Raw genomic sequence first — 236047 nt, forward strand, 5'->3', positions numbered from 1 at the left:
AGTAATGATTGTGTAGAAAACTAGAACACATGTTAGACTCAAAGTGTTACGGACCTATGTGCGACGTAGGAAGCGTGGGCAGGAAGCAGCGAACACATAGCAAAGGCCTCGCAAGGGTTCAGGGAGAGGATACAAGTGGCGGCTGAGGCAGAGAAGACTAAGAATGGGAAAGTCGGTGCTCTTCCAGCAGGACTTTTCGGTAGGAAAGAAATCATCTTGTAAGGAAAGTATTTCCTAAGAATAAGGAACACTGATTTCCACTAGAATAGGGTATTGATAAATAAGAGAATTCCTTTATAGAAAGAATTCCTAGGAATAAGGGATTTGATGTAATTCCACAACTTCTATTCTGCTTTGTAATCTCTATATATAGAGATCTTGATTCATAATAAAGTATGATCAATTTACCCTAGAATTCTCAACTCTTGAGGTTGAATTAGGAGGCAAAGGTACCTCGAATAACTCGTATCCATTCATTGCCCTTCACCATAGGTAAATCCAAGAGGTTCAATCCTGCCGGTTTGCCCACCCATAGGCCAATAACCCGATCACAAACCCAAACACACAACAACTTGATATCAGAGCCAAGTTCCGGAGCAATGGAGCAATGACTAGAGCGCGTGGAGAAGGATATGGAGAAGTTAGCCGAGGGCCAGAAGCGCTTAGAGGAGATGCTGAGCGCTTTTCTCTTTAAAAATCCGAGTCATCGGGAGGAAGAACAGAGCAACGCAGCAAGTTCCTCAAGGGGCCGAACTGGAGGATTCAATCGGACCGAATCCAGCAACTCTTTTCCTAAGGTGGCCAAGTTAAATTTTCCAAAATTTGACGGCTCAGAAGACCCAACAAGTTGGGTGTGCCAGGCAGAACAGTTCTTTGAGTTTCAAGGGACTGCCGAGGAGGACAAGGTGGGGTTGGCAGCCTATCACCTGGCAGGAGAGGCACAACTATGGTATCAACTGTTTAAGGAAAGTGAGGAGCAAGTTTTGTGGGAAACCCTGAAGAACGGACTGCATGTGCAGTATGGGCCGACCCAATTTGACGATTTTTTTGGTGATCTCACCAAGCTGTGTCAAACGGGGACGGTGCGGGAATACCAGGGGGAATACGAGCGTTTGCTGAGCAGGACTGGACGTCTCTCGTTAACACAGCAGGTTAGCGGTTTCATTAGTGGGCTAAAGGAGAGCATAAGGCCGGAAGTTCAAGCTTCTCGGCCCCCCACTCTCACGGCTGCAGCGGGACTGGCACGGTTGTATGAGGCAAGGTTGACAGCGCAACGACGGCCCTCTTATTCCTACGACACCCAGAGAACCATGGGCCAGGCGAATACACCGCCCTTACCATCCGCAAGCCTTATGCGGAACCGATCCCTGGTGATCAAAAAGTTGAGTCCGGCTGAATTGAAGGAACGGAGGGACAAAGACCTCTGTTTTAATTGTGACGACAAGTTCTCCCCGGGGCACAGGTGTAAGAAGCTGTTTCTGATCGAAGGAATTTATGAGGAAGACAATGAACTCCCGAGCGAGGAAGGGGCACAGGAAACTTGGGAGGACGACGAGCTCGAGATTTCGGAAATATCCCTCCATGCAACTCGCATGAAAGGATCAGATCATTTACTTGTCTTCTTTTCTACTTTTGTATATATTTCAACATTGTTTTGGTTTGTTCTGGATCTATTGTTGGGGAGTCCATCTCTTTTTCTTTTATAGGATCAGCCACTTCTTCTTCCTTTGGGATCAAGAGTGGTAAGGATCATTTTGTAACATTTTCCTTAAATCAATTAGATTAAAAAATAAAAAATAAAAAAATAAAAAAATAAAAAAATAAAAGAAAAGAAGAAGAAGAAGAAGAAAGAAAAGGGTAAGGAACAACTTCAATAGGATCACCTTAAAAAAAATATATTATTGAATCTATGAGCAACCACATATCTAATTAGGTGCTAACTTCATCCTAAAGTTAGCAACTATAAGGATCTATTGAGGTCAACACTTTTTTTTTTCTTTTTTTTTTAGATGGGGTCAACACTTGATTACATACTCTTGGCTCATTTTTTTTTTTTTTTTTTTTAAATTTGAAAAAATTTTGGCGAGTTTACTACAAATGCTCTAAGTCGGCATCTTTAGTGGTTAGTTGTTGAATATTCATATAAAAATAGATACAATTGGAACACAAAATTCTCATGAAAATTCAAATGTAATAACGTGTGTAGAATTACTCTGACATGGATTGCAATAATTCAGGGGATTTAATTCTTGTACAACACCAATACAACAACTGCACAACAATCCCTCACATGAGGGTGGGCCCCAGTATATATGTGGGACCCACCCTCATGTGAGGGATTGTTGTACAGTTGTTGTATTGGTGTTGTAAATCTAAAATTTTCCATAATTCAGTGCAACTTTCCACGGTGGAATTACGTGGATTCTATCCCATCTAGCTTGATTACATATCTAGCGGACCTTATTCAATTTTCAATTTTCAAAATTAGGACTGACCAATTGTATGATTGGCTTTTAAGTAGGGGTAACAATTTTGCTTATCAGATTTGTGTCGTATTGAAATTTGAAATGGAGTTAAATTGACTTAAAAGTCAGAATCTTTGTGCAAGCCTTTAGATTAGGCATTTGAATTCTCTCCGGTTCATTTGAACTGAAAATGAGCTAGTTAGATGAAATGTAAGGACAAATTTGTTCAAAAAAATGTAAAATGACAAATTTACCCTTCAACTTAAACTAACCGGCTCCGGTCCAAATCCAGATTATCCCAAAAACCAATAGTCTTCAAATTCCAATGTACAACTGGAAGTGTACATTAGGAAGTACCCCAGCATTTCTTATTTAATATTGTAATATGTTAAGGACACCGAAAAGAAAATGCTACACTTACATTCAAACTTCCACACCCATTTTTTTACGGGATTTGATTCTTGTACAATACCAATATAACAACTACACAACAACCCCTCACATAAGAGTGAGCTCCAGTATGTGGGACCCACTCTCATGTGAGGAATTGTTGTACAATTATTGTATTGGTGTTGTAAATCTAACATTTTTCTTTTTTTACAGCATGACGTGGCAGGAGCTACAACACATTTTTCACCTTTTTTGTTTCTTTTTTTTTAAAAAAAAAAAGAAAAAGAAAAAGAGGCACATCACATTAACAGAAGGAAAAAAAAAGAAAAAAAGAAAAAAGAAAAAAAAGAAAAAGAAAACAAGAGGGGATCGCCGAGCTCCAGAGAGAGAATGTTGGAAGCTCAGGACGGCCGGAGACAGTTTCACCGGCGAAGCGCGAGGTCGGGGTAGGGGTACCACGTCCGGCAGGTGAATCTGCCGAAGATGGCGAAGAGAACAAGAGGGAGGGAGGCGGGGATGCTTGGGATGGCCGGAGAGATCTGGGACGGAGGGAGACGGGTCGCCGGCGACGGTCGGGACGGCCGAAGAGATCTATTGGAGAGAGAGAGTGACGGAGTGAGGCGGGTCGGGCCGATATTCCATGTAGGCTGCGAGGGGGACACTCGGGTTTCCGGCAGAGGTACCACGTCGGGGTCGAGGTGGTCGGCCGGTGTGAGCGGTTTCCGGCCTCTCCTCCCACCGCCAGCGCCATCCCATCTTCTAGGCTGCCGCTCTCCCCTCACCACCCTCTTCTTCCTCTTTCTTGTTTTCTTTTCTTTTTGTTTTTTTTTGTTTTTTTTCCTCCGGTGATGTGCCCCTTTTTCTTTAAAAAAAAAAAAACAGTAAAAGTATGTGATGTATCTGCTGCCACGTCAAGGTGTAAAAAATGGGTGTGGGACTTTGGCTGTAAGTGTAGCAGCCCTCCACCTGAAATGAGGCCTATATCTTCCATCCACCGAACAAAGTTGTGGATTATCAATGAAAACAAGAAAATGAACAATCAAAAAGGTCATGTCATTGTGCTCACATATCCTGCCCAAGGCCACATAAACCCACTCCTCCAGTTTGCCAAACGGCTGGCCTCCAAAGGGCTCAAGGCCACTCTAGCCACCACCCATTACACAGTCAATTCCATTCATTCAGCCACAGTAGGCGTCGAGCCCATCTCAGATGGCTATGATGAAAGTGGGTTAAGCAAGCTCCTAGCGTGGAAGCCTACTTGGAGTCATTTATATCAGTCGGTTCAAAAACTTTAGCAGAGCTCATATCAAAGTTCAGCGACTCAGCCTCACCAGTAAACTGTGTCGTTTATGACTCTTTGCTTCCGTGGGCTCTTGATGTGGCTAGGAAATTTGGCATTTATGCAGCAGTATTCTTAACTAATGCTGCTTCTGTATGCTCCATGTACAGGCATATCCATCTTGGTCGTCTGACTTTGCCTGTGGAGCAAGAAACTGAGCCCCTCTTGTTGCCTGGCATTCCTTCACTTGCCATTTCTGACTTGCCAGGTTTTCTTGCGCAGCCTGCAAGTCACTCTGCTTATTTGGCAGTGATCATGGAGCAAATTGGCCGTTTGGAAGAAAATGATTGGGTATTCTGTAACAGTTCTGAAGTGTTGGAAAGTGAGGTTAGTCTGCTGTATCTCATCTTGAGGTAAATTATCCTATTATAGAGAATAGATGCTATATAGGTGATCAAAAGGAGGAAACATATTAAGGAAATCGAGAAAACAAAGGATGTTGAGAGGGAAAATGAAGAAGATGAAAATTGTAACATGGCAAGTCTCTGTCTGTGACTCTATCTGCGTTGTACCCCTCTCCCTCTCTCTCTCTCTCTCTCTCTGTGGTTAAATTTTGGCCATCATTTTTCTTTTTCAGCTTATCTTTATCTTTATTTTTATTTTTATTGTGAGATAGATATATGTGCATTTCATGTACATCTCTTTTTTAAACTAAAGCTATTAATTTATAAAAGAGATGTACATAAAATATATAAAAGATATAAAAAGATTATTTCTCGTTAGCAAATAAGACTCATAGGGATGGAGTCAAGGGGATTGGGAGGTGGGAGCGGCCATCCCTCTTCCATTTTTATTTTTTAAACATATTTATGGTTTTTTTTAACCTTATTATGACGCTCCCTTAAAATAAATAAATAATCAATACAATTCGACCCTTTAAAGTTAAGTTCCTAATTTAGTGCCTGGGGTACTCTACTAATGAAAGGCCCAACTGACTTAACAGTGTAGTATTGTGGAGAGTGGAGAGTGGAGTGATGAAGATTGAGAGATCCATATATGCTTACTAAAAATGCTAGTCGGTCATGCAAAATTCCAACACAAAATGGCCCATTCTTTTCAAGATTGAGACACCCATTGGCCATTTAGGCCTATCTTTCCATGCATGGCTCATCTGAATCCCCCATCTGGACTAATCCCCATGCCCAAAAACCTTTTCCTCAACCGATCCTTGCTCTTACAACTTTCGGGGGGACCATGTGTCCCGTCCTTTGTGAGCATGAGAAATCTTGGAAAACATACTAGTGTTCCAAATGTTAAGTATACGGAGGATTGATAATTTTTTACACGACCCGCGAATTTGATACAAACTCAACACAAGATTAATGGATTATAATTGAAGAGTCTAACTTGTTTAATTAAATGGGTCGGTTAGATTTGACCTATATAATCTCATACTCATGTCTCGATATGACTTGAACCCGATACATGACATTTAGGACTTGCAATATTTTATACAACCTGCAAGTCCGAAACGAACCTAACACGAAATAAGAGTGTTATGGTTTAAGAGTTTGACCCGTTTAATTATGTAGGTTGAGTTAGAATTAACCTATATAGTTTTATATTAATATCTTAATACGACTTGAATTCAACATACACGAATACAAATTGTCATATAATCCAAGAGCCTTAACGTGATTTATGTCGCTTCTTTCAGTTTTTTTGGTCTAAAACTCAAAGTTTGAACCCCTCCCCCTTAAACTCATTTTGTGTACACGAGCCTAGTAATTATAGAAAACATTTATTGCAATTTCTACCGACCCCGGACTTGGACTCAACCAATATCCCCATTGGCAGCTTATGCAATAGCTTTTTTCGGCCCACCTATGATTTTTACTTTTTGGATTTCTATACTTCTCAAATTATTTCTATAAGAGCATTCACGTAGACTTATAGAAATTTTTAGCTAAAATAGATAATCGAAAATCTCTTTTTGCTATTTTAGCTAACCAATTTTTAAAACTCCATCCAACGACTTACCTAAAATTTTCTCATACTTTTTTGAAGTAATCATTTTTGAAGTTTTTTATTCAGTCAAAAACCAAAAAAGTAACGTTCTTTTTCTTCACCTAAATAAAAACCTTTCAAACGAAAACCATAGCAAATATAGCTAGAATTCCTCTTCTTCTTCAAAGTTTTTCTAGTTTCCATTTCTTTCCAGACAACCAAAGAGCAAATCACCGAAAATTTGTAGAACAATTAACCAAAACTCAATAAATTAACCCAAACCAAAAAGCCCCAACTCAAAAACATCAACCAAACCACCTTCTTACTGTACAATCCCATCAACTATCTATCAAACCTCAACCAAATCTGAAGAAAGAAAAACCTTAAACAAATTTGACCCAAAAGAAGGAAGAAGAGCATTTGCTCAACAATTAACCAAAACTAAAGAAATTAACCTAGTGCAGTTGCTTCTCTTTAGTGTCTAAAGTTTTGAAGCAAACACCCAAGAGAAGCGAAACACGGAAACCCGGTTGAGATTCCACCCCTGAAGTCTCATCTTCGACCCCAAACCAGGGTCAGCTGCAGCAAGGGGAAACTGAGGTGGCTCGGGGTCAACGACCCTTGGTCGTGGAGCAAGCAGGGTTGGACGAGCAGTCTTCTCTGTTGGTTAGTACCATAAAGGAGAAGTTTAAGACCTCTCGATTTTTAGTCCGACGATTAGGAATTGCTGCTCGTCAGCGAGGCGTCGAGCTTCTAGCGCTTCAATTGCCTTTCATGGGGGAGGGTCACGGCAGGATCCGCCTTTGACGACACACATAGAGAGAGAGAGAGAGAGAGAGAGAGAGAGAGAGAGATGCAGAGAAATTCCACTACAAAAAAAAAAAAAAAAAAAAAAAAGAAGCAAATTCCGAACAATTTTAAACCGTCTAAAAATGCAAAAAAAAAACCGTCTGGAATCAATTCCAAACGATTTAAAACCGTCTAGAATATAGTGTTGCTAAATTAATTTCTGGACGGTTTGAGCAAAACCATCCGGAATTCCAGACGGTTTGGTCCAAACCGTCCATATATACTCTTTTTTTTTCTTCTCCTGCTTTCAATTCCCTTTTTCTTTATATTAATATAATTAATTAATTAATTATGTAATGAAAAACTAAACTTGGCGTCAACAACGGATCAACAGGAGATGTAACATGGTGTGTTTTATCCGGCAATTTCACGTTGATCAAACGGCCACGGCGGCTCGAATCCGACGCCTCAGGCTTGCTTGGGTTTGAGCGGGACCGCTCTACCTCTAGCGGGATAGGCCCCAAGGAAGGGAGGATAGATCCAGTCGTGGTCGTTGGCGTTGTTAGGGTAGGGCCAAGAGGGACTATCGCCGTTGATGACAAAGACGCAGAGGTCGAACGGGCTTGGAGGGGTGTGGGAGTTGGGGAGGGTGGAGATGCGGTGGATGGTCGGGAAGAATGGGCTAGGGAAGTGCGGCGTGGACCGTGGGCCGTGTAGCCGGTGGATCCGAATCGAGGGACAGAGTCGTCGCCGTCGATCTCTCCCTCAACACCCAATCAGATCAATCTCCTCCCTATGATTCCTTCCCTCTTCTCCCGATTCGCAATGCTGTCACCACTCTCACCCTGAAATGCGACCGCAGATTCATTTGAAACCGTTTGGAATTGAAATGTTATGGACAGTTTTTAACAAACCGTCCATAAAATTCTCTGGGAATAACGTTTATAGATAGTTTTGGATGACACCGTCTATAAATTTCTAGACGGTTTAGTTCAAGCCGTCTAGAATTTTATGGACGGTTTAATCAAACCATTCATAATAAATTTTTTACAAACGGTTTCAAAAAAACCGTTTACAATTTTTTTTTTAGACGGTTTTAAAAATTGTCTAAAAAAAACCATCCATAAATGCTTTTTTTATTTTTTTTGTAGTGTTTTGAAGAAGGAAGACCCATCCGTCCTTTTTCGCGGTGAAGAAACAATTTTTTATTTTTTATTTTTTTTTTAAAAAAAAAACCATCTGTGAACGGTGCAAAGCCTCATGAGGGTTGCACTGTTCACAAATGGAGGAAAATTCCATTTTAGATTTAGGATAGATCAACCGATAGAGTGTGATTTTTCTGTGTTGTTTATCTAAACTAGCCAAAAGTAGGAAATACATAACTCATTGTGAGTGTTTTAAATGTTAGTTTTGAAGTGATGTGTTACTATTCCATGAGTTATATTGTTTTGGAAAATGTGTTACTATCTTATAAAATCACCATTAAATTTATGATAGACTACTATTAGATTTTGATCTAATTGTGATTTTAAAAGCCACATCAATTTTAGGAGGACAAAAGAGATATGTAGCATTACTCGGGGTTATGATACATTACTTGAAAACCAACTTTTAGAGAAATTTTTTGAAAAGTATAACATTTCTCTTTAATTTAATTTGTTAAATTAACATGTATCTGAAATAAATATGATTTTTACCTGCATTTTTAAAAATCAATGTGTACATTTTTTGAAGAAAACTTTATCCGTAGAGAAAAACATTGAATCAAACTTCGGACTTTTAACTAAAGAAAAACAGGAAAACTCAATTTATATTATCTAATATCTATATTATGTGTAAAATCATGATTTTGAACACAGCTTGCTATTTAACAAAATTAAAACGGTAATATTTGGGGTATTTGATTGTCAAGTAGTATTTTTTGTTCGAATTACATCTAACAAATATATAAGTTCTTTCATTTTGTTAGACGTTTGTTAGGGTTTTATGTTTTTTAAGATCTATGACTATTACTTGCTAGCATTTGTTTATCTACCAATGGTTTTTTTTTTTTAAAAATGATACTTCACTCATTTGTAGTGCTTATAAGTTTGGGTTAAAAAATTACATAGGTTTTTTTTTTTTTCCATAACTTTACAGGGGACAGGCGCCCCTGCCCGCCCCCCTTTATCTCCGCCACTAAACTTGGGACATCATAGTGACGCTCTGTGGGTTAATTACCTTTAATAGACCTCGAGGATGTTACAGGGCCGAGGAATAGTCCTTTACCTTTCTTTACTCTTATGTCAAAGCATGACAAACAGCAACCTTTTGTTGATAAGTCTTTTACTCATATGTTGTACGAGTTGCCGATGGAGGAGTTGAGAGTTTCCTCTAAATGCTATAAAAGTAAGACTCTTCTTGATGCTCTTTACCAAATGTTTGACATTAACACAGGTAATATTACTTATCCCTCATTTAAACTCTTTAATGTCGATCGTTGATGATATCAACCTACGTATTACACAACGCAATGAGTAAGGTTATGTACTGAACATCTTATATTTAATTTTGTATCATATCAACATCTTTCACCATCATATTGTTCATTTGTGTCCAAATTATTGTATGTATCTATTCCTAAAAATTTACATGAAGCACTGTGTGATCCAAAGTGGAGGGAAGCTGTTAGGCTTTTGATTGGCCTATACATTGTCCAAAATAAGTGCATTTGTATTTTGTGGCATTGAAGATTGGGTAGATCTGTACTTAGGATTGTTATAAAATTATTTGGATGATGCAAAAATTCTTGTTGACACTAAATAATATTAACTCAAAAATTAACAATAAAATAAAGTAGAGTACAAGAAATTAAAATAAAATAAGGAAAGATCTCACAATGCTATAGAATCACGCAAAGAGCGTTGTCCTTAAAGGTTGATTTCGTGCCCCTCGGAGTATTTAACTCGGTGCGACTAGGTCTCTTGACACGCAACCTCCCAGGATTAGACTATAGTGTCTACCTTCGTCAAAGACGCACTTCCAAGTGCGAAGGCAAGATGAACAACCCTTTGATGAAAGATGATACAAGACACATAATTGTCTAACTAAAATATAGTTTTAATCAAAAAGAAATTTGGACAATAGTGTACGACATTATGAGCCAAAGAAGTTAGTTCTCGCAAATGCTCATTGGATCTCAATTTATAGAATACAGAGTACCAGTTTTTTTTTTTTTTTTTCTCTTAATGACCAAGGCAGCAACTTTAAAAGCCAACGGTCAAAACGTAAGATATTGTAATCAAATGATCAAAATAGCAAGTTAATAATCAAGACAGCAAGTTAATAATTTTCTTTAAGGCTGCCAACGGTAAAAAACGTAAAATGATTTTTTTCATAAAACCTCTTAATGTCAAACGGTAAAAAAATCTTACGAAAATTATTTTCAAACGGTAAAGAAAGAAAAAAATTAAGGAAGATATTTGTAACAGTACAACAATCCCCCACATGTTACAAATAATAGAATAAGAAGAACTTTGAGAAAGAATGCATCAGTGTGGTACCGAAAGGTTTTAACCGCACTTAGGATAAATAAGTAGAAACTTAATAAATTATGGTAGAGTTAGACTCATTTAACCAAATTCATAAGTTAATCAAACTTATCATCCACATAGCTTCCTCTTAATAGGGTTGTTCATCAACAGATTGGCGCCTTATACAGGCCATGCGCCCCTGGGTTTCATGAGTGCTCTAGAGACCTACCCTAGTCTCATAGGAGGCGGCACCACCTCCACACCCACACACCCACATAGGTGGCATCCATCAAGAGTGTGTGCAGAGTACACCCCATCCCAACATGTAGGGACTATGGATCCATTAAGAGTTTTAAACTCATCCTTAATCCTTCTGCATCTTGTACTGTCTTACATCATAGGGATTGACTCATCACTATCTTCTCAAGAAGATAATGGATAAATATAAAATTACAGTATCTTAATATGATCACTTGTGACTTCGTTTCCCATTAAACCTCATTCATGGGATCTCCAATCACATAGGTTGGGTATCAATCATAATGTCATAATTTGGGTATCAGTCCTATCCCCCTCGATGTTTCATTCACCAGCCTTCTTACTAGTGGCTTGGTCAAAGGATCTGCTAGATTCCTTTCTGACCTTACAAATTCCATGGAAATTATACCACTCTCAATGAGATGCCTTACAATATTGTGCCTTAGTCAGATATGTCGACTTTTTCCATTATAGATCTTACTCTTAGCTTGAGCTATGGCAGCCTGACAATCACAATGAATACAAACAGTTGGAACTGGGTTAGCATATAAAGGCAAATCAATCAATAAGCTTCTTAATCATTCAGCTTCAGTTTCAGCCTTCTCCAAGGCAACTAATTCTGCCTCCATGGTTGATCTTGCTATGCAAGTTTGTTTTGAGGACTTCCAAGAGATAGCCCCTCCTGCTAGAGTAAACACATAGCCACTGGTAGGCTTTAATTCATCTGAATCAGAAATCCAATTAGCATCACAATACCCTTCTAATATAGCAGGAAAGCCAGAATATGACAGACTAAGATTAATTGTGCCCTTTAGGTATCTCAACAATCTAGAAATAGCATCCCAATGTTCAACACTAGGATTATGGGTATATCTACTCAATCTCCCAACAGCGTATGCAATGTCAGGGCGTGTACAATTTGTCAAAAACATTAAACTACCAATGATTTGTGCATATTTTACTTGTGAGATACTATTGCCTCGATTCTTAACCAAATGTATCTTTGAATCATATGGAGTAGACATAGGTGAATGATCAAAGTGCTCAAATCTCTTAAGCCTTTTTTCAACATAATGCGATTGCGATAGTGTAATACCTTCATTATCTCTAAGAATTTTAATTCCTAGAATGACATTAACTTCACCCATGTCTTTCATGTCAAATATAGAGCTAAGAAATCTCTTGGTATCAAGCACAACCTCAAGGCTAGTTCCAAAAATTAGTAAATCATCAACATACAAACAAATAATGACTCCTTCATTATTAAAAAATTTACTATAAATGCATTTATCCACACCATTAATCAAATATGCATTAGACAACATCACTTTATCAAATTTTTCATGCCATTGTTTTGGTGCTTGCTTTAAGCCATACAAAGATTTCACTAATTTACAAACTTTGTGTTCTTGACCTGGGACCACATGTCCTTCAGGTTGTTTCATATAAATTTCTTCTTCTAGATCACCATTTAGAAAGGCAGTTTTAACGTCCATGTGATGCACAACAAGTTTATAAATAGAAGCAATTGCAAACAATATTCTAATAGATGCAATTCGAGTAACCGGAGAATAAGTATCAAAATAATCAACATTTTGCTTTTACTTGTAACCTTTAGCTACCAAACGTGCCTTATATTTATCTATTGTTCCATCCGGTTTAAGTTTCTTTTTAAACTCCCACTTACAACCAATTGGTTTGGTTTTAGGGGGTAACTCAACAAGTTCCCAAGTATGATTAGACATAATTGAATCTAATTCATTATTTATCGCTTCTAACCAAAAAGGTGCATCTATAGATTTGATTGCTTCATCATAACAAGTTGGGTCATCATCAACAATATAAGCAATAAAATCATTACCGAAATTCTTTTCCTTTATAGCTCGTTTGCTTCTTCTCAATTCTTGCACATCATCAACAATTTCATTAGAAACAATAGAAGGTTCATACAATATTTTTTCCTTGTTTTTCAAAGGAAATACATGTTCAAAGAAAATAGCATTTTCAGATTCAATTATAATATTGCAATCTAAAACGTCACTTTTAATAACTATAAATCTATAACATGAGCTATTGCAAGCATAACCAATAAAAACACAATCACAAGTTCTAGAACCAAGTTTTCTCTTTTTAGACTCAGGTAACATAACTTTTGCCAAACACCCCCACACTTTGAGGTATTCCAAATTAGGCTTATGACTTTCCCAAAGTTCGTAAGGAGTTTTACCAATTTTCTTATGAGGTATTTTATTTTGGATGTAACAAGCGGAAAGAATCGCTTCCCCCCACATATCAGCGGGTATCCCAGAGCTTACAAGCATAGCATTCATCATTTCTTTCAAAGTTCTATTCTTTCTTTCGGCTACTCCATTAGATTCCGGTGAATAAGGAGGTGTAACTTCATGTATTATGCCATTTTGTTCACAAAATTCTTTAAAAGAATTAGACTCATATTCACCACCTCTATCGGTTCTTAGTCTTTTAATTCTTTTATTCTTTTGATTCTCAACTTCAATTTTGTATTTTATGAACATTTCCAATGCTTCATCTTTGGTTCTTAATAAATAAAGTTTAGTAAATCTAGAGTAGTCATCAACAAATATCACATAATATTTTTTACCACCTCTAGTCATTGTGTGCTTTAGATCACCTAAATCACTATGTATTAATCCAAGAAGTTCAGTTTCTCTTGTAATAGATTTACAAGGTTTCTTAATAATTTTGGTCTCAGCACATACTTCACATTTATCCATATTGGTTTCAATTAGTGAATTTATAATCCTAGTTTCTTTCATTTTCTTGATGTAGCCAAGATTTACATGTCCAAGTCTACCATGCCAAATATTAATGGAATCAATCAAGTAAGCACAAGAAGATGAATTTTCATTAATGGTATTAGCTACATTTAATACAAAAAGACCTTGATCTTCATATCCTTTACCAACAAAGACATCATGCTTAGTTAAGGTAACAATACCACCATCAAATAAAACTTTAAGTTCGGCCTTACCAAGCAAGTGTATCGAAATGAGATTGTGTCGAAAATGAGGAACATGTAGAACATCAGAGTAGGGCTGGCAATTTTGACACGACAAGACAACCCGACACGAACACGACACGAAATTAGCGGGTTTGGGTCTACCTTAAACGGGTTTGGGTCATAAACGGGTCTACCCGTTTATCTCAGTTAAACGGGTCGCGGGTGACCCGCCAGACACGATTACCTTTTTTTTTTTTTTTTTTTTTTTTAATATATATATATATTGATAAAAATAACTTATTTAATATATCAGTTATTAATTAACAATAATTAATTAATGTTATACAATATATAATTATTAGTTATATCTATAAGTATCTATATAATATATAATTTAATTATAAAAGATAATTAATATGATTATATCTTATATGATCTAAGAGACTAAGACTTTAAGTTTAATAATTAAATATCTAATGATTGTTGAATTAACAATAAATTGTTAATCATATGATTTAATGAAAATCTTGATACTTAATCGTGTTATTCAAATAATTATATCATATAAAATGACAATGTAATTGGTATAATTCCAAATCAATTGATTAGCATTAAAATCAACAATGTGTTTCTTATAATCACAAATTAAGTATAATTATTATAATTCATATTATATATATATAAGATTGTTATAAAATTATTTGGATGAAGCAATAATTCTTGTTGACACTAAATAATATTAACTCAAAAATTAACAATAAAATAAAGTAGAGTACAAGAAATTAAAATAAAACAAGGAAAGATCTCACAATGCTATAGAATCACGCAAAGAGCGTTGTCCTTAAAGGTTGATTTCGTGCCCCTCGGAGTATTTAACTCGGTGCGACTAGGTCTCTTGACACGCAACCTCCCAGGATTAGACTATAGCGTCTACCTTCGTCAAAGACGCACTTCCAAGTACGAAGGCAAGATGAACAACCCTTTGATGAAAGATGATACAAGACACACAATTGTCTAACTAAAATATAGTTTTAATAAAAAAGAAATTTGGACAGTATTGTACGAGATTATGAGCCAAAGAAGTTAGTTCTCGCAAATGCTCATTGGATCTCAATTTATAGAATACAGAGTACCAGTTTTTTTTTTCTCTTAATGACCAAGGCAGCAACTTTAAAAGCCAACGGTCAAAACGTAAGATATTGTAATCAAATGATCAAAACAACAAGTTAATAATCAAGACAGCAAGTTAATAATTTTCTTTAAGGCTGCCAACGGTAAAAAACGTAAAATGATTTTTTTCATAAAACCTCTTAATGTCAAACGGTAAAAAAAATCTTACGAAAATTATTTTCAAACGGTAAAGAAAGAAAAAAAAATTAAGGAAGATATTTGTCACAGTACAACAAGGATTTGGATTGAAGATTACTCAAGAAAATCAAGTACAAAAAGCCATGTTTGAATGTCGTATGCTAATGTTCAGGGGGTCCTTGGCAGAGAGTTTTGTGCCTTGGACCATTTGCACATGTTCGAATGGGATTTTGAAACATAGAGTTTCGAGCGCTAACTTGTGGGCTTATGTCTGAAAATGATGTTGAATTAGAGAGTTTCATGCACCGGCTTGTCCGCACACGTTTGGATGGATTAGAGAACCCCTAAGTCTCATACGCTATGATCTGTATTGGTGTTTGGATATGGAGTTGTTTAAGGACCGAAACCCTAAGGATGCACGAATGACTCGTTAACTTATTCGGACGCTGCCGCAACAAACTTGATGCAACTTAAGGTTTTAAGGCTGATTTTTACAAGTATATAAAAGGACTTTGAAGGCACGATTTTTAATGAGTTAAGCAGTTCAATTTGTTATTGACATTGAGTGTTTCTATACAAGAAGGGCTTAGCATTGATTAGTTTGCCGAGAGATACTAATGGCGTTGCTTGGAAGATTAATTCACTCAAACTACGTGTTGTGCTACGTCAATAAGCCATATGAAGTCTATTGATGAGTTGGTTTTTTTTTTTGTCATTTTAAAAATGACGTGACTTTTAAAATTATTATTGACTTTATAATTAATTACTATTAAATTTTACCCAGATAATAATTTAAAAGCTCTCGCTATTTAAAGAGATAAAAAAAAAAACACAGGTTCTAAAATTATACCCGACTTTCCATGGAAACGAAAATATCAACAAAGTCTAAGGTGTTAAATATAATTTCCGTAGTATCAAAAAAAGTTAAAAAACCATCCCCTCCCCCTCGCGCGCTCTCTCTCTCTCTCTCTGCTTCTCTAAAACCTAAAAGCTAACTCTGTAGTCCATTTAACTCCCACTCTCGCTGACTCGCTCTATCTCTCTCTCTCATGGCGATTCCCGAAGCCGCTGAGAATGGGTCCACCACTGCCTCGGACTCCGACCCGCAAAAAATCCCATCGGAAGACCCCGCCACAACCACAACAACGGAACCCTCTTCAACAACTACCAAAACCCCGGCCGCCGCCCCGACCGAGCCCGACCCATCAGCTCATAACACCGAGTCCGAGTCAGCTCCTGCGTCCGAGTGGAACAGACCTGTTCACTGTGACTAGTTGTTAAGGGAAAATGGAGCTTAGCGGAAATGGGAATTCCGAGATGATAATGGAAATTAGGAAATTGTATTTAATGGAAATGGAAAATACTGATACGGCAGATTCGAGGATGCCAACCTCCAGACAATTCACTGTTTCATTCAAAAGATAACCTAGACAACCCGTCCCTGGGACTTATATATGTCCCTTACAAAACGCATCCCATTAAACATAAAACGACTATACTGCAGACAGCATAAAACGACAATAAGAAGCATAAAACGGCTATCTGAGGAAAGCACCAAACGACACTAACATAAGCAAAACATAGCTACTCAAAACGCACCGCATGGCCCATCCAGCTGGACCGCACCCCACAACAACCCACTCACAAACTGCCACGCACTGGCACTTCCCAATCCACTCTACTATCTTCTCCCTTCCTTCTCTCAAGGTCGCACCTTTTCTCCCTTCCTTCTCCGTAGAATTGCTGTGTGACAATATCCCCTCCGATTAAAACACCTTGCCCACAAGGTGTGGGTAAGCATCTTTGAGGCTGTGGAACGCCTCCCAGGTAGCATCAGCAGCGGATTGTCCCTCCCAGCGGACCAAAATCTCGGTGAAGGCTCGGTTATTTCTTGGGCTGGAGCGGCGGCCCAGTATCTCCGCTGGTTCCGGTCGAAGGACGCCATGGGAGTCGACTGGCGGAAGCTTGGGTAGGGCGGTGGAAGCCGATCCGAGCTTGGGTTTCAACTGGGAAACATGGAAAACCGGGTGGATGCGGGCTTCCGGCGGTAGATCGAGCTCATAAGCCACCAGGCCCACACGGCGGAGGATTCGGAAAGGCCCATAGAACCGGGGCGACAGCTTGAGCGACCGGCGGTGCGCGACAGACGCCTGCCGATAGGGCTGCAGTCGCAGGTAAACATACTGCCCGACTTCAAATTCCCTTTCTGTTCGCCGTAAATCTGCAAACTTTTTCATGCGTTGTTGGGCCTGTTTGATGTTCTGCTGGAGGAGGTTGAGAATCTGCTCGCGGTTGCGAAGCACTTCATCAACCGCCTCAACCCTAGTGGTCCCCGGGATATAGCTTAGGAGTCTGGGAGGGGGAACCCCGTAGACAGCTTCATAGGGTGTCATCTTGATGGAGGAATGCCAGGTAGTATTGTACCAATACTCAGCCCATGGCAACCACAGGGTCCATTGGGTAGGCCGATCTGCTGCAAAGCAGCGGAGATAATTCTCCAGGCATTTATTCACCACCTCCGTTTGACCATCGGTCTGCGGATGGTAGCTCGTACTGAGCTTCAGTGAGGTTCCTTGTAGCCTGAACAGCTCCTGCCAGAATAGATTGGTGAAGATGGGGTCCCTGTCTGAGATAATGGACTGGGGCATTCCATGGAGCTTGAATATGTTCTGTATGAAGAGTTGGGCTACTTTGGTGGCGGTATAGGGGTGGGAGAGGGAGGTGAAATGGCAATATTTGGACAACCTATCCACTACTACAAGAACCACCGAATGTCCATGGGATGGAGGCAGCCCCTCCACAAAGTCCATGGTAATATCTGTCCAGATCCGATTAGGGACAGGTAAAGGCTGTAGCAAGCCAGCCGGATAGGTATTCTCATATTTAGTCTGTTGACAAATGTCACATTCACGAATGAATTTCTTAATCTCCTTCCTCATCCCCTTCCAATAAAAATCTCTCTTGGCTCGTTGGAGGGTCTTGTCATACCCGGAGTGCCCTGCCATGGGGTCACTATGCACAAAATTAAGCACCTGGGCCTTGAGTTCTGGGGACTGGCCAATGAGGATTTTTTGCTTATAGAGCAGGAGTCCATCTCTGACAGAATACCTTCGGGTGTCCAACTCATTCTTGTTCCACCTCTCCAACAGTTGCTGAAGGATCTCATCCTTTCCATACTGGTGCTTTAGTTGCTCCACCCAGCCAGCGATGGGAATAGTTAATAAGGATAGGGTAATCCCTTCTTCCCATCCTTCCTTGCGGGATAGGGCGTCAGCCACCCTATTTTCTACACCCTTCTTGTACTCAACCACAAAGTCATACCCCAGTAGTTTGGTAATCCACTTCTGCTGGAATGGAGTTCCCACCTTCTGTTCCAGCAGAAATTTAAGACTCTGCTGGTCAGTTCGAACCACAAAGGACTGTCCCAATAGGTAGGGTCTCCATTTTTGTACAGCTGTGACTAAGGCGAATAACTCTTTCTCGTAAGTAGACATGTGAAGAGCCTTCCCTTTAAGTGCCTTACTAAGGAAGGCAATAGGCCGGTTGTTCTGCATGAGGACAGCACCAATACCATGACCACTGGCGTCACATTCTATGAGGAAGGGTTGAGAGAAATTAGGTCAAGCGAGGACTGGGGCTTGGGTGACAGCCACCTTGAGGGCTTGGAAAGCTTCCTGTGCCGAGGCTCTCCAGGAGAAGGCATTTTTCCTAAGCATTGCTGTGAGTGGCGCAGCTATAGATCCATAGCCCTTAATGAACTTCCGATAGTAGCCGGTTAACCCAAGGAAGCCCCTCAAGGCCTTGATGGTCTTAGGGAAGGGCCAGTCTACCATCGCTTGTATTTTCCCGGGGTCAGCACAAACTCCTTGTGGTGTAACCACATGCCCCAAGTATTCCACTTCCGAACAGCCAAAAGTACACTTGGACATCTTAGCATAGAGTTGGTGGTGCCTTAGGAGTTCGAGGGTTTTGGTAAGATGGGTGAGGTGAGTCTCCATATCCCTGCTGTAGATTAATATATCGTCAAAGAACACCAGAATAAATTTCCTCAAGTAAGGCTGGAATATGTGGTTCATGAGGCATTGGAAGGTGGAAGGAGCATTGGTTAGCCCAAAGGGCATCACCAAGAACTCGTAGTGGCCAGCATGCGTTCGGAAGGCTGTTTTAGGGATGTCAGCCCCCACTACCCGAATTTGGTGGTATCCAGATCGTAAATCCAGTTTAGAAAACACTTGTGCCCCCCACAATTCATCTAGTAACTCGTCCACAACAGGAATTGAAAATTTGTCTTTAATAGTCACCTTGTTCAACGCTCGGTAGTCGATGCACATCCGCCAAGTGCCATCCGCCTTGCGCACCAATAGAACCGAGGAGGAGAAGGAAGGGAGAAAAGGTGCGACCTTGAGAGAAGGAAGGGAGAAGATAGTAGAGTGGATTGGGAAGTGCCAGTGCGTGGCAGTTTGTGAGTGGGTTGCTGTGGGGTGCGGTCCAGCTGGATGGGCCATGCGGTGCGTTTTGAGTAGCTATGTTTTGCTTATGTTAGTGTCGTTTGGTGCTTTTCTCAGATAGCCGTTTTATGCTTCTTATTGTCGTTTTATGCTGTCTGCAGTATGGTCGTTTTATGTTTAATGGGATGCATTTTGTAAGGGACATATATAAGTCCCAGGGACGGGTTGTCTAGGTTATCTTTTGAATGAAACAGTGAATTGTCCGGAGGTTGGCATCCTCGAATCTGCCGTATCAGTATTTTCCATTTCCATTAAATACAATTTCCTAATTTCCATTATCATCTCGGAATTCCCATTTCCGCTAAGCTCCATTTTCCCTTAACAACTAGTCACAGTGAACAGGTCTGTTCCACCGAGCCTCCGGCTCCAGCCACCCCGGCCGAGAAAAAGTGGCCGGGATGGCCCGGGGACTGCGTGTTTCGGCTCATCGTGCCGGTCCTCAAGGTTGGTAGCATCATCGGCCGTAGGGGAGATCTCATCAAGAAGATGTGCGAGGAGACCCGTCCCCGCATTCGCGTCCTCGACGGCGCCGTCGGCACTCCGGATCGCGTTGTGAGTTCCTGTTCTCTGTCTCGCTCTAGGGTTTTCTCTTATTCCGTGTTTGGTTGCTCAGAAAATCTACTAATAGTATAAGAATTGAAAACATTTTACTTGTTTAAGTAGCTGAGTAGAGAGTGTGGAAAAGAAAAAGCTCCTCTGGTTGAGTCTAGCGAATAACTAGCATTTGATTCTCATGTCCTCACTTGTTTTCCGTTTAATTACTGAGAAAATTTTAGAAGCCAAAGCAATTTGAACTGGTTGTTCAGTTTTCCAACCCTTTAGTTAGATCGTTCTCTCTGGAGCCAAATTTTCCAATGTACAGATACCCAAAACAACTAAAAATCTGATGAATAGAAGTTTGCTTTTATTTTTTTTTCTTATTTTTCCTTAGGGAAAAGTTGGGATGGTTAAGATTAATATTAAGGAGCTTGGCTAGGGACACACCCCATGAAGTGGAGGACACTAGTTTGGCCAATTACTTATAAAACAGAATAAGGAAAATGGCTTACCTCTTCTTGTTATAGCTAAAACCAAACACCAACTTCTGAAAAGGAAATATTATCTGAAACTTATGTTATTACTTGTTCTGGTTTAAAAATAGTGAAATCTGAAAAAATAAAGCTTGTAGTTGTATCTGGCTCGAATTAGCAAATATACTTCATTTGAGATAAGTTCATGTTTTCTTGGGTCCTTTTGAAAAATAAAAATGATCAGATTTGAGATTCTATTGTTTCCCTTTATACATTTGTCAATTAGAAGATGTCTAAGTGTCTAACAAATTATCATGAAGTAAGTGAGAATATATGTGTGCACTGGCATGTCTCAGTTGCAAGGACTTGCATGTACAATAAATCTTTGGTTTGCATACATTGAACGTAAGTTGCAGCAATATGAGTGTAGAATATAAATTAGGTAGGGGGAAACTTTACCAAACCCCTTGAACTTCCACTCGATTTGAAACTACCCCTTCAAAATTTAAAAATTCTCATTCATCCCTCAATCTTTGAAATTGTTGCAATGTCCCCCCTCCGTTAGGATTTTCTGTTAATTCCTAATGGCACCATTGGAAATGACGAAAATACCCTCATTTTTTTTTTTCTCTATTTAATTAAAAAAAAGACCTGTGGGTCACCCGTGACCCGTGCGGGGTCACAAGGTGACCCAGCCGGACCCACGGCAGGGTCACCAGGTGACTCACCCTGGGTCACGCCATGACCCAGCGTGGATCTCAGGAATATATATATTTAAAAATTTGAAATTAAGGGTAAATTAGGAATTTTATAAAAGTTTTAGGGGCATAAAGGCCATTTCACCCATTTTGATGTTGGATTTAACGCCAAATCCTAACGGAAGGGGTACATTGCAACAAATTCAAAGATTGAAGGTGAAATTGAGAATTTTTGAACTTTGAGGGGTAGTTTCAAATTGAGTCGAAGTTCAGGGGGTTTTGTGAAGTTTTCCCAAGTAGGTAACCAGGGTAACCTTCAATTTTTTGTCAAACTAATTCTTCGTTTAGTTTACTATCTAATAGTTATTATAGCAACGGTGAATTATCTCTCACCATAACTATGCTCAGCATTAGCACCATGCCACTATATTACACTTTCACCTGTAGCTTTGTCTCATTTGCTGTTGCAACTAACATCGTTTTATGTAAATTATTTGTGTGCTACCGACTGTGTATTTATTCTCTAAGAAGACTACAGATGTCCAACTTTTTGAATTTTTTTAATAAGCAATAATTTCATTAGTGAAAAACATAAGTACAGAAGCCGTGTACAAGCAGATATTCATAATATAAAATTTAGAAGAGAAAGAAAATATAAAACAGAAGAACATTGGATACTGCCAAATACAGTTATCCAGTGATGCAAAGCTTTTAAGGGCACAAGTTAAAGAGTATTCATTTTGATATCATCACTATTGAGCGTCTGATTGTTTTTCCTCGCTAGATTATCCACAATAGGCAAAGTGGAACTACAACCCCCCCCACCCCCCCTCCCGAAAAAAAGAGAAGAGAACACCAGAGGCCACAGTTCCGTTGCTGCTATACAATGTAGAAGAAATGATGTACTGTGTTACTACGATAACTCTATTTGTAGTCCATTATTTTGATGCTTTGAATGCTTACTCCAAATAGATTGGGATTTGGAGTTTGCATTTTTCAAAGTAACAATTGATCTTACTGCAAATATTAGCCTTATGGTAATGACATGTATATTATATACTGGTGGTAGTAGTGGCGAGAAGACAGTGGATATGGGTAGCGCGTGAGTGTGGGGGTGGCGCGTGAGGGTCTCCGTGGAGGAGTACAATCAGAATTCTGAAGCATTGCATCAAGAGAGATGGGTTACTTAGGTTTCTGTTATGTGGACTCTAAGTCCTTTGAATTTCGGTCGGATGTTAGCGGTGGAGTGCGTTTGGCTGAGAGGAGTAGAAGCATATTCCGGGCGGTCATCCTTGGGTGGTCAAGCATAGTATGGTTGATGAAAGCAATGGAGGGATTCACTAAGGGGGATGAGTCCAGTGAGAATTGGCGTACTTTTCGTCTAGGAAGTACCGTTTATGTGGTGCTGAAACGGACAAACAAGTATGGTCGGTATATTGAGTTGTCGGAGTATGGAGGGGGAGGAAGACGTAGCTTTGTTGTTATTCCAGGATGCAGCGATGGGAAGGGCTGGATGGATTGTTGGGTTCAGTTGCAGAGGTTGAGAACATACTATGAGAAAATTCAGATAGGAAAACCTTCTGATAGGATGAAACTGGCCGTTGCTCCAATGGCGACTGGAATACGAAGAGAAGGGCACTCGTACTTGGCGGCAGTGGAAGGTAAACCGTCTGGCGACGTGCGTACAGTTGATGGCAGGGGTAGTCTGGGCAATACGGTGACTCGACATGAACCGAAGATGGTAATCCCTCAATTACAGGCCGACGATCATGCTACAGCTGTGGGTGAATCTTCGTTCAAATTAGAAGACGTTATGCAGTGTAATCTGGAAGGTGCGGAAAATCTGGAAGAGTTGAAGAGTTTCCTTAGGCGTTTTAAGGTGGAAGCTGAACGCTGGTTGGGCTTGTTGGAGTTGGGCCTAGAGCATAAAGGTGAGGAGAAAGCAAATGGTTTGCATGTTGGGGCGGTGGGTGGGGTCAAGGCCCAATGTGAAGCTCGGTTGAAACTAAAAGACCCAATGATCAAAGACACACGTGTAGCAGAGCCCATGAATAATTGGCAAGTTTACCATCGGCGATCTCCTCGCAAGGTGATGACACAGTGGCAAGCTAAACCGGAAGTGCCACGGAAGGCTTCGGCTCCAAATCTTCAGCTGGTTTTGGAGGTGTTGCAGTCAGAGAAGGCCGACCTATCCACTGGATGTAGGACCGAAGTGGTTGCTGGAGGGATGATGCTAGCAGGTTCGAGTGTCACCGAGAAGCCGGCAAATATTACTGAGAAGGGGACAGAGGTTGTCGAAGAGCTGATTGAGGGAAATATACGAGCCGAGGAGTTAACTTTTGATTTGTCAACATGTGAAGGGGGTACGATGGTGGGGACGGAGATCGCAGGTTGTGGGCTGGGACTACAGAGCACTGATACAGAGGTGGAACAGAATGGGTTCCTCTCAGAACTTGCCGTAGGGACGCTGAGGAGCTTTGGGGGAGATACTGACAGAGCCGAGGACTTTGGTGGAGGAGTTCTGGCTTTGGTGCCAGATAACGTGGGCTTGATTTCTACTGAAACAGGGATAGGGCAGGCTGATGAAAGGAATGAGGAAGTTGGTGGAGGAGTATTGACTTTGGTGCCAGATAATGTGGGCTTGTATACTACTGAAACAGGGACAGAGCAGGTTCGGGTGGTTTTGGAAAAGACTATAGGAGAGCTGGGGAATATTGGAGGTGTTACAGAAGCCCTCGAGGGGGAGAAGGAAGAATTTTTTCCTAAAGTTTCTGACCCGGTGATTCAGCTAGAGCCTTGTCAGGGTTTTGAGCGTCAGTATGTTAAAAAGAAGGAAGTTGGATGTATTGGGGGGGAGGGATTCTCTTCTGCGGGCTTTTCTAGAAAGCTGGAGGGCTCTCTGGAGCTGTCCTCTTATGTTGTTCAATCTGAATTCAGGTCTGAAATTGTGGAGGGTGGAGTAGGAGAAGAGGTGGAGGGTTTTGGCCCGTTTTCGATTATGCCTTTGGCAGTGGAGTTGGACAAGGATTCAAGTTCGGAGGTGTCTCCTAGATGGGTGTTGGAGAGGGTGAAGGGTTACTACAAACGAGTAGGAGTGTCTTGTGACCAATACGAAGATAAATTGTTGGCATTATTTGAAAAAATTGAATCCAGGAGGGCCCAATCCTTGGCTGATTCTTTGGATATGGTTACCACAGCTTCAGGGGTAAAAGGCCAGAGGGAGATTAAGCGGCTAGATTGTTCCATTAACTATGATAAGAAGGGGGAGCAATCTAATAGAAGGAGAGGAAAGGGTAGGGGTATGTCATGTGTTAATGAAGCCTAAAATACTATCCTGGAATGTAAGGGGGATGAATGAGCTGGATAAAAGATTGCGTATTAAAGGGCTCATTCGAGAGTGGAAGGTTGACTTGGTGTGTTTGATGGAGACAAAAATGGAAGTCATTACTAGAGAGGTGGTTCGAAGTTTATGGGGCTGTCAACATGTGGATTGGTGTTATATGGGGGCTAGTGGGGCGTCAGGTGGGATTCTGATTATGTGGGATAGGAGGGCTATGGAGAAGGTGGATGAATGTGTGGGACGGTATACTTTAGCTGTTTCGTTGTGTAACGCTGATGATAGTTTTATGTGGGCATTTGGGGGTGTGTATGGGCCTAATGATGATGGGGAGAGGAGGGTGCTGTGGGATAAGATGGCTGGATTGATGTTACATTCGTCCCCGAGCTAAAGGTCTGGACAGTTCAATCGATACCTTCACCCGTAAATATTCACCTCACCCAGCTGCATCCTCACACACGTCCTCCTCTTCCACCAAACCAACTGATGCACCGATCTTTTCTCCAGTTGTTTTGCCCATGCACGCTAGTGGGAGATTGTACATCCGGATCCAAAAAGATGCACGCTCAAACTTCAATTCTGTCGACAGTGTTAGCCCATCAAAGTCGGCCAAAGAAACCAAATATCCGTAAAAAATCCACGGTCTTCCTTCTAGGATCCAAGTTTTGTCCTCTCCATATTTGAATTCTGCAATGAATAAATTCTCACCAATGACATTGAACAGTATCTCCCCCATCGGACGCCAAATCCGAGTCAAGGGAGCCTTGTGGTATTCCTTCGGAATAATCCGATCCGCAACCAGTTTCCCCACAATGCACGTTCCTCCCCCGCTTCACCAAAGACTCGATCTCAGGTGCTTCCAAAGAGACTCCCACGTTTTCTTCCTCCCGTAGTGAAAATTTTCCCCAAATGGAAGACAACTCTATCAATAATACAAACTGGAGCCTCCAAAAACAACATTAGTATTTTATATTTTGTTATCCTTATAGTTGTCGATATGCATTGATTATCTTTATTACGATTATTTGTAATCCTCTATAAATCCCCTAGTTTGATGAATAAAATAAGTAATTAATTATCTCAACCCTTGTAGATGTTTTAGAGTTGTAGGGTTTATCGAAATACCTTAAAATTATCCCTCACGTATTTGACAAATTAGGCACATAAGAGCATCACATCAAGCTCTTTATTTTGAAAATTTTCTAAATATTAGAGAAATCCTCCATTTCCATCTTGCATCAAGCCCTTTAATTTATTTATTTATTTTTTTCAAAATAATTCTAGTAAGAAAGTCTCTCTAAATTTGATGCCCCTTTTCCTTTCGCCATTCACTTTTTTATCATTTTTTTCTCTTCTCCCGCTTCTTCGCTTTCCTCCTTCGCTTCTCACTCTCTTTATTTTTCCTTTTTCTCTCACTCTCTAATGGGTGTCATAACTCATAAGTTTAATCGCTGATTTGCACTTCTGTTGGTTGAGCAATCTCTCACTCTCTCTAGTGGGTTCGTCGGGCACGGCCGGAGGCGCAAGCAAGTCTACAGAAGGAGCCCCCATAGCTTGCGATCACCGAGTTCCTTGCCTTAAACGATCGATCAAGGGGCTTACCTTTCTCAAAGCAAAGGGCATCCTAATATCAGCGGGTATTACTGCCTTAGCCCTGTTCGAACATCTGAATTTGTTTTGTTTGCTTCCCCCCCCCCAGATTTTTCAATTTGTTGCGAAATGTTGGGTGCTTCACTGCCACGCTGTTCACTCCACACTAACCGCGCCGGCACGCTCAGTGTCCTTCATTTACGAGTTTGCTCATTTCATCTTGAATTAAAGCCACAGACCCCACATCAGTTGGTTTCGACTTTGAACCCAAAGTTATGCTGAAAAGAAAACCATCTAAGTATTAAACTCTTTGTTTATGCTTCATGTTTTCCGTAATTTTTTAGTTGTGCTTTCGAGATATATGATGGAGAATTTTAAGTGGGTTTGCTTCAGAATTTTTTGACAAGAATTGGGTTGCTGATAAAATATTGTTTGGTATTGCTTGTTTTATAATTTTGTGACGAAACGTACATTACTGTAGTTTATCTTGTATTCGATACTAATCTTTTGTTTGGATCACATATCTATTTAAAAGATGGAAATGAAGAAGAAAACGGAACAAGATGATTCAGCATTCATTGCGAGTTTTGCTGAATTATCTGTACTGTTTTGCTGATTGTCATATAGATCAACTACTATGAATAGGAGAAGTTTTTTATTTTACAATTGGTAAGCCTTTTAGCTGATTTCGACTTAAAGATTTGATGTACATGATGTTTGACTGTTTTTTCCCATTATTATGACCAAACCTTCTGCATATTTGTTCTGGTTTTCATTTGTTTTTAGTTTTTGGGTTAGATGGCATCTCCTGGGGAAGAGTGCTCTCCTGATACCCTTGCATTTATGGAACTTGCAATGCAACAGGTAATGCACAGGCCCTCTCATTTATGCTTGGACTTATTGCATCTGTGTTGAGGACTTGGAACTAATTTAATACGATGAGAGGAATACTTCAACAAAACAGGTTGTTAGGTAGCGAGCAAACAAAACCATCATTAAATACCTGTTTTTGCATTTGTGTGTTTGTTGTTCGCCAAGTGAGAGCATTCAAACCCAGCTCAGCAAATTTGGTTTCCATTTTAGCTAAAAAATCACATTTTTCTATTTTAGCTGGTCACTTTTCCAAAGAACCTACATCTGATTCTCTATTTTAGTTATCTACTTTTACTATTTCATTTAAATATTATTTCTCAATAATTTCTTTATTTTTATTGAGAGGAGAGAGAATATTAGAGATTAAAGAATGTTTTGTTTTTACATTTAGTGAGTGATGTGCTCATCACTCACTAAATGTTTTTCTAAATTGTTAAGCTGGATGCAACTCATTTTGCTCTCATTTAAACATCTCGGGTAGCCAAAATGTTTTGGCTAGCTAGATGAGAATGCTCCGAGCAACTAAAAACAAGTTTAGTTATGTGTCCGTGTGATTGTCAAAAAAATTTTATTTGATTTTTTTTTTCTTGATTATGATATTATTAGAGGTTTTATTTTCCAACACAAGCATATAATGTTATGTTCTTTTCAAAGAGAAGAAAAAAATAAACAAAGAAAAGTAGAGGGTTACAGAGTCATTACCTAGTTCTTATCTAACCTACACAACATGAGAAAAATAATGGAAAACATGTTTATTTATAGTAGTTTCCTGTGAAAGTCACATAAAAGTTGGATACGCAATGCATTATAGATAGAGATGGCTAGTTTAAGTGAAGAGTTGCTTGATCAAATAAATTGCCTTATTATATTTCTGTAGTTTTCTTTGAATTCACTCTTCGTCTTGAAACTTCATCAAACTTTTAAACAATTATCAAAAGTCAAACCTGAAATTTTAATATGTATCTTAAGTAAAAGCTGGAATTTTAACTTGGAGGAACATTTTGGAATTAGGTTCCCAAAATCCATTTTCCTAATGCTTCTCTCTTTGTATGGATAAAGGCGTCATATTTGTGCGCGAAATTTTTGTTAGCAACTTGTGTTGTATAGTTAGGCGTTTTCTATTATATACTCTCAGTGTGCTAAGGGGTTCCTTACGCTTTTAATGAGATTGACTTACTATAAAAAAAATCAATTTTTTTTTTTTAAGTAAATTTAGTCTTTGTGAAAGCGTAAAGCGCCCCTAAGAACACCAGAAATATACAAAAGGAAACACTGAACTAGGAAGAGAAAAACGACCAATGAAATTGACAAATCTAAGCGATAGAGGGGACAAAAAAGCCACCGTCCAAAGATACAAAGTACGAAAGAACGAAACTAAAATATCCTCCATGGAACTTTCCAAATCCTCGAACCACCTACGATTTCTTTCATTCCAAATACACCAAAAAAATGCAGATTAGCACCATCTTCAAATCGCAGCACTCCTCGGCCTTCCAGAACTCCACCAATAGGCAAACAAGTCAATAACTCTTCTAAGTATAACTCAAGACATACCAAATCGAGTAAAGAGAGAATTCCACAAAGCGGAAGCCACATCGCAGTGAAGAAGAAAGTGGTCTACTGATTCCCCATTTTTCTTGCATGAGCAACATCTATGCACTATGATAATATGTCTCTTCTTGAGACTATCCACTGTAAGGATCTTGCCTAGCAAAAGGAAACACTAAACTAGGAAGAGAAAAACGACCAATGAAATTGACAAATCTAAGCGATAGATGGGCAAAAAAGCCACCGTCCAAAGATACAAAGTATGAAAGAACGAAGCTAAAATATCCTCCATGGAACTTTCCAAATCCTCGAAACACCTACGATTTCTTTCATTCCAAACACACCAAAAAAATGCAGATTAGCACCATCTTCAAATCGCAGTACTCCTTGGCCTTCTAGAACTCCACCAACAGGCAAACAAGTCGATAACTCTTCTAAGCATAACCCAAGACATACCAAATCGAGTAAAGAGAGAATTCCACAAAGCGAAAGCCACATCGCAGTGAAGAAGAAAGTGGTCCACTGATTCCCTATTTTTCTTGCACGAGCAACATCTATGCACTATGATAATATGTCTCTTCTTGAGACTATCCACTGTAAGGATCTTGCCTAGGGCCGCCGACCATACAAAAAAAGCCGCCCTCAAAGGAGCCTGAGTTTGCCACACACACTTTTAAAGGAAGCGACTACCTTTAGAGCAAGCCAAGGAGTTAAAGAAAGACTTGACCTTGAACATGCCTCTCTTGGAAAAGACCCACCAAAGCCTATCTACACAACCTCTACTCACAATGGCTGAGTGCAACACCTGGAAGAAGGAAGCAAAGACATCCACTTTCCAATCATGCGCTTCTTTAACAAAGCTCACGTTCAACTGAGTAGAACCGCTCAAAATCTCCATAGTATTTGCAACTGATGCATCCTTCGCACGAGCAATACCAAAGAAAACAGGAAACACTTCCTTCAGAACCGTATCCCTGCACTATAGATTATGCCAAAATTTTGTCCTAACCCCATCCCCCACCTCAAACCTAACAAAACCAGAGAAAGTTTCCCAGCCTTTCCTAATCTTCTTCCACAATCCCACTCCTAATGCACCTACAGGCTCAAGGGAGCACCACCCACCCCACAAAGTGCCAAACTTGGAGTCTACCGCAATTTTCCACTAAGCATCTCTCTCAATCCCAAACCACCACAACCATTTACCTAACAAAGCGCGGTTGAATATCACCAAATTCCTGATACCCTGCCCTCCCTCTGAAATTGGGGTACAAACCTTATACCAATTCATCAAGTGATATTTTAACTCTTCTTCAATCCCACCCCACAGAAAATCCAGTTGTAACTTCTTAATGCGAGCAGTAACACTCCCCGGGAGAGGGAATAAAGACAAGTAATACGTAGCTAAATTGACGAGGGTACTCTTAATAAGGGTGATTCTACCACCCTTGGAGAGGTATAACCTTTTCCAATTGGCCAATCAATGCTATCTTCTTGATTACACCATCCCAAATATGAGTAGACTTCTAGGAAGCCCCCAAAGGAAGACCAAGATACTTCACCGGCATGGTTGCAACCCCACACCCTAGGATTCCGTCTAACCTTCCCACTTGATCTACATTCCCCATAGGAATTAAATTTGACTTAGCCAAATTAACCTTCAAACAGAAAGAAGAGACTATGCAAATAACGCATTTGAGAAGAGCAAGAACTACAGAAAATCAGAGTATCATCGGCAAACAGAAGATGAGAAAAAGTAGCATTACCAACTTTGAAACCTTCCAGCAAATCGCCACTAACTGCTGCAGAAATCATATGGCTAAAAGCAACTTGTGTTGTATAGGCTTGGATATGCATTTGTAGTTAGGGATGGCAATTTGGCCAACTTAACCGAGGCCTGCCCTGTCCCACCTTGGAGTCGTTGCCCTGCTTAAGGGATGGAGCGGGGCGGGTTGTTCCCTATTAAAAAACCCTACAAGCTGACTCGGATTTGGGGCTGAGATAGGTTTTGGTTGCCCTGACTCGCCCCATCCTATCCTGCCATGTGTGTGTGTCACTCTGCCGCACCTCCCCTTTTCTACCTCTCTTCTTTCCCCCTTGTGTTCAAATGGGTTTATGAATTGTTTTGGTTGCTTTTTTTTTTTTTTTGATAAGTAATAAAATCTCAATAAAAAGCGCAGAGGGGCGCAACTCTAGTACACAGGAAGTATACAAGAATGCCCATAATCAGAGAAAACAAAAGAACATGAATGTAAAAACTCAGCAAACATAATACGACTCGGGCTATGATCCGAGACCTAGACATATAACATATTAAACACATGCTTGGAACATGTTATTGTTTCTATATTTGTTAGTTTGTCTATTTTGCTAATATTTTACCTGGGATTTATTGTGATTGCTAATATATGCAAAAGAGGTAGTCGGGCAGCAGGGCTAGGGAAGGCTTTCAGCTGTGTACGTGGGGTGGGGACGAGAAGTTCTTTTAACCGGAGATGGGTTTGGGGTAGGGCTAGGCAGGGATATTTCTAGGTGAGGTGGTATGAGGAGTGGGTGCCCCGTAAAAGACCTGTCTTCTTCCATCCCTAATTACTCTTGCCAAAACCATCATAAAATGGTGGTAAAGGTATTTGGAAGTTGAAATGGGTTGGGGTTTATTTTTAATATCGACCATAAAGAGCAATTCATTGCAATTCTTTGCTTTAAGTGGTTGTCTAATCCTTTCTACTATATTTGCTTTGTCTTTGATTAGCTCATATTTCTCAATTTTAAGATGGTTCTTTCTTTGTCTGGATATAATCTTCTATAAAATGTGAGGGAATATATTCCACGTGGATTTCTGGATGATTGTTGTGGCCATTGAATGTAGGGCAGCTTACTATCACTATCTTTTAGATATTGTATATTTGAAATGGCCTTATTATTGTTAATCTCTGTAAAAGATACGCATTGGATGAGTATTTTCTCTTTAATTTTTTGGAAGTTTGATGGGTTTTGTTATTGAAAATGGAGTTATTAGCGAGAGGATCATCTTTAGTTACATTTGATAGTAATCACAGAAAGAGCCCTTTGGCTTTCTCTTGTCATTTAGCACGTCATGTTCTAGAGAACTTTTGCCATTGAAAGCATGCACCCATAGTTTTTTTTTTTTTTTTTTTTTTTTTTTTTTTTTTTTTTTTTTTTTTTCAGACTTATTAAGATCGTGCAATAGTTGTTTGGTAGTTATGAATATCAGAGTGTGCCGTTACCTCGGCAATTGAGCCAAGTAGAGCCGAGCTTTGATTGTTCAAACACTGCTTATATTGTTCTAGTTCAATTCAAGGTTGAGCTGAGCTTAGCCATTTGAGCTCTCACTTGGCTAACCATTTATTTAGTAAAGCTTGGGCTTGGATTGGCTTTAGTCATTGACGTAAACACGCCCAATATTGAGTTTGAGCTTAACTCATTTTTCAACTATTTGTTAAATATTCAGTTAGATATGGTTAATAACCACAAAAAGCGAAGCATTTTGGCGTTTGGTTGTGGAAGCAAAATATGGTTGTTTGAATGGAGGTTGGCCTACTAAGGAAGTTGAAGAGTCTTTTGGTGTTGGAGTGTGGAAACATATTAGGCGGGGGTGGGGAGTTTTCTCGAGATTTATTAGATTTGAAGTAGGAGATGGCATGATGTTTGCTGTGGGGATCATTATCTGAAGGACACCTTTTTGGGGTTATTTTGTATTGCGCGATGTAAGGAGGCGAGGGTCATGGATAATTTGCAGGTTTCCAATGGTGTTATACATTGGAACATTCATTTTTTACAAGTTGTACAAGATTGAGAGGTAGAGGTGGTGCTTACTTTTTCTGGGATGTATTATCTCAAATTAAGACAAGGTGGGGAGGATTGTATTAGGTGGATTCCTTCAAAGAGGAAGAAGTTTGAGGTGTGGTCGTGTTTTCATGAGTTATCTATTTTGGGGGTTTCTTTTTTTTCCTTGGAGGAGTATCTGGGAAGTTAAAGTACCACTGCGTGTGAGTTTTTGTGTGGACAACAACTCTTGGGAAGATTCTGACCTTAGATAATCTGCTAAAGAGAGGAGTTATAGTGGTGGGATGGTGTTACATGTGTAAGACGAGTGAAGAATCTATAGATCATCTTATTCTTCATTGCGCTTGTTACTCTTTTTGATGTTACATGGGTTATGCCTGAAAGGGTGATTGACTTGTTAGCATGTTGGAGAGGTTAGGTGGGCACTCGTTTAGTTCTAGCTATGTGGAGAATAGCCCCATTGTGCTTAATGTGGACCATATGGGGAGAGCGGAATGCCAGATATTTTGAAGATCGTGAAAAGTTGGAGGATGAGGTCAAGAACATTTTGGTCAATTCCCTTTTTAATTGGATAGGGGCTTTTAATATTTCTTGGATTTCTAACTTCTCTCTCTCTCTCTCTCTCTCTCTCTCTCTCTCTCTCTCTCTCTCTCTTTCCTGAAGTTTTGTTCTTCTTTTCGCCTTTAGTGGGACTTTATCTTTGTATACATCCTGTGTATGGTTGCATTCCTCTGCGCTTTTTAATGAAATAAATTATTTATATATGTATAAAAAAAATTAACCACAAAAAAATTAGAAGGTATTCGCATAAAAATTTCAAGAAAAATATGAATAAAATCAAATAAATAGATCGAAGATTGTGAAAATAATTCTAAACTACTAACTGTTGTATAATTTTATTATGAGTTTGATAGTCAAGCTGCTCGCAAGCATGTCAAAGAGAGCTATCCTATGTTCATATTTGGCATGCCTTGTTGTTAATAAGGTTACGGTTGCAGAGCCTCCATCGAAGAAGGTTGTAGAGCCTCCAGTGAAGCAAGATCTTTTTAGGAAGGGGTTTCTCAACCCTCGCCCGACTGTGTTTGTCCCTCCCGCTTCACCTCGGGAGCTCAATGATGTTGGGGTGGTAGGACCTTCGTCCCCTCTGAATGGTTGCATCATTACTTCATCCGTAAAGGGAAATGGATTCTCCCAATCTCGGGATTGGCCTGTCGGCTTTGATCATAACGGGGAGATTGTGGTTTGGGAGGATGACGTTGATTTTTGGGATGGATTGCCCTTCGATTTGGTGTTGAATAGTGTTTTTGGAGAGGAAGCTTTGGCAATTCAGGATGCCATGGAAGCAGAGTTTCAGCGGGACAAGATTATAGCGCGCTAGAAGTCCAAAGGCAAGAGGGTGCTCCTGAATTTGCAAAGTTCTATCAATTATGGTGACGTTAAAGCTTCCTCTAGGCGTAGAAAGAGCAAGGCTCACATGACGTAGGGTTGTGTGCCTGTGGGTTGTTTTTGGGTGTTTTTTGTTTTTTTTTTGGTTTCTATGGTTTAGGTTCTGTGGGTTTTTTTGGATTTTGCGGCTTAGCTTTGGTTATTCCTGTGTACTTAGGGGCGCCTTACGTTTTGTTTAATAAATTTTTGCTTGCTTATTAAAAAAAAAAATGTTTATAAAATGAGCATAAGAATGCTTGAACTTGGACCAAGTCTGAGTAGAGTTCTGGAGCTAAGCCTGAGCTGTTCACAAGTGGCTTGCTTCATTTGCTGCCCTATGTGCTATTTTATGACAATGGACTAGCTTGATTGTCTTGTGGCTTTATTATGTGCTTCATGATGCTTGGATTTGTTGGGCTTTTTAGTTCCTTAGTTTTGTGTTTTTTTTTTTTTTTTGGCTTTTATTAAGGTTGGGATGCTGGAAATTTGAATCAGTTTGTACAAACTCTTGAGGGGACAACTGGATTAGGTATTGAGGTTCATATAAAATGAATCACCAATGAAGTCAAGAGAGATTAAGTTTGACTCAATTTTAACTTATGAAAAAAAGAAGTTTGGCTCATATTTAGCAGTGAGCTTTAGTTTTTTTGATAGGTAAGCAGAGTAATTAGCCCTTCACATTCCTTGCATGGGAGACCTCCAACTTTTGAAAATAGAAAGCAGCAACCCCTTTAAAATCACATCTCTTCAAAGATTCACCCACTTCTATGGACAGAGGAGGGCAGCCGACACCACAAGGCGGAGGCTAGCCGGCTGAAGGATTGCATGGGAGAAGAAACCCACGTTGGAAAAGATTGATCAGAGGCTTCCTGACCGCCACAGTCTCAATCGACATCGAAGAATGGAGACCCAATGGAGAATGAGAGGCGGTGGTCGCTGCCACAGACTTTGCTAACAAATCCTTGTATTGCTGCGCATCCTTCCGCTTCCGAGAAAACTTCAGCACCGACTTGGATTCCAGCATATATGTTGGTGCCCCAGAGTCTAACATCACGGGGAGCGAGAGGCGAAGACGTTCACTCAAGGCAGCCAACCCTCAAAGAGTGGCATCAAACTTTACAGGCCCATCAATAGCGACCTTAGAACCCGACAGAGCAACACCAGGCGAAGACGAATCTCCCAATGAGGAGTTATCGTGCTTTGAGGAGAGGAAGGAGTTATCGTGCTCAGATGGTAACGAAACAGCACCTGACGAGCAACCCAGATCTTTCGGTGACTGAACCAACCCCTTTGACTGAAAAAAGTCTTCCCTAGCCGGCACAGACTTCAACTTCGATGGGAAGAGAAAATTCACGTGCACAAAAGGCATCGGATCGCACCCCAAAGTACAATCTTGGGCTTCCAGTGAAGGAATCGGCCCCTCAGATCAGAAAGGATCCTCCAAAACAACCGAAGACGAAACCTCTGGAGAGGGGCAACCACAAGATTCGTAGCCGAACTAACCCTCTTGACATTGGGCTTAACAAACAGCCCAGCCCAGCCCAGCCCAGCCCGAATTCGGAACCTTTTACAAACATACTTAAATTTCTTAAGCGCCTGGCCTGCGCCAATACTGCCCACCTTACGCTTAAGCACAAAAGTGGACCTAAGGCCCAAACTACAAGCATGACCACAAGCCCAATCCAGAACCTTAGAGAAATGGTCAAGCACGCTAACCCACTCCCCAAAATGCTCGAGAAACTTCCTAATAACACCAAACTTAACCTACACACCCACTGCGTCACCCATTGCTTCCCTAGTCATGCAGCATGCTGAGCAACTCAATTTGAAATCTCAAGAATTGCAGCCATCAACAACATGGAGGTTCTTAACTAGAGGATCATGCGTAGCGTCACGAAGGTTCTTGTCCAGGGGATCAAGCGGATGTGTCTCCTGGATGAAATAGTCCACTGCCTGCCGACCCACTTCCAACGGTGGTTCCAAACCCATTTGACCCATCAGACGAATCAACTCCAGCTCATAACCAAGATTAGAATCCTTGCCAAACTGGATATTTGCCCAAAAATCATCACGGGACTGAGCAATACCTAGCAGACCACCCACAAATTGCTGCCTTGGAAGCTTCAGGAGCGGGATTCCTGATCTCCGCTTGCAGCACTGCCGCATACGACGGCCTACCCACACCCACATCATGCCTGTCCTTCACCCCCATCTTCTTCCCCACCGAAAGAGAACTACCATTAAGCAGTTGAGAGCACCCGAGGCTTCGAGGAAATCCACAGCCTTACACAGCTCCCCACCGAGCCAGCTCCATCCCTGCCCTTTGCGTCCCTTCGGCAGTAAAATAAGCCCTTGCTCGCCTTCTCGGAATGATTTGACAAAGTCCTTCAACCCATTGTTTTTTTTTTTTATAAGTAAAAATTTATTAAAAAGCGCAAAGGGGCGCAACCCTAGTACACAGGAAGTATACAAAAAGAGCTTCTAATTAGAGGAAATGAACGAACAAGAAAGTAAAAAATCAGCAAATGACATACTACCCGGGCTATGCACCAACACCCAAAGATATAACATATGAAGCACATTTCTACAAAGAGCCCCCACCGGAACCTCCACATCCTCAAAAAGCCTAGAATTTCTCTCACGCCACAAGCCCCACAAAACACATAAAGGAACCTGCTTCCAAATCCGATTAATAGTACCATGACCCAACAAAGTACCCCACCCACTCAACAAATCCAAGACACTACTAGGCATAACCCACTCCACCCCAAACAAGCTATAAAAAGAACTCCAAACAACCCGAGCCACGTCACAATGAAGAAGAAGGTGATCAACGGATTCCCCATGCTTCTTACACATAACACACCACTCTACCACCACAATACCACGCCTATGTAAATTGTCATGAGTTAAAATCTTTCCTAAAGCCGCAGTCCAAACAAAGAACGCCACCCGCTTCGGAGCTTTAACACGCCATATACCCTTCCACGGAAAAGAAGCCGCCTCGTGACAAACTAAAGCTCTATAGAAAGTCTTCACTTCAAAATTCCTCCTCTTAGAAAGAGTCCACACCACCCTATCAACCTCCCCATGCCAAACCCGAATAGAGTATGAATGTTCATAGAAGGACATCACCATCTCCACCTCCCAATCCTGAGCATAGCGCGTAAAGAGAACATTCCAATGAGTCACACCTCCTACCACCGACAAGTTATCCACCACCCAAGCATCAGGAGAACGCGCGATAGTAAACAAAGCTGGATAATAGAGCTTGAGAGGCCTATCCCCACACCATACATCATGCCAAAAACGAATATGAGACCCATCACCCACCTCAAAACGCAAATACTTGGCAAAATTATCCCACCCCCTTCGAATAAACTTCCAAACACTGACACCATAGGGTCCCGTCACCGGTAGTGAACACTAACCTCCCCTCACACTCCCATACTTCACCTCAATCACCGATCTCCACAACGCATCGCGTTCCTGAGAAAACCTCCAAACCCATTTCCCCAATAAGGCATGATTGAACTTAATAACATTACGAATGCCCAATCCACCAGCCTTGATTGGAGCACAGACACGATGCCAATTTACTAAATGAAATTTAGACTCATCCCCCATACCACTCCACAGAAACTCCCTTTGGAGCCACTCCAACTTCTTAGCTACACTCACAGGAATAGGGAACAGAGATAAATAATATGTAGGAATGCTAGAGAGAGTACTGTGAATCAACGTCACCCTACCACCCTTGGATAAATAAAGTTTCTTCCAGCCGGCCAACCTTCGTTCCACCTTCTCAATAACCTCATTCCAAATAGAAATAGATTTGAACGGCGCCCCCAACGGCATACCCAAATAGGTCATCGGCAGAGACCCAATTCTACAACCCAAAATATGTGCCAAAGACTCCACATCTTCCACCTCGCCAATAGGGACCATTTCAGATTTGCCTAAATTGATCCTCAACCCTGACACCGCTTCGAAACAAAGGAAGGTACATCTCAAATTTCGAACATGTTCGGCCTGTGCTCCACAAAAGATTAAGGTATCATCCGCAAACAACAAATGATTCACCACTAAAGCTTCACTATCCCTGATGCCCACCGAGAAACCCGACAGCAAACCTTGGATCATAGACGCATTCAAAATCCTGCTAAGCGCTTTCATAACCACCACAAATAGCAAAGGAGAAAGAGGATCACCTTGCCTAATCCCCCGCGAGCTCTTAAAGAACCCTGTAGGGGAGCCATTAACCAAAATGGAAAATTTTACCGTAGAAACGCAAAAATAAATCCATTCCCTCCACTTCTCCCCAAACCCACACCTCTGAAGCATGTAAAGTAAGAAATCCCAATTCACGTGATCATATGCTTTTTCCAAATCCAGTTTGCACAATAACCCGGCCTCCCCTGACCGCATTTGGCTATCCAGGCATTCATTAGCAATAAGAACAGAATCCAAAATTTGCCGTCCACCAATGAAAGCATTCTGAGAGCTCGAAATAATTTTCCCCAACACTGATTTGAGCCTGTTAGCAAGAACCTTAGAAATAATTTTGTAGACCCCTCCCACCAAACTGATAGGCCTAAAGTCCTTAACCTCCACCGCATCCGTCTTCTTAGGAATAAGGGAAACAAAAGTTGCATTCAAACTCCTCTCAAACTGGCTACTATTATGAAATTCTGAAAAAACCGCCATAATATCTTTTTTGAGAATCCCCCAACATTTCTGAAAGAAGGCCATAGAAAAACCATCTGGACCCGGTGCCTTATCCCCGTTCATGTCCCTCACCACCTCCCACACCTCCTGCAACGCAACCATTGTCGCAATCAGCCAGACTGAACAGTGAGGGCCCTGGGACACCGCAACGGCAAAACCCTTCCATCTCTTTTCCAGTCGCACCACCGCCTCATTCTCCTTCATTGAGAAGAGAAAGGACTTCGCTTCAACGAAAAAGCGCTGCTCCATACACCCTCATACAGGGTCAAGTATGGTGTGTGTTCATACATATCAAAAAAAGAAGAAGAAGAAGTCTGGTGTGTCCATTGTAGCTATTATTAGTTGGTGGCTCGCTCTGCAGATGCTTTTGGTTGCTCCCGCTCTGCTGAGGGATTGGCTATGTAGCTGAAAGCAACTTAGAGCATCATGTTGATTCTGTTATTGTGTAGTCTTAGTTTATTCTAGTGTTCTGGTTTTATCTTTAGTTGTTTTATCTAGCGTTCTGCTTGCTGGAAGTTTACTTGTTTCTCTATTGCTCATTCATGCCTTTTCATGTGGCAGGCAAAGCTTGCTTTGGACAGCCTTGAAGTACCTGTTGGGTAAGCTGTTGTCAGTTTTATTTAATATTTCCTGTCATGCTACGTTTTGATTTTTCAGAGGAATTTTAGAATTGGGGGTTTAACATTCCAAGTTTGCATATCCTTGCTTTCTTTTTGTATGAATGGTTCTACAATAAGCATTATTAGAAATATTTTTGTCTTTTGCTCTATAATAGATATTGCTAACCCTGTGAACTATACTCCCCAAAATTGCATGCATGCCTGTTATCAATTATACTCTGTAATATTTCAGGCTGCTATGGCCTTATAAGTCTCTTATATGAAAACACTTCCTATCACATTTGGTGAGTTGGACTTTGAGTTATGAGTTTTAAGAATGTTTAGTATATGGTTTCAGGTTCCTTTTTTTCTGCTGACAACATCCATGAGATTATTTATAGCTGAGCCAAGCCAAGGTTTGACAAATGTTGAGTAAATTGTGCCAGACTGGGGCTATTTATGTTGTTAGGAGCACGAGTTGAGTTCAAGATTAACTTCACATTGTGTCCCAGAAAAAAAAGAAAAGAAAATAAATGAATAAATTTCACATATTGCATTGCAGGTGGCTATTCAAACTTTGCTTTACTTGCATTTTTTTGCCTATAACCTTGCTTAAGAGAGAGGCTTATGTTAATCTGATCTTAGGTCATTTACTCCTTCACATATGAAGGGGTTGGTGGTATGACGCTGTAAACTGTGTTGCAAAGATGGACATTTTTTTTTTATGTGAGGACTGGAAATTGAGAAAAAAAAACTCTTACCTTACAATATCAGCTTTAGGAATCTTTTCGTGTCCTGAAGTTGTTAAAATGGGTCTATGTTAAGTTATTAATCATATATTTCAGATAGTTACTGTTGCTTATTTTGCTATCTGGAGTTTCATTTTTTAAATACTTTATTCCTCATTCAAGCTATTGATATCATGACCAGGTGTGTGATTGTGGAGGACGGGAAAGTTATTGCCTCAGGAAGAAATCGAACTACTGAGACACGAAATGTGAGATCAATTCCTTTCTTTTTCCTTTCCTATTTTTCCCCCATGTATTCTATACTTAGTTTCATCTTTTGGGAGCTGCTTTGATCTCTTTTCTGTTTTGCTGTCCTCTTGTGTGTTTCTGTAGAATTTTGATTCAAAAACATTTTTTTTTTCCATCAATTTTAGTTGTAGTTTTGGAGCTAATACCTGTTAATTTAGGAGAAATTTCTAGTACATCTTTGAGAAACCTCAACTCTTTTTGTGGTGAAACAATCGCTAGTTCTTGGAGATGTACACCATTTTCATATATAGTTTGAGCACTCGACCAAAATTTTTATGTCACTTAAACATGTGTATCATATCTTGATCAAATTGGTGATATTATTTGTTTATTTTCAAATGTTTTTGCCCACCATCATGCTGAATCAAGTGATCTAGGAAAATAAAAAAGAATATTTAGTGTTGCATTCCAAAATGGTTATGCGTTACATGTGGAAAGGTTGGCTAGAATTCTAGGTTGTGGGGTTTCCTCTTTGGCGGTAAAGTATCTTAGCCTATGGTTGGGGGCTTCCTACAAGGCCAAGCATATTTGAGACTGTGTTATTGAGAAGATAGAGCGTTAATTGGTTAGTTGGAAAATGATATATTTGTCAAAGGGTGGTTGGGTTACCCTTATTAATAATACCTTTGCCAATTTGCTTATGTATTTCATGTCCTTCTTTCCTCTCCCGGTGAGTGTTGCTAATTGTATTCTCTTTTATGTCTTGCTTTCCTTGCGCGTTTTTGTAGAATTTTGATTCGAAAACATTTTTTTTTCATCAATTTATGTTGTAGTTTTGAAGCTAATACCGTTAATTTAGGAGAAATTTCTTGTACATTTTCGAGAAACCTCATCTCTTTTCGTGGTGAAACAACCGCTAGTTCTTGAAGATGTACACCATTTTCATATATAATTTGAGCACTCAACCAAAATTTTTATATCACTTAAACATGTGTATCAAATCTTGATCAAATTGGTGATACTATCTGTTTATTTTCAAATGTTTTTGCCAACCATCATGCTGAATCAAGTGATCTAGGAAAATAAAAAAGAATATTTAGTGTTGCATTCCAAAATGGTCCTGCCTTACATGTGGAAAGGTTGGTTAGAATTCTAGGTTGTGGGGTTTCCTGTTTGCCCGTAAAGTACCTCAGCCTACTGCTAGGGGCTTCCTACAAGTTCAATCATATTTGAAGCTGTGTTATTGAGAAGATAGAGCGTCGGTTGGTTAGTTGGAAAATGATGTATTTGTCAAAGGGTGGTTGGGTTACCCTTATTAAGAGCACCTTTGCCAATTTGCCAATGTATTTCATGTCCTTCTTTCCTCTCCTGACGAGTGTTGCTAATTGTATTGAGAACTTCAACGTTATTTCTTATGGGGTGGGTTAGGTGAAGAGTTCAAATATCACTTGGTTAGTTGGTCGAAGGTTTGTTCGCCGCTCTCTAAGGGAGTGTTGGGGGTTCGGAAATTGCTGGTGTTCAATTGTGATCTTAGGTAAATGGTTGTGGCGCTATAGGTTGAGAGAGAGGTTTGGTGGACTCTAATTTGAGAGTTCATGTGGGGGTGGGGGTTGGGGTTGGGGGGGGGGGGGGGGGGGGGGGGTTGGGGTTGGGGGGGGGGGGGGGGGGGGTTGGTGTTCTCTTGAGTCTTCTGGAGCGTTTGAGGTGGGATTATGGAAGAATATTAGGAAAGGATGGGAGAAAAATTTTCGTGTCGTACTAAATTTGAGGTGGGAGATGGCTCCAATATTAGATTTTGGCATGATTAGTGGTGTGGGGATGTGGCTTTAAAGGAGGCTTTTTCAGATTTATTTGATATTGCTCGTGCAAAGGGTGCCTCTGTTGTGACTCACTTGGAGTTCTATGATGGTTCTAACCAATAGAATGCGAACTTTGCTAGAGCGGCTTATGATTGAGATGTGGATGTCTTTGTCTCATTTTTTTAGGTGTTGTACTCAGCTAGAGTGAGACGAAGAAGTGAAGATAAGCTGTGGTGGGTCCTCATTTGGGACGGCCAAAGGGTGGTGCCCCCATCTGGGGTGGCCAAGAGATTGGTGCCTATCACGAGAGAGGTGACATTTGGTGGCTAAGGGATGGCCGCTCCTCATAGGAGAGGGTCGACCATTCCTTGGCCACCCTAAGCGAGGGGCAGCCACCCCTCATCTGGTGTGGCCAAGAGATGATCGCCCTAGATGAGGGGTGGCTAACCTTATAGGAGACGGGTGGCCGACAACCCCTTTGTGAGGGGAGGCCAATTGCCACCCTCCCTTTGTTTTCTTTTTAATTTTTAAGGTTAAATAGGGTATTGGAACATGTGGTTTAAAGTTTTTATTTTTTGTCCCCTGTGCTTCAATTCGTATTACAGATGGTACCAATGTTATGGGAAAAGACAGAGATAGTACATCCGTCCAAAAACTAACGGTACTGATAGATATTGACACGTGTCTACTCTCAGGTATTGACACGTGTCCTATGCATTAAAAAAAAAGAAAAAGAAATTAAAAGCTTTAAAAAAAAAATGAAAAAAGAGCAAGAGAAAAGAGAAAAAAAGTAAGGGGGTTTGACCCTTGGGGGTTGCCGAACCACCCCTAAGGGCAAACGAAAAAGAAAAAAAAGAAAAAAAAGGTTAGGGGATTTGGCCCTTGGGGGTGGCTGAACGACCCCCAAGGGCCAAACCCCCTTACTTTTTTTTTTTCTTTTTTTTTTTTTTTCAATTTTTAATGCTTTTATTTTTTTAAAAGTTTTTTAATTTTTAAAGCTTTTTATTTTTAGTTTTTTAATGGATAAGACACATGTCAACACCTAAGAGCAGACACGTGGATAACTGTTAGTTTTTGGACGGAAATTTGGATGGTACCATCTCCGTCTTTTCTCATCACATAGGTACTATCTGTGATAAGAATTAAAGCACGAGGCAAAAAAATAAAAACTTTAAACTACATGTACCAAAAAAGTGTTTAACCTTAATTTTTATTTAATTTTGTAATTAATTTTTTAGTTTTTATTTAGGATAGATTCATCATTTAGGTTAGATTGCTACGTGTCAATATATCATTAGTGATGATGTGTTTAAGGGGCCACGTGGCATTAACTCCGGTTAGCAAGGCCCATTTTTATATAGAAGCAAACCACAATAATCTATTGTATAAAATTAATTATTATTATTTTGGTCAAATAATGTATGTATATTTATTCAAAGCGCAAAGGGGCGCAACCCAAGTACACAAGATGTAAGATACCCTTAATCCATAGAGAAATAAGAACATAAATCTTAAAATTCAGAAAAAGTAGAAACAAACAAAGTATTCCACGTCACTCTCCACATATACAAGGTTTGTAGCACTAACTTCTTCAAATTGAGCAAGCCATTCTCACTATCGTTAAAGCTGCATGCATTCTGCTACTTCAAAGACACCACATCCAACACAGTGGAGCCCTCCCCCATAAGTGCAACGCCATACGGTTGCCCATTTTCCCCTTCCAACTTCCCAACAACTCGTTTACCTTTCGAGGCATAACCCACACAACACCAAAAAGCTGAAAAAAAGGCACTCCACATCTCTGTTTCAACTTCACAATGAAGGAATAAGTGATAGATGGACTCTTTATAAGTCTTACACAGACAACACCACTCTATCACAATAAGATTCCTCTTACATAAGTTATCCAAGGTTAAGATTTTCCCCAGAGTTGCCGTCCACACAAAGAATGCCACTCTCAAGGGAACCTTAGCTTTCCAAAAACTCTTCCACGAAAAAGTGGACCGTACAGGAGTACACAAAACCTGATAGAAAGACTTCACTTCAAATGACTTCCTCTTTGGTGGGATCCAATAAATTTTATCCTCGCCTTTATACCTTACTTTTTGAGAATACAACAACTCAAAAAATTGAGAGACCACTTCCACCTCCCAATCATGCACAGGTCGAGTAAACAGAATACCCCAAAGAATGTTACCTTTTTGGGTCTGCATATTCTCCTCCACCCATGCATCCTTACCACATGCAATAGTGAACAATTATGGTAAAAGGATCTTCAAAGGTAGTTCCTCACACCACACATCATGCCAAAACAACACTTTAGAACCATCACCTACCTCATATCGCACATGATGTGCAAAACCATTCCACCCTCTCCTTATTCATTTCCACACTCCCACTCCAAGTGTCCCCCTACCTCTTTAGAACACCAACCACCCATCATACCACCATATTTGATGTCCACGACCCTCCTCCACAATGCATCCCTTTCCATAGCAAACCTCCATAACCACTTACCCAGCAATGCTTGATTAAACTGAAGCATGTTTCTCACCCCTAACCCACTTGACTCCTTTGGAGTACATACCTTTGACTAATTCACTTGATAGAACTTAAATTCATCACCAATACCTCTCCAAAGAAAATCCCTCTGAAGTTTTTTCAAATGATTAGCCACTTTTATTGGAATGGGGAAAATGGACAAATAATATGTGGGCAAGTTAGAAAGAGTACTTTTGATGAACATTAACTGACCACCCTTTGATAAATACAACCTCATCCACCCCTCCAATCTATTCTACATCTTCTCAATAATGCTACTCCAAATATTGGATGCCTTATACTGAGCACCCAAAGGAAGCCCAAATACTTTACTGGCAACAATGCCACACCACACCAAAGAATGCCAGCCAAGCCCTCTACATCCCCTACATCGCCTACTGGAACAATCTTAGACTTGGACAAGTTAATTTTCAACCCTGATACCGCTTCAAAACTAAGCAACAAGCATCTCAAGTTTCATAATTGTTCGACACTAGGCTCACAAAAAAAGCAAAGTGTCGTCTGCAAATAACAAATGAGATACTATCATTCCCTTCTAATTTCTTGAGCCCACAGAGAACCCAGAAAGGAGTCCGCTCTCTATTGTTGCAGACAACATCCTACTTAAAGCTTCCATCACCACTAGAAATAATAAAGGAGACAAAGGATCCCCTCGTCTTAGTCTTCGTGAACTACTAAAACCCCCCCAAATGGTGACCCATTAATGATAATGGAAAAACGGATTGTAGAAATACAATGAGCTATCCAACCTCGTCATCTCTCCCTAAAGCCACATTTCTCCAACAAATAAAGCAGAAACTCCCAATTTATGCGATCATATGTCTTTTCCATGTCCAGTTTACATAACATACCCGGTGCCCAAGAGCGAAGCCGACGATCCAAAAATTCAAATCATAGGGATTGATTCTATAAAGATGCAAACCATAAGGATTGCTTTTGCATTTTTTTTTTCCTTTAAATTTTTTTTTTTTTTTTTCTTTTGATAAGTTTATTAAAAAGCGTAAGGTGCCTGTAAGTACACTGGGGGTATACACAGGAGCAGCCAAAGCCAGCTCACAAAAGAAAAATCCCAAAAAAAAACCCCAAAAGAAAAACCCTAGAACCCGGAAAAACACCCAAAACAGCCCACAAAAGAAACCTAGAGACAACCCAAAGGCCCACTTAAGACCTTAACCCTACGCTTGGAGAAAAAAATGCCACATCAAAGGGGAAAAAAAGGCCAGGAAAAAAAAAATGAAAAGACAAAAAAAAAAGGAGGTTGTTGGGGTGGTCGAACCATCTCGAAAGGCCAATTTGGGGGTGGTTCAGTCACCTCAACCAACTTTTTTTTTTTTTAATTTTTCATTTTATTTCTTGACATCCTATTTTTGTTTGTTTGTTTGTTTTTTAATGATATGACATTTAAATGATGTGGCAAAGTTAATTAGTGGTGACTCATCAATATGTACATGTCAAAATTTTATTAGATATGAGATGGTCCTACGTGCTGTTGTTCTTGGTTAAAAGAGCTAACGGAAGGAGTACAGAGGGAGTGAGTTGATAACAGAGCATACGTCAAGGAGTGATTTGATAAACTTTAAGTCCTAGGGAGCGATTTGATAAAAGGTTAAAGTCCAGGGAACTCTATAGTATTTTTGCCTTAATATATTTCCAAAAATTCACTTTCTTTTTAGTTGATTTTACTCATGTAATTACATTTTTTTTTTAATTTTTAATTTTTATAAGTCATATAAAATCATTAAAAGTGCATAGGGGCACAACCGTAGTACACATGAAGTATACAAGAGCACCCCTAAAATATAGAAAAAGAAGAACAAAAATTCCAAAAACTAAAAAAAATTAGAAATAGGCAAACTATTCCATGCTACTCTCTATGTATTAAGGGATTGTATCATCATCTTCTTCAGCTCTAATATTCCATTCTCTTGAACGTCAAAACTCCTTGCATTCTACTCTCTCCAAAGACACCGCATTAAACACAAAGGAGTCAATCTTCATATTTTCAAAGTAGTATGGTTTCCCAATTGTCCCCTCCAACTTGCTCACACTTCGAGGCATAACCCAAGCCACACCAAACAACTGAAAAAATGCACTCCACAATTTTGTTGCCACCACACAATGAAGGAGAAGATGATGAATAGACTCCTCACATTTCTTACACATACAATGCCACTCAACCACAATAACATTCCTCTTTCGTAAATTATCCAAACTTTAGATTTTTCCTATAGCTGCCGTCGACACAAAGAACGCTACTCTTGAGGGAGCTTTAACTTTTCAAATACTCTTTCAAGGAAAATGGGAACTTACCGGAGTAGGTAACACCCGGTAGTAAGACTTAACTTCAAATGATTTCCTTTTAGAAGGAATCCAACAAATTTTATCCTTACCTCCATGCCTTACTCTTTGAGAATACAACAACTCAAATAAACCAGAGACCACTTCCACCTTCCAATCATGCACAAGTCTTGTAAATAAAATATTCCAATGAATGTTTCCATTCCCGAATTGCGTATGATCCGCCACCCATGCATCCTTACCACGAGCAATAGTGAATAATTCCGTAAATGAGAACTTCAAAGATTGCTCCCCACACCAAACATCATTCTAAAAACGCACCTTAGATCCATCTCCTACCTCCTTATAAAATTATACACTCCCACACCATAGGGCCCCCCAACCTCCTTAGAACACCAACATCCCCGCAAACTATCATATGTGGAGACCAAAGGTGGATGGCCTCTCATTCCTTTCCATTGACAAAAGTTAACAATTTCTTGTAGATGATTTTAATGGGTAGCATAAGGGGTATTAGTAGCACATTTGCAAATTGAGGGGGTGTCAATTGAAAGGGAAATGCTACACATCCCAAATTTTTTTTCCAAAATTTAGTTTCCAATTGATGTATCACAATCTCATATGATCTATCATTTTGGAAAATGTGTCACAATTTTATGGGATTGTGACACATTATTTGGAAGAAAATTTTGGGAAGTCTAGCATTTCTCCAATTGAAATAGGCCTAACTACAAGGGGTATTTGATACGATATTCTAAATTTCATTTATTTGATGCCAATCCAAGTATAGCTCAAATAGCACCTCTTACCCCAATAAGAATGGGATAAACGGTGAGGCTGTGCAAGACCCATTGGATGTTTGTATAACTTACCAATTACTTTTGTTTTCACCAAGTACTTTATTGATATTATAGCTTTTGACTTTTCAAAACAAAAATTATAGAATAAAGTATGTTTGTCACCATAAGTTATTACCTTCATCTCTAACCATAATTTATATACAAGTTGAGGGCCTTCCACTTTTTAAGGCATGTTTGGGTGGGTGTTTGATTTTTTGAAATCTGAATTCAACTATAATTTAATGCGCAATTCCGAGGCAAATAAAGTTGAAAAAGATGTTTGCATAGTTTGACTTTCTGACATAAGATTAGGAAAAATGAGATAAAATCTGATTTGTTTTTTGAAAAAGTGAGATAAAATCTTATTTTGTTCTTGTTCCCAAACACACCTTTAATTTTTTTCAGCTGCGACTTCTACTTCGAACTAATTTTGCGGGGTTTTATGATTTTAAAGTAAAATTTTACTTGTTATATGTGTTCAGGCAACGAGGCATGCGGAGATGGAAGCTATTGATATTCTTCTTGAGGGCTGGCAAAGAAACGGACTTTCTAAGTTAGAAGTTGCTAAAAAAATTTCAAAGTGCTACCTTTATGTTACTTGTGAACCATGCATAATGTGTGCAGCTGCTTTATCAACTCTTGGTATGCTTTTATAATCTTACTGCCCAATCAAAGATAATTTATATAATTTTTTAAGTTATGCTCTGATCAACGCATTAACTTGGTTTTTCTTGTTCTCTCTTTAGGTATAAAGGAAGTATTTTATGGTTGTGCAAACGATAAGTTTGGAGGTTGTGGATCAATATTGTCTTTGCATTTAGGTAGCTCTGAGCCATGTAAAAGGTTTATTGCTGAACTCAACCTCCCAGTGAAGTCTTTGTTGATTGGTTCAATTTATTGTTTTATTGCTTGGAGACTTGTTTGTTATTGTTCAACTAAAATGTACTTTTGGTCCCTAAAATTTGACTTAGTTTGAATTTTTCCCTATTAGCAATTACTAAGCAAATATTTATTTTTCAATCATTGCTTTTTATTAAAAAGATTATTCTTTCTTCCTCTCTTGGTCTCCCTATCCTCCACTCAAAATTCACTAGAGCTGCCGACATCATCAGCTCTCTTTGGATGCCATCTGCACTCATGGCCTTTCTTCTTTTGTTTTTGTTTTTCTTCTATTCTATTCGAAACGCTCTCTCCTCTCTCCTCTTCCCAATGGTGGAGCTTGTAGGCGTGTCCCGTTAGTCTTCATCCTCAGATATCTCCCTTCCTCCTTTCTTTCTCTCTGACTTATCTAGGAGTGCTAAGTAGAGAGTGGTTCTACACTCCATAGAGTTTGTTGGATCTGATCAGCTTGTGTCTCTTGATTTTCAGTCATGTGAGCACCACGTGGCAACTGCAAACCCCTCGGGGGTTGTCCTGTACGGTTGGGTATGGAGAATTGATTCTTTGTGGAGGCGAAATCTTTCACCTTCTCTGTGGTGAAAGGGTCTGTTGAGTTGAGTTGAGGGTGGTGGAAAAGAGGAACGGGTTCTCAGGGTGGGTTCTGCTGGGCGAGTGTTGCGTAGTTTGGTTGCTGTTGATGGTGGAAGAGATGCTGCGAGATCGTGGTTCTAAGTTGTTTGTGAAATCTTTCAGGGAGGGTTTGAAGGTGACCATCGTTCGGTTAGGTGGTAATAGCTCTGGCCGGTTCTTAGAGGTGGTGGTTTACGATGTGGGTGGCCGGAGAGGGATGGTAGTGTTCCCTAAAGGCCTTGACAGGCGGGGGTGGGGTCGTGTTTCTGGGGAGTTGAGCAAAGTGTTGGTTTTTTTGGTTCCAAGATGTTGTCGTCATCTTCTAGTGGCGCTCCAGCGAGGAAGCTATTGGGTAAGGTCGCAGGCGTTTTGTCGTTTGCTGAGGTGGTACACTCGTCGGCTTCTGTTGTAGTTGACGGGCCTCAGGTTTCGTCGGTGCTTGTTGTTTGGTGTGAGATGGAGAAGCTTATTCTGATGGGTTGGGAGCAGGAGATGATCCAGCAGGCAGTGGATTGCTACGCAATGGAGTGTTTTTCTTTTGATCCTCTGGGTAAAGACCCTCTTGTTGGTGGCTCCAAGATTCGAGGTTCTTGTGGGTGCAGTCTAGCATGTTCCATGCAGAGAGCTGCAGTGGGTGAAGGTGGCGCTTCAGAGGGTTTCGTGTCTAGTAGGTGGCAGTTTGGCATGCTCGAAGAAGTGTGATGGTGACGCCTCAGAGGAGTTTGGGGTTCTCAGGAAGCTTCTTGGTCTTTTTGAAGCGTGGCTTGGTTGGGCTTGTGAGCACAGGCTTTTTTGGGGCTTGCACTCCTCTGTTGGGCTAAAGTGGAGAATGGGCAGATTTGGGTTGGGTCAGTTGCTTAAGAGGGGTTTTGGGTTGGGCTGGAGGCGTTTTAGGGATAGGTCCAGTAGAGTGGGCTGTAAGTCTAAGAAGTCTTCCATGTTGGGTTTTGATTAGGTTCGGGATTCCAATGCTTTTTCTGTGGGTTTGAGAGCGATTCCGGGTTCGACCTTGGGCCCGGCGGCTTCTCCGGCGCCGATTGCTTCAGGCTATTCGTCAGGTGAGTACTTGGTGTCTGCTGTGCACTCTCCTTCTCTGAAGGTCTCGTCTCCGGCGGCTTTTGTGGAGGTGTTTGCCGTTGCTCTAGAGCAGTCAGCCATGGGTTGCATCCCAATGCTTTCTGTTGCTGAGCTGTCTTCTACGTCCTTGGTGAGATCTGCTCTGGGTGAGGGTCCTCTGTTGCCATCTTCGTCTGAGGCTTATTTTGATTTGCTGGCTCCTTCTCTGGCTCTAGATGGGTTTGGTCCACCCTCTGACGTTTGCTTATCAGAAGCGGCAACTCTTGGTGAAAGGCTGCGTTATTCTCTCCCTGTGATGTCGGAGTCTGGAGTGCCTATTTACCTGTTGGAATCCAAGTCTGTGCTTAAATACTCTCGGAAGAATAAGGTTGGCAAATCGGATAAGCATCTGCTTGAGGAGGCTCTTGAGACTTTCGGTGTTCCCAAGTCTTCTTCCCTACTGTCATTTGGGGTTGCTATCAAGCCCTTGTTAGAACTAACAAAGGACGGGATTGTTAGCCTATTCTTCGGCGTGGCTTTCTTCTCCCTAGGGGCACCGCCCCTTCTCCTTCAAAAGTGGGCGAATCTCTCGGGGCAGCCTTTGTTGATGATTCTTCGCGGGGAGGTGGTCTTAAAGAGCTTGGTGGTCCTCCTGGGGTAGCAATTGATCTTAGCCTCTGTTTTCAAACTTTGGGGGTCTCACATGAAGGGAATGAGAAGGACTTTTTAGACTTCATGGCTCTATTTAATGTGGAGCATCATCTAGGGGCTCCAGTCTCCACTCCTAAGTTTAAAAGGTGTCGTGAAGTGAAGAATCTAGAGTGCACAATTAATTATGATGCCAGGGGTTTTGGTTCTAGTCAGGGCAGGGCAAGAGGGCCTCTGATGTGATGTTTTAGTCTCTGGGTTATGTGGGCTGGTTTTGTAGGGGTCTTTGGGTTTCCTCCTGTTTTTGGGTTTTTCGGGTGTTTTTCCTCTCTTCTCTCTCTCTCCTGTTTTGGTTTCCTCTTTGTATACTTCCTGTATGCTTAGGGACGCCTTTTACGATTTTTATAAAATTTTCTACTTATCAAAAAAAAAAAAAAAAATCCACATAATTATTTTTTAGACTTTGATTTTGGAGAGGAAGAGAGTTGGATTTGACAGGAGAAAACACTCTAAACCACCCACCAAATAATCATCTCCCATCTCCCATCTCCCATCCCCCCCCCCCCCCCCCCCCCCCCCAAGCAAACACCATCAATTATCAGCATCTGGCAATTCAGGGTCATGTAAGCATCACCACCACCCATGTCATTGATAGCTTCTGCAAATGATTTCATTTATTTGTTTGGTTGTGTTGTTTGTGGTCAAAGTTGATTTAAAAACTCTCCCTCCATCCCAAAATAGATGCGACGCTATCCTTTTTAGTTTCCCAAAATATATACAGTCTATGTGTTCATTTATCAATAGAACTGTGTATATTATCTTTATATTTGAACCTACCTTTTACTTCAAATTTGAATCCACCTTTCTTTGTCCGCTTAATGGCTTTTTAGGAAGTTTGTTAGATTTATTTGGTTCCACTGTGAAATTCATTAATAAGCGCAAAAAGGGGTGCAACCGTAGGACGCAGGATGTATACAAGAGATGACCCCCACTAATGATGGAAAGAAGAACAAAAATACACAAACTTAGAAAAGTTAGAAAAAAGTGAGAAATTTAACGCCCCTGTCCATTTATAAATTGTTTTGACCAAGATGTAACCCGGATGGGTCTGAGCCGAAAGAGTTGCCGGAGCTTTTAGATCAGGTTTCGAGAACACTGGAGACGTCGACAGAGGATCTGCCGAAGATGTCTCTGATGGTAGTTGTAGCTCCAGTAAATCTGGAGGGAACTTTGAATGGGTCTAGTCCTTTGAGGTTCGATGGAGCCACCTCGTCGGGTTTTTTTTTTTTTTTTTCCAAGACAACGCCGGAATCTCAGAACTCAGTCTTTCCTTCCACACTGACGGCGAGATTCAATGGCGGGGGATACACAAACCGGCTGTAAGTACTCTCTGGGGAGGCTTTCTTAATACTCGACAGCCAGTAGTTATGGGTAAAGCTCCAGGTACGGCTTATTCCCCCTTACTCAAATGTTTTTGGGTTGGTTTCGGAAGATACGGACCTAGGCAAGACTATTGATATGGGTTCCTCCCATCCGTAGCTGGGACTTTTAACACAGTGTAGGCAGAGGTTGTGTGTACCCCCTGGGAGCTAAAGGGTAAATGGGAGATTCAAAACTTGGACTGCTCCATCGACTATGATACAATGGGTGCATCCAATAGGTGGGGGAAAGGCAAATTTCAAGTTGTTTAGCATTGAGGGCTTTGGGGCCATTTTTTGGGGCTTTGCTGTTTCATGGGGTTTGGGTTTGAGGGTTTGGGTTTTCCGCTTGTTTTGGAGCCTCCTGTGTATACTGCTTGTGTATTCAAAAGCGTTTTTCACTTTTAATAAATTTTTATTCATCAATTTTTTTTTTTTCTTGAAAAACTAAGTTGAAACTTTTGAAATTCTGGGACAAAATTTGAACTTGTCTCAAATTTTAGGGACCAAAAGTTTATTTCAACCTTATTTCTTCTATTTTAGATTTTTGCAGATATCTGAGATTATGCCTTATGTTCTTTTATTCTCTTTTTATTTTCCTTATATATATATAAGGAAAAATATTCAGAGAAAAGACATGACATTGGTGATATTCAAAAATATTCAGAGAAAATCCTTACAAAAGTTTCCAAAGAATATAATATAATTCTGACAGTTCCAAGAATTCTGCAGGTTATTGATATTTTGTTTTTAAATAGCTATGGATCATCAACTTCTTTATAATATTTATTGTGAATTGTTGCATTGTGTTACTTGTGTTGATCACTCCATGCCTCAAGTTTTCATTTTTATTTTTTATTTTTTTATTTATCTTTTTATGAATAATAATTTTTATTTAGAGGAGAAGCAAAGCTCGTGTACATGAAAAGTATACAAGAGAAGCCACCACCCTAATGCGATCGAAAATCTAATAAGTTAACAAGATCCTAGTTAACTCTTCAAACATTACAACCCAATCTAAAAGAAATCTCAAGAAAGAGGATTTTCATTGTAACACATTAGACATCGATTTCTTTCTCTCGAAAAACATGGTGCCATATAGATTTTGCAAATGAATGGTATGCATGGTGACGATCCTGTCATCAATGTCCTTGATATCCCATCAAGGATGCATCTTTTTTCTCTTTGGCATTACAAAGCTATTGAACATGAGATGAGAATGAAAGTCTTATAAAAAGCTACTATCCGTCCAAAATAAATCATCTTAAATGGAAAAAGAAATCACAATGAATTCAATGGAAAAACTATGACCTTGGATCCACCTTGCTAAAGGTTGGATGGATAACACTCTTTACTTCATCTTTTGTTGCATACTCTTGTGGGTGCATTAGAATATTATTATTTTCTCATTCAATAGACTCAGATCGATTATAGACTCTAAAGGTGAGACTGCAAGAAAAAAAAAAAAAAAAAAAAGAACTCCCCAGACTTCTATATCCACAGCTTTTTGGGGCAGGGGTGCTTGGGAGAAGGGGCACTTTTTATTACCTTTCATTGACTTGAGCGTCAAAAGTTCTTTTGAGGTAATCTCGTATTCAGGTTGAATTGATGTCAGTTTTTGAGGTAGCAGATATGAATGATCTAACCATAATCTCATGGCTAGGCGTGGAAGTGTTTATAGTGGAGTGTCGATTGGTATGCTGATATTAGTTTGAAGAGTTAACTAGGATCACCTCCTTAGGCAGTCATAGAAATGGATCAGGGCCTGCCTTCCCTTGAAAACTTAAATGTTTAAAAGAAAGTGATCTTAGTTGGAACTGCTGTATCTTAGTTGTGGGCCAACATTTATTACGAGCCCACCATTTATTGTTGGCTAGTATCTGATATAAATACCAAAAAGTTTAACGATTTATTAGAATGAAAAACTTGTGTTTACTTGGAGAAAAATAGTTCAGAAAGCTATAAACTTTTAACTGTTGGGAGAAAGGAATCTCAGAAACTTCTGCCGCTCTGCCTTGTATATGTGGTGTGGGCTTACAAACAGTCAGCGCCTAATAATGACTAGGAATCAAAGAATTTTGTGGCTGGTTTAGGGTGTCGGTTGTGTTTGGGCTGGGATAGTAGTGTTTTTGTTTGGAATAATCTTAGCAAAGGTGATGGAACACAGCAAACTGGAAATAAAGAAAGAAATAGGGAAAGAAGAAAGATCAACCCAACATCACACTAGGGTTCTTAGGCATCACACATCAAACAAACAGCTATGGGTATGGTAATGGGGTTCACTTAAAAAAAATGTTTGGTTGTGTTATCAAATAAAGAAATACTGAACATGCTTATTTTGAGAAAACACAAGCAGGTGTAGAGCTAACTTCTTATAAAAATATAAGAATTTTTTTTTTTAAAAAAAAAGGAGAAATTTGGTTAAAACTCCTTGAGTTTTTCGCATGATTTCCATTTTCTCTCAGTTTTTAAATCTAATTTTTAGTTATTATATTTTTTATATTTTTCATTTCATTTTCTTCCAAAATTGTTTATGTGGCATGAACGAGATTAATACCATGTAAGCAATTTAGCCACATCACATGCCACATATTAAAAAAATAATTTTTTCTTTTACTAAAAACTAAACCCCCCCCCCCCCCCCCCAAAAAAAAAAAAAAAGGATGGGGAGGGGTGGAGCTACTCCTTCCACCCCCAGCTATGGGGTGGCTCGCGTAGCTACCCCTCAACGAAGAGGTTCACCCACCCCAAATAGAGGAGTTGGCTTGTGCGGCCACCCCCCCTGCTGGGGGATGGTTGTGTGAGCCACCCCTCGTTTGGGGGTGGATGATTACCACCCTTGGGTTGCAGTTGGCCACGCAAGCCACCCCCTTTGTTGGGGGTGGCTACTCAAGCCATCCCTTCTGCTGGTGGCCTAAGCCTCCCCTTCATCGGGGGGTGGGCGCCTTGCGGGGGGTGGAGCTCCCCATATATGTTTTTGGCATTTTGTTTTGAGTTTTTGGTAATTTCTTAATATATATATATATATACACATTCTAATTTTCTTATGAAAGAGTTGGCCCTTACACTTGTGAAATTAAGAATCTGTTTTCTCAAAATATTCCTATAAGAAGGTGTGAAAAGTTTTCTAAAAAGTGTTTTATGTATAGAATTGTTCGTTAATGGTGTTGAGAAAGGTGTGTTTTGGGTTTTGAAAACAATTTTAACATTATCAAATGAGGCCTATGCTTTTCAATCTCTTTTATTCCCCGCTGAAAATATCAATAGCTTTTTATTTATTTATTTTTTTTGATAAGTAAAAAATATCAATAGCTTGTACACAACTACTGGTTGACCTCTGAAAACATTAATGCATCCCTTGTATAGGTCTTTATTATTCAAACTTTTGTTGACTTCAGAGAACATTAATACATGCCTTATACAGGTCTCACACATAATCAAGCTGAACTAACCAGCTGCTGTGAACGATAGGGAAAGATTAAAATACCTATGATTGGAAAATATCAAAAAAAAAAAAAAATCTTCTCCTCTAGGCATGTTCCAGCTGGGATTCTTAACAAAATGCTGCATTTGCTTTTGAATCAGCTGTCCTTCTCTTGTCGTATTTTCCCCACCTTTACGACATATTATTTGCATCAATATGTATGACCTAATAGAAAGGCAAGTATTCACAACAGCATAAAGGATGACATTGTAGAATGGACTTAGAAATTAGAGCTATTAAGGAGGTGGCCTAGATAATTATTGAAAAGAATTGATGTGGTAGATCAGGTCATCAGGGAAGTAGCTTCTCAATTTTCTTGATACGAGCCTTTATTTGTTTCGAGATGAATTAGAAGAAAATGTTATGGGGCAGTCTGGCTTATTAAGAAATTGTAATTTTCTGTAATTTCTCTTGCCAAGGATTCAGACGAACTTTCCCTTAAAGTGTGGTTTAGGGGAAGTCTGGCATCTTTCAGTTGTGAATATTTATTGGTAGCCTTCAGTTCTTGTTTTCTTATCAATGGATACATACTTTAAATCCTTCAGAAGTCTTGGATCAGGATGCCTTTTATCTTTGGAAAATCCTAACATACTTTGTCTAGCTTGAACCCCCCATCATTATAACAGGCTTAACTGGAGTTAACTAATGATTGTTGACTCGTGAAGGAAAGATACACAATGATGCTGGCATGATTGACAAGCACACTAAATCAGATAAATACTGCAAAGAAGGAAGAAGTAGACTTCAATGATGGATGACCAAAATTGACAATGCCACTGATTTGGGATATGCCATTGTGCAGAGCAATAGCATCCATTGAATAAGGGCTGATTACTCAGCGCTGGTAAGACTAGCTGGCACTATAATTGCACTAGTCTTGAGAGACTGATAATTGTCATTATATGAGTACATAAACTGGTTGCCACAACTCACATGAAAATCATAAGTAATGTCAATAGTCTGACGATCACCTTCACAAGAGGCACACAGTCATGACCTTTACTACAATCTCGGCTGCCATCATACATCTCTAATTGAGTTCAAATCCTCCCCCAATCAATCCACCAAAAATGAGAACTACTAGTGCAAAACTACCACTTGAAATCCTCTCAGGGATATTATAGTCATTTCACCTAGCGAGGAAGCATGTCCAACACGTGTTAAGTTTTCCATCCAAATTAATAATCAGACTGTGGAGGGACATTTAACAAATATATTCGAATTTGGGAGGCGATTGCACCGATTTCAAGATTGAGGGAGAGATTCACCCTTTTATCAATAGTAGTTAACATTGTTATTTGGTAGTAAGAAACCTACTTATTAGACTAGTTTTACCTGTTTCATATTTCTACTTGCTAAAACTCTCTTCATCTTCTGTCATTTAAAATCAAGTTTCTAGAATTAATTTCATTTTGAGCTTGTCGTCTTCTTTGAATTGTTAGATAGGGAATTTTAGCAGGCATAAAACAGTATTAATTTAGAATGCTATCCTGTTGTCCTAATGTAGTGTGTTTGGTTTGGGAGGAATAGTCACACATTTGAAGGAGTGGAGTTTGCTGTCATAAAATTAGGGTCCTGTATCGCCATTCCCTCTCTGATTGGATGGTGTCTTTCACATGTTTCTTTGTCACCATTCATGGGTTTTCTAGATCTTTCATTTTTTTTTTAGATATGATGCTTATTCCTTTCTAGGGACTTCTCTTGTATGCTGACTGTGCCCATGGTTGTTTCTTCTCCGAGTTTATCTCTGTAACATTGATGGTATGTGTCCTTGGAAGGCCAAGGGAACTCCCTCTAGAACACTGCAAACAGGATATGACTTATTGACTGGGGTAAAGGAGTCTGGGAGGACGTGAGCCATAACTCAATCTGGTTAAATGAGGATACTGATTGAACTATGAGGCATTTTTTAGAAGCTAGAATCATCGAGAATTTGTTGTCGATGTTCTGTAGTAAATGAAAAAGGTCTGATTGACCTTATTTATTACATAAAAGAGGGTGCTGAATATTTCTGCGGAAACAACATTGACTTGTTGGAAATGGATTTAAGTTTTCATTTAGTCCTTAATGATGGAAAAAAAGTCCCATTTTATCTTTTATCCTTTGTTCTTTTCTCAGAACTATATCCTCTCTAAGCAATTTGCTTATTTATCTACGAGTCTTTGTCACCTACCATCAGTTGCAACCACCTTTTCTAGGGGTTCTATGCTTTCAGTGTGTTTAGCTCAAGCAAATAAATCTACAATTTTCTGCTCGACTTGTGTAAAATAAATCTACAATTTTCTGCTCGACTTGTGTTGAACCCGAGAATGTTGCGATTACATATTAGGCTGGGAGTCTGATCCCCAATGTAGAAAGCTAAGAGTGTTTCAGATAACTTTTAAATTATTTATTTTTGGATGCATATTCTCTGACTAATTAATGCTTCATGCAATTCATATGAATGGGCTGTCTATAACTTTCTTTTTATTGATAGCGGTTCTGTTCCACAAGGAAAGGGTTTCAAATGTAATGGAGGAATAATGGCATCAGAAGCAGTCTCTCTTCTGCGAACCTTCTATGAACAAGGGAACCCTAATGGTATGTAACTTCATCCTATTTAGGCTCTGTTTGACTACTTTTGGGAAAGTGATAATTCTTGTTTTGAAAGCATTCAAGTACACAGAATAGAAAACGTAAGTCACATTTGGAAATGTGTTTGATAATTACTTTATTGACTCACACAGCCTTCCCAAGACTATAAATTACTCATAAAAAATTTCTTTGCTAACCATGGCATTTGAAACCGGTAACACATTCGATCTTGCTAAATTTGAAAACTGTTCAACTAAAAAGCTTAAGCTATTAGGAATTAAGCCAATAATGTTTGTTAAAGAAACAAACAGTAAGCATGTCTGTGCACCAAATGTGGGCCCTGCACTGCAAAACAAAAGAAATCACCAAAGCTCTCATTCGACCAATAATGTATATCAAGCAAAGAAACATATTACACTAACGACCGCAGCATAAATGAATGCTTTTCATGTCGTAGAATTACTACATATAGAAGTATCATGTCCAAAAGTAGATCATTAACCATAAGCCCAAACAGAAGCGAAAGAATGGGTTCAATTCTTTAACCCAATCCCAGGTAGTGTAATATGTAATTATTATTGCTGGAAGATGTCAATGAAGAAGCTGTTATTGCACTATCAACATGAATCATAAATGATGGTTAGATGTCTACTGTTCAATATGACTTAATCAAGTTCAACCTATAATGATGTTGTTAAATCATCAATTATTCCAAAAGTTTAAGTTGATGGGAAATGATTGATTTAATCATTTAATAAATATTCTAACATTTCTCTTCATGTGTGGGCTCGAATTTCCTTTTAAAAAGTGAGGTCTAACACGTGAAATAATTAATTAAAATAGGAGATAAATGACGGAGACAAGGTTTGAACTTTGGACTTTTGCTCTGATGCCGAGTTTACGTTGAAAGGAGAAGAAGAAAAAGAAGATAAATTTGGTAGGAAGAGAAACTGTTTTATTCCACCATAGTGTTTCATACATTTACATGGGTTTTAAATAGAAGAGGAATTCAAACTATTATGAAAAGAAATTAATAGGAGATTGCATTCAGATTTATAGGAATAGCTCACGATATAAAATCAAGGAGAATCAAATCATATCATAGCGGAAGTTTCCATCTTCAACAGATATCCCAAATTTGATTGAATGGTCATAAGAGATTTGTGATATGAATATAAATAAATAAAAAATAATAGGGATGTCTTAGAGAGGCCATGTGATTCCATTTTGCCTTGTTTAGTGCGCAAGTATCATGTCTACTTTGGCATTTTGTATTTCTCCCAACCTCCCCATCCCCCTCAAAAGGAGGGTGGGAGGGAGAATACTCATTGAGAATTCATAGACATCATTGCTCTTTGTTACACTTAAACCTTAAGAACCTTGCTAAAAGGGACAAAAAAAAAAAAGAAAAAAAGAAAAATTCTGATACTAGATTAGGCTATAAAGTTTCTTCGCATCTTTCAAGTAAGCCATGATCTCCTAGTGATTAAAAGTACAAAAAAAAAAAAAAAAATCGAATTGCTTTACCCGTTATTTTTCAATAAACTGTGCTGAAAGGTAATTGATTTTATGAAGTTAGGTGTCTTCTTTTAGGCCTTTCTTTGTGAATTCTTGTCAACTAATTTATGCCGCTCCTGGGAGGTTAAATTACCTTACACTTGTTAGATGTAGCAAACCTTGTGTGCTTAAGACAGTTTTGATATGTCAGATAAAACTAACATATTTGTTTAGCTCCAAAAATAATATAATCTAACTTTTTATAATATTTGTCTTGTTTCAGCTCCAAAGCCTCACAGGCCTCTAGCTCACCAGGCAATGCATTGAATTGAATATGCACACCCACAATTTCTGGCAGAAAGTATTTTGAGTTCTAAAAGCATATATATGTATCTTCAAACATTCTTTTAGGTTTACTTCCAATTTTCCAAAACATGTTGACGTGTCCTCTGTTTTTTAGTCTTTTATGGACTGGTACTTGGACTTTGTAATATTTCTTGGGTCTGGGTCATGGGTTGATTACATATATACAATCCCTTTGGGCTTTCAAAAGGCCTTACGGGCTAGGGCCCATTTTGGTCTTTCTTGTTCCCAATCACTTGGGTCCAAAGTACAAAGCCCACTTAGCGTTATTGGGCTGACCCAACTCTGCCCCTTAGACTTAGAGCCTAATTGCAGTCGAAAATATAACTTTTTTGTCTATAGAAAATAGCCTGAAATAGCTTTTGCGAAAAAATCTAATTTTTAAACTTCTCCAAAATGAAGTTGGAAAAGCTAAACCAAGAATTTGGCATCTATCTTTGGATTGTTGGTTTATTTCATATTTGACCTCTTTCTTTGGAAAATTTTAATTTTCTTGATTTTATTTTATTTTTTAATTTTTGTTTTTCAAGGCTTTTGAGGGGCTCTCTAATTTTTTTGGTTGAAGAAAATTTAGGATGTAAAAATTTTGGGGGGTCCCCGGCCATAAGGAGTATAAATAAGTTTTCTTAGTAATTAATGACTGGCATGTTTGGATGAGAAAATTTTCAAATATTTTTTAAATACTGTTTTTCAAATATCAAATTCTACTAAAATATTATCTAACTTTTTCTCATTTTGTTTCTGGTTTTCTAAATGATCTAAAGATAATTTCAAAATACAAGTTCTCTTGGTATTCACAATTTTTCAAAAAGTCTCACATCCAAAATGAGCCCTTAATGACAATTTTTTTTTTTTTTTTTTTTTTTTTTTTACCTCTATTGTTTTCAATAAAAGTGGTGGGTGGCTTGCTGACTAGGGAACTTCTAGAAACCATTTTGAAAATCTAAAAATTCAAATTTTAAATTTTACAAATCATTTTTTATTTAAAGAAATTAACCTTTAACCTTGAAATTTGAAAATTTGCGTTCCTAAACCTATTTTTCAAAATCTACTGCCCTAACTCGAACTAACCTTCCAAGCCCACTACCATGAACCAACTTGGGTCCACCATAGGTCGGAAGGCCCATTTAATATTCAGTTTCCCGAAATGGAAACTGCCTAAATTAAGAAACCTTGAAATCTCCAGAAAAGGGAAATTTTCTACCAACCTAAGCAACTTCTAAATTATGGGTATTACATTCACATCCTCCCCCCCCCCCCCCCCCCCCCTGTATATAAAAAAAAAAATGATAACTGAAAAAACCTAGCGGTCTAGGGTCCTCATCATGTGGATCTGCCCACATTGGATACTCTCCTCTGATTCGTTCTTGGTGGGATATTCATGCTTTGACTTCGAACAACTCCTCTTAATCATCCTCTCGAATAATAATAATAATAAAATAAATTTAAAAAAAAGAAAAAAAAAAAAGAAAAAAAAGAAAAGAAAAAAGGATGCCTCCAATCCGTACCCAAAAGGGATGAACATGCATGATGGCATGATGGCATGCTGAAATCATGACACCGTTAGCAGGGAAATATCGTAACCATATATAGACAACTATTAAACAGTAGATAGGAGGCATTATAACGCACCAGCCTTTAAAACAAGGCAAGTCAAAATATTTGGATTTACAATGTGATGCTACTACTATTATCTTTTATTAATGTAGTGAAAATACCTCTACTAAATTTTTGTTCTCTTCAACATCATTAACTCGCTAATAAAATATATTAGAGCTTCTATTTTACGATATAAAGTTATTACATAACTTAAACCTCATTGTTTATACATAGTCACTAAGATATGACACATGCGTCATAAATGTTAGGAAATTTATTATATTTCTCAAGACCCATGAGATGCGAAAAATAAGAAGACAGCAAAATTAAATCAATCACACACTACACCAAGATTTAAGTGGTTCTTTCAATATGAGGTACGTCCACTGGCGGAGGCAATCACGAAGAAACCTTTGTAATGCCTTATATTTGAACCAGTAAATTCGTAAGTAGAAACTTTCGATTTTCACGCGACATTACTATATTAGAGATGAACTCTCATAGCGGAACACACACACACACACACACACACACACACACACACATATATATATATAAAGAGTTAGTAATTGATAATACAACACAATAGAGCTGATTAAATTACTTCAATATATTAATTAGACACGTAGTTTTCTTTACACATAATAAGAACTCTAAGTACACCACAACAAGCGTTACAAACGGCACATGCATATACATAAAAACCTACCGAAATATAAACGTCTTTCTAAACATGTTACATACAACAATGACTGTAACATAATTAATTACAAATAAAAATAACTAGCTAATCATTAAAACTTGCAAAGGAAATCCATGCCTTTGCCTTCGAAACTTGCATCAACAACTATGTGATTGTGGATATTACCATAATCCCATACTGTAATTCACAATTGTTTCAATAATATAAAGATTGCTAATTTATTTAGAAACACACATAATGCAAAGATGAGATGCAATGACAGTTTTATATGTCTTTCACTCCACTCGTTTAGAGCTATTACTCGGTTAGTGAGTTTTGAGGAGCCGTTCTCTCTTACCATTTGCCGTTGGTCTTAAACCCCCGATCTTATTAATTTGTTTGCTTTTCTGCACTAGTAGTCACAACTTACTCAGTACATTAGTCGCCCCAACAAGCCAATTTGAGTAGCCATAATTTACCAAGCACATTGACCGCCTCGACAAGCCAACTTTTACTTATTATTGTTTTTTACACAGGCCGTAACTTACCTGGTTCATTGGTCGCCACGACAACCAACTTGTTATGCTGTTTAATCATTAATCACAATAGTATAATATGCGATGTTTCATTCACACGCATACAATTCAACAAATCTGCAATCAAATATATTATGTAAATTAGTATCACGCTCAATAAGTAATTTATACTTACACCCTTATCCGCTTTCAGAGAATATCCAACAAGTGATCACTATAATATAGTTTTGTACGTGTGATAGTGAATCAGTATAAATTACTAAAAACCTATTTTAACACTTTTGTCACTTCTGACGTCTAAATAACATAGTTTCCTAATATCGCTTGGATATTATAACGGCATATAAAAAGAGACCGGTTGCATGACCACATATTTTCATGTGTGCATTATTACGACATTTATTTAACCAACACGTAAAATACTTACAAAGTAAAAACAACATCAAAACAACATTAGTTTAATACTTTTGGTATAAAAATGGACATAGTAACCCCATTAATATAAATAATGAGTATTATATTTTAAAAATAGACGAATGACATACCGACATAAATATAAAAAATTCATTTTATAACCTTATAAAATTTAGGCAGAATAACAGCATTAGGGTAACTAATGCTTAAAAACATTTTTGGAATTTTGGGCAATGTAATAGCGCATTTATCAAATATCTAATTTTATTTGGGCATTATAACGGTGTATTTGGTAAATAAATACACAACTTTGAAAATACTCTTTTAAGCACAATAAACATTTAAATAACCTAATAACTTTAAAATTATTAAAACTAAATGAAGAGACTTACCCAAAAATATCACAAAGATGATATTTGAGATATTTTTAAAAGACTCCAAGTGCATAACAGGAGCTGGCCGAGAGAAAAAGAAGAGTTTGAGAGTTCTTTTTATGCTTTTGCTTTCTATTTCAAAGAGGAACATGAGCTACTAGAAATTAAGAGAAACAGAGAGAGTTTCTGCAACTTTGCTTTGTTTTACAAAGATACTGGAATTCAAGCTTGCCAAGAGAGGGAAGGAGAGTTTTGGAGAGCTTTTGCTGCTGGTTCACTGCAGCTAGCCGAAAGAAAAACAGAGAAAAGAGAAAGAGAGTAGTTTGAAGTTTTCTTCTTTTTGTTTTTGCTGTTTAGCTGAAAGAGAAAGAGGAAGAGAGAGTGTGATTTTTGATTTCTCAAAGAAGGTGCTGCATCTACGAGCTGTTGGAACATCTATTGCAGCTGGTTGAGAGAGAGAACCGAGAAAGGGAGAGAGTTCTAGCTGTTCTTTTTCTGTTGCAAGCTGAGACACACAGGGAGGGTTTGAGATTGCTTTTTGTTGCTGTGAACTGAAAGAAAGGAGAATAGAGCTTGATGTTTCAAGAAGAAACCATTGCTGCTGGTTAAGAGAAAGAGAAACAGAAAGAGTGAGAGAGAGTTTGTGCTGAAGATGAACTTAGAGGTTGCACTTTATTTATACACAAATGAGAGGCTAGGATCAGTTTGAGTCATACTTGATCAAAGGATAAGAATATAGCACCTTGGCGTTGAGTAATGCATGTAATGATGGGTTTAACAAAAATCAGAGGACAGCTGGTGCGTGATATTTATCCTCTGCAGTTCTATGGCGATCGAGCGTTGGGTACTAGGGGATCAATTGCAACTGCGATCGAGTGCCAATCTGTGGGGATCGAGCGCCAATGCAGATCGATCACCAATCTTGTGGATTGATCTCCATCTATCAGAACAATTATTTATAATGTTGTATTCTAAAGTTTAAGGCCTATTAAACTTTATCTAATCAATTTGGAACAGTAAACGTGCCTCAAATACCAATGAATATTTAATCCTATAAATATTCTTATATTCTTTGGATTTACCACTATTATTGTTTCTATCGAATATATATATAGTTACAATATTATTTTCGTGGGCGTTACATCCCTGCCCCCTTAACAGAATTTCGTCCTCAAAATTTGTAATCTATGTCATGCATAAAGTTTACACTAAAAGCAAATATAAACTTCTAAGATTTCACTCATCTCAATCAAATGATGTTCAAGCAACACATATTTTAATTGTAGTATCTAATCGCTAAATATGAGCTATTCTAAGCTTTAATTTTCATTGTATAGAAATACTCCAAGGAAGAAAATGATGTAAGAAAATAATGCATATCTTCTTTCTATCTATCATCTCGTCATACAACTTTAATCACTTTGGTCTTTCCTCTGACTTTCACCATCCACATCATTTCTATTTCTCTGCTTCAATGTAAAGGTCTACTCTTGACAGTGTTCCTTATCACTTGTATGACAGTGATGCCACATAACTAAATCATCACACTTTCATAATACCTAAAGTAATATTCTAAAATTTCATCTTATCTTTCTATTATTGAAATTCCATCTTATCCTTCTGTTATTGAAATTCCACCTCCCATTCCTTGAAGGGAATCTTATTCATGACCTAAAGCCTTGATTACAACATGCGATCGTTCCTAATTATCCTTAGAGTTTTCCTTCCATTGGAAATCCTTAACACTAATTTGAATCTAACCATTCCTATTCATCGAATAAGAAATAATCCTTAATTCCCTTTTATTCTAAACCTCGAAATTGTAAACCATGCTACACATAAGAGTTTACATTAAGCAAGAAATTTCAAACCAAGATGTTACTTACCTTAATCATCATCGAATTTGTCTTGAACTCAATAATGCACTATATCGTATGTGCTTTGATCTATACAGTTATAGTTTTCGACTATCTTTCAAATCCATGATATCAACAATTCTTGTTTGCCTTTATCCTTTATCCCAAAGGGTGTAAGAAATATTGTTTCTCAAATCTATCTTCAAAGTACTTCGTAGATCTCAGTCCTATATAATTTCCTAGATGTCAGATGTTAGTCATACTTTTTTATTTTTTTTCCTCTTAGTGTGAACGCCTGCTATAATCCTGGTCCAACCTCAAAACATAGTTCAACCATTAATCAGATAAACACCTAATTATGAAAATCAGCAACCATTAAGTTAAAACTCACAACTCTAACAATTATCTCATCTCCAAAAATAAGCAATGAAACAATTCTAAGAACAGCAAAACATCAACACCATAAATCAGTAACCTCGTCCTTGTTACCCGATTTAGGAACAACCTTCTTTTATTTATCACGTAGCATTTCTCACTTTCTTAAAAATCAACTAGGCCTCGATATAAGTGATGTATCTTGACCTATTCTCCATATTGTCATAATGTATTGGATGATAATTCCAATCCATAAACACGATTTTAATCAAAGTGAACTTCAAAATGGCCTTAATTTCACATATTGTTCTCCAATAACAAACTCTCAAATTCCTTTCCATGAAGACATCGAAATTCTTCCAACAACACCCAAACCAAATCTTTTAATAGAAAATCACTTCAAGAATATAAACCTATCATCAAATCTCCAATCATTGGCTGATGTCATGAAATCAACTTTTAATTATTTTAAAAACCTCAAACTCATAAATCAATCAACAAATCCTCAATTAAAACCTGTTAATCCATCATAACAGATCATCAAAATAATAGCACGGAATCCTTAATCCAAACAACCAAGATCCATAATTATCGCAATTACAACTCAATAGCCAAAGCAACTTAAATCCATCACTAAGGCTAAGCATCAAATCAAAATCACTAATGACTAATCTTCTTAGCGAAAACAAATGCCAACTTATCCTCAAATTTATCACAACTGAAACTGGGGAATAAATCAAACCAAATAGAGGAAATCGGGAGCTTCCAAAATTAAACCAAATCAACAACTCAAATCAAGTATCATCCGATCATCCATTTAGGAATCCCTCCACAAATCCCTTATAACTATTCTTATGCTTGTCTTTGCTCGGGCATTAGTAACTTTAACAAAGTGATCCAACTCATCTTATGTGTTGGAACAAGTGGCTCATATTCTTTTGGGCATAGAGAGAAGTTTGAGAGTACCAATAAAGCTGCTAGTGGGCAACCGTCTAAATGGCCAGAGGAAGCGTTTGGACACCTGCCAGTGTTCGAATAGTTTAGCAAACGCAAACCACAGGGACTTGGTGTTCGCACAGCCGTTTGGACAACCCAGCGAACACGACCCACTGAGAGCACTTGTTCGCACAAGTGTTAGGAAGCAAATGTTGTAGCCGCGAATGCTAAAGTTCTTATGCTAGCATTCGGACGCTAAGGCTAAGCCATTCGAATGCGTGTCTGGAGAAACACGGTTTACTGGGGTATTTTGGGGATAGTAGGGTTTCACTATATATATGTTGTATTGTAACCTAAACTGGTTGAACAATTGAATATAGCCACACTCACTCCTGTGGAAGTAGGAAAATTGCCGAACCATGTTAAATCTGTGTCTTACTTCTCTCTTACTTTCTTCTTGTTTTGATTTCATATTATTCATCATTGTAGTGCACGATAACAACAATTGGTATCAGAACCAGGTTCATTATGATGACTGGGGTTGGCACATCTTATGCAAAATTCGACGTGATGAAGTTCGATGGAACATGTAACTTCAGGTTATGGCAGCATGTCAAGGATTTGTTGGTGCAACAAGGGATGGTGAAGGCGTTATATAGGACAAAACCAGATGATATGCTGGACATAGATTGGAAAGAGCTTGAGACGAGAGCGGTGGCTACTATTTGGCTTTGTCTAGGAGATGACGTGATGTATCGTGTCATGGACGAAGAATCCCTGGCGGCAGTTTGGTTAAAACTGGAAAGCCGATATATGTCCAAGTCGTTGACGTACAAGCTTTATCTAAAGTAGTGGTTGTACGGGCTGAAGATGGCGGAAGGCTCAGATTTGAGCCAACGTATCAACCTATTCAATCATATAATCGGTGATTTGAAGAGGGTTGATGTGAAGTTCAAAGACGAAGAGAAGGCGTTGATGCTGTTGAATTCACTCCCAGCTTCTAACACGTATGAAAATTTGGTTACAACTTTGACATGGGGGAAATAGTCCTTGGAATTAGAGGACGTTACAGGAGCCTTGCTGGCTTTTTGAAAAATATAGAGACTTCTAATTTACCGTATGTGTGTGTGAACAATGTGTAACAAAATATCAAAGTGTGGAAATTAAATAAGACAGATATTTGTTAACGAAGTGGAAACTTAATTAAGAGAAAAACTACTCCAGGGCAGCCAAACCCAGAAATTTCACTATTCAGAAGACAAAGCAGTAACACTCACATACCTCGATGCAACGATTGTACCTTGCACTTTGACACGTAACCCAACGTGAACGCTTCCCAACCAGGTCTCGTACCTGAAGAGGTTTTCAATGGATTTCTTTAGCTTAGGGTTCCTCTTTAAGCTAGACTTCTCACGAACAAGAACCACACATTGGGCAGCACTTAGAGAGCTAGCAAATCTTCATAATTTCTACCTATACACCCTCTCTAAGCTCTAGAGAATTCAATACCGAATTCTGTAAATAATACATGCATAGAGGCCTCTATTTATAGGCTTAGAGGACTTGAATCGCCATTGATTCGAATTTTTCTAGGCGGCGTCCAGACGGAGGCATAGAGCGTTCGGACGGTGAATTGTGCAACTGCCTTTCCATGATGCACTTCATGCGTTTCCATATTAATGCCGCGTTCGAACGATATTTCAAGCTGTCTTTCTCGATTCGTGTCTGCAAAGGAAATCTGGATTCTTCTTGAACACTAAAGAGCGTCCGGACGGCGTTGCCCTGATGTCTGGATGGATGCACGCTGAGTTGTCAGAATCTTCTCGACACAGGAGGGTGTCCAGATGCTTCATTGGACCGTCCGGACCATCCATATTAGAGAAATAAATTCTAAATATTTGAAGACTTCTAAAATAATACAGTATCCTTGTTAAGACAGCAACCTACAATATAGTGTTTTTGTCAACATAATGTAGCCAATAAACTAACAAACTTCCTATTTAGCCATTCTGGGACAAAAAACACTTGACTAGTTTAAAAATACAATCCCGGTCCAAAAATAAAAATATTCCCCCTTTTTGTCTCAAAATGACAAAGGATAAACAGAGTATAGAAAAACCATAGTTATAAAAATTACAAATATCCAAAAACATGAATAAAAGTAAAAAGTCGCAAACAAGAGCCAAGAAAACAACAAAAATGAGTGATAACAATACTCAATCATCATCATCATTATGTGGATGATGGTGCTTGAGGCACTCCTTGATGTTGATCTGACACTGCTCAACTCTGACACCGATAGTGCTGACCTCTCGCTAAAGAGTATGCAAAGTATCCATCATCTGTGCAAAACAAGCATCATAATATGGAGGAGGTGGAGTAGTGTGAGAGGAGGAGGCAGCTGCATGCTGATCACCCTGTACTGGAGGAGGCTGAGGTGCTTCGCCTTGACCCTCAAACCGAAGTAGAACATTAGACTTCATGAGAGTCTGACTCCCAAGAGGATCCTGAACTCTCACCTTAGGCTCAGTCTCAGTAATATCTGTCACAGAATGGAGACAGATCTTCGAGACAAGGCATGTAAAAGGAAGACCTGTTGAGTGCTCATCTCTCATCTCAAGCATGGTCTGCAGAATGTGCTTGCAGAGACAGAAAGGCGCATCCTCATGACCAGGGCATAGAGAAATCTAGCCCTCTTCAGTACTAGCTCACTCCTACGAGCTGTGGGCCATTGATTGTGTAAAATAATCTTTACAAGCAGGCGGTGTGGGGGAAAGAATGCGCCAAACTTGATATGCGAGTGTGCTTGCTCAATGCCTTAAGGATGGGCATAAAAGAAGTCCATAAGATGCTCCAAGCTAGGAGGCTCCAATATCTTTGAGAATGTACTGGCTTAAATGGCACGCACTGGTATGTCAATGATGGAGCTGATCAACTAGGGGGTCAATATGGATAATGTGCTCTCGGACTCTAGTCTAAAGGATGATCCCACTGTCATCATCCTGAATCACCTTCAAGTGCCCATAAAATTCCCGCACTAGCCTGGGTTACACCGGGCATACACAACTGTAAAGATAGCCCCAGTGATTGTCCTGAATCATCTGAGCGATGAAGTCCAGTGGAGCAACCATAATCTCTACTTGGAGAATATTCCTCTTTGGAATCACCTACCTGTTTTCCATTCTAGCCCTAGTGGCTACTATTCCTTCATATGTCCTTTGTTTGAGCTTGTGCTGAGAACTGTCTGAAGACATTTTTCTAAAAAAGAAAAATGCAAAGATTGATAGAAAAATGGGCATTATAACGGCAGAAAAATGGACTTTCCAAAAATTACACATGTAAAATCAAATAGCCCAAACACAGTTCAAAAGATTGACAGAAAACATAACCTAACCTCAGCAGCAGAAAATATAAATAATTTTATACATTATTTATCTCAACAAAAATATTCCAAAATAAATCCTAATATTCCAATGGTTAATGAACACTAAAAAGAGTATAAAAGACATAATCAATTACCTGGAATGGAGAGAAAATGACAAAAGATGACGAAAACTTGTGAGAAAAACGCACAAAAATGCAAGAAATCGCAAAAATATGAGAGAAGCCCGAGTTGTGCGGTGCAAGGGAGAAGATATGCGATTTTTTTAAAACCTGTAGGGCACCCGTCCGGATGTATCACTTAACCGTCTGGACAGCTACTGCCAGGTCAGCCTTAGGCAAGGCTGCGCACGTTCGGACGCAAGAACAGGTCCGTCCGAATGCTCAACACTGAAAAGCTGAAATTAGAAGAAAATTTGCGAAAAAATATTTTTCCCTAAAATTAGCTTTAGAACACGCATATCTAAATAACTAATAAGACAGTCAAATAGCAAATAAAAAATATGCAAAGATATAATTGAGAGTTAAGTATTTAATAACCACAAATTTTCCTGCTGACAAAAATTTTAAATAGATTACTTAACTCATGCTATGTGTGTGTGTGTCTGTAAAAGCTTTCTCAATAAGGTATGATGTTTGCTGATATGATTTAAAGCAACTGAATTTTCTAAATAAGAGAGAAAATTAATGTTAGATTAATCAAAAGTCAAACCTTATTTTACTAAGGCCTAGCCACCCTTATCTGATATATTCCCCCTAAGATGTAGCACTTTTCTTTTACTTAGTCATTTTGTGACTGTCTATTTTCGCAATGATTTGGTCACTGAATGTTTCTATATAGACAAGTTTAAGAACAGATTTATAGCACAATAAGCAGTGAAACTTTTTAATTATCCATAATTACTGAAATTTAAATGTTTTTTGTCACTTGGTGCTGCAACCTAGAGAGAATGCCAGAATTTATGAGTTCTAGGTTCAACTAACGAATTGGTCAATTTGAGCATCTTAGCAAAAAGAAATCTCTCTCATCAGAATTTTCACAAGGTAAAAATCAAAGAGTAAACAGAATGTACCTTATGTATTGCAATATCTGAAAATCTATTAAGAGAAAAAAATAAAAATTCTGCATCTTCTCCCCATATATATATATATGAAAAGAAAAACATAAATACAAAAACATGCTCTATGGTAAAGAACCAGAATCTAAACCCAACATGTGTGGTAAGATCAAACCTGTCTTCAGGGAGAGAGGTTCAGAATTACCAAGAGAGAAAAGTAGCCGCTCGACGTGCTTTTTCTGTCATCCCCATCAAATATCTATAGAAATTTTTTCTTAAGACAATAAGAGAAAATATGAGGAAAAAACAAATATTGTTCCTAAGAATGCAAAGCATGTGAATAGATATATGATAGGAAAAATCCAATGTAATGCAAGCAAACCTGACATACTATAGGATTAGGAACCAAAATTCTAGGCATGTGTGACCTCACCAACTAGGTGAGTCCATTCTCCCTCGAGGGGTGAATGTCCTCATCCTTTTTGTCCTAATCTTGCCTTTCCTATGGTAATGATTCACTGTCTTTCAACTGGTTTTCCATCCATCTCAGTAAGCTATGCATAAAACTACTGAAAAGGGGTGGCCCTTCATAAGATAGGTATCTTTTGGGCGTCTGCAAAGTCTCCTTGTAGTGTCTTGATGTGTCCTTCTTTGGGATCTATTTTTAATTGACAGGAACAAATCTCTGCTGTTGACGTTGATGCTGCAGAGCTTGATATCTTGTTGGAGGTCTAGTTCCTGGTGGAGCGTGTCTTGATAGCTTCTTCTAACCTTGACGCTAAGGACGCCTGGGTCGGATATGATCGCTTACACCACAGTGATGGCATATGGGAGGACTTCTTTTGGTAGGAGGCTTCTTAATGATTTTAGCATCAACCGGTCTTTCTCCTTCAATGACAGCCTTTCCCTTATCCAAGCAGGCGGGTGGAGACTCAGGGACTGTGGGCTTGACAAACACAGTCTTTGAAGTAGAGGGGATATCAGAGGTAGAAGCTACATACTCGAGTCCGGTCTTGTCAGTTGGGCACTTCTGAATAGATAGCATATGAGTGAGTTTCTCATCACTGACCCTCTCCAACTGTAGCTATGTCTCCAACAACTTTTCCTCTAGATCTTGAATCTTGAGCAGTAAGGAACTTTTCTCAGTCTACAAACTGTTCGGCTCATGCACATATCGTTGGCGAATCTCCGTTAGCTTCAAGAACTTTATATAGAGGACTTTATAGGCCTCTTAGAGTTCTTCCTTGTCTTCTAGCTGCGCTTTGAGTAGTAGGATTGGAAATCCTCCTGGTCTTCATGTGGAGCCACAATGCTAGAAATTTTTTATCTTTACCAGGAATTTCTTCTTCTTCTTCTTCTGACTCATCACTGAGAGTAGCGTTGTAGGCCTTCCCTTTAGCCTGCTTAAGATTCCCATAGTCAACCCGAATATGCCCAAAGCCTGAGCACTCAAAACATCTAGGATCTCTTGGATCCTTCTTCTCAGCTTCTTCTGGCTCAGATTCTCTGGGGGCCTTTTTCAGTCTTTCAATAAACTTCTTCTTGAATTTATCATTCTTCATTAGTTTCTAGAAGTTCTTGGCCAGCATTGTTACTACATCTTCTTCATTATCAGAGTCTTCCTCAAATGAGACTCTGGCTTTCTTTTTAGATGCCTTGAGGGCAATTGCCTTTGCCTTCTTGATTGGAGGCAGGGAATACTCATAAGTTTGAAGAGATCCTACTAAGTCTTCAATCTTCATTGACTCTAGGTCCTTGCTTTCTTTAAGAGTTGTAACTTTGATCCTAAAACGTTCTGGCAAAGACCTTAGAATCTTTTAGATGAGTTTTACATCAGAGGCCATCTTCCCGAGACTTACCATTCTAGTTCCTCAGGTTGTTGTTTCTTGTGTAAAACTCACCGAATGTCTCATCCTCTAGCATCTTAATTTCTTCAAATCTAGAAATCAACATTTGGAGCTTGGCAGATTTAACAAGTTTGGTGCCCTCATAAGTTTTTTCTAACATTTGCCATGCTTCTTGAGCGGATTCACAATTTGAAATTTTTGCGAATTCAGACGGTGAAAGTGCTTGACATAGAGCATGGAGGGCTTTATCATTGGAAAGTCACATGTTGCTTTGAGCAACTGTGAGTTCGTCAGTTGTATCCTTTACTTTAATCCAACCAAATTCAACAATCTTCCAAACATTAATGATTTTAAAAAGAAGCGCATACGAGCTTTCTAATTTTCATAATTTGTTTCATTAAAGGCAGAAACAGAATTAAGAGTTTGAGACATGGTAAAAACATAGAAGTAAAAAAGATCACACTCAAGAATTTTATTTAACAGAGTGTACCAAGCTCTGATACCAATTGAAAAATATAGAGACTTTCTACATGGCCTTCAAACCCTAATGCTCCTCTACAAAGCCATAGCATTCTCCCTTTTGAAAACCAACGAGTTGGGCAGTAGTGTAGGCCATTTTCTCTTCAGTTTTAGCTTAGTTTCAGAAGCTCTTTCTATTTTGTAACTCTTTACTTTCAAGTTTCATTTAATTTTATGTTGTTTCTTCAAGATTTTGTGGTGTTTTTAGTCAAGAAGGCTAGAACCCTTAACTAAGGTTGAGGATGAAGCCTCACCATTGATAACACACACACTCTTATTATGCTATTTGTACATTCCAATTTTTAGTGAAATGTTATTCAAGTTTCATTCTCTTTATTGCTTATGCCTTAGGGTGAATGAGGGTGAATGTGAATTTATTGAAGTTGTAGGGCATTTAATGTGTTTCAACCAATGGGTACATCAAGTTGTCGGTTTGAAAGAGGGTATCCATTGTGATTTGTTCCTTAAATGGGTACAATGGATGATTTGATTTCAAATGTGTACTCTTTGTGATTTAAGTTGGACTCATTCAATGGTTCTAACACATGTGCTTAAGTACTTGAATGACAGTACAAAGCTTAAGTATTCTTTGGGTGTTTTAAATAGAAAACAAGAATGTGTGTTGTTGGATTTGGTTTGGTGGATTCTTGAGCCTTAGTTCTCTTTATATTTAGTTTATCATCATCGTTAACTTAGTTGTTATTTTCCATGTTTGAACCTCAACATTTGGAACTAGGTTAAAATGAGATTAGTTAAACAAAGCCCTGATTTTTGACCATTTCTCTGTGGGATCAATCTCGTACTTACAAAACTCTTTATTGCTAACGATTCGTGCACTTGCGAGTACTTCTAAAACTCACAACAACTACCGAAGCAAATGTCTCCTCATAGTCCACCCCATATTCTTGTATGTTCCTAAGGGCAACTAAGTGTGGCTTATACCTATCCAGAGTCCCATCAGAGCGGAGCTTAATCGAGAAAACCCATTTACAACCGATGGCTTTAACAGTAGAGGGGCAAGGAACTACATCCCATGTATGATTGTCCTGGAAAGCCTAAAGTTCCTCATCCATCGCTTTTTGCCAACATTCATGTTTAACAGCCTTTGAAAAGCATATAGGAATGGAAATAGACAACAAAGTAGTGATAAAAGAAGTGTGGTAATCACCATATCGATCAAGAGGACATGATACTCAAGTAGATTATCGAGGACCAGGCTCAGGGGGCATGAGAGAACTAATCAGACCTGTCTCGGATGACATGTCAATCTCAGGAGAAGTTGTTGGAACAGTTTCAGATGAAGGGTCAGTCTCGGGAAGGGGCAAAGTTGGTCGATGTCAAGTAGGTTTGAACCGGTTAGGAAGAGGTGGCAATTCATCAAAACAAGGTAGAATACTAATCTCAGGCAACGACTCAACATGTGTAGAAAAGAAACATCGTTTCTCAAAGAAAACAACATTACGAGATATACGAAATTTGTTAGCACAAGAATCATGGCAAACATAACCTTTGTGGGAAATGCTATAACCCATAAATGCACATTTAACAGACTAAGTAGAGAGTTTGACGTTCATGAGGAGGTAAATGAACAAAGGAAACACAGTCAAAAGTATGCAGATTAGGATAGTTAGGATGCTGATGGTCCAAACGATAATAAGGAGAATCAAAATTCAAGACTTGAGAAGGCAGTCTATTAATTAAATAAACTACAGCAGATAATACCTCAACCCAGAATTTATAAGGAACATACGGTTCAAGCAATAAGGTGTGAACAACATCCAAGAGATTTCGGTTCTTTCGTTCTACCACCCCATTTTGCTGAGGAGTGTAAGGACAAGAACGTTGATAGACAATTCCTTTGTGATGTAAGAAATCATGAAACTCGTGGGACATGTATTCTCCACCAGAATCACACCTCAACATCTTAATACCTGTAGAAAATTGGTTCTCAATATATGCGACAAAGGTCTGGAAAAAAAAAAAAAAGAAAAAAAAAAAAAGATAAGACCTCAAATTTGGCCTAAAGAAAATAGACCCAAGTATACCAACTGAAATCATCTATGAATGTCACAAAATATTTATATCAAGCATGACAAATTACATGAGAAATGCCCCACATATCAATATGCACAATATCAAAGCATTTTGTAGCATGACTACCATGAGAAGGAAACGAAAGAGTCTTACTCTTACCAAGTTTGCATACACAACAATCAAATGACAAGTGTTTAGAAACATGTTCTTTATGGCCTAACAAACCAGAATTTAACATACGAGACAGAATAACAGAGTTTGGATGGCCCAAACATTTGTGCTATTGTAGGCTCAAAAAGAGTGCAAACCCAAGTGTAGGCTTTCGTAAGTAATAAATTTTCAGTAAGTACGAGGTCGATCCACAGGGAATGGTAGATACCAAGTAAAATTTCTATTATTGTACAAAAAAGTAAATTGAGTTGTTTTTCTACTAAAAATTGGAGCAATGGAGAGATGATAAACTAAAATTAAATTAACTAAACGAAATTAATAAAAGTGAGATTTGAGGAAATTAATGAAAAACTCTAAGGCTTTAGGGATTCACCTAGCAATTTATTACATATTCTTGAGACATATTTTCCTTTATTTTCAACTAGGTAGAGAATCAACTCTTCTAGTCGGAAGATAAAACAATTAAGCGCAAGGAAAAATAAAATATAGATTGAACCTAGGTTGATAAAAATTTGATTTTAATAACATGTTACAATAAATTAAGCATTCAATATTTTTAAATCATAACAAATCAAACAAAGTAAGCATTTGCTATAAACAAAAATCATAATCAATCAAAATAGACTTGTCACATGAAATTACTTCCAAATAAAAATCATTTCCAATATTCAATCATTAATCTATGAGAACAGCAAATAAAATAGTCTCAAGAACACATAAAAATTATTAGGCTTCACCCTTAGCCTTAGCTAGAGATTTAACCACTCATAGTATTAAAATACATAACGAAGTATAAATGAAAAGACATGAAAAAGAAAGAACTTGAATATTAGGGACAAATCCCTTGTACAAAAGCCCTCTGTTCTTCCTTACTTTTCTTTATTTTTCTGTCTGCGGTGGTTCCCCTTTTTCTTCTTTGCAGCCCCCTTTTATAAAGGGTTAAGAAACCATTTTCTTTCTTTTCTTTTTTCTTTTTTTTTTTTCACGCAAGGCTGGGCTTCCTTCTTCTATTTTTTTTTTTCATGTTTTATTTTCTTCTACGTGGGCCCCACAAATTTCTTCCTTATTTCCTTGCCCTCTCTTTCTCCTTCATTTCCTTCTTTCTTTTGTTTTGTCTTTCATTTATTTGCTTGGCTTGGCTTGGCTTGGCTTAGCTTGGCTTGACCTTTTTTTGTCCACTTCTTTCCTAGGCTTGGTTGAATGATTTTGAAAAAATTTCACATAATACAATTTCCTAGATTAGAATATTTTTTATGCTCAACATTAATAATTCAACATTTTTCCTTAATTGAATCTAAAATTTAGGAATTAAAATAAAACATAGTATGATAATGCTTATTTCAATAGAGAAAATGTGCATTTTTAAGCTATTATCACACCCCCCCCCAACCAGTTTATTGCTAATCTCTAGCAATTCAAGCGAGTTTAAACCAATTACAAACATAGACTCAAGAAAAGGGATTTTTTTTTTTTTTTTTTTTCAATTTAACAAAAATTAGTCCAAGTTCAAAACATTAACAACTAGGGGTGTACAAACGGAGCGATTATAACCGCTTTAAAACTGATAACCGCTTATAACCGCTAACCACCTAGGCGGAAGCGGTTAGCGGTTATAGGGTTTGGGAAAAGCGGTTAATAACCGCTAACCGCTTATATATATATATATTTAAAAAAAAAAAAAAACTGGGAGGGGAGAGGGGTGTCATTTTGGGCAATGATGAATGCCTAAAATGACGCCGTTTTTGACAATATATAAATCCATATTTTAGGTTTAGGGTTTTTTAGAATCACTTTCTTCATTTCCTCTCCTCACCTCACCTCACCTCACCTTGCGCTGCTCGCCCAGTCTCTCGTGAGTCTCGTCTCCTCTCTCGTCTTCCCTCTGGCCTCCACTCTCCAGCGCCGTTCAGACCTTTCCGCTCATATTGTCTCCGCCGCCGCTGCTACACTGTAAGGTTCTCCAGTATTTCTCAGTTTCTCTCATTTTTTTCTCTGCTTTTTTATGGTAGGGTGTGTACTACTACTATGTGCGATTTTTCTTAGTCTAGGGATGTTCTCTCGGCTTTTTTAGGGGGTGTCACTGTGTACGATTTTGTTGTGTGCAATTTTTGTTTGTTTTAGGGTTTCGGTTTTTCATTTTGGGTTGATTTTACTGTTTGTGTGTGGCTATTGGTAATCTGATATATACTATACAATGTTTTGATTGTTCTCTATTAACTGGATGTTGAAAGATATTATTTCTTCATTTTAGGGTTTCTATTTTTCATTTTGGTTGATGTTTACTGTTTAGGTCAGAATCATTTTCTGTTGGGTTGTGTTATTGTATTGTGAAATGTGAATGATTAGAGATTTGAGTTGTTGTTTAGGTCTTCTTCTTCTTCTTCTTCTTCTTCTTCATTTTTTCTTTTTTTTTGTTCCCTGTTGGGTCATGTCAAATTTGTTCTGGGTTGTGTATAACAAATGGAGGACACTCATACTCTCACAGTGGTACAGTTGGTACTAGTGCGACTCCTGTCGGCAGTGCTGCCGATGATCCAATGAACGAGCATATGTTTTGGATTTGAATTTGTATTTGTATTTGTATTTGGATTTGGATTTTGATTTTGATTTTATTTGATTTTATTTATAGATGATTTGGATTTGTTACTAATTAGAAACTTTTGGGTTTTGATCTTAAAATCTGCACTAAAATTGCCCAAAAAGTGGCCAAAGCCGGACAAAATTGACCCAAAACAGGCCCAAAACCCATCTTCAAAAGCGGTTATATAACCGCTGGTTATGTAGTCAATAACCGCTAACCCGCTGTTATTTATATAACCGCCTCCGCCTAGGCGGTTAGCGGAGGCAGTTGGTAAAATACAATAACCGCCTAGGCGGTTAGCGGTTAGCGGTTGTAGCCAATAATCACCAGTTATAACCACTTGTACACCCCTATTGACAACAACCAAAGAATTTTCAGATGCTCTCATAACTCAATGTGAGTGAAATTTTCAGTCAACATAAACACACTCTCAATTTCAGATTTACATGACCTTGAATTTCTATCAAAAAAATTATGTTTTGATTCAAGCCTTACCAGTGTTAACACTCAACAATTGAAATGACTTTGAAATAGGTGTAACACTCTCAAGTATATGTGAGTGGAATAATGTAAGCAAAAATCAAACATCTCACATATAGATCATATGAAAACTGTTTAATCAAGAAAGAACAAGTAGTCTCATAAAAGTATGCCAAAAATAATTTACATCACACTCATTGATTAATCATGAAAATTTCTGAACCATGCATTCCTTAAGATCAAATAAGGACTTTTATTGGGGCGTAATATAGGGTTGAGACAAGGGAAATAACTAACAAAAAGGTAATAGTAAAATTGAGAAATGTTTTCAAGAATAATTGGATTTCATCATCTTTTGACATTTCAATCAATTTCTTTTTCCAATCTTCCTCCAATAAGCACTATTGCTTTTCCAAAATATACCTTCCACCCTTGAACATCAACTCCATTTTTTTTTCTTCTTCTCTTCCAATATTTTCTTTTGATCCTTTTTTTTTTTTTTGTTATTATTTATTTTTTTTGAATCACATGCCATCTTATTGGGATAAGTTAATTGACTTCGTTCTTGAACACTTTAGAAAAGAGTTTAAGAAAGAAAGGCTAATCATAAGGCTCAACAGGGTAACTAGCAACAATATATCATGAAAAGAAATTGCATGCTCAAAGTATAGAAAAATGGCCTAATTTCATCTCACAAGGATTTGCATAATTCTTCAATATTCATGACTTCTCAAATTCAAGTGTGACATAAAAACATCAATTTTTAGCATATAGCCAAAAGAAAGAACAATGAGACTAACAACAAAATAATGTCTGCGCTTCCAAAAGAAATATGATACCATGAAAATTTACCCTCTCCACAGAATGATTGGCTCAAAGCTCACAAAGGTTAAAAATCTACACATTTTTATCCTTAAGATTTTCTAAATCACTTCTATCCTTGACAAAGAGACATGTTTATGTGGCTAAGTGCATGTGCAACGAATTGAGCATGAAAGCAATGAAAAATTTTAGTAGGAGTAGCATAATGAACTAAAACAAAAGCTCATGCTAAGGAAACAAGATTTTTTTTTTTTTAATAAACAAAATTGAGACTAAAAAGAAAACACACAAGACAACAAAAAATATAAAACTATTTTTTTTTTCAAGTTAAAAATGCACAAATCAATATGAAAAAAAGAACAACACATCAAACATCAAACTCCTCCCCTCAACCTAAAACTTACATTGTCCCTAATGTAACAAAATGGAGCAAATAAGTATAGATTAAGAAGAGTACCTTAAAGTGATGAAAACTAACTAAACTTATTACCTGCAAAAATTTGAAAAACAAAAACAAAAACAAAGACAACCTAAATTGCGACACAAACACTAACATAAATTTAACAAGCATGATTCTTATCAGCAATGTTCCAACCCTTAATGCTTTTATAGTCATTCAAAAGTTCAAGTGAGTTACCTTTTTGCAAAGCATCAAGTTTAGATGGGCTTACCACAAAAAAAAAAAAAAAAATCATCCTTGGGTTTTAAATATGCATACATGCATGCTACTGGCAATGGTTTTAACTTCACCTTCAACACGTTCTCATTTACTGGCAACATTTTGGGCTCATGAGGTAGTAACTCGAATATAGGGTTCCATGCATCCACCTCCAATCCAGATATAGAATCTTCACAAAAAAAAAATCGCAAAAGTTAGTCAAGCAATATTCTACAAGATTATCAAAACAAGACATATTAAAGTGATTATTCTCAAGTGTCTCAACTACATTTAGTTCATGTACATCCCCATCTTCCTCAACATCATTAGGCTCATCATAGTCCACTTGAGGATTTTCGATTTCATTGTCCCCATATTAAGTCATTGGATCAGAAAATTTTTCATTCTCACTTTCATTCTCACTCTCATTCTTCAAATGGGACTCAATTCTATTGAGTGAGTTTTTCAACTCATGAAGATCTATCTTGATTGATTTGGGCTTGCCTTCTTCATGAAGGCTTCCAATGTGTTCTCCAAAGTATTTTGGCGTTGAGACACATAAGAAACATTGGAATAAAATTCTTGAGGCTCATTGACATATGGATCATTGTTCCAACTGAAGTTGGAATAATTATAAGCTTTAGAGTATGACGAGCAAAATGGTCTTTGGTATACACCTGACAAAGGATTGCTCCACAAATCTTGTATTTCAAAACGAAAAGAAAATTAATAATAAAATAAAGAAAAAAAAAATAGAAATTAAACTCAGTGTCTTAAACACATTTCTTGACAACGGCACCAAAAACTTGTTGGCTCAAAAAGAGTGCAAACCTAAGTACAGGCTTTTGTAAGTAATAATTTTTGTAAGTACGAGGTTGATCCACAGGAAATGGTAGATACTAAGTAAAATTCCTATTATCGTACTGAAAAGTAAATTGAGTTGTTTTTCTACTAAAAAGTGGAGCAATGGAGAGATAATAAACTAAAATTAAATTAACTAAACGAAATTAATAAAAGTGAGATTTGAGGAAATTAATGGAAAACACTAAGGCTTCAGGGATCCACCTAGCAATTTATTACATATTCTTGAGACATATATTTTCCTTTTTAAATTTTTCAACTAGGAAGAGAATCAACTCTTCTAGTCGGAGGATAAAACAATTAAGCGTAAGGAAAAATAAATTATAGATTGAACTTGGGTTGGTAAAAATTTGATTTTTATAACATGTTACAATAAATTAAGCATTCAATATATTTTCGAATCATAACAAATCAAATAAAGTAAGTATTTGCTATAAACAAAAATCATAATGAATCAAAATAAACTTGTCACATAAAATTACTTCCAAATAAAAATTATTCCCAATATTCAATCATTAATCTATAAAGAACAGCAAATAAAATAGTCTTAAGAACACGTAAAAGTTACTAGGCTTCACCCCTAGCTTTAACCAGAGATTTAGCCATTCATAGTATTAAAATACATAATGAAGTATAACTGAAAAGACATGAAAAAGAAAGAACTTGAATATTAGGGACAAATCCCTTGTACAAACGCCCTGTGTTCTTCCTTCTCCTCTCTTTATTTTTCTCTCTACGGTGGCTCCCCTTTTTCTTCTCTGCAACCCCGTTTTATAAAGGGTTAAGAAACCCTTTTTTTTTTTTCACACAAGATTGGGCTTCCTTCTTCTATTTCTTTTTCATGTTTTGTTTTCTTTTACGTGGCCCCACAAATTTCTTCCTTATTTCCTTGTTCCTCTACAACTTTTTCTCATTCCTTTCCTTCTTTCTTTTGTTTTGTCTTTCATTTATTTGCTTGGCTTGGTTTGGCACCTTTTTGTCCACTTCTTTCCTAGGCTTGGCTGGATGATTATGAAAAAATTTCACACAATACAATTTCCTGCATTAGAATATTTTTTATGCTCATGATTAATAATCCAACACTTTTCTTTAATTGAATCTAAAATGTAGGAATTAAAAAAAAAACATAGTATGATAATGCTTATTTTAATAGAGAAAATATGCACTTTTAAGTTATTATCAGCCATAATTCACTCGGAGTAATAGTTGTCATATAGGCCAAAGATAAACTACTAGGAATAGAAAATTGCACTGGAAAGAGTCTGCCAGCTTTAGGCCCCTTCACGAGTATCTTCCCCGACACCTGATCCTTCACAAGACAACCATCACGAGAAAAATGGACATCACAGTTTTTCTCAACTAACTGGCCAACCGAAATAAGATTATTAGACAGTCCAAGAGATACATAAACATCTTTGAATAAAGGATTGATATCGCCTTTTTCATTAATAGCTAAATGACTCTCATTAGCTACCTGAATTTGGGATGAACCATGATATGGACGAACATCGCACAACGTATCAGATGATTTGGTCATATGATTGGATGCAGTAGAATCAATAAGCCAAGACTTATGCGAAGTCTAACCTTGAAGCCCTAAGGCAGAAAATGCTGACATAATCATCTGCTGGACCATTTCAGGGGTAAGACTAGAGGATCCGGCTGCAGATGAAGAAGCTGAGGACATCCTTGGAGCAGAAGAAGTGTTCACTGTAGCTTGATAAATGGTAGCGTGGCAATTTGGAGGCCGAGTGGGGCATTCTATAATAAAGTGACCTTGTTTCTTACAGTAGTTGCAAACTTTCTTTGCACAGTTGGCGGCAATATGACCATACTCCTTGCAGCCAAAACACTGGACCTTGCGTATATCCTTACCTTTCCCTCTCCCGTAGGCTGCATAGGCAACGAGATTCAGGTTCGCATCCTGCTGAAACCCAGCCTGTGTGAGAAGGCGCTGCTCCTCACAAAGCAATTCTCCAAAACAAACATCCAAAGATGGTGAAGGATCCTGGTTCAATAAATTTGAGCAAGTAGACTCAAATTCAGGGTGCAATTTCATTAGAAATTCATCTCTCTTTCTCTGCTCATGAATAGCCTAAACAGTAGAGGTAGATGTAGCAGGTACCTTCGCATAAACCACGTCAGAAAATTCTCCTCATAAATTCTAAGAACCAGAAAAATACTCCTGAATGGAGAGATTGCCTTGAGTGTAACTAGCAATCTCATATTCTCATATTCCAACCAAAATTGACGTGCAGTATTATCCTAGTGATAAACCTTCAGCAAGTACTCCCACATAATCTTCACAGTTTATAGGCCCTTAAATTGAGTACAAAAAGAGGGTCAACAGACCTTAAAATCCAGGACATCACACGTGCATCCTTGACCTTCCACTTGGCCAATTCCTTAGGCTCCATAAGGGCTGGTCAGTCCCATCAATCTTGTAGTGTATGTGACTTGCCTTTTTATCAAGTCCATACCATGAGCCCCATATTTTGTTGACTTGCTTCTTGTATCCACACGTGTATTGTCTTTTGGAAAAGCTTCCTTTGGAAGCTAGCTTCCTCTAGAAGCTTTGAGAAGAAAACAAAAAGGCCAATTTTTGCTAAGAATAGAGAGCTTCATTCAGTCCTTTGAGAGAGCAGTGTGCGAGAGAGAAAGAAGAAAAAGGGTGTCCAGCAGCTTTGCAGTGAACGGCAACACTCTTTTGAGAGAGATAAGTCCCTTTTGTTATTCTTACTTGTTTTTCTCACAATTTGTAGTGCCATTTATGGCTTAGAGAATTAGAGAAGGTTTTCTCTTTTGTCTATTAATTTTCTTTTGTGTGATAGTGAGATTTTGGTGTATTTGGGGCTTTTGGGTTTGAGTGGTTGCTCTTTGTATTGCACTTTGTACTCCATCTTTTTTGATAGTGGATTTCTCCTGGATTGTCTTCGCTAGTGGATGTAGGCTTGATAAGCTGAACCACTTAAATCTTGGTGTGTTTTGAGTTTGTGTTGTGGTTATTTGCTATTTTGCTATTTTTCTGCTTCTTGGTGATCCTGGAATAATAGTTTTGTCATAACAAACTAGTATCAAAGCTTGGATCTTTATTTTTTGGGATGGCTACTGCAAAATTTGAAGTAGAAAAATTTGATGGTCAGAATAGTTTCAGTTTATGGCGACTCAGGATGCGGGCTTTATTACGACAACAAGGTTTGGCAAAGATTTTGGATGGCAAGGTGCCATCAACACAACGGAGGAAATGAAGGAATTTGATGAAAAAGCCCATAGTGCAATTTTGTTGTCTCTTTCAGATGGAGTTTTGAGAGAAGTTGCAGATGAAGAAACTGCTGTTGGACTTTGGAAGAAGTTGGAGAACCTGTACATGAAGAAGTCTCTCACTAATCGGTTGTATTTGAAGCAACAGTTATATACCCTCAAGATGAAGGAAGTTATGCCTCTTTGTGATCATCTGGATGACTTTAATAGAATTATTTTGGATTTGAAAAATATTGATGTTAAAGTAGATGAAGAGGATCAAGCCTTGAGTTTGTTATGTTCAGTTGTTCACTACTAGATTTTTTTGATAATTTTGTTAATTCAATGTTGTACGGTAGAGATACCATCTCCTTAGTTGATGTTAAATCTGCTTTGAATTCTATGGAGTTAAGGACAAGATTGAATGGGAAAGAGAGTGATAATCAGGCTGAGGGTTTATTTATTAAGGGTCGTTCGGAAAATTCCTCCAATTTTAGAGGTCGATCTAGTGAGGGAGACTTGGGAGGCCAATCCAAGTCCAAGAAGAATGTTCAGTGTTACTATTGCAAAAAGTATGGACATTATAAATTCGAGTGTCCGAAGTTGAAAAATAAAGAGGAAGGTGGTTCCTCTTTTGTGGCTGGTGTTGTTGAAAGAAATTCTGAGGATTCAGGATTTGTCCTTGCTATTACCGGTTCTGATGGTCGTTTTAGCGATCAGTGGGTCCTTGATACTGCTTGTACTTTTCATATGTCCCCTAAAAGGGATTGGTTTACTACTTATGAGTCAGTCAATGGTGGTTCAGTCTTGATACGAAATGTTGTTGCCTGCAAGATTGTTGTTATGGGTACAATCAAGATAAGGATGCATGATGGGATCGTGAGGACTTTGAAGAATGTTCGACATATACCAGATTTGAAGAAAAATCTTATTTCTTTGGGCACTTTGGACTCCCTTGGGTACAAGTGTTCCGGTGAAGGTAGAGTCATTCGGGTTTGGAAAGGTTCATTGGTTATGATGCGAGGTAACAAGGTTGATGGCCTTTATTTTCTTCAAGGTAGTACGGTGACAGGTTTAGTTGATGTCTCTTCAGACACTACTCAATTATGGCATATGCGGTTGGGTTTTAGCAAGCAAGTGGAGCTTCAGGTAGAAGACTCACAGAGGGTGCAAGATGGCACGCAAGCTTAGCCCATTCTAGATAGCCATGGTTTCGATTTTGATGATGATCCACAAGAAAAGCAAGAGACTAGTATTGCGGTTGGTAGATAGAGGAGACAGATTAGACTACCTCAGACATATGGCTTTACAGATTTGGTAGCGTGTGCACTTATTGTGGCAGAGGACACTGTGGTCCAGGAGTGTTATACTCTTTCAAGAGCCGTCACAAGTAATGAGTTTGCATTTTGGGTTGTTGCCATGAATGAGGAGATTGAGTCTCTTTGTAAGAACTAGACATGGGATTTGGAGAAATTGTCAGAGGACGCGAAGATTGTCAGGTTGAGGAGATCGCTGTATGGCTTGGAACAATCTCCAGGACAGAGGTACAAGCGTTTTGTGTATTGTGGACAATTTTCATGTGGTTCTTTTGTTTATTTGTTGCTCTACGTGGATGACATGCTTAGTGCTGCTAAGAGCATGTTTGAGGTTAAGAGGTTAAAATCTCTTTTGGGAGATGAGTTTGAAGTGAAGGATTTGTTGATGATAAGAAAATCCTTTTGTTTGTGTGTTATTCAGATGATGCACATTTCAGACTCTCACAGCGTTTGCACCACAGTGTGTTTTGATTTTCAAGTTCAAGAGGTGCTTGGACTTGATTGATATTTGTAGCTTGTGATTGCCTTTCAGGGTGTTGGAGGAGACGGTATTAGGAGATTTGTGTTGAGGACTTGATGAAATTCAAGTCAAGGTGGAGATTTGTAGTGTATGTGACTTGCCTTTCTATCAAGTCCATACCATGGGCCCCACATTTTGTTGACTTACTTCTTCTGTCCACATGTGTATTGTCTTTTGGAAAAGCTTCCTTTGGAAGCTAGCTTCCTCTAGAAGCTTTGAGAAGAAAACAAAAAGGCCAATTTTTGCTAAGAACAGAGAGCTTCATTTGGTCCTTTGAGAGAGCAGTGTGCGAGAGAGAAGGAAGAAGAAGGGCATCCAGCAGCTTTGCAGTGAACGACAACACTCTTTTGAGAGAGATAAGTCACTTTTGTTATTCTCACTTGTTTTTCTCACAATTGTTGTGCCATTTATGGCTTAGAGAATTAGAGAAGGTTTTCTCTTTTGTCTATTAATTCTCTTTTGTGTGAGAGTGAGATTTTGGTGTATTTGGGGCTTTTGGGTTTGAGTGGTTGCTCTTTGTATTGCACTTTGTACTCCATCATTTTTGATAGTGGATTTCTCCTGGATCGTCTCCGCCAGTGGATGTAAGCTTGATAAGCCGAACCACTTAAATCTTGGTGTGTCTTGAGTTTGTGTTGTGGTTATTTGCTATTTTGCTATTTTTCTGCTTCTTGGTGATCCTAAAATAATAGTTTTGTCACAACAAATCTAGCCCCACAATTCCTTCCATGAACAAATGAGCGAAACTGGAATTCCTAAGCAAAGTAATTTTTTCCAGTAAAATGCAACCCGAAAGAATCACTAGAAGACATGATGAAACCCAACAAAATTGAATCAGAAAATATAAAACCTGATTCACCAGAAACTCCCAAAAAATGTCAACAACCTTATGCACAACCTCTAAAAATATTCACAAGAAACTCTCCTCCACACTCACCACATCAGATTCTGCCGACAACACTAGAATAGAAACACCGAACCAGAAAAGATTGCACAGAATCGAACCAAAACCAAAATAGCACCAGAGTTTACCGACAACACCAACCAGAACCAGAACCGCACCAAAGTCTGCTGACAACACCAGAATCGCACCACAGATCGACAGCCACCTAAGGTTCTTAACCAAACAGAACACCGACAGCCACTAGAAAGGGTAATAGAACACCATAGATCGATAGCCACCAAAGATTCTTAACCAAACAAAATCAACAGCCTAGTCCCAGCCCAACAGAAACTGCCGAATAACAGTTTAACACCCACTGGAAACCCAACAGAAATTGCCGACTACCCAAAAACTACTGCTACCCAGAAAATTACCGAAACCCTAAAGCAACCCTCTGCCGCTACCCACATAAAAGTACTGAAAAAAAAAAAAAAAAACTTAGAAGAACCCTAATTTATATGAGCCTTGCTCTAGTACAATGTCAATTGGATTGAATACCTCTCTTTGTGAGGATTCTCATATTATATAGAAAATAAATCGGTAATTACAATGCTGAATATCAATATTTACAACAATCTAGGAAACCAAATAAGGCAACTATAATCAACCTATAGTTACAGAATATCTACAGCTATAATAAGGCTAAATATATGCGGTATCAAATATATGCTAGTTATATCTGACTAACACTTGTCCATAGCCAAAACATAGTGAACATGCCCTCAATTTTTTTTTTTTTTAATTGGTTACAAAAACAAATCTCAAACTAAAAAGAAAAGAAAAAAAGAAAAAAAAGAGGTTGCCCTTCTATCATATTATAATTGAACATTTTATAGTGATGCAAGTACAACATCTATATATTGTTATTTATCAAACATAACAACAGAACAAAAGCAAACACATGGGTGTGAAAAATTATCAAGTTTGTCAATTTAAATGGCTCCCATCTTCTCAAAGCTGACAAAGCATAACAAAATAATGTACTTTCATTGCCGCATGAAATTAATGTGTAGTAGTCTAGGAATCTCGAAGAAGAAGAAGAAGGTGAAACAGTCTAGCAGTCTGCAATAAGTAGGTGGCCGACTCAATAGTTTTCCAACAATGCCATGACAAAAACAGTCATGCATTACGTGTGTATTAGTATTGAGGAAAGAGATTATGTAAAATTTACCACATAAACATATGTAATACACGTTTGAGAGTGCTTTGCAATTTTCTTGCAATAAATTATTATTCTAAAAAAATGAGAAACAAGGAAGTGGGGAAAAAAAAATTAAGGAGGAAGATTTTGCATATCAAGGCATATACCAAGAAATTGCATATTACTTAACACCAATGCATCAAATCCATATCCGCAAAATAAATCTGAAGTCCAAAATGATTACGTACGAAAAAAGGAAATTAAGGAAGGTTTTGCATATCTTGTTTTTTTACTTGTAAAGAACAAATGGATTAGTGATAGCGTGCATAAAGACAAGTGACAAAGGCAAGTAAAAAAGGGACAAGGAAAATGAAGCTTCCTCGGATCTTCCAGTGTTGCTAGTGAAAGGACATATAGGTCCAACTGAACCGTAGTTTACTGGTGCTACTTCTAGTGAATTTGCATAGGTCCAGCTCCTACTTAATGAGAAAAAAGAAGAAGCTTGAAATAGTAATAGATGTAAATGTGTATGAAGTGTACTACAATTAAAACATTTTGTTGTGGATGAAATCATGTTTTTTATTCTTTTGTTACTTCTATTCATTGCACTCCTCCCTTCTTTTTCTTTATCTTCAAAGGTGTGTGTTTAGTGTTGGCATCACATCATGGAAATGGCTGAAAAAGTTGGAATTGAGGGTCGTTGTCCAAAATGTTATACCCCTTATGACAAAAAGAAAAAAAAAAAAAAAAAGATTATGGTGATGGGAAAAGACTGAAAGGTTGTTATAGTAACTGTGCAGTTTCTTGTTTCTTGTTTTATATTATTAGATGATTGTTGAGTGATGTCACCACTTTCTTTGTCGAACAGGTTAGTGGTTAAAAGAAATTTGGAGCGGAAACAGAAATTACAGAAGTCGAAGCCCAAAGCATCTAAAGGAAGGAAACATCTTAGTGATGTTAGAATTATTCAATAGAATTTAGTGTATGTAATTGGATTTTCTCTTAATCTTACAGATGAAGATGTGAATGGCTTCATATCATTGTACATCCCCTTTATGCAAGACTGCAACTTAGTGGAACATGGTGCCCTCTTTATTTTCTATTTCATTTGTTGTTTTATATTTGTTTTTAGTTATATGTAGTATCTAATCCAAGCTTTTCGGGGTTTAACAACTTCTTCAGCGCATGGAGTATTATGGCCAGTATGTGAAGGTTTTGAAGGTGTCCATATCTCATACAGCAAATGGGGTTATCCAACATTCATTAACAATAGTTTTTGTGACGATCATTTGCCATTTTGTTGTCATGTTAAAGTGGGATGCACTATACTCTATTTTTGTCTTTTTTATTTGATTTGCATCACTTTTATTCAATCATATTTGTATCTTTCTCTCTCTTACTCTGTCTAGGTCACTATTTGTTTATTTTCTACTTTTGTTTGTTTATTATTTACATTTCTTGTGGTTCCATATTTTATAGGTATATAACATACTCAAAAGAGGAGGAAGGGGCTTGGTGTATTTCAATCAGTGCATGGTTTCATTTTAGATAGTAGATCCTTGAGGTAAGCATGTGTTGATTTTGTTAGAAGGTTATGATACTATAAATTCCAAATGATTATTGAAAGAAATTTGCCTTTGTAGGACATGCTTTGGGACCACAAAATACTGCCATGCACGGTTAAAATATTTGGTAAATAACTAAGAGAATTTGTATTTTGCAAATTCTTGATGCCAACCAAGCAAATAAATTAAGTTCATGGGATTAATTTTTTTCCTTGTCCAGCCTTGCAGCAACCCAAATTGTATATATTTGCATAATTATGGCTCTCAGGATGCTAGTTTCAGCCTTGCAATGAGATCCATCAAATATCAAAATACCAAACCCATGGATTCAAACATGAATTGGAAAAGAAAGTAAATTTATTTATATATATTAAAAAAAAAAAAAAAAAAAAATCCAAGTAGAGCTAAAAGAAAACCTAGCTTTGAATCTTATATTTTTTTATATTTTTTTTTGGATCTAAGAAACACCCCCACTAATGGTGCCAATTACAACCATATCTAAGATGAAAGGAATAATTTAATATAACATATATAACATAAACCACAACATTTACTATTTCAATATCTGCTATTTTCCAATTTTAGTGAGAAAATAGCTAGAGTATTGGTGCATATTAATTAATTTAAAAACAGAGCGAGAGAAAGAGACAGAAAGATTGTAGACACCATTCAAACTGCAACCTGAAACAAGTCCCAAATTCAAGTCATTTTCCCAAAATTTCATGGCCAACAAACACAACCATTAAATGTATATATATATATATATATATATATATATATATATATATATATAGCCCCTAAAAGCGAGACGAATTTGAATTCCAAACCCTAGAAATTAACAATTATGGATTCAAAATTATAAAACAAAAACCATAGGAAACACACATCACCCTGTATTTCCTAACCAAGGACAAGCATGACTCAAAAGTAAACAAGGATTAACAACCATATAGGAGCACAAATAATGATGGGATACCAAGAACAAGAGGCACAAATCCAAGAACAGAGCACGAGAAACAAAGAAGGAACAAGGAGGAAGAAGCACGCACCCACAATTCCTAAGGATTAGTGATCTACTACACCAAAGTGAAAACTTTTGAGGAATGTTAGTTTACCAGAATCAAGGGTCACAACTGGTGGAGGTGTGCCTGAAGGCGTCAAGATGGGGCTTGCAGAACGAGCGGCAATTGCATTCTTCCCAGCGGTGGTGGAGCTCATCGTTAGTTCCATTGCGGTGGAGGTTGTCGTCGGCCATGGTGTGGAGGGAAATTTTTGTTGGGAATTAGTTTGCAAAAACATGTTTACGCAGCAAAAAATAAAATTCCTAAGCCAAGATCGAACTTTATGAAAAATAATGCTATTTTAAAATAAATTGCAACTTGCTCCTTGATGAAGAACGTGTGATGAGACCTTTAGATCTTCTCACCAATGACTGATGATAACTAAGAGAGTGGGCTCTCAACTTGTTATGTAAAACTTAAACTTATTATTGAGAGTTAACTCAATAATATTAGTTATTAGTAAAAACTAAAGAATTGTAGTAGTTGGTTATCTTTTGAAGAGCTATAGATGTATCTATTTATAGGCTATGAATACTAAGAGAGTGTGAGATTTAAGCAATGTAGTTAAAATTATAGCAGAAGTTTTAGTTTCCCTAGGGGTGGACAACTAGGGTTTGGAAAAACCCTAGCTCTCCACGTCATGGAGTTGACGCATGGGACTAGGGAAAAATTGTCTAGCCCATGTGTCAACTGCAATCTCCTTTGGGCTTGTGTTTTATCCCAAAGTCCAATCTCCCCTTTTGCATCACATGCACAATTTCTTTCTAACACCTGTTTTTAATAAATAAAAACAAGCAGCCCATCAAATAAAAAGTATGATATAGTTAAAATAAATCAGCATGGTGAGGGGCCTAAAAGAAAAATAAAAAGTAGCCAAAATAGTTTCAACTTATCAAGTCACTATTTAATTACAATTGATTCCACTAAATAATTGTAATTGCACTTTAGTTTATATTTTTTATTAAAACAATTAATCGTTTAAACTTACTTAATATTGAATTTTGATTCCTCCATCAAATCTTCCGTAGCAGAATTAAAGCCAAGATATTGTCATTTAATTCCTTACCTTTTTTTACTTGAGTCATTGATTTTATTTATTATTTTTCGTACTCGTGAAGGACTTATCACATGTACATTAGCATTTTGGTATCTCCAACTAGTGACTGAGAATAATTCAATCCATAAAATCTATATCAAAGGAAAATTTCTTATCATTTTAATAAAAGACTTGGATTCTTTCTTGAGAAAAAAACTTTCTTACAATGTTAATTGCGATCACTCAACATATTGAGAATGTTGACCATTAATTTGGTCTTACTCATAAATGCATCAAAGTGATCTACACTTCACATCTGAGTACACAATTCTCTTAGGATTTAGAATCAATATCAAAAGTAATATTGGGAGTATGAATTTTTTCCATTGACAGTATTTTAGTGGAAAAATAATTCACATGGCCCGTTCAGTGCGTAATACCTACACATCAACCCAAAGCCTCTAACTTCGCCTAATCAAGATAAATCACAAAGATTTTATGTGTAACAGTCTTCGCAAATGGAATGCCCAATTCCATTATCGACTGCGAACTATACAATGTTTAAGACTACAAGAATTATGGTCAAAGACCTTGTGTGATAACCCGTTACTCACACCATAGACCATATTCAATGTAATCAAAGAGCATTTCACATGCAAAATATACATAATCAATATTAAGCATGTAAAATATCATATGCCTTATGCTCAAAATAGATCAGTGAATAACAACTTTATTCATAACAAACTTATATGTCAATAATACATTGGATTTAGGGCATAAACCCCAACAATTTTGGGGGAGCTGACGGAAGGTGGTGGAGGTGGTCGGTGATGATGGTAAAGATCGCAAACGCACGGTAGGGAGAAATTTTAGGGAAGAAATTTTGGGTGGGAAATGAGTTATTGTGAGAGGGAATGATTTTTTACCAAAAATATCTTCACGCACTTTTTCAAAAGGTTTTTGTTTTTGTTTTTTTTTTATTATTTTTTTTTAAATAAGTCAGATGTGGCATGTGTCATGTCAGCAGCGTGATAACTGTTTAATCACACCGTTGTGTAGTATAGCATTACTATAAGATTTATTTGTTGTATGAGAGAGGAAGTGCTTTGTGCAACTTGAATTAGGAGCAGGTCTCTTCCTCTTATGTTTCGGTTTTGTCTCCAAGTCTAACTAGTATTTGGACTCCTTAACCAACTTGTAGTAGGAGTATGAAGACATAACGGTTTTCTTATATTGTAAGAAAAGAGGAGCACGAACATGAATATGAATATAGCGCTATAAGGTTCTTTTGTTCTTGGTTTTGGAGGAGCCAAAACAAGAGAGAAAAAGAAAAGGGTGCTACGGTGAGAGAGAGAGAAAAATGGAGACTAGCCGCCATCTGTTTCTAGCAAAAAAAGAGTTCGTATTTCTGTCTTTTGGGAAATAATCTTTATTGTTTGATAGTGAGATTTAGGTGTATTAAGGTTTTGAGTTCCACTAGTGGACGTATCTCATATTAAGGGACCATTTAAATCTTGGTGTCGTGTGTGATTGATTTAATTTTTGTCTTCTTATTTTTCGCATCTCACGGGTCTTGAAAAAATGATAAATTTCGTATCAGGAAGGACTATAGATTCTAGAGTTCAAAAAAACTATTGTAATAGTCTCTTTTAAGTCATTCTAGATTGCCTTTCTCTAATATATGAGATTTAAGATTTGAGTTCTTGGACTTTTGGAGCCTAGAAATTGATCTTTTATCCTTAAGCTTCAATCTTACTTTCTTTTCTTTGCTATGATCTTGTTTATTGTTGAAATTTCTTTTTAAACCCTTTTGTAAGCATCAATTTGCTAAAAGGGAACTAAATAAAAACACATTGTGTTTGGTAATTCCCTCTAAGAGCATTCACAGCGGATCATCTAAATTTCAATCTAAAATAACTAACCAAAATTTACTTTATCTGATTTAGTTAATGGGTTTTAAAAGGCATCTTCCATCTAATTATCTATTATTAACTCTAAATCCTTTAGCATCAATTTGCTAGAAGGGAGCTAAATAAAAACACATTTTGTGTTTGATAATTTCCCTCTAATATTAATCCATTGTGCAAGAGCAAGAGTTAGGAATCGGTGTTTATTTAACTAGTTATAACATAATTAAATTTGAATTCTAGAGATGCATAACATTAAAATAGAAAATATTTAACAAGTTATTTTATTTAACTGAGACTCAGAATAGGATGGACATGGTCACACGAGTGATATTTGTTTCATAAAAAAGGAGAGAGAGAGAGAGAGAGAGGGAAAGAGGGAACAAGAGGTTGGGAGAGAGAGAGAGAGAGTGGGGATGAGAGATTCAAGCGCTTTGTATTTGCGCTTGGGGGGAGGCCTGAATGCGTGTCGTTGCTGTAGTTTTAAATGGCGTCTTTTTGCTAAAACTACTATTTGGGATATAGAGTAGAGAGAGAGAGAGAAAAAGAGCCTTTTAATTTTTTAAGAGTTCCCATTGCAAGCCCTTCGATTATTCTTCTAGGGCTATGCTTGGTTTCCTCTTCTCAGACTATGCCTTCTCCGATCAGGTAAATCTTGGTTGTGCTTGTTTTTCAGTTGCATAATCTTATTGCTCCAGTTTGTTAAATTTATCATTCTTGTCTGAGCATTAACGTATGAAAATTACAGGATTTTATTCCTTAACTTGTCGTTTTTATTATAGGTTCTTGCTTTTCTGGGGATTGATATTTAAGTGACTTTTAATTGTTTATGATGGTACCTGATTAAGACACGGATGGGATGGTATTCTAATGCTATGTAATGATTATTGAAACCGGAAACTTTTATGGGCATAGAACTTTAATAGACAATTGAATGTGGGTTTAAGTCTCGAAATATTATTATCCATAAAAAGAAAGAAAGTAGAATTGTTAATCTGTGCTTATAATCCCATATGCAAACCCCTGGATTTTGTATCTTTAGGGCTTTGTTTTGGATCTCTATGAAGTTATATAAAAGGAAACTAGTTAAAGATGGATTTGGCTGAGTGGGTTTATGGTAGGACTGCCCAAGAAAGTGTTGGTCCAAGTGAGAATCCTACTTCTTTGCTTTTGTTGGCCACCACTTGAGATTTTATTCCACTAATCACCTGGTGTGCATGGAGCAAGGGACTACATGTGTCTGGGGATTAGTAGGTGGTAAAGGAACGCTGGACACCTCTTAAACAAACGAAACCGTTTTTAAGCCTTCCCTTGGTCTTTCCAAAAATCAAATGGGGGATGAAAAGGATTACATCTAAGATGATGTAGTTGGGAGTGCGATAAGATGTAGATATACTTCAGTTTTCCATTGAAGTTTAAGTGTCTTAGAGGAAAACAAAGAAAAATCTTGTCAGGATACTGCAAGAAGTAACACCTTAGAGTTCTCAAAAGAACTGACAGGCCAAAGATAATTTCACTTATAACAATTTCTCAATTGTCATCGCCTCTATTTACGAGAAGATAAAACTCTGAAATCCGAGGGACATTAAACCATGACCCCGTAATTTATTCTAATCCTAATCCTAATGGCATATATCCGCATAGTTAAAAGTATTTAAATGACTCAAAGCCTCTATTTAACTAAAAAAGCTCATGAACATGATCTGCGAAAAAACCATCTGAAATTGTAGATCAGGTCACATGATCTGCAAAAAACCATCTGAAATTGTAGATCAGGTGGTAATAAGATGGGCTTCTAAGCGAAGAAGCATATTTTATAGTCATCATTGGCAACTGTATTCTTGGGGTAGGTCCTAATGGGTCTCTTGTGCAACATTGAAGAAGAACATGCATTTTATGGAGGAGGCTTTTTTGTCCCATCCATATGCATTGGATGCTGATACATATCATACACATCTAGATACGCCTTTTGCACCCTAACTTTAAAAAAAAGTTTTCCAGGATGCAGATTGGACAGGACCCAACACTTTTGAGATATGGAGAACCCTTAAACGACATTTTTTTTCCCCTTTTGTTACCTTGAATGGGCTTCTTATTAAATAATTAAGAACATTTTTGGCAATATTCTTTGGGCCAAATGGCACCTTCGCTCCCCTAAGCATTGGATGGTGGGCGAGAAAATTGACACAGCTAGAAAAAAAGACAAAAAAGAAGCTCAGCAATAATTTTGGGGACATGCTGTATTTGGTAATCTTTTCCCTTAATGGGAAACAGAAAAGAAAGTAGAACATCTTTTTGCTTTATAAGTTGTTTTTAATAAAATGTAATGAGAATGATTCTTGAAAATATGTTCACGTTTCAAAGTTTTTTTGTCCTTTTGTCTTTGCTGACTCTTGAGAATGGAACAATGCTGATCGTCAATAAATGAATCTAATTGGAACCATCTAGAGCAAATCAGTCCAAAGCAGGAAGTTTCATAACATCATGTAAGTGTTATCCACTTTAACCAAAAAAGGAAATAAGTTAGAATAATTCAGTCACTTTCAGCTCCTTTGTTTTTAATATAAGCAGTAGTTGGGGGGGGGGGGGGGGGGGGGGGGGGGGGGGGGGGCTGAGGTGGCTTTGATTTTAATTAAAGAAATTTGCTATAGGGTTTGATTTTAATTCAAAAAAATGCCCCTTTGGGCAATTACTTATCAAAAAGGAAAAAGAAAGAAAGAAGGAATTTCCATTCAAAACATATGAGGGTAGTGGTGAAGATTTATATGGATCTGTCTAGAGAGGAGCTGGTTTGGTATCTCGAGTTGTCTTCGGAGTTGGAGTTTGTGAATTCTTTTACGTCATATATATGGTTGCTTGCCAATGAAATTGATTGAAATTATATGGTGACTTTGCTTTTAAATTAAGAAATTTGCATTAGTTGGAAAGGAGCTGCTTTGGGCTCTCAAGTTTTTTTAGTGCAAACAAGGTTTTAGAGTTGGGGTTGGTGGATGCTTTTATTTCATACTCTTTATTGTTTGGATGACATTGACATTGATTCTAAATTATATGGTGATTTTTTATTTTAAATTTAGAAGTTTCCTATAGTTGAAGATAAGAGGGTAAATGTTTTTGTTAGGAGAGGAGTTGCTATGGTTTCTTAAGTTTTTTGAGTGCAAACAAGGTTTCAGAGTTGGAGTTGGTGGATTCTTTTGTCATACTATTTATTGGTTACTTGCCATTGACATTGGCAACAATGCGGTGTTATGCATACTTTCCATTAGTGAGTTCTGGGTGTAGCTCTAGTAAGATTCAAATTCAATATTGAGATAGACAATAAGGTCCAAATTCAAAGTTGGCCTCAATGAACTCATAAATGTGTAATGGATTCTGAAGTCACATAAATGTTTGAAGGTCTGGAATTGATCCAAATCTGAATATTTATGAGATATACGTGTACTTGAAGTTTTCTAATAAAGAGGCCAAGTTTAGCCTAGATAGCACTACCCCCCTTCCCCCTATAAGGTTGTAGTTGAAGTCATTGGTTGATTACTTATTGGGTGTGGGTATAGGTTCCTAGTAAAAAAAAAAAAAGAAAGTTATATAACTATGTAATTTTTCTTTTTTGGTAAGTCACTGATGTACATGGTTTTGAACTCACATCCACCCTCCACCCTGTTGAAAAGGGAGGTAGTGTCATTTGATCTAGAGCTCTTTGACATATATTCAGATTTTCAATTAGATTTAGATCTAATTGAGTCAAATCTATTTAGTTGCAAGTTTTATTTAATTATAATTAAAAATTGAGAAGGATTTGGGTTCAAACCTTTGGATCTAATATTGCATCGAACTTTAATCAGTTTAAGTTCAAATTGGATTTGGTTTTGACCTGATCCATTCACATCCCTATTTGATTCAATTTAACTGGCACTTGTATTTGTCATGAAGCTGTATAAACTATAGCTATCTTGTGTTGCTACAATTTGGTCTATAGAGTGAGAGACTTGAACAAGTATTGACTTCTATGATTATGAGGAGTCCTCATGCAAGCTTAAATTATGTTCTCAAGCTCACTAAAAGTTTTCTTCTATTGAGTTTGATTCAAATGCATTGCTCGGATATATTCAAAACAGGCATAAGAGCATCAACCATGGCTTATGCATTTTGGATTTCTATTTAAAATAGCCAACCAAACCCCAAAAAGATATCTCCATCCGGTTCTCTAAACCAAATGCATTTTGCATTTCATCTACATTAATCTACAATGCCTGGAACATTCTTCATCTTCTCAATTGTTGGAAATTTCTTGGGTGGGGACATCCTAGAGAAGTTATCTGGAAAGTTATTCCTACCTTCTTAATGTGGAGTATTTAGAGAGAAATGAATCGTCGGCTCTTTAAGGATAGTGAGACCAATGTGCTTCTTCTTAAATTCTCATTTTTGAGATTTCTTCTGGATTGAGCTATTGTTTATCTTCATAACTTTCCCTCAGGGAATTTGGTAGATCTGATTTGTTTTCTAAATTGTAGTAGCTATTAGAGCTTTGGCTTTCTTGTATATTCTTCGTATACGAGGGATTCTTCGTTTTTTAATAAAATTCTTATTATTCATTAAAAAACAAAATACAATGCTTACCCAAATGTAGGGAAGCATTGTAGCTCTATGGATAAATTTTTAATTACTCTCTCTCTCTCCCTCCCTATCTTTGTTTATTCAGTTCTTTCTCCCTCTTCCTTTTTCTCTCTCACCCTCTCATCACTTCATCCCCTAGCCAAGCCAATATTTTGCTTCAAATTCCCACATGTTAGACGCCGATGACAGTGTATGCACCGGCATCGTCAGAAATGCCGGCCAGTGGGTTACTATGCCACCTACGTATTCCAGAAGTACATCACCAATCTTGAACACCGATCGCCATGTGCAAGCCTGTGGCTTCTAGAACTTTCTCTTATTTCGTTTAATTCTTTTAGAATTCGAATGATTGTGCTCTGTCTAGGAAAGTTGAGAAACTGGACAAATGGAAATATTTGTTGCATTTAAATTTTGAATTGAAAATTGTGCATTTGATTGGATTGGTGGGAAAAGTTTGCATTAATTAGCTAATGCCAGTAATTTGTGCCAGTAATTGAAAATTGTCCATTTTATGAGTTGATGCCAATAATTTGAGTCGTAGAAGAGTTTGCATAAATTAGCGTCAACACATTTTAATGCATGGGAAAAGAATGGACGATGGTTATATATATATATACATATATATACATATATATATATGTATATATATATATATATATATATATATATATATATGTATAAATGAATAGAAAATTATTAAGAAGATTATTTTAATAGAATAGAGAAAGAAAGAGGGGCTTCTCTCTAGCTAATTGATGTTGTCTGTGTAAAAAGAACGAGGATTCTACCTAGAGGTTCGATTTCTGTTCCGTCCTCTCACTTTCTCTATCTCTCTTAGCCTCCTGCTTGGTCGTCTAGCTTTGTATTTCGGTCATCTATTTCGTTGGGTGGTTCTTTGTTTGGCGATGTAGTTTTTTGGGTTGGTAATCGTAGTCCCGGGGGCGTCGTAGATGGATAAGATTTTCTTAGTGGAGTCGAAGTCTTTCACCTTCTCGGTTTTGGGTGGAGCGTCGACGTTGAGGGTGGAGGAGAAGAGGAAAAATTTCTTGGGGGTGGTCTTTTTGAATGCTCAGAGCTCCGAGTGGCTTGCGTCGACTATGGAATTGTTGTTGGGTCTCCTGGCAGAGCAAGATTTTGTTAAGTCATTCAGAGAAGGTTCAAAGGTCCTAATTGCTCGAAGAGGTGGGAATAAAGCTGGGCGCTATTTAGAGGCAACAACATTCGGGTTGGGCAGTTGGAAAGGGTCCATTGTTATCCCCGAGGGCCGTGGAGGGTGGGGATGGCTTAAATTCTCCGACGAGTTGAGAAAGGTTGTAGATTTTTTCTCAGTCTCGGTGGGTGGCGAGCTTGGCTCCTCATCTACATCGGAGAAGAAGGCGGTGGAGGATGTTCGGCCGACTCTGGGTTTGGCCCCAAAGTGGACGAGGCGTTCTTTTGCAGAGGTTTTGAGGTCGGATTCGACCACTGTTGCGAAGACGATGCCCTTAGTGGGTGAGGGTCGGTCCTGGTTAAGGGCTTCGTTGGCGACACCATGCGAGCTTGATCTTCTTTCGGCGGTGCGGCATGCAAAGGCTGTTCCGAGATCGGCGGTGGATTGCCTTTCTTTGGAGGCTCACCCGCTTGATCTGTTGGACAAAGACCAGACTGTACGTTCGCAGGGTAAGTACTCTCGTTTGAATTTTGAAAATTCGAGATTGCGGACGTGGCGTAAGTTGGGTCCCGGGTTTTATTTGGCTTTGGGCTGGGCTGTGAGGAGAGTTCTGACCCGATTTTCCTGGAGGTGTCCTTTGGGTTGGTTCTGAATCGGCTTCCTCCTGGGGGTTTGGAGGTTACAGTGTTGGGAGCTAAAGAGGGCGCGAGTCCAGTTTCATCGGCTTTTGTTGGGGTTTCCTCTAGGCCGGAGCCCTCGTCGGCAGCAGATACAGGGACAGTTTCAGGAACGGAGGTTTCTTCTGGGGGTGAGTCGAGCAGGTCCTAGGTGTTTCTGGCGGTTTCTAGCCGGACTCCAGCCTCTAATTTGTTCGGTTTTCCCCCTTCTCCGGCACCAGATATGGGTTTTCCGGCGGATCCTGCTTCTGTCTCTTTCAAGTTCACTCCTTTGGGGAAGCTTCAGATTCCTAAACCCCTTGCTGCCCCTCTGTCTCTCGCCGGAGCAACTATTTTGGGAGAGAAGCTGCGTTCTCCCCTCCCTGTGGTGGCTTCTAATCCTTTTCAGTGTTACTACAGGAGGGCAAAAAATTTGAGGGAAGGGCATTCTGTGAAGTGGAATAATGGGTTACTTTCTGACTCTATGGAAGCCGTGAAGATGTCAATTGGCTTCATTGATAAGAGGGTTACAGGTGCAGAGCTGCCAACTGAGAAGGCGGCAAAGCCTCCTGCAATGAAGATGTCAGTGACGCCAGTGAATCAAGGCCTTTTTAGGAAGGGGTTTCTCAACCTTCCCCCGATTTTAGTCCCTCCCGTGGCGCTTCAAGAGGTCAACAATGGCGGGATGGTAGGTCCTTCGTCCCCTTTGAGTGGTTGCTTTAATGGTGTCTCCCAATCTCGTAATTGGCCAGTTGGTTTTGATCATAATGGGGAGATTGTGGTGTGGGAGGAGGATGAAGATGATTATTGGGACAGTTTGCCCTTAGATTGGGCGATGGATGGGGATTTTGGGGAGGAGGCTCTGGCTATTCGGGATGCCATGGAAGAGGAGTTCCAGTTTTTTGCGCGCCATAAGTCTAAAGGGAAAAGGGAGCTTATAAATTTGCATAGTTCCATCAACTATGGTGACGCGAACTACCCTTCTAGGCATAGGAAAGGCAAGGCACACATGTTGTAGGTTTGTTGTGCCTTGTTGGGTAGTGGGTAGTACTGTTCTTAGTTGGGTTCTTTTGTAGCTTGTTTTGGTTCCTTTGTGTTATGGGGCCTTGGTTTTGTGGGTTTTTTTTGGATTAGCTTTGGTTTTCCCTGTGTGCTTAGGGGCGCCTTACGCTTTCTTTAATAAAGTTCTTCTTACTTATCAAAAAAAAAAAAAAAAATAGAATAGAGAAAGAATTTAGATAAGCGGATGTATGATGTTTTGAAAAGTGACTATTTAAAATAGAAAAAGTAGCATTTGGTTAGTTATTTTAGATAGAAATTTAGATAAGCCATTAGGGATGCTCTAATATGTTGACTTGAGAAAAAATGGAGAATTCGCTCAATAGTCATGAAACATTTTTTTGGCTAATACTTTCTTTCTTTTTTCTTTTCCCCCCTTTTTCCTAGCTGTCCTCTGCTTGTTAATCTTTCAAATGACACTATTATCGTAATTGTCAGTGTAGATATGAGGTGTCTCGGTTTAAAGTACACAAGCTTTATCTAATTTGTTAGTCATGGCCCAAAGATGGTTTCTAAGTAAAGAGTATCAATTTTATAATGAATGAATAAATTATTTTGAAAAATATTTTTGTCAAAATTTAGCAAAGAATTTTTTTAATAAATTGCAATTACTTATCAAAAAAAAAGAAAAAAAGATGTTAGTTGGGTTTTGATTATAAATTTTCAAGTCAGTGGTGTTGAGATGGGAGTCTAATTGAAGTGTTTGAGGGTGCTTATTTGTGTAGTCTGTGATAAACCTTGTTTGTGCCATTTCACTTTCCTATCTTCATAAACCCAACTTTTTTCAGGAGCAAATTTTTGCATTCAAATGAAAATAAAAAAGCCATCACTTTCCAAAACTACCCCTATTTAATCTATGTTTAACACTATTCTACCTCAAAAATTAAAAGTTAGTATAAGAAAGTGGACATCTATTACAGGACATCCCAAAAAGGAAAGAGGGACGAGCAAAATTTGATGGAGTACAATACATTGAAATATATTGGCTTTTTTGTTCACCTATGCATTTATTATGATTCAATCAAAGAATTTACTAGGTAGGCAATGCACTCATTTGTTCTACCATTTTTTACCTTGTACGCTTTTATTTATTATGTTTTTTTTGGGATAATGGCCAGGAAGGTTGATGCGGTAAAGGGAGGATACTTTGAGGCTGCATTTCATTTTTTATTTTTATATAAATATCAACTTTGAAACATAGAAGGGAGTTTTTCATTGTCTTCCCTTGGCAGTTGAAAAGCAACGTACACCAAATATTAGTGAAGTTGTCTTGGGTGAAATGTTGATGCAGAGTTCCCTTCCTAGTTCAACTGAAGCTGCTCTATTTTTTGTATCTGATCATGGTAAAGAAGATACCTTATGTGATTGGATGGCAGACACTGAAACTTTTCGGATTCCAAATTGTGATAAACACTCTCATGGACAGTGCAGAAAGGCTAAATCAATTATAGAAGGAAAAGAGATGGCTGATAGTCCAAGCTCCTTAAATTTTCCAAGGAGCTATGCGCAGCCATCAACTGTTAGCACAATATCTGAAACTTGTGTGCCAAATTTTGTATATAGGCGAAGGAAGCTACAGGCAAACTCAGTCACCATTTTTTCACCACAGGCTGCAGCAAACACAAAGAGAAGTGCTGATTGCCTTTCAGTCATAAGTTCTGATGCACCTTCTGTGGTAGCCAAGGAGCAACTTGTGGGCTTTCAGGTTGAGCATGAAAGTCAAACTGTTGGAGTGCCCATCAAGGCTCCTCCTTTATGCATAAAAGAACCCCATGTTTTAAGTTCACAATCTATCGATGGATGTTCAGTTGGGGAAGAGCATGTTTCTGATGCAGCACTCAAAAATATCAGGCAAAAAGTTTTAGAGGTGGACAGTATAAATGACAGTTGCTCATCATCAAAATCAAATATGGAACTTGTTTCAGCTTCCATGATGACTGAAATGGATGACCCTGGTGAGTGCTCCTCATCTAGTGTAATGGTGATGGAAGTCAAGGGGCAAGATCTTTCAGAAAACGATTTATGCATTTCTATACTTAGAAGCCAGGGGGTGTTTGGAGGAGTTTTGCCTACCAAAACTCATGATTCTGCTGAGGATGCAGGAACTAGTAGTGGAAGAAGCTGCTCCCGGTCATGCAAGATTTGCGGTCATTCAGAAACTACACTGAACATGCTTATTTGTGATCATTGTGAAGAAGCATTTCATGTTTCATGCATCAATCCCCGTACGAAGAAAATACCAACTGATGAATAGTTTTGTCATTCTTGTTTGAAAAAGAAGCTTAAAATTCCAAAGGAAACAGCTACCAGAAGTTAATTAATAAGAATAATTAACTTGGAATGTCACTTGCAGAATTTTTCATATTAATTAACTGGTAATTGACTTAAAGTGTCGTGTGTATTAACAATTTTAGAATAAAGGCAGAAAAAATGTAACATTGATCTGAGCTAAAAGACTAATTTAGTGCTTGAATTTCAATACAAATAAAGATGTTTGAATAATTGATATAATTTGAATTGTATTTGAAATTATGGCCGGGTGTTAGTTGTATAAGAGTATTTTTCACGGAAAACAATGATAGAAAATTATTTGAAATATGAAAAGTTATATAGAATAATTAGAGTTATGAAAATTAGTCGTATAAATAAATAATTTATCATTTAATATAAATAAATATTTTTTTAAACCAAAAAAAATAGGAATTTTTATTTTATTTTTATTTTTTAGCATTTTAGCCATTATTTAGTGGTATCTTATTATTATATTATATAGCTTATTAAAACACCCTCATCCCATTTATTATAAACAAATCCAAACTTCCAGCAATTTCTCTAAGCTTCACCACCAACACCAGCATGTTCTCTTCTTTGTGAACTCCAAATTCCAAATACAATACGCATTTCATTCGCTGCCTTATTCACAACCTTCAAACACACAGACACACAAAACTTTCTCTCTCCCTCCGTGTGTGTGTATGTGTGTGAACTGGCGTATCAGATTCTCAAATCTCTCTCTGACCATTGGATCTGAATCTGACGCCTAAGTGAGAGGCTCAGCTCTGATCGGAAATGGAGAACCTGATCTCTTTGGTGAACAAAATCTAGGAAGATTGTACCATGCTCGGTGACCACGATTTTGGCACCGTTGCCAACGCCACCCTCCGCCAGCTCTCCCCAACTCTCGGTGCCACCGTCACCTTCCACTCCCAATTCGACATCCTCTCCATCTCCGCCACCTTTTTCCTAGGCACCGTGTCCTTCCCCGTCCCCAACGGCTTCTCTATCTCCCTCGTAAGCCCCTAGGGCTAGATCGTCAGCGGCCTTGTCGCTGGATTCCTCGTCGCCGTCAAACCAGTCTTCATAATTGCCGCATCCTTCAACAACCCCTCCTACCACCGGATTCCAGCTGGGGACGAGGTCTGTATAACTCGTGTTTTTTTTTTTCCCCGGGGCATTTCAGGCGCCATTGTTTCACGCGTCTGACGCCTTGGACAAAACAAAACTCTGGGCATCTGACTTGCGTAATCCCATTTCAGGAACAAGCTGAAAGTCTTCAGAATCAGATTGTAATTAAGAGCCCCAGCTTCAAGAAAAGCTCAAAACTTGCTACAGTTTTTCACTGAGAGAACTGGCAAAGCAAAAAAAAAAAAACGAAAAAAGTACAAAACCCTAAACCCTGAAAGTACAGCCAACAAAAGTTGTTGGCTTAAAAATAGTAGGAAGAAAAAGCCAAGAATTAGAAGATGTATTTATTAAGGAACAGACTACAAACCCTACAAAATTTTAAAAGAAAAAATCGTTTTTTATAACGTATCAAAATCTTCAGGAAAAGTCTATGAAAAAAAACACACTCAGAAACCAAAAGGTCTCAATCATTCTGTGAAAAAAGCAGAAGATGTTGCAACCTCTGATAAAACGGGGCAACCCAAACCCCTAGAGAAGACGAAGAAACCCAAACAGTGATGAGAATGGGTTTTGACCAAAACGAATGATAAATATCTCAGAAGGAAAAGTTACCCAATAAGGAAACCAGACACTCTGAGTACACACACAGAAATGGAAGCATGAAAACTGGGACAGAGAGAAAGAAGGGAGGGATAAGAATTAAGAGAGGATGGGATATACTTCTGTGCAGAATTAGTAGTAGGTCACGAGGAGGAGCAGATAAAAGGAAAAGTTCCGTTGGGAGGTCTGTTCTTATAGGCAGGCACAAACAACGCACAGACTCTCTTTCTTTTCTTTTTCTTTTTTTGAACAGAGTAGCAAATGCTACTCAATATATTGCTGAAAAAAGTCCGAAGGGTTACATAATGAGAAAGGGATACAAGATCCTACAACTCTAAGCCAGAAGGATCTGACTTAACAAACAGCTGCCTTGGCAGAAACCCAAACCTTACAGGAATTACATTGGGGCCTCTCTTTACATTAAGCACACTCACAAAATAAAAAAGGGCTTATCTCGCATTTAGCTAAAAAATTCCGGTAAAATTTGAGCAATACAAAGATAAAACTATACTGGAGAAACAAAAAATACACAACACAATGACAGGAACATCCTAATACAAGCTGCCAGCAGTGAAGAAGTGGCGCACAGACTCTCTTTCTGTGTGTGGAGAATAGAGAGAGTGTACCGATGGGTTGCAGAAGTTGCAGGGGTTCTGTTTGAGTGATCATGGGGGGATGAAAACAGAGGAAGAGACAAATCAGACAAATGCTCAGTTTCAGCAGTTCCCCGGTGTGGGACCACTTTGTTTTTGCCTTCCTCTCTTTTACCACTTCAATTATTTTATCTTTCTTATTTACTATATTGACCTTCTTTTCTTGTTTTTCTTTAGTTCTTACTTATAATTTTGCCTTAATTTCCTTTTTTTCCTCTTTTTTTTTTTATTTTTTTTTATTTTTTTTAGGGTGAACTAAATTCAACCCATTTTGATAAATAAAAGTCTTTGTACTAAGGTTGTCTCTGTTCTCTGTTTGTGTCTATTTTTGCTGCCTTTTCCATTATGGTTCGGTTGGATTATAGCTTAATCCCCTTCCCCTTTCTCATGTTTGAATAGAAAAAAAAAAAAAAGAAAAAAAAAGAAAAAAAAAAGAGATAGAGAGAGAGAGAGAAAGAGAAATTCTAGAGAATAATTGCTTCCCTGATTTTTTATTTTTTATTTTTTATTTTTTGTTTGAATGATAAGGAGAAAAAAAAAAAAAAAATTGATTCAAAAGAAAATGCCATTTTGGAGTTTTATCAATAATTTGTTTGAGTAGGTGGAGATCCGGTATTTTATGAATCCTTGTGTAAGGGATTACAAAAAGTCATAAAAATAAAAGAAGGGGGTCAAATCTATCAAAATTCTACATTTTAGTTTTAATTTGTTAAGCAGTAAGTATTGAAGAAATTCATAATGAAATAGAAAAAAAGAAAAAAGAAAAAAGAAAAAAAAAAAAGAACAAGAAAATAGCGGAAGAAATAGAAAAAACAAAGACAATGGATTTTCGGGTGATTCGATGTTAGACACCTACGTTCACTACTACAAAAAAGTCTAATAGGCTACATTATGCTTTTATTCTTTGATTATATTTACATTACAAATGGATCATATTTATAGGGAATTGGGATAGGTGGAGATAATATCAAATCTAATTACAATCATATATTCTAACAAGCGTAGCATATTTATATATCTTTCTCATTTTCTTCATTGGCCGTTGAAAAGCTAGTGAAAGCCATGTGGGGACTATGGCCCTTGGTGATGATCGGTCCAATGGTGCCATCAGCCTACCTAGACCAACAGATCAGTGAAGACAGAGCTTACGGAGCCAGTCTTTGGGAGCTTGGCAGCGACCGGTGCTTGACATGGCTAGAGACTAAACCACCAAAGTCAGTGATATACGTATCATTTGGAAGCATGGCAGACATCACAGCTAAGCAGGCTGAAGAACTTGCATGGGGTTTGATAGCGAGCAACATGAATTTTCTATTGGTTGCAAAGGATTCCAGAAACAAGTTATCAATTGAAACTGTTAATTCAGTAGAAGAAAGAGGGTTGGTTGTGCCATGGTGCAACCAACTAGAGGTGCTAGCACACCCGGCTGTCGGCTGCTTTGTGACACACTGGATGGAACTCAACAATGGAGGCCTTGAGCCTAGGGGTGCCAATGGTGGCACTGCCACAGTGGAGTGACCAGCCTACTAATGCTAAGTTTATCGAGGAGTTGTGGCAAGTGGGAGTAAAGGCTAAGAAGAACAAAGAGGGGATTGTTACCAGGGATGAGCTAGAGATCTGTATAAGGGAAGTTATGGCAGGAAAAAAAGGTGAAGAGATAATGATGAATGCAACTAAATGGAGAAATCTTATAATAGGAGCTGTTAGTTTAGGTGGAAGCTCGGATAAGAACATTGATGATTTTGTGGGCAAGTTGGTGGAAGGAGAGGGGAAGAAAGCTTGATCCTGGATGGCACTAGATGAACATAATAAACTTGTTTAGATGATAATAAGTAGGGCACAGCAGATACCTTTTTGGGGATATGTTTTTCCCTTTCAATGTTCAACAAGAACTTTAGATTAAAATGAATTAAAGATCATTGCATGGGTATGCCCTGCAATCTTGTCATTTGAGCATCTCATTGATACATATCTTCCGACATATTATTTGGCTCATGCAAGATATCTTATTTAAAGTTATATCTAGGGGATATGCTGATATGACAAAGATATATAGGTGGCAAACGAGCCTGACGGCATGTGAACGAAATGACTAATCTTATAAACTTAGAAAGCTCAAGAACCAATTTTATTACTTTCTAAAATGTAGGGAGTGTTTTGATAAGCACGAAAACCACAAAGACCGTTTTTAGATTTAACCCTTATTTTTTGAAGGATTTATTTTTCAGTAGATGTGGAGGCTCAGGCGGATTCAACTTGTCAATGCAACAGATGCCGACTTAACATATTATCCTTCTGTAAAGAGTTCACTTTGAAATGTCATAACAAAACATCCTACTGTGTACTACTTCCTCAGCAAGAACTCTTTAATTACATTTCACAAACCTTAATATCAAACAATAATTTCCATGAACATCATGGATCAGGATCAGGTATCAAAAGTTCCATGCAGGAAGTGGCTTGTGGTGAGCAAAAGCTCTGAAGTAGTAACTCTAGACTATAGTGGGTTTCTTGATTATCTCCCCTTTCTTTTTGTTATCCGACAAAAGCTATTACCATGACTTATGCATTATGAGAGCTGATACAAATTTTGGGTATAACTTGCTATTGAAAACCGGCTTGCAATGAGAGGGTGTTAAAGAGCTTAATACACATAGTTAAGATTGCATTTAAACCACGTGAGATACTTAATATCATAACAAGAGCACATATAAACTAGACAATTTGATGGTTACTTGAAAAATGTAGATGAGTCTAAAATTTACACTCGTATTGCTATACCAAATTATGAAGCAGTGAGATTGAAAAAAAGACTACAAATGTATTTTCTTTCTCGAGGCAAAGAGAGTATTTTGAGGGAACTGCCCCACCTCTTTTATCTTGTTACGGCTTCTGGATACGAGCACAGATACAGCTGAATTTTGAAGATGATATATGGAAGCAAATAAAGAGCGAGCCCTGAAAACTCTACTTCTGGCAAGTATTGAGCAAGTTCACGTTTTACAAGCATTTTTGTCATTACATGCTTCACCCTGTAGTGAAAACAGAAACCCAAACATGGATCAGCACCAGATACCTCAAATATATAATTGTTGTGTTTATTGAGGAGAACTAGGTGTAAGAGAAACTGCTTCAGCTAGCATTGCAATTTCTACTAGTTAATGTTCATGATCTATATCTCACTAGAAATTAAACTTCTATATCAGATATACTCCTGTTCATCCCAATTTAGTAGCACTTAACCTTTTTGCTATCTCAAAATCGTTTAGTAAAACATAGTTTTGGAATGTAAGGAGGATTAGGGAGATGGGATATGGTTCATTTCCTTGGGTTTCATGCCCATTATACAATTGAATTTGATAAGGATCTGTTAAATGAGACACGCAGAGATCCAAAATACATCGTGCAAGCCTCTTATAAGAAAGAAAGGGGAGAAAGAGGGAATCGCATCAACTTGAAGTTTGCACGGGAAATTAAGAGAAAATGCACAGTTAATAGGTTTCTTTATCAGCCGTAGTTGACAAAAAAGAAGTTGATTTTTACTTCAAAAATTCAGGCCCTTTTTTGTCTTTAGGAGATTCTGTTACACTACTGTATGAAATCCACCATGATCAGTATGTCAGCTAATCAGCATAAGTTTTATATCATCTAGGAGAAACAGGTGAGATGACATTAATCTCGCTTTATATTCTACTGTCACGCATGCAAGATTCAGTTAAAAGTCTTAATGCATGCAGGTAAGGTAATGCATATGTAGTATGCTAACCTTGTTCTTCTTTCGCGCCTCCAAAATCTCTTCTAAAGGTGGTCGACCTGGACAAAACAGGCTATAAGTTTGCATCACATAGTTCCTCTGAAGTATGTAGCAGGCTAGTTTGAATTTGAAAATGCACATAAAGAGAAGTTAAAAGGGCAAAGAGAATTTTTCATAGTACAAAAATAACCAATGATAGGGTTTACAGTCCATGGATGATGCAAAGGTTTTAAAGAGAAATAATTGTTTATCCCAATTATAAAACTGTAAAATAGTCACTGATTTGGATGTGTGGGTCATAAGGCTGGTGTGGCCTGTTAGTATGTAATATCCAAGAAACTGAGAAGTTATCACACAAAATCTTTTTGCAATATGAATTTACCTGTGATTGGAAGACGATATTTAGCCCAAACACCGTATACAGCATCAGCTATTTTTGCAATCTGTTAAATGCATGATATTGCATTAAGTACAAATACAGATAAAAGGAAAAGGGAGCTTTATCCAAAATCCTGTGTCTACAGGATGTTGCATTTCGATTGAACTACAGGAAACATAAGAAAGAGCAAAGAAACTTACAGGTTCATATTTGGTAATGGCATAAACCCATCCAAGATCAACTTGTTCATAGAGTCTTCTAAATGCCTGCAGAAGTTGTCATTTGCATGAACTTTTATTTTTTTTGCTTGGTTGAAATGTATGTTAGATTAAGAAAACAGTTACAGCTTAAAGTAAAGTCTGATTAGAATTCTTAAGCCAGCTTCTTCAAGCTTATTCTGTATCTAAATAATTTTAAATGGGTCCCACACCATTGACATTTAATATTGACAAAGCTGTTTACATCATTGTGAATGAGACAGATGAAGAAATTGGTTTAGCTAGAATCAAGGTGTTCATATATTGATTAGTTCAATAGTTCTCATGTCTGAAGGAGGCAATGCCCACTTGCCTATGAGAGGGCCTCAGTACACTTCCTGAGCATGCAATGGTGGAAACCATGGTAGTGATCAGTGGTATTTAACAGTTCCACATCCTTAAGCTGCACTTATTCCTCCTCTAGAGTATAGATATTCAAACAAGTAATGATAGTGTAGAAAACTAGAACACATGTTAGACTCAAAGTGTTACGGACCTATGTGCGACGTAGGAAGCGTGGGCAGGAAGCAGCGAACACATAGCAAAGGCCTCGCAAGGGTTCAGGGAGAGGATACAAGTGGCGGCTGAGGCAGAGAAGACTAAGAATGGGAAAGTCGGTGCTCTTCCAGCAAGACTTTTCGGTAGGAAAGAAATCATCTTGTAAGGAAAGTATTTCCTAAGAATAAGGAACACTGATTTCCACTAGAATAGGGTATTGATAAATAAGGGAATTCCTTTATAGAAAGAATTCCTAGGAATAAGGGATTTGATGTAATTCCACAACTTCTATTCTGCTTTGTAATCTCTATATATAGAGATCTTGATTCATAATAAAGTATGATCAATTTACCCTAGAATTCTCAACTCTTGAGGTTGAATTAGGAGGCAAAGGTACCTCGAATAACTCGTATCCATTCATCGCCCTTCACCATAGGTAAATCCAAGAGGTTCAATCCTGCCGGTTTGCCCACCCATAGGCCAATAACCCGATCACAAACCCAGACACACAACAACTTGATATCAGAGCCAAGTTCCGGAGCAATGGAGCAATGACTAGAGCGCGTGGAGAAGGATATGGAGAAGTTAGCCGAGGGCCAGAAGCGATTAGAGGAGATGCTGAGCGCTTTTCTCTCTAAAAATCCGAGTCATCGGGAGGAAGAACAGAGCAACGCAGCAAGTTCCTCAAGGGGCCGTACTGGAGGATTCAATCGGACCGAATCCAGCAACTCTTTTCCTAAGGTGGCCAAGTTAAATTTTCCAAAATTTGACGGCTCAGAAGACCCAACAAGTTGGGTATGCCAGGCAGAACAGTTCTTTGAGTTTCAAGGGACTGCCGAGGAGGACAAGGTGGGGTTGGCAGCCTATCACCTGGCAGGAGAGGCACAACTATGGTATCAACTGTTTAAGGAAAGTGAGGAGCAAGTTTTGTGGGAAACCCTGAAGAATGGACTGCATGTGCGGTATGGGCCGACCCAATTTGACAATTTTTTTGGTGATCTCACCAAGCTGTGTCAAACGGGGACGGTGCGGGAATACCAGGGGGAATACGAGCGTTTGCTGAGCAGGGCTGGACGTCTCTCGTTAACACAGCAGGTTAGCGGTTTCATTAGTGGGCTAAATGAGAGCATAAGGCCGGAAGTTCAAGCTTCTCCGCCCCCCACTCTCACGGCTGCAGCGGGACTGGCACGGTTGTATGAGGCAAGGTTGACAGCGCAACGACGACCCTCTTATTCCTACGACACCCAGAGAACCATGGGCCAGGCGAATACACCGCCCTTACCATCCGCAAGCCTTATGCGGAACCGATCCCTGGTGATCAAAAAGTTGAGTCCGGCTGAATTGAAGGAACGGAGGGACAAAGGCCTCTGTTTTAATTGTGACGACAAGTTCTCCCCGAGGCACAGGTGTAAGAAGCTGTTTCTGATCGAAGGAATTTATGAGGAAGACAATGAACTCCCGAGCGAGGAAGGGGCACAGGAAACTTGGGAGGACGACGAGCTCGAGATTTCGGAAATATCCCTCCATGCAATTGCAGGTGTGCAAAATCCGCAGACGATGCGCATCGCTGGAACCATTCGGAAGACCTGGGTAATTCTGCTGGCGGACACAGGTAGCACGCACAATTTTTTGAACACTGAATTGGCAGAGCGGCTAGGCTTGGAACCAGACAAACAAACGGCCTTCGAAGTCTTGGTGGCTAACGGGGAAAGGCTTTCCAGTAAGGGGAAGTGTTCTGCGGTACCGGTTTGGTTGGGAGGTACCTTATTCACGCTTGAATTTTTTCTTGTTGATTTGCGGGGGTATGACTCAGTCTTAGGGGCACAATGGTTGAAGATGTTAGGACCCATTTTGTGGGATTTTTCCTCACTCCGCATGAGATTCCGGTGGCAAGGGAAGCAAGTCACGCTGGTTGGCTTGGAGGCACCTAGGAACAGAATACTGGAAGGTCCAGAGATGCAGAAGGAATTAAGACGCAATGGAGAAGGAGTCCTCCTTCAGTTTTTTGCAGTGCAGTTGGGGGTCAAGTAGTGCTGCCCAGGTGTAGATAGTCCGAACCTTCAGCGCCTCCTAGAAGAGTTCCATGATATTTTTGACGAGCCGCATGGTCTGCCTCCTGTGCGATCTCATGATCAAAAGATCCCCCTTATTCAAGGCTCTTCCCCAGTAAACATGAGGCCCTACAGGTACCCCTATTACCAAAAGAATGAGATAGAAAAAATAGTGCTGGATTTACTTAACAATGGGGTCATCCGAGCCAGTACTAGTCCATACTCCTCTCCGGTCTTATTGGTCAAGAAGCATGATGGTTCATGGAGGTTATGTGTGGATTATCGCGCCCTCAATCGGATCACTATCAAGGATAAATATCCGATTCCGGTCATTGATGAATTGTTGGATGAATTGCATGGCGCACAGTACTTTTCAAAACTGGACCTCTGTTCCGGGTACCATCAAATCCGGATGCAAGAGCAGGATGTAGAAAAGATAGCCTTTCGGACGCATCACGGGCACTTCGAATTTTTGGTTATGCCCTTTGGCCTCACTAATGCTCCGTCCTCTTTTCAGTCCTTGATGAATGACATCTTTCGAGGTTATTTACGTAAGTTCGTTCTCGTTTTTTTTTATGACATACTTATTTATAGTAAGTCTTGGGAGGACCATCTATATCACTTAACTTGTGTCTTTGACATTTTGAGAACCAATCACTTGTTTGTTAGACTGGACAAGTGTTGTTTTGGCCAACAGCGGGTGAACTACCTAGGCCATTTCATTGAGCAGAATGGAGTCGCCGTGGATCCTTCCAAGATTCAAGCTATGCTGGCCTGGCCGAGACCTTCCAACCTCAAGGCACTTCGGGGCTTCCTTGGGCTTACCGGCTACTACCGGAAGTTTATCCAGCATTATGGTACTATTGCCCGACCTCTCACTCAACTCTTGAAAAAGGATGTTTTCGGGTGGAATGAGGAAGCCAGCGACTCATTTGATCGTCTTAAAGAAGCTATGACGAAGGCACCGGTGTTGGCCTTACCCGATTTTGCCAAAACATTCGTCATCGAGTGCGATGCCTCGGGCAACGGTATAGGGGATGTTTTGATGCAGGATCGCCGCCCAATTGCGTACTTCAGCCAGGCTCTCCATGGTCGTAATCTCTCTCTCTCCACCTACGAGAAGGAAATGCTTGCACTGGTCACTGCCATTCAACGGTGGCGCCCCTACCTCTTGGGCCAGAGGTTTATGGTTCGGACCGACCACCGTAGCCTCAAATATTTGTGGGATCAAACCATCACCACCGAGGCTCAACAAAAGTGGCTCGTCAAGCTCATGGGGTATGACTTCATGATTGAATACAAACAGGGGCACGATAATTGTGTTGCGGATGCTCTCTCCTGTCAGGAGGAAGGAACTCTCATGGCCCTCTTTGCACCAATCCCTCACTGGATCAAACCTATCCAGCAGGAAGTTTTGCATGACCCGGACCTCCAGGCCTTGGCAGCACGCATTCAACAGAATGAAGAGGTGGGACCGTGGCGCATACAGGCAGGGCTTATCTACTTCAAAAACCGAATCTATCTCAAGGCTGAATCCCCCACAGCAGCATCCATAATCGAAGAATTCCACAACAGCACGCATGAAGGATACCATAAGAGTTTACAACGGATTCGGTCTATTTTTTACTGGCCCCACATGCAGCGGCAGCTCCGCACCTTCATCAGAAATTGTGACATTTGTCAGCGTCACAAAGCTGAAGCCACCAAGCCCGCCGGTCTGTTGCAGCCCCTGCCCATTCCCGAACAGGTTTGGACGGCTATCTCTATGGACTTCATTGACGGCCTTCCAAAATCTTACGGGCGCACTACTATTTTTGTGGTTGTCGATCGTCTTTCCAAGTATGGCCACTTTACCCCTCTCAAGCATCCCTACACGGCACCACAGGTGGCTCAAACATTCTTTGATGTTATTTTTCGTTTGCATGGTATTCCCACTTCCATCGTCTATGATCGAGACCCCGTGTTTACTGGACTCTTTTGGCGGGAGCTTTTCCGCTTGCATGGGACGAAGTTTAACTTTAGTTCCGCTTATCACCCACAAACGGATGGGCAGACGGAGGTTGTGAATCGCACTATCGAGATGTACTTAAGATGCTTTACTAGCTCTTCTCCCCGCCAATGGGCTAAGTGGTTGCCATGGGTCGAGTATTGTTACAATACGAGTTTTCACTCTACTACAAAGCAAACTCCCTTCGAAATTGTCTATGGGCGACCTCCTCCCCCTCTCTTACCATTCATTCCCGGAACTACTCGTTCCGCTACCGTGAAAGAGGCACTGCTCAGCCGCGATCAGGTCTTACTGGAGGTCCGTCGGCAACTGCTAGAAGCTCAGAATCGCATGAAACAGGTGTATGATCAGTCTCATGTTGAGCGCGTTTTTTCGGAAGGAGAATGGGTGTACTTACGGCTCCAGGGGTATAGGCAGAAATTTGTCCACAAGCGGAGCAATCTGAAACTTTCTCCTAAGTTCTATGGACCTTACCGGATTGGCTCCGTAGCATACCAGCTGGCTCTACCCCCTAAGGCTAAGATCCATGATGTTTTCCATGTTTCAGTTTTGAAGAAATGGGTCGGGAATGGGGTACCAGTTCAGGACCATCTTCCCGCTCTCCATGAGGACAGCCAGCTCTTTCCCCAAGCTATCATCGACCACCGTCGTCACCAAGGTGTCCCTGAAGTACTGGTGCATTGGCAGGGTCTTTCGCCTGCAGAGGCTACATGGGAGCCTCTCTCCGACTTTGAGCTTCGTTTTCCTTCCTTTGCCCTTGTGGACAAGGGCAATTTGAAGACCAGGGGAGTGTTACGGACCTATGTGCGACGTAGGAAGCGTGGGCAGGAAGCAAACGAACGCATAGCTAAAGGCCTCGCTAGGGTTCAGGGAGAGGATACAAGTGGCGGCTGAGGCAGAGAAGACTAAGAATGGGAAAGTCGGTGCTCTTCCAGCAGGACTTTTCGGTAGGAAAGAAATCATCTTGTAAGGAAAGTATTTCCTAAGAATAAGGAACACTGATTTCCACTAGAATAGGGTATTGATAAATAAGGGAATTCCTTTATAGAAAGAATTCCTAGGAATAAGGGATTTGATATAATTCCACAACTTCTATTCTGCTTTGTAATCTCTATATATAGAGATCTTGATTCATAATAAAGTATGATCAATTTACCCTAGAATTCTCAACTCTTGAGGTTGAATTAGGAGGTAGAGGTACCTCGAATACCTTGTATCCATTCATCGCCCTTCACCATAGGTAAATCCAGGAGGTTCAATCCTGCCGGTTTGCCCACCCATAGGCCAATAACCCGATCACAAAACCAGACACACAACACAAAGTTATGCTCTTGAACTTGTACGAACTAATTCTAGTCATGGGGTAGCTACAGTTAAAGTTTAAAGCTCCTACACCTATTGATGGTGTTTTCTTTTCAACACTTTGCATATAACTTCCTTTAGACTTCTAAAGTTAGATTTTTCCACAGCTTGGACTACTGAAACACAAATTAGTTCATATTCACAAGGACAACATGCACACATGCATGCTTACACACACGCAAAGAAAAATACAAGATGTACTATATTGAAATTTGGAAAGAAAGAAAAAAATCACTGACTACAGAAAAAAGAAAAAAGGTAGGAAATGGGGCGTACTTCAACATCAGTGACTACAGTTCCATCAGAGAGAACTGCGTGAATCCTTCCCATAACCTAAACAACAAACAGAAATTCATCACCGTATTGTAATAAATCTGACAAAGAGATGCTCTAAAATCTATATTTTTTACATGCTTCAAGGTTATCGTTTTACTTTCTTAATGGCCAAACCATAGAGCTACCTGGGTCTTGCTGAATTTCTTCAGGAAATATTCTTATGATCCATAAAAACCAGAAAAAAAAAAAAAAAAAAAAAAAAAAAAAGTAACCATAGCCTGTGAAGTCACTAATATACTTGATTTTCTACTTATTATCTAACAGCTCCTACCGAACCATCTTAGACCAGGAAATTCAGTCCACTACAAATTTCAGCACTGTTGGGAACATACAGTTCTGTAGTCCAGGCCTTGATTCTCTTCTGGAGAATAATCATCTGAACTAATATCAACAAACTTGATCGTACCATAGTGCCTATTCCTCTCTCTGAGCATGTTAACCTGACATTATAATAAAGTTCAGCGCATGAAAAATTTCAAATCACCAACTTCAAAAAATTTAGAACACAAACAACAAATTAGCTAAAAATGAAATGAAAGAACAGATTCTTCAAGGCAGACCTCACGCATGCAAAGCGGGCAGTCCCCATCATAGAGCATTTTAATCTTCCAATTCTGAGGTGATTGTTCTTCATCTTCTTTCTTGGGTGTTACAGGATCGGCAGTTGCCTCACTAATAGCACGAACTGGGTATCTAATTCCTGCACCAAGCAAAACTTTCTTCAATTCTTTGTGTCACTGATCAGATTATCGAATGAAAAGATAAAACTTATATTCGTTTACACCCAAAGTTGATTCCTTTCAGACAATGAAGCAAAAACATGGAACACTACGAAAGAAAAAAGATAACCCAAAACTTGATTTCCAAATTCCAATGAGAATCACTTAATGTTTTTGCACAAACAACCAAGAAAATTAAGCTTGGAAGATCAAAAACGAGAATATTGATAGACACTTACCGGGTTGGTATATGGGAAAGGATGTGAATTTGTGGGGAGGATGTGAAGGAGGTCCATGGAATTTGAGTCTGAGGTGGTGAGGAATTGATAGGACAGATGGGTTCCTCTGTCTTCCTCCAATGTTACATGCTGTAGCAACTGCTCCTCTCAATGCCATTGTTTCTTTTTCTGGTTTTTCTTAATCAGCCGTTGCAAAGGTCAGTTTTCTGTTCCCTTGAAGGACTGGTTCTGTTTATAACTTTGCTTCCCCATACGTGGCTACGCTGGCTTCACTCACAATTAAGAATTTATACTTGGCCTCCACTCCATCCTTTCAACTTTGATTTTTGAACGACGAGTTTCTGTTGGTCAAGAAGCCAAGAAGTTGTAATATATATTTTAAAAAGACAAAACAGTTTTTTTATTTTAAAAAAAAAAATTATTTACATTCACAACAAATTAAAAACAAAAAATACTTTCAAAATACGAATATATGGATCCACGACAATTAGCAATTCGAGCGGTTATTATAAGAGAGCACATGTCGAATTCAACTGCCCAAATAAATTTTAAAATGAGTAACTAATTATTGTGAATCTTAATCCCAACGATACGTTAACAAACATTCAATATCTACTGATTTTGCGAATTAAAAATAATTTGAGTCGGACATGGAAGAACATAAAACTTATTTAAGTTTCAAGCCCATGTTAAATAAGTCTTGATGAAAAGAAGAGAAATGCTATATATATTTTTAAGTGTTTATTTCTTAATGTGACAGTAAAAATCATAATTGATGTGAAATGTACAGGTTAACCCGTCCAAAATCTAATGATTATTTTTACCGACACATCAAGTAGTAAGTACTTGGAAATAAACACTTTAAAAGTACAAGTAACATTTCTCACGAAAGGAAACCTTTGAATCTCATGAATAAAAAAAAAATAAAAAAAATGGTGGTTTTGGAAATGTGAAAAAATCTATGTTTTTAAATTGTAAGTAAAAAAGGGCATTTTCAAAAATGTTAGATTTTAGAGATCAAATTACAAATTTAAAGGTCGCCCTGTAATTTTACTAAACACTTAAATACGTTTTTAAAAATTACTCGTTTTCAAATCATACGTTTTGAAATCGCTCTTTTTAAAATCATACATCTTAAAACCGCAAAACTAAGTAGACTTCTCATTTCCTACTTATTAGTCAAGAAAATATATATATATATATATATATATATATATTGAAATTAGAATCCACATTAGACGTAAACTTGAGGCTTACCTTAAACTTACACAATCTCAAAAACCTACTCAAGCATGAAAGTTTACTCTCTTTGTTCACATTTTTTTTTCCTCTTCTAAATAGAATATTAACAAACAATTTAAATATAAAACACTCCTAAACATCTTTTTCAAAAAAAAAAAAAAAAAAGGGCTCAATCAATTTATCAATGATGGAAGGATACAGCTTGTACTCATGATCTTCATAAATTGAATGACAATTAAATTACCTTGAATTGTTTACCATTTCTCAATGGTTGACGATTATAACATTGAAATAATTTTAAATTCACCTAAAAATAAAATTAGTAAATCCTTTGATAAAAGATAAGGTTAAATAATTGTATTTTGTTTTAAGTTTTTTAAAAATGACAAATTGCATTACCTAAATATTTGCACGTTTAATCGATATTAGAATTAAAGTCGTCACTTATAAGAGACGGTTAAGAGGAATAATATTACAAATAAAATGATGAAAAGTAAAGGGGTACCACAGCAAAAGCCACTATTTCATTTTCCACCCCATCCTCTTCATCTTCTTCTTCTTTTTCTGATAAGAGCCTCAGAATTGAGAAACGGAAACCAGGGCATTTGGTACTCCCTTAGCAGCTGCTCTACTTCACTCACCGATCTCTCTCTCTCTCTCTGAACTTAGGGGTTTCACCGGAAATGGCGTTCTTGCTTAACAAAACCGGCGTCGTTTCTCATTTCCGATCTCATATTTCCCAGGTACGCACACTACGTCTCTTCTCTACGCGATTCTCCTGGCTTCGACGTCCTTTTCTTTCGATGTCTTATGTGTTTCTCTCTTCCGATTTGTGCTCTGCTCTGCTCTGGTAAAGCAGAAGACGGAGGACGCGCTCTCTCTCACGCGCCGCGCGTACCACATTGAACCCGGGCCTCGCGAGAAAGCCGTGAGTCTCTCTCTCTCTCTCTCTCTCTCTCTCTCTCTCTCTCTCAAATTGCTCTATCCGTATGTGTGGGTGGGATAGATATCTATTAGGGTTTGTAGATATGCCCATGAAGTAGATATGCGTTGATATTCTTTTTTGCTTTGTAATGATCTGAGAATGGTTGGCAAAACGCGCGTTTAATAATGTCATAACCTAAGATTTGATCAAATTAGTGGAAAAACAGCTCAAAATTCTAAAATTTTGCTTCTTGAAAACTTGCATATGGTAGTGTTCTCTGAGCTCATATTGATAAAATTAACGAACACCGAGACTTGGCGCGTTTCAGAAACTTGTTTTGAGGGTAACTTTTGAGTATGCTTTTGTGAATCAATTGTGTTATTTTGGGAGTCGGGTAATTGCATTGATAAACGATTTCTTTCGCTCACTTGTGTAAGTTCTGTTGTACTAAGCTGGTCATTTTTGCAGCTCTTGGCAGCGGACCCAGCTTTGAAGCGATTCAAATCGCATAAAAAGAGTGTGTGGCGGCTTAAAAGAGTTGCTGATGTTGCCACAATTGTTGTTGTTGCAGGTACGACATTATATCTACTAGGAGTCGAAGAAAATGTTATGAGTATTCTAGCATGCAATTGCTCTATGAAAATTTACTTAGAGCATTACTAGCAGCTTCCCTACAAGGGATCTGTTCCCTAAATTTTAGGGAAAATTTTAAGAAAGTCAAAAAAGCCATCCCACAGCAGCTTCCCTACAATTATCTGTTCCCTAGGAAGTGAACAGTGCTTCCCAATGCATTGGGAAGCACTGTTCACATCCCATTCAATTGTTTATTGTAAAAATATAATCTCTCTCTTACTTTATCTCTTTCTTTTTTTACTTTTAATTAAAGTAAAAGTAACAAAATAATATTTTAATGATATAGGGAAAAATGAAGGGAAGCTGTTGTGGGGTGTTTTTTGATAGGGAAGCAAAAAGTAGTTTTATTCCCTACATTTAGGGAAAATGAAGAGGAAGGGAAGGGAAGCTGTTAGGAATGCTCTTAGCATTGACACCTTCTCAAGTGTTTGGTCACAACACTCCTTTACATGCTTGGACATGCGTTGATGAAACCCATATGAATTACTAGAGTTAATCCAGTATGCAATTGATGAAACTCGATTCTGAAACATTGTTTACGGGTATGTTTATTTGTTCTATAATCTATGACTTCAAACCATTTGGTAATGAGTTGATGAATCTTAATTGTTGTTACTTGTTTGCATTTTTGCCAGTGATGTCCATGCGTGTGATTTTTAGAATCTTTAGATTGATGAACTTTTCTTGTATGCTGCCTAAAGGGCTAAAACTGCTAATAGAGCCTTCAAAAGTAACTTTTGTAAACTTGATGTTGTGCCTTTTTTTTTTCCTCTTGTTGGAGGGTGAAAAGCAATTTTGCCCTCCAAAAGCAGCCATCTGGGTGTTTTTTTAACCCAAAGAGAAAAGTGATTCTGGCAAAAAATTTTGCAGAAATTGCTGAAAGTAAAAGAAAGGAGACTGATGCTTTTATGAAACACACTTTTGGCCTGCCATTTTCGCTTATACCGGAAGCAAAAATGGTTTAATGGATTTTGTTTGGACTGACCAACATGTCCCATAATTTACACCTAATCCTAATCCCACCCATGCCCACATAAAAACATCGTCATCCCTCACTTATGAAAAGAAAGAAAAAAAAAAAAGGAAAAGAAAAAAGTCATCATCCCTCAATCACCAGCTATCATCCCTTCAGCTTGTCTCCCCAGCTAATATCCACATCGTCAGCTCCACCAGATTGCCGTCCATCGCCGTCTGACCAGCTCATCTCTCCGGCCAAACCACTCCATTAGCTCTATAGATTTTGATAATTTGTCTGATATTATCGTTTCTTTCCCTTTTTGAAAGTTGTCTTGCATTGTTATTGATGTAGGACAAGATTTCCATCTTGTTCCCGAGATGCCCTTATTACTGAGAGGGTCCGACTTGACATTGAAATTATGGCCAAACGGGCTTATTCATGGACAATTGTGTCGTTGGTATCGAGTGGACATGAGGAAAGCTATTTGCTAACACTGGAAGTACAAAAGGAAAAAGATGCCGAGGCCAAGACCGAAAGAGCATTTCGAGGCCTAGTCGACTTAAAGTTGCCGAGGCCTAGATATGGAATTTCCCGAGTTGACTTAAAGTTGCCAAGACTGAGACATGGAATTTCCCGAGTTGACTCAAAGATTCCGAGGCCGAGATGGAAATATCCTTCCGAGGTCGAGACGACCAAAAGATCCCGAGGTCGAGACGATTAGAATATTCCGAGTTGGAAATAATATGCCGAGGGCGAGATGAGCAGAATATCCCGATTATCTTAATTTAGAAGGTTGCCGAATATCTTAATTAGGAATGTTGATACTAATTGACGTAGCGCAAGCGTAGGGATAAACAGTGAAAGAGAAACTTCGTTCTCAAACACAAGACGATCAACTCGCAAGTTGATAATAAGGGAAAAAACCCAAGTTTCAATTATCAAAAATCAATGATCCTCCTTCTTACATAGCATCCCTATTTATAGTGAATCCCTAGTGGCTTGTAAAAGAATAAAATAATAGTAAAAGATATCATCAAATCCTCCTTAATGAGAGGAGATTTGATGTACAAGGTAATCCCATGATTTAAGGAAAAGTACGACCAGCTAATTATCAAAAAATAAAATATGGAAGTCAACAACTCTTCCATGATTTCCGCACAAAAATCCCAGGAAATCTGCTTGTACACCCACTGACCGTGACAACTCCCAACACATCTCGGCTATGTGCCGATCCAGAAACATTGTCCGAGATGACATTGTCAACCTTCCGAGGCGCCTCCTCGGATTGTCATACATCTGTCTCCCCTTCTTCAAGAAAACTCGTCCTCGAGTTGTAGTCAACGTAAATCGGATCGTGAGAATGGTAGGCAAATAAGTCAGCCACATTGAAAGTGTTGGAAATGGCCATTTCCTCGGGAATTTCCACCACATAAGCATTATCGTTTATCTTCCTCTTAATCTGAAATGGCCCATATTTTCGGCTCTTCTATTTGCCATAGGTTTCGGCCGGAAAGCGGTTCTTGCGTAGATGCGCCATCACTAAGTCACCTTCTTGGAAAATCTTTGCTCTCCGCTTTGAATCAGCGGCATCTTTGTACTTGTCATTTACCTGCTCCAGATTCAGACGTACCTCTTCATGGATCTGCTGCACTCGGTCAGCCATATGCTCGGCTGCAACATTCAACCCCGGAAGCTTCGAAATGGGAACCAAGTCAGGAGCATGCTTCGGAGGTTTGGTGTAGACGACCTCAAAAGGTGACTTGCCTGTGGATCTGTTGCTCATACAGTTGAAGGCAAACTCCACTTGAGGAATGTTGATGTCCCACTGTTTCGGTTTGTCTCGGAAAACACACCTAAGCATATTTTCGAGAGTGCAATTGGCCACCTCGGTCTGTCCGTCAGTCTGCGGCTGACAAGTATTCCTGTAATTGAGAGAGGTGTCAAACTGCCGCCACAAAGTCCTCCAGAAGTGGCTAAGGAATTTGACATCTCGGTCCATATCTGGGCCTCGGCAACTTTAAGTCGGCTAGGCCTCAGAATGCTCTTTCGGTCTCGGCCTCAAGGTATCTTGGCCTTGGCATCTTTTTCCTTTTGTACTTCCAGTGTCGACAAATAGCTTTCCTCATGTTCACTCGATGCCAACGACACAATTGTCCGTGAATAAGCCCGTTTGGCCATAATTTCGATGTCACGTCGGACCCTCTCGGTAATAAGGGCATCTCGGGAACAAGATGGAAATCTTGTCCTACATCAGGCACCCCTTCTAACATAAAACTCGTCCTCAAGTTTTCTTGACAGTATGGTTGTTCCTCCGAAAGTTGATCTCGAATAGATAATTGCCAAGCGTCTCCATCACCTTAGCGATTTGTATCCACTGTACATGTTGTTCCTGAAATGGTGGACACTCTTCAATTGGCTCGGTAGATGGATCAAGTCGTGGTGGCCAATCTTTGCTTGGCTTGGTAGATGGATCAAACCATGGAGGCCACTCTTCAATTGTCTCGGTAGCTTGGTAACGAGGTAGCGGGCATGATTTTCCATATCTTCCGACGGCGCCCACCTCGACCATGATCGGAAGGTCTTTTGTCTTCTGCCGACCATGGCATACGAGCGGATTTCCTGGAGGAACAGCCAAGCAGATTTCCTGGAATTTTTGTGCGGAAATCATGGAAGAGTTGTTGACTTCCATATTTTAATTTTTGATAATTATCTGGTCGTACTTTTCCTTAAATCATGGGATTACCTTGTCCATCAAATCTCCTCTCATTAAGGAGGATTTGATGATATCTTTTACTATTATTTTATTCTTTTACAAGCTATTAGGGCTTCACTATAAATAGGGATGCTATGTAAAAAGGAGGATCATTGATTTTTGACAATTGAAACTTGGGTTTTTTTCCCTTATTATCAACTTGCGAGTTGATCGTCTTGTGTTTGAGAACGAAGTTTCTCTTTCACTGTTTATCCCTACGCTTGTGCTATGTCAATTGGTATCAGAGCCTTGACTATCTTGGTCTGATGACAAGAAATGGAAACGCCGACAACCACTCCGACGATGAAGAGCGGGGAGTGCAGGCCCTTTGGGCAGCCTACGACGCCCAGGGACAACGACTTTGTAATATTAACCGTATGATGCGGGAGATAGAACAAACCGTCGCTGGACTTAGGTTGAATGGCAAAAGGTATCACTATCACAATCGGAATTGCATCGACGAGATGACTCGTGGCCGACCGTTTGTTGATCGTGTTCCTACACCACAAGCTGTTACGTTTACCATGAAGAAGGAGTTGCGAGCGGTGTAGCAATTCACGCCCTCACAAACATCCAGTTCGGCACAAAGGCCTGTGGTAGCCCATTCACCACCGCCTCAGCGACAATTATCGCCTGCCAACCAAGTTCTAGGAAGCAGAGGCAGCGGTCCCATCCCAACCAACCCCATTGAACCACCTTAAAGCACGAGCGATGACGACGATAGCCCCACCTGCGCACACCCAATACCGATTGCAGTGAAGGAAGTAGTGTTTCCCATCACAGACATCTTGGACATAAAAGAAAATCGTCAAAAAGAAGTTTTGGAAGAAGCGTCGCAGAAGGAGAGGACGAAAAGCAAAAAGGCACCGGCATCATAATTACGACAAAAGAAAATGCCGACCCAAGTGGAGAAGATGACGAGAGTCCTATTACAATTCATGGTGACCATGGTAGAGGTGAGTTGTCCAAATTTAATAAAGATGATCATGTCACTTATATTTTGCAGCAACCATCAATCGCACCTCAACAAAGAGATGACACACACACTATGTTTCCATTGAGCATACATGTTTTACCGAGGGTGCAAAGTAGGCTCGCACAACTTCGTCATTTCGCTGACATGAGGGTTAAATGGAAGGGGAAAAAGATGTTGCAGATGCGGTTCATTCTCATACTTGGCAAGACTAAATTGAACGAAAACTTGTGGTCGGGTTTTTTTGAAGTGGGGGAGAATCATGGTCGGTAGAAGACAGAAGACCTTCTGATCATGGTCGAGGTGGGCTCTGTCGGAAGATATGGAGAATCACGCCCGCCACCTCGTGATCAAGCTACCGAGACAATTAAAGATTGGCCTCCATGGTTTAATCCATCTACCGAGCCAAGCAAAGATTGGCCACCACGACTTGATCCATCTACCGAGCCAATTGAAGAGTGTCCACCATTTCGGGAACAACATGTACTATGGATACAAATCGCTAAGGTGATGGAGACGCTTGGCAATTATTTGTTCAAGAATCAACTCTCGGAGGAACAACCATTCTGTCAAGAAAACTCGAGAACGAGTTTTATGTTAGAAGGGGTGCCTGATGGAGGACAAGATTTCCATCTTGTTCCCGAGATGCCCTTATTACCGAGAGGGTCCGACGTGACATCGGAATTATGGCCAAACGGGCTTATTCACGGACAATTGTGTCGTTGGTATCGAGTGGACATGAGGAAAGCTATTTACCGACATTTGAAGTACAAAAGGAAAAAGATGCCGAGGCCGAGATACCTCGAGGCCGAGACCGAAAGAGCATTCCGAGTCCTAGTCGACTTAAAGTTGCCGAGGCCCAGATATGGAATTTCCCGAGTCGACTTAAAGTTGCCGAGACTGAGACATGGAATTTCCCGAGCCGACTCAAAGATTCCGAGGCCGAGGTATGTTGAGGCTGAGACATGGATGAGTGATGGTTGGCATTGTGTATGCTGGGTAGCCTTTCCAAGTCTTCGCTAAAACTTGAGATTTATATTTTCTTGAATTTTTTCTATTTTTGGAGTGATTGCATAGAGTACCTGTACTTGCATTTGTTCACGCACACCCATCTGAACACCATATCTCCTGTTAATTAACTGATAAATTGGTTATAGTGTCTGTTGTGTGTCAGTTATGGCACGAACAACTTGGCCTTTCTTTCTAGGAAATAAAACTCAACACGGGATTGAACTTTTATTTTTCTTTCTCAAGCTCTATTATTATTTGGCATTTTGCTCTGCTTGGTTGTAGGTTGTTTCTTCTGTCACCAATTATACGTCTTATGGCCTTGCCTTTTCTTCCATGTGAACCACATCATTCTCTGCATAAGGAATAGGTTGATAGGAGTTATTTGTACATTGCTCAACGTATGGACTGCCTTTTTATTTGTGATTTTGAATCAATATCGTTTGCTTTCAGATTAACAATTATTACCTTTTTTTTTCTCTTCTTTTTCTTGTATTGTTGATAATGACAAAAGGCTATCTGCATATATCAATCGTGTCACGGGGAATTACAGTCCTGTTTTACCTGTTTCTCTTTCAAAGCTTTCGTACGTGTTTATGATGTGTATTTTTTTTTTTTTTTTTTTTTCAGGTTGCTGCTACGAAATATATGTGAAAGCAGTAATGAGAGAAGAAGCTCGCAAACAAGCAGAGGCTGCAAGCGGAAGTGCATAATGAAGCGTAAAAACTCTGCCGCACTTATTTTCCAAAAAAAGAAGAAAAAAAGAATGAGGAAAAGGAATGTAAAGTTGTTTGGCCATGATGTTAGACCTTCTGGTTTTCTTGTTGGTTAGACCTTCTGGTTTTTTTTGGGGAGGGAGGGGGGGTGTTAAATAAGCAGTAAAAACGTGGTATGCAATGTTTGAACTCAACCTTCTGCTATTGAAATCTTGATCATGAATGCCTCATCTCCATTTATGTCAGGTTGATTGAGTAAATTTGGACCTTGGAATTTATTCATTTATTTATTTTCTTTTTCTTTTTCAATTGCACAAAGTCAAATTATTCTACTTATTTTTATAATATTGGTTATTAGAAGAGCTCAAGCCCATGATACCAAACGAGAATGTGCACCACCAAAGTGATTCAGATGTTGTAACCAAATGTTGAAGAGCAAAACCAAAAGAAAGAGAAGGTGGATGGATCACTTTATATTCTGCTTGTGATTCTCTCCAATACAATTGCAGAGGCGTGGCAGGTTCTTATTTTCTTTTCCCAAGTGGATGATTCTTCTATTTTATCTAGTAATAAACTAATTCTCCAAAACAAATAGAAAGTAAAAAGTGGACCTGAATTTTCAAACTTTTCGTCTGCCCCCATCAAAGGAAAGAAAACAAAAATCAAACTAAAATAAAAGAATACATGGTGGCAGTGGGGAACGCTGCTAACAAAATCAAGAGCGTCCCCAAGGAGACAACCAGAAAAGGGATCATTGTTTCTTTTTGGCTTGGTGTAACATAATGTGCCCACTGCCCACCAACACATACCAACAAAAAAAATAAATAAAAGCTGAAAAATTAAGATCGGACCCTTAAAACTTAAAAGATAACTTAAGAAAGAGAACCCATCCCTATCAATTTTGAAATTTACTCAAAAAGAATTTGAGAGTTAAACTTTCACATTTCAAAAATAGTTGACATATTTATATTTTTACCGTTCTTCTTTTATAAGAAGTGTCATCTAACAGTCTACAATTCAATGGTTGACGTAAGTACCGCACGAATTAGCACCTTAATTGATAAACGTAATAAGTGTTATATAAACTATCACGGGACAATCCACACAATTTAATGACGAATAACAAGGTAGGTAAATAACACGTAGATGGCCCTAAGAAATTTGGAAACATCACCCACATTTTACTTGCCCAAAGCCCATGTAGACCAAATAAGAGAAATAGAAAAGGAGTAAAATAGGAGAGGTCAGAGGTTTAAAAAAAAAAAAAAAAAAAAAATCGAAGGAAGATGATTGAGGAGGTGCATGCACCCCGCATCTGTCGCAGATCTGAAAATAGTTGCTACAAAATATTTGAAAAATGATTCTTACCTCATCATCTCATCATGACTGGCCGGACCCACAACACAAATTTCACACCTATTTATGTGTCTCCACTCCATCAAAAGCGCGTTTAACACACTGCATCACATCCGAAATTCTCTCTTTTTATTTTTATTTTTTATTTTTATAAAGTTCTCTTTTAATACAATATATTAATTCAATGTTTATATTTAGAATATTTGATTCTCATGTACAATTCTTTTAACTCAATTTAAAGAAAGAAAGAAAAAAAATCTTTTTATAATATAAAAATGTATATTTTAATTCATCTTTCAAATTAAATTATTATATCTTTCAAATTTTTATTTTAAATGGGAGAGCTAGTGACTCATTAAATAATAAAAATACATTTTCAAAGTTTGTATTTAAAGAATTGTGACAGAGACATTACTAAAATTACTTGTGAAACATTAGGAGCCTTTTTAAATTATTTTGTGGTGAAAGTGAATAATATGCCTACTATTTTAAGGTCGAATATTTTATTACATGTATTTAAAAAATTTATTTTATAAAATCATATATACACGTCTAGATTATTGAGACTCGTGGAAAATTTACTTAAAAAGGGCATTGACATGCAAGTTAATGTATAAATTTATTTTGTAAGATTATAATAATAATTATTGATTTTTTAGACTATGATGTATATGTTTCTATCCGGTTGACATCAATCTTTTATATTCAATTTAAATATAAATTTTTTATTATTGATAAAAAAAAAAAAAAAAATCTTTTATTCTATTAATCTATAAATGACCATAAATAATGTACGGTAAAGATTCTGCCTAGATAATCATGCACGCGCTCTCTCAGGAGAGTGGTATTAAATTCTTACCACGTAAAAACCGCAATATGTCCGAATCTGTGCACAGTGTACTAAATTCAAATGTCTGTAACGGGAGTCTGTAGGATAGACACGTGTCAACTTTGAGGGTAGTACTGTCATTAGGAAAGTTGGGTGCCAGCCAAAGCCATCATCAAGCTACAATACTGTCCCTGGAATGCACTGTAGGCGATTTCTATATGCCTAAAGTCTAAACAAAGACCCACTGCAGTAACTTGGTTGGTTTCTCTGACAATATCTGAGCTGTGAATCTCAGACTTGGAATTTGAAAGAGACAGAGATAAAGTTTAAGGGAGCAAAGGTCTTCAAACTAGGAAAGTGTGTTAAATTTGTTGATTTTGTTGGTGTGGGATTTTAGAGATTTCTGGGTGTGGAAGATTTGTTGGGATGGCAACATTTGCAGGGACTACCCAGAAGTGCAAGGCATGTGAAAAGACTGTGTACTTGGTTGATCAGCTTACTGCTGACAACAAGGTCTACCACAAGGCCTGCTTCAGATGCCACCACTGCAAGGGTACCCTTAAGGTAACAACCTCCCCCCCCCCCCCCCCCCCCCCAAAAAAAAAAAAAGACTCTTTCTAATAGAGGGACACATGGGCACACTTCTTTGACATTGAGTTTCATGTTTTGTGCTGTTCTTTGGCTTCTTTTTAATGATCACATATGTACCCACTTCTTTGTTTTGTCATTTTTGTACTTGATTATGGATCTTTTTTTTCTGGGTTTTGTGTAAAGATTATGGTCATGACTCATGAGTCATGAGCTTATATGGAGTACTTGGAAATAAGGATTATGTTGATGGAGTGCGATACTGTGTTTGGTTCATGCTTCATGATGATCATTGTGCTGTTTGTGAATGTTGGTGATGATCCCTTTTACCAAATTGAGTTTCTTTTAATTACAATCTTACCTTAATTCATGATTTTGCTCGTTAAGGACCTGAGGTTGACTAGGTCTGTGTTGCATGAATGAGTTTAATTGGGCTATATTTTGGTATAGAAGGTAGGATCAAATTGGATTTTTGAAATCAGTTAAGTGTAAGAATAATCCTTAGAATTATAAGCGGTAACATATATTTGAATTTACTTCGACAATTGGAATGTAAGTTCAGAATTATGTCAATATTTAGAGAACTTTGTCAGAATATTAAGCAGAAAGGCCCCAGGAAATTATGCTTCAAGATTTGGAATAGAATTGTCAATTTGAATCATTTGTGTTGTTTTCATGTAGAGAGGAGCAGACATGAATGGGTATAAGTAATCTCCCAGTTGTGATTCAACCAAATTAATCTGCACTTCCACAATAATTGAAATTGCAGACAAAACGAATGAAATAGAGAGTAAACTCACTGTCAATCTGTTGCTAGATTTATTTATTGGAGTAATGCTATAGGCAAGGCTCCTATCCCCCACTTATCCCTCAAAAGTGATGTGGCCTTTAAAATCACTATTAGATCAAAATCACTATTGGATCCATCCCTAAATCCATTATCACTCACTTTTCAAGTAATCCAATGATTTAGAGTCAATGGTGATTTTAAAATCCACATCACTTTTAGGGGGATAAGAGACTCTATCTGTTGTATCTACGCAGTTTAGATGTGAAGTCAAACCCTAATGGAGCATCTAAAGTTGTTCAATCATTATTCTGATTTTGTGACTTAATTGCTACATCTCGAAGTGCTTGAATCTTGGGGTCAATTATTGGCTTGTTGCAGAAATGAAGAGGGATCATGCAAAACATATTTACCTTGTTACAGCAATTAATTGAAATTGGAATTTAGGGATTTCCTCCTTGATTGAGATAAGTGTGAGATCTCTGCTAACTAGCCACCAGATAATTCATTAGGCCATGTGATAACTTTATCCCTTTCATGTTTTTGCGCTTTCTAACTTCTAGAATTATACAATCATTACATTAGTACCACCACTATCTTCTCCGGGCTCTTTTTCCTTTTTATCTAGCCAAGGGCAATTGTTACTGTTTCACATTTTTCTACATTGGGACAACTAGTAGGGGATTTCATATCTAATCTAGATTTAGTTTTCTATTAAGCTGTTCACCTCAACATGTTGGCCATCACATGATCTGTGTTTCATTGACTGGTCGCAACACATGCTTATTTACTTTTGTTTTTCTGGTCTATTCTGCTTCTTAAAAGGTCTTAAAGTACTTAGAAAACATGTTTTTTCCGTTTCTACTTTATCCTTATATCTCATTTTCTTCAATATCGATGCAGTTGAGTAATTATTCCTCCTTTGAGGGTGTTTTATATTGCAAGCCTCACTTTGATCAACTGTTTAAGATGACTGGCAGCTTGGATAAAAGTTTTGAAGGTGATTGGCTGTTATTGAGTTGTTTTCAGGCATATTCACCTCTGCTTGTATCTGCTTAACAAGCTTATTCATAGGTTCTTTTCTTTTTCTCTTCTTTAGGTACTCCAAAAACTGTTAGAGCTGACAGATCTGCCAATCAGGTACCTAAAGCCTCATTTTTCTAGTTTTTCTTTTGTAGTGATAGAAATTCCAGCTACGACTCGAACTAAATGTTCCCTATAAATGATATTGAAAACCTTAGTTAATAGTTACTTATCTTGTCTTATATTGGAAATGGAATTGTGCAGGTTCAGACCAACAGCAAGCTTTCAAGTTTGTTTGGTGGAACTAAAGAAAAGTGTGTTGCTTGTAATAAAACTGTCTACCCAATTGAAAAGGTAAATCTTAGCAATTCAACATCCCATTATGAGCTCTGCATAAGGCGAATTTTTTTTTTTTTTTTAATGTCATTATTGGTGTCTACTTGAGCACTGAAGTCTATTCTCAATTCAAATTCCTTGCATGCTCTCATTTGACTATTACATTATGGTCTTCAAATATGTATAGAGATCCATTATCACTCACTTTTTAAATAGTCCACTGATTTTTTTTTTTTTTTTTTTTTTTTTTTTTTAAGGTTTTTGCACAAGAGTTACTTTAAGAAGTATCACATTTTGGCATCTGCCGCTCTCTAACTAGAACCCCAGAAACTGTTAGTCCATGGTCAACCACCAGGTCAGCTCAAACAAAAAAACAAATATAAATAAAATCTGTTGACACCAGCTAGAGAAAGGTGAAAGGGAGTAAACTCAACCCTTTTGCAGGTCTTGTAAGGTCGAATTTGTAAAGTGTCAACAGGAATAAGATTATAGTGAAGAAAAGAAGACCATAAAGAACATTAAAACTTGAACAAAGTGTGAAATACCTATGTATAAGCTGCTTATTTGGGGTTTGCTACACAATATTTTCACAAACTGACATCTATGCATCACTACGCTTTATTGTAGGTAATGGGAACTTGAATTCAAAGCAATACCTTTTTGCAATTAAGTCTCGATAATTTACCATGCCTTTTGCAAAGTCTTGTCATTCACGCATGCTTGTCACTATATTAAAAAAAGAATCAAAGAAGAAAAGAGAGGAGGGTAATTTGTTGTAGTCATTATCTCAATATGCAATTTTCTAGTCTGGAAACAAACTTATGACTACATGCCACTTCCCTGAATCAGTTAGTTATTACAATGTCAGAATCAATGGCATCAGATAGATGGAGGTTTCTAGAAAGTTATGAAATGTGAATTCCCATAATACTTACATTGACATGTGGAGAACATATACGAATTGTACATTGTAAAGGATAATCACAATTCAAATCATTCAACTGATTTGAACTCAAGTGATAATCTGAATATTCAAACTCAAATCTCTTTAGACAAAGTTAAGAGATAAGTGTTTGTTGAGATCAGCTCTAGAAGCTTTTGTATATTACTCAAATTGTATTTACTTTAGTTATCTCTACAAGTGATTATATATCACTTAGACTCTACAACTGTATACACGTTCAGTTCATTATATATACAACAAGCCTCTACTCAATTGAGTAAGGCAGCAAGCAACATATATTCTGTACTTCTATATGGTATCAGAGCCTAGTGACTAACGTCAATATTTTCTTTCCATTTTTTCTTCCGCACTATCTCTATGGCTACTTCATCAGTTACCCCTTCTACAATCCCAGCTCTTGTCACATTCACCAACTTCAATCCTGTCAAGCTCACTGAGGATCTAAAGAGATTTGAGTTTCAATATTCAGATCATCACTTTGAGGCTTATCACTTGAGTTCAAATCAGTTGAATGATTTGAATTGTGATTATCCTTTACATACATCAATCACGTCCCCTGATTGCTGGAGATAAAATATTACAAATCTAGGAAAATCACAGCTCTAACAAATTTATGTATGAAGTGTTGCACATATCTGCTGTATGATGAATAAAAATTCAAGCACATTCAAAGTTTAAGTTGGTACTTCTGTTTAGATTTCTCCCTCTTTTGATCAATAAGCGAAATCCATTAGTGAATAACAACCCAAAACCATTAAACCATAATTTCCAACATGAAAAGATAAATCTGATGGAAAACAAATCCACCTCACATAAGTGTGTGTGCATGTTGTATGTGGGTTTTGTGTATCTGTATGTGAGAGAGAGAGATGGTGTATTACCCGGACTGCTGGTTTTTTCAGGTAGCAGTTGATGGCGCATCATACCATAAGGCTTGTTTCAGGTGCACTCATGGAGGCTGTGTGATCAGCCCTTCAAACTACGTAGCCCATGAGCAGCGTCTCTACTGTAAGCACCACCATACCCAACTATTCAAGGCGAAGGGAAACTTCAGCCAACTTGACAGGCATGAAGAAGTTAAGGTGGTAGATGAAGTTAAGGTGGTAGAAGAAGTTAAGGTGGTAGCTGAGGAAGCAGCAGCGGAATAATGGTATGAAAATTTCATACTATAATATGATATCGCTCAGATGGTAGATTTCTAAGCAAGACTTGGGATGCAACTGTTATGGTATACGACGAGAGTTTTTGGAATTCCATTTCTTTGATATATATGTATGTAATATGTGAATCCGGTATAAAATCTTTGGTAGAGGATCTTTTTGCTGATCTTTTTGAGTGTGAGTTTTGAATGGACAATATGTAGAGAGTTGGTGTTTAATTCCTTAATAAACTACTTGGCGAGCCCAGTTTTCCAGTTTGTCATCTTTGATCTGAAGCTTGATGGGGTTTCATATTCTACGGCTAGAGCGTCTATGCTCATTAATATTGAGTACATTTTTGTGTTTGTCATCTTTGGCACTGCTCTTCAAAACGCTGCTGGGCCATTACCTTTATGAACTTTCACACCTGAATTTTGTCATCTTTCTGCTGTGGCCGGCCTATATTATGGCCTTTTATTATATATTCTGCTCAAGTGATTTTGTTTAATTCCAAAATTCTGATGCTTGGACTAGTTTTCTGAATCCAAAGTCAATGTTTGGCAGGTTGATATATTTATATGCATGGATTCATTGGATTGTGTGAAATGGGTTTTTGGTGGAACTTCACAGATTGATCTCCTCAAGTATTGGGAGGGGATGATAATCCTGTTGAGCCTGTGAGATTTTTCAGTTGTTTGTCAACCGAGTGTCTGGCGGGCATGCTGGATGCACCCGATACATCGTCTGCCACGATTCATTAAACTGGGACACCAAGTAATCTAATGTTGCAATCGAATAAACCAGTGACACTGGACTAAAAACCCAAATTTTTTGAAGTTGAATTTTGGAAGCTCCAAAAGCATGGTGAAATATCATCCATGATTGGTAAAATGGAAAATATTACAACTCTTATTACAATTTTCTTACAAATTCACGCGACAATCTTAATGGTAAAAAAATTAAACAACAAAATTTAACAGGTAAATTTAAACATTTGGTTGACGTGGTAAGTGCCACATATACTGTCCCAAACCAACCGACCAAATCCCCATATGACCACCCAATTCCACAAAGACGCTTTGGTGTGCTTAAGATGCACCATATCTCTCTCAGCTCGAGCAAATTCATGCCAAGGTTGTAACTCTCTCACTCTCACATCATGCTTCTTTGACCACCCCATCAGTGCAAGAATCTTAGTTGATCAGTATCCTTCTCGTTTGCCGTCTACTTTGGTTTGTAGTGGTTTAATTGTTAAAAGCTGATGTTGTATTGGTTGAGTGAGACTTAGTCTTGTTGCAGAAGGAACTCGTTTCTGCAGAAGGATGGTATAAGGCTGATAGTGGTAGGAGTTTTTTGTTAGAAGTTGCTGGTGTTTAGGAGCTGTGATCCAGTCTTTACTATGTGTTTGATTGTATCGTGGTTTGGTTGGTTGGTAAAAGGTGCTTATTCATAATTTTTTTTTAAAAAAAAAAATAATAATAATAATAATAATAAATTATGATAGGGAAGTGATAGTTAGAGATCGTTTTCGTCTCTACACCTTTTGAAGATGGAATCTGTTCTCTTGTGATGATTATTGGTAGTGTGTATCTTTCTTCCAATGTAAGCAAGGCATGCCGTATGAAGTTGCTTTCGAACAAGATGATCATATCCTGGACTGCTTTGAAGGGTCACTTTCAGAAAATGGAGATATAGCTTTTGGACTGTGAAAAGTGTTCAAGTATGTACATGTTTAAATTAAAAGTCCAAGTGATTAACATAACCTGTTGGCAACGCTTTTTGCTTTTTACCAAAAATGCAAAAGCATTAACAAACCACTCAAAACACAAAATACTCAAAACTACTTTCACCTTTATTTCAAATCAAAACACTTTTTGGGTTGAGTGATATTATATATCAAAACTTCATCTTCGTGGAGTTTCCTACTTGTTTATCTCCTTAATGAATTGGGTCAGAACAAGAGAGGCTAGGGGCCATGGCCCTTTCGTTTTGGAAATTTTCTTTAATATATACATATATAGTCTAAAAATTAGGTTCGACCCTTACTAAAACTAGCTCATAACCCGCGTAATGTGTGAAATTTTAAGGAAAAACTCAGCTTTTATATATATATATACAAAATCTAAAACTCTTCTATATTTTAAGGCGTTAATGGAGAGAGAGAGAGAGAGAGAAAGAGAGACGTGCATTATTTGTAAAGTATATGTGGTTGTTTTTTTTTTTTTGGTATATATGGAGGTTTTTGTTTTCTTATATATAAGATTCTATATAACACATGTAACTCTTGATTCTATATATGAATTTTGAAATACCGTATTAATACATATAACTCTCGATTTTATATATGAATTTTTAAGTAAACGTATTAACATATATTAAATAGACCGATTCAATTTTCTTTAGAAGACTAGTTCAGTACTTAAAGAACTGGACTAGTCACTAAACATTATGGGTTCATGCCACGTGTCATCATTCTATGTCATTCTTAAGAAGAACTCGACTTTTATATATGATATATAATTAGGCTTGGCCCTCATTCATGCTCTGACTCTCGGACGAGAAATCCCGGTCCCATCTTTGCTAACAAATGGTATGAAAGCCATGCGTTTATTGCATGAAAAGCCTACATAGGAAGATACTCTGTTAGAATTTTAAAGGAGCTAGTTTGAGTAAAGACTTGTGTCTCGATCTTTCAACAAAAACTGGGAGACTCAACTGCAGGAAGAAGTTTGATACAGCTAGCTCAATCAGGTACAGCTAAGTCTACAATCTGTACTCAAAAGAAGATGCTTTTCTACAACTTAATAATCTGATTATATATATATGTTTTTTTTTATTGTTCAAAACAGAGACATATTTTATATGATGCTCTGTATTTTGCCAAAAGGTGGCAAACAATTGATGGCCCGCATGGAAGGAATTCTATGTACTTTTGCAGAATCTGAAGATGTGTAATGCACCCAATTTATAACTCATACAAAATGCTCGCATAGTGAGCTGGATGCAATTGTCCTCCTCAAAGTAGTCTACAAAGTGGAGCATGCAATATCTTTTGAATTGAAAAAAAGAAAGAAAGAAAAAAAGAGCCCTGTTTCTTTTTGCTTTACTAAGCTTTGGCCTTTATTTCTCTGGGTTCCGAAGAGGAACCAATCATGCCATGGGCAGTGTGGAAGATTTTGCACTAAAAAGGGTCAGTTTGATGGCTGTCTCAAAGTCAAAAAAATGTACAGAGCATGATGATGACAGGGATTACGTAACCTTTTTTGGCTCAAGGAAGAACCTTCTGAAGCCGAATGCTGATGATATTTTCTTCTGACAAAGCCCTTTTGTATCTTATCTTGCTCTGGTTATGTCCGCCTGCAAGCTTTTCTTTAGTACTACTCCCTCCCCCCTTTTGGTCTAAGTGCTTGAAGATGAATATGTTGAAAAAAAATACTTTGGAATTCTCTTGCATTACAGACTTACAGTTTATGAGATACCAACGAAATTTTTTGAACGGTAGTTTTGAGTTCCAACGAGGACTCTCGTTTACCTTTCACTCACGTGGGAGGGAGTGATAAAATATAAATTAATTGAATAAGCTTAAATTCTTGGGATAAATTGTGATTTAACATGTGTTAAAGTAAAAATTCTGAGTTCAAACATTGTCTCCGTCAATTCATCTTAATATTTCACATGTTGGGCGTTAATTATTAAGGAAGAGTTTGTGCCTACACGTAAAAGGCAGTGTTAAAATATAAATTAATATTAAATTTACTATTTTTTATAAGCTCAAGCTTTCAGAAAAATGGTGATTTAAATATTATGTACCTTTTTTCGGTAAACCAAAATGTAAGGATATAAAGCCGGCCTGTTATAACTGATAACCGGGTATCAACTGGTAACCAGCTAACCGTAGTGATTACCTGTTTTAGAAAATATTAAAACCGGTTATAACTAACAACTAGGAGTATATATATATATTTATTTATTTATTTAAAAAATTAAAATAATAAAATTTAGGCTAATATATTGGGCCAAAAAAGGTTGAAATGTTTTTTTATCTTTTCAAAATTTTGGTTATAGATTCAGATAACCAGGTATCATCCGGTTAACCAGCTACCCGGTTGGCGATTTTGGCCAGCCGGCTACTCTAGTTACGTTTACCGGTTTTAGCCAATAACCAATAACTATAACCTGGTTTTCACCCCTACCAAACTGTGTGGTAGTTATTGAAACTCGGAACTAGCTACGCTTAATTGAAAGTTAGCTTTTGCCATATTTTACTTTAGAATGTTAAATCACCACCTAGAGTCTGTTTAGATCTACGATTTCGCAAGTTAAAAGTGGGTTTTTAAACAAAATCGAGAAAAAATGTCTCTTTTGGGAGTGCGTTTTTAAAAAGTGAGAAATCGGAGGCAAGGGGCTAGCTTTTAAAAACATACGATTTTAAAGGCCAAAATTCGATTTTACCAAATGCTTAACTGTGTTTTAAAAAAATCACATTTTGAAATCGCATGTTTTGAAACCGCAAACTCAAACAACCCTTATTCCAAAAGTTCAAGCCAATAGGAAATGGTAAATTTAATAATTTAATTAATATTTAACATTCTCCCTCACGTGTAAGTTTAAATTCTCCTCAACAAGTGAGACCTAATACTTATAATATTTAACTGAAATTGATGGGTTAATTGTGGAGACAATGTTCAAATTCAAAACTTTTACTTTGATACCATATTAAGTAATCCATATTATATTACTTAAGAAATGATTCGAAAGAATGACTTTATTGGTGAGATTATACCCATTTGCAAATGGCAACGTAACTAGACGATGCCTAGTTGAATACTTTATAGAAGTATACGAGACAATGCCTAGTTGAATACTTTATATCAATCAGTACATATTGGTTACGTGAGCATATTTTTAATTATTTTTTTCAGATTACTGATGATCTTTATCTACTAGCAGGAAATGCTTGATTACATAAACATGATCACATTGTTCATAACCTCTTTCAGGCACACATCAATTATCCATAGAATCTATTTTGTCATAAATGGGGAGTTGGTGAATGTCAATGGTCGTCGGTTGTCTAGTTCTAATTTCTAATCAGCAAGACTTCAGAGCAACGACTAGAACTTTTGGTCCTTATATTTTGGTGGTATATATGCTATTTGCTTTTTGATAATTAATAGCAGATTTATTGTACAGTATATAGAAATAAAAATCTGCTATAGTTTCAGAATCACTGGTTAGCATGACATAAAGTGTAGGACAACTATAGCAGAAACTGCATTTAATGCATGCGACTTTTATTCATATTAGGATTGACTGCAATCTCTTGTTAGATCACAGCCTGCCGGACTTCAATTGTGAGAAGCTTTTATGAGATTAACTTGTTTGAACAGGTCAATTACGTTCTCGGATAGACAGGTAAATCCGGGCAATCAGGGCAAATGTTGGCTCCTCCCTTAATCAGTAAAATGTTGCATTAGCAATTATGTATCTAAAAGGGAGTTACTTCCATTTCACAAGACCACTTGATTACAATGATGTTGGACATGTGCCCATCTGCTATATATACACAATTTATGCATAACCCAGATCTCCAAAATAGGAAAAAAGAAGTTTTTGATCACAGCTCTAAGATCAGAACATCATGTTGCCAGGATGGATCGTTAATCCACTGCTTCTCTGTCTCTTAGCTTGCGGCAGCATGTTTGAGGATGGGAAAACATGGTCAGCTCACAGCCTCTGAGATGCTCTGCAACTTTGGTTGCCATGTTCTTGGCCTGGCTGTGGCAGAGTTTGTTGATGATGATGATGATGATGATGATGTTGTTGTCCTCGATGATCTGTGTCTCTCATGCTTGCTCACCTGAAATGTAATGGCATGATTTGTTGAGTGATAATGAATAGTAAATATATGCACATGGGGCATTCAACAGCACATATTATTCTTCATTTAATCATATAGCCTTTTGACTTAATTAGGGAGCTCAAGCATCTCCTATTATTTTATGCCCATCTTCTGAATCAGTTAATATATCTATTTTTTTTTTCTGATTATGTTGTACTTGAAAACTTTAATTAAAATATATAATTAACCACTTGAAATCAGAACCAAAATTGTAGAGATAAAATATTTATTGAAGTTTTACATGATTGTCGGCCTTCTCCAGTTCAGATCTTCTTGCTGTTGTCTCCGGCTTCTCTCCTGATTCTGACTGGTTTTTCTTCATCTTTGCTTGCTTCTTTGCCCACAAGCCTTTCATAACCTCTACAACCCACAAAGCAAAATTGGACAATCATATCAGATTATGCTCAAAACACTGATCTCCCCCACAAACAAACAATATATATTCAAAAAAAGGAAAGAAACCAACATATATACCTTGAGCGGTGATTAGTCTATAAACTTGGCCAAGAACAAGAGTGTCTGTCGGTCTGAGCAGCTTGATCCTTGTTACACGAACCTGGTTGTTATTGCTGTTGCTGTTGTTGTTGTTGTTGTTGTTCTTATTGGAAGGACACAAGGCGGTGGAGATGAGAAGAGCAACATAGTGGCCAGGATTCATCTTCATAATCTCACTAGCACTCACAGACCAATAAAACTTGTCCACTTTCCCATTTGGGTGTTGTAGCTCTAGCGTTGCTGCATCAATGGCTTGACAATTCCCCATATCTTTGTGCTCTCTCTCTCTCTCTCTCTCTCTCTCAGAAGAAGAAGAAAATGGTGATGAGGAAACCAAAGAACAAATTAAAGTTCAAAGTATGGAGCAGCCTCTTTATACCCACCACCCACCAGGCATTACTAGTAGTAAATGACCAAAAAAAAAGAAACCAATTAGGGTAAAAAATGCTGTATGCTAATGATAGTGTGTGAGAGACATTATGGTAATCAATGGCAGTTTGGGAATTAAACTGATGAAACGATGGCATGATTGGACTAACACGGCATTATGTGGTGAGCTATGGTTGATGCTTGATCGGCTGAGGAGACAAAAGGAAGTAGGGCCAGAGGTGTTTTCGTCCGTTACATGTAGATGTGGCTTGATAAGGTAAATCCCTACGTGCCTTCCATGCAATGTGAAATGCACTTACTATGTTGGGTACTTTATGCATAGAAGGATATATATATATATATATATATATATATATATATATATATATATATATATATATATATATATATATTATTTATTTATTTATTTTATTTTTGTATTTTGTATTTTGACTGGTTCGTTAACGAACATGACTTCATATACATCTGTGTTGGGGGTGGATGTGTATTTTTGATTGTTGATAGTAGCTAATTACATTGTTTTTGGAGATTTTTTGTGCAAGAATTTTTATGTCAAAACACTGCAAAGCCAAAAAAAAAAAAAAAAAAGGAGAAGAACTTTACTGAAGGATATTGAATTATTTGTCATTTTCATTTAAGGGTACTGAACTTAAAAACGTCTCAAATTAGGGTATCCAAGTTTCAAAACATTTCAATAACAGATACTCTTCTGTTAGGATTTGCTATTAAATCCTATCAAAATTTTTAAAATACCCCTATTTTTTCTTAGGAAAAAAAAAATTGTTAGGATTTAAGTGTTAGTCAAAATTTAACGGAATTTGCAAAAATACACATACTTGAATCTTTGAAAAATTTTATAAATCTTTTTAAAAAAAATAAACACGTGGGTATTTTTGAAATTTTTGCAGGATTTAACGGCAAATCCTAACATAGTACTTATTATTGAGATGTTTTGAAACTTAGATACCATAATTTGAGACATTTTGAAATTCAATACCCTTAATTCAAAACGGTCAATAACTCAGTACCCTTCATTGAATTTATCCAAAAACAAAATGTGAGCAAATTATAAATCGATACGAACACAACCCATTTAATTAATCATGTTAAACACTCAATCTTGATAATGACTAAATCAGGATACTCATCATTATATGAATAACATGGACTAATACGGTATCATAGTTTTCAAGCATTTTCTTTTTCTTTGTAATTCTTGAAGAAACTGAAAGGAATTTTAAACTATTGATTTATGAGGCTAGGCACCCTCAAATCTCATACTACTATTATTATACCACTAAAATCAGTTGTTAATTTAAACTATAATTAACCATATTTGAAGAAAATTCTTTCAATTCAATCTATTTAATTGAAATATATTTTTTAATAAGAGAGTGGCATGTTCTAATGTTCTATGAACAACAATTGGTTTAATAAAAAATATATATATATATATATATTTAAAATTTAAAGAATATTTGTAATTATTAAAGAGAAATTGATGTGACTTTTTTATTTTAGAGTTGAATATAATTGGAAGTGCGCGTGGGAGATTGGAAAGGCAAGTGGGGGTGGGGGGGGGGGGCGTTTCATGTTGCCCATGCTCACCCAACAGATGAGGCGTGAAATTTTGTGTCGTGGGAGAAAGAAAACGTGAAAGAGGCCTCGGCAGTGGGCCCCACATTCTCGGCACCATCGAAGATACAGAGCTTCCCCTCGACACGTAATGAGTGCGTGTCGCGCGTGAGGGGTTTCGGGGGGCACTTTTGAGTTCCCCTTTTCTGTCCGTTACATTCCAAAACCCAAAAGCGTCCTTCAAAAAGAGGGCGATCACATTTTGCTAAAGCCTAAATAATTGCAAAAGCTTGCCTTTTCTTTTTTTCTTTTTTTCTTTTTTTCTTTTTTTTTCCATTTTTTTTTTAAATGTGTTTGTGTTTGGGGGCATGTTCTAACGGATTCGTGAGTGGCCTTACGTTACATGAGAGGGGATTTAGATTTTATTTCATTTGGACAAGTGTTAGGACAATCCGACCAGTTGTTCGGGCACATATAATCTTTATTCGGATAGGTGTCCGGACAAACTAAACAATTATTCTGACAAGTATCAAGATATCTGTCCAGATTGTCCGAATAGGGTGCAACTTTAGTGCACTCTCATTCCAACTAATCTTTAGATACATTTAGGCCATCTCTAACAATAAAAGCTATAATAGCTAACAATAAAAGCTATAATAGCTATTGAAAAAAGCCAACTATCTACTTTAACTACTGTTTATCTTATATTCTCTCCAACAGATTTACTATTCAACTTTTTATTTCCATTTAAATATTATTTTCCAATTTTTTTTTATTATTTTTTTCTTTTCCTCCTTTTTCCCTTCTTTCTCAGTTTCTTCAGAGACTTCTTTCTTCACCCGGCTCTTCTTTCCCCTTCTTTCTTGTTTTCCTTTCCTCTCTTCCATTCAAAGGACACAGAGAGAGAGATGAAGCGAGAGCACAAAGAGAGAGATTGAGTGAGAGGGGAAAACGAGAGAGAGACTGTGAGATGAGGGAGATCAGTCTCGGCGATTGAAGGCCGACTCAGAAACTCCACACATCGAAGAACGGTTCCTCCATTTTACCGGAAATCAGCGACGAAATGAGGCCCGATCTACACGAACCATCGACGAGATCTCTGAGAAATTTTCTGGTGATTTCATTGAGAAATTTTCAGTTGGTAATTTCATTGAGATTCTACTTTTAATTATTATTGATTTATGATGATTTTGGTTGGTTGGTTGTTCTTGGCCGGTTGCGGTGATGATTTTGGTTGATTTCGAGAATGTGTTTTGGTTGTTTGCGGTGATGAAGGAGAGAAAACACCGGTTGGTTGCGGTGATGATTTTGGGGACGGCGGAAAGAAGGGTAGAGGCGGGTTTCGTTGGGCAGCAGAACCGGGAGGGACGAAGAGGGAGAGTGGGAGATTGAGAAAATATTTGATGAGGGATGGAGAGTGACAGAGAGGGACGAAGAGCAATCGGAGAGGGAGAGAGAAAAAATTAATAAAAAAAAATCTAAACACATGAACAGTGAATAGCCAATGTTGGCTATTTACTGCTCATGTGTTTAGAAAAATAGTTAAAGTAACCATTCAGTTGGAGAATTAAAAAAAAAAGCAAAAAAAGTTAAATTTGACCATTGTGGCTAAAATAGCCACTCTGTTGGAGATGGCCTAACCCTTCATTTCACACATATTGAAGAATTATTGAACTTAGTTGAATTTTAAATGTGAATCTATAAAGGGATTATTATGTTAGATAAGGGAATTATTATTATTATTATCCGTGTGATGTGACCATAATAAGGTTCCATCAATCACGATTATCCTCCAAACTTTGGATTGGAATCTCTAAAATTATCCGTTCGAATTATCTTTCAAATTTTGAATGGGGTCCTCTCTCGTTTGAAGCTCGAATAGGCTTCAATTGAGACAGAAAATTACAAGCAATCCCGATCCACAAATTTCTCTATATTCAATGACAAATGCAATTGTGGTACCATTTTAGGTCGTTGAAATGGAGAATAAATAGACTTAATACAGCAACTTGTGGTGCCACTGCCCCTGTCGGAATTTCTGTCTTTTGAAATTTTTGCTACGTCTTTGAAATTAGATGATTGAAAAATAATTTGGTCCCACTAAGAACATCACATGTCTGACCACACCGACTTTAGAAACTCATGTTGTAATAGAAAATAAATAAAATTACAAAGATTACACAAACAAATTTCAAACAAATTCTTCATCTTTTTGCTTATCAGTTGCGGTTTAAATATTAATTAAATTTATTATTTTTTATTAGTTTAAATTTTTGAGAGGATTTATTTTAATGTTTAATTGAATATTTATCACTTATTGCCGTTATTACTGCTATAGTGAAAGGCCCCACTACCATGTCAATATAAAATCAACTTGGACCCTGCCATTGACATGAAGAATAGACAAATCGATCTCGGGATTATTGCTCGTGATTTTCAGGGTCAGGTAGTGGCAGCCCGTAATCTCACGCTTCATGTTCATACAGACCCACTTGTTGCAAAGACATGGGCTGCTCTACATGCTGTTCTTTTCGCAAAAGAATCAGGTTTGCTTGACACTATATTGGAAAGAGATGCATTGCAAGTAGTAATTGAGATCAATTCGGCCGTTCCATTTCTTAACAAAATTTGACACTTCAAGGATGATATTAAATCAAAATTGCACTCTCTTAGATCCTTTCATGTATATCATGTGAAAAATAAGGTAAATTCTACTACTCATGTTCTAGTAAAGGCAGCTGTGTTTCATGTCAGGGACTCAACATGGTCGGAGGAAACTCTATCTCACGTCTCTAACATTGTTTCATGCTCACGTGTTTTCCCAAGTTCTATTTGAAAATGGATCCCCCAAATCAAATCTTGCTTTTTCAGGTATATAATATTATGAAACCCCCATCTCTTCTTAATCTTTTCCTTTTAACCTTAATCTTTTAATCTTTTCCTTTTTAACCTTTTTTTTTCTTTTCTTATAGTATTGTTATTTTAATTTTTATTGATTATTTTACTTTATCTTCTGAAACAAAGGACCTCGTATAGGTATAGTTAAAGTAAAGAACAGCTACCACATCCTTGCCCCACGTGAAATCAATCTAACCACGTGCCAAATTGTACTTTTCCATAGCTTGAAACCCTAGTTACAACTATAATAAGACTTAATTTCCTTTTTTCCTAAGCTAAAAGAAGTATTTTGAAATTGGGATATGAGCATCAACCAAATCCAGTGAGCATCGAAAGCTTCAATTTCTACCTGGGAAACAGAGAGATGATCTTACCTTCAACTGCAAGACAAACAACAGTAATCGTTCAAAAAATCAAAATCATGCAACTTTAGACTCTTGTAGATTTTTCAATCTCGAAAACTACTCCCTAGAAATCTTTGACAAATCTTATATATTTTTGTTGAATTCAAGGTTTATTTTGTTGCTTGGGTTTGAGTCTCCCTTCAGGCTTAAGGAGAGACTGTTGTATCCGGATTTGTGTTGGTGAATCTCTTTTCTTCCGTACCAGATTTGGACTATGTCAGTGTTTCTACCACTTCAACTATCTTCGGGTGATTGTTATTATTCCTAAGTGGGGGTACAGATGGGCTTGTCTTACTTTGTATTTCTTTAGCTTTTTTAACCGCCTTGTGCGGTCCTTTGAGGGGACCGAGTCACTTGTTTGACCAATTTCCTATAATTTTTTTTTATTATTTCAGCACTATTTTAGTTTGGTTTGGGTCTATTGTTGGTGAGCCCACCTCTTTTTCATTTATAGGATCGTCTACTTCTTTTTCCTTTTGGATCAGAAATGGGAAGAATCCTCCTTATAACCCTTTTCCTTATTCAATTTAAAAAAAAGAAAAAAAAATTAATCATATTAGACTTTATGGACGGGAATCACTCAAGCAACTGAGTCTTACACGAGCTCTTTCACAATAGCAATTTGGACAATTGATTGTTGTGAATTCCAATTCTAAGGTCTATACCTCATAATCAGGATCTCTTGCAATTGGGACAGAGAATTCTATTCCTATACCTTCAAGTAATGGAACCTTTTTTTTTTTTTTTTTTTTTGGCATTAATGATACTCTGATTGGATCCAAAATCCTAAAAATATGGAAGAGTATCCAGGCATGTGAAAGCCTTAGGAGGTTTCTCTCCTATGAAGGCTTCCAACCTTAAATGATGCATTTTCTTTTTCTTTTTCTTTTTCTTGCTCAAAATGTAGCTGAAGGTGGTGGTGGACTAGAACCATTAAATATTTGAAGAAAGATCTGAACTTCTTTTGTACAAAATCTCCAAAGCCATATATTTTATATATGGGAAGTACAAGCTTTCCATTATTTGTGCTTTGATTTTAGCATAAAAAATTAGTGGGTGGCATTCAGCTCCTTCTCCTTTTCATGAATTGAATTTGGGTGGGTGCAACTTTTGTAGGTCCCATTGCCATTACTTTGGCATTTAACATTCTGATCACAACTCCCTCACCAAACAGCATGAAGAGTTTTTTAGGGATTCTTGTGTTGAGATGATTTTTGTCTCTTTCATCTCATGTACCTCAAAACCATGACACATGCCAAGAAGTTAGCCTAGGGCACTATTTTTATATTTGTGCCTACTGCCTAGGTCATTGGAAGAGAAAGGAACACAGGCCAAAATAATAACCCAATGTTTTGTTTGTTCAGTGTTTAAATTTAGGTACAGATTATTTTAAATTGGACATTAGCAATCCGGTTGCTAAGATACCTACAAAATAATAATAATAATAAGTAGAAATTATTTATTTAGTCTCTTGAGTTTGCAGTTGTTCAGAATTAATCCTTGGGGTATAAAAAGTATCTTAAATATCTCTAGGGTAAGCTTTCTGTCTAAAATGGTCATCCCCCTCAACTGTTTAACAGGAACTGCTAGACGTACCATGGTTCTATGTCACAACTAATTGACACGTGATATATCTGAAGACTCAATTTGTTGTAAATTTATAACTTTATCTCCAAGAGGGTGCCGCCGGTCGCTCCTCTCCTAGGAGAGGTCTCCCTTCATTAGGTGAAGGGCTATCGGCCGCCCCTCATTGTCCACCTCCTTATAAGAGCATTCACATCTGGCTTGACAAATTTTCTCCATATTTTACCTAAAGACTTATCTTTTTCTATTTTAGTTGCTAACTTTTTCAAACCATCTGCATTTCACTATCTATTTTAACTATCCACTTTCATTATTACATTTAAATATTATTTCTCAATGATTTCTTTATTGTTTCTCCAACAATCATCTCTTTGAAAAATTGTCTTTTATTACCGGTCATATTTTCAACATTTGGTCTCTTCTCAAAGGTCATATTTTTTAAAAAAAAAATCATAATATCATAATGGTCATATTTTTCAAAATTCTTTTTTCTGTCTTCTCTTAATGATCATATTTTTCAAAATTTCTCTTCTTTTGATGATCATATTTTTAAAAATGAGTATAGAAAGGGAAAATATGCTTAAGAGGAGAGAAAGAAACAGAGAGGAGATAAGAGAGCAACAAAAAAAAAGAAAAGAAAAAAAAAATGAGAGGAGAGAGAATGATAAAATAAATGTCACCAAATTTTGGTAAGCACTATAGCCAAATAACATTTGGCTAGCCGAATATGGATTTTCTAAGAGGTCGGGGGAGGGCGACCTTCCTTAGAATATCCATTTTAAAAAGAAAATAAAAAATAAAGAATTGGAGTAAAACTATAATTATGTACAATCCATGTCACCAGCTATGTCACGTGCTAATCCGCGTGTGCATCTAATGGTTTCCATCAAATGACCGATAACAAGAATCATTTTGGACACATACCCTATTACCTCAACTATATTTAAGATACTTTTGATACCCTTAGATGAGTTTAGTACAACCATAAACTCCATAGACCAAATAAATAATTTTCTCAAAAATTAATCTAGTTGTTGACATTATTCTATCCAGTAATGACAAATGACAACGACAATAATGTTGTTGTTTACTCTTTCATGAGCATTGGTTCTTTGTCGGACCTACACTAACCATGTAATAGGTAGACTCATAGCTGGACCTTGAAAACCCTAATAGAATGCATAAGAACTAAGCCTATTTCTATGGAGGTAGAAGAAAGAGGGTAGATTTTGGATTTTGGTCTTTATTTTTTAACTACAAAAGCAAGTAATCCTGTTAAGATTTATGAATTTGGCTTGCCTTCAGTGAAAAAATAACTGGAGTTCTTCCCATTCATTCCATCTCCACCGTTAATGTTTTTTTACAGCGATTTTTCCACTTTCCCATATGAAATTATGTTTCCCAAGATACTTAGCTTAACTTCATAGGGTTTACTAGATGGGACTTGATTCTTACACTACACTATCACAACAACTGCACAACAACCCCTCACATGAGGGTGGACTCCAGTGTGTGGAGCCCATCCTCATGTGAGAGGTTGTTGTGCAGTTGTTGTATTGGTGTTGTAAATCTAACATTTTTCTTACCAGATAGGCTTGTGGTTGTGGGTACATTTCTATATGCTTATTATGGTCCACAATGAGCTCCCATTCTTTGAATGAAATGATTACTATATATTCTCTTTAAATGTCACAATAATAAGAAGAATATGTCATTATAAGACAATTATTAAGGCAGGGGTGGTCCACTTCTTGGAGATTGTATACCCACTAATAATTCGTGAAGCCTAATCTAGAAAATTTTGAATTACCAAAATAATGAAAGTATAGGAATTCCACTAGTTAGAACCCAAGTCCTCAACCCCATAAACATCCAAGGCTCTAAGCCATTAGGAGCCTAAAATTCATACTATATTGTGTAACAACTCATCCTAACGACACAATATTTTTTGCTTTTAGCTCTTCCGAACCAACCTTTTCATAAGGTCACTCATCCTGATATTCCGTATTACTCTCACAGAAGTACACTTAATTACAGAGTTATTATCTTATTATAAGTTCATGATCATCACGGTTTTAAAACGCGTTATTATCAAAAAGGGTACGAAAATACATATAAGCACATACACATTCCCATACCCAAACGATGTGGGACGTCACAAATTGTTTCTAAAATTGGCACCATAATTGGCGTTCATTTACTTACAACAGTTTGATTTGACCTAAACGCAATTGTTTTCACATGGTTCCACACCCTTGGGTTATTTTAGGCATAGAAATGTCATTTGGCTTGGACCAATGTCCCCCTCTAATTTGAATTGTTTGAATTGAGCCACGCCAACCCTTAAAAGAAAAGGCAAATAAGCAAATGGGTGGTTGGACCAATACTTGAGGTAGCCGATTATCTCCTTGGAGGATGAGGGGGTAGTCAGCAACCCTACGAACCATTGAGTGTGGTAAAATCACCCCCCCTGAACGGACTCGAGAGTGGAGTAGAAGTCGATCATCCAACGACTCATTAACTTCTCCTTTTTCTTTTTTCTTTATTCTTTTTTTGGCTGATGTGGCTCAATTCAGACCATTGATTCCGAATGAATGTTCTTAATTCCCCTAATCCCCCTTGGCTCCTTCCATAATATACTCTTGTCATCGAGTCAAATTTGACTTTAAAAGGCATGGCGAGGTAGGTGTCTGTCACAATTCAAATCAATTTGGAGTTCCATCACCGGATTAATTAGAAATGACTCATCAATTATTGGATGCTCAATTCTATGGTCTATCAAACCCAATTTCACCCACTAGAAAATGACATGCAGGTACCACAGCATCCTCAAACCTAACATGCTGCATATTTCCAATTCCAGGCTCACCAATCCCCCCCCATAAGCTGCCACATCCTGGTTCCTTGTTTGCAACTTGACGTATGAATTTTCCACAAAAGATAGGCCCACCTTTTGTAGGGGTTTGCTTTGATGGGTTGTGGGTCGTCTCTCGGGCGTATAGTTTTTCTTGTAACTCATTTTGGGCTCCTTTGTAGTTGTTTGGTTATTCTTTCTTGGGTTTTGGGGGTTTTTCTGTTGATTTTGGTGGTTGTTGCAGGTCAGTTTTGAGTGTTTCTGGCGTATACTTCCTATGTACCTAAGGGCGCCTTTACACTTTTTTAATAAATCTTTTCTTATATATATAAAAGGCGTAACCCCGGTACACATACAAAAAAGACATCTAACTAGAATGAAAAAAAAAATATATATATATATATAAAGGAAACATGAAAATCCAGCAGATTAGAAAAGTCCAAGACAGCTGCAAAGAGGAGAGTAATAAAGAAAGACTTTAATTCCACCACTCCTCAAAGAGCGGCAATGTAAAAAATGGTGTCGTCTTACCTTTTACGGTGTCTTTGGAGAGAAATGAATGATAGAATCTTGGCCTCACTTCTATCTTGTTTGGGAGATTGGGGATGCTTAATCCTCACTTGACTATTTTGTGCTTATATGTAACCAGGTTAATACTGAATTTAAGTCATTGTACAAGCACAAATAATCTCCAAAAGGTAGCTCACAAATCAAGCAGTTAAAATATCATTCAAAATCATAATATACTTAAACGGCTTAGGTCAAAGTGAAATGGACAGAGAAACAAAGTGAAAAGAATGGAGAGCAATAAAACTACTTCAGTGATAAATGTTCTAAGGCATCCTATAGAGGGAAAGGCCAATCTTATACTGCTTTAGCGTGTAAATAAGATTCACATGTAATAGAGACAACAATGAATTTATAAAAAGATTCCACAGAGACTTTTGAGAACCTTCAACAGAGAAATATATGAAAGGACGACCTTATAACTCAGTGCTGTTTGTTATCACACAGACGGGAAATACTTGTTTAGATTGAAGGGCAGCGAATAGAATTCCTCACTCCTGGTATCACCCTTGAAAGACCGGAACTTGTCCCACCAATGTTTACCTCTGTCTTTCCTGATTCCGCTGTCCTTCCGATGCAGTGTGTTGTCCAGGAAATATGCCAAGCAGCCCGCAACAAACGCTTCTGATGAAAAAGGGACATTCACAATATCGTTGAACTGCAAAAAGGAAAGAGGCATGCTTTCGTCAGTGGAGCTCAAGACCATGAAATGATTATCGTTAAATCACCAAAAGCTTAAACTGAAATATATGGGTAAATTTAATCATTTAATCAATATCAATATTTTAACGCTCATCCTCACGTGTGGGCTCAAACTCTCATTTAATAGGAGATGCCCAACATGTAAAATATTTAATTGACATGGGAGGGTGAATGGCGGAGATAGGGTTCGAACTCATGACATTTGTTTGGATACCATATTAAATCACCACTTATTCCAAAAGCTTAAGTGATGAATTTAATCATTTAATCAATATCAAAAATTTAACAATTATAACAAAAGCTTAATAGGATCAGGATAGATTCAGGGTTGACATGTCATGCATACCCATCTTCCGCTTGTGTGGACTGGACCATAACCATTGATTGCTGTGTACTCATTGAAGTACTGTGGCACGGACAAGCCCATGAAGATAGAGAAGCCCAAGATGAACTTTGTTCTGAAGCTGTTTAGGTTGCAGAACTGAAGAAAACTAAGTCCCCCCGCACCTGCGCATGCAAAATAAGAATAACTAAGAACAATAAAAATGAATCAGATGTCCACATGTCTGCTTTTTAACCTGTTAAATCACGGAGACGTACCAACATAGGCAAAGAAAAGACAGTATAGAGCAGCAATAATAGGGGCTGGGATTGAAGCAAAGACTGCACCAAATTTCCCTGTACAATGATGGAAAGTAGAATGATAACAGGAACAAAATGTTCACAAAGAAAGGCCAATTGATAATAATAATCAATTTTCATATGGCTGAGAACATCTCATGAATCAAGAGCTTACCAAGAATGGAAAAGAAAATCATAAATCCAGCTGATATTTGTACTACCCTTCGACTGCCAACGCGAGTCAATGCCAAGAGACCAGCATTCTCTCTGTATATCAGCCAAGCAAAGTCCTCAGTTTTTTGCTTAATTGGAATAGAATAGTCAAATAGCATGTATGTTTCCCTATTAAGAGTCTTACACAGATACAGAGGATCCATTCCCAGTTCCGAACAACCCAGACAACAGGATGCCAACTCCCTGTGAGCAAAAAAAAAAAATAATGCACAATAAGAATCCGATCCTCACTTGAAATTAAATTTCACCAGACTTGCATAATGGTATCAAACATAGTTATACTTGACCTACAGACGAATCATTTGTGAACTTCGGAACCCAACCCACAGACGAAATGAGTGATACAATAATTGTCTAATCGTCGCACCTATATTTTTCTTATGATTTCGAACCAAATCTTTTTTCATTAAAAGAATTGTTTGATCAGATCAGGTAGATAGGATAGCATACATCAAAATATACACCCCTAATGCAATTTTCTGTTTCTTCTCTTGTTCTTATTATAAATCAATTGGTGCATTTATATTTTCTCTTCTTCTTCCTTATATGTGTATGTGCCTGTGCGAGATCAGAAAAAGGCCTCACTCACTCTTTTCTTTTTTCTTCTCTTTTTTCTCTTTTTTTTTTTTTTTTGTGGGTGGTGTCTATTGTGTGGGGGGTGGAAGAGGGATTAAAAGTGATACCAGGCTATAAGGTTAATAGCACTTTTTATTTCAATAGAAGTTAAGCTCGAAATGATCCACATTACTTAAATATGATGGGACAAGCCTTTATAATTACCTGCCAACCAACTCCACGGCTGAAAATGGAAGGTGGCAGCATAGTCGCACTTGCAAACCTTGATACCGCAATGAAAGCACCAGTGGACTGCTCAAATCATTGGACTTAAATGAGAAATGAGTCAACTCCAAGAGATCAAATAACATTAACATCATCAGAGACAAGCATTCAGATAATGAAATATTAGTTTGAAAAAAGAACCTTCGACTCTTAATAGAAGAACATCATACTGCTTAATTAAAGGTTAAATTGTCCACTCATGCACAACTATGATATTCATATAATTTAAAGATGTCACAGAGCTCTACTGAAGGTGAATATTCTAGCCCTTCATCAACAACTCATTAATGAACTTCAAAGGGAAGTCATAAGAAATAACTGCAATAGTACAAATATAAAAAGCACACCTCTACAAGTGCAACAAAAGCAGCCATCATCATGGCAAAGGCTTCGCCGGCATCAAATGAAGGAGTTCCCCATTGAAAGGGATATGGCACTCTTATCCTGCAAACTCATATTCCAAGAATTAATTCTCTCACTCATGTCAAGTATCAAACCCAAATATTAATTTATGTTTGCAGATAAGTAATCATTATAGTGAAGCATCTTGAGGTTGTAATCAAACTATAATTTAAATAATAACACTTATATCCAAGGTTTGGTTCAATAAACGAACCTGTATATGATGCAACAAAAGTTAATGATGATGGCTCAGCTGAAACTAAGCATACCAACTAATGGGCTCAGCTCTATGAATCCTTTGTCAACTAACTGAGGTTGGCAACTTAATGATGTTGTTAAATCACCACTTATCCCAAAAGCTTAAGCTAATAAGAGGACGGTAAATTTAATCATTTAATCAAATACTTTAACACTCTCACTCACGTGTGGTCAAACTCTCTTTTAATAGATGAAGTCCAACACGTGAAATATTTAATTGAAATTGAGGTGAATCACATCGACAAGGTTCGAACTCAATACTTTTGGTCATAATACTATGTTATTGTTTGCATAAACGGTTTAGACAGAAAAGGTGGAGGCTATTATTCTGTTACAGTAGCCTACCACACATCTTAATATATAGGTTTAGGGGAACATTACAATGACCAAAATACCCCCAAACCCTAATGACCCACTAACCGTAATGACCCTTCTAACAGATGTAAAGTGTTAAAACTACCTATAAAGAATATAATAGATGCCATCTGTGTGGAAACCCAAATCATAAAGCATAAATCACAATTCACAAAGCATAATTTGAAAGTCTTGTTCTTTGTTTGAAATGAGGAACCATTTGAAAAACCATCTTTGCGGAAACCCAAATCCCCCACCTCCGAAAAAAGGGAATTTCTCTAGACAGTCTATGTAACCATAAGCTTGCCAAATCAACTAAAGCTCATAAAAGGGAAAACTAAATGTCTTTAATTTAGCTTCAGTTCACTTATCAAATAATTGTAAATTACCCAATCCTATTTCCTACTAACACTAAACAACACAATCCAATTGAATGAGTTTTTGGTACATGCTTTAACAAACAAGAAAGTCATTAAAATTGACGATAAACATCCATAAAAAGCTTGTCTTACAAATTCATGATTATGGAAAGGTATTTCCATGGACTATTATAAATCAAACAGTCATACAAAGCCCATATAAAGGCCATGTATTTCGTGACTCCATAATCAAATCATCAGTTATCCCAGAAGAAATGTTGAAATGAAAATTTCTTTAATGAAACAACCTATACTTACCATGGAGCACCGTTTATAAGTCCAGCACGATCAGTGCGACAGCTTATTTGTGTTTTCGGCGCTGCACCATTATATGCCCCACCTACAGTAAGTAGGTGAGCGTATATCCATACAATCACCACTGCGAAAATTACTGCGAAACGGTCAAAGACATTTCTTCCTGAATGTATCACATGGGGCATATACTGCATAAGAGTTAAGACAATAACAATCTTAGCCTAACAATAACCATTACTCTGTAAGCTTACAGATATAATTCATAGAAGGCAAGAAACTATAGTTCATAATAAATTCAAAACTGTACGAACTGGATGGGTGAGACATTAAAGACCAGTACCTGTGAAATAAAAACTAAAATAATAAGCTCTGGCAGTCCAATCTCTACACATTTCGCAACCTAGAGATTCATGGCAAGAGTTAGCATCCAAAAGTACCAAAATATCTAGTGTGTACATGACAGCACATTGCAGCAAAAGAAGACTTACCCCAGGAAAACCAAACTCGTAAAGGCCAAATCCAGCTAGTGCTACCAAAGGAACAGCTGAAAGTGGACTTAAAAACCTGAGGAAATGGAAAAATCAAACCAAACGAATTTCCAAATTGTAATAAGAAAACAATCACGATACAGTATTCAGTTATTTGTGTTTGATGCAGACTCTTTTGGAGAAAATGCAGAAATGCGTCAGTATGAAGCTGATGAGCTTAAATAATCTCTATTTCAGAAATCAAATTGATTTGGTGTAACTAAACTAATATTAGTATTAACCAACAAAAATAAATCCATGGAAAATGACATAGTTCAATGGGGCATTTTACACAACGGTCTCATATGAGGTCCAAGCAAACAGAACCCAGCTAATTAAAATTATATATCAGGGGAGAAAAGGGGAAAAAAATCCCCAAGTTCCCTGAGGATTGTTTCAATTAATATATTTGTATAGGTTCTGAACTAACCTTGTAACATTGCGCCAAAGGCCACTGAATCCTAAGACAATCTGAATAGTTGAAGCAACAATAAGAGCACCCTGGATTGCCCGCATTGTCCTCTTAAATTTCTGTATAGGCATCAACACATGGTGACATGGTTACAACCAAGCTGGTGCAAACATCAATTAGATTTATGTGAAGTTTGAATGCATGATATTCATCTTCCTCTTTATTTTTTTCCAAATGGATTACAGTAAGACATGATAAGCATTTAGAGTTTTGGCATTAATTGCATGCTAGTCCAATTGAAGGGAAACTAAAGACACGTTATATCCAGCAATATCCCATGCTGGGCACTAGTTATGTGTCATACTTGCACTAAACATGTACACCACATTAACAAGCAATTCGGCAAATTATACAAATACCAACAAATATTATAGAATGGGTTTGAGATCACAAAACCTCTATAGGGTCTTGGACATTGCTGAATCGACCAGAAAGGATAATTGAAATTGTGGTCGGGACAAAGGTATATGACCCTCCAATGACAGCAGGCAGTCGAGACCCAAAACATGACTGCAACAATGTGTTCAAACCAGCAACAAAGAGTAGGGTTTGGATCACCTTTGCCTTCTCCTCCTACAACAATGGCACATGTGGTTTAAGTCATAATTATACCCTTAAATAAATTTCAATATTTAATTGAAATTAACATTTTTTTTTTTAAAAAAAAAAACAAAAATCTCCAAAGGCTTACATTTCCACCACCCATTTGGGGAACCAGAGCAGTGGGGATGAGAACTGTCGTGCCAAGCATCACAAGATAGTGTTGAAATCCAAGAAGGATGGCTTCAGCTGCATCATGCCCATAACAGCATAGTCTTTTAATGATTTACAAATGAAAGCAACGAAAAAAATTGAAACCAAAGGCACCTAAGTAATTTAAAAATAAATAAATTACCCAAGCTTTAAGCTGTTACAATATAATTGAACTAAAATATTTCTGCGTAGATCAAAATCACTAATGATGGTTAGGGCAGCCATCCCCAAATGGTCAGAAAGAGGTATTCTTGTGTTGAGATGAGCCGTAAAATGAGAGTCTAAAAGAACCAGGGGAGAATAACCAAACAGATTAAAAAAAAAAAAAAAAAAAAAAGTAGAAAAAAAATTCTTAAAAGGAAATTCAAAATTAACAAAATCACAAAGGAACCAAAATCGCTGCAACCAACTTAGAAATAGGCATATAGCATGGAACCTGGTGACAGAACACTCCAGAGTTCCCGAAACAGTAAAAAATAAATAAAATAAAATCACAGAAAATTTCCCACACCAACAAAAAAAGAAAAAAGAAAAAGAAAAGAAGAGGCTACTCAAGTTTAGTGAAAATCAGTTCTTCTTCTTTTTCTTTTTTTTTAACAAGATCAGAATTTGTCAGTAGAACAGCGAGGTGCTTTCCAAAATATTAAAGAAATTTACTTTTTTGAAAAGAGGGGTATCTGCGAAAGCAAAAAAGAGACCAGAAAAGATACTTTGAACGGTTAAACACAGAGAGAACGTATCCGAAATCAAACTAACTTATTACAACAAAACCTGCCTTAAATATACCAGGTAGATTCAGAAGAATCAGAGTTAGAAACTAAGACCCACATGAATAATCTAGCACTAACTTTCCAAAAGGAACTACAATTCAGAATCCAAGTTAAAAGGCAAGCACAAAACAAAAAAATAAAAAGAAACTTGTGGATGAGAGAGAGATACTCACGCCATGGAGGTGGGCTGGTAATGCAGTAAGAAATGTTGGGTAGCTGATCCTTTGGTGGGTGTGGCTGTGGCTCTTCTGCTTTTCCACCTCCACCACCACCACCTCCTCCTGCCATTGATCTCTCTCTTTCTAGAACTCTCTCTCTCTCTCTCTCTAAAACTCTATAGAAAACAAAAATTACAAGAACCAAGTTACTACAGAAAAGCTGTATGAAACCCAAATCTAAGCACAGCCCAGATCTTAAATCCTGCAGAAACACAGTAAAAAGAGCTTGGCATAGAGAACACAAAACAAAACACTCAATAATATGAGGACCCCAAAGAGTGAACCTTTCACATGGAAACCCACTAAATATAGAGAAGAAGAGAATATTATAGAGGTGTGGGAAGTGGGAACTGTTAATAGGAAAAGAAAATGAAGTGGAAAATGATAGTGTAACTGTTGGGTTTAGATGGAGTGAAACAAATAGTGGTAGTAATTGAAGAAAACTAATAATGGGGAATGAGAAAGGCCAGAAAAAGTGCCTTTTAACAATCTTTTTGAAGCAAAATCAAGTGCCCAAACCCTTTTTTTTAAAGTCAATAAATCTGTGTACGTACTACCCCACAACACCTAAAATGTCACTGAAAAGTGGGGAATGTTTTCAAATAAAAAAGATAAATAAGAAGAGTCTTTTTTAGCGAAGCAATCCCTTCAAACGGTGTAAGAAGCGTGTGTCTGGGAGCAGGTGAGGATTTAATATGAATGATATAGGAAGGAAGGAAGATAGATGAACGCAACTAATAACTAAATAAGGGCCTGTTAGCAGTAGTTTCTTTTGAAGAAAAAAAAAACGATTTTTTAAAACTTCTGAACCAAAAGTCCAAAAGTAGGGGTTGGAAAATCATCTCCCACCCCAATTTATTTTCTTTTCTAAAACACGTTTTCTAGACAGTGACTTTTACAAAAAAAATATAAAAAATATAAAAAAATAAAAAAATCACGTGACATTTATTACATTAATTACTAAACAATTAAATTCTTGTGTTAAATTTTATTGCTTAATACTTATTACGTCAATCACATAATTTTATAATCGGTTATAATAAAAGTTGTAATTGGCTAATTTTTTGGGCAAAAGAATTGCATTTAAACATTTACATAACATTTTACCTTTAAAAAAATGGGACCAAAAACCTTTACCAAAGCAAATGATTTTCATTTAAACATGTACACAACTTTTTACCTTTATAAAAGTTGAATGGTTTTTGTCTGTTTTTAAATTTTATTCAGATTTTATCTTCTTTTTTTTTTTTAATTTTGTCTTAAATTTTTTAAATTATTCAAACATAATTTAAAAAAGCAAATTCAATCAGTATTGTAATTTTTAAACATTTTTCAAAAAAATCGCACACCTTAAAAATAGTTGAATTGTACCAAAAAGAGTCCCACGGTTTCTCTCTCTAGTCTCTAACATGAAAATCAGTCAAATATCACACACTTCACATTTCATATTCCGTTATGCAAAAGACAGAAGAGGTTGAAGTTGAGTCTTGACAAGGCAAGAATTGCTAATTCCAAGATAGGACTCCAGACGACGGCGTTTAGGCCAGCTGGACAAAGTTTTACCTTGGCGACATCACTTTCTCGATATACAACTTGCAGTTGCCGATAAGAATGCATCTATCTAATAAATAATAATCTTTTTTCTTTATGCGAAGTGCCATTAATACCCTTCGATAATTAATTAGACTACTGTAGGCCGAACAACCTCCTCATCCCGGCAATAATTGAGGGGAGGGGCATTTTGAAAATTATGTAGATGATGATCACGTGCGGGCTGTACCAGAGGAATATCGGGTCGCCCAAAAAGCCCCCAAACGAGTAGCCAATGGTGGAAAAATGGACAGCCGACAAATTCTCTTATCCCTAGAGTTAACTCAGTTAAGCAATTCCTCCAAAGTCCATTCACCGGGCTCCTGTTCCTTTACCAGCGTTTCTCAGTTATAACTGGCATTCCTCAGGATATAAACCCTAAAAATAACCTAGGGTTGTTGAATTGAATGATTCATTATGCTTGTTTTTCTTTTTCTTATTTACATCAATATATTTTTACCAAAAACAAACTGATATTGATCATGGTTTTTTTTTTAAAAAAATAAAAATAAATTAGTTAGAAGGAGTATTTTAATGTGATATAAAACTATAAAAGTAGGAATTATTTTTTTTTGGTGAAGTTTACATAGTGTAAATATAATCTTTTACACCCTCAAATAAAGAGTTTTTTACGTTAACATCTCACACTATTGATATAGTTTACTATAGACCGAGACTCTAATCGAGAATGTTGGTTACGCAACAAAAAAATAAGTAAGTAAAAGAGCTTGTCGGGTGTGCCAGTAAGAATCACTATAACAAAATCTGTAGACGACCGAGGAGCCGATCGAGTTGTGAGCACAAAAGTCGGTGTTATTATGTAACCTCTAGATGACCATTACGATTGGGCAGAAATATGTTTGTTTTTCAAATCTAAGGAGTACGTGGTCAAAATCTTAGACCACATCAGTTGACAGCTAAAGCCAATGGTATTTAATGAAACGTATCAAAGCAAGAAAACGTCGGTTGGAACACCCCAGAAGAAAACGTCGGTGAGGGATAGACCAAGAAACGCCGTTGCCATCACCGAATAAAATCTGCCATTGTATCGATTGTCGGATTTTTGACGTTTGCAAACGCTAAGAAGCCCGGTGGACAAGCTCTTTTGACGTATATAACAGCAACCTTCGACGGACTTTGTGAAATCACACTCACCGACGATTGTCCGTATCAAATTTATCCAACACCAACGCCATAAATTACATTTTTACTTGATAACGACTTTTTTAGAATGATGAATTAACAGTTTCTATCAACCTGTTGATTATTTTTAAAAAAAAAAAAAAGAAAGAAGAAAAAAAAAATGTGCTATATATATATATATATATATATATTTTTGTCTTTATCTCATCCTTTCTACTTTTAAAAATTACCGTTAGATCGGTGGAATTCATATAAAAAAATTACATGAACCCCCTAGATCTGATGATGATTTTCAAAAATTGAAAGATAATAGGAAAAAATAAATTATTTATCCTTTAAAAAAAAAAAAAAAAAAAAAACCAAAAAAATGTGTCATATACTATTCTCCTGTCCTTCTCCATCTTGTTACTTTTAAAAATTACCATTAAATCTGTGGAGCCCATATGAGGGATTCACATGGGCTCCACATATTCAATTGTGACTTTCAAAAGTAGGTGTAGGAGGATAAGAGAATAACAAGAAAAGAAAATGAATCATTTCTCTAAAAAAAAAATTAAAATTTGATTAAAATTATCACATTATCATTATGAAAGTCCTCTCCAGACTCCAAATGTAACCGTGGACCGTAATTTTCAGTAATGTAATTACATTCTATATCATTATTTTGTGCTAGTTGCTCTCATTAAGAAAAATAACGAAAATGTGTTTATGTAAATTTTTGCACGGTCAAACTGTGCGATAAGCACCAATAAAACAAGAGATAAGGCCATCGGAGTGGCGTTGCCCGACCGCATGGTGGGCGGGAGTGGGAAGCAACCTCTTATGGTTTATGCAAGATTTTTTAAAGCATATATGACTGTGTAGTAACTATCTAATGAACTAGTAGCTACAGATTTTAAGAGTTGTTTAATTAAGTGGACTCATAATTATCTACTTGCGTATCAAAATGAAAAGGGCAGTTGGTGAATGCTTTGTATTGGATTGCTAACTTTGAAGATAGGTTAGATTCAATTGCAAGTAAAGGTGATTGAATAAGACATCCTTTTTTTAGTTATTGAAAGGCATGCAGGGACAAGGGATAAATTAATTGTAGATTGACCCATTTAAAAATGATTATCATCATGTTCCATAATATTTCTTTCTCCCCCACATGACAACCCAAATCATGCCCTATTGAAAGATTGTGTAGAGGCATTGATTGGTCCATGGACAAGATTGTCAAAATTTGAAATCTATAAGCAAAGTAATTGAGCCTTGGGAAAAAAAATAATAATAATAAGTTTGTCCTTTTCTTGGTAATCTGTAGTCTGTAGATTTCCCTGTCAACTTTTTGTGGGCCCTCAATGGCATTTATATGTCAAGATCATATTGGTGGATGCCAAAAGTATTTAATCAAATCACCTAACTTTACTCATGAGATTATGCTTGGAAAAAAGGTGTAGGGTAGGCAAAACTATAGAATACAAATTATGGACTAAATATATTTTAGAGCCCCTCAACTAACAGTCATTACAGATGTGACATTTAGACTTTAGACCGCGATAAGTATCAATTTGTTGTAATTAAGTCACGTTTTTTGTCATTCTTCTTATGATATCCATATTTTATTTTTAAAAAAAAATGATTAAATACTAAATACATATAGTAAGGTTCGATTAGTATATAAAGAATTTGCATGAAATTTTAATTTTAATTTTTTTTTAAAAAAAAAATAAGTATTTTTTAAAGAATGACAGAAATGCGACTTAATTACAACAAATTAGTAGTTTGATGAGTCTAAATGCCACACTTGTCAATTCGTGTGACTTTATAAAAAAATTGTTATAAGTTGAGGGGCTAAAATATATTTATCCCAAAAGTTATTCATTTAAAAAAAAAAAAACTATAGTATAAAAATGAGAGAAAGGTTAGATATGAGAAGGGGGAACGAATATCTCTGTGGGCATGGATGAATAATAGAAAAGTGTATAAAGGAAAAAACAGGGGACACAACGTGGGTGTTGCTTTCAGTTCTTTTTTTATAGGGGTACTCATGCCACCCAACCCTTCACTGTGCAGGGACCGCGGCTTTGCAAATTATGGGCCTTGTTTGGTGCTTTCTCTTTCTCTTTCTCTCACACAAAAGCACTTTCTCTTTCCTCCTTTTGCCTTCCTCTTTTGTTTTTAAATTTCTTTATTCTTTTTTTGTCTGGCCTTCAATTCTTTGCTCTCAAATATAAGCACCTCCGCACATGCACGTGGTTGTTCTATCTAGATCCCAAAATAACAGCCTGTAACAATTATAGATATACACATATAATATAGGAAAAATTATAATTTAATCGTCTAAATTATGGACCCTGTTTGTAAACAGTCTTATGAACTGTCAACGCTCGAACTATGGGTTTGTTTGTCAAGCAACATTACAAAACAGCACTGTTCATGTACTTTTTTTTCATTTTTTTTTATATTTTTCACTACTAATCAACATCAAAACATTCCCATTTTTTTCACTTTTTTATATCACATCAATAATTTTTTATTATTATCCAAACAAAAAAATTCACTACAATACAAAACTTTTTCACATTTTTATACAAATTCTTTTTATTTTATATCACATCATCGCTTTTTACTAATTTCAAAACTAACAACCCCACTACTTTGTTCTGTTCTGTTCTGTTCATGTCTTTGCCCAACAAGCCCTATAACCGCCTAAACTATCAAAAACTTTCGAAAATACCAATTTTGTTGAAATATGCTTATAATACCATTGTCATATGTCATTTTTCAATTAAAAAATATTAAAATTTAAATTTAAAAATAATAAAAACTAAAAAAAAAAAACTAATATTTTTTTATATTTTTTTTTTAAAAAAAAAAAAAAACAAAGAAAATGGAGTTTTGAGGGGGGTGGCATGCAAGAAGGGGGGGTGGCTGCCTTTTTTTAAAAAAATAAAAATAAAAAATAAATTTTAGTTTTTTTTGGTTTTTAATTATTATTTTTTTTACTTTTTTTTTTAAAAAAAAAAATTAATTAAAAAAATAACACTTGACAAGAATATTATAGGCATATTTTAAAAAAATTGACATTTTTAAAACGTTTTGATAATTTAAGAGGTCAGAATTCAAGCGTTAGCGGTTCGTGGAGTTATTTATAAAATAGATGGCAGTTTGAAGATTAAACTGTAATTTTTTCTATAATATTATATATAACAATTAGATATGTAAGACATGGACACGTGGTATAATTTAGTAAAGAATAATGATTCAATGCCACCTAAATATACAACTTTTCACCACCTTGCATATGTGGCAAGGTGGTCCCCCACTACTTTTTGAGTTTTTTTATTTTTTAAAAATAAATTAAAGTGGGGGACCACCTTGCCACATAGACAAGGTGGTGAAAAGTTGTATATTTAGGTGGTAGTGAATCATTGCTCTTTAGTAAAATACGTGCAGTCTATTTGTCACATCCCCGCCTCTAAATCTGTTTTTAAGGCGTACGTGCAATACCTTGCTCAAATTTATTTATTTATTTTTTGTTTTAAATAAAAAATAAAACATTTTAATGGATGCCAAAAAATAAATAAAAAGGTCAAGAGAGGATAATTAGAAATAATTATTAAGATGTGGATCATGCATACGACCACCATGTTGAAAGTAAAAAGAGTTAAGAACACTAGGAAACATTTTTGGTCTAGAGGCTTCGTTCAAATGAGACAATCCCCCGTTCGAACAAGCCACTTAAAGTGCCAATTTATTTTTTTTATTTTATTTTTATATAGATTAAAGCGCCAATTTTGGATTAATTGAAAAAACTCTTTTGAATGGGAAACAATCTATTCCAACGGGGACGTTTTTGCATGTGAATCAAATGTGTCCAAGACGTTGCAGAGAGATAAATAAATTAAAAAAAAAAATTAAAAAAATTAAAAATAAAAAAATAAAAAAATAAAAAGAGGAAAAGGAGGAGAGCTCTGTGGTCTTGAGAACAGACTCAGAATAGGATCCTCTCCATTTCAAGTAAAATGGAGAGGAGCCGGTCCTTGTTTTACAAGAGGCAAAATTGTTCAAAATATTAAAATAACAATTTTGTCCCCTGTAAAAACAACTAATCGGCTCCTAATTTATATTTTAAATGAAATGAAGAAAACTCGTTTCAAGCAAACTCGAGCTTCAAAAGGTAAATCCTTTTTTTTTTTTTCGTATCTCATTTGAGTCATTTCTACTGATAAAAAAGTAAAGCCCAACCTTTTTTACATTAACAAAAAAAAATCAAAATCAAAATTCATCTCAACTTTATATCACTCAATCCATTCATTTCTCTTTTTCCTCTAAAAAAATTGTTTACCAAACACATCCCTAACTTTTCTCTTTCTTTTTCCAGTGTTGGTGTGTATAGGAATCGTGTTTATGTTGTATTTTGGCTTGTATGAGTTTAGAGAGTTTGAGGTAAGAAATTGAGAAAAATGAGTGGGTTTTTCTTATGAGAAACACAAGCTTCGGGAGAAAGGATGAAACTGTTGAGGGACTTGGACTGCCAAAAGAGTTAGACACATAAAAAGGGCGAGCTTTAGGGTAAATAGGTCCAAATGCATAGGGCTAAGGTTTGTCTTGAAGTGTTGGTCGAAGAAAAATGGAAGTGGAAAGAAATAATTGAGATTTTAAAGTCAAATCGTAAATGCTGTGCATTTAGGCTCAAAACGGTGTTAAGAGGGGTTAAAGGAGGTGATTTTAGGGTTTTATAGTGTATGGGAAGTGAGAAGGGGAATAAAAATAGGAGCTTTGATGTAGGAAGACTTATAGAAGATGATGAGCAATGTAGTCATCCGAACATGGTCACAATCATTAGAACGAGACACATGCTGGGAATCTCGTGCAAACTTTCAATTAATTCTCGTTCTAACAAGACACCCCTGAGAGTCTCGTGTGAACCTTGTTCGAACGAAACATGGGTAGAAGGCAAAATTTTTAAGATTCATGTATGAAGTTATGACTTGTGATTTGGGGACCCGACTAACGATAGAGTATAGTTTGAAGAAGGGGAACGAGAAGGAGTTCTCGACCCGCAACCCCTTGGGGTTATTCTGCACTTTGAAGGAGAAGTAGAAAAATGAATAAATATAATGATAATTAATTTGATTCTTTGTCGCCGGGTTAGAAGTTATAAATCGAAAGGTTTTTTCTTTTTTTCCCGTTTATGCTTTACGAAGGAGACCTTGTCGATGAATTTTACACGCAAGTAAACACACATGAAAACACCAAATGATGACTTTTGCTAGCATGTCTACGTTGATAGCAATAAATGTATATTTTTGTATGAGCATGAAATATCATACTTGACTATGATGAGAGCCCTAAATTTAAATTGAAATTCATTTTACTGTTTTGACTGCATGATTATTACACAGTTATGTTGTGTACAAGAAAATTATAATAGGAGATTGAATAACATGGCCACTATAAACTATAAATGTTTTTAAATTGCAAAAGGCATTAATTATTGCGGCATGCGCATTCTACACCATACAAACTTGCCCCTATGGCCAAGTTGTTAATTTTACACTAGATTCATTTGTCATTTAATTATAGTTGGCATAACCACATACGGGGTGGGGCTACCGGCTGATTACAAATATTTATAGTTTGAGTGACTCGATCACCTAGGGTTGGACTTGGTTGATCAATTAGGCTGTCACGCTATGTGCAATGCCCGTGGTAGTGGGGCTGTACCAAAGGTCGTGTGGAATGCACAACTTCACCGTAAGATGATTAATGGTACGTATAGGTCATATGGAGGATAATAATGATCCATATGGTGTATCTACGCATACTTATGGATATTTGCATGAACTTTGATTTTCTTGCATGAGAAATAGCCTACATTATATATTTCCTTACTTATTAAATCGTGGATTTACTATATTTTACATGTAAGATGTATGTTTTAAAGAGATAGCCAAGTTCATTAGAGGCTGATCAGGAGAACCAGAAGGTACATGCAATAACTACTTAAAGTTCTATAGATAATCTTTACGTTATGTATTTTGATGACTTTTGTAGGGTTATGGGCAATTTTCAAACTTGAGCCCTTGTTGGAATTTCATTAAGACTCATCCGGTGGCATGTAATTAAGACTTAGTTTGGTGTACGTGTCCTTAAGTACTCATGACTTTGAACTATTATATTGTTACATTTATGCAATTATGTATCAATGACTACTTCTAAATACTCAAAGAATGATGTGGTTTTCACATCATTTTTAGAAGAATAAACAAATAACAAAATAGTGACTTCTAGATACTTTTTTGGTTTGACTTCTAAATTTGATTTTGCATTCAACATAACGGTCAAGACCGATGGAATGAGCTAAATTGCAACAAAATTTCACTACAATTATGGTTTGAGATATTAATAACTTGGGCACGACATGACTGTCTTTAGTGTCATGAAACTCTGATGTGATAATGTGATAAGGCAGACTAGTAGCGGAAGCAATATATAACGAAGGAAAATAGTGATCTATTTTATATATATTTTTTTTAACTCTAGACATGTTGTAAAAAATTTAAATCATCCGGAGCTATTATTATGTAAAATTTCGTCATGCAATCAATAGTGAGAGGCAGTTCATCCGGAAGCATTCAACTTTCTCATCTTTTTTATTTTTTGGTTGAAAGTAGTACAGCATAACTTTTATTAATGATTTATCTTAAGCACAACACTCAATAGAAATAATATTGCAAATACATCGGGGGCTTCCTCAAGTATAACATGTTATTCTCTGAGAGACAGCGCTTGCTTCGCAAGACGGTGAGCTGCTTCATTTGCATCTCGTCTAACATGATTGACCTTCTATTTTTACAAACAACTCAATACCTCTTTAGTGTCCTCAATCAGATGGCCATATATGCTTAGATTTCTTTTGTCTTTCTACAACGCCTGTACTGTCTTAAGAGCATCGCCTTCCAGTTTCACCCTTTGCAGTTTGCAACCCCAATTCCATACTAAATACAATAACGAATACATTATGCAAGGAATAATAATCAATGGAAAATGATTTGTGGAGGACACCGTCTCCACGCGCCCTTTTTTTTTATTAAAAAGATGAATTTTAATGAAAAGAGAGTGTTGAGAAACGGTTTTCCATCTCCTGTGTATTAGAGCTCATAATCAACTTAGAAATATTTATGTACATCACATAAAGCGCTACACATGGACGTGTCTTTTCTTCGGAATAGAGTTTTTTCTATTTTACTTGAAATGAAAAAATAAAAAAATTATGACTAATTTTTTATTTTGTCGCATATAACGCGTTATATCACTTTAAAGATATATTACTTCATTTTGAAAAATTTAAATAATATAACTTTGCACATCCTCCAGTAAATTCATGTAGCTCTGCTGGCAGACCTATGCCGATGTGGCTCTGTTGTGACCCGAGTAAGGGTGTGCTGAACCCAGTTGGGCTTTAAACAGATGGGGTTCTCACTTCTCATCAGCCTCGTGACAAGCCCATTATGAGCCCTTTTATGCTGTCGAGTTATGTTTTATATCACTATTTGTGTTTTCATTTTATCCTCTAAAATTGATGTGATTATTAAAATTACTATTAAATTTATAATAGACCATTATTAAATTTTAATCTAATGATAATTTTAAGAGTCACATCAATTTTGAAGGGACAAAAGAGAGACACAAATGTGATATGTAGAATTATTGTATGTTGCGATACCAAAGAGCCAGTTCTCTAAAACGAGTTGTGCTATCCAGCACACTTTCATCTCACCATAGTCCGGCTTTCGTGGCCAACGTGGCACATGCTTTTTTTTTTTTTGTTGGGATTAAAGACATATTTAGTACCTGTGATTTAAAAACTTTATTTTTTAGTACCTCAGTTTCATTTTAACTTTACAGATGGTATCTGAATTTTGAGAAAAGACTGATTTGTTACCCCCGTCTATTTTTACATCCAAATTTTAACGAATTATCAACTCTCATTGGTTGACACGTGACACAATATAAAAAAAAAAATTAAAAATTAAAAATTTAATTAATATTTTTTTTAAGGTTTTTAATATTTTAATATTTTTTTAAGTTTTATTAATTTTAACTTTTAAAAATTTTAATTTTTTTATATTGTGCCACATGTCAACTCTCATTAGTTGACATGTGGCAATTCATTAAAATTTGGATAAAAAATAGATAAAAGTGCTAACTCATATACCATCTATCAATCGAAATGAAAAAAAAGAGACTTGCTACACATGGACACTCATCCGTCCCATGTGAGCATTTTATTATAAAAAAATAATTTTTTATTAAAAAGTTGGCTTTGATGTCCCATCAAAGCCAACTTTTTTAATAAAAATTTATTTTTTTATTATATGTGGGTGATGGGGGACAGATGAGTGTCCCCCATCCAGCATTTCCCGAAAAAAAAATACCAAAAAAATGAAGTTTTTAGACAACATATACCCAATTCTCCGAGGCTCTTTCACTTTCTACACATTCAAGGCGCTTGCACTTTTTGAACATTTCACGGATACTTTTATCATCAAACTATCTATCCCTGAAGAACCACATGATGCTACTACCACGTTGATTGCTGCAGATTTCCATATCCCCCACCACAATGTGAGAGAGCCGCTTACCTTTCGATTAACAACGCTAAGCAGCAGCCAACGCAAAATCAAAAGCGAAAATGCAAATAAGCTTCCCACCTGAGCTTAATCATAGCTCGGTCGCCGGCGGAGACAGAGAAAAAGGCAGAAGAGGCAGTTGGAGGGCAGAAAAAACAGAGCCTTATCTCGTTCTGGATCCGGCTGTACGTTCCCACAAAGGCGAGAAAAAAAAAAAGAAGAAAAAAAGAAAAAGAAAAACGAGTTGGAGAAGCTTTCATAATTTTTTTTTTTTAAAATGTGCCACGTGGGCAGAAAGTCGGACTATGGTATAGCACTACTCCTCTAAAACCCCATTGCGCCCCAGAAACCCAAAACCCCAGCAAGTTCAGCCGCATACCCTCAACGAAATTTTTCCACACAAGGAAGCTGATCCTTGAAATACTGCCAACCCATTTCCCGGTATGCCTCTTTATGTATGTATTCTTTTACTTTGGATGGACTTGTATTGATTTGAACCAGAATTTTGGGATTGGTGTTCATATAATTCTTCAATGTCCTATTAAGTTATATTTGTTCTTGAATGCCCATGTTAAAAGCTTCTGATTTGAGGTTATTTACTTTGATTCTCGCTTGCCATGTTGCTGTTTAGTAACCCATCAATCTCTTCTGCAGGTTATTTCTGTTTTTTGTGCATTTGATGTGTGAAAAAAAAGAAAAAAAAGACTTCGTGTTTTGGGTCATCAATTTTTGGTGTTTGTAAGACAAATATAGGAGCCCATGTGGCCTAGTTCGTGTTTTGGGTTGCCTGCATGGGATAATAGCAGCGAGAAATAAAACTTCTACAGAAGATTTGTTGGGAAGTAAGGAATCGGATTGTGAGTAAAGGGCAATTTAAAGCAATTGCTGTCAATATTGCATTATGCTCTAACTGGGGTATCTATCTCTCATAAAATTTTGAGTTGATTCTGCTGTGTGTCTGGTGGGTTGCTATTTGTTTGGCTGCTGGAAACTCTCTGGTTCTTTTGAGTTTCTTCGTGGCTGTGTTTCTTGGTTTCTGGTGGAAGTTTGGTCTGATGCTGTTTGGTGCTGTTCTAGAGTCTCTTTTGTAGTGATTGCATGGCATTTGTATATTGTTCCTGATTTTGTTCTTTGTTGTTGTGGCCATTCCCAGAAGATTGGGATTGGCTTTGTTAGTTTGTACAAGGGTTGGTGTTGTAGGTTGCTTTGTGGCAACTTGAGTTCCAGTAGTTTTGTTACTGGAGGGACTTTGTATTCTTGTGTAGTTATAAAGATTTTCATTCATTCATTTTTTTTTAAAAAAAAAAAACTGCAAGAATGTTCTCAGATTCTTTTTTTCTAATGTATTCTTGCATTGGTATGCAGCAATCTGATCAAAATCATGTTTCTGTCGAGAATTTTTGGGAGAACACTTTTTGCTGCAGCAAAATCTGAAACTTCTACTGCCACAGCTGCGGCTGCTTCTGCAGCTAGGAACCCTCTGGAAGAGTTCTTTGAGGCAGATAGAAGTGTAGATGATGACAAACCTTTTGTCTATGGTATGGGCATTTCATTTTCCTTGTTTCTGTTTGCTCATTGCCTTTACTAGTTGTTTTATTCATGGCCTTATGGTATTAGATATAGCGAGTTTGTTTGTCACGAATTCAATAAGAAAAAGGCGATGTTATGTTATTACGTGTGAAAATTAAGGGAATAGAAGGATGGAAAAGTGGTAATTTAGTGGGTTTGAAAGTTCATCAACAAGGTAAATTTATCAAGAGAATATGAAAAGGATTAAAGTTCATTAAGCACTCAAGAGACTTGCAAAGAAAAAAAAAATAGGAAAAAAGAAAAAGAAAAGAGTTTTAACGTCAAATAAGAGGTTAGCTAAATATAGTTGCAATAATATTTACATTTAAGAATTACAGCTAAAAATATCTGTAATCGACAAAAGTGTGGGAATTGAATTAAACCAAACTCAACCCAGCCTTGGATAATATATAGTCGTTCATGGGGATGGTCACATGTCCGAGGTGCTTCATCTAGTTCTCTTATTTACAGAAATGTAGATTTTACACAATGGCTTTTATCGTATCAAATCTTCTTGTCAAACAAGTACCCTTGAAACATGTTTCTATAAATTTAAATAATGAATCAAAAGGTTAATATTTTAAAGTTGCTTCACTAATTTTTTTAAGATAGAACTTTATCCAATCTGAAGTCATTTTGCACATGACTTCAGGTCGAAGTTGGAAGGCTTCTGAACTGCGGCTGAAGTCATGGGACGATCTTCATAAGCTATGGTATGTGTTGTTAAAGGAGAAAAACATGCTAATGACTCAACGCCAGATGCTTCATGCACAGAATCTACGATTTCCTAATCCAGAGCGCATTCCCAAGGTATAACTCCGTTACTTTGCTTCTCCCTTCATACAGTATGCAATTCTTGACACTTCTGGCTCCTCAAAATGCTTGGCTAATTGTGCATGGGCTGAGTATAATTTGAATGAGATAGCCATTTTGTCTCCAAACCTAGGACATCACTAAAACTCCTTTGCTGCTAGTACGGCAATTCTTAAAAAACTCTGGGATAATCTTCCTGTAGACAGATACAAGGACTTGTGTTATATAAACTGAATATTGATGTTAAAAGTTCTGCCATCAGTATATCCAATATTCTTGTTTTATTGGCTGCCTCGTAGTGCTCTGTTGAAGCAACTAAATTCATTTCTTTACGGGTAAATTACACTTTACCCCACCAAAATAACACCCTATTTGCACTTAGATCTCTAATTTACAACTCACTACAACTCGAACCTGCAAACTACTAAATATTCAGAGTTTCCTTTTTGTTAGATTTAGCTATTACTTTGGATGGAAAACATCACGCTTGACTTGCACGTGCGCTAAAACCATTTTTGCATGACTAATTTGCCATTGATACCCACTGTTATACTAATAGCTAAAAAAAAAAAGGGGGCAAAGTCTGAAACAACCACCCTATCTGAAGAGATGGGGGTCACATCGCACCCCATCTAAAGAGATGGGGCTGGCCACACACTTCGATCTGCCACACCCCATTTGTTCAGATGGGGTGTGTGGCCATCCCTGTTCAGACTTTGCCTTTTTTTCTTTTTTCTTTTTTTTTAAAAAAACTATTAGTAAAATAGTGCGTTTCAAGGGCAAAATAGTCACAAAAAAGGGCTGGGGTAACATGCCAGTCACATGCAACGTTTTTCATCAAAACTAGCAGCCAAATTTGACATGGGTAACTCGGAACATTTTGGTAGTTTGTAAGTTCAAGTGACTCATAGTTTGGAGGTCAAAGTGCAAATTAGGTGGTAGTTTGGAGGGGGGAGGAGGGGGGAGGGGGTATAGTGTAATTAATCATTTCTCTATTTCTGAGAACAACCTTTTTACTGAACATGATATTAACATGTAAAAATTCATTCTCTGAATTGAATTTCTCTGTAGACAGAATTTTTGGTGGTGTAACAGTTTATTATTATTATTATTATTATTATTATTATTATTGTCAACACACTAAGAAAATGCATTAGATACAGTATTTGACTAGGGAAGATGCCTGCATAGTGAAGAGAGACATTTGCCCTTGAGATATTCAAATCTTCTTCATTAATCGCTGATGCCAATAGATAATATTACCTTCAACCCTATCGTTCCATGCTTTGGATTACTGGCCTAAAGATGTTGGGAAGTTCATCTTGGCATTACACTTTGCAATCCATGAGATGATCCAAAGTATATAACAGAATGGGACATCCACAAATTTATTCATTCTCACTCTGAGGAGTATCTTTTCTGAAGATATACTGTATATATCCAGAACAGGGAATTATTTTGATCGCTTTCAATGTAACAATAATAAATTGGAACTAGGAAAAGATTGTGCTTTCCAACGGTGAAGAGATACATATTCCTTGAAATATTTTAATTTCTCGTTTTAACACAGCTTACCTCAGTGGGTTCTGTTCTTTTTATAGCCAGCCTAACAAGGTTGAAAGTCAATTTTGGCTTTATGTTTGAAAGTCCAAAGTTAGTGCGGAAACAACCCAAAATATGCAAAAAAATAAATAAATATTTAGTTCACTCAGTTCTAACTCATTTATAACTACTACCAACAAGCTGGTTATTTGCGTTTGATATAAAATCCTTAAGGGAGTCAATTTGCCATATATCACATTTCCTCCAATGCTTTCGGCTACTAGCTTACTCTAAATTTTTTGAGGTGATACCACATGTATGTGACATTAATTTCTGTAATTAGAATTGCCATTTCAGATATGTTTCACATTTTGGTTGGTCCGCATGATTGAGTGTGGTGATGCAGGGGACGACACAAGAGTTAATTGGGTCCATGTAGTTTTATTTAGGTCTAATAATTGGGCTATTAGAGTCGATGGTGTTTTTGACAATTCAATAAATTGGTGTTGCCCAGAATTAGGGTTTAATTGTTTGTCTATTTTTAAGTGTATTTTGTACTCCATTGGAGGTAGACTTTGATGGAATAAAAAAATATGAGGAATTGATTCTCCTTCCTTCTCTCTCCCCCTAACTTTTCTCTCTCTGTAAGAGAACCGATGTTCTCTTAGTAATTCAATGCAAAAAGAAGGAAGAAATGAGAATGAAGAAAGAAGAAATGAAGAAGTATGGAGAGAAACTTTTATTAACTATGGCAATTCGAGGAGCCACGGCTTCCAAGTTCACAAGTGAACAAACAATACAATTCAGAATACCTTCTCTCGGCCTTTCCCTCTCTTTTATACAATTCAAGACTCAACTGCATTCTAACCACGAACAGACCACGTGTCCTCTCTTCCAACTTCCAGCTTGTATCTTCGACAATTGCCAGCTACAGAGAATTCTACTTCACACTTGCCACCTCTGCACTTCATGCCACAACTTCCTGCTGCCACTTGTAATTCCTTCTTCTAACTCCCTACAATAACACCCCGCCCCCCCCCCCCCCCCCCCCCCCCCCCCCTTAGAGCACCTTGCCCACAAGGTGAGGGTAAGCTTGTGTTAGAGAATGGTACTCCTCCCAAGTCACATCATCTTTGAATCTTTTATGCAAAAATCTCCTGATTCTTCCTCTTCCAAATATGGTTGAGGCAAGGGAACTTCAGCTTCTAACTCTATCTCCTCCAACATAAAGAGTTTAGGAGATGCACAAACATGACCTCTAGTCCATTTAGAGTCACATGAGTAACATAAACCTTTACTTCGCCTTTCCTCCATTTGAGCTTGAGATATCTTCTGAACAGGGATTAAAGCCCTATCCGAACTTAAAGTTCTTCCTGTAGGTTGAGATTTACTACCCTGAAAGTGTTGAAAAACTCTTGGAGTTCCTTGTATTTGACTGCTATTTTCCCCAGAGCCACTTCCTTTATTAAACCCCACTGATATCTCTGCTGAAGCCCCATAATTAGTGCTTCGAAACTGATTGGAAACCCAAGCTTGGTTGCTCTTAACATTATTCAGAATATTTTCTTCCTGAATTTTTGCTAAAGAGTAAGCATCTACCAACGTTCTTGGGTTAAACATTTGAACAGTGAATCTGATTTCAGGCCTAAGACCCCCCAGAAAACAGCTCAGTTGATGGTATTTGGGCAAATCATGGACCCTATTAGCCAAAACTTCAAACTGGCTTTTGTAATCTTCTAGCAACCCGACCTGCTGTAGCTTAGTTAGAGTCTCCATGGGGTCATCATATGAACCCTTACCAAATCTTACTCTAATAGCCTTCAAGAAATCAGCCCAACTACGAAGATTATTACTGCTACGAAGTTCTTGAAACCAAATTAAGGCCTTACCTTCCATGTGAAAAGCAGAGATGTTGAATTTCTGCTGCTCTGGTGTAGCATAGTATTCAAAGAATTGGGTTGCTTTGTAACAACACCCCTCCGGATCATCCCCGTCAAATCTTGGGAACTCCAACCTCATCGTTCTTGGACGGAAAGCATCACCCGAACTGGTTCCTTCTTGCCCAGATTGCTCGCCATTATCCCTATGTAACTGCCCTGCATATTGATCCGTAGAATTCTTGTTCTTGTTGGCTGCAGAAAACATTTCTTGCATTTGCTTCACTAATTCCTTCTGAAGTTGGGTCATAGAATCCTTGACCGACGACACTTCTACTTGCATATTGGTGAGAGCAAGTTGAAATTCTCGGACTTGATCGCTCTGGCTGTTCTCCGCCATTGTCGATCGTGTTTTCATGTAATGGAAAGAAAAAGAAAGAAGTGGAAAAGAAATGGAAAAGTGATCATGGGCTTTGATACCACTTGTAAGAGAACCGATGTTCTCTTAGTAATTCAATGCAAAAAGAAGGAAGAAATGAGAATGAAGAAAGAAGAAATGAAGAAGGATGGAGAGAAACTTTTATCAACTATGGCGATTCGAGGAGCCACGGCCTCCAAGTTCACAAGTGAACAAACAATACAATTCAGAATACCTTCTCTCGGCCTTTCCCTCTCTTTTATACAATTCAAGACTCAACTAACATAACGACTCAATTGCATTCTAACCACGAACAGACCACGTGTCCTCTCTTCCAATTTCCAGCTTGTATCTTCTACTATTGCCAGCTACAGAGAACTCTACTTCACACTTGCCATCTCTGCGCTACATTTCAAACCAAGGCTGGTTGGACCCTTTTCAAAACTTGAGAGGTTGGGCATGTTTTGAGCATATACACTTAAAGACTCGAGGCCGAGTTTTTTCCAACCAGAGGAAAATGATGCAAGGGACGAGACAAGAGTTAATTGGGTTCATTTTAGTTTTATTTACGTTTAATGATTGCGGTATTAGAGTCACCCTTTTTGTAAACCAATAAATGGGTGTTGCCCTAGATTAGGGTTTAGTTGTTATTCTATTTAAGTGTATTTTGTCCTTCAATGGAGACAGGCTTTGATGGAATAAAAAATATGAGGAATTGATTCTCCTTCCTTTCTCCCTTCCTCTCTTTAGCTTCTTTTCTCTTTCTCTCCTCCTCCTTTCTTTCCTCCCCCCCCCCCCCCCCCCCCCCCCCCCTTCCCCCCCCTTTTAGCTTCTCTCTTCTCTCTTTTCCCTACTTTCACTGTGTGATTCCTGTGATTATTGTTTTTTTTGATAAGTAAGAAGAACTTTATTAAAAAAAGCGAAAGGCGCCCCTAAGTACACAAGAAGTATACACAGGAACAACCAAAGCTAACCCAAAAAAAACCCGCAACACCAAGGCCCTAGAACACAAAAGAACCAAAACAAGCTACAAAAGAACCCAACTAAGAACAGAACTACCCACTACCCTTTAAGGCACAACAAACCTACAACATGTGTGCCTTGCCTTTCCTACGCCTAGAGGGATAGTTCGCATCACCATAGTTAATGGAACTATGCAAATTTAGAAGCTCCCTTTTCCCTTTAGACTTCTGACGCGCAAAAAATTGGAACTCCTCTTCCATAGCATTCCGAATAGCCAATGCCTCCTCCCCAAAATCTCCATCCATCGCCCAATCTAATGGCAAACCATCCCAATAATCATCTTCATCCCCCTCCCACACCACAATCTCCCCGTTATAATCAAAACCAACTGGCCAATTCCGAGATTGGGAGTAACCATTAAAGCAACCACTCGAAGGGGAAGAGGGGCCTACCACCCCTCCATTGTTGACCTCCTGAAGCGCCACGGGAAGGACTGATATTGGGGGAAGGTTGAGAAACCCCTTCCTAAAAAGGCCCTGATTCACTGACGTCACTGACTTCTTCATTGCAGGAGGCTTTGCCACCTTCTCAGCTGACGGCTCTGCACCTGAAAACCTCTTAACAACGTCACCAATTGACATCTTCACGGCTTCCAGAGAGTCAGAAAGTAGCTCATCATTCCACTTCACAGAATGCCCTTCCCTCAGATTTTTCGCCCTCCTGTAGTAACACTGAAAAGGCTTAGAAACCACTACAGGGAGGGGAGAACGCAGCTTCTCTCCTAAAATAGCTGCTCCAGCGAGAGACAGAGTGGCAGAAAGGGGTTTAGGAGTCTGAAGCTTCCCCAATGGAGTGAACTTAAAAGAAAAAGGAGTAGGATCCGCCGGAAAAGTCAGATTCGGTGCCGGAGGAGGGGGGAAACCAAACAGATTAGAGGCTGGAGTCCGACTAGAAACCGCCGGAAACACCTGGGAACTGCTCGGCTCTCCGTCCCTGTATCTGCCGCCGACGAGTGCTCCGACCTAGAGGAGTCCCCAACAAAAACCGATGAAGCTGGACTCGCGCCCTCTTTGGCTCCCAACGCTGTAACCTCCAAACCCCCATGAGGAAGCCGATTCAGAACCAACCCAGAGGACACCTCTGTTGTCGTCACCAACGACGGAGGCGGCAGGCAGGAAACTTTAGGTTTCCGCTTGAGTCGGGCCACGCGAAAACCTAATTTTCGAAACAGCCCCGACCCGACAAACCAGATCAGAACTCTCCTCACAGCCCGGCCCAATTCCAAATAAAAACCGGGACCCAACCTACGCCACGTCCGCAATCTCGAATTTTCAAAATTCAAACGAGATTGCTTACCCTACGGACGTACAAACTGGTCTTTGTCCAACAGTTCCAGCGGGTGAGACTCCAAGGAAAAGCAATCCACCGCCGATCTCGTACCAGCCTCTGCATGCCACACCGCCGGAAAAAGATCAAGCTCGCAAGGTGTCGCCAACGAAGCCCTTAACCAGGAACGACCATCACCCACTATGGGTATCGTCTTCGAAGCAGTGGTCGAATCCGACCTCAAAACCTCGGCAAAAGAAGGCCCCATCCACTTTGGAGCCAATCCCAGAGTCGGCCGAACATCCTTCACAGGCTTCTTCTCCGATGTAGAAGAGGAACCGGGCCCGCCACCAACCGAGGCCGAGAAAAAGTCTACAACGTTTCTCAGCTCGTTGGAGAATTTAAGCCATCCCCACCCTCCACGACCCTTGGGGATAACAATGGACCCTTTCCGACCGCCCAACCTGAACGTTGTCGCCTCTAAAAAGCGCCCAGCTTTATTCCCACATCTCCGAGCAATTAGGACCTTCGAACCTTCTCTGAACGACTTAACAAAATCTTGCTCTGCCGGGAGACCCAACACCACTTCCAACGACGACGCAAGCCACTCGGAGCTCTGAGCATTCAAAATGACCACACCCAAGAAATTTTTCCTCTTCTCCTCCACCCTCACCGTCGACGCCCCACCCAAAACCGAAAAGGTAAAGGACTTCGACTCCACTAAGAAGTTCTTATCCATCTACGACACACCCGGGACTATGACGACCAACCCAAAAAAGCTACATCGCCAAACAAAGAACCACCCAACGAAATAGATGACCGAATCACAATGCTAGAGGACCAAGCAGGAGGCTAAGAGAGATAGAGAAAGTGAGAGGGCGGAACAGAAATCGAACCCCTAGCTGGACGCGCTCTCACGCATGAATTGATAGTTTGGAGGAGTCAAGTGTCATAAATGGTAGTTTAAATGTGTTTTATCTGAGACCTTCCCAAGAAGAAGGAATTTTGGAATGTCCTAACTTCTTAAGCTTTAAATTTGTGTGGAAAGGGTACATGTGTTTTATCTTTTCCTGTCTTCCTGGAACTACAATTGCTAATTGGGATTTTGGTGATTCTTGGTTGTTAATTAAATATAAATTTCAGGTGAGGAAGTCAATGTGCCGTATCAAGCAAGTTCTCACTGAGAGAGCAATTGAAGATCCAGATCCCAGGAGAACTGCTGAGATGAAGAGGATGATAAATTCTCTGTGATGACTTCCAGCGTCTGTCAGTTCCCAAAACACCACTGGGAATGTTGGTGGACTGCAATATGGCCTTATTTTTCTGGGTGTAGGGCTGCAGCTTCTGGTAATTCAGAGAATCACGGAGTAAATTGACAAATTGCAACCTATTTGTTAATTTACAGATTACTTGTTTCTTGTCTCTCATGTTAGTCTTATTTGTAGTGCTGGCTACTGAGCACATGATTAACACAGCTAGTACCTGGTGAGTGGTGGCTATGAAGAACATGAATATGTATTTTGTTTGGCCTATAATGTTTCAGTATCCTAATCTGTCTCTTGGTTTTTTTTTTTTAACTTATTTTCTAGTCTTATGAGTTCTGCTACTAGTGACACGATCCTCTTTATGGTCCTTACACTGTTCACAATTCTCCACTCCTTATAGTCACTGTTATTCAGTCAAAATTGTGAATATGGTCTGTTTGCATGTATGTATATTTAGATGGATAGATAGATCATACATGCTATAACATGTGTATTAAAGGTTCACCCAAATCAAATTCTCTTTTACTTCATCCCAAATGTGAACGATTTTATTATGGAAACATCTTCATGTTCTTCGGTACTGCCCTGGAATATTGAATCTTTAAGATTTAAGAATCTCTCTTTTGTTCGTATTTTAGGTGACTGCGAAGCTATCAAAACTCACTTTGGGTTTATGCATAAATTTAAGCTACTTTATTTGAGTAGGGCTTTTTTTTACTATTATTTATTATATTTATGTTATACCGATTGATGTAGCGTATGTTTTGTATTTTTTTAAAAAGTATTCTGTGCAGTGTGCAATGCTGACATTTCATTTTCAGTCCCTCAGCTGCATGGCTTTAAATGCATGAGGTACTTTGATGATATGACCGCTATCAATTTAAATTTTTGTTTATTTATTAAAGAAGTTATGTTTATTTATTAATTAAAGAAGAGGGTTGGGAGCAGTATGAGTAGGTGTACATTTTGTGGTCGGTGCCAGATGTATATGTTTTGGTTGGTATATGTCAAACTTAAGCCATCTTTTTGACTTTATACTCTTTTGATTGGTAGATAGATTTTGCTGCACATGGTCTGTTGCTTTTGATTGTGGGCCCAAATACAGGAGTCTTTGTTATTATAACACCTTGGTGGGTATCGCTAGGCCAGTTTTCTGCAGTTGTTGGAGATATATAAAAGATTAAAAAAATAATAATTAATTAATTTCTTACTAGGACAAAGCTTTCCTCCTATTGGGTTGAAAAAAAAAAAAAAAAAAAAATCTTTTAACCCAATCTATTAAATCGGCATGTATCCTTAAAGCATAAAAATAAACACTTATTTGCCTGCGATTTGAAGGATTTTTTGTATTTTCAAACTACAATTCTTTTAAAAAAAAAGGGCATTTTTTGTCTACGAAACTAAATTAACATAACTCAAAGTCTAAGAAATAAAATAACATAAACATATCAAAGCCCAAACACACGTATAATCACTGCTGGTGGCCCAATCATCCTGTCGTGACTCGTCTTCAATTATTCTGCTTCTTAGCTGCTAAGAATGGTAATGGATTCATGCCGAACATGTGCTTCGTTTTCATTGTTTTTGACAGCAAAATCAAAACATGTATTTATCATCTTGATTCTTCAACACGGCGAGCAAATTGACAGGAGGGGGGAGGGGAGAAATAGAGGGTTTGGATGCAATTTGGATGCCCAGATTGGATATACGTGCACGCACACACAAAGATATGAACAAGTAAGTTGGGGGATTGTGACAACTAAAATAATGGGTATTCGTATTTCCCCATCCCTGTGTGTGGGTTTCAAACCTTTCTAATGCTGACGGCCAAAAACAGCCCAGGTTTTCTTAACACACACGTTATTATGTTTTCTAGAAATTCCACCATAAATAATAATAATAATAAAAAGGAAAAAATTATATTTTAGCTTCCCAAACTACTGGTCGTTTTGGAAGTAGCCCCCCAAACTACAAACCCTTAGACTCTGGCTCTCAAAACTACCAAAAAGCTTCAAAAAGACCAATTTTATCGAAATATGCTTATAATACTCCTGTCACATGTTATTTTTTAATTAAAAAATAAAAATAAAAATAATTAAAAAAACTAAAAAAATATATATATGGGGGTGGTCGGCCACCCCACAATCAGCCTTAGGGGTTTTTATTATTTTATTTTATTTATTATTTTTTAATTGAAAAATGACACATGACATGGGTATTATAGGCATATTTTGACAAAATATATATTTTTGAAACTTTTTAGTAGTTTGGGAGGCCAGAGTCCAAGGTTGATAATTTGGAGGATTACTTTCAAAACGGCTGATAGTTTAGGGGGCCTAAATATAATTTTCCCTAAAAAAAATTAAAACATGAAGCACCCCACATGCCTTGGTGGCAAAAATGATGTCCACAAATACAATCCATATTATTTGTAGACCTTTACAGAGTTAACATTGTCATGTTTTATCTGATGTCCATTTGGCAAATTTTTCACCACAAATTGAGGATAATTTTATTTTATTGCATCTAACATCGTATATAGTATATAATGAAATGAGGTTTTGATCAAGGAATTATATATCATAACTAAATCTTGATTTTAAAAATTATTTGTTTGTTTTTACCTAATACTTACTCTTACTCCTGTAGAGGTGGCTAACCACCCTGGCTTGATAGCTCGCCAGGGTGGAGCGACCACCTTTGAAGTCTCGATAGGGTGGCAATTGCCCTTGAGGGCATGGTTGTGTAGTGTGACCACTACTTGAGTTATCAAGAGTGACATTCATCACATCTTAAAGTCAATCGAGAATAGTCGCAACCACTCCTGAAATTATCAATGATAGTTGCGATCCAATTCTTAAGTCATCCTGGTTATGTCTACACTCAAAGTCATTAGGAGTGGTGTGACTGATCACAAAGATTCGAAAGGTAATCAATCACTCTCTCGTCTCGTGAAAGTAGACCGCCCCAACCCCAGTGAAGTGGCCAACCGGCCACCACAAGCTTAAAAGATAAAATTGTGATCCGCAGACCACCTTTGGATTACTTTTGGTTTGTTAGTTTTTATTGTTTTCTAAATTTACACCACACAATCAAAACCGATTATTTTAAATGAAGAGTTAAACCTTTGAAAATTGTGGACCCCGATCCTAAACAAGAGACCTAGGCGAAGGGAACTAGAAGACACCTTAAAAGAAGTAAAAAGAAGAAACAAAAGAAAATCAGAAATTGACCCATGATTTTGGGGGCACTGATCACCAATGCCTCATGCTTACTTAAGCGACAGCACCATGAATGATTTTCCCTACCAGAAACAGGCGCACTTACATCACCCCCCCCTTTATTTCTAGTAACGTGTGTTGGAACAACCCAAGACAACCTTAACTTCTCCATCATACGGCCTCCTCCCTGTCCATGTGGACGTGGGGTGCTACCTCTCCAAATTACTCTGCTACCCCTCTTCTTTCCAAACCCCGTTTGTTTACCCGCATGTCACCCTATCAAAGCCCCACACCCACACCGGTCACACGGATCAATCAAAGTCAAAGGCCCACAAATATGAGTCAACATTTGGGAGCTTCTCAGTTCTCACCCCAATCTAAAATTCTGAAAGGCCCTGTCAGTCAGCTACTGAGCCACATTCCTTATATAATTTATTCGCTATCAGTCCGCCTGCCTCACCCGCTCGTCCCTCTATCATTATCCTGCCCGAATTGCCCGATCTGCCCGTCCCTGCTCTTCCAAGTACCAAGTACAACCTTTCCTTTTTGTGCCGTCTCTCTCTCTCTCTCTTTCCCTCTCTCTCTCTCTTCGATTTTTGTTTCTCTCTGAATTCTCGCGTTTTCTCTCTCTAGATCGAGAGCCGGCTCGAATTCTGTCTCTGGGTGGATCTGTGGTTTGATTAGATCGATTAATCGGGTTGGGGAAAACCCTGGAGTTGGAATTGGATTGGGGTGTGGGGGAATTAGGGTTTGGGGATTGGTTCAATGGTGGGGGCTAGAGTTTGGGATCGATCTAGGGTTTTGTGGGGATTGTTCGGATTGGGGAGGAATTGAGTGGTGGGGGGGAATCGGCGGGAATAGAGGTTGGGAATTGATGGTACTCGTGGAAGGGATCGAAGGTGGGATCGAAGGAGGGAAAGGGATTGGGGAAAATGCAAGGCTATGCATGGGCGGGCTAGTGAGGAGAGGAAACGGAGTCGGCACATGTGGACAGTCCCCACGCGTGCGATCGTAGCTGCCACGGCCGATGGTTCTTCTTCTTCAACTTTGTCTTCAGCTGATTCGTTTTGCAAGGTTTGGTTTTTTAAAGTTTGGTTTTTTTTATTTTTATTTGGGTTTGATTTTTTTTTTTTCTAGACTGTTTGGTGGCTGAGAAGTTTTCGTGTTTGGGACTGGAGGTGATTTGGGATGTTCAGTAATCGAGAAAACGACGTGGGATTTTGTGAATTGTGGGGTATTTGGGTTTGGGCGTTTTAGAAAGAACCTGATTTATGATTTTTTTTTTTTTTGTTTGGGTGAAGGGGGGAAATTGAGAAATGTATCCAATTTTTGTGCAAATCATGTGTATGGGCTCGATATGGAATGGAGGTGAATCGGAAGAAAAATTGTGCTAACCGAGGCTATGAATCCATTTCCTTTTTGGATTGCACTTGTGGGTGGTAATGCAAAAATGAACTTGGTTTTGTGAAATGGAAAGAGAAGCTTTGGAGGTTGTTGAGAGGTAGATATATTGGCTAATTGCTGATGGGGGCTTTAAGGTGCTGAAAGCTTCTTGTGTTGTGGGAAAAAGTTTTTCTATTGAATTGTGTCTACGCTTGTAGTGAAGAATGTTGATTTCAGCATGCCCTTTTATTTTTATTTTTTTGAGGGAATACAATAGATCGGAAATTAAGTAAACATTTTGAATCATCAGTTTCGTGCCTTCTAGTTATTCTTAAGTTGCTGGATGTTTTTAAGGTGTTAGTTCTAGCTTTTGTTCATTGTCAGGGTAGCATATGGTTCATGGACCACCGGAAATAACATTTTTTCGGACTATGTTGACTGGTCTTTTGTTTTAGTTGGTTTTACTTTTGTGTAGAGTCTATTTCACATAAGTAGCACTATCGATTCGGCTCATATAGTATTATAGTGATTATCAATGCTCCAAAACATTGTAATGTGGGCGAGACTTTTTTTTGTTTTGTTTTGTTTTTGTTTTTGTTTTTGTATATGGCCCCCTGTTTTTGCCTGTCAAACACAGGAAAAGCTTTTTTTAAGTGAACACAAGAATGCAATTTTTTCCTTTCTCCACTACTAAGTGTTGTATAGATGGAGTAGATATTTGGATTCTAGATGAAGTCCAATGGAGAGTAGGCTGTATTCTATGCATGAATTAAAACCTTTTCAGAACTTCAAAATCTTCACAGGCTTGGAATTTCTTTTGGAGGATATAATTTTTTTGATACACTTTTTTAGGACTGAAATGTGGAAAGGCAATTTCATCACAGCTCCCTCTAAAAATAGCTTGTCCTATTTATGAAAAAGAACAAAAACATTCATCTGTGGTAGGGACTTTTGACACGTTATGGATTAGGAAAGAGAAGGTCCACTAGGGCTATACATTTGTTAGGACTTTAGAAGTTAGAACTTGGGTATATTACATCTTTGTCCTCAAAGTAATGCATTTTCTAATGAAGTTAGTTATATACTTTCTCTGTCTACAAAATCTACTTTCATGATTGAGAAGCTGATTTAATGTGTGTAATAGACAACTCAATGGGACACAATACAATTTAGTGGAGCCTTATGCAAGAATTTTTTTGTCAGCAAAATTGAGTAATATTGTAGTATTCTTGCTGAAGTGCATCATAACTTTTTAAATGGTCTTCATATATCAGCTTGCAGGTGGGCCTGCTCTGTGCCCTTTGGAGATTATGTCTTGATTTGATGTTGAACGAATATGTCTTCATTTTTTGAAGCATTTGCATGCGTGCTTTAGATGGGTCATATCTCGTTGAATCAATATATTTATGTTTACACTATCAAGCTTAACAATTTTGAATAATTTATTAATGACCTGTAATAGGAAATTAAAAAGTTAAGAAATTAATTCTTTGAGTTCTCATACTAGTTAAGCCCCCCCTTCCAACAAAGGAAGTATGTATTGGCACTTGGTATAGGAGTGTTAGGTAGTAAGTAATAATGGGACTACACATGCTTGGGGATTAATCCGGCGCCCAAAGAGCCTGGCTAAAAATATAAGTTGATGTTATTTGAGTTCTTATTATAATTGGTATCCAGTTCTTAGTATTATCAAAAGAAGAATTTGGGATTGAGTTTATGTTTCTTGAATTCTTGGTTGTACCCCATTGACATTAGCTTTTTCTAATCTATGCTGATTTAAACTGAATTTTGTAATCTATACTGATTGTGGAATTGTATTTTTTTTTTATTTGATAAGTGCATCTTGTTTTCTCAAGAACACTTAACTTATAATTTACTGAATTACTTTTTTTTTTTTTTTGGTACTTAGGACGGACGCAAGGTCAGTGTTGGTGACTGTGCTCTCTTCAAACCACCTCAGGATACCCCACCTTTCATTGGAATAATTCGTTGGTTGACTGTTAGTAAAGAGAATAAGATAAAGTTAGGTGTGAATTGGCTTTATCGGCCTGCTGAAGTAAAGCTTGGCAAAGGCGTGCTGTTGGAAGCCGCGCCAAACGAAATCTTTTATTCTTTTCATAAGGATGAGATTCCTGCTGAATCGATACTCCATCCGTGTAAAGTTGCATTTCTTCCCAAAGGTGTTGAACTTCCATCAGGGATTTTGTCATTTGTGTGTCGGCGGGTTTATGACATCACAAACAAGTGTTTATGGTGGCTAACTGATCAAGATTATATTAATGTGAGTTTTTAATTCTCTTGCACATATTTCTTTTGGCTTTCAATTTTTGATTCTTTGTGTCATTTATCAATCTTCGCGCTTAAAAAATTTTTTATGGATGTTATTTTACAGGAACGACAGGAAGAGGTAGATCAGCTGTTATATAAGACGCAGATACTAATGCATGCAACATTGCAGCCAGGTGGCAGATCTCCAAAGCCAATGAGTGGCCCAACATCAACATCACAGTTGAAAGCTGGCTCAGATAGTGTCCAGAATAGTGCCTCTTCTATTCCTTCTCAGGTTAAGGTAAAGAAAAGGGAGCGGGGAGATCAGGGATCTGAGTCTGTCAAACGAGAGCGAACTACAAAAACTGATGATGGGGATTCTGGTCATAGTAGACTGGAAAGCAATTTGAAATTAGAGATTGTAAAAATTACAGAAAAAGGAGGGCTTGTAGATTCTGAAGGAGTCGAGAGACTGGTGCAGCTCATGCTACCTGACAGAAATGAGAAAAAAATAGATTTAAATGGGCGGTCAATGCTTGCTGGTGTTATAGCAGTGACAGATAAGTTTGATTGCCTTAATCGGTTTGTGCAGCTCAAGGGTCTGTCTGTATTTGATGAATGGCTCCAAGAAGTCCATAAAGGGAAGATTGGTGATGGAAGTAGCCCCAAGGATGGTGATAAAACTGTGGAGGAGTTTCTCTTTGTTTTGCTTCGTGCTCTTGATAAGCTGCCTGTAAATCTTAATGCCCTGCAATTGTGCAATATTGGAAAGTCTGTGAATCATTTGCGCACTCATAAGAACTTGGAAATCCAGAAGAAATCAAGAAGTTTAGTTGACACGTGGAAGAAACGTGTTGAGGCTGAAATGAACATCAATGATGCAAAGTCCGGTTCAAATCAGGCTGTCCACTGGTCTGCAAGACCACGCACACCTGAGGTTTCCCATGGAGGGAACAGACAATCGGGCACATCCACTGATGTTGTGATAAAGAGCTCAGTTACACAGCTTTCTTCATCCAAAACAGCTTCAGTAAAGCTTGTCCAGGGGGAGAGTACCATCAGGTCTGCATCCGCATCTGCATCTCCAGGATCTGTGAAATCTGTACCATCACTTACACCAGGGAATACTAACTTAAGAGATGCCCAGGCTCGGAATGCTGTTGGTGGTGCGTCTGATCTCCCTCTGACAACAGCGAGGGACGAGAAAAGCAGCAGTTCTAGTCAGTCTCACAACAACAGCCAATCATGTTCTAGTGACCATGCTAAAACAGGGGGAGTTTCGGTGAAGGAGGACGCAAGGAGCTCTACTGCTGGTTCAATGAGTGGAAATAAGATCTCGGGTGGTTCTTCACGGCATCGGAAATCAATCAATGGATTCCCTGGCACAGTATCTGGAGTTCAAAGGGAAATCAGTTCAAGCAAAAGTTCCATGCACAAAAATCCAGCTTCAGAAAAAGTATCACAGTCTGTTATGTCGTCTGCAAAGACGCTTGATGGGCCCGTTGTTGAGGGTAACATTCACAAATTGATAGTTAAGATTCCAAATCGTGGTCGAAGTCCTGCACAAAGTGCCAGTGGAGGATCAATTGAAGACCATCCAATCATGAATAGCAGAGCTTCTTCTCCTGTACTTTCTGAGAAGCATGATCAGTTTGATCGTACTCTGAAAGAAAAGAGTGGTACTTCTCGAGCTAATATTACTGCGGACGTGAATACTGAATCCTGGCAAAGTAATGATTTCAAGGATGTACTGACTGGGTCTGATGAGGGTGATGGATCCCCTGCAGCCATTACTGATGAAGAGCGTTGCAGGACAGGCGACGACAGTAAAAAATTGGCAGAAGCTAAAGCTGCTTCCTCGTCATCAGGGAATGAACAAGAATCAGGGAATTTGCAGGAGGCTTCTTTGCGCTCCATAAATGCTTTAATTGAAAGTTGTAAGTATTCTGAAACTAATGCAGCTATGTCCATTGGAGATGATGTTGGAATGAACCTCCTTGCCAGTGTGGCTGCTGGAGAGATGTCCAAGTCAGATATGGTCTCACCCACTGATTCTCCACAAAGAAACACACCTGCAATCGAGCACTCTTGCTCAGGTACTGATCCCAAAGTTAAATCCTCTCCAGTAGATGACCTTGCTCGAGAAGAAAGCCAGTCCAATGATGGTGCTGATGATGAGCATGAGAAGCAGGGTGTTATTTCTGACAATATTGGGCCTAAAATTAGAGAAGGTAATTCTGCCTATTTGGTGTCTGAGGAGAAACCCAGAGGAGACTACCATGGAGATTTAAATTCTTCTGGTAGGGATTTGCAGCAAACTGCAGAGACATGCGTAGAAAGTGATAGAAAACCTACTGAAATAACAGTATCTGCTTCAATGGATTCCTCCCCTGCAAGCACAATAGAGAAAACTGTGGATATTGAAGGAGGCAAACCACTTCTGGAGGAAAAGACAGTTGGTGGGGTGAAGTCAGATGTCACACCAGATGTTAAAGAAAAGGCAAGTTGCTCTTTGTTGAAAGAAGATAAGGTCAAAAATGAAGTTCTAACTCTGGAGGTTGAGATGGAAGCCATTGAAGGGCTGAATGGTTGTGTGCAGACAGAGCAGAAGCCACCATCGTCCACAATGCATTGTGCAGATGCGAAAGGAACCAATGAGGAAGTGGTGCTTTCGGGTGGTGGGAAGGATTTGCTCTCAGAAAATGTTGAACTTAAGGCTGAAAAGAATGATGAAACAGATGCCAGGACTTATGTGAGTCAGGCTGACAAACAAAGACATGAGCGGGAAAGTAATGTTGCTGATCATGGTGGTGATTATGTGGAGGAGAATTTGGAAAGCAAAGAGAATAATCAACGGGGTAGACCAGCTCCTCACACAGTTTCATCTGCTGTTGATGTGCAAGAAAAAGAACAGCCTGAAAGGTCCTGGGGTTTGAAGTGGACCGGCACAGAAGTAGATGATGCAGCGGAATGTATTTCAACCAATGCAGATGTTGCTTCTATGTCTGCTGCTGGGGTGTCAGATACGGATGCAAAAGTGGAATTTGATTTGAATGAAGGCTTTCCTGTTGATGATGGAAAATTTGGGGAAGTGAATGACTTGCCAGTACCAGGATGTTCTGCTGCTATTCGTTTGGTTAGCCCATTACCTTTTTCTGTTTCTTCTGTGTCTAGTAGCCTTCCTGCTTCAATTACGGTGGCTTCTCCTGCAAAAGGGCCATTTGTTCCACCAGATGACCTACTGAAGAGTAAAGGGGAGCTTGGTTGGAAGGGATCGGCAGCCACTAGTGCATTTCGACCAGCTGAACCCAGGAAGGCTCCCGAAATGCCTCAGGCCACTGCAAACATTCCTTTTCCTGATTCTACAGCTGGCAAGCAGAGTCGCCTTCCTTTGGACATTGACTTGAATGAACCTGATGAAAGAATCCTTGAGGATTTGGCTTCACGAAGTTCTGCACCGGATCCTTGTTCTTCATCTGTCCCAACAAATAATCTTGAAATTTCACGTGAGCGACTAATAGGTTCTGGATCTGTTCGTGGTTCTGGGGGACTTGATCTTGATTTGAATCGAGTTGATGATGCTTCTGATATCGGGAATTACTTAACAGGCAATAGTCGTAGAGTGGATGTCCCGCTTTTGCCAGTAAAATCACCATCAGGCAGTGCTCTTCTTAATGGTGCCGTGAGTGGATGCAGGGACTTTGATTTGAACAATGGGCCTGTAGCTGATGAGGTGTGTGCTGAACCATCACCGTTTGGCCAGCATGCTAGGAGCAATCTGCCATCTCATCTGCCTTTTTCTGGCCTTAGAATGAACAATACAGAAATGGTGAACTTCTCACCATGGTTTCCTTCAGGAAGCACTTATTCTGCTGTCGCTATTCCGTCAATTATGCCTGATAGAGGGGAACAGCCTTTTCCCATTGTTGCAACTGGTGGACCGCAAAGGGTGTTGGGTCCCACTGGTGGCAGCAGTCCATTTAGTTCTGATGGCTACAGGGGGCCGGTGTTGTCATCCTCTCCTGCAGTGCCCTTTCCCTCCAGTCCTTTTCAGTACCCTGTCTTCCCATTTGGAACCAGCTTTCCAGTGCCATCAGCCACTTTCTCAGGCGGTTCAACACCATACATGGATTCATCATCTGCTGGGAAGGTTTGCTTCCCTGCAGTTCGTACACAGTTTTTAGGACCTGCTGGTGCTGTTTCATCCCATTACCCTAGGCCTTATGTTGTTACTTTCCCTGAGGGTAGCAGTAACAGTAGTGCTGAGAGCAGTAGGAAATGGGGAAGGCAGGGTTTAGACCTCAATGCCGGGCCTGGAGGCCTAGATGTAGAAGGGAGAGACGAGACTTCTCCTCTTCCACCAAGGCCACTGTCTGTTTCTAGTTCACAGGCCCTAGCAGACGAGCAAGCAAGAATGTACCAGGTGGCAAGTGGTGGTTTTAAGAGAAAGGAACCAGAGGGAGGTTGGGAAGGATACAAGCAATCTTCATGGCAGTAGGAATTTTTAATGGCACAATCTAGTGACCCATGAAAAGCTTGTAAGTTTTCATTTCTGTTTTTGGCACTTTCTGTGCAAGTCTAGTCACCTAGGAGAGTGATAAGGATCTCTGTTTGATGTTACCTGGATTGTACAAAGGATGGGGACGAAATGGGAAATGGAGTTGGTACAAATTAAAATTAAAAGAATTGAAGATAATTTTTAAGTGTGTCCATGCATGTTACTCTTTCCATTTTGGGAGTAAATAGGGGAAGTCAAATTTTGGTTGTAGTGTATTTATCTTTTCCCTGTGCATTGTTTGGTGAAATATTTCGTTGTTCATAATGTTTTTCTCCGTAGTGGTTGCACAGTTTTTTTCCTCAATGTTTCTTGTCATGCTGCTTTTATTTTCCCAGTTAAATGAGAGCTTCATACCCCAAATTTTATATTAATTATTATTTTATTTTCTTCTCTTCAGTGCTTTAGAGGATGGGTGTTGGCTAATCCCCAGAGGTTGTCATCTGACTTGTGTGCTTTCGGAGGATGGGAGGTAAGTGAGTTATCTGATGATGTTCATAGTCTCCGACCCCCGTCTCTTCGCTGTATCAAATTGTATTTTAAAGGAATCTGTCCGGGGCCGACGAGCTAGTTGTTCCTTGAATTTGTTCTGGGTGGCTCCAGATGAGTTTCCCCTTTGTAGATATTTTAACTGTTGGAAAGCATGCGGTCTGTGTTGCCCAGACATTCGAAATTGGTGCCCTTACTGGTAGTCGGTGCATCAGCTATATATGCCATTGGACTCAAAGCGTCCCTTCCTTTTCCCCCTTCCAGTTAGGGAGGTTGGACTGCTGAACTGCTTTTAAGCCAACACCTTTTGTATGTGATTTGATGTTAATTTATCTCTCTTTACCTTTTTGGCTTCTCCTTCCGCCGATCACATATATATATCTATATATATAAAACCGACTAGTCACCGAATTTTGGCAACTGAGCTTTTCTTGTTTGGGCATGGTTTAGTTGCAATCTTTGATGTTGTATTCTAATTTCATTTATTTTATTTATTAACACTAATTTTAGTCTCTGATACAGTTAGATTTTCTGCCAGACTTTGTTGTTGATGTTCTCACTCGTTAATACATACTGAGGCCACATCTAGGAGCCGTTTGGTTTAGTATTTGAGCTCATCTTTATTGTCAGTTGTGCTGCTAAAGGTTCCCATCATGTTTATTTAGTGAATGAAATTGGTGCAGTTAATTTGTTTTCTTATAAGTAAATCATTCTCATTAGAAAGCGTAGATGAGCGCCACCGAGCATACACGAAGTGTTCTTCAAAAGAGACCCCTAGTTATGGAAGAAAATAGTAACGCAAGTCCGAAAATTCAGTAAAACTCTTGTGGGGGCTAGTATACGCCGCCCTCAAAGCATAAAGGAATATGAACATAACAGTCTGTAGCGAAAAGGGATGCAGTTAATTTATTTGTTTGTATGGGACGGGTTGAGGTTTCTTGATGAATTCTTTGTTCATCTTTGTGTTGGTACTGTAAATGTGTTTTGCCTGCGGATGTTTGTGGTTGAGAAGGAATTGTGAATATACTCACTGGGAGCAGAGAAATTTCATTGAACTACAATGAGCAATAAATCTGGCCGATATTTGTGCAATTAAAATAGAAAAAAGCTATTGGGGAACAATAACACGAGAAAGTGGCTCTGAACTCTGAAGCAGTACGACCTTACTACAAGATCTGAGATTGGACCTGGCTTTTCCTTTCTCTTTTTGGATTTTGTGGTGCAGCATCAGAAACCGTATAACAACATTCTGCCACCGCAATTAAAATGGTTCATTAACAGCACACAGACAAAAGCAACCATAGCCACAGGCACCAGGCAGGGCTCTCTCTCTCTCTCTCTCTCTCTCTCTCTCTCTCTCTGTGTAAGACAAAATAATTAAGACCAACTGCCAAAGTGGGCGTTGAGGACTCTTTGAAAACTGAGAGAAACGTGCCCAAATCCATACTAAAATTTTAAAATCTATTCGGATACTCATTTATCATGTTGATGTCACACTGGCTGCAGTGTGTTTTAAGTGATATTATTTTTTAATTTTTTTAATCGGTCGGTATAAAAAAAAGTATAATAAATAGGTGCGAAAAAGGTGTATTACTCTTTGAATATTTTTGAGGTCAGCATAAGAATTATAGAAGATCCTGATTTTATAAAGGTTGAACAATGCACCTTCTCCATTTTATAAAAGTAATTTACAAGTAAATTTGAGAGGATAAATATTAAGTTTTGAGAATTCAAGAGAAGGTCACGGTGAGTTAATTAAAAATGATAATTTTTTACGTGGTAAAATTTTAACTATTTAATGTAGAAATAATGATTATATATATATATATTAAGCGCGCAAGACATGATACCATAAGAATTATAGAAGATCCTGATTTGTAACATATAATAACCGGTTATGACATGTTCTTTGTTGATATTGATTGAGGAGTTTAGCAAAAAATTAATAAAAACAAACAATTATAATAATCTAAAATATGATTTATAAATATGTGGTTTATTCAAATGACATATAAATCAAAGTCAGTTCTAAACTGATTTTTTTTTTTTTTTTTTTTTTTTTTTTGGCCTTTTGGATTGATTTTAGAGATGGGTCGTGCTAATTTTTGCCAAAAATCAAATAAGAATAAAGTAATAATAGATGTATAAGTTGGGGAAGGTTGACCTAACCATCAAAAGACCCGATCCAGAGATAATGACTCCAACTAATTCCACCCGAATTCGAAAGATAACCGACCCGGCCCGTTGCCTGGTCTAACTACACCTTTCCTTTTCCCCTCTGGCGCTCTCTTTGTGACTGTCTCTTCGATTTTCTCTCTCTAGATTCTCGCACTCTCTCTATAGACCGAAAAAATCTCACTATTTCGGTGGTTCTGAGTTCCAATCAGGCCGATTAATCGGGCAGAATCGGAATCGAATTGCGGTGGGGAAGGGAATTAGGGTTTCTTCTGTTTTGTTCGTGCGGAGAGAAATTATTTGGGATCGATCTAGGGTTTTGTGGGGATCGAATTGGTGAAGAAATTGAGAGAGGGTTAGGGGAATCGGTGGGCGTGTGGAGCAGAGGGTTGGGAATTGATGGTTCTCGCGGAAGGGATTGAAGATGGTGGGATCGAAGGAGGGATAGGGATTGGGGAAAATGCAAGGCTATGCATGGGATTGGGCGGGCTTCTGAGGAGAGCAAACGGAGTCGGCACATGTGGACAGTCCCCACGCGTGCGATCGTAGCCGCCTCAGCCGATGGTTCTTCCTCGTCTTCAGCTTATTCGTTCTTCAAGGTTTGGTTTTTTCCTCTGATTTTTGTTCGATTGATGTTTTGTTGGATTTGATAAGTTGTGGGTGTTTGGTTTTGGGGTTGATTTAGGATTTGTGTTAGGTGGGTTATTGTGAATTTTGGGGGTATTTTGGTTTGATTGATATATAGTGTAGGAAATGGACCTGCTTTTTTGAGAAAGGATTTTTTTTTTGGTTTGGGTGATGGGCGAACGGAGTAAAAGAGTTTTTGTGGATTATTTGAATTGCCTCGAGTGGTACAGACTTGAGGAAATGACCATTATTTGGTGATAAAATTTTGTGTTATGGTTCCCTTTTTTTTTTTTTTTGGATTATGTTGGATGTACTGTTGGATGTAATGGGAAAACGTACCGGTTTTCTGGATTTAAATGGGTTTGTAATTGGAGGAATTTGAATTTATGGAAGGACTCCACCTTTTTCGGGATTTTATGTTGGGGGGAATAAAGGTGCTTTTGTGGAATTAGGGATATTGTTGGTGCGGTATCAACATTGGAGGTTTTTTTTTTTTTTTTTTTTTTTTGGGGGGGGGGGGGGAGGGGGGGTTGTCCATTAGAGGAGGCCTTTATATTACTTTAAGTTTAGGTAAACTTCTTAGCAAGTTCCCTGCTGTCTGCTCATTCTCGTGTTTATGGATGTTTTAAGTTGTCAGTTTTATAGCTGTTTTTCATAGCCAGGGTAATATGGTTCTGGCCATTACAGATGACAATTGTTGGACTACGTTCAATGGTCTTCCAAGTTTATTGTGATATGCGAGATGTACGATAATTTCATGTAGTGATATAGAAATGATTAGTTTCAATGATTCACAAAATTAGATGTGGAAGATTGATTTTTTTTTTTTTCCCTTTTAGCTAGTTAAACACAGGAAAAACAATTTTTGAGTGGACATAATAATTCCATCTGTTCCATTCCCTATACTAGAGACTGTTGCATATATGGAGTGGTTATTTGGGTTCTAGATGATGGAAAATGCACCAAAGATGAGGTTTAGGCTGCCTTCTGCGGAATGTGAAATGATTCCTAGCTCAAGTTTATAATTTTTTGTAACTTTAGAAATTATTGCAAATGCAGACTATATTTTTGGAAAGACATTTTTAACACAGCTGGTGGGAAAATAAGACAGGCTTGTCTCTTATAAAAAAAATAAAAAATAAATAAAAAAAGAAAGAAAGAAAAAAGAGAAAAGAAAAAAGAAGAAGAAGAAGAAAATAAGACACAGTTGTTTGGTCTTGGAAAAAGAACAAAAACATTAACCTATCTAGGCATCCTGGTTGTGTGATGGAGTATGAAAGACAAGGTGCCCTAGGGGCATATTTTTGTTAGAATTTTAAATTATCAGTAGGTAGAACTTGGGTAGTAATACATTTCCTATAAGCCGATGTTTTAACTGCATATATTTACATTGTGAAAATCTACTTTTATGATCTGGAAACTTATTTAATGGCATGCAAAAATAGTACTAAGTTGTTGTGTGACTACAAAAATTTAGAAATCTTGTCCTATCTTGCTTATGTGCATCATAACTGCAAAAATTTGTCAGCATGCAAATTGGCCTGCATAAGTAGTTGTTTGGTGCATTGATAAATGTTGTATTTGTATGTCTTTGTCTGTATGTGAGCGCATGGACTTTAGTAGTAGGAGTTAGATCCCTAGCTCTTCAGCTTGGAGTTAAGGCACCTCAAGAAGTGTTATCCAAGTTCGAATCTATTTACTTACCTCTTTGGTGGTCAATAACTGGGATTTACCCTATTAATCTGACAACATACAGTGCATCTTGAATTGATTACTACTTTGAAAATCTGAAAATTGATTACTTTAGCAGGAATGAATTTGATTGCTATCATTATTATTTTCATAATGAAGTTGCATAATTTAATCTTTGACATGCTTATTTCTCTCTTCACTACCACATTCCTAAACACAGTAACAAAATATGCTTTAAAACTTTTGGTGGTTTAGACAAGAATGACCAATCATTGATAGTCCTCTTTATTGTTCAACAATCATTTCTGCTATCTGTTTATATGTTATTAATATCTGAATAAAAAGGAAGATTCCCCCTGCAGCTGTTTGTCATCTACATTTATTGTTGAAGTACGTTTTTTTCCGCTCAAAATCACTATTTTGACGATTAAATGAAGTCCTCTTTTTCTTTTTCTAAATCTTCATAGGATGGACGCAAGATCAGTGTTGGTGACTGTGCACTTTTCAAACCGCCTCAGGATTCCCCACCTTTTATTGGAATAATTCGTTGGTTGGCTGTGAGTAAAGAGGATAAGTTAAAGTTAGGTGTTAACTGGCTTTATCGTCCTGCTGAAGTAAAGCTTGGCAAAGGCATCCTGTTGGAAGCTGAGCCAAACGAAATCTTCTATTCCTTTCATAAGGATGAGATTCCTGTTGCATCGTTACTTCATCCGTGTAAAGTTGCATTCCTTCCTAAAGGTGTTGAGCTTCCATCAGGGATTTCGTCATTTGTGTGTCGGCAGGTTTATGATGTTACAAACAAGTGTTTATGGTGGCTAACTGATCAAGATTATATTAATGTGAGTTTTTATGCTCTTGTGCATCTTTCATTTTGCTCTGACATATTGAACCGTTATGGTATTAATGCCTTTTCTCTTACAGGAGCATCAGGAAGAAGTAGATCAGCTGTTATATAATACGCGAATTGAAATGCATGCAACATTGCAGCCAGGTGGCCGATCTCCAAAGCCAATGAGTGGTCCGACATCAACATCGCAGTTAAAAGTTGGTTCAGATAGTGTTCAAAATAGTGCCTCTCCCATTCCTTCTCAAGTCAAGGGGAAGAAAAGGGAGCGGGGAGATCAGGGCTCTGAGCCTGTCAAACGAGAGCGTACTACAAAATTAGATGATGGGGATTCTGTTCACAGTAGACTGGAAAGCAATTTAAAATCTGAAACTGCCAAAATTACAGAGAAAGGAGGCCTTATAGACTCTGAAGGGGTCGAGAGACTGGTGCAGCTCATGCTGCCTGACAGAAATGAGAAAAAAATAGATATGTCCGGGCGGTCAGTGCTTGTTGGTGTTATTGCATCCACAGATAAGTTTGATTGCCTTAGCCGGTTTGTGCAACTTAGGGGTTTGTCCGTATTAGATGAATGGCTCCAAGAGGTGCACAGAGGGAAGATTGGCGATGTTAGTGTCGCCAAGGATGGTGATAAACCTGTTGAGGAGTTTCTCTTGGTTTTACTCCGTGCACTTGATAAGCTCCCTGTAAATCTTAATGCCCTACAAATGTGCAATATTGGGAAGTCTGTGAATCATTTGCGTACTCATAAAAACTTGGAAATCCAGAAGAAAGCAAGAAGTTTAGTTGACACATGGAAGAAACGTGTTGAGGCAGAAATGAAAATCAATGATGCAAAGTCTGGTTCAAATCAGGCTGTTCCCTGGTCTGCAAGATCGCGTATTTCTGAAGTTTCCCATGGTGGAAACAGGCACTTGGGTGCACCTACTGACGTTGCAGTGAAGAGCTCAGTCACGCAGCTTTCTGCGTCCAAAGCTGCTTCAGTAAAGGTTGTCCAGGGGGAGAGCACTTCTCGGTCTGCATCTGCATCCCCAGGGTCTATGAAATCGGTGCCATCATCTGCACTGGCGACTGCTAATTCAAAAGATGGCCAGCCTCGACATGCTGCTGGCATAGCCTCTGATCTTCCTCTGGCTACAGTAAAGGATGAGAAAAGCAGCAGTTCTAGTCAGTCTCACAACAGTCAATCTTGTTCGAGTGACCATACTAAAACTGGGGGAGTTTCGGGGAAGGAGGATGCAAGGAGCCCTAATGCTGGTTCAATGAGTGGAAATAAGATATCTGGTGGTTCTTCACGGCATCGGAAGTCAATAAATGGCCTCCCTGGCTCCACTCTATCTGGAGTTCAAAGGGAAAGTGGTTCGAGCAGAAGTTCCTTGCACAAAAATCCAGCCTCAGAAAAACAGTCACAAGCAGGATTATCATGTGAAAAGGCACTTGATGGGCCCATTTTCGAGGGTAACAGTCATAAGTTAATTGTTAAGATTCCAAATCGAGTTCGTAGTCCTGCACAAAGTGCCAGTGGAGCATCATTTGAAGACCCTTCAATTGTGAATAGTAGAGTTTCTTCTCCTGTGCTTTCAGAGAAGCATGATCCGTTTGATCGTAGCTTGAAGGAAAAGAGTGATGCTTTTCAAGCTAATATTACTTCGGATGTGAATACTGAGTCATGGCAAAGTAATGATTTCAAAGATGTACTTACTGGATCTGATGAGGGTGATGGATCACCTGCTGCCATTACAGATGAAGAGTTGTGTCGGACTGGTGATGACGGTAAAAAAATTTCTGAAGCTAAAGCTGCTTCCTCATCATCAGGAAATGAACATAAACCAGGGAATTCACAGGAGGATTCTTTGCGCTCCATAAATGCTTTGATTGAAAGTTGCAAGTACTCAGAAGCTAATGCATCTATGCCCATTGGTGACGATGTTGGAATGAACCTCCTTGCTAGTGTGGCTGCTGGAGAGATGTCGAAGTCTGAGTTGGTTTCACCCACGGATTCTCCACAAAGAAACACACCTACAGTTGAGCACTCCTGCACGGGTAGTGATTTGAAAGTCAAATCATCCCCTGTAGATGAGATAGCTCCAAACCATTACCAGTCTAGTGATGGTGCTGATGTTGAGCATGACAAGCAGGGTATAATTTGCAGTAGTGTTGGGCCTAAAAATGGAGAAGGTAATCCTGCTTCTTTTGTGTCTGAAGAGAATTTTGTAGGGGGGCACAATGGACATTTTAATTCTTCTAGTATCGACTTGCAGCAAACTGCAGGCCCATGTGTAGAAAGCAATGGAGAGTCAACTGAAATAATAGTAGCTGCTACAGTGGCTTCCTCCACCGCAAGTGTAATGGAGAAAACCATGGATATTGAAGGTGGCAAAGCTCTTCAAGATAAAATGACAGTTGGCGAGGTGAATGCAAATGCCATTCCAGATGCTAAAGAAAACACAAGTGATTCTTTGTTGGACAACGATAAGGCCACTCTTGAAGTCCAGTTGGAAGCTGTTGAAGGCTCATCATCGTACCCATCTTTAGAATTTGATGGCAAGAACAAGAATTTTATGAATGAAGGGTTGAACAGTGGTGTGAAGACAGAGCAGAAGCCTCCTGCTTTGATGGATCATTCTGAGACTGTGAAAGGAATCAATGAAGTGCTTTATCCTTCTGGTGGTGGGAAAGACTTGGTTCCCAAAAATGTAATTGAATTGAAGGCTGAAAAGGATGAGGAAAGAGATTCAAGGAGTCATGTTAATCAGACTGAAGTACGAAGTAATGAGCCGGAAGCTAGTGCTTCTATGAGCCCTGAGAATCAAACTTTAGTTGGGTTGGGTTCAGCTGATGCTGATCGTGATGGTGAGCATCTGCAGGGGAATTTGGAAACCAAAGAAGGTAATGAGCAACGTGGTAGACCAGCTCTTCACAAGTTGTCACACGGATTTCCTCTGCAGGAAGCTGAACAGCGTGAGAAATCTAGGGTATCCAAGTTGACTGGCACAGAAGCAGATGATTCTGAGGAATGTACATCAACCACTGCAGATGCTTCTTCTATATCTGCTGCAAGGGTGTCAGATATGGATGCAAAAGTGGAATTTGATTTGAATGAAGGCTTTACTGTTGATGATGGAAAACTTGGGGATACGAATAACTTGACAGCACCAGGATGTTCAGCTGCCATTCATTTGGTTAGCCCATTACCTTTTCCTGGTTCTTCTATGTCTAGTAGTCTTCCTGCTTTGATTACAGTGGCTGCTCCTGCAAAAGGGCCATTTGTTCCACCAGATGACCTATTGAAGAGTAAAGGGGGGCTTGGTTGGAAGGGATCAGCAGCCACCAGTGCCTTTCGGCCAGCTGAACCTCGGAAGATTCCTGAGATGCCACAGGGCACTGCAAGCATTCCTCCTGATGCTACAGCTGGCAGGCAGAGTCGCCCTCCTTTGGATATTGACTTGAATGTACCTGATGAAAGAATTCTTGAGGATTTGGCTTCTCGAGGTTTTGCTCAGGAGCCTGGTAGTTTATCTGGCCCAACAAATAATCATGAAATGGCACGTGAGGAACTGATGAGTTCTGCACCTGTTCGTTGCTCTGGAGGGCTTGATCTTGATTTGAACCGTGTCGATGATGCTTCTGATATGGGCAATTACTCAACAAGCAATGGTTGTAAAATGGATGTTCCACTTGTTCCAGTCAAATCATCATCAGGTGGTCCTCTTAATGGTACAGCAAGTGTCCGCAGAGACTTTGATTTGAACAATGGCCCTGTTGTTGATGAGGTGAGTGCTGAACCTTCACCGTTTAGCCATCTTGCCAGGAGCAGTTTTCCATCCCAACCTGCTGTTTCTGGCCTTCGTATGAGCAATACAGAAATGGGAAACTTCTCAGCATGGTTTCCTTCAGGAAGCACTTATTCAGCAGTCGCTATTCCGTCAATTATGCCTGATCGAGGGGAGCAGCCTTTCCCGATTGTTGCAACTGGCGGGCCGCAAAGGTTGTTGGGTCCAACTGGTGGAAGCAACCCATTCAGTGCTGAAGTGTACAGGGGGCCAGTGTTGGCATCCTCTCCTGCAGTGCCCTTCCCCTCCAGCCCTTTTCAGTACCCGGTTTTCCCCTTTGGAACCAGCTTTCCACCGCCTTCAGCCACTTTCTCTGGTGGTTCAACAACATATGTGGATTCATCATCTGCTGCGAAGGTTTGCTTCCCTGCTGTCCATACACAGTTTTTGGGACCCGCTGGTGCAGTTTCATCCCATTACCCTAGGCCTTATGTTGTTAGTTTCCCTGATGGTAACAGTAACAGTAGTGCTGAGAGCAGTAGGAAATGGGGAAGGCAGGGTTTAGACCTCAATGCCGGGCCTGGAGGCCTAGAGTTAGAAGGGAGAGACGAGAGTTCTCCTCTTCCACCAAGGCAACTGTCTGTTGCCAGTTCACAGGCTATAGCTGATGAGCAAGCAAGGATGTACCAGGTGGCTGGTGGTGCTGTAAAGAGGAAGGAGCCAGAGGGAGGGTGGGATGCGTACAAGCAATCACCGTGGCAGTAGAAGTGAGCATTGCACAATCCTGCGACCCATGAAAGCTTGTAAGTTCTTGATTCTGTATTTGCCACTTCTGATGTGCAAAGTCTAGTCACCAGAGAGAGGGAGAGAGAGTGGATCTCTGTAATGTTTGTTGGATTGTGCAAAAGAAAGGGAAAAATGGGAAAAGGTTTTGGTAAAGCGTAATTTTTAAATGACGAGGAATTTTTTTAGTGTTTTCTCCATGTATGTAACTCTTTCCTTTCCTCGTTGGCTGCTAAATAAGAGAAGTTAAGATTTATTTAGTTCTCCCGATCTAGTATTATTGCATTGATTGTGATTCGTGAGAAATGTTTATCTTGACCTAAGAAGGAAAGAAAGAAATTTCATGAGGTGCATTGATGTCCTTATCACACACTGATGCTGAAATGGACAGTCACTTTTTTTATTTTTTTAATTCATTGGGTCTGAAAGAGCCCTTTATTCCAGCCAGTCAGTTCTGTGAAAGAGCACTTAGGGCTATAAAGGTGTGGAATTGCAATTTGAACACCGAATTGCAGGAAATCCCCATCAGGAATTGGCCTTACCAGGGCATAGACAAGTGGTTTACTAGAATAGGTTGATTAGAGGAACTCCTAGTTTCAGTTGGGCACCTGAAGCACCTCGTCTTTGTATGGTTTATTTTTCAAATAAGAATGAAAAGAATCCTGTCCATAACATGTGCATTCTTGTGCAGGCATGGGAAAATCGTTTTTTGGCGTAATTCAAAGTGATAAAACCAGTCTGCGGGCAGACTTCGTTTACTACCAGTTGACGTCTGTGGATTCGAACGTTTCTGTTCCTTGTTTGTACATATGAAAGCCATCGTTGCATCAATGGAAACCCATAAATTAAACGTGCTGAGTTTGAAAAAGTGAACAATGAATGATGACAGGGACTACCTTAAATTCTCTTGGAATAGACCAAAAGCTCCCGTTGCCTCAAAGAATGGTTCAAATAACCTCTTTGTAATTCAGAAGGAATTGATTGAAACGCCCTAATTTGGCTTAAGACAACCTTGCTTCCCTACTTAATGATCTCCACCTTTTTTAATCCACTATAAAAGCCTATTGGACCAATGGATTACACAATGGGAACTTATTTCCTTTAAACCCTCCCTCTTCTGATATATACAGAATTCAATTCCAGATTCCTTTCTACGTATCCAAAAAAGAAAAAGAATAGAAAGAAAAGTTATAACAATTTATAGGGTGCTAGTCTCAGCAAATACCAGATGAGAGGCATTCTAAGTTCTCTTATCTCAAGCCAGACATGGTTAGGGCTAGTCAGTGCTAGTCTTGCTGTTGAATTTTTCCTCTGTTTTTTCCAATCCCTAATGTTTTCCGTGTTCTCTTTTTTTATGTTACTGATTATTGTCTCAACCGTTAAATTTAGTCAATTGACATGGCCAGGGATGCTTTGACCCCTAACGAAATTAATCATTTATGCTTTGACCCCTCCCAATAAGAAATCAAGGTTCCGACCTTGGACATAGCTTCCATGTCCAACACAGTGTCCAAGGATTTAACTCTCCGAGTGCATGTATATACCTCACTAATAAGAAGAAGAAATAATGCTTCTCAATTGATAAACATCAAAGTGATCAATCAGTAAACAGTGCAATTGGTGTATTATCTTCATAAAATAACAAACAATTACAAGAGACGAAAGAAGAGCTGAATTCTAACAGTTTCATCTTGAGAATCATCATTTCTTGCTCTTACAGCTAAAATTTGAAACGTGACTGTATAGTGAGTAGAATCAATGAAGCAGGGCAGACTCTTGTTTGGGAAAAAGAAAAGAAAAGAAACATTGAAATTCAATTCTTTACAATGAACAAACAAAACAAATATTAGTGTCCAGGGGTATACCAATTTCCTGATAATTATAATAATAATAAAAAAAAAAGAAAGAAAATGAACAGAGCCACAGAGCAGGTGACTTTTTCAGAGAACTATGCTCGGATATAGTTCAGACACTGCATGGGAAATCAGACTAACAGGATCCTTGCAGCCTTGCAGCCTGACTGCAATGAAAAGCTTCTAGGTGACATGGCCAAGGTGGAAACTATGAAGTATATGCTTTCATTTGAGACACACGAAACTCCTCCCACGAAGGACATTTCTGCAGGTTTAAGTAACGGATTAGGTCCAAGAAACTGAAGAATCAAGGATACAGGAGATGAAAGAAGCAGGATAGTTAAAGATGACTTTTTGTTACAGCACAAGCAGGTTGCCAGGCACTAATAAAATATTATTAAGTCAGTGATGCTAATTATAGAAAAGGCTACAACAGTAGTAACAGGATAAAATGATGCAGAAGCAACACAACCTTACTAGGATTTAAATTTTGGAGGGTGATAAAGATATATATGAAGAATATTCAAGAGGAAAGCTGATAACAGTGCAGTTCATGTAATCCCACAAATACATTCCTTTAGCTACGGAGCACATTAGCTATCCATATAAGTCCAAACACAGTGGGATATAGCGGCAAAAAAACTGCATAATTGAAGGATAGTAAGCAACCCTTTTAACTGTAAGAAAAGAAGGTACTAACGATAGGCATCCACGATGTGGCTTTTTCTTCTTCTCTTTCTGCTTCTGTACCGGCCTAATAACCACCTTGATTGCAGCATCAAAAACTGCTTTCACATTCTGCCATAGCGATGCAAACGATAAATTACAACATAAAGACAGATACAACCTAAGGTACCTGTGAGACTAAATAGTGAAGACAAGTTCCCAAAAGCAACCAAAATACACGTAAGTGGAGAGGCAGGCAGGATTGTTTTAAAAGTGAGAGAAATGTACCACCCAAATGCATCACGGAAATTGCAAGTATCTACTCTATTTGGGGACTAGAAAGGTCAGGATACATGCTAAACAGCAGAGAGCCTCCAGATAGGGATTCCAGAACAGGAAAATCATAATAAACTAATATTGGCGTAAATTCTCTGAAAGACCCGAGAAATGCTGTAGGGAATATCACTTTCGGAAACTAGCACCATAACAAAATACAATTAGGCAATCATACAGGTGAAACTTTGGCAGCTTGCATTTTGTCTCAAGGGAAACTTTATTTTTGTAATATACTCCCTCTGTCCCGAAAAAATGGTCCCTCTTGAAAAAACACAGATTTTAAGAAACTAAATTTTAAATGCTTCCCACCCACTTTTTAGGTATTAAAATTCCACTATTACCCGTTGACAACTTAAAAAGTACATCCAATGCATTCAATGGTGGTTGTGGGCACATGTAAAAAGGATTCTTTAACTTTTTGGCAATGGAAAAATATTTTGAGACGGCCAAAAAGGAAAACATGGACTAAAAGTATGGAACAGAAGGAGTTTACAGTTAAATCATTATAGTGAATCAAAATATCAGAGACACGCAGCCCTTTTGGTGTAATTGGCATAGTGGCACACTTCCAAAAAGGCACCTGCAGCATCAGCTCATCTGATTTTTGACATAAAATATTCCCTGGTCTTGTTGTTTCAAATGATTTGCAGAAATATTTCAAGTAGCTGTGATTAACTGCTGATTTGTGGAACTTCTATTAAATCATAAATGCTGGGATGGTAATTGACCCCTTTGCATTTCTAGGATTCCACTAACAAAAAAAATGAAATATGCCAGCGATTGCAATTTTTTTTATTTTTTTTTGGGTAAATGATTGCAATAGTTAGCTTTCTAAGTTTTGCCACTTTTCTGTGTTGCTAAGACTTGATAAATACCTGCTGGCAAATTATTTATTCAAATCAATTTGACATTATACTTTAGTTAACACGGTTTATTTTATTTGAATTTTTTTTTTTTTTTTCACATTTGCAAAATGAAAATAAACATCTGTGTTACTCACATCATAAGAAAATAACTGCTAGTTCACACATACCTGCTGAGTTTTTGAGCTGCACTCTATATAATATGCAGCACCAATCTGTTTACGGAGTTCCTCGCCCTGATTATGTGAAAACCGTTACAATAAATGGCACCAACCATAACCATCAAGATATAGAGAGCAACTAATGGAAGAAACCTGTGCAGTTGTCACAGGCACCAATCCAGGATGATCAGCCAAATAGTACTTATCCTCACGAAGATCTGTGTCCATTATAAAACATGCATTAATTACAGAAATCAGCATTACTGCAAATAACTAGTCACCATAATAATTGAAACATGAATGTCAATTAAATCCACACAACTGCTAATTTGAAAATTTGGTATTTTTAACTGTTACCAGAATAGTGATTGTAATGATATCAAAATGAGAGCTTTTTTCACAATGCGACATCTATGAGAGCTACGATCACAGATAAAGGTTCATTCAGATTAGATCAGATCGAAATAGCATATTTAAGTAGCATTAAAGGTTCTATATTTTCCTTTTACTGTAGTTAAATTTCATAAATTCTATGTTAGTCCTGCTTATTAGAGACCTATATTAGCAACCTACAAAAAAACATCATTTGAAGATAATGTTCAGAGATAAGAACCCATTACAATTGGCAATTGCAACACCAATTTTATTAAGGTTATTAAAATGTTAAACTTGCACTGTCAAAGAAAAAATAATATCATTGAACATAAAAGGTAAATAATATCTTTGAACTAAACAATTTTGACTAGACTGTTTGAATCAGTGACCAATTGTGATCCATCCAGAAGTTCACAAAATTCTAAGTTAAAGATATTGACGCTTCACAATTCTTAGTTATGCAGCAGTGTTACATATCACTCTTATTAATGTCATGCAATTAGAGTTAAAAAAACAGCTATTGGATGAAAAGCTATATCTTTTAGCTAATTAATTCATGAGTATGAGCATAATGTACACTTTTGGAGCAGTGTGCTAATTGCGAATAATAATCCAGAATGTCCCTGCCATGAGATTTACCCCATAACAGTTTTCATATGGGAGACCACCTTATTCCATGCATCAAAAATGACATTCATGAGTTAACATAACAGAGTTCCTACCAAAAGGATCTTGCCTTCCCATCTTTTTTTAAAAAATAAAAAATAAAAACTTACAATTATTACTATGTGAAAATCACAAACTTCTAAAAATCATTTGACAATATGATACACGCATGATGTCTCCATGTTTTAACAAAACAGGCTTCTTCTCTCGTATTAGGGTTTAGTTGATACAGGACACACCTACAATATCAATTTTACTACACAGAGAGCTGCTAGCTTTGCATCTAAATGGAATTTTTTTAGTGCTAAGATCAGTAGGTAGTCAATCATTCCCATTTTTGGGAGCCCAAGCTCATTATATCATTAGGAAGCAAGAAAAATAATTGCCATACAGAATGATGAATATCAAAATACAAGATTCAAAAGATTGCACATAACAGGAAACTAACTACAAACAAGATAAAAGTCCCAAATGTATGTTAAAATCAATTATTTTTAACTTACCCAATTTGGTGCCAACCAGCACCACAGGAATTCCAGGGGCATAATGCTGAAGTTCAGGGATCCACTGATCAAGATATTAAGTATTAGAAATAGCGAGCTCATGGGCAAAACAAAGCCCAACAAAAAATAGATAAATAAATAAAATATAAAGGTAACCGAAGACAACTCGCTCAAAAAATTGAATTTTTCGTGTGAACTCACCTTTTTCAGTACGTTTTCATAGCTTGCACGACTAACTAATGAGAAAGCTAAGACAAAGACATCTGCCCCCCTGTAGCTCAATGGCCTTAATCTATTGTAATCCTCTTGCCCTGTGAAATACATTAAAAACAAATGTAACAAAACAAGCTTGCCGAGTTTGGCAAACCTGTTTTATGGTAGAAGCAAAATATAATTGGGAAAATTTAGGCTCAATTTAAGCTGAAAATAAGCACCGAAGAAAGTATACCAGCCGTGTCCCAGAGGCCTAAGTTGACAGTGGTGCCTTCAACTACCACGTTTGCACTGAAGTTATCAAAAACTGTGGGTATGTAATCCTGGTAAAGAAAAAAGCAGTTTGAATTCAAAAAAAGTGAGGATTAGAGAGTCTAAGACAACAACAAGAACAGTAGAGCTACAAATTTTTCCCCATTTTTAGCGTCAAACAACAGAAGTTGAAAACCAGATGATTATCTATAAAACCCACATATCTTGTTAGGCCTAATAATGAAATAGAAGGTGAAACCACAGGAATCTTTTGGTGTGTGTGTGTGAGAGAGAGAGAGAGAGAGAGAAAGAGAGAGAGAGAGAGCAATTTTTCTATGATAAAATCATAAAAAGCAACAAAAAATCATAAAAAGTAACAAAAAAGCTGCAAAACCCAGATGCAGACACACATTGAACAGCAGAAAAGACTAGAAAGATACAAAAGAATAATTCAAAAAAGGACCCAGATGGATCTTCGAAAGAAGCAAGAACATACAGTGGGGAATTTGTTACTTGTGTAGCAAATAAGCATGCAGGTCTTCCCCACAGCCCCATCTCCCACTGTCACACACTTGATGAACCTCGAAGCACTTGAAGCCATTGAAACCAAGAAGAAGAAGAAGAAGAAGCTCTCAGAGCTCAAATATACCCTAAACAAACTAAAAGGAGTTGTTGGGTTTAACAAGTTTGTTGCTTTTGATTCAAAGTGATAGAGAGAGAGAGAGAGAGAGAGAGTGTATCAACTCACATGATTCTCACTCATTCACTTTCTCTCCAGCAATTCTTTTTACTTTTTGTTGTTTTCTTTGTTCTTTTTTATTTGCCAAATGAGTATTGATTATGATCCTTAATTTCTGTACTAATTACTAGTGGGGTTTGTACATCCGATTCATATGCTTTCCTAAATGTACATAATTACGTATTATTATCTTCAAATTTTGGATAAACGTACCATTTATAATCAAAATTTAAATCTTTGAATAATGAAAACAATTTTCGAAAAATATCTTCTTCTTTTTCTTATCTATTTTTTCCCTTGTTTTTTTGGCTGAGTTAGTTACCCCGTGCATCTGTTCATTCCAGAATGCTAGCATGTGTGTGTATTTAGTATAATCCGTGGCTAATTTTGAGATAATACAGTTTTTATTATAATTTTCTTATAAATTTGTTTAATTATTTAGTATATAATGTGATAAATATCATGTAAACTGTCCGTTAATTATATCAATTCTTTAATACGGGAAATCGGGAACAAAATGGGGAACCAAGATCAAAGTGAAGTTGAAATGATACCTACCAGTTACTACATTAAACAGCAATATGGATTGGTGGAGAACAAAGGACCCCAAGCATTATGCTGAGTTATAGATTTTGATTCATGGAAAGGGTCAGGATCAAAATGTTGACTTAAGGTAATAATCAATTTGGTTATTTTGTTACCTGTCACACACTTTATACCTAACCTAATTTTTTAGTTGTTCCTTTGGACCATTCCAATTAAACTAGTTTGTTGTCCTTTAGGAGGAATTTAGGGACATGAATATGTATGGTCATAATTTTGTAAAACGAGTTATACTACTTTTCATACTTATTTTATATTGGTTAACGTGTCGTGTTTTAAGTAACATCTCGTATTAGTTACTTAAAAAAAAAATAAAAAAAATTTGAAAGTTACTTAAAACACATCACGTCAGTCGATATAAAATAGATATGATAAACGAGTGTGAAGAGTAGTATTACTCTTGTAAAATAATTGCATGCTCGATTATTCTTATTAAAAATGCACGTGAGAATTACATACTCTGAAAATAAATATCCATTTAATTCTATTCTACAATTGTTTAACAATGTTGACATGACACTTGGGTTTTTTTTTTTTTTTTTTTTTTATAAGAATTATTTAAGACTGCCACGTCAACCTTATTTGATAGAATTATAATATTCAACATTTCTCTTTAACAAATTGAGTTGGAGAATCCAATTTGAGGAAAATTTTATATAAAAAAAATTAAATTAAAAAAAAAAAAAAGAAATGATCGAAAGAAAATAAAAAGGGAGAAAAGGCCAGCTTGGCTTTTTTACCACTAGTTTGAAAAAAACCCAAAAAGGCAACTCTAAAGCTATAAAAATATTGAGGCAACTAGAATTATTATAAAAAGACTTGAGAATGGTTGGTCGGAGGCATAAGTAAGTGTTAAGCAACGTAATAAAATAGGTGGGTTGCCCACAATGGGAGAAATATAATGAAAAAGAGGAAGAATGGTTAAGGACTGTTTGGCAAAGTTAAATAAACTCACTTATTGAACTGAATTTTGTAATCAAGAAATGGCTTTGCATTGTACGGATAGGACAATGGCCAATGAGTGTGATCAAAGAAAGAATGCTTCTGCTTTTGTATTTGTCAATTGTCACCATAATGATTTTGGCCTCAGAACATATTCTATTGGCCAGATTAATTTTACAGGTAAAATTAAAAATATTGACATTTTTTTTTGTGTTATTTTCTTTCACATTTTTTACATATACTTTTTTACAAATTTACCATTAAATCTGTTGAATTTACATGTTAACTTATAAATTCAATGATAAATTTACACGTTCTTAAACAGAAATAAACAAAAAAATATCAAAGATAATGATATCAATCATTTCTCTAAAACACTAGGATCTAAGTTTCATATGTGATTTGATATGTTGAGATTTTTTTTTTGGATTGTATTGATTTTGATTTGAGTTCTCGATGATGGTGAAAGATTAATGAGGTACATGTCATTTTCTATCTCATGAGTGGATGAAACCACATATAATTATCATAACAATTAGAATATTAGTAGCAAAGTATTATTTTTTTTCCAAAATTACTAATAAACAATTTAAACACAAAATACTTTCTAAAATACAAAACATTTTTCAAATATAAACCCACCAAAAAAAATTATGTACATTTATATTGCATCAAAAACACTTGTCACCTTTATGGCATAAATACACTCAAAAGTTTATCGAGACAAATGTGTTATTTGTCAAAGTATTGAATTAAATGATTAAATTTATATTTTTTTTTCTTAACTTAAGCTTTTGAGTTGAGTGGTGATTTAACATGGTATTAGAGTAAATGTCTTGAGTTCGAACCCAGTCTCTTAAATTTACCTTTCATTTTAATTAAATAGTCTATGTATTGATCCTCAAATATTAAAAAGGAGCTTAAGCCTCAGACATGAAGGAGAATGTTAAAATATTGATTAAATTTATCTCTTTATATTATTAACTTTAAGCTTTTGAATTGAGTAATGATTTAACATTTTTACCAAATTTTAAGTTAAAGAGTATAAGAGATCTCTTACAGTTTAGCGGTTTAAAGGGTATTTTCAAAAAAAAAAATTAATTGATTAAGGAAAAATGTTACATGAGATGATCATTTTCATTTTTAATCCAAAAAGAAGAAGAAGTGAACGATGTTATAAACAAAAAAGGAGTTTAAAGGATATTTTTATTTTAGGCCCAAAAAAAGTACTTGGATCAAATTCAAGGACATAGGCATGTTCAAAATATTTTCAAAAGAAAATTTGGCTGTAAAAAAATGATTAGAAAATATATTAGGACATGTTTTGGTGATTTTTGTTTTTCAAATAATGTTTTTTAGAATTTAAATTCTACTCAGATTTTATCTAATTTTGTCTCCGGCTTTATAAACCATCTAAACATAATTTTAAAAAATAAATTATCTTAATATTCACAATTTTAAATATTTTTTAAAGAAACTGCACATCCAAACGAACCCTACATTTTTTTGAAAGTAACTAATTGTAGAGCAGAAAAATTGACTTCTTTCTTACGGCGACTATAGTTGTCATATAAGACCTAAATATAAAAGAACGACGAACGCAAAATAACAAGGCGATTTTGAAGTTTTAAAGGCGAATTTGGTCACCACAAAAACACCTAAACATGGGCGCCGGGGGAGGACTCACATGTGCCAGAATAAAAGGACAAAACATAAATGGGGATTGTTTTCGGGTTGATAAATGTCACCCTCCATGTATGTTTATTCGTGCCAATGCGGTCTATCTTGTCATAGATGTTCATCTTATCTTATGCACAAAATATCAGGACTAGTGATTAAATTTGATGTTGATTACAAATCATTGCCCTCTAATATTCAACATCTAGGACATATATGTTTTTTGGAAACGGATGATCTCCATTTCATTTAAGAAACGGTCATTTTGGAGGGGTAAAATTGTTATTTTTTTTACCATTTTACCCGTCTTGAATACAATAACCGTTTCATAATGTAGTATATCTTTTATTTGAAAAAAATGTTCTGATATGACCTGTTTGTAAAAGTGATTTTTGAGTATTTTATAATTTTTGTTTTGAAAACATAAAACAAAAGGGAGAATGGAAAAGCGTTAACAAATAAAAAAGAAAATACCAAACTAGTGAATTGGAAAAATGCCTCTCTTGCATACTAAAACCCTAATAAAACCATAATTAAACATCTAAAAACTCTAGATTGGTTAAAATATGCATTTTGTTTGATCATTGATGTTCGGTTATTGTGTCGATCATTCGGCTTGAGTTTCGATTGCTCAAAAATACCTTATTGTGCATAACCTTCATGTTCAACAAAAGTTCAACCTTTCTTAGTTTAACACCACCTAAGCTCTTCGAAGTTACTAACCTCGAATCTAACCTACAATAACACATTCATGTAAAACAAAGTACGTCCAATCATTAATGAAAGGTTAACCATCATTAAACTCATGTTAAAGCTTAATACAACCCTACAATAACAAATTTATAATTTAAATCTACAAGATAGAATTGTCTAAACTATAAAAACAACACTAATAGGAGTTAAAATTTCTGATAACATCAAATCAAACGAGTTTAAGTTTATGATATTACCTATCGAAGAAGATTAAGACCAACCTTCTCTCTCCAAACCTTCACTTTTTCTCATTCTAGGATTATGAAGTAAGAGGTGTAAAAAAATGAGTGGAAATGAACTTAATGGTGTTTATAAAGGCATCCTAAGCACGCACGTAAGGGTTGAGGTGTCAAACTTTTTTAAAAAAGCTCTAGATAGACATCGAATGTTCAGATTCCAACGTCGTATGCTCAGCATCTCACTTGAGTGTTTGAGATCCTATTTGAACATTTGGCCAAACATGAAATTCTTAAAAAGTCGCAGATCTCGTACTTTGGATCATTCCCGGCAAATACCCTATAACCCCTTCCATTATTTATTGTGGAGTAAATTTGATTAAGAAAGTAAAAAATAATTTAGTTCTCTAAATTAAAAAAAAAAAAAAAAAATCAATAGAAAGTTGCTGAAAATATTCTTACTAATTGAGAACCAACTCTAGCATTCTTAAATTATAACTACGGCATTTTTGACCTTAATTAAAGTTTGTGGTATTACAAAATTATATATGGAAAGAATAAAGAAAACCATTATAAAATTTATTTGAATAAAGAAAAAAAGAAGAAAAAAAGAAGCTTGATTATTTAAATTTAAGAAAAATATAAAGGTACCAGTGCTTTAAGTTAACGACATAACATTGACGAGGAGTAGTGTAGAAGTAGGAGTCGTAGGACTACTGGTCGATTGCGGTAAAGCTAAACGACAGTAGTAAGCTGAAAAGCTACAAGTCGTTTTAAGAAATCGTAAGGAAAGTGCGAAACACGTCGAGGCCTTCGTCGCTCCTATCCTTTCCATTCCCTCCTCCTCCTCCTCCTCCAGTCCTCCCTCTGCAACTCTTTTTCTTCAAACCTAAGGATTTCTTTCGATTTACAGCCCTCACCACCAAACCAACCAAATGGTCCGCGAGTCTAAGAAGCGTAAACGAGGCCGAAAGCCCAAGATCCCCTCCGCGGAAACCGTAGATCTGCCCACCACCTCCACCACCGCATTCAACGACGTCGCATTCGATGACGTCTTCTCCGTCACAAACGTCGAGCTAATCGAACCCCCCGCCTCCAACCGCAGAGGCCGCCCGAATAAGCCGCGGCGGGCCACACCGGAGAGGGCCTTAGAGAACGGGGACTTCGTGGACGTGACGGTAGGGGCGGTGGAGTTCGCGGGGGCGGCGGCAAGGGTGGTTCCGGCGATGGACGCGGTAGTGAAGGTGTTCTGCGTGCACACAGAGCCCAACTTCTCGCTGCCGTGGCAGCGGAAGAGGCAGTACAGCTCCAGCAGCAGCGGCTTCGTGATCGGAGGGCGGAGGGTGCTCACCAACGCGCATTCCGTCGAGCATTATACACAGGTCAAGCTCAAGAAGCGCGGCTCCGACACCAAGTACCTCGCCACCGTGCTCGCTATCGGCACCGAATGCGATATCGGTAGGTAACCTAACCCCCGCTATCGGCACCGACTACGTTATGTGCTTAATTTGTGTTTGGATTGGTTTGTTATGTTTCTGTCTAATCTGTGTCGGGCAACGAGTGTTTACTAAGGTGGCTGTTAATGGCAATGTGGCAGTGTTACATTGAAACTTGAGCATTCTGCATTTGTTGGCTTTGAGAACAAATGCAAAAATGTATGTATGAGGTATTATTATAGGTGAAATTCAACAATTAACGTATGTAGGAGGTATTCTAGCTGACTATGAGCTCTTAGAAGAAGTGAAGAGATAGGGATTAGAAGTATCTCAAGGGTCATGGGGGAAGAGAGTGGTAGGGGTGAATTATTATGGCTCATGAAACTTCAGTGTCGATGGAAATGGAGAGAGAGAGAAGTTGTGTTGTAAGGTTCATGCATGGCACGTCTAGAAGTCCTTTAAGTTGTATTACCTATTACATGAAGTAAATTTTTTATAGCCATTTTAATTTGTACTTCCATGGGCTCAAATAATGGGATTTTAATTGATTGCAAGTTTATGTTTACGTGATTCGCAGCAATGCTGGCGGTCGAGAATGATGAGTTTTGGGAAGGGGTGTCACCTGTGGAATTTGGGGATTTACCTGCGCTTCAAGATGCTGTGACTGTTGTGGGTTACCCAATTGGGGGAGACACAATTTCTGTGACAAGTGGTGTTGTTTCGCGAATAGAGATCCTATCTTATATTCATGGTTCCACTGAGCTTCTGGGTTTGCAGGTTATGTGATCGTGGTGCCAGCATTTCTTGTTCATGCGATTTTCCCATGAAACAATTGTCCTGATACCTTCTTTTCATGGTTGCTTTTGCAGATAGATGCTGCTATAAACTCTGGGAATTCTGGCGGACCTGCTTTTAATGATAAAGGGAATTGTGTGGGAATTGCATTTCAGTCCCTTAAACATGAAGATGTGGAGAATATAGGTTATGTGATACCAACACCAGTCATCATGCACTTCATCCAGGATTATGAGAAGAACGGAGCATATACAGGTAATTTAGTTACAGCTTTGAGTTGTTAAGGTTTGGTACTTCTACAAGTTGTGATCCACCTTGTGATTTTTTGTATAGTTTTGAATCTCATTATTATTCATCACGTGCCAGGATTCCCAATTCTTGGGGTTGAGTGGCAGAAGATGGAAAATCCTGATTTGCGGAAGTCAATGGGTATGAAACCTGATCAAAAGGGTGTTCGTATTAGAAGAATTGATCTCACCGCCCCAGAATCTAAGGTTTTGGAACCATCAGATATTATTCTCAGCTTTGATGGAGTTGATATTGCCAATGATGGGACAGGTAGGCATGACTTCTTACGATTGTTGTGAAAAAGCCACTTTCAAGTGCATCACTAGTGTGGCACCGTGTTGTGAGAGATAATAGTATGTCACTGGTTTCAACAAAGACTTGTCTTTGTTATCTTATTGCTCCTTAATTTTGATGTGCCTTCTTTGGGATATTTCAGTTCCTTTTCGGCATGGGGAGCGCATAGGTTTTAGTTATCTTGTCTCCCAGAAGTATACTGGGGATAATGCAGCCATCAAAGTACTTCGCAATCATGAGATTCTCAACTTTGACATCAAACTTGCAACGCACAAAAGGCTCATTCCAGCCCACATCAAAGGCAGACCTCCCTCATATTATATTATTGCTGGATTTGTTTTTGCGACTGTATCTGTTCCATACCTTCGCTCTGAGGTTTGTAGTTCAACTTTTACATCCCTGTGCTTTTGTATTTCAATGAGTTCTGTGAGCCGGCATGGACAATAATATCTGTTGCTTCTAGCTTTTGTTTTCCATTGCTTTGATGTCATAGCTGATCTTTTGTACTTCCAAAGAACTTAAGCATAATGAAGGCTGGAGAACTTGTACAAGTAGTTTGAGTCTGATTGTATTGGGAGATTTTTTTTTTTTTTTTTGGCTTGAAACTAAGAAGGTAGTTGATTATCTTACATGAAATTATAAACTGATTGACAAATCTTGTACTTCGTTGATTTTGGCTGAGTGACAAGGCATCTTTGTCTCGAGTGCATAAGCAACTGCATTGGTGTGGTTGCTTCCTGCTTCAGTTCAGCCTTGTGAATCCTGTTATGCTAGTCTTCTTTATCTATAATATGTCAGAACATGCTACTAATTGAAAAACTATGTTTTTTTTTTTAATAAGTAATCGAAATATCATTAAAAAGCAAAGACGCAACCAGGTACACAAGAAGTATACAAGAGAAGACACCGAGCTAGAATGAGAAAAATGAACAAGAAAAATCATGAAAACTAAGCACAATAGGAAAAATAGATGGAACTGTCCACAGATAAAGGGTATTGAAAAACAAAGACTTAAGCTCTACCATTGCCCTCTTGTGGTCCTAAAAATGTCTATTGTTTCTTTCTCTTCAAAGACACCATAAAAGGCAATAAGACATCAATATCATATTCCACACATCTGCATTCTGAGTGCTACCAAATAACCTCATTCAACAAGCAAGCAAGTCTACTACACGTCTAGACATAACCCAAGACAATCCAACATGATTAGAGACAGTATTCCATAAGGTACAAGCCACCTTACAATGGAGTAGAAGATGATCTACAAACTCCCTATCCCTCATATACATACAGTACCAATCGATCACAATAACACGCCGCTTTTAAGATTATCCATGGTAAGAATCTTTCTTGCAGTGGCTGACCAAACAAAGAAAATCGCTCTTAAGGGAACCTTATTCTGCCAAATACTCTTCCATGCACTATCCAAGAAATACAATTACTCTTCATTATGTAAGGGCTTCTGCAATATGTTATTGTTAGGGCATGCTACTTATCATAAAGAAAAAAAGATACATCCTTCATGTCTTCAGGATCATTTACTTCTTTTGAATCTGAGTATGAGCCAATTGCATTCAGGTTGTCTATTAAGGCATCGTTTGTTGGGACTTTTCATGGCTTCTCCAGGGGTGCTTTAGCTTTTGAAAAACCAGAAGGTAGCCTTTTTTTTTTTTTTTTTTTTTTAATAACGGGCTTTTTGCTGCTTTGTTAATCAACTTGGACTTTTGAGAAGCAAGGTAGCTTCTCGAAGCTATTGCAGCTTCTCATATTTTAAAAAGCTACAGCGCTACCAAACTGGCCATAGGCACTATAAAAAGGATATGTGGTTTTTGTCAGGTGGTTTGGTCTTTCATCAATCAGAGGTTCTAACAGTTCGTCCCTAGTCTTTCATCCAATACATATGTAGGCTCTGTAATCTTCTATATCTTGATGGTTTCATATTAAAGGTTCTGTGTTTTTTATTTCAAACCTTTAATGCCTTGTTCTGTTCAAATTTTCATAAACTTTTTATTTGAAAAATGGACTGGGTCCTTTTATTTTATTTGTGTTAAGAGTATTTTGTCCTTGTGAGTTGCAACTTGCACATGTATTTGGCAACCTACTATATTTGATCTAATAACAAATTAATCATGTTTGACTTGGCAAAGATTTTGCGTGGTATCACATAGTCCTGACTTCTTTCAGCGTGTATCTGCAGTATGGAAAGGAATATGAATATGAAGCTCCAGTCAAGCTTTTGGATAAACTGGTGCATTCAATGCCACAATCACCAGACGAGCAGCTTGTTGTGGTTTCTCAGGTTCTCTCTCTCTCTCTCTCTCTCTCTCTCTCTCTCTCTCTCTGTGCGTTCTTGTTCTTTACCTTATAACGTTCTATTTTTGAAAAGGTGCTTGTCGCTGATATCAACATTGGGTACGAGGACATTGTAAACACCCAGGTCTGGAATATCAGTTTCCTGTTAAGTGCTTTTGATGTTAGTTTGTGGATTGCTTTAATTACCAAGTTGTTTCCATTGTTCATATTTATAGGTTCTTGCTTTCAATGGTAAGCCCGTGAAGAATCTGAAGAGCCTGGCCACCATGGTAGAGAGCTGTGAAGAAGAATTTTTGAAATTTGATTTAGAGTACCAACAGGTCCTTCCTCTCTCTCTCTCTTGGTGTGATTCACATGCACACACACCTTGCCCCTCTCATTTATTCACAAGTGGTCTCCTGTGCAGATAGTGGTCCTTCGGACAAAGACTGCGAAAGCAGCTACTGTAAACATTCTTGCAACTCACTGCATAACGTCGGCAATGTCCGATGATCTCAAGTCATAAGGTTGGATTGTTGGTACATGACAATGCTAATTTTCTTAGCCTGCACTGCTTCTATTTGTCCTTTACACAACTTCTGGAGAAGAATATGTTAGATTCTGGAGGCCGGACTTGCTAACCATATATTTGTAGTTTCTTAGACATTGTTTGCTTTTGTGAGCCATTATGGACTCCCTGGATAACGGTTAAGTGCAGGTACCTTACGGGGATTGATAGTTTTCTGCTCTTTGCAAGTAGTGGAGGAAACCATATACAGGCAGTTGGATTGAGGGGTGGTCCTTAATATCATCTTTCTATATCTACAAATTTTGGAGAGATATGCGAGGCATATAACTATGTAATAGCTCCCATACATCATCTGGATGTGAATGAATCTTAATATGAAGAAATTCATATCTAGAAGAAAATACAAATATATGTGGAGTATAGGAGTCTTGGCAGTTGGCATGGAATGGATGCCGTGGTTTAAGATCTTGTTTTCATGAACATCATGCTGAGAGGCAGTGACAGAGTCCACAACTACTTCATAGTTTCAACCTTGCTTTGGGAGCCCCTACTTTTACATGTTATAATCCACCCCTGAAAACAAATTCCAGAAAGGAGAAAAGGAATATGACTAGGTCCCTTCATTTTTCCCCTTTGTTTCTTCCTGTTATATTATACAAGTGTATTGCCTTGAATATGTTCCAAGGATAATAAACAAGATGATTCAACTCCTCTCTACACATCTCTCTGGCTCGCCAAGAGAGGGGTCTTCTGCGACTGCGAGGGTGACAGTAGCCCATCAACTTCACGGGATTTACTCCTTTCCTCGTCTTTGGATTGTGCCCATATTACTGCATAAAATCCTGCAACGATTACAGTTGCTCCAATTACACTGCAAAAGGCAGTAAACAACTTGATTAGTCCAGCCCTAGACCTGAGTACCTTTGAGTCCGCCTAACAAAAGAGAAAAGTTCAGTTTCAATCAAATGATTATCTTTCCCATTTAGCTGAGACTGAGAGCATGTTTTGCAGAAATGACGGAGAAAAAAGCATTCATAACATCCCTCGTGTGATGGTTTTTCATGTGGTATATATCTAAATGAGTAATGATATTTAGTAGACTGTCATACAATTGTCATACAACTTGATAATGTGATATTGATAATCAGCTCTTGGATCAGCACTTGTAAAAATAAAAATAATCAATGATTGATTTTCACTGTTACTAAATCTCCAGTGTTGTGTAGCAGTTGTATACCAGTCGACTAAATAACATTGCTCAATTAAAAAACCCCTTAAGGACTAAATAACATTACTCAATTAAAAAAGACCTTAAGGACAGGTTTGCACGGTAATTGGTGCATCAGATTTACAATTAAACTTGCTTAAACCGGCTAGATAAGTAGCATAAATGAATTGGCAATATTGATGATGGAGAGAAAGAGAGAACGTTACCTTCCAACATGGAGTGTGTCGCCGAGGAAGATGACACCCATCAAAGCTGCAATAGCAATGCCCAAGGGCTTGAACATGGCAACAAACAAAGGCCCTTTCTTATGTATGCACCATGTTAATACAGAAAATGTCACCACACTTCCAAAAACAGCCTACGTAGAATGAAAAAAAAAAAATTGCTAATAAGCTTTTCTAGCACCTAAGGTGCCATGATGGGACAAGATCATTAGACAGAGAAATGCTACACAAACTTCAATTTTTACACTTCCATGTGCATGCTCCCTAATATGCCATTTGCCACGCTAGCTTTCTGCTATATGGTTTTTCAATCCCGTATGCTTACTCTCTTTCTACAGCTGTCACGTTAGGAAATAAGCACTTGAGAGTGTAAAAGTGAGAGCTCGCGTAGCATTTCTCTTAGATAAATTACGACATACAATGTGCTTACTGAATAGACGATAGAGACTAGTTCAATATCAGGACTCAATTTCCAAGCATTTGGATCTCTTTCTGCAATCAAAGAAAATGCTGCACATTGGATTGTCCCAAAGAAGCAATAGAAGGCGACTATTGTCATCTCTGATGGGTACCCTTTTAGAATTGCTGCCTTCATATACAGTATGAATCAAGATCAGTTCCACTGACACACAGGTTATGAATGAAAAAAGAGAATTACACCTCTGCTATTACCTGAGCAGTATTCCAGGTTGCAAGACATAAACTAGCTGTTGCAAGGAAAAGGCCTCCAATGATCCAATTATTTGCTGCTGCAAACAAAGTAGATGGAGATGGTTGCAATGGAAGAGAGTTTCTAGAGAATTGAATTGGCGGGCCCTTGTAAAGGGTAACAACCATTGCTCCTGATATTGATACCAGGGTGCCCATGATCTTGATCTGGCTTCTTGAGCTTCTCAAATCTAGCTTTTCCATCCTAGATTATTAGATTAAGAAAAAAGAACAATAGGCTTACATCCTTCAATAGAGCTGGAAAATCCCATCTCAACTTTGTAACTAGAGTCAGAATATTCATCCAAATCTTTCAGTTTTGACACCATTATTCTCCCTAGAGGTTTGAAGAACAAGCACTTCCCTTCCTCTCTGTCTCCTAAAGTGAAAAAAATAAGGTGAAGAGAAGAACCTGAAGATTACAGCAAGCAAGAAAGTGAATGCTGGGACCAAGTTGCTCATAGCAGATGCAAGGGTAGGAGAGCTGTAGCTTACGCCAGTGAAGACACAATTCTGCATCAATGTTATCCTGCAAAACCCAAAGAGATGGAGTATTGAAAAAAAGAAGCAGCAATTAGCAGTTCACGAATTGATTAAGTGGAGCTCTTCTATGAAATTCTATACCCAGCAAGGCTAAGGAGGAAGAATTTACACAGGACAGAGAAGGTCAGTGGAGGCCTCTTGTTTCTGGAAACAAAGGTAAAGTAACCAACTTTAATGTCAATTATAGGAGAAAAACGAAGACAGAATGAAAAAAAGCATTAGGGTTTGTTGATGGGCAAGGAGATGACCTGTGGATAATGAAAGAAGAGGGGATTAGGATAAGAGTGGCAAGAGCATTTGAGTAGACAACAAAGACATAGTGACTCATCCCTTTGGACATGGCTGCTTTGCTCAGTGTGGTCAAGCCCACATCCAGGCACTCCACCACCACCATGGCTGCAAATGGCACCAAACCCATCAAATTGGACCTCAGCCCCAGGTCTCTCACTCTCTTTCTGTCACCGAAGTCAGGGAATTGGCTGATCTCCAGTATCTGGTTTTTGTACTGCTTCCATTGGTGTGCAAGGAAAAGAAGACAAAAATAGTAGACTTGGGGGAGACTTTTTTCGGTTTTTCCTCTGTAAACAGTAGAAACAGGATTTAATAATGATATAATCACTATTAGCCAATAATAATTACCAGTACTGCTTCCATTGTTATGACCTACGAACACTCCTTGTGTTAGGCTAGGGTAACACTAGAAATTAAATTTTTGTTTCATAATTATTTTATAATATTGACGCAATAGTTTTAATTAGTTTTTAGCTAAGTTCTTGGTTAAAAAAAAAAAAAAAATCTAAAAATTAGTTAAGATTGTTACATCAACATTTTGAAATAATTATGAGATAAAAATATGGTATATAACATTTTTATTTAACATAGGTACAAAACAAATCTAGAAAGAAGAACCAAAAAAACGAAAAGAAAGAGAATCGTATATGATTATGGTGGACCACCTTAGTGAGGGCCCAAGAGACCCTCGTTAGAATCTCCTCCCATGGCCGACCATGTGAATCCACCCCTCATCAAGGAGTGGAGGTTGTGGAGGCATTTTTACGACCTTTACAACCTACATGAGGGGTGGGTTGCGGGACCTCCATGAGGGGGTGGGTCGTGAAGGCCTTGCAACCCTCTCGTTGAGTTCTCGGAGTCTCCCCAATGTGCCCTCGTAGAGGTTGTTCTACTACAAGAAGTTGGTCATGTAAGTGCAACATTTGCAAGTTGGTCGTGGAAGCCGGAAAAGGATTCTCTCTAGTTCAACAGAATTGAAAAATATCTAGTTAGTCTTATTTTAAGGATAAAGTTGTTTTTTCACATTTTTGTAGATAATTTTACCCTTTAAATATAACCAACTGGATGCTCTCCAGTTCAGTTGAACTAGAGAGAATTTAGATGCATGGAAGCTCCTTTGTGACCCACTCCTTGTGGAGGTCACAATGCCTTTGCAACATCCAACCCTATGTTGGGGGTAGATCTATATGGTCGACTATGAGAGGAGACACTGTGGGTGTAATTGTTACTTATTGTACCCAATTCATACGTTTTTTTTTTTTTTTTTTTTTTTGACATGTCCACATAAGAGGGGGGAAAGGAAAATTCAAACTAGTGACCTCCGCTTCATGAGGCGTGATTTCTAGCCAATTGAGCTACCTCTTAAAGACTACTCAATTCATATGTTAAATACTGATATAACAAGTGACATTGACGTAATAATTACAAAATGGTGGGATATACATGCCACACAATCTTGGAAGAGAGTGTCTATTATTTTTTGGATGGAAAATTATTGGAATTAATAATTTGGTAAATGTATTTTTTTTTTTAAATAAAAACTTACGATATTAATAAAATTGTCATTTTTAAAATTCCATGTAATATTTTTGATAAAGTTACAAACAACATGTCCGGTAACGTTTACCTTTGATTAATCGCCGAACACATGCAGTCTTTCCGTCCACACACTTTTTTCCTCGTTTTTAGATTAATAAAATATATAAAGCTTTGCCAATTCAATCCCACTTCATTTGCTGATTTAGTGGTAAAAGTGCGATATAGGAGCAATCCCCAACCTGAAAAGCCCAATTCCAGCTGAGGACCATCCAGAGTCCAGACCCATATCAAAATATCCCACCGCTCCGGTGCCCAAAAGGTCGAAAACAAAAACAAAAATCCACCGCTCTCGCATCGCACACAATAATAAGTGCACATTTTGCAGATTTGCCGTCTTTTTTGGTTACCTGCGCTTCGATAATCCTCTGGGTCGGATCCGTTTTCTCTGTTGGTAAAATTATTGCAGTAGGAAATAATAGTAATATGGAGAAGATGGGTGCGACTGAGCCCAATTTGGAGTTTTTGGAGGAGAAGAAGCGCGCCAGGAACCCTCTTGTACCTGTTGGTAAATCCATTTTCATTTTCCATAGCTTATTTGATTTGATTTTGTATTGTTTCTTTCAATTTTTTTTAGGATTGGACGAGTTGTCCGAAGAGGAACTTTATTTTTTTATTTTTTTTTAGTTCGGACATTAGTTGTCTATTTGGTTTTGTGTTTGATTTTTCTTAATTTTGAAGTGATACTTGTGCTTTTTTTTTTCTTCCTTTCAATTTGGGATTTTTCTAATGTGGGTTAGGTTATGTTCATCTGCGTTTCCTTAACAAAGAGAAAAAAGAAACAGTTTTGTATGAGGTGTTGGAGGAAGCTTATTTATTGGATTTAACAACCTCAGCTTAGTATTAATTAAATATTGTGGTGGGAATTGAGTTTGTGGTTCTAACAGAAGTGGTGCAGATTGATGCAATTTTATCTGGGCATGGGATGGATTGTGTTGTTTTGGCTGTGTTTGTTAGATCCTTAGGAATGGTCTTGGCCATTTGGTAAATGTATATAGATAATTTTCGGGCTGTGTTTTTCATTAGAGTAACTAAGTTCCCTGTTGATCATTATTTATTTTTCTATTTGAATATGTATGTGAAAACACAATCATTTAGAATATACATCTTTTTGTAACATTGGTTGGGTCTTGTATATTAAGAGTCCAAGAAAATTTATTTGCCATTGTGTGCGCATCAGAGTGCACGTAGCATCTTTGTGGAGTTGTGTCCTCCTTTTGAATCTTATGTCACCTTGTTTCTTAGAATCTTGATCCACAGCCTAAAGCAGTAGCCTTCCAATCCCTGGCCAAATTTCTCAAAACAGAATCTTTATTAACTTCCTTCACTTTAGTTTCAACAAGCCCACAATGGGACAGCTTGTGTTCTGAGATCAGCTGCCTGACCTCCCCCTGTTTCAAAGGGTTGTTGAGACCCCTGATGTTCCAGCAAGCAAAAAACAAACCCTTCCCTTTGTTTGCCCTTTAATTTTTTCTTTCTATTTTTACCTTTCCCTTATAAGTATGCGATTTTGTTCATCAAGGTTCTATTTCTTTGCCCAAGGAGAGTGGCAGTCTTTGTTTCACCCTCTGTATGATTGGTTCTCTATGATTCAAGCTCTTGCGATGGAATGCTCTGGAGATGGTTAATGACATAGTTTGTGGAGAAAGGTTCTAGTGTAGAAGTATAGGTCTTTGAAGAGAAATGGTATTCTGAGGACCTTCTAGGAAGCTCTAGAGTTGGCCTTTTGGAAGATATGATGAAAGGCTTTAATCTGTTTCGTAAAGGGTTGTATTTTGGTGTAGAAATCTTAATGGAAGACTTCCAAAATTTGTTCAGGACTGCCAATATTACTTTAAAGCTAGATCACTGTGGTTTGCCAAATGGTTTGGGTGTTCAGTACAACTGCATATACTGGATGGTAAATTATACATCTTTATATATCTTTAGTCGTACATGAATATGTGATATGCTAGCTGTTGCTTTCATCAACTCTTTATGTTGGCTCTTGATGTCTCCAGCATGAAGAAGTGGCATGCATCACCATGGCTGCTGCTTATAATACATATCCATCAATCCATCATAATGTTTTTCCTATAAAAGGTTTTCATATAAGAATATTTTGATTTTTGTCCACTACCTCCTTTTTCATGGGAAGTATTGTTTTCTATAGTTGGCAATATTTGACCTAAATTCACTTACTAGCATGATTTGGTAATTAACAGAATTAGGTTAATCGATATGTTTAACTTTCTCTTATGAATACTTGGTATCTGTTTGTGAATTTGATGGATGTAAATTAATATTTCAGGTGCACTGATAACAGCTGGAGTGCTCACGGCTGGCTTAATCAGTTTCAGACAAGGCAATTCTCAGTTAGGTCAGAAGCTAATGAGAGCTCGTGTGGTTGTCCAAGGTGCTACAGTAGCTCTTATGGTTGGTACTGCTTACTACTATGGGGGGAATCCCTGGCGATCAAGATAATTCTGTAAACTGCTCTTGATATTTTCTTATAAAAAAAAATATTTTTTCCCATAATGGTGATTTAAGTGGGGAACCATGGTCCTTGTCAGCAACAATCAATGATATTGTGCTCTATTTCATTTGAAGCTCCTTTGCATATACAGTATGATGCGGATATTATGGCTATGCCCAGTAAAATAAATTGTGTTTTTCAGTTTTTCCAATATTTATGTTTTTGTCATATTCTCTTCATTTCTCATTACTGTGAAAAAATTTCAAAGATTTCTTCAATTTAAGGACTCTTAAGAGATACATTAAAATGGAACGATCGATATATAATGTTTATGTCTTAATTTTCACAATATCTACCTATCTTGTTATGTGGTAGACTACCCAATTGAAAGAAAAAGTGGGTCTAGGGCATATTTCTGTTTGGTAAGTTACATTCCATCACCAAAATACCATGTTCTTAAACACCCACTAAACTTAAATTGTTAAAACTTGCTCCTTAATTTTGAAGTTTCGGTTTTGGTTTATCCCTTTTGTCCAAATTAGTCATTAAGTCAGATGAAAAAAATGTGTTTTCTGCCCCCATTCCGAAGATTTTAGGAGCTGTTGACCTCTAAGATTTTTGCCCGATTAGTCTTGTATGGGGCACTTAAAAAATTATTGAATATAATTTTCAAAGAGCCCCACGAACGGACAATTAATTGTGATACTTGGATAAATCAAGCCACTATTTTATGGCAAATAGGCCACTCCGTTAGCCTTGATCATTAGGTTGGATTGAAAAGTGGTCCCGTGGCTAGCACATGACCATTTTGACAAAAAATTCTTAAAATACTCATTTTTTTTTCGAAGAAAAACAAAAATAAAAAAATAATAACAAAAATGTATTATTAACAAATAACAAAAAAGAAAAAAAGAAAAGAAAAGAAAAAGAAAAACAAGTGTAAGGTGGTCAAACCACCACATGAAATTATTGTAGTTGTTTGTTTGGAGGATGAAATTCAAGATTTTGTTTTAATTAAAACAAGATATATATATATTGATGGAGAAACTATTGGTTGAGAACGAGAGATTACTCGAGAAACCATATATTAGGTGGCTTAAAACAAGATTGAAATTACTCGAGAAATCATAGGTTGAAAGCAGGCCAGGAGATTATTCTAGAAACCATAGGCTTAAAATTAACTAGAGATTATTTCAGCAATCAGAGACAGAGCACAAATTAAAAGTACTATATTAGTGAAAGAGGAAATGATGAAGTGGCAAAAGCATCGCCATTTAATACTGTATATTAATTATTATAGGTGCCTTGGTATAGAAATTAAGCATCATATATACCCGAATTAATTTCAAGCTCAATTCAACTGAATATATATACACACACACATGAAGTACGTAATTAAGTAATGAAAATTGATTGATGTAAAAATAATGTGTTTATAAGTGAGATAGCCAATTAAATTTACAAACTTCACGTTCTCAAGTACAAGGCCGGCTCAATACATTTTGAGGCAAAAGGCGACTAAGTTAAGTGTACTAGGCTCAAGTACATGCATCAGCTATGCATACGTACTTCTAACAATTAATACATGAGCTTAAAATTAATTTGCTCATATCATAAAAAAAAGTTTACAATGTAAATACTAATACTAAAATGCGTGCTTGATTAAAGTATTGATCATATGGTTGCTTAACCTATAGATTGGCATCCAACCCGTTTCCCATGGGCAAAACATAATTGATAGGTGCAGGATGTTCTTCCCATAATTCATCGATCATTTCTTGAATGCTGTTTTCTTCATTTTCAAGTACTTGGGTAAATGTATCTATAGTACTTGAAACCAAATTTTCCCTGGGAGCTTCTTCTATTAAGTTGGTAATGATTCGTCTCCTTTCTGGGTTATGATTGCAAGTGTTGACTTTCAGAGTATTTCTGATATCACATAGGACAAAATCATTGAACTGCAAGAAAGAAGCAAAAAAATTACGTTAGTATATATACATTTCCCCAAATCAAATAAAATGTTATTGCACAATATTCATTATCAAGAATTGAATCAAGAATTTACGAATTTGGTGGATCACAAACCACAAAGAAGAAGAAATATTATGTTTGTGTTTTTCTTGTTTTTTCTTTACAAACAACGTCCAAACAATTATTAATTATGATCGCATATATATATAAACCTTAAATCATAAACCCTAAAATATCTTCAAGCCTAAATAAAAAATTAAAACATGAACTTGATCTTCAATAAGGCACTATATATATATATATATATCCCAAATCAAATAAATTATTATTGCGCATTCATTATCAAGAATTGAATCAAGAACTTACGAACTCGATTGATCACAACCACAAAGAAAAAGAAATATTACGTCTTGTGTTTTTCTTGTTTTCTCTTTATAAACAACGTCCAAACAATCATTAATTATGATCGCGTGTATATATATATATATATAAACCCTAAATACTAAAATTAAAACATGAACTTGATCTTCAACAACGTACTATATATATCTCTATCTCCCCAAATCAAATAAATTGTTATTGCGCAATATTCATTATCAAGAATTGAATCAAGAATTTATGAACTTGATCGTTCACAAACCACTAAAAAAAGAAGAAGAAATATTACGTCCTGTGTTTTTCTTGTTTTCTCTATACAAATAACGTCCAAACAATCATTAATTATGATTGCGTATATATATATATATATATGTGTGTGTGTGTGTATAGAAACCCTAAACCCTAAAATATCTTTAACCTTAAATAAAAAATTAAAACACAAAATTGATCTTCAACAAGGTACTCTATATATATATTGCGCATTTATTATCAAGAATTTACGAACTCGGTCTATCTCAAACCACAAAGAAATATAAGTATTATGTCTTGTGCTTTTCTTGTTTTCTCTTTACAAACAACGCCCAAACAATCGTTAATTATGATCGTGTATATATATATAAACCCTAAATCTAAAACCCTAAAATATCTTTAACCCTAAATAAAAAAATTAAAACATGAACTTGATCTTCAACAAAGTACCATATATATATTTCCCCAAATAAAAGAAATTGTTATTGTGCATTCTTTATCAAGAATTGAATCAATTATTTACGAAGTTGATCGATCACAGACCACAAAGTAAAAGAAATATTACGTCTTGTGTGTTTTCTTGTCTTCTCTTTACAAACAACGTCCAAACAATCATTAATTATGATCTTGTATATATATACAAACCTGGCCTAAACCCTAAATCCTAAACTTAAAACCCTAAATTCTAAAATATCTTTATCCCAAAATTAAACAATTAAAACATGAACTTGATCTTCAACAACGTACTACATATTTATATCCCCAAATCAAATAAATTATTATTGTGCATTCATTATCAAGAATTGAATCAAGAATCAATGAACTCGATCGATCACAAACCACAATTAAAACATGAACTTCAACAACGTACTATATATATATGATCATCAAGTACGTACTGTACGTTAAAATTATATTCATCATCATCATCCATCATCATGTTCTAAACCGATATAAAGAAATTAACAATCACTAATTATGAGATTAAGCGATATTATAGACACAAAACCCTAATTGAATAAAAATCAATCATCATTACTTACTTACTTTTTCCTCCAGCAAAGAAAATTCGTGCATGATCCAGTGGCCGTTAGCGGTGCCCTCCTGCTCCTTGGCTTCGAATACGAGCATTTTTTTGTACCCAACATGTTTGTCACCATCCATGATCTTTTTCTTGTTTTGACCTTTCCACGTACCGCACCCAACAGCCCTTTCAATCCTTCCCCTGCTCCTCCTTTTCAGCTTGGTGAAGACATAGAAACGTTCATTCGAGTCTTTGTCGAAAATCTTCCATGGCTCTTTGTCGCCGTACATTTCACAGTCGGTGACAACGTTGGGAGGCAGTGGCTCTCCATTCACTCTCCTCTCAAGGTAATAGAACACTAGCTCTTCATCAGTTGGGTGAAAGCGAAATCCTACCGGTGTTTCTTGGAGTTCTTCCATCCTCTCGATCCGATCGCTCCGATATGTGCCTAAATTCTAATAGCTGGGGTTCTTCAATATGCCTACAAAGCCAGTCGGCCACCTCCAATATTTATACAAAAGCCTTGGAATATTCCACTGCTAATAGAGTTTTTACTTTATCTATGATTAATCCTAGCAAATCACAAACATCGATCCTTATCTAGTTATCTAGGATTCATCCATGCATATACACCGACCACAATGCTCAGGCACTACGTACGTACGTACGTGCTGCTAATGTAAATTCTAAAAGCACTTAAGTGCATGCAGAGATGTTCATTTGTATGGGCCCACAGACGTAGCTGAGGGTGGGGGCCCATATTTCATGATCATTTAAAATTAATCACAACGCTCGTTTAACTCCAAATAACTGATTAATTTGGATTTTGTCATACCAATAAACAATGAAAATAAATGCGGAAAGCTATATTTTAAAAGTCGCACATTACATAAATCTCTTTCCTGTTTATTTTTTGTCGTCAAAAAACTCAAACTAGTTTTAAATTAAATTGTTGTTTGGAAGTGAACTCAACTTAAAATCAATCTTATATTTTAAAAACGGATGTAGTTAGATGTTTTGAGCTCTTGGAGTTTTGTACAGATCGAGTGTTGATTTCATAGAAAAAAAAAAACAATGTAAAAATCCTAAATTTGCACGTGAATCTGTAAATTTATATACATATTGTGATCCATTCAGTGTCAAGAGAACAAACTAAAAAAATATAATAATTTGTTAAATTCAAACTATAATTCCGACCAAAACTCCACTTCAGATTTGAGTGACTCATATTTAACACCTGCGATTTCAGTGACTCATTTTTATTTTTCGTCAGGATGTGGATGTGCCTGCTCTTCAGGATTTTCGAGAGATATAACATTCCGATGGTGGCAATGGGAAGTGGGAACGGTATAGGACTGACTTCAACCATTTGATATCAAAAGAAAAAATGCATGCTTTTGCATTAAAAGTAAAAGTTATGTTATTGTGTAGTTTCCAACTGGCCTGGCATTGGCCATTGAGAAAAAAAGCAGGCGAGTTGAGATATCACTCTACTGCCTTGCCCGGGCTATCGAGAGCAATCTTAAGACGTATGGTTGAAGTTGGATATCTGCCAGAGTCGAAGAATTTGAAGAGAGCTGATGTGGTGATTTTCATTGCAAATCCAAATTGAAAATATTTAGTCAAATGATAAAGAGCAATCTGAAAGCAAATTGGATAGCTCTTGTGAGTGTTCTAAAGGGAAATCAGTAGGCCCAGTTTAAAACCAGATTGTCTCTGTTCAACTCTGTTTTTGTGATCCAAAACAGAGGATTTGGCTTTCTGCTCTCATGTGTTTTCGGGTGCTTTAATCTATTTCTTGTACTAGAATTATGCTCGTATGTGTAGAAATTCGAAAAGCCCATATTAATATGAACCATTATTATCATGTTTTCCATGTTTAAACATATATACAACATCAGTGTTGTTTATTCATGTTTGCCATGTTAAAACATTCCTCGTTTTTTGTCGTGTCCGCCCCAAATGTTTGAAGAATGGAGACATGATTTACAATGTGCTCTTGGAATTTGCTTCGGGAGGAAGCCTCGCCAATTTAATCAAAAAATCAAGCAGTCATGGATTGTCTGAGAGCGATGTCAGAAAGCACAAAAAGTCTATGCTTGTGGGGTTGAAACACATTCATGCTCGTGGTAGGTCCGAGTTCATATTTGTCAATCCGAACTCTAAAGGGCAATGTCGCTGTGGTGAATCTTTCATGATGACTTCCAATTCTCCAGCTGCAAAGCAGAGGACTGGTTAACACTTATGTTGAACTTGTAATGGATCAAGACTCTTAAGGAACCCTTCATTTTTTACTTCTATTGCTCCTATTGGTGACATCTTGTAGTAGCCACACTAACAGGTCCTTCAGTGTATACATTCTTCTCTGAAACCGATGCTAGTTGGGCTTACAAGAACTTTCTGTAATCCTGCCATATATGCTTTGCTAATGTAAATGTTATAGCGGAAATAATTGGAACGTCTTAAAGCAGTTGTCATGTAAAATCTGTTTGAAATGAAACTGGGTTTCATTAGCAACACATGGCCATGGTCATCGGTGCTAATTTTCGCTTCAATATCACTTTCTTCTCAATACCTAAAAAGCCGAAGCTAATATGGTTTCTCAGAACAATGGTACACACGTGCTCGCTCTAGTTCCTGGGCTCCTCCGAGTAGTTCTCCCCAGTCACCGGGCATAGCATGGGGAGATTCACAAGACGCAGAGCACGTGGGTGATGAGCTTCAACCAGCTTTCAATTTCAGCTCTTCGGTCAAGGCTGTGGACCTTGACATGGGGGATCAACTCGCCGTCGGGGATCAGTTGTGTGCATGGAATCACGGGTTGCTCGCGTTAAACGAGTTGTGTTTAGATGCATGTGGGTGAGAGGGGCAAAACGGGTTGTTATTGTTAAAAGAATCACGTGGTAGTAACGTGACTTCACTTCCATCATCGATTTAGAGCAGAAGGTGACGGAATACCCTATATTGAACGGTTTTGATAAACTCATACACTCGATCGAACGTTTTGTTATATTAGTACCCTTAAGTGAAAAAGCGCTATAATTGAATACCCTTTTTTGAAGTTTTCCCTAATAATAATAAAGCTTCCAAACAAGGCAATGAGTGAAAAACAATTTTTTTTTTTTTAAAAAAAAAAAATAAAAAAATTATGAATTGAAAACTTTTATTACCCGAACAACCAAGAATTACACACCAAAAAAATAACGGTTCAACCTTAAAACATTACAAAGGGCAAAGAGAAAACAACTCAAAAGCCAGCCTACAACCAAGCCAATACAGAAACTACATCTGCAAAACACCTTACAACACAATGATATACCGCATGAAAAAACAACAGCAACTAACAGACTAAGAGAAAATCTTGTGAAGATTCCACAAAGTCTAAAGCTACACATTCATGGAGGTCTTTTTATAAGGACCTTTAGCCATTATACGAGCCCGAATCTCTCACTTTATCTTGGCTATAATCATCTCTTCCGAATTTTTTTTTTTTTTTTTTAAAAAAAATAAAGAAAAATAGAGGGGTGGCTAAGCCTCCCCCTTGGCCAAAATGGGGGGGGGGGGGTTCGGCCACCCCCAATTACCAAAGATAAAAAAAAAGGGAATAAAAAAAAAGTTAGGGTTTTGGCCCTTGGGTGTGGTTCGGCCACTCCAAGGACCAAAACCCTCTAAAAACAAAAGGGGTTTTGGCCCTGGGTGATGGTTCGCCTTTTGTTTGCTTTTGTATTTCTTTAGCCATTGGTGGTGGCTGAGCGTCCCTCCCCCCAACCCTGGTGTGGTGCCCAAGCTCCACTTTTTTTTTCTTTTTTTTTAGATGTTTTTAATATTTTTTTTTTATTAATTTTAAACATTTTTATTTTCTATTTTTTTTTGTTTTTTTAATTTTGTTTAGATTGTGCTGCGTATCAACCCCATAGAGTAGACATGTGACAGTCCGTTAAATTTTGTACGGAAAAATATACAAAGGTACCAAATCCATCTTTTCCCGAAATCCAAGTACCATCTGTGAAACAAATTGAAACAGGGGTACTAAAAAATAAAGTTTTCAAACAACAGGTGCCAAAAATGTATTTAACCCTTAAATTATTATTATTTTTTGACTAAAACATCACCGCTAAAAGTGATACTTCGCTGCTATTAAATTCCCATGACTCCATGTGTGAAAGAAGTATTCCAGCTTGTGTACCCAAGATGACAAAATTGTCGTCTCTAATATCTACATTTTTTATATCATGATCAGCAATGACTATCAAATATTGTCGCTAATAAGGTTTGGGTTCTAAAGACCAAAATTATTGTAGTTGTTTGTTTGGAGGATGAAATTTAAGATTTTGTTTTAATTAAAAAAACAAGATATATATTGATGGAGAAACCATTGGTTGAGAACAAGAGATTACTCGAGAAACCATATGTTAGGTGGCTTAAAACAAGATTGAGATTACTCGAGAAATGATAAGTTGAAAGCAGGAGATTATTCTAGAAACCATAGGCTTAAAATAAACTAGAGATTATTTCAGCACTCAGAGAAAGAACACAAATTAAAAGTACTATATTAGTGAAAGAGGAAGTGATGAATTGGCAAAAGCATTCCCATTTAGTACTGTATATTAATTATTATAGGTGCCTTGGTATAGAAATTAAGCATATATCATATATACCCGAATTAATTTCAAGCTCAATTCAACTGAATATATATATGTGTGTGTGTGAAATTTTAGCCAATTAAATTCACAAATTTCACATTCTCAAGTACAAGACTGGCTCGATACATTTTGAAGCATAAGGCGACCAAGTTAAGTGTACTAGGCTCAAGTACATGCACCGGTTATGCATACACGTGTAACAATTAATACAGGGCTTGAAATTAATTTGCTCGATCATATCATAAAAAAAAAGTTTACAATGTAAATACTAATTATAAAATGCAGCTTGATTAATTAAAGTATTGATCATATGGTTGCATAACCTGTAGATTGGCATCCAACCCATTTCCCATGGGCAAAACATAATTGATAGGTGCAGGATGTTCTTCCCATAATTCATTGATCATTTCTTGAATGTTGTTTTCTTCATTTTCAAGTTCTTGGGTAAATGTATCTATAGTACTTGAAACCAAATTTTCCCTTGGAGCTTCTTCTGTTAAGCTGGTAATGATTCGTCTCCTTTTTGGGTTCTGATTGCAAGTGTTGACTTTTATAGTATTTCTGATATCACATAGTACAAAATCATTGAACTGCAAGAAAGACGCGAAAAAAATATGTTAGTGTACATATATATTTTCCCATATCAAATAAATTGTTATTGCGCAATATTTATTATCAAGAATTGAATTAAGAATTTACAAACTGGGTCGATCACAAACCCCAAAGAAAAAGAAATATTATGTCTAGTTTTTTTCTTGTTTTTTCTTTACAAACAACGTTCAAACAATCATTAATTATGATCGCATATATATATATATATATATATATATAGGGTTAAATACATTTTAGCCCCCCAAACTACCACCATTTCTCCGGATGGCCCCCCAAACTACTAATGCATAGATTCTGGCCTCCCAAACTTCAATTTTCTGATTTTTTGGCCCCATCCGTCCATTTATGCTGTCAATTCTAACAGAAATTGGGTTATGTGAACGGCACGTGACCCTTTTAGCCCAAAAATCCGAAAATACCCCTCTCTTAACCGTGGGAATTTCAAAGTGTAAAAAGAGTATTTTCATATTTTTAGGCTAAAAGGGTCACGTGCCGTGCACATGACCCAATTTCTGTTAGAATTGATCGCATAAATGGACGGATGAGACCAAAAAATTAGAAAGTGGTAGTTTGAGGGGCTAAAATGTATTTAACACACACACACACACACACACACACACACACACACACACACACACACACACACACACACACACACACACACACACACACACACACACACACACATATATATATTAGCCTTAAATCCTAAACCCTAAAATATCTTTAACCCTAAATAAAAAATTAAAACATAAACTTTATCTTCAACAAGACACTATATATATATATATATATATATATATATATATATATCCCAAATCGAATAAATTATTATTGTGCATTCAATATCAATAATTGAATCAAGAATTTATGAACTTGATCGATTACAAACTACAAAGAAAAAGAAATATTACGTCTTGTGTTTTTCTTGTCTTCTCTTTACAAACAACGTCCAAACAATCATTAATTATGATCGCATATATATATATATATATATATATACCCTAAATACTAAACCCTAAAATACCTTTGACCCTAAATAAAAAAAAATTAAAACATGAACTTGATCTTCAACAACGTACTATATCTCTATTTCCCTAAATCAAATAAATTGTTATTGCGCAATATTCATTATCAAGAATTGAATCAAGAATTTACGAACTCGGTCATCACAAACCACAGAAAAAGAAATATTATGTCGTGTGTTTTTCTTGTTTTTTCTTTACAAACAACACCTAAACAATCATTAATTAGGATCGCATATATATATATATATATATATACCTTAAATCCTAAACCCTAAAATATTTTTAACCCTAAATAAAAAATTAAAACATAAACTTGATCTTCAACAAGACACTATATATATATTGTGCATTCATTATCAAGAATTGAATCAAGAATTTACAAACTCGATCTATCACAAACCACAAAGAAAAAGAAATATTACGTCTTGTGCTTTTCTTGTTTTCTCTTTACAAACAACGTTCAAACAATCGTTAATTATGATCGCGTATATATATATAAACCCTAAATCCGAAACCCTAAAATATCTTTAACCCTTAATAAAAAAATTAAAACATGAACTTGATCTTCAACAAAGTACTATATATATATTTCCCCAAAAAAAGTAAATTGTTATTGCGCATTCATTATCAAGAATTGAATCAAGAATTTACGAAGTTAATCGATAACAAACCACAAAGAAAAAGAAATATTACGTCTTGTGTTCTTTCTTGTCTTCTCTTTACAAACAACGTCCAAACAATCATTAATTATGATCGTGTATATATATACAAACCCGGCCTAAACTCTAAATCCTAAACTTAAAACCCTAAATTCTAAAATATCTTTATCCCTAAATGAAACAATTAAAACATGAACTTGATTTTCAACAACGTACTATATATTTATATCCCCAAATCAAATAAATTATTATTGTGCATTCATTATCAAGAATTGATCAAGAATCTATGAACTCGATCGATCACAAACCACAATTAAAACATGAACTTCAACAACGTACTATATATATATGATCATCAAGTACGTACTGTACGTTAAAATTATATTCATCATCATCATCCATCATCATGTTCTAAACCGATATAAAGAAATTAACAATCATTAATTATGAGATTAAGCGATATTATAAACACAAAACCCTAATTGAATAAAAATCAATCATCATTACTTACTTACTTTTTCCTCCAGCAAAGAAAATTCGTGCATGATCCAGTGGCCGTTAGCGGTGCCCTCCTGCTCCTTGGCTTCGAATACGAGCATTTTTTTGTACCCAACATGTTTGTCACCATCCATGATCTTTTTCTTGTTTTGACCTTTCCACGTACCGCACCCAACAGCCCTTTCAATCCTTCCCCTGCTCCTCCTTTTCAGCTTGGTGAAGACATAGAAACGTTCATTCGAGTCTTTGTCGAAAATCTTCCATGGCTCTTTGTCGCCGTACATTTCACAGTCGGTGACAACGTTGGGAGGCAGTGGCTCTCCATTCACTCTCCTCTCAAGGTAATAGAACACTAGCTCTTCATCAGTTGGGTGAAAGCGAAATCCTACCGGTTTTTCTTGGAGTTCTTCCATCCTCTCGATCCGATCGCTCCGATATGTGCCTAAATTCTAATAGCTGGGGTTCTTCAATATGCCTACAAAGCCAGTCGGCCACCTCCAATAGTTATACAAAAACCTTGGAATATTCCACTGCTAATAGAGTTTTTACTTTATCTATGATTAATCCTAGCTAATCACAAACATCGATCCTTATCTAGTTATCTAGGATTCATCCATGCATATACACCGACCACAATGCTCAGGCACTACGTACGTACGTACGTGCTGCTAATGTAAATTCTAAAAGCACTTAAGTGCATGCAGAGATGTTCATTTGTATGGGCCCACAGACGTAGCTGAGGGTGGGGGGCCCATATTTCATGATCATTTAAAATCACAACGCTCGTTTAGCTCCAAATAACTGATTAATTTGGATTTTGTCATACCAATAAACAATGAAAATAAATGCAGAAAGCTATATTTTAAAAGTCGCACGTTACATAAATCTCTTTCCTGTTTATTTTTTGTCGTCAAAAAACTCAAACTAGTTTTAAATTAAATTGTTGTTTGGAAGTGAACTCAACTTAACATCAATCTTATATTTTAAAAACGGATGTAGTTAGATGTTTTGAGCTCTTGGAGTTTTGTACAGAGTGTTGATTTCATAGAAAAAAAAAACATTGTAAAAATTTGAATTTTT

The 236047-nt window shown here is 37.6% G+C and overlaps 16 protein-coding genes and 2 pseudogenes across 23 annotated transcripts; 11 read left to right on the plus strand and 7 right to left on the minus strand.

Annotated features, from left to right (window-relative positions):
• Positions 1 to 16026: 16026 nt before the first annotated feature.
• On the plus strand, positions 16027 to 60350 carry LOC133874977 (tRNA-specific adenosine deaminase TAD2-like). 4 transcript variants are annotated; one of them, XR_009901419.1, is made up of 10 exons: positions 16027 to 16230; positions 19849 to 20048; positions 26930 to 26995; positions 39071 to 39108; positions 40039 to 40105; positions 48066 to 48225; positions 48330 to 48426; positions 56364 to 56542; positions 58175 to 58278; positions 60053 to 60087. XR_009901419.1 is itself a non-coding variant. In XM_062312932.1 (9 exons), the coding sequence occupies exons 1-9, from the start codon at positions 16038 to 16040 to the stop codon at positions 60094 to 60096; spliced, it is 969 nt and encodes a 322-aa protein (XP_062168916.1). In that variant the 5' UTR covers positions 16027 to 16037; the 3' UTR covers positions 60097 to 60350. The 4 variants fall into 4 exon arrangements, 3 of the variants coding, with proteins under 3 accessions (XP_062168916.1, XP_062168917.1, XP_062168918.1); XM_062312932.1 differs by lacking the exon at positions 56364 to 56542 and having other exon boundaries at positions 60053 to 60350; XM_062312933.1 differs by lacking the exons at positions 26930 to 26995; positions 56364 to 56542 and having other exon boundaries at positions 60053 to 60350.
• A 25663-nt stretch (positions 60351 to 86013) lies between these two features.
• On the plus strand, positions 86014 to 89829 carry LOC133875159 (uncharacterized; annotated as a pseudogene).
• A 4614-nt stretch (positions 89830 to 94443) lies between these two features.
• Positions 94444 to 103842, plus strand: LOC133876454 (uncharacterized). 2 transcript variants are annotated; one of them, XM_062314733.1, is made up of 2 exons: positions 94444 to 94696; positions 102643 to 103842. In XM_062314733.1, the coding sequence occupies exon 2, from the start codon at positions 102804 to 102806 to the stop codon at positions 103776 to 103778; it is 975 nt and encodes a 324-aa protein (XP_062170717.1). In that variant the 5' UTR covers positions 94444 to 94696; positions 102643 to 102803; the 3' UTR covers positions 103779 to 103842. The 2 variants fall into 2 exon arrangements, with proteins under 2 accessions (XP_062170717.1, XP_062170718.1); XM_062314734.1 differs by having other exon boundaries at positions 102647 to 103842.
• A 799-nt stretch (positions 103843 to 104641) lies between these two features.
• LOC133875160 (mogroside IE synthase-like) lies at positions 104642 to 108138 on the plus strand (annotated as a pseudogene).
• A 696-nt stretch (positions 108139 to 108834) lies between these two features.
• Positions 108835 to 118049, minus strand: LOC133876035 (uncharacterized protein At5g50100, chloroplastic). Of its 2 annotated transcripts, XM_062314339.1 has the most exons (8): positions 117786 to 118049; positions 117388 to 117527; positions 117160 to 117267; positions 116768 to 116824; positions 110516 to 110581; positions 110319 to 110379; positions 109949 to 109995; positions 108837 to 109214 (listed from the first exon to the last, which is right to left on the minus strand). In XM_062314339.1, exons 1-8 carry the CDS (start codon positions 117940 to 117942, stop codon positions 109176 to 109178), a joined length of 675 nt encoding a protein of 224 aa, XP_062170323.1. In that variant the 5' UTR covers positions 117943 to 118049; the 3' UTR covers positions 108837 to 109175. The 2 variants fall into 2 exon arrangements, with proteins under 2 accessions (XP_062170324.1, XP_062170323.1); XM_062314340.1 differs by lacking the exon at positions 109949 to 109995 and having other exon boundaries at positions 108835 to 109214.
• A 1493-nt stretch (positions 118050 to 119542) lies between these two features.
• On the plus strand, positions 119543 to 127301 carry LOC133874566 (succinate dehydrogenase subunit 7B, mitochondrial-like). The gene is made up of 4 exons (XM_062312415.1): positions 119543 to 119770; positions 119887 to 119955; positions 120421 to 120523; positions 126907 to 127301. The coding sequence occupies exons 1-4, from the start codon at positions 119711 to 119713 to the stop codon at positions 126987 to 126989; spliced, it is 315 nt and encodes a 104-aa protein (XP_062168399.1). The 5' UTR covers positions 119543 to 119710; the 3' UTR covers positions 126990 to 127301.
• A 2076-nt stretch (positions 127302 to 129377) lies between these two features.
• LOC133875564 (LIM domain-containing protein WLIM1-like) lies at positions 129378 to 134289 on the plus strand. Its single transcript, XM_062313735.1, has 5 exons — positions 129378 to 129741; positions 131456 to 131552; positions 131652 to 131692; positions 131840 to 131929; positions 133778 to 134289. Exons 1-5 carry the CDS (start codon positions 129604 to 129606, stop codon positions 134021 to 134023), a joined length of 612 nt encoding a protein of 203 aa, XP_062169719.1. The 5' UTR covers positions 129378 to 129603; the 3' UTR covers positions 134024 to 134289.
• A 5205-nt stretch (positions 134290 to 139494) lies between these two features.
• Positions 139495 to 140762, minus strand: LOC133875466 (uncharacterized). The gene is made up of 3 exons (XM_062313612.1): positions 140391 to 140762; positions 140158 to 140276; positions 139495 to 139874 (listed from the first exon to the last, which is right to left on the minus strand). Exons 1-3 carry the CDS (start codon positions 140677 to 140679, stop codon positions 139737 to 139739), a joined length of 546 nt encoding a protein of 181 aa, XP_062169596.1. The 5' UTR covers positions 140680 to 140762; the 3' UTR covers positions 139495 to 139736.
• A 10200-nt stretch (positions 140763 to 150962) lies between these two features.
• On the minus strand, positions 150963 to 157953 carry LOC133874819 (nucleobase-ascorbate transporter 6). The gene is made up of 14 exons (XM_062312682.1): positions 157464 to 157953; positions 156459 to 156556; positions 156164 to 156340; positions 155726 to 155826; positions 155257 to 155332; positions 155109 to 155168; positions 154772 to 154956; positions 153428 to 153524; positions 153021 to 153107; positions 152365 to 152423; positions 152182 to 152273; positions 151986 to 152063; positions 151732 to 151892; positions 150963 to 151341 (listed from the first exon to the last, which is right to left on the minus strand). The coding sequence occupies exons 1-14, from the start codon at positions 157576 to 157578 to the stop codon at positions 151123 to 151125; spliced, it is 1605 nt and encodes a 534-aa protein (XP_062168666.1). The 5' UTR covers positions 157579 to 157953; the 3' UTR covers positions 150963 to 151122.
• An 11159-nt stretch (positions 157954 to 169112) lies between these two features.
• On the plus strand, positions 169113 to 178924 carry LOC133875607 (uncharacterized). Of its 2 annotated transcripts, none has more exons than XM_062313788.1 (4): positions 169113 to 169320; positions 170231 to 170403; positions 171087 to 171244; positions 178517 to 178924. In XM_062313788.1, exons 2-4 carry the CDS (start codon positions 170247 to 170249, stop codon positions 178622 to 178624), a joined length of 423 nt encoding a protein of 140 aa, XP_062169772.1. In that variant the 5' UTR covers positions 169113 to 169320; positions 170231 to 170246; the 3' UTR covers positions 178625 to 178924. The 2 variants fall into 2 exon arrangements, with proteins under 2 accessions (XP_062169772.1, XP_062169771.1); XM_062313787.1 differs by having other exon boundaries at positions 169117 to 169306.
• A 3466-nt stretch (positions 178925 to 182390) lies between these two features.
• LOC133874974 (uncharacterized) lies at positions 182391 to 190911 on the plus strand. Its single transcript, XM_062312930.1, has 4 exons — positions 182391 to 182933; positions 185152 to 185523; positions 185635 to 190048; positions 190466 to 190911. The coding sequence occupies exons 1-3, from the start codon at positions 182802 to 182804 to the stop codon at positions 190006 to 190008; spliced, it is 4878 nt and encodes a 1625-aa protein (XP_062168914.1). The 5' UTR covers positions 182391 to 182801; the 3' UTR covers positions 190009 to 190048; positions 190466 to 190911.
• A 1929-nt stretch (positions 190912 to 192840) lies between these two features.
• LOC133874866 (uncharacterized) lies at positions 192841 to 201306 on the plus strand. 2 transcript variants are annotated; one of them, XM_062312753.1, is made up of 4 exons: positions 192841 to 193328; positions 195516 to 195887; positions 195970 to 200468; positions 201140 to 201306. In XM_062312753.1, the coding sequence occupies exons 1-3, from the start codon at positions 193200 to 193202 to the stop codon at positions 200428 to 200430; spliced, it is 4962 nt and encodes a 1653-aa protein (XP_062168737.1). In that variant the 5' UTR covers positions 192841 to 193199; the 3' UTR covers positions 200431 to 200468; positions 201140 to 201306. The 2 variants fall into 2 exon arrangements, with proteins under 2 accessions (XP_062168737.1, XP_062168736.1); XM_062312752.1 differs by lacking the exon at positions 201140 to 201306 and having other exon boundaries at positions 195970 to 200708.
• A 736-nt stretch (positions 201307 to 202042) lies between these two features.
• On the minus strand, positions 202043 to 207129 carry LOC133874867 (rac-like GTP-binding protein 3). The gene is made up of 8 exons (XM_062312754.1): positions 206833 to 207129; positions 206320 to 206407; positions 206073 to 206182; positions 205872 to 205935; positions 204481 to 204545; positions 204337 to 204402; positions 203002 to 203099; positions 202043 to 202566 (listed from the first exon to the last, which is right to left on the minus strand). Exons 1-8 carry the CDS (start codon positions 206935 to 206937, stop codon positions 202527 to 202529), a joined length of 636 nt encoding a protein of 211 aa, XP_062168738.1. The 5' UTR covers positions 206938 to 207129; the 3' UTR covers positions 202043 to 202526.
• Positions 207130 to 211976: 4847 nt separating this feature from the next.
• Positions 211977 to 217072, plus strand: LOC133874968 (protease Do-like 9). The gene is made up of 9 exons (XM_062312922.1): positions 211977 to 212684; positions 213240 to 213439; positions 213532 to 213712; positions 213824 to 214015; positions 214182 to 214414; positions 216237 to 216338; positions 216426 to 216476; positions 216568 to 216672; positions 216759 to 217072. Exons 1-9 carry the CDS (start codon positions 212162 to 212164, stop codon positions 216855 to 216857), a joined length of 1686 nt encoding a protein of 561 aa, XP_062168906.1. The 5' UTR covers positions 211977 to 212161; the 3' UTR covers positions 216858 to 217072.
• A 216-nt stretch (positions 217073 to 217288) lies between these two features.
• Positions 217289 to 221748, minus strand: LOC133875161 (WAT1-related protein At3g28050-like). Its single transcript, XM_062313185.1, has 8 exons — positions 221633 to 221748; positions 219812 to 220141; positions 219645 to 219707; positions 219433 to 219549; positions 218985 to 219225; positions 218743 to 218901; positions 218295 to 218446; positions 217289 to 217731 (listed from the first exon to the last, which is right to left on the minus strand). Exons 1-8 carry the CDS (start codon positions 221746 to 221748, stop codon positions 217575 to 217577), a joined length of 1335 nt encoding a protein of 444 aa, XP_062169169.1. The 3' UTR covers positions 217289 to 217574.
• Positions 221571 to 224116, plus strand: LOC133875366 (RING-H2 finger protein ATL48-like). The gene is made up of 2 exons (XM_062313480.1): positions 221571 to 221958; positions 223741 to 224116. Exons 1-2 carry the CDS (start codon positions 221877 to 221879, stop codon positions 223911 to 223913), a joined length of 255 nt encoding a protein of 84 aa, XP_062169464.1. The 5' UTR covers positions 221571 to 221876; the 3' UTR covers positions 223914 to 224116.
• Positions 224117 to 225596: 1480 nt separating this feature from the next.
• LOC133875162 (NAC transcription factor 32-like) lies at positions 225597 to 227946 on the minus strand. Its single transcript, XM_062313186.1, has 2 exons — positions 227551 to 227946; positions 225597 to 225863 (listed from the first exon to the last, which is right to left on the minus strand). Exons 1-2 carry the CDS (start codon positions 227944 to 227946, stop codon positions 225597 to 225599), a joined length of 663 nt encoding a protein of 220 aa, XP_062169170.1.
• A 4514-nt stretch (positions 227947 to 232460) lies between these two features.
• LOC133875163 (NAC transcription factor 32-like) lies at positions 232461 to 235380 on the minus strand. Its single transcript, XM_062313187.1, has 3 exons — positions 234985 to 235380; positions 234837 to 234880; positions 232461 to 232731 (listed from the first exon to the last, which is right to left on the minus strand). The coding sequence occupies exons 1-3, from the start codon at positions 235378 to 235380 to the stop codon at positions 232461 to 232463; spliced, it is 711 nt and encodes a 236-aa protein (XP_062169171.1).
• Between the last annotated feature and the right edge of the window lie 667 nt (positions 235381 to 236047).

The sequence above is a fragment of the Alnus glutinosa genome, chromosome 8 (assembly GCF_958979055.1).
Source record: "Alnus glutinosa chromosome 8, dhAlnGlut1.1, whole genome shotgun sequence".
In the NCBI taxonomy this organism is placed as follows: domain Eukaryota; kingdom Viridiplantae; phylum Streptophyta; class Magnoliopsida; order Fagales; family Betulaceae; genus Alnus; species Alnus glutinosa.

Excerpts from the sequence above, each read along its gene's own strand:
- LOC133874977 (XM_062312932.1), top strand. The coding sequence starts at position 16,038 with ATGGCGATTCCCGAAGCCGCTGAGAATGGGTCCACCACTGCCTCGGAC. Across the intron at positions 48,226-48,329 it reads AGCTGCTTTATCAACTCTTG|GTATAAAGGAAGTATTTTAT; the intron begins GTATGCTTTTAT and ends TTCTCTCTTTAG. Across the intron at positions 58,279-60,052 it reads TGAACAAGGGAACCCTAATG|CTCCAAAGCCTCACAGGCCT; the intron begins GTATGTAACTTC and ends GTCTTGTTTCAG.
- LOC133876454 (XM_062314733.1), top strand. The coding sequence starts at position 102,804 with ATGTTGATGCAGAGTTCCCTTCCTAGTTCAACTGAAGCTGCTCTATTT.
- LOC133876035 (XM_062314339.1), bottom strand. The coding sequence starts at position 117,942 with ATGGCATTGAGAGGAGCAGTTGCTACAGCATGTAACATTGGAGGAAGA. Across the intron at positions 116,825-117,159 it reads AAGGCCTGGACTACAGAACT|GTTATGGGAAGGATTCACGC; the intron begins GTATGTTCCCAA and ends TTTGTTGTTTAG. Across the intron at positions 110,380-110,515 it reads CCATTACCAAATATGAACCT|ATTGCAAAAATAGCTGATGC; the intron begins GTAAGTTTCTTT and ends TGCATTTAACAG.
- LOC133874566 (XM_062312415.1), top strand. The coding sequence starts at position 119,711 with ATGGCGTTCTTGCTTAACAAAACCGGCGTCGTTTCTCATTTCCGATCT. Across the intron at positions 119,771-119,886 it reads TCCGATCTCATATTTCCCAG|AAGACGGAGGACGCGCTCTC; the intron begins GTACGCACACTA and ends CTGGTAAAGCAG. Across the intron at positions 120,524-126,906 it reads CACAATTGTTGTTGTTGCAG|GTTGCTGCTACGAAATATAT; the intron begins GTACGACATTAT and ends TTTTTTTTTCAG.
- LOC133875564 (XM_062313735.1), top strand. The coding sequence starts at position 129,604 with ATGGCAACATTTGCAGGGACTACCCAGAAGTGCAAGGCATGTGAAAAG. Across the intron at positions 129,742-131,455 it reads ACTGCAAGGGTACCCTTAAG|TTGAGTAATTATTCCTCCTT; the intron begins GTAACAACCTCC and ends ATATCGATGCAG. Across the intron at positions 131,693-131,839 it reads CTGACAGATCTGCCAATCAG|GTTCAGACCAACAGCAAGCT; the intron begins GTACCTAAAGCC and ends GGAATTGTGCAG.
- LOC133875466 (XM_062313612.1), bottom strand. The coding sequence starts at position 140,679 with ATGGGGAATTGTCAAGCCATTGATGCAGCAACGCTAGAGCTACAACAC. Across the intron at positions 140,277-140,390 it reads TAGACTAATCACCGCTCAAG|AGGTTATGAAAGGCTTGTGG; the intron begins GTATATATGTTG and ends TGTGGGTTGTAG. Across the intron at positions 139,875-140,157 it reads TGGAGAAGGCCGACAATCAT|GTGAGCAAGCATGAGAGACA; the intron begins GTAAAACTTCAA and ends ATTACATTTCAG.
- LOC133874819 (XM_062312682.1), bottom strand. The coding sequence starts at position 157,578 with ATGGCAGGAGGAGGTGGTGGTGGTGGAGGTGGAAAAGCAGAAGAGCCA. Across the intron at positions 156,341-156,458 it reads CCCAAATGGGTGGTGGAAAT|GAGGAGAAGGCAAAGGTGAT; the intron begins GTAAGCCTTTGG and ends CCATTGTTGTAG. Across the intron at positions 153,108-153,427 it reads CTTTTGTTGCACTTGTAGAG|TCCACTGGTGCTTTCATTGC; the intron begins GTGTGCTTTTTA and ends TGATTTGAGCAG.
- LOC133875607 (XM_062313788.1), top strand. The coding sequence starts at position 170,247 with ATGTTTCTGTCGAGAATTTTTGGGAGAACACTTTTTGCTGCAGCAAAA. Across the intron at positions 170,404-171,086 it reads TGACAAACCTTTTGTCTATG|GTCGAAGTTGGAAGGCTTCT; the intron begins GTATGGGCATTT and ends ACATGACTTCAG. Across the intron at positions 171,245-178,516 it reads ATCCAGAGCGCATTCCCAAG|GTGAGGAAGTCAATGTGCCG; the intron begins GTATAACTCCGT and ends TATAAATTTCAG.
- LOC133874974 (XM_062312930.1), top strand. The coding sequence starts at position 182,802 with ATGCATGGGCGGGCTAGTGAGGAGAGGAAACGGAGTCGGCACATGTGG. Across the intron at positions 182,934-185,151 it reads CAGCTGATTCGTTTTGCAAG|GACGGACGCAAGGTCAGTGT; the intron begins GTTTGGTTTTTT and ends TTTGGTACTTAG. Across the intron at positions 185,524-185,634 it reads CTGATCAAGATTATATTAAT|GAACGACAGGAAGAGGTAGA; the intron begins GTGAGTTTTTAA and ends GTTATTTTACAG.
- LOC133874866 (XM_062312753.1), top strand. The coding sequence starts at position 193,200 with ATGCATGGGATTGGGCGGGCTTCTGAGGAGAGCAAACGGAGTCGGCAC. Across the intron at positions 193,329-195,515 it reads CAGCTTATTCGTTCTTCAAG|GATGGACGCAAGATCAGTGT; the intron begins GTTTGGTTTTTT and ends AAATCTTCATAG. Across the intron at positions 195,888-195,969 it reads CTGATCAAGATTATATTAAT|GAGCATCAGGAAGAAGTAGA; the intron begins GTGAGTTTTTAT and ends TTTCTCTTACAG.
- LOC133874867 (XM_062312754.1), bottom strand. The coding sequence starts at position 206,937 with ATGGCTTCAAGTGCTTCGAGGTTCATCAAGTGTGTGACAGTGGGAGAT. Across the intron at positions 205,936-206,072 it reads ATGAAAACGTACTGAAAAAG|TGGATCCCTGAACTTCAGCA; the intron begins GTGAGTTCACAC and ends TATCTTGATCAG. Across the intron at positions 204,546-205,871 it reads GCTGGTTGGCACCAAATTGG|ATCTTCGTGAGGATAAGTAC; the intron begins GTAAGTTAAAAA and ends TAATGGACACAG.
- LOC133874968 (XM_062312922.1), top strand. The coding sequence starts at position 212,162 with ATGGTCCGCGAGTCTAAGAAGCGTAAACGAGGCCGAAAGCCCAAGATC. Across the intron at positions 213,713-213,823 it reads GAAGAACGGAGCATATACAG|GATTCCCAATTCTTGGGGTT; the intron begins GTAATTTAGTTA and ends ATCACGTGCCAG. Across the intron at positions 216,673-216,758 it reads TTGATTTAGAGTACCAACAG|ATAGTGGTCCTTCGGACAAA; the intron begins GTCCTTCCTCTC and ends TCTCCTGTGCAG.
- LOC133875161 (XM_062313185.1), bottom strand. The coding sequence starts at position 221,748 with ATGCGAGAGCGGTGGATTTTTGTTTTTGTTTTCGACCTTTTGGGCACC. Across the intron at positions 220,142-221,632 it reads GCTGGAATTGGGCTTTTCAG|AGGAAAAACCGAAAAAAGTC; the intron begins GTTGGGGATTGC and ends TACTGTTTACAG. Across the intron at positions 218,447-218,742 it reads TAGTCTCTATCGTCTATTCA|GCTGTTTTTGGAAGTGTGGT; the intron begins GTAAGCACATTG and ends CATTCTACGTAG.
- LOC133875366 (XM_062313480.1), top strand. The coding sequence starts at position 221,877 with ATGGAGAAGATGGGTGCGACTGAGCCCAATTTGGAGTTTTTGGAGGAG. Across the intron at positions 221,959-223,740 it reads GAACCCTCTTGTACCTGTTG|GTGCACTGATAACAGCTGGA; the intron begins GTAAATCCATTT and ends TTAATATTTCAG.
- LOC133875162 (XM_062313186.1), bottom strand. The coding sequence starts at position 227,946 with ATGGAAGAACTCCAAGAAACACCGGTAGGATTTCGCTTTCACCCAACT. Across the intron at positions 225,864-227,550 it reads TTTCTTTGCTGGAGGAAAAA|TTCAATGATTTTGTCCTATG; the intron begins GTAAGTAAGTAA and ends TCTTTCTTGCAG.
- LOC133875163 (XM_062313187.1), bottom strand. The coding sequence starts at position 235,380 with ATGGAAGAACTCCAAGAAAAACCGGTAGGATTTCGCTTTCACCCAACT. Across the intron at positions 234,881-234,984 it reads TTTCTTTGCTGGAGGAAAAA|AACATGATGATGGATGATGA; the intron begins GTAAGTAAGTAA and ends ATATCGGTTTAG. Across the intron at positions 232,732-234,836 it reads GAATATAATTTTAACGTACA|AAATACTATAAAAGTCAACA; the intron begins GTACGTACTTGA and ends ATGTGATATCAG.